General features: G+C 37.2%; 1 protein-coding gene across 1 annotated transcript; it reads right to left on the reverse strand.

The window, feature by feature from the left end:
- Nucleotides 1-34614: 34614 nt before the first annotated feature.
- On the reverse strand, nt 34615-164597 carry LOC131076513 (uncharacterized). The gene is made up of 7 exons (XM_058013744.2): nt 164150-164597; nt 163961-164055; nt 163741-163858; nt 116849-116967; nt 45652-45838; nt 35797-35943; nt 34615-35256 (listed from the first exon to the last, which is right to left on the reverse strand). The coding sequence occupies exons 1-7, from the start codon at nt 164384-164386 to the stop codon at nt 34975-34977; spliced, it is 1185 nt and encodes a 394-aa protein (XP_057869727.2). The 5' UTR covers nt 164387-164597; the 3' UTR covers nt 34615-34974.
- Nucleotides 164598-243763: the final 79166 nt, after the last annotated feature.

Raw genomic sequence — 243763 nt, forward strand, 5'->3', positions numbered from 1 at the left:
ATTTGATGTAATCCTCTTGTACACGTAGATTAGGAATATCTTGTGAGACTTGATGCATGGCTTTAGTTGAGACTTAGATTGTACACATTTGTGAATGGCTTCGTGAGACTTAGATTGTACCAGTATTTCTGCCATTTACAAGTATCCAAATGATGCTCAAAGCAGGTTGTCTCCATGCTTGATCTTCATTTTGTTGCAACGAGTGATTCATCGTCATCAACATTGGTACCTGGTTTTGTCACACTTTGACATTATTGGTGCACCATTGGCTCTCTTTCTTCCTTATGGGGAGGTATTTTGGTCAACATCATTGGACCATCCTTGCAGGAGATTCGACATTGAGGGGGGGCTTCATGGTCTCTTCTTCTCTCTTATGGGGGGGACTTTTTCCTCACATGAGGTTTTGTTCTTCTCATTCATCATTGAGAGCATTGTATGCTTTCATCATCTCTCTTTTGGGGGGGAGTTTTTTCCCATTGGGTTTTTCTCTCTTTCTTCGTTTATGGGAGATTGCATTTGCATTTGTACATGGGTACCTAACATGGCCTCGTAGTCAAGACCCATCTGGCATTGCTTAGTTGCATTGTAGACTTCCTGCATTCCCCTAAGTTGCACTTAAGGGGGGTGTTGGTGTAAATAATTATTCATCTTGGATATTATTACACCTTACTTAAGTTTACTTAGGTACATGCATTTTATAGTAGTTTGGGTATGAGACACTTGAGTATTTGTGCCACATTGGGATAGTGTGTGTAGGAGAATTTCCACCTTTTATGGTGTTGATCTTGTTACTACTTTATCATATCCACTTATTGTGGAGTGATAATTCCACCTTCGGTGAGTGATCCACCTCATGTGGAATATTTTATTGTTTCTCCTACCTACCACACCTATTTCCTACCTACCCTTGTTTCTTATTGAGCCACATGTCATGTTTGTGTGCTCACATATCCATATAGCCTTGTCTATATAAGCAGGCTCATCTACATTGTTTGTATGAGCATTCATTGAACATCTTGTAATGATCCAGTTGATCATATTTTGCATTTTGATAGAATACAATTTATTCCTATCAATATTTTGTTCTCTCTTATTTGTGCTTTCCATTGCCTCTAGATCTTGGCAAAATCTCACACTTATGTTATACTTGTTATATTTAAGACATTACGCTTATGAAAATGTTACATGTTTTCTAGATTGCTATTATCTTTTAGATAAAAAAAAACTATCTAGAATTCTCTTGGTTATAATGTCAGTTCAATGTTTCATTTTCTTATAAACATATAGTTGCTAGATGATGCATGTTACATTGAGAACCAAAACCTTTAATAGTTTTCAAGTTCTTTTTTGGTGTTGACTCTCCTATTATGAATCTTGATAAAAAAAGCCAACAATTTTGTGAAGCCTTCCATCCTCAAATAGCTCATTTAGATTACCCACCTTCAATTTTTTTTATATTGAATACAAATATCTTCATATGCAACACATTCCATGATAAAATACCATTCTATTTCAGCCACCACTCTATATACATGTTTTCTATAGTTGACAAAATGCCAAGAGTCCATTAAGCAAGAAGAGAAATCAGTTTGCACAAGGTGAAACATGCAAAATGTAGGAAGCAATTGTAACTTTTTTAATCTTAAAAAAAGACAAATGTATGTAGGATTTTGTAAAGTCTTTTACACACATGCAAACCATAAGCGCTAGTCCTTTGTTGTAGTTTCAATTTTTTCAGACAATTGTAGTGTACCAAAACACTCCAAAAAACAAGCCAAGAAAGCTTTCCAAAATAAATTGCAATTAAGTAGGATTGGATGAATGTAAGATAACTCTAATTGTTTGTGAAGAGCAATTGGCCAACTTTCGAAGAACTAAGCAACATAGTAGAGGCACTACATAACTACTTGAAAATTCCACTTTTTCACAAGGAATAAGTTTGTGAACTTTGAAAAAACTGAATAACATGGCAACAAAATCTATGACTACAAAAAAAGTCTGGAAGTTTACCTAAGGGAAATCTTGACTCTTGAAATAGATATTTTATTTATTTTCTTGAGAGCCAACCTACCCTAAGACCAAAATGGACACTTGAATTTAAAAAATTTGAAATAATTTATTGAAATCCAAAAACTAAAATAAAGACCAATACTTAACCGTGAAACCATTTACAACCAAGCCACAAAAATGAAAATAAATTTAAAACAAATAGGATTCCCAATTCCCTACGAATAGGACACGTGGAGACCACAACAAAGGCCAAACGGAAAAATAGGGTGTGAGGCCCTACCTCGACTCAGTCTAGCATTTCAGTGATTTTTATGTTGAGACTATTATGGATGCTTTATTTTTATGCATTATGGATTTAGAACTTATATGATTCCATGATTTGGATAACATTGCTATATGTTGATGCTTAATTTATATGCTTTATGATATAGAACTCTACATGATTCCATAATAGGATAAATTTGAGATGATATATGTTATTATTGAATTTGCAGGACTTTACTATGATGATAGAAATAGGATGCATGTTTTATGTGTGGATCAAAATTATGAGAATTATAATATTTGCTTATGTGGAGTTGTTTGGATGTAAGATGTATTGATTTGTTTAAATGTATATTGTATGCAGAGTGTTTGATGTGTATTCTTATTCATGTGTTTTATATTATATGAGGTTATTTGGAATTACTAATGTGTAATTGAGATGCGTAGGAAAATTATCCATGTGACCATAGAAATATTATGGAGAACCAAACCTAGACCTATGTATGTTCGTAAAACCAAGGTTTGTCTATTTGGAGAGACAACACCCCGTTTGTATAGTATTTTATATGTAAACGTGGATGTGGCATGTGTGTTAGATTGAATTTATTTATTTGTGTAAATCCAACAAGAGACAAGATTTCATGTATAATTTTGTAAAAGTATTTTTATTGTGTCACTTGACACATGTGTTGATTTATGTTTTTTTAATTTTAAATTGTCTCTTGGAGGGAGTTGTTTAACCATAGTTTTTTCAATTAATTTAATGTTAGTCCATAATTGCCTTCGGAAGAGAATCTTTGGGATGGTCAACTTAAGTTTGACCCGAAAATTAACTTCAGAGGGGTTTAAAAGGGGTTAATGGACACCTAGGGGTAGTTTAAGAGTGTTTCCTAAAGCCCATAAGGTATACCTAAGGGTTAGGAGTAATTTTAGGCATGTTTCAACTCCCATGTGACCATTTAGACACCCTAAAAAGTGGGTTTCCTAAGTTGAGCGAAAATTGAAAATTAGAAGGCATCACCTAAGTTGTTAACTTTCCTTTTTGATGAGAGATCCTTTTGGATCTTTTTTTGACTTTTCCTTTTTCAATTTTAGAAACCTGTGAGAACTCTCACTGAGGCCTTTTCAGGCAAGAATGAGAGGTTTTGCGGGTAATCACCCACTCTCCATTTTTGGAGACAAGAATTTTTGAAAGAAAAGATAGATTTGGTTTTAGGAAATTGGCTAAGGGTAGAGAAGGAAGGAATTTGTGGAATTGGGCTGCTCATCCTCAACTAATCTAGCATTCCTTTGGGCAGTTGAAGGTTGGTTAAATTTCTCTTGTATTGTTTTTATATTGCATGTTATGTTTGAAGGAATTGCTTGTATGGAAAAGGCTTGTTTCTTGTATTTTCCCCTATGAAAATTTATTTTGTGTTCTACATTTTACTCTTGTGTATTTTCTGTGTTTTGGGAGTAACCAAGACCTCCTACTCTTGGGAGAGAGGATGGTCTTGTGGGTGGTAGAAGTTTGATAGCCCTCGAGTGAGAGACTCTTGTTAAGAGAGTGATCTCAAGGAATTCCTAAGTAACCCTTGTTGCATGGCTTGTTTATGCGTTTGGGGGTCATAAGGAGGGAAATAAGACATGAATGTCTTGGGGGGCATAAGGTTGTGGGGTTGTTATACTTATGATGTATCATTGTTTGCCATGAGGTGGCCTTGAGTTTTACTATACTTGCAATCTCCTCAGGGTATTTGGTCCACTACCACCCGTGTAAAGACATCACAATGTGTGGTGCAGTGTAGCCTTGGTTGAGAATATGTTTGTGATTGTTTCCCCTTCATTGTTGTGTTGCATGTGTGTTACCTGTCTAGAGCTTGGTTCTCCAAGCTCGGGGGTGGCTACTAGTTAGCCTAGGCTGGGAGGTGAGCACCCCATGGTCATAGCTTTTGATTTATTGCAGGTTGTTGGAAGAAAAGAATAGGATATGTAGATGTGGCTGGAATTATTTGTTGCAGAAAAATATTTGTAAATGTAATTATTATTCTTTGAAAGTCCTCATTTATTTGAAATGAGAGACCTATTTGTAAAGTGACAATAAAGTCTTGGAAATATGTTTTAAAAATATGTAATATTTATTTATGCTATATTGCAGAAAATAATTGAGTAACTCTGGTTTTAGTTTTCTATATTTCTGAAAAATAACATTTGTTGTGTTTAGGATATTTTGAAAAGAAAGTAATTTATTTATTTCCTTTATGCATTTAAAACAAAATATTACTGTCGAGGAAGGTTAGCACAGTGGTCGGCGCGGCTGGAGGAGCCGCCACTGTGGGCGACCACAGTGGACGGCCGCCACTGTGGGCGGCCACAGTGGACGGTCGTCATTGTGGTTTCCTACAGTGAGCGACGCCCACTGCCCACCACCCGCCGCCATAACCAACACCTCCACCGCGCCCAACAAAAACGTTGCCACCTCCTCCATTGTATCCGTTCGGCCCCCTGCATAACACAAAAAACTAGAAAAAAATAAAACCCTAGCCCGTGTAGGGTTAGGGAACATAAAAGAAAAGAAGAGTCTTTTAAAAAAAATAGGGTATTTTTAAATCTATATATTCTTAATTAGGGTTTGCATGGGTATATTTTAAATATGAGAAAGTTATTATAATGTTTCAATATATAAAATATATATATATATATATATAGAGAGAGAGAGAGAGAGAGAGAGAGAGAGAGAGAGAGAGAGAGAGAGAGAGAGAAAACTTTAGATTAAACATTTATTTAAGTGTTTATAATTATATGTTTAAATAAACATATGACAGATATTCGGTTGATAAACATAAGGATATTTAAAAAATATATATGTTTAAATTTAAATTACTTCTGAAATCTAATCTTTTAGAAAACTTTATAATAAAGTGGGTAAGATTATTTTGGCTATGGGGAGATATTTAAACTTATAGGAAAATATTCATTTATGAAATTAATTGGCCCTTTAGTCGATTTAATTTAAGCACATTGTAATTATTGATTGGAATGAATTTTAGACATTATATACTTATTGGAGATTAATTTTATCTACGTCAATTAATTGATTAAATTAATTTATTGATTAAAATCAACAAGATGATAGATATATCGTTTAAGTGTTCCGCATTTGATCTAAATTAAATTCACTTACTTGAGTTAGTGATTTAAGTAAGTCAAACGTAGTTAAAACGAAAACTTACTAGAGCATTTCATATTTGCAAAATTTAAATGTTTTAAGTTGCGAATTTAAATAAAAAAAAATTATCCCGTTCTTGCCCTAAAGTTTGGGCATGACATTTTGGTATCAGAGCCAGGTTTCCAACACTAGGAACCTTTCTCCATTATGTTTCGCTTTAATTATTTAATTAATTTTATTATATTAATTTTCTAGGATATTTAAATTTAATTAATTAAATATTTTTCCGAAGAAGTAGACTATTTAATTTATTTTCTCATAAAGATGCATCCGACTACGTGACAAGCTCGCAAACGCGGAAGGGGTCCTAGGCGTGCACGCATGGCACACGAAGAGGTCAATAGGGAGGAATCGGTTCTGGAAGTGAACCCAGAGGCTCCTCCCGAACAACCAGTTGACCCAAACCAAAACATCTTAGAAGCACTCCAGAACCTGATTGGTATAGTCCAGGATAGGTTTCCAGTAGAGGATCATCATGTTGAAAATTAGAACTCAGGGAGTCATAGATCGACAGATAAGGAACAGAGCAGGAGTCCACCTCCTATTCCCGTAGAGAGTCAGGGTGGGAATGAGCTAGAGTCAGTGCACCTACCAGGACCACCTCCAGTGGCAGAGCCAGTGTATTATGAGAGAGCTCGTCGGGAGCCAGGGGATCTTATCAAGGAGGTTATGCGCCTCCAGCCACCATCTTTTGGGGAATCTACCGATGGGGTAGAAGCTGAGGCATGGATTTTGAGCCTTGAGAGGTGCTTTGCATTGCGCTCTTACGAGAGCAATCTAAAGGCACGTGTAGTAGTACACTTATTGAGAGGAACGACCTCCACATGGTGGAGACAGGAGGAATACAAGTGTGGTTTAGTTCCTGATACTCTTACATGGGAGATTTTTGCAAAGAGGTTCAAGGAGAGGTACTTGTCAGAGCATTACAGACAGCGTAGGATAGATGAGTTCCATGACCTCCAGCAGAAGGGTCTCTCAGTGATCCAGTACGAGAGCAAATTCTACGAGCTCTTGCCCTACGTGGACTACCTAAAGGATGAGAAACTTCTCGTCAACCGTTTCATCAGAGGGTTGAATGTCGACATAGCAGGACCAATGAGGATGTTCGCTCCAGGGAGCCTTCAGGTTACCGTGGAGAAGGTACTGATAGCAGAGGAGATTCAGGTCAGACCACAGGATACTAGGGATCGGTTCTAGAACCGAAACCCTACACCCCAGACATACGGATTTCAGAAACCTCATTGGAAGGGAAATAACAGAAACACACAAGGGTTCTCCAAACCCCCTCCTCCGCAACAGACACAACAGAACCAGAGGCAGAAGCCTCCACAATATCAGCAGGGCGCAAAGCCCAAGCAGTGGTAGTCTCAGGATCAGAGGCGAGATCAGAGAGCTTAGGTTCCTTACACACCTCCGGCGAGGACTCAACAGTCCTCCAGGGGTGGGTACAGTGGATCTAGCAGGACAGGAGGACAGGCTTTCTCTAGGCCTCAGGGTGCCTAGTTTCAGGCACGGGGTGCTTGCTTTACATGTGGAGCCATGGGGCATATGGCTAGAGATTATCCTCAGGGTCAGATGGCAGGAAATCAGAGGATGGCCACATCAGAGCCTACAATTGGAGATATGGGCAAGTCCCATAGATTCTTCGTAGCGGTTGACAACCGCCAGGCTGAGCACCAGGCCACGGTCATTGAGGCTGCAGGTATGATCAAAGATAACAATGTATCTATATTATTTGATTCAGGAGCTACTGACTCCTTTATATCTCCATTGGTTGTGGAGCGTTGCGGGCTAGTGGCAAATAGACAGGGTGTCAGTTGGGAAGTGGAGTTAGCTTCAGGGGCTAGAGTGTTAGTGGAATAAGAGGTTAGGGCATGTCAGCTACAGATTGGCAATACCACCACTTTAGTAGACCTCAGAGTTACACCACTTGGATCTTATGGTATCGTACTTGGCATGGATTGGCTTTATGTCCACAGAACCAAGATGGATTGCCGCTGGAAGGAAATTGAGTGTGAGGATGATCATGGTTCGTCCATAGTAATCACCGAGATTCAAAGACCTCTGTCTCTTCGTATGATCTCCACAATGCAGCTTAAGCGGAGCATGTGAAAGGGATGTTAGCTTTTTGCCATCACCATAAGTGATAGGGAGGAAGAGGATGAAAAGGAAACATCAATTGATGACCATCCTATCCTTAAGGGATATTCAGATGTGTTTCCCTCAGAGCTACCTGGAATGTCGCCCCGTAGAGAGATTAACTTTCATATAGACCTTGTACCAAGAGCTGAGCCAGTTTCTAGAGCACCTTATAGGATGACCACAAATGAGTTTAATGAGCTCAAGATGCAGCTTGAGGAACTACTAGAGAAGGATCACATTCATCCTAGCGTGTCCCCTTGGGGTGCACCAATCATCTTCATGAAGAAGAAGGACGGATCTCTCTGATTATGCATGGATTATCGTCAGTTAAACAAAGTAACCATCAAGAACTGATATCCTTTGCCCATAATTGATGATTTATTCGACCAACTTCAATGTGCCAAAATATTTTCTAAAATTGATCTGAAGTCAAGATACCATCAATTGAGGATAGTGGAAAGCGATATCCACAAGACCGCATTTCGCACTAGATATGGCCACTATGAGTTCACCGTGGTTCCATTTGGTCTTACGAATGCTCCAGCTATTTTCGTGAGCCTCATGAATGGGGTATTCCACACGTTTTTGGACCACTTTGTGATTGTGTTCCTTGATGATATATTGATATATTCTCGGAATGAGAAGGAGCATGAGGAGCACCTGAGACAGGTATTGTAGTGTTCACAGAACAATTAGTTGTTTGGTAGTTTGTCAAAGTGTGCTTTCTTTCGATTAGAGGTCAAGTACCTTGGGCACGTTATTTCCGGAGATGGGATCTCAGTAGACCTATCCAAGAATAGAGCTATTATGGATTGGCCAGCGCCAACCAGTGTGACAGAGGTCAGGAGCTTCATGGGCTTAGCAAGTTATTACCGATGCTTTGTAGAGGGATTCTCCAGAGTCGCACATCCTATCACTTCTCTTTAGCGTAAAGGGAAGATATTTGAGTGGACAGAGAAGTGCGAGAGGGCCTTTCAAGAACTCAAAAAGGCACTTACTAGCGCACCTATCCTTGTAGTACTAGATCCCTCAGCTGACTTCATGGTTTGCAGGGATGCTTCCCTAGAGGGTTTAGGAGCAGTCCTTATGTAGGATGGTAGGGCTATAGCTTTTGAGTCTATAAAAATTAAGACTCATGAGCTTAACTACCCTACTCATGACCTTGAGCTTGCAGCAGTAGTGCATGCACTTGTGAGGTGGAGACACTTCCTTTTGGGTCTTCATTTTGAGCTTCATTCAGACCATCAGGGTCTTCAGTACATATTCACTCAGTCGAATCTTAATGCACGACAGAGGAAATGGATGGAGTTCTTGTCCGAGTATGATTTTGACGTTCACTACATCAAAGGGAAAGAAAATGTAGTTGTTGATGCTTTGAGTAGGAGACATCACGAGGTATACACCATATCTATGGGCACGGATTTGAGAGACCGTATACTGCAACAGTTGCCAGAGGTGGATGGTATTCAGAGGTTTGTTAGGTGATACGATCTCAGGAAAGTTTAGAAGGAAAATATGTGGATTATTCCGTAGAGTCCGATGGACTATTACACCATAGAGGGCACATCTATGTACCTTCTTCTGGGGGATTTCGAGAGTTCATTGTCATGAAGGCTCATAGAGCTCCTTATGCAGCACATCCCGTAGTTAAGAAGATGAATGCTGACTTGAGAAAGTTATATCATTGGCTAGGAATGCGACAACTCATTGCTGAGTTAGTAGCCCGATGCCTCGAGTGTCAGATAGTCAAGGCGGAGCACCGCCATCCAGGTGGGTTGCTCCAGTCTCATGCTATACCAGAGTGGAAGTGGGATACTATATCCATGGATTTTAGCATTGGTCTTCCTATGTCATCTCGTCGCCATGATGCCATCTTGGTGACAGTTGACAAGTTGACCAAAGTGGCCCACTTTTCACCAATTCAGACTACCTTCACAGCACCAGCAGTGGCACAGGTGTTCTTACGAGACATTGCCAGACTTCATGGCATTCCACACAAGATTATTTCTGATAGGGATTCCCTCTTCACTTCTTCCTTTTGGAAGGCATTACAGGCAGCTTTGGGCACTAAGCTCAACTTCAGTACAACATATCATCCGGAAATGGATGGTCAGACAGAGAGGGTTAACCAGGTGTTAGAGGATATGCTTTGCATGTACGTCATGGATCATCATACCAGATGGGAAGAGTACCTTCCCTTAGTGGAGTTTGCCTATAATAATGGGCATCACACTTCGTTGGGGATGTCACCCTATCAGGCATTATACGGTAGGCCTTGCAGGACACCGTTGAGTTGGGATCGCATAGAGGACATAGTTGCTATTGGTCCTGAGATAGTTCGGGATATGGAACAACAGGTGGATTTGATTAGGCAGCGTCTTAGAGAGGCACAAGATAGACAAAAAAAAAATGTAGATGCGAAGAGGATAGATCATAGCTACTTGTTTGGAGACAGAGTTTTCTTGAGAGTGCGACTGCATAAGAGTCCAATCCGTTACGGAAAGGGTTCTAAGCTCGCACCTCGCTTTGTAAGACCATTTGAGATCCTTGAGAGGATAGGACTAATTGTCTACCGTTTAGCATTGCAACCTAGCCTGTCACGCATCCACGATGTGTTTCATGTATCAGTTTTGAGGAAGTATATCTATGATGACTCTCATATTTTAGATTGGGATGCCTTGAAGGTGGAGTTGGATGGGCAGCTAGCTTTGGAGCCCATTCGCATTTTGGCACACCAGACGCTGGCCCTTCGAGGTCGAGAGCTGGACCAGGTTAGGGTCCAGTCGGATTGCTATGATGAGGTTACGGCTTCATGGGAGGACGCAACACGTATGAGATCTGAGTACCCCCATCTTTTTGATGAACTCCAGGAGGAAGTTCATGCCTAGAGGGGGAGGGTGTGAGGCCCTACACTGACTCAGTCTAGCATTTCAGTGATTTTTATGTTGAGACAATTATGGATGCTTTATTTTTATGCATTATGGATTTAGAACTTATATGATTCCATGATTTGGATAACATTGCTATATGTTGATGCTTCATTTATATGCTTTATGATATAGAACTCTACATGATTCTAGAATAGGATAAATTTGAGGTGATATATGTCATTATTGGATTTGCAGGACTTTACTATGATGATAGAAATAGGATGCATGTTCTATGTGTGGATCAAAATTATGAGAATTATGATAATTGCTTATGTGGAGTTGTTTGGATGTAAGATGTATTGATTTGTTTAAATGTATATTGTATGCAGAGTGTTTGATGTGTATTTTTATTTATGTGTTTTATATTATATGAGGTTATTTGGAATTACTAATGTGTAATTGAGATGCGCAGGAAAATTATCCATGTCACCATGGAAATATTATGGAGAACCAAACCTAGACCTATGTACGTTCGTAAATCCAGGGTTTGTTTATTTGGAGAGACAACACCCCATTTGTATAGTATTTTATTTGTAAAAGTGGATGTGGCATGTGTGTTAGATTGAATTTATTTATTTGTGTAAATCCAACAAGAGACAAGATTTCATGTATAATTTTGTAAAAGTATTTTTATTGTGTCACTTGTCACATGTGTTGATTTATGTTTTTTTTTTTTTTTTAATTGTCTCTTGGAGGGAGTTGTTTAACCATAACTTTTTCAATTAATTTAATGTGAGTCCATAATTGCCTTGGGAAGAGAATCTTTGGGGTGGTCAACTTAAGTTTGACCCGAAAATTAACTTCAGAGGGGTTTAAAAGGGGTTAAATGGACACCTAGGGGTAGTTTAAGAGTGTTTCCTTAAGCCCATAAGGTATACCTAAGGGTTAGGAGTAATTTTAGGCATGTTTCAACTCCCATGTGGCCATTTAGACACCCGAAAAAGTGGGTTTCCTAAGTTGAGCAAAAATTAAAAATTAGAAGGCATCACCTAAGTTGTTAACTTTCTTTTTTGATGAGAGATCCTTTTGGATCTTTTTCTGACTTTTCATTTTTCAATTTTAGAAACCCGTGACAACTCTCACTGAGGCCTTTTTAGGCAAGAATGAGAGGTTTTGCGGGTAATCACCCACTCTCCATTTTTGGAGACAAGAATTTTTGAAAGAAAAGATAGATTTGGTTTTAGGAAATTGGCTAATGGTAGAGAAGGAAGGAATTTGTGGAATTGGGCTGCTCATCCTCAACTAATCTAGCATTCCTTTGGGCAGTTGAAGGTTGGTTAAATTTCTCTTGTATTGTTTTTATATTGCATGTGATGTCATGGAAATGGGGACAAGGCAACAACAGAGTTCAATGTTAATAAGTTAGTTTCAACCATAAAAACAAAACAAAGAACTAAAAACCATTCCAAACATATCAAAAGAGATTTCAAAAAGCATGAAAGAAGTTTAACAAAATAAACGAAAGGAGAAGAGCCTCCCTAAGATGCTTCCATGATGCCTTTCGATGCTTCTCCCTTGTTTCTCCCCTCTCCAAGTCCCAAATGAGTGTAGCTCTCAGCTTTTAACATTATCCATGGATGCCATATGGAGATTCAAGATGGTTGAATATGATAAACAAATGCTATGCAAGTGTAGATAGTGATGTTATGAAAAAGCTCTATGCTAATGCCAGTATAACAACAATACTCTAATGCTTTCTTTTTTTGCTTGAGGAGAAGGGTTCTATTTATAGAAGAAATGGGGAAATGAAGGGTTAAAATTGAACAATCTTAGCAAGGGTTAGGATTGAAAGATATTCAATCCATGTGAGACTTTCAACCCAATCCCATGTTGACAAATGTCACCATGAGGAGGCTTGAGAGGAGAGATAAGGAGCATTAAATGCTTGAGGGGACATGATGGTTACCCTAGTCAAAGAAATAAATGCTTTGAAGAGACACATGGGTTACATGAGGGTTAAGTTAGGGGTCAAAGTTCTTAACCATGGGTGCAAGTGGAATTAACCATTAATGGTCATGTAAGAGCCATAAGTGGTTTGGAAGACTTTAGAGGTTAATTTGTTGAACACACAAAGCATTAATTGCTTTTCAAAGACTTTGGAGTCTTTGAGAAGTGACTCCAATTTGCTTAGGAATGTGACAATATTTAGGGGATGGATTAGGTTAATTAGGAAAGGTTTAGAAGAATCTAGAAGGGGTTTAGGCATGCAAGTGGATTTTGTAGGAAAATGCAAGAGGGAGGAATTTTGGTATTTTCAATTAAAATAAAATCATTTATTTCAATTAAATGGTGTAATTTGCATTTGGATAAATATTCAAATAAATATTAATTTATTTAAATGAGAAAAAGGAAGATAAAGCATTAAAATGCTTGAAGACTTTGAGGGAAACCATTAAAGGTTTGAAGACTTTAAGGGAAGCAATTAAAGTCTTAAGAAGACTTTAAGGGAAGCCATTAAGTTTGAAGACTTTAAGAGAAACCATTAAAGGCTTAAGAAGACTATAGAAGGAAGCCATCAAGTTTGAAGACTTTAAGGGAAGCCATTAAAGGTTTCAAGTGGGTGAGGATAAATAGGATTTTAAATAAATAATTTATTTAAAATAGTTGTGCAACTTGCATTTGTAGGAAAATGCAAGTGGGTGGAGGATAAAGGTGATTTAAATAAATGATTTATTTAAAATAGTTGTGCAACTTGCATTTGTAGGAAAATACAAGTGGGTAGAGGATAAAGGTGATTTAAATAAATGTTAATTTATTTAAATGTGAGAGGTGGGATTTTGGGGGAATTTAAATAAATATTAATTTATTTAAATGTGAGAGAAAATTTAATTAAATAAATACGATTTATTTATTTAATTAATGGTCTGAATTTTGTTAAGTGAATTAAATCAAATAAATTGAATAATTTATTTAATTAATAGGAGAAGAGGGTTAAGATGAATTAATTAAATACATTAATTTAATTAATTATTGATTGATGGTTAAATAATCAAATAAATACTAAATATTCATTTAATTAAGTGGACAGATTTATGTGACTACATTTGCCCCTCTTTGAGATGGTGCAGTTTATCGCGTCGTTTCAAAGAAAGAAAAATAGGTGTGAAGAAATGCCTCATAAAATGTAAATTTAATGGGTGGTATGCCCCCTCGAGAGATGGACCGAATTTTTTTGAAAAATCGGGCAATCTCTCGAAAAATAATGAAAAGTGGAGGGGAGGTAGAATAGAAGAAATTAGAACTAATGATGAAAGAATGGGAGAAAATGGAGTGAATATGAAGAAACAACAAGCCAACGAGTACCCTGAGGTCATGCAAGAGATAGATAGCAGATGTAGTGTGGGGTTTGGATTGATGCTATACAATTGATCAAAATTGGTTGGACAATCTGGTGCAATTGGTTTAATTGCTCCGGTCAAGTCAAAGCGTGACAGTTGATGTCAGTTGTTTGCTTGGACATGACAAAGTCTGAGTAAGTGAATCAAAGTGACCTGTTGGTGACTTAGACAATTGATGTAATTGCCCGATGAAGTCAAGGTATCTGAAGCAAAATACTCGTTGAGACTTAGACAATTGATGTAATTGTCCATTGGATTGTGTTTGATTGGTTGATCAATTGATAGTGTGTGCGTGGGATGGATGATTGTGGTGAGTCATAGCAACCCTGTTGGGATTAGGTCATTATGATAAATGCCTGTTATAGTCTAGGTTTGCCATAATCGATTACCTGTTGAGACCCGAAGATACTTGATCAAAGTATCTGTTGATAGTCTAGGTGTGCGTGAGTTGATGTACCTATGCAGATAGAGTAACTTTCTTGACTTATTGGATGACTTGGGATAGGAAACACAATCCATCCTATTTAGAGATGGATGGTGATGAACATGGCTTGATTAGGTTGATTGGGACACGATGTAGGGTATGTGATGGTGATTATCGAGATGGGGAGGGTGGGGTGGGAAGGGGGGGGGTTCAATGTTAGATAGAAGAAATGGAGGACCTATTACATTCCTATGGAAGAAGAGGAAAATAGAGTATCCATTGTCATTACTATGTATGAATGATATGCAGCTATTTATGAATGTATGGATGGATGGAATGCAATAGAATGCAATATATACAAATGAGATGGAATGATGATCCATGGTGCTTTATTTTTCATCATTGAGCTTTAAAATGTTGTAAGAAAATACAAGCAACTTGACATAAAGATTCAAGATGACCAGAGTATTTCTTACATGGATTTTGATATAGCAAGTTAATACAAGCAACTTGATATAATGGATCAAGTTGACCTAAGTATTGCTTGTAGAACAGGCAAGGATTATCTCCTTTCATGCATGACTTGGATCATCCTCCTTGATCTTAGGCTGATCATATCTTGAGACAAGTGCATACCGTAATAAGAGATAAAACCTTTATCCAGTTTGGAGGAGGTAGGAGGAACCAAATAAAAAGCATTGTACCTGCAAACAAACTGGATATATACATAAAGAATAAAGAATATAGATCCCTGGTAATGGTTCATGCTCATATGGTCGAGGTATACATTGTAGTCAGCAAGCTGTAGTGATCTATGACTGTATTTTGCATATGATCACGTAACTTAGTGAACTTCCCACGTAGACACCATTAGTACATGCCCCAGAACTTCATCGGAAATAAGTCGCAGAGGATACAAACTATTGTGGCAAGAACCTAAAATAAATAACCCATAAATCAATCAAGTATATGATAGCTTAAATAGAATTTTCTTGTCAAAGAAAATGTCATCTTGTCTTTGTTTTGGTAAGGAAGGATGCATCCTTGTTGAAGACAGTTTGTTGTGTAGATTGTTGATGTTGTTTGGTTTGATTGATAAATGGTCATTTTGTTAAGTATGTTGCAATGTTTGTTTGGGATCTGCTCAGATGGGTATGTACAATGTATTGCCATGTTTTTTTTTGTTTGATTTTTTTTATGTGTTCTGATGTTTTTGGATTTTGAATTGTTTTGAATGTTTTTGGATTTTGTGAGTCATTTTTGAATGTTTTTTGGATTTTGTGAAATAGTTTTGAATGTTTTTGGATTTTGTGAAACAGTTTTGAATGTTTTACCCAATGAATCACCAGTAATGTAGAATTCACTTCCACCAACTAGATTTAAGAGCATTGCCCCCAAGTGTAGACATGACTATGACAAAGCGGGATGCAAGACGCATGAGGTACTTTCTTTGATTACAGATCAAATAACAAGCCATGGTTTAGATGGATGGAGTGTGGATGCATGAATGTGATTGCAACGAATATTAAAGATACTGGAGCCATTGTCTTTACAAGTGGTGCTTGTTTGCCAGGTTTTCACCATCGCACTTACCTAAGGTGCCACCGGAGTGGTTGATCACCGTTTGGATGCATGATTTTTCTTTACTTTTTTGAATGTTTTTGTATTTCTTCAGGATATTTTTCTGAATGTTTTTGGTATTTTCTGGTATGCAGGGGAGCCTGATGCTCTGTATAGCTTAGGTATAAAACCGTTTTAGGTGCATTCTGTTGATTGGATCTGCGAGTGGTTCTCCTTCTGATGTAGCCAACTGATATGCCCCGGACCTGAACACAGCAGTGACAATATATGGGCCCAGCCAGTTTGATTCAAACTTGCCCTGATGTTCTTTGTTTGGTTGGTTGCGAGGATTCTCTCGTAGAACAAGATCACCTACCTCAAATGTACGAGATCTAACTCGGTGATTATAGCTTCTGCTCATGCGCTACTGATAGGCTTTGAGGTGATTGTATGCAGCTTGTCGCTTCTCATCGAGTAACTCTAAGTCCTGAAGATGGGATACTCTATATGATTCATCATCGATGAGATTGTGCAAGGAAACCCATAATGATCGTATCTCGACCTTAATAGGCAAGACAACTTCTACACCATAGACCAACGAATAAGGAGTTGCACCTGTAGGGGTTCGAATGCTAGTTCGATATGCCCATAGTGCTGGATTTAGTTGAACATGTCAATCACAGCCGGCATCATTGACTGTCTTCTTGAGGATTCTTAATATGTTTTTATTTGATGCTTCGGCCTGACCATTGCCTTGTGGGTAATAGGGGGTGGAAAAACGATGTTGGATGTGAAATTTCTCACAAAGTTCACGGACATCCTGATTTTTGAAAGGAAGACCGTTATCTGTGATGATGGACATGGGCACACCAACCGGCAGATGATGTAGTTGAGGATGAATGAGGCGATCTGCTTGCTGGTGACTTGGGTAAGTGGAACAGCGTCAATCCACTTTGTGAAATATTCGGTGGCGGTAATAATGAATTTATGGCCATTAGATGAAGATGGATGAATCTTACCCACAAGGTCAAGGCCCCATTGACAAAAAGGCCATGGTGTTGTGATTGGTTGCAATTCCTGTGCTGGTGCATGTATCAAGTCGCCATGAATTTGGCATTTCTTGCACTTCCTGACAAAGTAGTAGGAGTCTTTTTCCATAGATGGCCAATAGTATCCATTGCGCAGGAGTTTCTTGGCTAGTGATGGACCACTTGCATAGGTTCCACAAATTCCTTCATGTACCTCTTCCAAGGCCTTTGTTATCTCACGTTGTTCCAGACATCGAAGGAGAGTACCATCAAGACCGCGTCGGTATAGGGTTTCGGCAATAATGGTATATCGAGCAGTTTGGCGAATGAAGGTTTTACGTTGGTTATTTGATTGGTTGGGAGGAAGGGTGTGATCGTGGAGATAGGTGTAGAACTCACCGTACCATGGGGATTTAGAACCGACAAAGTGACATATCATTTCGGATTCGGGGATATCATAAGCAGGAATCCAAAGCTGTTCTACCAAGAACTCGTAGAGTGTTGAATTTTGTGGAAGATCTAGGAGAGATGCGATGGTAGCCATAGCGTCAACAGCTCAATTCTGATCTCTCGGTATTTGCTCAAAAGTGATAGTAGTAAATGATGTCTTTAGATTGTCCACCATTTGCTTATATGGCATGAGTTTATCATCCTTTGTCTGATATTCATCTGTTGCTTGTCGAATGACCAGTTGGGAGTCGCCATATACTTGTAATTCTTGTAATTTCCATTGTACGGCTAGCCTAAGTCCTGTGATCAAGGCCTCATACTCTGCAATGTTGTTGGTGCATGGAAATGTGAGCCTGTAAGACTTCGGGATGCTGTCACCTTGAGGTGTGATAAACAGAATGCCTGCCCCTGAGCCATGCCTAGTGTACGAACCATCAAAGTATAGTTTCCATGGTTGTGTTGTTGTAATCATGAATATCTCTTCATCTGGAAAATTGGAAATGAGAGGATGATTGCCTATGAGGGGTGCATCGGCCAACTGATCTGCAATAACTTGACCTTTGATAGCTTTACGATCTATGTACTCGATGTCAAATTCACTTAGAATCATCACCCATCTGGCCAAGCGACCTGTCAATGCTGCTTTGCTGAGTAAATACTTGAGTGGATCAATCTTTGTAATGAGTTGTACCTTGTGTGTTAACAGATAGTGCCTCAATTTAGTGGCTGCTAAGATTATTGCTAGGCAAGCTCGCTCAATAGGCGTGTAATTGAGTTCATAGCCCACCAGTGTATGAGAGATGTAGTAAATAGCACACTCTTTTCCTTCTGTATTATGTTGTGCCAGTAGTACACCCAATGCTGTACTTGTTGCTGAGATATAGAGTAACAACGGTCTACTTGGATCTGGTGGGATCAGCAATGGTGGTTTCATGAGATAGTCTTTAAGCGTCTGAAATGCTTGTTGGCATCGGGCATCCCACTGAAAGCAGATGTTCTTGTGTAGCAGGTGTGTGAATGGGTGACACTTATCAGCCAGTTGTGCGATGAATCTGCGGATAGATTGGAGCCATCCTTGTAGTGTCCTTAGCTGACTGATATTCTTTGGAGGTGGCATGTCCATGATTGCCTTAACCTTTGCTGGATCGACCTCAATGCCTTTGCTTGAGACAATGTATCCTAGAAGTTTCCCGGAGGTTACTCCAAAGACACATTTCTTTGGGTTGAGTCGAACATGGTATTGTTCCAGTCTATCAAAGATTTTATCTAAGATGTGGAGATGCCCTTCTCTGGTGAGTGATTTTGCTAGTAAGTCATCCACATAATCTTCCATCATAGTATGCATCATGTCATGGAAGATGGTGGTCATTTCTCTTTGATAGGTTGCACCTGCGTTCTTGAGACCGAAAGGCATCACATTCCAGCAATATGTGCCCCATGGACAGGTGAAGGCTATCTTATGTTGATCTTCTGGTGCGATCTTTATCTGATTGTATCCTGAAAAGCCATCCATGAGTGAAAGCATGGCATGTCCAGCTGTCAGATCCACTATGATGTCGATATTTGGTAGGGGGAAGTCATCCTTAGGACAGGCCTTATTCAGATCTCTGAAGTTAGTACAAATGCGGATGCCCCCTTTTGGTTTGCCGACAGGCACAATATTGGAGATCCATTCTGCATAATCAATTGGTCTAATGAACCAACATCTAGGAGTTTCTTGAGTTCTGTTTTGACTAGTACTGCAATTTGAGGATGCATCTTACGAAGCTTCTGCTTGACAGGTTTGGCTCCTTCTGCGACGGTGAGGTGATGCATGACTAAATCAGGATCAAGCCCAGGCATGTCTGCATATGACCATGCAAAGTTGATCTGACGCTTCTGGAAGAACTCTATAAACTTAGGTTGTTCCTCTGGAGTGAGAAGAGATGCTAGATGTATGAGATGAGGATTTTTAGGAGTCCCCACATTGTATTCTTTGGTTTCCTCGATGAGAATCGTTGATCGTTCCTGTTGTGCATTAGTAGGGAGAATGTCAAACCCTTCATCCTCAGGTGCCTCAGAGAGGTTTTCACCATTGGATATGCTCTTTCTTTTTACTTTTGTTGGATCAAACAGTGCCATAGTGTGGTTTTCACTGGAAGATCCATGTTTTATTGTTATATTTTTGTAGCTGAAAGGTTTGGCATCCGCCCCGAAGTATGCTGCGCTATTAAGTTCGATGGCGAATCCAACTTTGTGATCCCCACTTGGTAGGTTATCCCTTAATTCCAAAAGTCAATGATGGCCTCATCGTTTTGGAAGAAGTCAAGGCATGGGGAATTTGGTTGGTTCCATTCGATGAGTTCAAGGTGGATAATGGGCATTACTTCATCGATTAGGTTAAGTGCGTTAGATGTATCAGTGAGGGTTAAGACGTTATGGTGAAGGTCGTTAATGGTACTCTCCCTGTCAGAATCAGGCGTAGGATGAGACGTAGGGTCTATGGAAGATGTTTCCAGTTCAGGAACCCAAGTGGTCTTTATCTGTGCTTCTCCGTAAATAGGGATGTCTTTGCGTGGTGGAGGTGGTGATGTGTCTTCCTCATCTGAAGTGTTAAGCTGTACAGAATCAAATTCCCACTCATGTGAGTCGGTCTCTGAGTCACTTTCCAGTATCCGATTACTATACCATACTGGAATGTCTTTTGAGTTAAATACTGCATGTGTGATTGGTTGATGTACCTTTGTAGTGATTGGTGCTGCAGGAAGGTTGATGGGGATCAAGGAATTTGGTACAGGGAGTATCGGTAATATTGACTCAGTGGCTTTTGCTGGAACTGCTGGTGCCATAGATGCTGCTGCGGGTTCTGATACAGTTGCTGCTGCTAATGGTGCTGCTGATGGGATTACTGGTTCGATTGGTGGGATGATTGGCATTGGTGATAGTTGTGTTGGGGTTTTGAGCCTCGATGGGGTAGTTGGGATGGTGCTTGAGGCTGCTTTGATAATGAAAGGTGTCCTTTTTGTAGTAGGCTGACATAATGGTTTGTTGGGTTTTCCTTTGAATTTGAGCTTAGGAAATATCTCCTTTTCAAAGCCTAGGCCTGTATTATCTTTGGGCTTTAATTCTGGCAGCAGAGGTTCATGTCGTCCTTGTTTGCAATATCCTAAAGCACTCTAACCATCATACCCCATTCTTTGCATAATGAGGAGGCCTTTGCCATACTGCTCTGTAGGAAGTTTAACTTTTGGTATATCAGTGGTGATGGGATCTTTATAGATCCATTCTACTAAGTCCTCATCTTGGGTTTCTTCTTCTTGACTCTTTCCAGGGATGAAAGGTGTCAAAGCACATGCTGGCATGATCAATGGTTGTTGGAGTAACTGCTGTGGTTTACCGTGTGTTCTAGGAGAAGTGGGCATTTGTCCCACACAAAAGAGTTGACTCAAGTTGTATTCCCCAGGACCTTCCTCTGCTATCTTCATCTTAAGCTTTTCTTGCTTGGGTATAGTGGTGTTTGAACTGGCAAGAGAGGTGGGACTTATATATGATGTGGAGGAAATGGCTTCTCTATTATTAGGAACAGTAATCTCTGGTTGATGGCTGATATTATGACAGTACGCAAAGGGATTTGCATCGCCCGAGATTGTGATCTCTACACCGTTATGTGGGAACTTGATATATTGATGGTAGGTAGATGGAACGGCTTGCATGGCATGTATCCAAGGTCTTCCTAACAATAGATTATATGGCAGAGGAAGGTCCAGAACCTGACAGATGATGTGCTTTACCACGGGGTCCACTCGGATTGGTAGTACCACAGCTCCTTTGGATGAACGCTCTACATCATCATAGGCTTTGATTGTGATCTTCTTACGAGGATCCACTGATTCTACTACATATCCCAATGCTGTGACCAACTGTAGTGTACAAATATTCAGGCCTGCTCCATTATCGATCAAGACTCACTTGATCCTATGCTAGTTAATAAAGCCTTCAATGTGTAGCGAAGCGTTATGAGGTTGTTGGAAGGAAGAGTTGTCACTTTCGGAAAAAGTGAGACAAGGTGATGACTTGAGACTTCCAACCATGGCTTGAAATTGGTCTGTATTCAGATTTGCAGGGACTGACGCCTCTTGGAGTGCTTGATCCAAGATAGTTTTATGGGATGGCGATAGGCGCAATAGTTCTAAAATGGATATAAGTGCAGGGGTTTTGTCTAATTGTTCCACAAGATTGTACTGCTTTGGGATGGAGGTGGTGCCTTGTGGAGCTGCCTTTATGGTGACCTTGCGACAACGTGTAACAACATTGCAATTTGAGTTGGAATTTTTGAAGGTTATAGTTGCAACTTGTTCACTAACATCATACAAGTGATTTACAGTATAATTATACGCAGCTTGTGTATAATCAGTGGTATCAGTGCCTCTCCTAGAAGTGGAAGGACCCCTTTGATCTTGTGATGGAAGTGGATTTTTGAACATCAGATGATCATTATTTGTTGTTTTTGGGTCATGTCCTTCTATTTCAATTTCTCCTCAGTCAATAAGGTCTTGAATAAGATCTTTCAATTGATGACAATTACTTGTCTTGTGTCCTCTCCCTTGGTGGAAATCGCAGTGTTCAGTATCTCGCCACCATGCGGATTTGACCTGAGGTTCATAGTTTGATGTTTTAGGGAGAGTGACCAAATTTTGAGAAATGAGTTGTCGCAATACTGTTTCAATGGGTTCCCCTAAGGGAGTGTATGTGCATTTCTGTTTTTGCTGACAAGGTCTTGGTTCATCGTGAGATGTGATGCGACTTTGATTTGAAGGAACATTTGTGTTATTTTGAGGTGGAGGATTCTGTCCTGCAAATCGAACCACAGGTTGTGCATTTTGGATAGTCCGGGCATCCACAACCCCATCATTGACGATATTCTTGTTTTTGTTCCAGAAGCTTGGTTTATCACTATTGAAGCGTGGGCGAAGACCATCCTTTGGTTCATTATAGATTTTGATAAGTCCTTTCTTGATGAGTGCCCGTTCACACTTCAAACCCTTGGTGATCATATCATTAAAAGAGTCTGTGTCTTTGACATCCAGGTGAAATTCCATTTCTTCGTTTAAGTTGGAAATGAATATTTCCACTAGTTCTCGTTCAGGTAACTGAAGAGAACGTCTGCTAGACAATTGGTGCCATCGTTGCAGGAATACTGAGAATAGTTCACCTGGTTTTTGTTTGGTGTTGCACAGATCGACCATGGTGATATCGCGTTCAATGTTATGAGTAATGAGCTAGGAACTTCTGGATCAGTTCCTCAAATGTTCTAATGCCACCTAATAGTCGGGAAAACCATGATGTGGTTGTTCCTCCCAAGCTTTGGGGAAAAAGACGCATTAGGTATGTGTCTTCATATGCCACTTCGAGACAAGCGGAATGAAATTCTCTGACATGATCGCGGGGATCCCCCTTTCCTCTATATTTTTCAAATTTGGGTGTTTTGAATCCTCGTGGAAAGGGTGGCATATAAAGATTCCGATCAAAAGGATAAGGATAGATGTCATTGAGTGAGAATTGGTTGGCCTTGACACCACTATGAAGTTGTTGGGCGAGATTCTCAACTTGTTGCCGCAACATCTCCATTTCAGTTGGAGGAGGAGGTGGTGGGTTACCTCAAGGAATGTTATATCTGATGGGATCTCTACCTTGTTCCTCCTCATGGCGACTTTGTCTTTCTGATGCTTGTCTTAATTGGGCAAGATCAAAGTCAGAGGGGAGTTTGGCTCCTTCTTGAGCGAGTTTTAAGAAGTGAGCATCCACATTGCTCCTAAGTATTTCATCAAACAGTCTGTTAAAGAGAGGGTTATGCTGAGCCCTTTCTATTGTTGCAGGAGTAGGAGTACTTGGGTTTTCGTCATTTGCATTTCCTCCAAGTGCTTCTTGAAATTCATTGAGATTGTCCTCTTCTTCTTCTTCCATTTCTATTTCTCGTTGCCTTGACCGTGATCGGGTTTGAGCCATTTTGCTTACAAGCTTTTTGTTGAAGGTGAGTGAAGATGATGATGAGTTTTTGATGAAATGAGAGATTGATGGTTGGTGAATTGTGTTGCATGTAGATCTCTAGCACTTTTTAAGGTAGATGTAACCAAAATTCCTTCTTTGAATTGCTTGTTTGTTTTGATAAGGTTGGATGTGATAAGGTGTAGATAAATCTGAGATGTGTTACAGATTTAACTTACCTAGTAATGAGAGGATTCACTCATGAACTAGTTTTAACCTGCGTAGATGTGTCTCTTAGGATGAGCTTATCCTAGATGTAGAAACAATCTAAAAAGTGATGTGATGCGTTTGATTCAAGTAATATCTAAAAAGAGAACTTGGAGCAAGAACCTCTTAATGTTTTGAGAGTTGGAACGGATTGATGATGAAGTGATGATGTATGAAAAAGATGATGGATGAAAATGTTTTTAACTTCAATAAAAGTTGTGTCACAAATGGAACAAACTCTACCTCTTCCCTTTCGGGTGTTGGTGGTATTTCTCGAGCTACGTTGTATGTGATACAGACGTTTGGGAAAAAGTTGGGATTAATCTTACCTCCTTGGTTTTTGTGATAACTCAGAGCTCTATATTGCATAAAAGCTCCGCGGTTCAATGTCTTTGAATCAAATTCGTTTGTTTTGCCTTGAAGGTAGAGACGCATGTGACGCAAAAAAAACTCTATGTGAGACAAAGATTTGTCTATTTATATAGAAGAATTTCCTCCTTTTGATCAAAGCCTTTGAGCTCAATGGTCTTCTTTTCAAGCTGATATTCTGATGATGCTTCTTCTTTCGCAAGATGTGCAGAATGGTCATAAAGTTTGATACTTTTCTCTTTGTTTTTGATTTTTTGGTTGTTTTTGAAAGATGTTTGGTTGGATGAATACTTTTTTTTTGGAAGTGATTTTCTTTTGATGTTTCTTTGACAAAAAAACAAAGCAAGCACACAAACACAAGAATGTTGCCTAAAAAAGGCACAAATGAGTATGGGTCTAGATCAACCCAATCCTTGGACTTGTATATGACCCTTCCTTTAGATGTATTTTAAGGTGTATTTCCAAATCCTGAAGTCGGCTTAATTTGCACTTGGTCTTGACTAAAACAAACACACTTCAAACACTTTTTATCCCTAAGGTCAAATGGCCAGTTGTGATAAATTTAGCCCACATCTTGATATTTCTTCGACTTTGGTACTACATACCTTATGAATCTCGCCTTGGCAGGTAAGGATGTGATATACTAAGTCTTGCACGAGCATAACAAATAGATGATCCCTATGATGGGGGAGTCACCACTTTTATCAAGCCACAAGTGACTTTTCAAAAAGCTATGTTTCTACTCAAGGAAATATGAATGGTGAGTATCTTGGGAGCAAAACCATCTATGTTCTTGCACTAAATTATATCGCAAATATCCTCAATCAATAAAACGGGTGGGCTACTACTTAAAGGTGTTTAGTCATGTTCGATGTTTTTGGACATAAGTTCATTTTGCAGTGACTCACTTAAGAGCCTTGTAACTAGTGGTGGGGCCCATTTGTCCTTTCGGCCAGTTACACTGTAGGAACAACTATACCCAAAGCTACAGCTTTCGCTCACACTTGATTTCTATAGCAGCTCGAAGGATTTACCGCTCGAGGTCGTTCCCAAGAGTATCGATCCCTTGGCAGGCCTCTCTTAAAAAGATAAAATTTGAGTGTTACTAACACTTTTCTCTTGCACCTAGGACCACGAGAGCCAAGGGAGAGGATAGTGTGTGTTAGAAGTAGGACCACTCGACCAACTCTTTTGCACAAGTGTGCCAAACACAAAATTCACTTGTTCCTTTTAACTTGTCATTGCAATGATTTTCTATCTATTTTGAGATGTTGCTCCAACAATCATGGTGTTCTTTTTAATTTTCAAAGGCAATTGTTTGAGTAAACTAGAATTTGAAAATCCTGGTCAACTTAATGAAAAATACGTTTGCATAAAGTAAAATTGCTTTAAAAATGAGACAAGTTGATTGTGAATTTTATTTGCACCAAAAATGGAAGTGTGGATTGTGAGTTTTATCTTGATGCAAGAAATAAAATTTGCCTTGTTGATTTTAAGCACCCAAAAGAATTTGTTCCTAACTTTGCAAAAAAATAAATTTGCGTGTTTGTTTTTGTGATTCTTTTTAACTTTGAACAAATGTGATTCTTTTTAGAGCTCTAAGTGAAAGATGTGGTTCTTTTTAAAACTCCAAATGAATGTGTAGTTGATTTTAACCCAAAAGGAAAATGAATTTATTTTATCCTAACTTGAAAGACGAAGTTAGAAATATGAACAAATTTATTTCCTGAGCTAAAATTGCTAAAACATCCTATTATAGAGGTTAGTTAAAACCTGCACAAAAGATAATTAGTTAGAAAAATCCGCATGTTTTGGTGGGCTTCTACAAGCCTAAAATTTTTGGTTTTCGGTTACAAGGAATTTTCTTACAACTCTCTGTTACAATAGCTCTACTCTGTGTGAAAACAGAAGTGCTATTTAACACGAAAGAGCAACAATATAAACAATAGCGCTAAATTATCAATTTGCGAAGGTGCTAAATTGAGAACAAAAACGCAAGAGAATGACCTGTGTGTCAATTAAAACATTCAAAAGTTAGTAGTCTTCAAAAAGGTTGCATGTTCGATTCATGTCAGGTTCACCAAATGATGTCATGGAAATGGGGACAAGGCAACAACAAAGTTCAATGTTAATAAGTTAGTTTCAACCATAAAAACAAAACAAAGAACTAAAAACCATTCCAAACATATCAAAAGAGATTTCAAAAAGCATGAAAGAAGTTTAACAAAATAAACGAAAGGAGAAGAGCCTCCCTAAGATGCTTCCATGATGCCTTTCGATGCTTCTCCCTTGTTTCTCCCCTCTCCAAGTCCCAAATGAGTGTAGCTCTCAGCTTTTAGCATTATCCATGGATGCCATATGGAGATTCAAGATGGTTGAATATGATAAACAAATGCTATGCAAGTGTAGATAGTGATGTTATGAAAAAACTCTATGCTAATGCCAGTATAACAACAATACTCTAATGCTTTCTTTTTTTGCTTGAGGAGAAGGGTTCTATTTATAGAAGAAATGGGGAAATGAAGGGTTAAGATTGAGCAATCTTAACAATTGTTAGGATTGAAAGATATTCAATCCATGTGAGACTTTCAACCCAATCCCATGTTGACAAGTGTCACCATGAGGAGGCTTGAGAGGAGAGATAAGGAGCATTAAATGCTTGAGGGGACATGATGGTTACCCTAGTCAAAGAACTAAATGCTTTGAAGAGACACATGGGTTACATGAGGGTTAAGTTAGGGGTCAAAGTCTTTAACCATGGGTGCAAGTAGAATTAACCATTAATGGTCATGCAAGAGCCATAAGTGGTTTGGAAGACTTTAGAGGTTAATTTGTTGAACACACAAAGCATTAATTGCTTTTCAAAGACTTTGGAGTCTTTGAGAAGTGACTTCAATTTTCTTAGGAATGTGACAATATTTAAGGGATGGATTAGGTTAATTAGGAAAGGTTTAAAAGAATCTAGAAGGGGTTTAGGCATGCAAGTGGATTTTGTAGGAAAATGCAAGTGGAAGGAATTTTGGTATTTTCAATTAAAATAAAATCATTTATTTCAATTAAATGGTGTAATTTGCATTTGGATAAATATTCAAATAAATATTAATTTATTTAAATGAGAAAAAGGAAGATAAAGCATTAAAATGCTTGAAGACTTTGAGGGAAACCATTAAAGGCTTGGAGACTTTAAGGGAAGCAATTAAAGTCTTAGACTTTAAGGGAAGCCATTAAGTTTGAAGACTTTAAGGGAAACCATTAAAGGCTTAAGAAGACTATAGAAGGAAGCCATCAAGTTTGAAGACTTTAAGGGAAGCCATTAAAGGTTTCAAGTGGGTGAGGATAAATAGGATTTTAAATAAATAATTTATTTAAAATAGTTGTGCAACTTGCATTTGTAGGAAAATGCAAGTGGGTGGAGGATAAAGGTGATTTAAATAAATGATTTATTTAAAATAGTTGTGCAACTTGCATTTGTAGGAAAATGCAAGTGGGTAGAGGATAAAGGTGATTTAAATAAATGTTAATTTATTTAAATGTGAGAGGTGGGATTTTGGGGGAATTTAAATAAATATTAATTTATTTAAATGTGAGAGAAAATTTAATTAAATAAATATGATTTATTTATTTAATTAATGGTCTGAATTTTGTTAAGTGAATTAAATCAAATAAATTGAATAATTTATTTAATTAATAGGAGAAGAGGGTTAAGATGAATTAATTAAATATATTAATTTAATTAATTATTGATTGATGGTTAAATAATCAAATAAATACTAAATATTCATTTAATTAAGTGGACAGATTTATGTGACTACAACATGTTATGTTGAAAGGAATTGCTTGTATGGAAAATGCTTGTTTCTTGTATTTTACCCTATGAAAATTTATTTTGTGTTCTACATTTTACTCTTGTGTATTCTCTGTGTTTTGGGAGTAACCAAGACCTCCTACTCTTGGGAGAGAGGATGGTCTTGTGGGTGGTAGAAGTTTGACAGCCCTCGAGTGAGAGGCTCTCGTTAAGAGAGTGATCTCAAGGGATTCCTAAGTAACCCTTGCTGCATGGCTTGTTTATGCATTTGGGGGTCATAAGGAGGGAAATAAGGCATGAATGCCTTGGGGGGCATAAGGTTGTGGGGTTGTTATACTTATGATGTATCATTGTTTGCCATGAGGTGGCCTTGAGTTTTACTATACTTGCAGTCTCCTCAAAGTATTTGGTTGACTACCACCCGTGTAAAGACATCACAATGTGTGGTGTAGTGTAGCCTTGGTTGGGAATATGTTTGTGATTGTTTCCCCTTCATTGTTGTGTTGCATGTGTGTTACCTGTCTAGGGCTTGGTTCTCCAAGCTCGGGGATGGCTACTAGTTAGCCTAGAATGGGAGGTGAGCACTCCATGGTCATAGCTTTTGATTTATTGCAGGTTGTTGGAAGAAAAGAATAGGATATGTAGATGTGGCTGGAGTTATTTGTTGCAGAAAAATATTTGTAAATGTAATTATTATTCTTTGAAAGTCCTCATTTATTTGAAATGAGAGACCTATTTGTAAAGTGACAATAAAGTCTTGGAAATATGTTTTAAAGATATGTAAAATTTATTTATGCTATACTGCAGAAAAGAATTGAGTAACTCTGGTTTTAGTTTCTATATTTCTGAAAAATAACATTTGGTGTGTTTAGGATATTTTGAAAAGAAAGTAATTTATTTATTTCCTTTATGCATTTAAAACAAAATATTAGAAAAGAAATGAATTAGATTTGCATGCATGCAGTAGGCTGGAAATAAAACATTTAGATCTATACATGGTAGTGCAAAAGTTAGTTATTTCAATCTGTCTTTCTATTTATTTGCAGAAAATAAAAATCTAAAAGTTATTATAGCCATCTCTAAAGTTTTATTTTAATAATTTTCTAGATCTAAATAGTTGCGTTTTAAATTTATATACTTCTGTCAATTTTAATTCACTTGCAGAAAATAAATCTGAGGAATAAATAAACTATCTGATTTAAATTGTAGCTGCATGGCATTTAAATTAAAAAGAAGTATATACATTGATTTATTTTAATACTGCTGACCTTAACTTATCTGTTAAAATGGTTTTCAAATACACAAAATATCAACATAGATATTCAAAACAAAAAAATTCCCTACAATATATATATATATATATATATATATATATATATATATATATATATATATATCTGTGTGTGTACATAAATAAATTTATATAAAATTATTTATGTCTGAATGAAATCATTTCCTTTCCTTTCAACATAAAAGCATATATATATATATATATATCTTAGCATTTAAAAAAAATAGAGGAAAACATTTTAAAAAAAAAAACCATCGAGGAAGGTTCGGGCCGAACCACTGTGCTTAGCACAGTGGTCAGCGTGGCTGGAGGAGCCGCCACTGTGGTTTCCCACAGTGAGTGGCGCCCACTGCCCATCGCCCGCCGCCGTAACCAACACCTCCACCGTGCCCAACAAAAACGTCGTCGCCTCCTCCATTGTATCCGTTCGGCCCCCTGCATAACACAAGAAACTAGAAAAGAATAAAACCCTAGCTCAGGTAGGGTTAGGGAACATAAAAGAAAAGAAGAGTCTTTTAAAAAAAAATAGGGTATTTTTAAATCTATATATTCTTAATTAGGGTTTGCATGGGTATATTTTAAATATGAGAAAGTTATTATAATATTTCAATATATAGAATATATATAGAGAGATTGAAAATATGAGTAGATAGTGAAAACTTTAGATTAAACATTTATTTAAGTGTTTATAATTATATATGTTTAAATAAACATATGACGAATATTCGGTTGATAAACATAAGGATATTTTTAAAAAATATATGTTTAAATTTAAAGTACTTTTGAAATCTAATCTTTTAGAAAACTTTATAATAAATTGGGCAAGATTATTTTGGCTATGGGGAGATATTTAAACTTATAGGAAAATATTCATTTATGAAATTAATTGGCCCTTTAGTCGATTTAATTTAAGCACATTGTAATTATTGATTGGAATGAATTTTAGACATTATATACTTATTGGAGATTAATTTTATCTACGTCAATTTATTGACTAAATTAATTTATTGATTAAAATCAACGAGATGATAAATATATCGTTTAAGTGTTCCGCATTTGATCTAAATTAAATTCACTTACTTGAGTCAGTGATTTAAGTAACTCAAACGTAGTTAAGACGAAAACTTACTAGAGCGTTTCATATTTGCAAAATTTAAATGTTTTAAGTTGCGAATTTAAAAAAAAAAAATTATCCCGTTCTTGCCCTAAAGTTTGGGCATGACATAGGGCCCAAGGGAAAAGTTAAAAAGAACCACTAAATGAAAAAGCAATTTATAAGGCACGAAGATTTCATGGTACGATAAGAGTCACTTCTAACTGAGATAAAAAAATGCAAGAGTGATATAGGAAGTTTTCAGACCCCAACAAAAATTAATGAACTTTCCATTTAAAAAATGATTCTTCAATTTCTTTTCTATTTTTTTAAAAAATAATTATTCTTGCTTTCCATCACATTTATTTATTTCATTTTTTTTATGATTTACAAAAAATAAAAGTGCTATCGCATGTTTTAGGAAGCAAAAATTTGCCAAAACAAACTAAAACTTATATTTTATTTATAATTTTTTGGACAAAAGAAGTGCCTTTATGAATTCCTAATCTCAAGATTTCACAAGAAAAAATGTGAAATGAGGGTGAAATGGCTTAGTTTGGATCAAAATATTTTAAGTTCAAAGGGAGTTGGCACGATATAGCATGGTGAAAATTATATAAAATATTTGAGATTGGCTACATAGACAAATCCTAACTAGGGGAGAGGATCCAATAGTTGTGCACCCTAACTTTGCGCTTCTCAAAATCCTACGTGGAAATTTCAAATCACTTCCAATTTTTTTACGACAGCTTACTTGGCAAGTCCCTTGCTTATAACTAAGGTTTCAGGGCAACATCATCAAATATGATGCCACATTAGCATGTTTTTTTGCCAAGTTGTCCAAAACAACCCCAAAAAAAGGGTGAGACCAATAGGCGTGCAAAAGGTGCCCCAATACTTGTGCAACTGATGTGGCATCACATGATTGGTTGCTTTTTACAACAAATGGTATATTTCATTCAATTATTGGTATTTGTCATAGCAATAACAACTGTAAAGTCACAACTATTGGTGCAATGTTGTACAAAATTTGGACATTAAATCACCAAGTATGGGGATATTAAATCAACAACTTCTATCACAAAAATTGGAACACGCTCAACTACTGGGTCCTTTCCCCTAATCAACCAATCCTAGTTTAATCCTACAAAAGTAGATGAGATTTTTAATTCCAACATCACTTAAAGTTCTTATAAATCAACTAAAACATAAAAATATCTCAGATTTGTTTACTTAATTAATCCAAATTTGACTTAATTAAACACATCTACACACTCCTTCCGAACCCCCAAAGCCTCCAGAAACACTGGTCAATCTATCATAAGCCCCTAACTATTTGTAACATATAAACTGGACCCTCTTTAAAAAAGTGGGAACTGTGTATTGCAGTCAAGTACTTAATAGATACCATAAAGAAGTAGGTCAATGTGATGTCCCTACTTTGAAATATAATTTAATAATAATAAAATTAAAATATAAAATAATATAATTAAATTTAATTAAGTTAATGAATGTTCAAAAGAAGTCCCTCAACAATGAGATATAAAAGGGAGAAGAGAACCTCATTTGAGAGGAGAACAATTTGAAAATCAGAAGTGCAGATCTGATTATGAAAGGTTGTGTACCTTTCAAAAGGCATAAATAATTAAGAGTTGCACTCTTTCAAAGGGTGCTAATGGTGAAAGGGTGTGTCTCTTGCCAAAGGGCATACATGATGACGAGGTGTGACCTCTCCCTCACATTGAGAGATGTAAAGGAAAGGATTCAAAAGGATCCAGTAGATCACCATCGATTAGATCAAATCAAATCAGTTCAGAACTGTTATTAAGTTACAGGTAGTAACATCCTTGCTCTTGGTGGTATACATGAGGATGTGCTTAATATGTATGCTTAATATATGATGCTTGATAATGTTCTTATGCAGAATTAAATGGTAATACTAATATAGACTACAATATGTATGACAATCATACTTAATTTCATATATATTTATTATACATGAGAAGTTACTATACTTATAGTTTCATTCATGTTATTATTGTCAGTATTTAAGAAGATGGGGATGAGATGTTCCAAAAAGGGGCAGTCTACATCCAAGCAATAGGTTAGGCCCCAAGATAGGGTGGGGATCAGCGACCCATAAGCCTTGAGGATATAGACCCAAGACAGGTAAGGGTTTGGATCTGTAAACTTTGAGAGAACCTATTGTATTTGGTCTCTAAGTGCTTTGGTAACATACAAAGACCTTTCTCCCTTAAAACTGAAGTAGTAGGAAGCTCTGATATCTATATTAAGAACTATGAATAATGAAATCAATAATTTAATTAGGAAAATAAATAAGAACTTGTTAATAACTAATTGAAGAATATCAATCAATTTTAGTATATTGAAATAGATTAGGTAGGGGACATTACAAATGGTATCAGAGCTATGACCCTACCATCTTGTAGGGTAAAGATGAATCAATTAATCATTCAATCAATAAGAAGAAATCTAACAATACGTGTATTCATGTGTATGCTTCGTGTTTGTAAATATCCATGTGTATGCTTCGTGTTTTTCATTTGTATGCTCCGTGGTTTTTATTAATATTGGTAGATGACTTAGTTTGAGAAAATTAAAATCATTGCTTGAGGACAAGCAAATTTGGGAGGGGTGGACAGTAATATCCCTACTTTTTCTTAACTTCCTCCATGCCTAATTTTCATGTCCGATCTTCTCTACTTCATACCTTTATGTTCCTTTGAGGAGAGAAAATACTTTAGATGTGGTTGTCCCTTCAAAGGGGGTCACACCCTTTCACCGCAATTGTAATGTTTCTTTCTAACTCAAACTAATCATTGTTTAAGTGCCTTTCCATAATGATTCAATTTTTTGTTGGAAGGATGCCCTTTCATCATAAACCGACGCCCTTGTATTCTAATAGGGGAAGAGCATCAGTAGTCGTCATAGCTAACTTTGCACACCCACATATCCTAAACGGTACATCGGATTTTGATTTATTTTTTTAGTTGCCTTCGTATGCATCTTAACTGCTTATAGCTATTGATTTGGCTTCTGGGTAGTAACGATGCACGTTGTGGAATCAATTATGTGCACAAAGGTCAAAAAGTACACATTTCAAAGTGTCGCCTGATACCTAACTAAAAATGTTCCAGTAATTGTCAACTCAAAATCGCTAGTACTTGTTGACAAATGTCCCAATAGTGGTGCACAAATGGACCAATTATGAACAAAAAATTACAAAAAATGATTGGCTATTGGTACAAAACAAATTTATTAATGGTGTTTTCACTATGACGGCTATCAGGGGATCAACATGACAATAGGGTGATGGTTATTGGAACTATGTTATCCTTTGGTGCTCTTCCCCTATTAATGTTTAGTTATTTAATTTTGACCAAGTGATTCATATTTTCTACGGTAATGACTAATTATATGATGGGCACATATCTAATACAATTTAACATTAATATACAAATATTATTAATTCGAATAAAATTTAACATTAATATAAGAATATTATTAATTCGAATAAGTATTTATGTAGGGGTATTACATCAGACAAACAAGTTTGTGTCAGATATTGTGAGAAGTTGTCCCCTCTCTCCCTTTTAGAGGTGTACGGCTGGCAATATAAAATACCACTCATTCATTTGATCATTTGCATTAATAGTTAAACTGCAGCGATGTCTTAGGATTTAATGTTCTCAAATAAATCAGTAGAAGTTCTAATGGAATATTCATGGGATATAATATTATATCTGCAGAAGCGACTCCATACAGCAACCCTGATAAATCTGAATATGTCAAATTCAGATATCTCTATTTCATAGCCTTTTGACCATTTCTATTATTATTATTATTATTAAAAAAAAAGTCTTTTGGTAATTAGATATATAGTTAGATCCAATTTCACTAAGGATTATTAGTAACACGGGAGTTGTTCACAATTTTTTTTTTGCATCAATCCATTCTAGTTAATTACCGTCGTGCCTCATGGCAGGGGCGTTTAATCCGCAAACCATCTTCAAATTACAGCTGCCAGAGACTTTAGTTGGGTTTGAATAGAAAATTGCTTGAGCCTTTCTTGAATTTCAATAATTTATTAATTTGCTGGCTGTCTTTCCGTATATCAAGATTTATTAAATATTGGTCTTAACTTAATATTCAAAGGTTTCAACTCAAGTAGCTTCTTCTCTCGCACAAGGTAGACTCCCACAAGTCCTTCACATTTAATTTACGTAACCCACATTCTAGTTCGAGTTTAAAGATTTATCCTGGCAATATCAGTGAGTTAAAAGTCCTTCGAGAATGCAATCCTGGCCCGCTTTTCTCAACCTACATATTTAAAAATTCCGAATCTGCTTCCTTAAAGTTGTGCTCTCTCTATAAAGATCAAAAGTCATGCCGCAGGAAAAAGAATAAAAGGCAAATACAAACGTTCAGAAAAGATATTTACTCGTATCAATTGCCAATTTCAGATGACTTCAAAAATTTGATAAACTTCTCCAGGAATAATAATACATGAGAAGGATACACTTCCTTTCTTGCACCAATCCTTACTGGAAGAATCAAGACTTCACGTGAGATATTTCTACACAGAACCCAGTAATTTAACTCTTCATTTTCTATAACTTCCTGTTTTTGAAGGGCTTCATTTTCTATAACTTGCAGCTAGAATGTGCAACTTCTTGCAAAGGCTAATACAATTATGCAGCACTGACATTTACACGTGCAATACTTCTTTCCATTTTTTACACAATCGCCTCCCATACATTTAAAAGTACAACGATAGTTAAATAAGCGTCAAAATCTAGAAATGTGAATATTAAACTTTAACTTCATTAATGTAAGTAGTGGAAACAACCAATCCTTGAGCATCATAAGTCCGCAATAGCCTGCGTCGCTTGCCAGGAAATTCCATCCATGAGAATTCTAAATGAAATGACTGAGATTCTGCAACGCTTTTTGCTACATTTTGTGGAAACGCTAAATACATGTCTCCTGGCAATAACGTCATTTGAAAACCTCCATCAAAGGTCACACAACCACCTTCCACATTTCCAGTCCAGTGAACATTTGAACCCCCTCCAGAAATTGTGTTTATATCCTGAAAAAAGAACAGATTCAGGAATTGGCAGCCCTTAAGATTGAGAGATAAACAAAATGTTGTTATAAATAATAGGAAAACTGATTCAGAAGGAGACTCAAGTTTGACTCACAATAAGATAGTTCACCTGGATGCTTTATAGGGATATTAAAGCCAGTACTCAGTTGAAAGGTACACTCAAAAGGTAACTTACCAAGCTTACTTCTTAGGCTTCAACAATATTTACAGACACCCAGAGAAATTCTAGAGAAAATAAAATAGGTTTTACATTCCTAATTCATGGATCAGGAAAATAAAACATGTTTGTTATTAACCAAACAAAGAACTGCAAAGCAGCTTTGAGGTATATACACTAAAACACTAAGACCCATAGAAGCATGTATCCAAACCATTAACATGGTAATAAAGATCAAGGATTAATGTTTAGCATTCATTATCCATGGATATTTCTAGTATGCCTGTATGTTCATCTCCATGTGTGTGAGAAAGACTTGTGTATGACAATAACTACTATCCATACAAGTTTATGGGAAGTGATACCTGAATTAATCTCCCATTATCATCCATTTGAAGCTTTAGATCAATATCAGCTTCAGCTATTGTTGATCCATAAAATCCACTTCGTTTTGTTACAGAATGTCCCAACCATCTACCTAACAATGCATTTATTCTATCTTCATTTTTCTTCTGCAAAAGGCCACATACCCATCAGTGGATATATAAAAATAATGATAACAATCCTATCAAGTACACCAACACCAGCAATAAATGACAAACACAAGCTGCTGATAGTCAAGAAAAGCTGTCATTCAAAAAGCTACATGTTACTTCTACCAAAGAGGAATGGATTAAAGCCAAGGCATTTTAAATATGTGAATTTCAGGACGAGTCTTTTCAAAAAATGATGTCCAATCCACATATAGATATAAAACGAAGCATAGGTCTTTACATGTTGAGAGATTCAGAAGGTGAATTATATGCAACTTAACATAAACAAAGATGAAATTGGGTATTCATTATGCGTGTAATTGATTTAGATACACAGATTCCAGGAAAACTGAAGCTGTAATAGAGTGGAAAATAGTTCTAAATGTTGATAAGTTTTAGAACTTGAATGCATATAATATGTGATTTGATTAGACTTCACAAGTTTCTTAAAATATCTAAAACGACCATACAGGAAATCAGAAACATAGATTTATCAAGCCTTGAACGGTTTAAAAGTAGAGACAAAGTATATCATAGCCCCTCTACTAACATAAATTTATCGAGTCTTGATATTATTATGGCAAGTCAAACTCAAGGTGTATTCTGAAATTGAAAAATCTCGTGATGTACGATGTGCTTATATTGCATTTCTCACCAACAAATATTATACTTGAAAGAAATTATACAATTGATTAGAAGCTAATGCTCAACAAAATAGGCTAATTACAATGAAAAAAAATGCAAGAAAAATCTTCCCATTCAAGAATGTTTAGCTCTGAGATACAGCAGCTCTGTGCCAATGCATGCAAAATGAGGAGGATGCATCAATATGTGGTCCAGTGGTACAGTTTGGCTTCCTGCTAAAGAAAATGGACTACTGAATGACTATCATCATGCTCATTAGCCTATATTCTGCAGATTGCTTGGATTTTTTATTGGTTTATCTGTAGTTGATTACAAAGATGGTAGACTAACTTTCATTTGTTCATGGCCAACTGACAAAGTATTTGTGTGGAATATGTACATTATGGTGGTACATAATAACATGCAGCATAATTGTAATCTCAACATATCAAGGTTATCTAAATCAATGGCTTCATCTTTTATAAGTGTAATGTCCCCATTTTTAGTTCTTTGGCAATGCAGTAGTCGCTGAATTTCTGGATTGTGTCAGCATGTTCAAAGGGGTAATTTGATGTTACTAGTGAACTTAGATGGTTTACAGAAGACATATGGCTTTCAGATGTTATTTTCGGCTTTCAGTTTGGTCTCCAAGATTCTTGGAGTGAGTTTCTATTTTTTAGCGAGTCACCCAATCAGGTCCATTTATCATCTTTTATCATCAGGATCACTCCTACCCAATTAAATTTCATTTCTGATACTTTTCAGCAATTGTCACTAATTGGGTGCATTATCAAGCCATATTTAATTAATTTTTCTATAGTTGTCATTTTAATTATAATAATTTATTGGGCACCTTAGTATTATAGCTCATTGGAAAGAGAACGAAAAGATTTAAATGATGAGACTCTTAGAAGTGACTTTCAGTGCTGGAAATTAGTTAAAAGTAAAATAAATCACTTTTTGGAGTTAAAAAGATTAATATTAATAAAGTGATTCTAAAAGGATTTCTCTAAAGTCCCCTAAAAAGCTTATAAAAAAGGGAATTGTGAGCTCACTTGTGATGTTGAAGTTTATTGTTTCTCTGTCTAAAAAGGTTCCCGAGATAAGACTTGGTTCATCTCAGCCTTCTTGAGGACAAAACCCTCTTGGAGAAGATTGGTTTCAATGGTGAAAGATCTACCTTGGCTAATAGTTTGGCGGAGTCGCTCAATTTTCGCAATTTGATTCAATGAATAAGGTATTTGAAATTTCTGAAGAAATTTGCAGGCAAGGTATTTGGAACATCCATCTAAAGTTTGCAGCTTTGAATAATTTATTCATGCTAATCGATTTGGAGTTTGAAGTATTTATATTTTATTGTGGATTTTGGGCATGCAAGCTTGAGAATTATTAGCCGCCTCTTTGTGAGCCATTCTCTCTTTGGTGGCGTGAGGCTTCCTATCTTGGCATTTTCTCTTGGGTTGCTCTTAGGGCCTCTAGAGGAGGACGTTTGGTTGCAAAAAAAGATATGGTTAAGATTATCAGCTGGGCAGGGAAGCATAGTTACGTTGTCTCAATATTTTGTGTGGTCTTCTCCTTGAGTGAAGGGGATTTGAGCACTGTTGTCATTTTATGACACCTTTGGTCCATCAGTAAGAACCGATCAGAGATATGTTCCATGGACCAGTGCTGCCCCAGTTGATCAAGGATAAAAGCAGTAGAATAATGGTTTGAAGTGTTGATTTGTCGGAAGCTCCTAGGCCTTCTTTTTCTCTTCCCTCGGAACTCCCGAACCCCGAGGTTCCAAAGTTCTTCTCCCTTCCCCTTCCCTTCTTCGGAACTCCAGAACCCCGAGGTTCCGAAGTTCCCTTCCCTAGCTTAGCCCCTCATCTGAAACCCCGGAACCCCGAGGTTCCAAAGTTCCTTCTTTTCTTCTCCCCTTTCCCAGAACTCCGAAACCCTGAGGTTCTCAAGTTCCTTTGTGCAATTTCTCGAAACTCAAGAACCCCGAGGTTCCAAAGTTCCCTTCCCTTGCCTTCCCCGAATCCCCGAGGTTCCGAAGTCCTCTTCCTTGCTTCCCCTTCTCTCCGGAACTCCGGAACCCCGAGGTTCCGAAGTTCCTTCCCCTTTTGCCTTCTCTCTCTAGTTCCTCTAGAACCCCAAGGTTCTGAAGTTCCTTTTCTTCTCTTCCTCTCTCTATCCTGGAACTCCGAAACCTCGAGGTTCCGAAGTTCTTTCCTTAGCCTTTCGAAGTTCTCCGGAACTCCGGAACCGGGTTCTCGAGGTCCTTGCTCCTTCCCTTGTCTTCTTCACTTCGGGAGTCCGAGCTTTCGAAGTCTCCGGACTTCCTTCCGACTGGCGACACTTCCGGATGGCGTGATCGACACTCAAGGCTTTTAATGCTTCGACAGTTTTGGTGACTTGTGCACTTTCTTTTGTAGAGCCACAAGGGTGCATTAAATGTTTTTGGCAGGATTTCCAACAAGGAGGTATGAGGCCATGTTTGGTGACTTATGTCATGTCTGACTTTGGAAGGTTAGTCAATCCACCTTCTCAGGATTGCCCTTTGTGGGTATGGCTAGGTTGGTTGCATGTACAAGTCAAGTGCATGCACTTCCCTGCACTTCCAGACTGACATGCAGGGGTCATGATCACCCTTGTAACCATTTTTTTATATAAGGCTGTTAAGCCTCATTGTAAAGGGTTCTCTCCCTACTGGCTTGAGCTACCCCATGCTCTCCCACTTCTCTTGTATTTATCTTGCATTTATGCAACTGTAAGTTTGGCCATTGGCCTTATAATTAATTGAAAATCACCATTCTTGCCTTCTTTCAACCTATGTATGCTGTGTATGTTTTCTTACCTTCATCATAGGTGTATGTCTTGTGGCTTTTCTCTCCTTATATGCTGTGGTAACATTTTTTTTTTAGTGTGACTTGTGGGAATCCTCCTCCCCTCTTGACACTTAGCGAATTCTAACCTCCATACATGCATTGGAGTCACTCATGCAACTGAAGTTTGTGCATCTCCTGGGTGTTTCAATTAATTCCTTGTGTCATCTCGGTGGGGAGAGGAACAATCTCTTCTTGGTGCATCACCTCCTTTTATTTCAAGCATTCTCTCTTCCCTTTACCACTACAATTTGTTAGGATAGGCTTAGGAGTTAGTTTTGAAGTGTTGAGTTGGTTCAACACCTGCACCTGGATTGAGAAGGAAGCCGGCATTCTCCGGAGATTCAACCCCCTTACGCAAGGTCCCACACTTCGGGGTTGTTTCCATGTTTCACAAGGTTGTTGAGTTGATAGCTCAGCAAGGGTGCGAGCTTTTGTGATAACAAGCACCATACTGCAGTTCTTATCATGATGTATATTGATGTGCGTCCAAGGGCAGTTCAAGTTGATTAAGACATTGCTGGGCAAACATCATTCCTTCCTGAAGCTGTTGATCAGAATTTTTTGTTATTTTGAGTTTTCTACATTTCTGGAACTGATTTTAAGGTGAGAGATTACGTTTCTGCTCATTTGTACCCTGTTGTTGCTTATTGCAGATTTTTGAAGTTTTCAGTTTGTAATGAATTTATATTTATAAACAACAGCCAATATATGTATTATGAATATTTGCTTTGAATGAATGAAACTATTTGAGGGTTTACATCACAGTAGCATTATAAATCAGATTTATGTATTTATCATTTGTACATGTATTGTAAGCATTTGTCATAACGTTCTTGGAAACAAGAAAAAAAAAATTGGGCAAGATTTCATTGGGATCTTGCAGTGGTATCAGAGAACAGTTTTTCCTGCCAGTCTGTCAGGTGGCTTTGAGATTTGATTTTCAGATTGAAGAATGGCAACGAAAGACAGAAAATGGTTGGCAAGATCAGTCTATGAAACAGGTAGCAAGCTCAGTAATCAGTTTCAAACATGGTATGATGCTTTGAACACAATTAAAAAGGTGGAAGAATGTTTGATCCTTGTTGAGCAGCTAGTCACCATCTGAATTGATGCAGTTAGCTCTAACTCTAACTGTGACTTCCTTGAGCCAACACAAATGGTTGAGAAATTTGGATGATGAGACAAAACTTATGCTTACTTCTTGATTAAGCGAAATCATGAGGATTGTAACTCCTCTAGTCCCTTATGATGATAATACAATGAAAGAGGTAATGCAACTCATTGTCGATAGCTTTCGGGACCTTCGTGATATTAAAAACCCCATTTTCCTAAAAGGGTTGCCATACTTAAAACATGTGCATGAATTGGTTGAGTAACCCCATGCTAGATTTGGGATTGCATGATTTATTACATAGCATGTTTCACCATTTCCTTGCTTCAATCAGAGAAGATCATGATAATGATGTTATTGCAGCCATACAAACAATTATGGTTTTGTCCATTAATGAGAGTTATGATATGTCACGGTCTCTGTTTTCTATCCTATCGACTAACAAGAAGAAGGGGATTCTTGGTGTCCTATTATTTAAAGGGGGATTAGTTAGAAGGGTGATATTTCGTTGTGAAAGTAAGTTGAAACCTTTCTTGGATAATGAGGAACAGGTGGTTGAAAAGAAGTCTATAGCAGAAAAATCTGATGTAGTGACTACTATGAAACATAACAAATGTGAAACAGGGCCACAGGATGTCTCTTTGGTCAAGCATGCAGCTACTATGGATGAGATGAAGCATGAAGGAAAGGACATAACAACAGCATTGGAACCAATTTCAGATTTATCAGGTGATGTTACTAAGAGTCTAAGACTATGGACTTCCACGATGTTTCTCATGATGAGTTTACTAATATTCTTTCAGATGAAAGGCTTGGTGACTTCAAATCAGTTATTGGTGATGGATTCCTTGATGATTTGGATCCATAGTTTACTGCTGAAAATGATAATGGAGATGCACAAGTGTTTTGGGACAGCCTTGGAGTAATTGATGACAGGTATGAAAGTTCTGATTTTAGTTTCATCATAGCAGCAGTCATTTTCTTTGTATGAACAAGATTGGAAGAATCAATTTGTGGTGTCCATTGATAACCCATTGTTTAAGATGGGTGTTGAGATGACATATGACAATCCACTTTTTGAGTTGGATGATTGAACAACTGAGAACTCCTGGTTGTAGTGTCACACTTGGTGAAAATAGTAAGGTATGAGATCTAAGAGATGATTTAAGACTTGAGTTAGAGTGTGGTTTCCAACTTGATTTTGATTTAAGTTCACTTTATGAGGTGGCTGGTTACCCTCCTGGGAGACCACCAGATATAAAATGTGCAAATGAGGAGACGGATGAAGATTGCATTAGGAGTAAGATGACACTAGGAGGCATCATAATTCCTGAATCCTCACTACATGAGGAATTGGAAGGTAACTTGGGTATGCAGATTAAGGATTTCAGTTGAGAGTTATTTCCTTGTTGGTATTTGCTTTGAGTTGCAATATTCTTGCATGAAGTTTGTTCTTGAGTTTGCAGTTGGCCAACAAGTGGGACATTTTTCAAATTATTTGAGTTCATGAGTCGTAATGCATGTCCCCCAATTGTAGTTGGTGATGTATCTTCTTCATGGGATGAACTGATTCGTGGAGAGTTCTGCATTTTAGATTTTGAAAGGTTTCCAAACATTGTTCTAGAGCTTTCTAGAAATTTCAGAACAGTAGCAAGGAAAGGAGAATTCAAGCTTGTTACTTACAAAGCTTTGGACAAAGAAGGCCCTAAACATGACATCTACATATTTGACAATCCATCCCTTGGATTGAATGATGTTTTATCTTATACCAATCTTTCTTTGGGATTGGTTTTGAAGATAACGATTGCTCCTTGAACCCCAGATATTGAAGCTTTCATGGATGGGTTACATGAGATTACCAGAAAGGTCAAGAACTTCCATATTGAGCATGATGTTTTGGATGGCACTTGGAGTTGTGATGTGTACCTTTCTAGTTATGTTGGAGATCATTCTTGGTTGGGTATCCATGCTTGGGATCTTCAACAAGAATTGATGGAGTTTCTTGGGGATGGTAGGAGTGATCTTTGGAGGGATAAGGATCAAAATTTCAGAATTAGTAGTGCTGCTCTTTTTCTTACTAGCAATTTAGTGATTCCATTGGCTCATCATCAAATGGATTGGAATGAGATTTTAAGTAGGGATTGGCACAATGAACAAATGGACATTCTTGGGTGTGTTCCATGGTAAAGAATGGATCAGACTTTCAGTTCCGAGCTCGTCACATTTAGGTTTTCTCTCATTCAAGGGAGTTGGCATAGTTTTCCTTGTCAAGGAAGTAAAGGTTTTCAATTGGAGATTGCTTGGAAGTGTTTCCTAGCCACTTCTGAGTTGTTTTGGTACAACGCAATGCTCATCTTACATGCTTATACCTGGACATTCCATTGGTACTGTTGTTATATCTTGTGTAGAGCACTAAAATTAGATTGTACTTCACTAATTTCAGTTTTGAACAGCAGTGATTATAGTTTACTTCAGACCTTCCAAACTCAAAGAGTTCATCTTATAAAGGTTTGTGATGTAAACTTTGGTAGTTTATTCTCAGTGTTGATCAGGACAGCGAACTTCCACCTGCTTGGGCTCATCATTCAGAGACCCTTGGAGTTGGAATAATAAGTGTTTTGGCAAATCTTCATCGTTGTATTAGATTAACATGGAGGAGGCATGTTAGTTACCTGTGGTGTTATGTTGGTTAGTTAGTTGAACTCTTGCAAAGGATTGCTTTCCTTTAAGAAAAAGGATTAGAGGAGTTCGCATTTGCAGTTGTGACTCTACATGATATCATGAGGAGTTCTGCTAAGGATTATAGGCCGGGGTTGAGCAGACTTTCCTTCCTATTGTCCAGGATCGTGTTAGGCAAATCTTCATCGCTGTATTAGATTAACATGGAGGAGGCATGTTAGTTACCTGTGGTGTTATGTTGGTTAGTTAGTTGAACTCTTGCAAAGGATTGCTTTCCTTTAAGAAAAAGGATTAGAGGAGTTCGCATTTGCAGTTGTGACTCTACATGATATCATGAGGAGTTCTGCTAAGGATTATAGGTCGGGGTTGAGCAGACTTTCCTTCCTATTGCCCAGGATCGTGTTAGGTACATGGATTACAGTCATAAACCTTACTAGGTTGCTTCAGCAGGGGATGTTTCTTGGTTTAGATTTCAGCCCTTACAGGTGTTTCACTTTCAACTTAGTTTTTTATAATGATTACTTTTTGGGGTTCTAGGAGAGGAGAATGCAATTTGGGCATGATGGGTTGTCAACTATGATCAAAGTGGCACAACATCAACATGGTGGATCTTTTTTGAGACTGACTTGGAACCCTGGGATCACATTGGTTTACAATCTAACAACTATTGTGGATGTGAGAGCCAATGTTGACTTTCTGGAGTTTACTCCTATAGTTCATCGGTGGTTATCAAGAGATTTCTTGTGCTGGTACCCTGTAGGATAGTGCTTTGAGAGTTTGGTGCTATAGATCTCCTAGGTTGACTTGAGACCCTAGGATTGTTCTTGGTTTTAGTTTGGATAAGTCTGATGATTGTGGGGTTGTATTTACATTGCTTGAGGACAAGCAAATCTTTGGGGGGGATGAATTATAATGTCCCCATTTTTAGGTTTTCTATGTAGAACATTGAAGTACTACTGAGAGGAGAGGGGGGGGAATCAGTAGTACACAAGCACTAAACCCTTTTCTTTTCATGAGTTCCTCCAAGTATATCTAGGTCAAGTTCACAAACTTGGCCTCAACTCGAACTGGATAGAACAAAAGGTTTTGAGTCAGCAAAACTCAACAACTTTTAAAAATACTTAATTTTTTAAAACAGACATAAGTTTTGTGAAAAATATACCTACAATTTACAAATATGTTACAAATGAGTTTGGTGAGGGTTTCGAGGCAATGCCCCAATGAGGTTGAGGGTCAGTGCCCCTCATAGCCATTTAGGGGCAGTGCACCTGCTGCTTTCCTTGTCGCAAAACAAGGCAAGGTCAAGGGATGGAGCAAAAGCCACCAAGCCCATATAAAGCCTTCAAAAGTACATAGACCTTCATGGCATGGAATTTTCATAATTTAAAAAACAGAAAAAAATAGTGTAATTTCACTCCAATTTGCACAAGAATACTCAAATGCTAGAAAACTATATTTTTTCAATGTTTATGCTGCATTTTTGCTGCGTAGGGTTACCTATTTCGTATATAGTGAGTTTTCTGCATGAATTCACTGTGTTTTAGTGAGTACTTACCAAGTGTGGAGACCGTGACTTGCTGAAAACTCAGCCGCCAGGGACCACAAGTTTTCTTGGGAGTACTCAGCCAACAAGAAAACTTGCAAGTAATCAACGAGTTTGTATACAGTGATCTAGATGATTGGACCATCTATAGGATTTTGAAGGACCAAGTCTAAAATCTAAGTATGATGTTCGGACATAGTTGCCAACAAGAAGTATCATTGAATCTAAAGAAGTGTGTCTTCACTACATCTTTTGAGACTATTCTCCATGAGAAGACGTGGTAATGAGGGACAACCATTGCCTATTAAGAACCATCTACTTAATGAAAAGTTAAAAAACTTTTATTCTATGAGCATTCTTCTCAACATATGACTTATTTAGTTATCTTTGACTATTTACTCTTTTGTTCATGACTATGCAAGAATCATATTTGTTGACTAATGTTTTGATGAAGCTTTGACATGAACCTAATAATCTGTATACATGGAAGACCTACATACCAATACTCTTAAGGCCTTTAAATTTAGCATATATTTCATAGGGTTATCATATCTTTTTGCTAACAATATGATTTTTATCTTAATAGAAGCATGAGAAAATAAGAAGTATAGATGAATGCGAAAAAAATGGCCTGACTTAATGATTTCAAATCCCCAAAATCACCCAAAGAGCACCTTTGAACTCTTTTTTCCACTATTATCTCTTCTTAATATGATAAGACTTATGGCTACCTCTTGCAAGGTGGGAATAGCATCTATCTAAATTGGATTAGTAGTTACAATGTTTTGAGTGAATAAGTGAATCGATTAAAATGTATTCATTCCCAATAATAGCTTTGTATGTAGAGTTCAGCTAACCTCATAATAGTCAAATGTGTTTGCAGAAGTAATCTCTCTTTCCTTATTCTCCTGAAACACACCAATCATATCAACAATACCATGTTGATTCAGGATGTGAAATGCTCTCATTCGTCTGTTTTTGTCCATGGAATAAAGACAGCTTTCAGAAACAACAGAAGGGCGTCGTGGGGGCACCTTTAAGTTCCTGCAATGAGCTTAGAATGAAGACAGATACTGATCAAATAAGGATGCAGAAAATACTTTGCTTGGAAAGATAAGGATAGAAAGGGGCGTCAAAAGAGAAAACGGACAACAGCATTAAACATGTAGTAAACTTCAATATTCACTAATACTGTCTTGATATCAGGATACACCTTACATGTTAGAATACATCCTTTACACTGGAAAAAAGCAGAAAATCAAACTTTAAAAATATTCTTAAAATAATAAGGAATATACCTTTTTCTTTAGAAGGAAGTCACTAAACAAATTAATGGGATGCAAAATAAGTTATAACTAAATTAAATCAGACCCATAACAAGAAGAAAGGACTAAACCATGATACAAGCTAGTAAGGAAGAACCAAAACAATAACTAAGTCAAACTTATTAAATATATAATGTGTAATTTTTGTTTTGTTGGCATTTTTTTAGGGGTCTTTACAACTCATAAACATAATATTTTAATTAAAGTTGTAAGCCGTAAATCAATTTTGTTAATTATTAAAATTGACTTAGAATTAAGTAGGCATTGAATGTCTTAACAAAAAAATTTGAAAAAAAATTCATATATATGCAATAAAGTTATTCACCATTTAATGATTAAAGCATATACATATTCTTTGTCCTATATTTCTCCCTACATGGCTAAATCAGCATGTAAATGAAAATCCTCACCAACCCCTAAAACAACCCTCTCCATGAGTTAGCTTTTAATGGAATTTCCAGTGCCACAAAGTGGTTTTAACCTTTTCCTCACCAAGAACTACGTTGACTAAGAAACAATGACCCCTAGCAACTAATTATAGAGTATCTACAAGTTGACAAGCTACATGAGAGAAGTGGTCATCGTGATTAATGAGTACCTGTAGACCATCTCATGCACGTGGTTAATTCAAGCAAATTCTACATCCTTCAACCTCTCCTACCCAATGTAAAAGATATCAACCAATACTCAACCTCCACATTTGCATAAAACAATGCAAACAAAAGTAAGACCTATTGAATGTTATTGGTGCATTTATAGTTTATTACTATATTGTATTTAATGCATCTAGTTAGGATAAGCTCACTAAGGTAGTTGTGTCCTCAATCAATGCCCATATCTTATGCACTTGATTGACATTTATCTAGTCTTAGTTGAGTAACATTCCTTCTATCATGCTAGTTCATCTATTTATCTCCACCTATCATGCATGTCTAACTTTAGTTACTTTCCACCACTTATGCAATGCCTTGCTCTATATAAGCATAGGCTTCTTTGTATTTTGTAATCAATCTCTTTTGCATATTGCATCCTCGAATAGAATAGCATTATTCTATTATATCGATCTTCTACTATTTTGTGCTAGCTTTTAGCTTTTTTGATCTTTGGTGGCTATCTCCATAGTCAAATCTATCATGGTATTTAGAGTGAAAAAGTACCTAGGACTAATCTTCAAAAAATATAATATTAGAAATTATACTTGCTCTTGAAAAGTTGAGTATGTTCTTCTCTTGAACCAAATGATGGCCTAGAGAATAAAAAAAAGTTGATAGAAATACCAAATCTTTGAGAAGGTTTATTTGTGGCTTTTGTTGTAGTTGTTTTGAGTGATTCTTGGAGCAAATTTAAGCTCACCATTGAGTTCACAACATGCAATAAAGTTAGTTTTCCCTTTTAATTGGTTCATTTTGGACATTGGAAGCCAAATCTGCAAGGTTTTGAAGTTGGGAGGTGTGTGCTAGATCTAGGGGTACATGTTGTGACCTTTTCGCACATCACCCCATTGCAAATGGAGACCCCCCACTTTTTTTTTTTTTTGCCTTCTAGGTTAGTTTTAGTGTGTTTAGCTATTAACCTTTCACTTGTAGGAGGTACAAAGCCTCAGGTTGACAAGAGGTGATCGGGTCATTTCTCTCCCTTTGGGTGGAATCGAGTTAGTATGGCTTTTCAAGGTTTAAAAAATGAACGATTTCATGATGATCATTCCATTTGATCATCATCATTGGCTTGCAAAATCAGAAATAACGTACTGAAATTTTGTTAACGTAAATTGTTTAAAAGAGAGTGAATGCTTGGAAGGAGGATGGGCTAAGGTCTAAAAAATCATGAAGTGGCTTTGGGAAAGGTGACTAAGTAAGCAAAATTGAACATCTTAAGGTCATTTCCTTTGAACCCCCAAAGCTGCGATCTAGCTTGGATGCATCAGTTCCTTTTCTCTCCTCAAGCCGCGACCTGCCTTGGATGCATTTCCTTTAGGGTCCCAAAGGTGTGAACTTCCTTTGATGCTCTACAGGCACGATCCTTCACTTAGCATTTCCTTCACCTCCCTCAAAGCGCGATCTATCACCATGCCACTCCAATGCCCATGTAAAAACTGTGACCTCCCTTCAAGCTTCTTCTTTGCCCTCCTAAATCTCCGACCTGCCTCACCCTATTGACAATGCTCCCTCAAAACCCCTTCTACCACGGTATCCCTCACATCCATACGCTTTGCACCCCCCTTTGCCATGCCATCCCTCACTTCCTATGCCTCCTAAAAATGGAAAACTTTTCTTTGCATTGTCAGCTCTACCCCAAAGTCGCAAACTTTCACTTCCTTTGCCCCCCAAAATGTGCGAACTTCCTTTGACCAACTAAAGTCGCGATTTTTCACCTTTCACTTCCTTTGCCTATGGTCCTTTGCCTATGGAAAAGCACGAACTTCTTGTGCTAGCCGAATTCCACGATGGAGAAGCATGTGATGCGTTGGCATTAATGAGGATAAAACAAAGCTGACTCTTATGAGAGGCATTTCAATTAAAATATGAGCGATAGGATACACATAAACAAAATAAACCATTGCAATAATAAGTTGGCCCCCTCCCTCTTTGCATTGAAAATTGAAATAAATAAATCATTAAATGAAAACTTAAGGTGAAGTCCGCTATAATGCTAAATCAAGTGGTGCGATTCAAATAAAGGCAAGGAAAAAACATTTTTCTTTGGACAAAGTTGGCTTTGTCAAGGATATGAAAAGGTACGACTATTGTGATATAAAGCATATATATGAAGACAGAGAAGCATTTCAATGAGATTAATTTAAATTTAATTACAATCTACTCTCCCAAAGTCGTGTTAAGAGAAAGAAAAGCTCTTGCAAAATCGCTTCAAGGAAAATTTGTTTTACAAAGAGAGGAATCGAGTGGGCTGATCACCGATCAAAGCCCAGATCGTTTTTCATAAAGGAAGAGTAGATAGATTCTGAGACAGCACCCAGTAACCAAATAGAAAGCCAAATTTTCTTTTATAGTTTGTGAGAATTGTCATTTGCAAGATCATGACCTGTCCCTAGGATTGCTGTTTCAATGCTTCTTCTGATTTCTAAAGACTAAATTCAAAATTTATGAATAAAATCAGAGCTTAAGTACATTCTGGAACAAATAATTTGAAGTATTTCCTTGAGCATTATGTATTCCCAAATCAGCATTTTAACTTCTAGCTTCATAGAGGAACATGTCAGGGATGTTAGCATGAAAAGCATCAACATGAGAGATGGAAGAGAAGGAAGATGGAAGCTCGAGGGCAAAGGTGATCAAAACAGGAGATAGTTTCAAAAGAGTTAATCAAAATTAGAAGATAATGCAATTTGAGAATATCTCCTACCTTCGTCTCATTCACTATTGAGCTTGGAAATGTTGAGTATCAAGAGATATGCCTCAATAACCTTCAATTTGTGATGAGTTACAAGAAGCAACTAGCTGAGGTGGTGCCCTAGTCATCACTTAGCCAATCACATCATTCCAAGTCGACATGTCCAGATTCAATGTACCTAACTCATCCATCAAAGAGGATAACTACACATGGGCACAAAGTTTGATGCACCTATCATCACCATCTATTGGTCGAATATTCAATGGAGGACATGTGTCCATTTTAATGTAATTTTATCATTGGTCAAGCATTAAATGCTTTGTAATGGGTGTAGAAAACCTTAATTAGGGTTTCTATCTTTCAATCTTGGCCATTGATGAGGATTGGATCCTAGCCCTTCATTGTAATGAGAGCGCTATATAAGGCTCACCTCTTTCATTAGTGAAGGTTAATAGTGAATAGTTCAAGAACAGTCAATAGCAGGTAGCTAGCAAGCAAATAGTTAGAGTCGGAAGATAAGGCAAAGATTGTTGTCAAGACTTTGATGTAAGCAACATATCAATTTCATTGAAAAATAGGTGAACTTTATGTGTTGATTCAGCAATTTGCATGGTCTCTACTTCTCATTTAATTTTCGTGTTGTTTAGATGAATGGAAGAACTTTGTGCATGATCAATGGTGAAATTCGTACATACATATTTCTAACACCTTGCTGATTGTAAAGTGTCTTGTGTAGTCAACTAGATCCATCTTAGCCAGGCTTAACTTCAATTATCACTCCTTCATTGATATGCTTCACCTTGAGGGTGTCTATGCTTGTAGTGGTGATTTGAAAATCATTAGCTATCCCTAGAAGATCGCACTAGTGTTGTGGAGATGTTCATTGCATGTCAAAGCAAAACTTTGTTGAGTTTCACCAAAGATTGGCCATCACTCTTACATTCCTAGGATTAGAGTAGCTTCCTAAACCCTGTCCTTTTTCCTTTTTTCAATCAAGTCAGTTTTCCACATTCCATCAACATTCAAGCATTCAAGATTCAATGTAAGTACCCTTGCGATTCCAGCAAAATCACATCATACACACTGAGTCTATCCAAGAGCACGTCAAGACCTGACATTCAAAACCTTGGAGTCACCTCCCATGATCACGAAATTTAGCATAAGAGGTGATTTTGTTCAAGAGAGGATAGAATACTTAGTATTTTATTCTGTGTTGCATTGTGCATGAAAAACACATCAATAGAATTAGCACTAGAAGGAGGGCATGATCATCGTGAATGCCTAAATAGCTGAACTCTAGATCTTATCAATTCATATTTGTAGAAGTTATCTCAAGCCTTTACTTTCTCCGCGCTTAATAGAATTGGCAAATAGCGAATATACGAATACAACTCTTGAACAGGTGAATCCAATGGGAGATCAATGGAGAGTCATCCTCAACACTTGACAAAGTTATCACAAGAGGAAGGAAAGAACGTTGGGTCATCACTTGGACTTGCTAAAGAAACAAAAGAGTTCACGCAGCTGGAACCAATTGAGCTTTCAAGCTAAATTTGAGATATGCAAGATCTCTTTTATTCCGAAAAATCCAAAAAAAAGTAGAAAAGTAGAAAATCCAAAAAAAGTGAAAAAACCAGAAAATCCAAAAAAAAATCAAAAATCAGAAAATTCAAAAAGAAAGGATTTCTCAATGGGGCAGGAGCATCACCAAGATGAGTAGGAAGTTGATGTTCTTTAACTTTGGTGGAGATTGAATGCACAACTTCATCCACACCGTTTGTTTGAGTTTGCATCACCAAGGCAATGTAGAATCCACAAGACGAATGAACACGATGAAATGCATTGCTTGACATTCTTGTCAAGGATGGAATTGGCAGTACAAGGAAAGATCTTCTTTTGGGATGTCCCCAAGCCAGAGTCGGAATTAGACAATTTCAGCGTTCCAGTGAGCAGTGATTCTCTTTCACAATTCATAGGGATAATCAAAAATCAAATTGCTCTAAAAGGTAAATTGTGCTTAGAAAAAATATTGCTACCATCATGGTGTAGGATTCACAATGCACTCCACTCCAAATTCACTTGCTCATGGTGCCAAGAAATTATCAATCAAGCCAAATGCCAATTTGGATTGCCGATCCTATCCTAGGACGAGTATATCATGGATAGATCTTAAAGTGCTTACCTTGTAGCTGACAAGTATAGAAGAGTACAAGAACAAGGCATTGCTATATCATCCGACAGTGAAGGAACCCAGTTGCAAGTCAATGACACAAGTTCACCTATGATCAATGTATTGCAATAGATAGCTCTCCGCACCTTGCACCTAAAGAAGAGTATGTTGGAATAGAACTTGAGGAGACAATTGAGAATGATCAAGCTGGTGAAGTAGTGACAAGTGATGATCAGGATGTCAGTCTTGCAGTCAAGGAAGACAATGATTCACATCCATTACAAGAGGAGTTCCTTGAAGAGTTTTCGTTCATGCTACAAAAGGAGACCCTTGAGAATGAATCACAATAAATTTCAAGTAGCAGCCTTGAAGGAAAAGACAATCATATGGAGATGTTGAATGAAGAATTACAAATTATCACAAGTGAGCCCAAGTATGAAGAATAGTTTGAGGGGGTGCTCAAGGACATCATCACCATCATGCTTTTCGAAGGGGCTCTGAAAGGTCTCATAGAAGAAGTACAAGAAGAGTCATTGCCGACATTATTCCAAGACAGGCGAGTTGCTGCAAGAGGCATGATTCATCATCAACTTCGACCTCCTAAAGCATTATTGGAAGAGTGGCTAGCAGATAGTATGATTCAATATGTTGGTCAATGTGTTACAGTGAGTGATAGCTTTGCATACCTTGTATCAAAGGTTGTGGAAGAGGCAATGTTGAAATATAGCTAGGTCGTATCCCTTGATTGGGCCGACCTAGCTTGGTAAATGTTTGATGGGCCTTCTTATGTGATTATATTATGTATCTTGTGAATGTTAAAGGGCAGGCCCTATTTGGGCGCTCAACTTGTGTAACTTGTAATTGGGTTTGGCCCTAAATGGGCATTGTAACTTGTGATTCATGTTGGGCCCTAAATGGGTGCTACAATGTAACTTGTTGATGTGATAGGGCTGACCCTATAATATGTAACTTGTAATTATTATGGGTCAGACCCTATTTTGGGCGCCAACTTTAATACATTTGATTTATGCTAGTCGACTTGAAGAATTAAAGGTCAAGTCGCCTATAAGTACAGAGTACTTATCATTGTTCATATCATCTTCGGTGAGCTATCTTTGTAATACAACAGCGGACATCTATAGATGCACAACAAACACCATTGGAAGCATAGCGAACACCCCTTGAAGGTCAACAAACTGTCATTGAAGGCTGTGGACATCATCAATTTCCTTCATTGCTCAGCATCCGTGATCAGCAAATCTGGAGCTGCACTTTAGGGCAGTGAATGCTTTGTCTACTAGGTTGGGCGAAGATCTTTTGGGCTGCCGAATTTGCCTTAGGTCTGTTGGAGTGTGTCAAGGCTGTCTAAGTTTGACAGTGATCTGCACATCTCCCTGACTTCCAGATTAAGATAAGTTTTGCTATAGTTGATTTATGCCCTAGAAGGGTAAACTTGTAATCTACTTAATCAAATCAGATCTGAGATTATAGTTGCTGGGTTTTTCCTCCAAGAGGGAGGTTTTCCCAGTGTATCACTGTGTTATGTGTGCATTTGTGTTTTCTTGTTCTTTTCTATCAATCTGATTGCTATGTTTAACATAAAACTAACAGGCAGTGGAAGATGTTTAGGCCAATAAGATGCTAGCAGGTGAAGATCAATGCTTGGAGACATCAAGGCATGAAATTATACAAACCATCGACATTTGTGAAGATCATCAAGAAATCGAGAGGAAATACGTATCAGAAGGCATAAGTAGCTTGAAGGATCATCATGATGCTTCACCATTTCAAGAACAAGGAAATGAGCATTTACCACCTATACAAGAGGAAGACATCTTCGATAGGCATCCATCTTTACTACAAGAGGAAGAGTCAAATGAGGAGCTTCAAGTCATTTTAGAAAAGAACTTTCAAGCATCCTAGAAGATGAACAAATATAGCTAGAGAGTGAAGGACACTTTGAGGTGATGCTACCATCAATGTCAACGTTTGAGCAACCATTAAAGGAAATCTTTGAAGATCAGCTTATCAAGGAGACTCTAATTTTTGAAGATATGTTTATGGAAAGTCACAAGGATGCATTGTTTATGCAGGATATTGAATCTGTTGTCACCATGGAAGTGAAGAATAAAGAGCAATTTGAGAATGAGCTACGTCCATTCCTAAGGATTCAAAAGGAACCAGCAAGTGAGAATTTGCATATCAAACCATCAACAATGGCGACAACCTGGAGTAGCTGACGGTCTCTCTTCCTGTGATGCATTAGTGAATGGTGAGCAAGCACTTCCATTTGAGCAAGAGTTTCCATTCGAGCATGAACTGTGTTAGGTTGTCTCTTTCCTAATCCTAGTTTCGAAAGTTGCTATGAATTTGATTATGGGGGTTATGGGAAAGCAGCTTGCATTTGGATAGATCACGATCTTGATGAGCTGCCACAACTACTTATCTTGTGTGAGGAATTGAGTAAATATGAGAGTTGCCTTGTAAGAGCCTACGTTTCCATGTTTAAAGATGAGTTTGCTCAACTTTGAACCGTCATCATTGCCATGCTCCTGCTGCATATCTAGAGAAATCATGCAAAGTCATGTACATATTTCGCCTCCTTGAGTCATTACCTCTCTAAGAGTCTTGCATATAGCTTAGTGTAGGTCTTCTTTCCACATGTTTTAGTTTAGTTGTTTTGGTTGAGCCAAGTTGTTAATTTGCCCTGAGTCATTTGACTCAAGATTCTTCAGCGGGTCAAGTAGTTTAGTTGTTTGCTTGTTTTAGCTTAGTTTGCTTTAGTTTTGGTTTGCTTTGGTCTGTCGTTGCTTAGTTTAGGTGTCTTAAGTGGGAGCCTTCACTTGTGAGGCGAGCGTTTGTGTTGTTTTCTCACGCTGACAAGATTTTGGATCTTACGTTCGGTCCATTTCCTAGATATTTATTTATGAAGTGCTTTTGAATCCAATTTGTTCCTCTTCAGCTTTATCATTTGGCTAGGACTTGTACTTGACTTGGAAGAAAATCGCTTATTGTGCCTTGATACCAACATCTTTCGATTACTATATTTTTACACACTTAAACTATTGCTCAAAGTCATTGTGATTTCTTAGGTGAAGTAGTGGCTAGTGAAAAATCTAAAATCCTGCTTCAGCGCCACTGTAATTCTCAAACCCAAGTGAGCTTCATTGCTTACGAGTCAAATTGTAGTCAAATTGTAAAGCATGGAAAATATGTGAAAAAGAAAGCAATATCATGAGAAAGAAGAAAACGAAAAAGAAAAGAGAAAATCAAAAGAGAAAAGAAATGAAAATGAAATATCAAAGTATTTGGCTTTGGGAACATGTGAATAACTCCATCAGGGCTATAGACGCTCGGCTGGCAATGGAGCAATATTCGTGAGATTACAGCGACAACCTCGTCAGGGCTATAGACGCTCGCTAGCAGCAATGCTCTATCAAAGATGATTTTGAAGTGTGGAAAAACTACATAGCTATTCACGACGAATCCTAGTAGTCACATTGTTCATATGGGCTAGAATCGATACATTTGCACACACATGGGTAATCAAAGACTAAGTGCCTTGATTCGGTTTGAGATTCTTCTTCCACCTTGTATATATTTCCTAGTCTCTTGATAGGTTGGGTTGAATTCTCCAGAGATTCTAAGTGTGGATTGGGTCTTTATCTTTGAAATATTCAGGAATAGTTATTTGAGGTGGCACTAGATGTTGTGACCTTTTCGCACATCGCCCCATTGAAAATGGGGACCCCCCACTTTTTTTTGCTTTTTTTTTGCTTTCTAGGTTAGTTGTACTATCTTTAGCTATTAACCTTTCACTTCTAGGAGGTGCAATGCCTCAGGTTGACAAGAGGTGATCAAGTCAATTCTCTCCCTTTGGGTGGAATCGAGTCAGTATGGCTTTTCAAAGTTTACGAAATGAACGATTTCATGATGATCATTCCATTTGATCATCATCATTGGCTTCTCAAATCAAAAATAAAGTGCTGAAATTCGGTTAAGGCAAATTGTTTGAAAGAGAGTGAATGCTCGGAAGGAGGATGGGCTAAGGTCTAAAAAATCATGAAGTGACTTTTGGAAAAGTGATTAAGTAAAGCAAAATTGAACGTCTTAAGGTCATTTCCTTTGAACCCCCAAAGCTACAATCTAGCTTGGATGCATCACTTCCTTTGCTCCACTCAAGCCGCGACCAACCTTGGATGCGTTTCCTATAGGGTCCCAAAGGCGCGAACTTCCTTTGCTGCTCTACAAAAACGACCATCCACTTAGCATTTCCTTCGCCTCCCTCAAAGAACGATCTTTCACCATGCCACTTCCAATGCCCATGTCAAAACGGCGACCTACCCTCAAGCTTCTCCTTTGCCCTTCTAAATCTCCAACCTGCCTCACCCTATTGACAATGCTCCCTCAAAGCCCCTTCTAGCACGGTATCCCTCACATCCATATCCTTTGCCACGCCATCCCTCACTTCCTATGCCTCCTAAAAACCGCAAACTTTTCTTTGCATTGTCAGTGCTACCCCAAAGTCGCAAACTTTCACTTTATTTACCCCCCAAAACGTGTGAACTTCCTTTGATCAACTAAAGTCGTGACTTTCCACCTTTCACTTCCTTTACCTATGGAAAAGCACGAACTTCTTGTGCTGGCCGAATTCCATGATGAGAAGCATGTGATGAGTTGGTGCTAATGAGGATAAAACAAAGCCGACTCTTATGAGAGGCATTTCAATTAAAATATGACCGATGGGATACAAATAAACAGAATAAAGCATTGCAATAACAAGTCAGCCCCCTCCATCTTTGCATTGAAAATTGAAATAAATAAATCATTAAATGAAAATGGAAGGTGAAGTCGGCTATAATGCTAAATCAAGTGGTGCGACTCAAAATAAAGGAAAGAAAACACATTTTTCTTTGGACAAAGTCAGCTTTGTCAAGCATATGAAGAGGTACGAATATTGTGATATAAAGCATATATATGAAGAGAGAAGCGTTTCAATGAGATCAATTTAAATTTAATTACAGTCTGCTCTACCAAAGTTGTGTTAAGAGGAAGGAAGGCTCTTGCAAAATTGCTTCAAGGAAAATTTGTTTTACAAAGAGAGGAATTGAGTGGGCTGATCACAGATCAAAGCCCAGATCATTTTTCATCAAGGAAGAAGAGGAAGATTCTGAGACAGCACCTAGTAAGCAAACAGAAAGCCAAATTTTCTTTTATAGTTTCTGAGAATTGTCATTTGCAAGATCATGACCTGTCCCTAGGATTGTTGATTGAATGCTTCTTCTGATTCTAAAAACTAAATTCAAAATTTATGAATAAAATCAGAACTCAAGTAAATTCTGGAACAAATAATTTGATGTATTTCCTTGAGCATTATCTATTCTCAAATCAATATTTTAACTTCTAGTTTCGTACAGGAACATGTCAAGGAAGTTAGCATGAAAAGCATCAGCATGAGAGATGGAGGAGAATTAAGCATGACAGAGTCTACATCAAAATCGTGATGGAAGACTCCACAATGGGAGAAATCAAGCCAAACAAGGTGGTAGATTGCCCAAGCCATCAAAGCAAAGGAACTTAAGGACATCGCACCATGAGAAGAACAATGAACATGAAGAAAACATTGTACAAGGAAGATCAAGCACTCAAGGAAGAAATTTTGCACAATCTTGAATTTCCTCTAGAAATCCAAGAATCATTGCCAGTGTAGCAAGATGGAATCTCCAAGGCAAAGGTGATCAAGACAGGAGATAGTTTCTGAAGAGTTAATCAAAGTTAGAAGATAATGCAATCTAAGAATATCTCCTACCTCCGTCTCATTCATGATTGAGCTTGGAAATGTTGAGTATGAAGTGATATGCCTCAATCACCTTCAATTTCTTATGAGTTACAAGAAGCAACTACCTGAGGTGGTGCCCCAATCATCGCTTAGCCAATCACATCATTCCAAGTCGACATGTCCAAATTCAATGTAGCTAACTCATCCATCAAAGAGGATAACTACCACATCGGCACAAAGTTCGATGCACCTACCCTCACCATCTATTGGTTGAATATTCAATGGAGGACATGTGTCCATTTTAATGTAATTTTACCATCGGTCAAGCATTAAATGCTTTGTAATGGGTGTAGAAAACCCTAATTAGGGTTTCTATATTTCAATCTTGGTCATTGATGAGGATTGGGTCCAAGCCCTTCATTGTAATGAGAGCACTATATAAGGCTCCACTCTTTCATTAGTGAAGGTTAATAGTGAATAGTTCCAGAATAGTCAATAGCAGGTAGCTAGCAAGCAAATAGTTAGAGTGGAGTAGGAAGAGAAGGCAACGATTGTTGTCAAGACTTTGTTGTAAGCAACATATCAATTTCATTGAAGATATGGTGAACTTTATGTGTTGATTCGACAATTTGCATGGTCTCTACTCATTTAATTTTCAAGTTGTTTAGATGAATGGAAGAACATTGTACATGATCAATGGTGAAATTCGTACATCCATACTACTAACACCTTGCTGTTTGTAAAGTGTTACGTAGTCAACTAGATCTATCTTAGCCAAGCTTAACTTCAATTATCACTCCTTCATTGATATGCTTCACCTTGAGTGTGTCTATGCTTGTAGTGGTGATTTGAAAGTCATTAGCTATCCCTAAAAGATCGCACTAGCATTGTGGAGATGTTCGCTGCATGTCAAAGCAAAGCTTAGTTGAGTTCCACCAAAGATTGTTCATCGCTCTTACATTCCTAGGATTAGAGTAGCCTCCTAAACCCTATCATCTTTCCTTTTTGTTGGTTGAAAATTTTGTACACTTGGGAAAATATACAAAATTGCGGTTTCAACCACAATGTGTGAGTAAAACTCTCCTAATTAAGGGAAGGCTCCCCCTATCTAACTGTTAATGCATTAGTAGCTTCTACAAGATAAGACTTTCCTAACCCGTTAATCTCCTCTATTCTATTTTGGTTTACTCATCTATGCTATCAGATTATCTAATTTATGCTTTCCGAACTGAATATGTTTATCAGACTGTAACATTGATCATGATTATGATATTGACATTGGATAAAGATGGATTAGATCGACCACTTGCTTAACATAGTTAAGCGTCGATCTAAATGCTATCAGGCTAGTAACCCGATAGCATATTAATGTCGATTCATTTATGAATCGGCATTAATATACTATCGGGGTATTAACCCGATAGCATATGTAATGCTATTAGTTATCGGGCTTGTTTGCTTTGATACCGATTCATTATCGGGTGTGTCTATATCGATCTGTTATCATTTACAGTGGCACTGATTAGTTATCATAGAACCGAGTGGATCGGTTGACATTTGTAAGAGTCACGACCAAGTGACATCTTGGTCGGACATGTCCGATCAAGGTGCCAATTGATTGTGACTACCTTACTATATATGCATCATCCAAAAGAAACGGGATGACATTGAAATCGATACATGTTCATCCTCCATACCTGCAGCAAAAGAAAGACAACAATATCATTGTCATAGTCATAATACCAAAATCTTAAATACACCATCTTGCATATAACTTGTTCATTAAATTGGAAATTGCAATAACATTCACCTGGTATCAGAGCCACGTTAATCGAACTTGAGGCTATTCAATTTTGTGAATAATTTAAGAACAAGGTTATATACTACATCACATTTCTCCAATGGCCAGCGCTATCAGATTTGAAGACAGACTCGGAGGTGGTGATGATTTTTCAGCTTGGAAGTTCAAAATCCAAATGATCTTAAAGGAGAACAAAGTGGATTCATTTGTTCAAACTAAAAATGACCAACCTGAAAATGAACCTGACAAAACAACATGGATTGAGGGAAATGAAAAGGCCATAAAAATAATAGTTGATGGGGTGAGAAACAACATAATGCCCATCATAAGAAAACATCAGACAGCCTATAAAATGTTCAAAGCATTTGAAAGCACATTTGAGATATCAAATGCAAGTCGAACTCTGGCATTAAAACGAGAAATAAATCATATCACCATGAACAAGGGGGAGACAATCAACGCCTACTTTATGCGGATATCAATTCTAAGAGATGAACTAGCAACTCTGGATTACGAGATCCAAAGCAAAGAGTTAACACTCATTGCTCTAGATTAAGGGACGATTGTCTCCAAGAAGAATCAAGATTGAACAAGATGGGAATAAAACAAAAGAACATAGACGAAGACCTTCAAGTTCTAAATACTAACACAAATAAGACAACCAAGAAGAAGCTATTTAGGAAGACGAAGGGTCATCAAGCCAAGAGCACTTCAAAGAGAGACCTATCACATATTCAATGCTATAGGTGCTATAAGTTCGGGCACTTTGTTGCAAAATGTCTAGAGAGAGCCAAACAAGCCACATTTGCTAGAGCAGGAAAATCTAAAAGAGAAGAAACCCAAAACTATGTCCTCTACTCAGCACTTACAAGCCATGCATCAAATAAGTCTAACTCCTGGGTGATCGACAGTGGCTTATCTGGACAAATTACAGGGTTTAGAGAAGTGCTAGACTCCATGACAGAGGATAATGATGAGGAAGTAACCATCGGAGATGATTCCTCACATCCAGTTAGAGGAATTGGTTCCTACACCATCAACCTGAAGACAGGAATATCACTGCAACTCGAAGGAGTACTATATGTCCCGGACATCAAGAGAAATCTAGTCTCCAATCAGCCCTAGAAGATAACAGATACAGAGTAACCTTCATGGAGAACAAGGTGTTGGCTTGGCCAAGAAATTCTTCCATCAAGAAAGCTAAAGTCATTGGTCAAAGACAAGGCTATTTGTATGAGCTGTGCACAGAGCCCAACCTAGCCCTAACTCATGAAGCAACAAATGCAAATGAGGTCTGGCAGAGAAAACTAGGCCACCTGAATTATAGAGTTTTATCATCTATGGGAAACCTTGTCACAGGTTTACCTAAGTTGCAGCAATATCATTCAGAGGCATGCAAGGGATGTGCCCTAGGTAAAAATATCAAGGGTGCCTTCCATAATAGTACTAGGAAGACAAGCAAAGTTTTAGAGTTAGTTCATTCTGATGTATGTGGACCAATGTTCGTTCCCTCTCTAGGAGGATGTTTGTATTATGTAATATTTGTTGATGACTACTCTAGGAAATCTTGGATCTACTTTCTGAAGTGTAAAAAATCAGAAAAGATCCTTAGTAGGTTTAAAGAGTTTAAATCACTGACGGAGAACTACTCAGGAAATAAAATTAAAATCCTAAGGACTAATAATGTAGGGGAATACACATCAGAATTATTTATAGATTTTTGTAAAAACTGAGGGATTAAGAGGGAGCTAACAATACCTTATAATCCTCAACAAAATGGGGTAGCTGAGAGGAAAAATAGGACAATTGTAGAAGCTGCCAAAGCCATGATTCTTGATCAGGATCTAAATATGAATCTATGGGCAGAAGCAACCAACACTGTTGTGTATATACAAAATAGATGTCCTCACTCACATCTTGAAGATAAAACTCCTGAAGAAGTATTTACCAAACTAAAGCCAGATATCAGCCACCTTAGGATATTTAGGTGTCCTGTCTATATACATGTACCTAAAGAGAAAAGACTAAAACTAGAACCTTCTGGAAAAAGGGGAATACTTGTAAGATATAGTGAAACATCCAAGGCCTATAGAATATATATACATGGTCAGAGAAATATTGAACTTAGTAGGGATGCAATCTTTGAAGAAGATTTAGCCTTCAAAAGAGCCCTAAGTACAATAGAGCCTAAAATCTATATCCCCACTCCTAACATAGAAGAAGATCCTACTTCTGAGCTTCAAAGGGAGAATCTTGAGGAAACTATAGGTGAAACTCCAATACTACCTAGAGAAAACCTCAAGAAAAGACCTCTATTTGCCAATAAGACTGTAGCAGAAGCTCAGAAGTTTGCTGCTCCTTCAGGAACCTTCAGGGAAAACAAAAGACCTAATAAATTCACTAGCTATGTTGCTCTTATGAATGATCCCTCTAAAGCTGAACCAAACAATGTATCAGATGCACTTAAACATCAAGTATGGAAGGATGCCGTGTCTGAAGAGTATCAGTCCATTATGAAGAATGATGTTTGGGAGATCGTTCCTAGGCCTACTAAGAAATCTGTTGTTTCATCTAAATAGCTTTTTAAAATCAAACATGTTGCAGATGGCAGTATTGAAAAGCACAAGGCCAGATTTGTAGCTAGAGGGTTCTCTCAAAGGGAAGGAATAGATTATGAAAAAACCTTTGCACCTGTAGCCAGATATACCTCAGTAAGAACAGTACTAGCCATTGCAGCAGCAAAAGGGTGGAAGGTGCACCAGATGGATGTTAAGACAACATTTCTTAATGGTGAGATCTCAGAAGAAGTCTACCTAGAGCAACCTGAAGGATTTGAAATTCAGGGTGCTAAGTCTCATGTGTGCAGACTCAAGAAAGCTCTTTATGGGCTTAAACAGGCCCCCAAGGCCTGGTATGAAAGAATTGACACCTATCTCTCTAAACTAGGCTTCTCTAAAAATGATGCAGATCCAAATCTCTACTACAAACAAAATAAAAGGTGATATGTTAATATTGATTCTATATGTTGATGACTTACTAATCACAAGAGAAAATCACCTCATAGATCAATGTAAAAAAGATTTATCTAAAGAATTTGATATGAAGGACTTGGGACTCCTTCACTACTTCCTAGGTTTGGAAATATGGCAAAATTCTGAAAATATTATACTAAACCAAGGAAAGTATACATTGGACATTTTGAAGAGATTCGAAATGCATAACTGCAGACCTATGACCTCTCCCATGAAAACAAATTTACATAAACTTAAGGAAGCATCAGCAGAGTCACAATCCACTGACCCTACTCTCTACAAACAGATGATTGGGTACCTGATGTATCTGGTGAATACAAGGCCAGATATCTGTTATGTGGTCAATGCCTTAAGTCAGTTTATGTGTGAGCCTAAGGAAATCCACTTGATTGCAGTGAAACACATTATGAGATACTTACAAGGTACTCTAAACCTTGGTCTCAAATATGAGAAAGTCGATCTAGACCTACACGGATTTACAGACTCAGATTGGGCTAGGAGTGTGACTGACAGGAAAAACACTTCAGGGTGTTGCTTCAGTTTAGGATCAGCCATGATTTCTTGGATCAGCAGAAAACGGTCTTTTGTAGCACAGAGTTCCACCGAGGCCGAGTACATTGCAGCTTCCATGGCTGCTCGAGAGGCAGTATGGCTTAGGAAGTTGCTTGTGGGACTATTTGATGAACCCATGAAACCCACTGTCATCCACTGTGACAACCAGAGCTGCATAAAGCTTTCTATAAATCCAGTATTTCATGACAGATCTAAGCATATTGAGATTCCATACCATTATGTACGAGACATGGTAGACAAAAATGTGATCAAATTGGAATATGTTAGTACAAGAGATCAAACTGCAGATATTCTGACCAAACCACTTTCTAGAGTGAAGGTTGATCACTTCAAAAAAGGTTTAGGTATGATAGAAAGGTAATCTGCTTTGTAAATAAGATGTTTAATGTGTAAACATCTTTTGTCATGTTGAGACATTCTGGGTTTCACCCCCTGTGTTCATATCTAAGAGGTGACGATCTCTCAGATTATGAACACTTGTATGCAGACATCATAAGGTGACCATCTTATGATTCTCTAAACCAGTTATCATGTTGGATCTCTAGTATGTCATGGATGTGCCATGATGGTGTTGTGATAAAACATTTGTATAAAATGTTTGTGCACATATCACAACCTGGATAAGATGAGAATCTAACCATCCTCGTATGTTTATCCTTAGTATTGTGTGTTTAGGCAATATTGATATCACGTGTTCAGGTGATATCTTATCATAATGAAATGATGAATCTTTTATATCACATGGTTAGGTGATACTCTATGTCACATACTTAGAGTGATGTTTTATATTTGTATCTTATGTCCTGATGGTACTTCATATCATATGTATAGATGATATATATTCTTGGAGACTGACATTATGGAAAAGAAATGCGATGCAGGTTACTTTATCTATCTTCCAAAGCTAAGAGAGAGTGTTAATGCATTAGTAGCTTCTGCAAGATAAGACTTTCCTAACCCGTTAATCTCCTCTATTCTGTTTTGGTTTACTCATCTATGCTATTAGATTATCTGATTTATGTTTTCCAAACTGAATATGTTTATCAAACTGTAACATTGATCATGATTATGATATTTACATTGGATAAAGATGGATTAGATCGACGACTTGCTTAACATAGTTAAGCGTCGATCTAAATGCTATCGGGCTAGTAACCCAATAGCATATTAATGTCGATTCATTTATGAATCGGCATTAATATACTATCGGGGTATTAACCCGATAGCATATGTAATGCTATTAGTTATCGGGCTTGTTTGCTTTGATACCGATTCATTATCGGGTGTGTCTATATCGATCTGTTATCATTTACAATGGCACCAATTAGTTATCATAGAACCGAGTGGATCGGTTGACATTTGTAAGAGTCACGACCAAGTGACATCTTGGTCGGACATGTCCGATCAAGGTGCCACTTAATTGTGACTACCTTACTATATATGCATCATTCAAAAGAAAGGGGATGACATTGAAATCGATACATGTTCATCCTCCATACCTGCAGCAAAAGAAAGACAACAATATTATTGTCATAGTCATAATACCAAAATCTTAAATACACCATCTTGCATATAACTTGTTCATTAAATTGGAAATTGCAATAACATTTACACTAACTACAACTTTAAAAATAAAATAGGACGGGACAGCAGTCTTTCTTCTTCTTTCAAGAAAGGCAATATCCTTTTCTCTTCACAGAAAAGTGATAGCGATTTGATATAAAAAAGCAGTAACAACTTTCGAAATGAAAGAGAGCAAGGAAATGAAGTTTCCTGAAAGCTCAAATACTTCCGTCACTTCCTTCGGGACGGGACAGCAATATCAAGCTCGAAGTATTGATTATGTGAAGTCCTATCTACCCTTTTCTATACTAATGTTATTAAGAACAAATTATAACAACACAAAGACTGAAATATCTTATTCTTTCTACGCAAGACAGAAAGAACAAGTGTGAGCTCAAAGACTCACAACGATTTCTCATAAAATCTACTTACTTCTAAACTCTGATAAGAACAAGTGTAAGCACAAAGTCTTACAGCTTTTTCCCAATAGAACTTCTACTTTAACTAAATCAATCTCCAATACTCCTAGCTCAAAGACTGCAAATTAGATTCGATTAAGTTCTCAAAGAAACACTTGCAAGAAAGGTAATATGGAACACAAACCTAAGAATGTAGCACAAAGACTCGAAGCTTGAGCAATTTTCTTTTATTCCTTTCAATTCTTCAATTTACACATAAAAACTCAAAGACTTCTTTGCTGCAAATTTGGTAGAGTTTTTGTTTGCTTTCCAAAAGATAAGGATTACAATAGACTCCTCAAGTATTTATAGAAAAGGAGCCTTGAGAAAAAAGTGGGAGGATAACTAACTAAGACTTATTCAATAACTAACTAAGACTTATTCCAACTATAGTCATAACTGAACTCAAACTATAGTTGCCTTACATGTAATTACAAAAGTGCAAGTGATGACTTATCTTGCAATTTACAAAAAGGCTTTTACATGTAACTTGTCAAAAGAAAAACTACAACTAAAAGATTACAAATCTGGAAAAATACAACTAAGTGTTGAAAAACACTTAAGCTGCAGTATGTGAAGACATGAATCCTTCGAACTTCTGGATGATCATTCGTAGCTCATCAGGATCCGGTTCATGGGTGTTCTTGGCCACGATCATGATTTTCACGATAACATCGCTGCAACGAAGGATTGTGGCATTATTTTTCTCAAAGGAAGACTGCATTTCCCGCAAATAACCTTGAAAAGTCACTAAGGCTTGAATGGATGCTACTGAAAATGGTTCTCTTTTCCACTCTTGATGGATCTTCAACTGTAGATCAGAAAGAACCTTTTCTTCTATCAACAGTTCTCCATCATGACCCATGATGGAGCAAGAAGCTTTCTGACAATGAGAGACCATATCCTAAAAAACTTCCATTCGCAGCCTCATAGCATCATCAATGTCTTCAATAAGTGACTTAAGAACAAGGGCTTTGTTCTCCAAGAGCTCCTCATATTCCAAGTACACAACTCTTGAAGGAATTACATGACGTTCTAAAAGAACGCTTAACTTTTGCTAAGGAATTTTAAGCCAAATAGTCAAGTTGTCTTCTACCTTTTCCAAGTTCCATTTGAAAGTATCGGAAACTTGGTTCAATTGTTCTTCGATGGTTTTCAACTTGCCCATCATTTGGAAAACCTCCTTCAAAGCTTGTGCACATAGATTATGAAGCTGATCAACCCAAGATTCCAGTGCTTGTACCTTTTGAGCAGCTCTCTCAACTCCCTGGATTGATTCTCGTGCCTCAGAAGAACTTGTAGGATTACTCACTTCACCAGTCAGTTTTGTGATTTTACGAGCAACTGCAACAAGTTGTCGGTTGTCCTCTTCTAGCTTATCTTTCTTAGCTAGAGATTCATCATATCGTTTCACTAGTGAGGCTACAGAATATTGGGCATCATGTTTAACCACTCCATGTGTTTGCTTGCCCAATTCTACCCTTGTGACTTTGTAATCAGCAGCTGACATCTCTTCAAGTGGCTTATTTGCTAGAGGTTCAACAATTTCAGCCACCTCCATCTTGTTGCTATCAACAGTTACTCTTGAGATAGTCTTGGCCTTTTTAGCAACCTTGAGTCTAGACTGTTTAAGTTGTTGATAATGAAAGGCATCAGGTGAGATTTCTTGCTTCTTCCTCTTTGGGGTAAAAGAATTAAGCCATGGAGGTAAAGCCATCAACTCTCCTTCAGTAGTAGTTGTGAGCAAAGGAGAAGCAGTTTCTGTTTGAACAGTCGTGGTCACCATGGGAGGAGTATCTGTTTGGATGGTGACCATGGTTTGCTCAGTAACCAATGGGCATGAAGATTGCCTCATAAATTCTTCAAAGCCAGAAGTGGAGGTATCAATCTCTGACAACTAGATACATACAGGGGTATCCTCAGGAATTTCCAGCACACCCTCTTGTTGATGATCAGGAGGTGGCTCAAATGCTGAAATAGGAACGACATTCTGCGGAGACTCTTCCACTATTATGTCAGGAAGAGAAAGAGGCGTCTCAATGGAAACTGAGGAAGGAAAGTCATGAGGTGAGTCCGAAGCTAGAGACTTAGGAGCATCATCAGATTGTTGTCCTTCTTCTGGATTATCAGGATCGATCACTTGAACATGAAACCGTGACTTTTCCTTTCCACGAACTGTCGCCTCCTCAGGTCCTCAGGAGGAAACACTACTGCCCGACTAACTCGCAATTTGATCCTAGTGCTAGAAGATGATGCACCTTCCTTATTGTCAATCTGAATCTCAGACCTACGTCCAAGAAGCCCCGTAGAGTCATCTTCTTTCCCAACCTTGATCTTGATGAGTCTAACACCATTACCTTTGAGCCAAGTGTTGGTGTTAGCCAAGATAGGTTGAAATCTTTCAAGAATGGACGTGCATTCTTTATGCGACCATTGGATTAAAGGAAGTGGAGCTTCCTCAACCCTTCGTGAAATATATTCAAGATCAAGTACATACCCATCATCAATCATCCCTTGTGGAATATCCACCAAGTTCAAATCAATAACCTACTCAACAGTAAGCCTGCAGTAATCCATCTTGAGAACCTCCACATACGATGCACGTGCACGAAGGACTTTTTGATCTTTTCCTTCATACCCCGGTAATCAAAATCAGCTCTGGAAGTGACAAGAGAATAGCGGCCAATTTTCAATGGGTTTGTTGTAGAAATCCCCATTCCAACCTTATGTCTGACAGACTGATGAGCGTGCACAGCCATGACCTGTCTTCCCAACTCCATAAGTATGATCTTATCAGTCGGGTATCTAGGGAGCATATATGGCTGCCCACTATAGCATCCAGCTCTTTCCCATGCCTCATCTGACACCCTTATGTTCTTTAGAGTTCTATCAAACTGGCACATGAAGTAACCGAAGAATGCATCTTGAACTCTTCTGAAATACAATCTGTTGGGTCTCAAAGGCAGCTGATCATAATATTCCCATACAGGTATAAGCAAGTGGTCACCCTTGGTAGAAAGACCAGGGAAATGTCTGAGTGACATTGCCAAATACACTAAGTATGAATTCATGTAGAAAGTCATGGTGGAAGGGACCGCTGCAAGTTGCTCGCACAAAGCATCACTGATAATCTCTCCCCATGATATATGATGGGATTGCCTTATGAACATGGTAAACTGATACATCCAAGGTTCAAAAACATTGGAGTGTTCAAGACCCATCATCCTGCTGAGGAGAGTTATGATGTCTCCAATTTCCCACTTAAAGTCACAGCGGTACAACTTAGCCCACCTTGAAAAGGCAGCTCGTGGCTTATGAATCCATCTGTTAATATGACATTTGCAGTCCTTTTCCCTCTTGACATAGTACTCGGTTGCACTATCTTTTGAAATTTCCATATAAACAGGTGTTGGTGGTATTCTGAAGACTTTCTCAATCGTATCTGCGTCGAGGCGGATTATTGCTTCACCATCATCATTTTTAATGGTTCTTGTCTCCTTGTCAAAGCGATGGGCGCAAGCGAAAACAAATTCAGGTTCTAGGGCAAACACTGGGAAAGAAGATGTGTGATGGATATGGTTGTCCAACAGCCGCTGCATATTGCTATCCTGCGGATCCTCCATCCTCTTGACAAATTCTAACATGTCCACATGCCCTATCTCTGTATCTTTTATGCAATCCAAAGGAGAGGAAACTTGAGAAGGTGAAACTTCATTTTGGTACTTGTCATATTTATACTTCATCTTCTTTGGAATTGGAGATGACAACAAATCAGAAATTGAAGGACAACCTGGTATACTGCGATGAAGACTTAAAAGTGTTAAAGCAACGTCATAATCAGCTACAACTAACATTTTTCCTTCTTCAAATGGGAAGAAATCCAACCCTTGCACTTCATGTTTTTGTGAGAGAAAGATGGGAAATAAATGGGAAATGCTAGGAATCTTGACTTTGACCAATTTCGGATCTTGGGGAAAATTTTACAAGAAAACAAGTTGGGAAAAATGCACATGCAATCAGATTTTTAAAACCCGAATGCAAGTATACTTGTAAAACGGAAAATGGAGAAATGAGTAAAAAAGGAGAATTAGACTTGCGGGAAATGACGTGAACGTAAAGTACGGATATAGGCGATATGGATGGATAAAAATGGAAAGATATTGGGAATGACATTTTCATGAAAATGGGAAGAACTTTGAACATGCAATCCGATTCTAAAAACCCGATTTTGGAAGGATGGGTGTTTTTTATCTTTGCAACTTGGAATTTCAACAAAAGATGGTTTAAAAAAAATTTAACCATAAGCAAAGAACAATGATTTTCATCCAACTTGTAATCGAGATTTAAAATCCCGAATACAAGTAAAGAGGGAAAATGGAGAAGAACAATGCAATTCGAAAATTGCTTTTCAAAGGGGAAATCTCTCTCACAAAACCGATTTTTGGGGCAAAATAAATATATGCACAAATTTACAACTAGAAAGGAAAAACAAGAAAACAAGAAAACAAGAGAATGAAACAAAGAAAGGAAAGAAATCATACCTTGCTTCAAACTGAAAATGCCTCTTCAAAAAGATGATTAGTCTTTGAAAGAAGAAAGGATAGCTCTTAAATAGAGATTAAACCGCATTCAAAAACCCTTGCCACGTTTTACAAAAATGCCTAGATCAGAAAAACGTGGCATCAAATGCAAATCCAATGGCACAAGAAGTGGCCAAATCTCCCTCCAACTTCAACGCCTAAGTGAAGGAAGGCAAAACGACCTAGGAGATTGTTGTTAATGCACGGTAGCTTCGGTAAGATAAATGATTGAATGAGAGATAAATGAAGTCTCTCATTCAATCATTTATCCTATCGATAAACTATCAGGAAAACTTCAATCTATTTCATTTGATGATCATTCCTCATTTGTATATATCCAATCTACATTATCGATAATCATATCATAGCATGGTATATCGGTTTGCATTATAACTGTGATCACCAATGATTATCGGGTTAACCATTTATCCCGATTTATATTGGATATCTTCTCAGCAGCAAACAAATAATGATTATCAAATTGTTATCAGGTGGCAAAGTATGCACAGCTTAATATATAACTATTAGTTAGTGATTGGTGTCAGTTAACTTAGACACCGATTGACATCGGTTAATATGCCACGCAAAAAACGATTGACATTGGTTAAACATACCACGTGAATACCGGTTGGCATGGAATGCTAAGTTACGTAGACCTCGATTAGTATCGGGCTGGTGATTAATATAAACACCGATTGATAGTTATATATCAAAGGGTGCGATCAAGTAGTGTCTTGATCAGTCATGTCCATAAGACATGACCGGTCAAGGCATTGCTTGATCCTCCCCTCTTGCATATATATATATAAATCGATATTTGTGAAGAGGATATTGAAATCGATAAATACTCCTCTCACTTGCCATACAAAAGAAGATAGTCAGAGTTATAATATAAATAGATAATACATAGATAGAGAGAATACAAATTAGAATACATCTTGCATATTGAATTGAAAATTGAACATCATTTACAATTGCAATTTCGTGGAGTTTAGATCCCCCAAAATGCGGATTTAGGAATCACGTGGTAAACCGTTTGGCAGAAAATAAGGGTTGAATCATTCACCAAAACAGCAGCAAGGTGTCCCATAGCTCACACAAATCGACTTGCAACAAAAACGCCTCCTTGCTCCATGAATTTCTCCACAAAAAATTGGGAAGAATTTGTGGCAAAATTGGCTTAGGAGAGTGTTGATGTGTATTTTGTACACGACCAAACACAGAATAAAATACCCAAAGGTATCTTATCCTCTCTTGAGTAAAGTCTCCAAATGCTGAAGATATTGCAAAAAAGGATCAATCGGAAGGACTTCAAGATTCTGCTTTGTAGGATCTCTAATCGCGTATAAGCACCAATGGTTGTTGTGTTTGTTGTTTCTTCAAGGGGCCTTACGTACTTTCAAAGAAAGTTTGTCCGTGCTACTATCTTTCCAAATGAGGAAACAGGATTTTCCTAATACTAACAGATTTCCAAAAAAAAAAATCAAAAGATAAGGGTTTCGAGGAAGAGATACTTAAACTAATCCTAAGAATGACTTAATGAAGACTGGTCTTGATAAGATTCTACCAATTTCATTATCGCCAAAGGATTACAACTCCATTGGAATCGGTGCGATCTTCTAAGGGTATTCAACGATTTTCAAATCACCAAGGAGGTAGATACTATCAGAGAGATACATATCAATACTTCTAATGATGATTGAACTCTTAACCAATCTTAATGTTTCCAGTTGACCACACAAGGCGTTCTTACAATCAATAAGAAGCTAGTGGTTTGGAATGTGAGTCTTATCGAAGATCAGGCACAACATTCGTCCTTCAAACTTAAAATTTAAATGCTATCTCTATTAAGAGTGATTCAAGAAGATAAACAACCATGAAAGTAGCCACAAGGATTGCAACAAAACACCATAACTTCAATATTTCATTGATCTCATCGCCAAATAAACAACAATTGTTCAACTTTCTCTCTTCACTACTCAAATTTGCTACTAACAAAATTAAACTTATTTCTCTCCAACTTTCTAACTTTTCTAACCCCTTCCCCAAAATGAAATGAGTGAGGGCTTATATAGCATCCTCAAATACAATGAACGGCCCGGATCAAAAGAAGATCGATGGCTAAGATTTTGACACCTAAACCCTAATTAGAGTTTGTTACAAAAAAGTCCCCATTTAGATAAACATTATTAATCCATAGCCAATAAAAATTGGCACAAATAACAAGGAGACATAGACCAATAGGAATTAAGCTGCCACATCATCTTATAACAACTTTTCATCTAGAACTTTGTTCCCTTTCCTATGCTCTTTTCTAGCATATTCAATGAATCTGGACACAATTCCCTCAATCTCAGCAATGGGAATCTCAGGAAGATTCTTCATTCGTTCTTCCAAGTGAAGGACTTGATCAAAAGCAGTGAGAAGAGTCGTCTCCCACCTAGGCTCAAGTTCTTTGGTCTTCTCAATCAGGAACATAGTAGCATACATTTGATCTCGCTACCTTTCTGTAACGATGTTCTCTTCCTTGCAAAAGATGACCTTGATTCTGTCTTTCAACTCCTGGATGTCCACATCTGTCTCGATCTCAATCCGTCTGTCAAGGATGGTACACAACACCTCAAACACCTTGTCTTGAACTGGATGGATGGTGCCTTCAACTCGGCTGCATCTGGTGTTGACGTCCTCAAAAAGAACTTCCTTCATCTGGAGCAGAGCTGACCACTGCAGGAGGCTATGGGTTCCTCCATCCATTATATTTTCTTGTGCTAGAATCCGTCTTGGTTTTTCTCTTATCACTTGTAAGACTGGGATGATAACATATCTAGTGTGAGTGAATGCAGCTACAATTATCATTAGATTATGGATAATCTCAAGGACCTGGATAGCTCGATGAATTGTCTTCATCATTCTTGTTGTAAATTCAATAGCTACCTTGTAAGATTCATCAATCCAAGAACTCATGAGTTGAACTAGGCTCTTCACCCTCTCTACCTCACTTATTGATTCAAGAGGAAGTGCATGTAAAGGAGATATTGCTGGATCCTGTCATCTCAAAGGTTGGTTAAGATGGCTAAAATAATTCCTCCAAGCACTGACCTCTCTTTCGAGCTTCTTATTCCTTTCCACTTCTTCTTTGAGTTTGTCTTTGAGTGCTTTCAGTGAATCAGTTGCTTCTTCCATAGCCCGCTCGGAGGTAAGTGGACCAAGATCAAATGTTTCTAGATCATATTCTTCTGCTAGAATCTCATCCTCATATTTGTCCACCACTGGTGTAGCTATCTGCACTTTTCTGGATCCTGTCTCATCTCTAATTACCTTTGACATCTTTGTGGCCTTTTTCTTCTCTATCACTTCATGAGAATTTCCTATAAGGCTTTCCAAGTCAAATACATGTTCTTCCTCTTCAACCACAACTACCCTTGTCAGCCTCTCTTTCAGCCAATCCGGACTGGCAGATCTCGTTTCCCTCACTTGTATTTCTTTAGGTAGAGGTCTATCTTCCCGGAAAGGAGATGTTGCTTCATCATCATTCTTTTCTTCTTGTTGCTCATTAGCACCAACTTGGGGAGATTGACTTGATGAATGTTGAGGCATCTGTCCTCTTCCTTGTTTATCATTTTGTACCATGGATTCCATAGACTCATCAATTTCATACACTATTTGCCTCTGATCTTCTCCTTGACTTGCTTCCTTTTCATGCCTAGAAGATGTGCTTGGTGGGCGATCAGGATTTATTTTCTGCTTCTTCTTGGAAGGTTCTCTCTTCTCAGGTCCTTCTTTCCTCTTTGAGCCTTTGGAATGAGAAGTATACTCACTCACACTTGCCTCTCCTTCTTCTGGTCTTGCTTCCAAGGTGAATGTCATAGATACATTCTGCTCCTTCAACTTTTGATGTTGTATGTCCACCCATCTGTGAGTGCAAGATAAAACAGGAGCCATCAAAGCTCTTAGGTCTAAAACCTTGGGCTCATTCCAATCTACCTTCACCTCTTTATCTTCCTTCTCATAGGATGATTGGAGGTATCTACCACTGTCCTGGGCTTGATCGGCTACTCTATAAATTTTGCATTTCCTGATGAGATCCAAGGGTAATCTGGAATGCATCTTTCTTTTGACCTCTACATCATCCTGGACATTCATCCAAAAGTCTTGCACTTGAAACTCATGTTTGTACTTCTTCCCGACTGTCTCTTCTATATAACCATGACGATCAAAATTCTCCCTTGAGGCAAAGGATGTGAATGAATATAGAGATAATTCTTTCTCTGCATCTTCCGCGGCTTGAGTATTAGGACACACTTCAACTGAGTTCCCTAGTATGATGCGTACGGGAATCCCATTTCCATGCTTGTGTCTTGATGCCTTCGCATAAGCTGCCAACTGCCTAGTCACCTCAAGTAGTATTATCCTGTCTGTAGGATATCTCGGCAACATGTAGGGAGGTGAAGGACATCCGTGAAGTCTGATGTATGTGAATTTTGGAAACTGAATGAACCATGCACCATGCTTCTTCACGAGCTCCTGTGCGTCCAAAGACAATCGATTGTGAATCCCTCCTTGCAATGTCCTGGTGATATACATCGTGAAGGTGTCATTGACTAGCTTGTAGTCACTTCCTGGCGGATGATGCAGTTGAACATAAGAATCACAAACTCTTATTTCTCCAGGTCCTCTTCCAACAACTCCTCTGTAAGGTAGTCCTGCATAGTCAAAACCTCTGATCAAGGCATATATAACATATGAACTCATGTGAAATGACTTGGTAGGCCTTAGTCTTCTCAACTGCACGTCCAGGTTGTTGCTAATGATTCTAGCCCAATTGAGCATTCCCTTTCCTTGGACAATCAATTGTATGAAGAAGAACATCCATTTGTCGAAGAAGAAAGCTTGAGAGGCACCTGTGACCCGATTGAGCATGGTTATCAAGTCCTTGAATTCTTCTTGGAAGTCAATTCTATGTGGTGTATTGGGAATCTTGTTCAAGCGAGGTCTGCTCTTGAGTAGCCGATTCTTGTTAATGAAGTTCAAGCAGGAGTCGGGATCATCCTCATAGATAGACCTAGCTGCTTCTAGACTTTTGTAGATCATATCTCTATGTTCCGGGAGATGAATAGCTTCACTGATAGCTTCCTCTGAAAGGTAGGCTAAGATAGTTCCATCCTCGGCTACGATCGTCCGTGAATGTGAATCATAATGCCGAGCACACTCGATCATCAACTCATGGCACTTGACTGCGGGAGGGAAACCTGCAGCCTTGATGATGCCACTCTCAATTATCTTCTTTGCAACAGGTGACAGCTTGCCGATGTAGGGCGCTTCTCGAAACTTCTTCACATTGAAGTTTCCTAGATTGGTGTCTCCGATATTGCTCCACTTGGACACTATCCTGGTCTCCAATTCGTCATTCCTCTGATCCTCCTTGATGAGAGACTGTCGAGTAGTGGATCCTCCGGCCTTGGGGGTCGTCATTTGATATCTACACAAAAGCTTAAAGTTAGGGTTTGAGCATAATATCTTCATTATAGGAGATTTGAGACCTTTCAAGGAGATAACTAAATATTAATTTGAAAATAATGATAAATCTAAGAATTATGAATTTTCAAATTAAATTAGAATCAGATTGTAAAAGACTTAGATTTTTCAAAGGATTACTATGGAAAATCAAACTAAATCTTGAATAAAAATTTCAAAAATCTGATTCTTCATATCTCTTCCTTTAATTTTTAGCTATCAACCTTTGAAAAATGAATGAAAGAAGATGAGGATTTGCTGGACAAGGATGTTTAATCTGAATTTCTGGTCCTCTCTTTGAAACAATTATCCTTAATCAGCCTTCAATCTGAAATTATCCTCCAATCAGCTTCTCAATCAGAAATTCGCCTTCAACTAGTCTTCAAATATCTTCCAAAATCTGGAAATTATCCTCCAACCTGCTCAATTTCGCACCTCCAAATCTGCTCTTCAATTTCGCACAAGGGAAAATAAATGAATGATTTAAAATTGTCAAAACACACCTCCCTTATATAGGGCGCTCACCTTGATTTCCCTTAAGGCCGACTTGGCAAATAGGAAACAAAATAAAATAAAACTCCTCTTAAAGGATGGCCGACTTGCTTGTAAAGGCACAATAATGATTTTTGAGCGCTCAAGCATAATTTTTTACTTTTTAATTTAATTCCAAAGCTTAAAGGTGGATTTTTCATGTATTTCAAGGCTTAGAAATTAATTAATTAAATTATAAACGCCCTTAATTTATGTGAACTTGTTTTAGTCTTCCAAATGTCTTGTAATAGGCAATTTTAGTGAAAGGCTATAGGCTAGCTTAGGAAATGTTAAGGCTTGATTAAAGCTTGATGAATCTTCATTCCTTAGGCATTAAAATATTCAAAGTGATGAAGGCTTAAATTATTTCAAGGCTTATTTGAACCTCTCATCTAGGCTTGTTTGCTTCATGAATCAAAATCTTCACAACCTAGGTTTGCCATCACAATTTTGCAACTTGCCTTCAACTTAGCCTAAACAAGGTGAATAATAGGTGTTTTCAAGAATTTCACCCTGGACCCTTTGGAAGGGTCAGGAGCGATTTTCTCTTTTTAGGTCAAAATTCACCTTTGCTTGATCATTGACCTTCTCCAAGGCAATCTCCAGGGTCTATTCATCGCAACCACTGAGTTGGCTCAACAATATTTTGAAGGAAACACTGCATTTTGGGAATTTCGCTCTAGACCCTTTGGAAGGGTCAGAAGCGAAATTCACTCTTCAGGCCAATTTTCCAATCTCTTTCACTTCAATTCATCAAAATTCCTTCAGTTTGAATCCACTTCTCAACTTGCTAGCATTGGTTTGATCCTCACAAGGCGAAAAAGGTCAATTTTGCTCAACAACCTAGCCACGGACAGGACCTATCCAGAATTTCGCTCTGGACCCTTTGGAAGGGTCAGGAGCGAAATTCTCACTTGAGCTCAAAATTCACATTTTTTGAAGGTCATAATTTCTTCAAGGCATTCTAAATAGTCTCTTTCACCTTTGTTTAGGCCTGGTTTAACTCAAATCTTGAAGGAAAAGGTGACTTTAGGGTTTTTCGCCCTGGACCCTTTGGAAGGGTCGGGAGCGATTTTCCTCCTCTGGCCTAGAATCATCACTTTTGGAGACAAACATCAACTCAAAGGCAATCTCAAGGGCATCTTTTACCTTGGTCTAGGCATAGCTTAGCATAAATTTGAAAGGAATAAGTAGATTTGAGGATTTTCGCTCTGGACCCTTTGGAAGGGTCAGGAGCGAAAATCTTGTTTTAGGGCTATTTTGCCATCCTTTCAACTTCAAATCTCCTCCAAGGCATAGAACATCTTGTCTCACTCCTCTCGAGGGTATAAAAACCAAAATCTTGTCTTGATTTGCAAGGAAAAAGGGGAATCTTAGAAATTTCTCTCTGGACCCTTTGGAAGGGTCAAGAGCGAAATTTTCATTAGGCTTCAAAATTTGCATTCTTGGCAACCAAAATCCACTCTAAGGCAATCCAAATCCCTTCTCACACCCTTGTCCAAGCTTGGCTTTGCTCAAAAATTGGAAAAAAAAATGATTTTAAGGATTTTCGCTCTGGACCCTTTGGAAGGGTCAGGAGCGAAAATCACTTTTAGGCTCAATTCCTTCATCTTTCATGGTTTATAGCAATTCAAAGTCAGCCTTAGGGGCAACTTCATCTTGATTTTACCTTATCCCACACTTGATCTAGCAAAAACTTGATAGCAAAAAGAGGTTTTGAGAAAATTTGCTCTGGACCCTTTGGAAGGGTCAGGAGCGAAATTCTCATTCTTGACCAAAAAATCATCATTTTTTCAACTTGAAACTTCTTTGCAAGGTAGGATTTCATCTTTCATTGCCCTAGAAACAAGGTTTCATGTCCAAGAAAGGACAAAAAGTAGATTTATAAGGAATTTCGCTCTGGACCCTTTGGAAGGGTCAAGAGCGAAATTTCTTTTCCTGGCTAGAATCCTTCATTTTCATAACTTCCAAACATCCCCCAGGATTCCAACATGTCAATTCTCTCCTTCAACATGCCTTGGTCATCAAGATTTGGCCAAACAAGGAAAGAAATGCCTCTTAGAGAGATTTTCGCTCTGGACCCTTTGGAAGGGTTAGGAGCGAAAATCTTGACTTGGGCTAGATTCTTCATTTTTTCAATTCAAAACATCTTCAAGAGGCAAAGACAAGCTATCTCCCTTCCATTCAATTCATAAGAGACCAAGAACTTGACCTTCTTCAATGCAAAAATAAGAGTTTTTTGGAATTTCGCTATGGACCCTTTGGAAGGGTCAGGAGCGAAATTTCCTTTATGGTCAAAAATCCTTCATTTTCAATGCTTTCAAACCTTTCAAAGGCAACAAGAATGTCCCACCTTCCTTCCAAGATACCCAAATCAAAATTTAGTCAAACAAGGAAAGAAATGAGCTTCAAGAAGATTTTCGCTCTGGACCCTTTGGAAGGGTCAGGAGCGAAAACCTCATTCTAGGCTAGATTGCTCATTTTTCAAGCTTCAAACCACCTCACAAGGCAAAATTAGATCATTCTCCACATTAGGAACAAGGTTTCTAACCCATTCAAGGCAACAAACAAGGTTTATGATGAATTTCGCTCTGGACCCTTTGGAAGGGTCAGGAGCGAAATTCTCCTTTAGGCCTAAAATCTTGTTCTTCAAAATCAATCAACTCCATCTCCAGGCAAAAACATATCAATTCATCCTCAAACATGCCTTAGAAAACAAAAGTTAGCCAAAACTGAGAAGAAAATGAAAGCAACAAGGATTTTCGCTCTGGACCCTTTGGAAGGGTCAGGAGCGAAAATCAAGATTTGAGCTTGATTCTTGACCTTTTGAACTCCAATTTTCTTCAAGAGGCAAACATAGATCCTTCCTCATGCATCTCCACCTAAATCCTGACTTTCGCCAAGGAAAAATAAGAGCTTTCAAGAATTTCGCTCTGGACCCTTTGGAAGGTTCAGGAACGAAAATCATATTCCTGGCTAGTTTCTTCCCTTGGTTCACTTCATTCTCCATCAAACTTGATCAAATCAACTCCCTTGCTTCACAATCAAGACAAATCTCCATCCAATTTGGTCTAGGTAAGGTCGAACTGGGTTTTCAGGGCCAAAGGAAGGCAGGAAAGGGAGATTTCGCTCTGGACCCTTTGGAAGGGTCAGGAGCGAAAATCTCCTCCTAGACTGGCTTTCATCATTTCAAAGCCTAAAAACTCTCCTTCAAGGCAAAAATGTATCAACTTTCTCAATTATGCCTCAAAAGTCAACAATCTTGGTCATATTCTTCCAAAACTCCTTCAATCATCATCAGGTGCATTTGCTCATCAATTTCTGAAATCACCACTTCGATCTCCTTCTGATCACTGACTCTGCTCAATCAACTCAAACCTGGAAGCAAACAGGACTCTAACAAGAAAACCATCAAACTAGACCTACCCTGACCTTAGACCTATTCACCCTCTTCTTCAATCTCACCATCCTGATTCTCCTAAAAGGAAATACTTCATTAAGGCAAACTTAAGGTTCCAGGCAGACAACTAATGACCTCCCAAAACTAGGCTAGACTCAGATTGAAGGAAACCCTAAAACGAGCTTTCAGAGAGTAGCCCTAATCTAGCCAGCTCAGGCAACCACTCACTCACTCAAAACCAAGCAAGCAGAGAAAAAAACTAAGGGAAAGCAAAACCCTAAGAAAAAGAGGGGGTCCCCATTCTGATGGGGCAATGTGTGAAATGGTCACAACAGAGAGGAAAATCGGGTTTTTGGAAGATAAATACAAGTTTCAAATTACATGCAATAGAGAAAATCGGGTTTTATTTCCCATATAACAAGTTTAAAATGTCACTTTTTCTTCAACAAGACAAAATCGGGTTTTGAAAATGCAATTACAAGTTTAAAATTCCCCAATTTGCACTTTATGGAGAAAATCGGGTTTTTGGGCAAAATAGCAAGTTTAAAATGTCACCTTATTTCATTCCTAGGCAAAATCGGGTTTTGGAGAGAGATGTGCAAGTTACAAATTACTTGTAAAGGGAAAATAAAAACCCTACAACACGTTTTAATAACTAACACATGTAATAGGGGTTTAAAATCCCTATTACAAGCAAAAGACATTAAAATAGGGGTTTTAGAAAAGAATTACAAGTTATTTATAAATATGCAATTTAAAATTAACTTGTAACTTATCCAAAAAATCCCTATCATAACTTAAAAAGCCAAAAGGCATCAAGGGGGAAATAAAAGGTAAGTTACAAGTTCTTTTTTCAATAAAGTGCACTTGTAATTAGCCAAAAATTTCCCTACAAAGACCAAAAAACTTGCAATTCAAGGAAAATTTATCACCTGTAGTCAGGGAGAAAAAACCCGAAATTGAAGGAAAGACATAGCAAACAAACCTAGAATGCGATGAAATTCGAAACGTGGTTCGAGGATGGATTGAGGATTAAGCCAGTCCAAGGATTAGGCGAAATTTTGCCTCGAGAAGCGTGCCATAGAGTAAAATTTTCATTTTTTTCACAAAAATTTTGTGTAATGGTCCTTCATTTTTTAAAACAAAAATGAGGACAACACTTTTTTCAATCAAGTCAGTTTTCCACATTCCATCAACATTCAAGCATTCAATATTTAACGTAAGTCCCCTTGTGATTCCAACAAAATCACATCATTCACACTGAGTCTATCCAAGAGCACGTCAAGACTTGACATTCAAAACCTTGGAGTCACATCCTATGATCACGAAGTTTAGCATAAGACGAGATTTTGTTCAAGAAAGGATAGAATATTTAGTATTTTATTTTGTGTTGCATTGTGCATGAAAAACACATCAACCGTACCTAATCCTTCAAAGAATTTTGGCCCAAGAACCCATACACTGACCATTAAATTGTAAAAATTGGAGATTTTATTTACACCCATAAAAAAAAACTTTCAATCATGTGGATCATATTGTCAAAAAAAAAAAAAAAAATTATATTGTACAAGTTGATGCCTACATAATACCTACAAGGTGTCAATTGGATGGCAACATAAAATCTCTACCACCACTAGCAACCCACAATACCTTCAACAACAATGCACATACCAGTGAGATTTAAACCCTTAATGATGGCGCTTAGTCCTTGCCACCAACGACAACACCTCAATCTACCACTAGCAATCCGGATACCCCCAACGGAACAACCACCAATCCATGGCTAGCCACAAGCAATGACTCCACCACCACCCGCAAGATATTTAGGGAATATTCCCCCAAAACAAAAAATTTCACTCATTTGATTTCCCACACAACTAAGACAATTTTGAATTTGAATTTGATGATTTTATGGCACTAAAGGTAGCTTCACCCAAGGGACAATGATTTCGAGCTTAGAGGGCAAATTTTACTCAAAAAAGCATATTTCAATGGTTTGACACTGGATGATGTCATACTAATGTCAACACCCTTCAGCCAAATTTGCTGCTCCTGTTCAATTGAGTTTTGGTTTTGGCAGCTAATTTTAGATGCTTTATTCTAGGTCGTCTCAACTCCTTTAATTGAGCAATTTTTTGATATGAGATAATTCTCAAAGACCTTTGCAATGGTGTAGACAGTTTTTTATTTTGGTGTCTAAATTTTCTAGATGTCGAGATTCTTGCAAGGGATGCTAACTAGTCCTCATTTTGAGAATTTTCGAGGCTATATTCAGGCTCTTATGCAATAACATTTTTGGGTGTAATTTTTTTGAAAGTGCATAACTTTTTTGTGTGCTTCTTATTGGTGTGGTTTGATCTATCTCATTTTGTATAAAAAATGTACTTTCATCCTTGTGATCTAATTTGGCATTTGTAATACACTGAAATAAAGACCACTTTGTTGATTTGGCAAGTGGAAATTGTAATCACATCAAGAATAAAATGTTGTCATCAAAATTTGTTTAAGGGTCTCGTGATTGTGTAATTTTGGGCAGGTTATCTTGTGATTCTGCATTTGTTTTGTCAATTTCATGATAAGATATTCTTGGGGGAGTTGATCATGTCACTCACTCTCTCTCCTTTCCATTTGAGTATTCTACGTTATCCTTCCAAATCATGTAAGGTCAAAATTTGGGTACTATGGGAAAAAATCATAATGAAGATGGTTGTTTTTTAAAGAAAATTGATGAACTAGAGCAACTTCTTCAAGAAATAATCACATTTATTTGCTAGAATCTTCTACACCATCAGTAGATTCATCAAGTGTTCAACTCAAACATCTTGTATGGACACACCATCCAAGGATGACCAGTGCAGTCAAATGACATGCATTGAGATCTCATCCTCGTCATCTTCTAATTCTTCATGGTTCAGTGTTGCCTAAGATGGGGCTTCTAGTGATTCAGTACAACAAGATCACATGTATCATCTTCCAAAGACAATTCCTTGGGGTGAATATTTGACATATTTGTAGCTTTGTTAAGTGTGTCCCTTCTTGCAAATTTGGACAACATTGACGACATCCATATCCTCTTTGATGGCGGTTCTAGCATAGTTGTTGTCTTCATTTTTGTTTTTGGGACTTGTTCTACATCTGTTTGCATTAGATTCTAGATTGTCACATTCTTCAATTAGGCCTAGGACTCCTGATTTAATTGCAGCACCTCTTCAACACCTAAGCAACTTCCAAAGACGTCACATATTCTAAGTTTTCTTCCCTCATTTTTCCTTCAATAATGGGAAGATATATTGCATACAACTTTGGTTTTGGTTCTTCCCAAGGGAAAAATGTTGTTTAGTGATCATGGACCATATTCAACCTTCAATGTTGAGCATCTACCATCGACATATGAACCTTCATCTTGAGGGGGGGTTGCATGGTCTCTCTTCTTATCTCTATCCTTTTAGGGAGCTTTCCTTGCACGGGGTTATCTTTCTCGGTTATTTTGGTGGGGAGGGGAGTCACATAGCCCTTACCACATCTTGTATAGAAGTACCTTACATATATTTTGTAGGGACCCCTCTATCCATTACACCCTAAGTTTTTCTTATAGAGGTGTGTTGGTGCATTTTTATTTTATTCCATTTAGTTTATTACTATTTTGCATTATATGCACTAGTTAGGTAGTTTTGTTAATCAATCATGTGCCCATATCTTATGCACTTGATTGATGCTTACCTAGTCTAATTTGAGTTGCATTCCTTCTATCATACTATTGTTGAAGATTAGTAGCTTCAAGAGAGATTTTGGCTTCAACTTTATTTGTTATGCTTGTCCGCTGTCACTCTTCGTGCTTCAGCTATCTTCGCATTTCATATTTGAAAGATTTGACCAACGGTAGTTTGTCGGTGCCATCTCTTCTCTTCGTTGCCGTTGTTTTGTCTTCTGTCGGGTTCTGTCGGTGGCAAAGGTCGAGACTTTATCGTGTGTAACTGATGATGAGCTGTAGCGTTTTCTTGTCTTTCGTATTTCTCTTCGTGAGATTTGCTCATGAGTTGATAAATTATTTAGTGTGATTCGTTGTTCTTCACTCTCTTCTTCGAACTTCCGCCGGAAGTCATTTTGATATCTACGTTCTCCGTCCTTTGTTCGATCAATGATATTTGCAGAGTTTGCATGAGTTTCTCCTCCTTCAGTGTCGTCATTGTGATGTTGTCTCAGAGAATGAAAGTCTATTGTGTGCAGATTGAAATCAGTGATTAGTTATTTGACCTATCTGAATATTCTATATTATTTGATAGTTCTGAGCAGAGATATAATCTTCAGCTGTGTATGTATTCGAGAAGAGATCTATATATATATATATATATTGTAGTCAAATGTGCTTATTTTTGTGGTATGCTCTGTGAGAGCTAAAGTGTATATTTTAAGAGGAGATTTATGATTGATGTAAATCTTCAGACCGAAGTGTTGTATCTGATTGGTCGAAGTTAATAAAATCTTCATTTTTGTGGGCTAGGCTTTTCACCCTCAGGTGGAGGGTTTTCCCAGGATAAAGTCTTGCTTTTAGTGTTCTTGTTTTGAGTTTCAGTTCTCTGTTTATTTCTCTTATTCTGATTCAAATTTTACATGGTATCAAAGCGGGTCTAAGATATTGATCCAGAACCAAAATATTTAAAATAAAAAAATTCTTTACTACTTTCAGTTGTTTGCCTAAGCTATTCACAATGCTAAACGGGTTGAAAGTAGAAGATAGACTTGATGGTTCGTCAAATTTCTCTTCTTGGAAATTTAGAATTCTGATTACTCTAGAAGAGAATGATCTCCTTGTCTTTGTCTCGAAAGATGTAGCAGAACCTTCTGTTGATGCAGAGAAAGTTCAATGGAGAAAGAATAGGACCATGGCTAAGAAAATTCTGATTGATTCTGTTAAGGATCATCTGGTTCGTATCATCTCTAAGTTGGATTCAGCTAAGGAAATGTTTCAGACCCTAAAGGATCTTTATGAATTCAACAACACCAGCAGAGCTCTAGCCCTAAGACGTCAACTACTGCATGTGAAAATGGCTAGAGGAGAATCAGTTGCTTCTTATTTCATGAGAATTTCAGAGTTGAAAGATCAGCTTAGTGCAATTGGAGATACTTTTGCTGATAAAGACTTGGTGATATTAGCCATGAATGGACTTCCCAACTCTTGGGAATCCTTCATTCAAGGAATCAATGGGAGAGATGAACTTCCTAAGTTTGATAGATTGAGAGCTGATTGCATCCAAGAAGAATGCAGACTAGAAGCTAGAGGCAATGGTCGCAAATCTAATCATGAAGATGACCATGTACTTGCTGCCCAAAAATCTAAGGGGAAAGGAAAGAAAGGTAACTTCAAAAGATTTAGAGATAAGAATTTTGAGACAGCCCTTGAGGACAAGAAAAAGAGGAAGGACCTTTCTAGAATTCAGTGTTTCAGATGTGATAAATTTGGTCACTTTGCCAAAGATTGTGTCTCAAGGTCAAAGCCTCAAGCAGCTGCTACAAGTGTTGAGAATCCTTCTCCTCAAAGAGAGTCAAGTGAAAATTTTGAAGGATTCTTATTTGTTTCTGCATTCTCTAGCAATGTTCCTACCAACAGTGATACTTGGCTAATTGATGGTGGAGCATCTCGTCATATCACTAGTTATCATGAGCACCTCTCAAACTTCAAAGAAAAAGACTCTCATCTTCAAGTTATTATTGGTGATGATGCATGTTATTCTATGAAGGGTGTTGGTTCTACTTATTTTCAGTTGGTCTCTGGTATTCCTCTTCATTTAAGTGATGTCCTCTTCGTTCCTGGCATTAAGAGGAATCTGATTTCTATTTCTGCATTAGAAGACAAAGGTTATCATGTTGCCTTTGCTGATGGGAAAGATCTTGCATGGAAGAAGAACTCTAGTTTTCATTCAGCTCGTGTTATTGGTGTTTGTCATGACAGTCTTTACAAGCTTTCAGCTCATCCTATTCAGGTTTTAGCTCATGATTCTTCAAGTTCAAGTGAGTTGTGGCATAAAAGAGGTCATTTAAATTTCAAAACTTTGTCTTCAATGGAGAAGGTTGTCATTGGTCTTCCAAAGCTGAACCAAAATCATGAAGGTGTCTGCAAAGGGTGTGCTCTAGGTGAGAACATTAAGAGTACCTTTCATGGTAGTGAAAATAGAGCAAAGGATATTCTAGAATTAATTCATTTTGATTTATGTGGGCCTATGTCAGTTGCTTCCCTTAGCGGTTTTTGGTATTATGTCACCTTCATTGATGATTTTTCTCGTAAGTGTTGAATTTATTTTCTCAAGTCCAAAGAGTCTGATGAAGTGTTGTCTAGATTTAAAGAATTCAAAGCTCTTGTTGAAAATTTATCTAGCAAGAAGATTAAGATTCTAAGGTCTGGCAATGGAGGAGAATATGTTTCTGGTATTTTTCATAACTTTTGTGTTGAAGCTGGGATTAAGAGGGAGTTATGTGTCCCTTATAATCCTCAACAAAACGGTGTAGCTGAAAGAAAGAAAGAACAGGACATTTGTTGAGGTAGCGAAGGCTATGATTCATGATCAAAGCCTTCTAACATCCCTATGGGCTGAGGCTTGCAGGATATCAGTTCACATTCAAAATCGTAGTCCTCATCAGATCCTAGACAACTTGACTCCAGAAGAAGCTTTTACAGGTGTCAAACCAGATGTTAGTTATTTCAGAATCTTTGGATGCCCTATTTATATTCATGTTCCAAAAGATAAAAGAACTAAATTAGAACCTTCAGGCAAGAAAGGCATCTTTGTTGGTTACAGTGAATCTTCAAAAGCATTTAGAATCTACATTCCAGGCCCAAAACAGATTGAAATCAACAAGGATGTTTCTTTTGATGAAGATGTAGCTTGCAAGAAATCCAAAGAGTCTAACATGGAATCTGATAAAGAAGATTTTGAGCATCCTCAAGATATAGATTTGGCTGATCCGAATCCACCTTCAGAGATTCAGAGGGAGAATATAGATTTAGGAGATCCTGTTGATCCAGTTGATCAAGTTGACTCTATAGTTTCATCAGCAGGTCCCAGTATTAGTTCAGCTAATAAGAAAAGACCTTTGTGGGCCAAGCACACAATGGAAGAGGCTGAAAAATATGCAGCCCCTCGTGGTACTTTCAGAGAAAGTAAAAGGCCTCATAAGTTTGCTGGTTATGTATCTTTGATAAGTCACATTATAGCATCTGAGCCTTCCAGTGTTGAAGAGGCTTTAAATCAGCAAGTGTGGAAGGATGCCATGACAGAGGAGTATCAATTCATTATAAAAAATGATGTATGGGACATTGTTCCAAGGCCTAAAAATAAATCTGTGGTTTCTTCCAAGTGGCTGTTCAAAATCAAACACGCAACTGATGGGAGTATAGAAAAGTTCAAGGCCAGATTTGTAGCCAAAGGTTTTTCACAAAAGGAAGGCATAGATTACGAAGAAACCTTTGCACCTGTAGCACGTTACACTTCTATCAGGGTCATCATAGCTGTTGCAGTTGTTAAGGGTTGGAAGCTTCATCAAATGGATGTGAAAACAGCCTTCTTGAATGGTATAATTGAAGAGGAGGTTTACATTGAGCAGCCAAAGGGCTTTGTTATTCATGATAGAAACTCACATGTATACAGGCTGAAAAAGGCCTTATATGGCCTTAAACAAGCCCCTCGAGCTTGGTATGAGAGGATAGATCACTATCTTTTGAGCTTGGGCTTCCTAAAGAATGATGCTGATCCAAATTTATACTTCAAGGTATGTGATGACAAAGTGCTGATTTTAGTGCTATATGTTGATGATTTATTTCTCACTGGTAATGATGATCTCATTGTCAAATGCAAGAAGGAGCTAGCTTCAGAATTTGAAATGAAAGATCTTGCTTTGTTACATTATTTTCTTGGACTTGAGGTATGGCAAAGATCAAATGAAATCATATTGAGTCAATGAAAATATGCAATTGATATTTTGAAGAGATCTGACATGTTAGAGTGTAAGTCTATGGTGACTCTGTTAACGTGTCTGAAATCGCATTGCTGCAAACTCCATACGGCCAACACAGAATAGAATAACCAGCTGAGTATCCTATCCTCTCTTGAGATAAGTCCCTAATGCTATTTTTTATATTTGATCAAAGAGGACAACCTCAAGGTTTCTTTTGTCAGGTCTTGACTGCGAGATCTCTCAGTGGCTTGATGTGTTTTTGCTGGAAACATAAGGGGACTTACGATTTGCAACAAGCTAGTCCGATGTGATTCTCGAATTATGAAATAAAATCAAAAGGGAAGGGTTTAGGAATCCTAAGGACAAGGATGATAACAGCTGATGCAGTGGGTAGACAGATTTCGATAAACCAGTTCTTGTTTCGCCAGAGATACCCTCACAACTAGACAAAAATGGTGCAAGCTCCAAGGGATGAAGGATTTTCAAACCGGAGACACCTGTTTTAGGCACCCAATTCTGGCGTAGCCTAAGACGAACACCCGCAGTTGAACTAAGCACAGTTTGGGTTCAGACTAACCATGCACGGTGACCTACAATCAGCAGACCCCCAATGGTATGAACCAGAAATGCATCAAATACCCCTCCACACTTCACCATTAAAATCCCTGCACTCTAAAATTAACCAGCTGAAAGAAACCATGCAAACAAACCAAAACAAAGACAACAAACACCATATTTCAATGTTCATAGATTTGCTTCAGCTGCCATTACAACAATTTCTGCAGCATCTCTATGCTATGCCTAAAATCTAACCTATTCTAACTCTAAAATCTAACTATCTAACTGAAATCTCTAACCCTCTAACAATCTCCAATTATCTAACCCTTTACAAAAGAAAGGCCTCTGCCTTTTATAGATATTACAATTTTGAATCGAAGGCTAGGATGGACTGCATCCAAGGGTCCTGATCTGCCTTCCAGAAGCTAGCAGCCTTAACCCATGCCGAATTAATTCTCAATTATCCAACCAGCAACTATCTCAACTACCTGCCACTATTTGGCTTTAATTCAGGTCTATCCAATCTTCTTGGTGGTTGGGAATAGTTATCCACAAAAATATCTTGTGCGGGACCCATAGGCAGTTTACAATAAAGCAGTTTCAGTTTTAAAACTGAATTTCTGGACTTAAATCCAGCTGTGTCCTTTTTCTCGGGAAGGCATAAACTTTGCAGCATTGAGAGTGTTCTTTGGTCTTTGGTCCCGGTGGTGGACTTTATCTTTGTTCAGCAGCACGATTCCCAATGTTTGGTTGCTCTCGCGCTCCTGCAGCACATTCCCACATCTTTTTCTTTTTCAATCTTCAACGCCTGGCCTTGATTGCGATCCTTCTTCGATTTGCGTTTCAGGTCTTTCTCCTGGTTCTCCAATGACGTCCTGCGATCAATCAACCAATTTCATTTCATTAAATCAATTTGAAAAATTAAATAGTTTAATTTAACAAACATTAAATTTAATTACGACGTTTGGATTGAGAAGCTCTTTGTGAGATGTATCTTGAAAATGCTTCTCCTTTCTCTTCGAATGTGAAATCTGATCCTTGGGCGATTTACTTCTGCGTGATTTTACCTTTGGAGTCTTGGGCGTTTTGAATGGGTTTACGACGTGATTCTGGAGGTTTGAAGAGTTCCTGCAAATTTTAAAATCCTAACACTCATGCCTTTCTGGTGAATTTCGGAGAATGGGAGGGGTTTTGCAGACTTTAAACTTCACATCTCCATTTTCTAAATTATGAACTCTGCGTTTTCGCGTTTTGTCTAATAAACTTTATGTGCTGCGTTCTTCGGATGAATGGGGATCTATCAATTTCGCATTCCTTATATTTGGGCCTATGCGTTGCGATTCTGGGCACTATGGCAAATTTCGGACCTTGGAGGGGTTTTGGCGATTTTGCAAATTTTTAAACTCTTTAACTTAACTCTCCCACAATGCTCCCTTTTTTAGCGATTTTCGGCACTCACAAGGAAATTGCGAACTTCGGATGTTTCCTGTTTTTTGCCAATTTCAACAAGTTTTTATTTTGCCCTTAGGGTCCGAAATTTGGCCCTCTGGGCAATTTCGCGATTTTAAAGATAAATTCGGACCTTTCCACGCTTTTGGTAAATCAAGGCATTTTCGGACTTTTCAACGTTTTGTGAACTTAAAGTGTTTTCGGAGTTTTAAACACCTTTGGATTTTCGGAGCTTTCCACGTTTTTGGTGAACTCTATCATTTTCGGAGCTAAACCACCTTTTTGCAAATTTCGGAGTGTTTGAATGAATTTTAACGCTTTTTATGATTTCGGCTCTAGGGTCCGAAATTGAGGTTTTAAGCGAATTGCGAACTTTAAAACTTCGGACCTAAAGCCACTCCTTGCAAGTTTTTAAAAAAACTTCGGACCTCTTAACACCCTTTGCAAATTTGTCATATCTTGAAATTTTGGAGCTAGGGTCCGAAAGTGGGGACTTAAGTGAATTTCGGACCTAAAGGCAGTTTTTGCAACATTTTAAACTTTTCAACTTTTTGCCCCAGGGTCCGAAATTGGGGGTTTTAAGTGAAATTCAGACCTAAAGGCACTTTTTGCAACATAAGTGATTTTCGGACCTTTTGCCAGTTTTTCCAATTTTTTCACTTTTTCACATTTTAGCCCCAGGGTCCGAAATTGGAGGACTTAAGTGATTTTCGAACCTCTGGGGGCTTTTTGCAACTTTTTCACTTTTTCACATTTTAGCCCCAAGGTCCGAATTTGGGCATTTTAGCGATTTTAAACGTTTTCCTCACAAAGTGCGAGCTTGGGAACTTGGGCGAGTTTGTCAAGATCTCGTCGAAGGATCATTTTATGGAATATAACATTTAAGTCCTTTCTTATACTTTAAGTTATATTCCATATATACTTTCAGGATGTTTGAGAGTGGTTTCGGACCTCCAGGAGTTATATTGCAAATTCTAGTTTTTGGAGGATTCCTCAGTTTTTCAGAGTTAGTCAAATTTCAGGATCAGGACATTCCAGACTTGGCCAAATTTCAGGGTCAGGAAATTCCAGACTTAGCCAAATTTCAGGGCATTTGAAGATCAAGATGACATTCCAGACTCCATCACTCACCAACTTGACCCTTCATATCCCCTTCCTCTTCCGCAACGACAGAAAGGCACAAATCGGGGGGTCCCTGTCCAAGACGAGGATGGGTGTGCGATTTGCACACTAGACTCCTATGGAAGTAAATCTGGAAAAATTACATGATGATGCAACTACTTCAGATTTAGTTGAGCCTACTATGTACAGACAATTAATTGGTTCTTTAATGTACTTGGTTAACACAAGACCTGATATATGCTATGCAGTTAATACCTTGAGTCAGTTCATGTGTGAACCAAGGCATATTCACCTTGTGGCAGCCAAACACATATTGAGATATGTGCGTGGTACAATAGGATATGGCTTAAAATATTCTTCATGTGTAGAGCTGAACTTGCAGGAGTTTTCTGATTCAGATTGGGCAGGTCATGTGCCTGACAGAAATAGAAAAAGCACTTCAGGATGTTGTTTTAGCCTAGGTTCAGCTATGATTTCCTGGTGCAGCAGGAAACAATCTTACGTTGCACAAAGTATAGCTGAAGCAGAATATGTTGCAGCTTGTGTGGCTGCAAGAGAAGCTATGTCGCTTCTAAAATTACTTGCAGGCTTGTTTGGGCAGCCTTTGAAACCTACTGTGATTATGTGTGATAATCAAAGTTGTGTGAAACTTTTAATTAATCCAGTATTTCATGATAGAACCAAGCATGTGGAAATTAAATATCATTATTTGAGAGACATGGTTCAACGAAAAGCAGTTGAACTCAAGTACATTTCTATAGAGGACTAGACTGCGGACATTCTCACCAAGCCACTTCCGAGAGTGAGGTTCTGTTACTTCCAGGAAAAACTTGGTATTGTGGAGAATGATGCTCTTGCTGAGAGAGAGTCTTAGCTTCAATGATTCATTTCATTTGGTTAATGAGTTCTTCTCTGCAAGAGAAGTTTGAGGTGAAATTCCTTGTTAATGAGTTCTTCTCTACGAGAGAAGTTTGAGGTGAAATCCCTTGTTCCACCCTCTAGGAGTAGCTATGGTGGATCCACCCTCTGGGAGTAGCCATGGTGGAAGTCATGTGTGTGACTCCATGACTTATTTTACTATTTTCCTTATTTCACCCTCTAGGAGTAGCTATGGTGAATATTGTTATACTGAGATAACAATTTTTATTTGAGAAAATCTGTGATGAGATTTTGTTGACATTCTCTTTGGTTGCAGTTTTGTATACTTGTCATGTGAAAGAGAGATTTTGGCTTCAACTTTATTTGTTATTCTTGTCCGCTGTCACTCGTCATGCTTCAGCTATCTTCGCATTTCATATTTGAAAGCTTTGATTAACGGTAGTTTGTCAATGCCATCTCTTCTCTTCATCGTCGTTGTTTTGTCTTCCATCAGGTTCTGTCGGTGGCGGAGGTGGAGACTTTATCGTGTGTAACTGATGATGAGCTGTGGCATTCTCTTGTCTTCCATATTTCTCTTCGTGAGATTTGCTCATGAGTTGATATATTATTTAGTGTGATTCGCTGTTCTTCCCTCTCTTCTTCGAACTTCTGTCGGAAGTCATTTTGATATCTACGTTCTCAGTCCTTTGTTCGATCAATGATATTTGCAGAGTTTGCATGAGTTTCTCCTCCTTCAGTGTCGTCATTGTGATGTTGTCTCAGAGAATGAAAGTCTTTTGTGTGCAGATTGAAATCAGTGATTAGTTATTTGACCTATCTGAATATTCTATATTATTTGATAGTTCTGAGCAGAGATATTCTCTTCAGCTGTGTATGTATTCGAGAAGAGATCTATATATATATTGTATTCAAATCTGCTTATTTTTGTGGTATGCTCTGTGAGAGATTAAGTGTATATTTTAAGAGGAGATTTATGATTGATGTAAATCTTCAGACTGAAGTGTTGTATCTGATTGGTCGAAGTTAATAAAATCTTCATTTTTGTGGGCTGGGTTTTTCACCCTCAGGTGGAGGGTTTTCCCAGGATAAAGTCTTGTTTTTAGTGTTCTTGTTTTGAGTTTCAGTTCTCTGTTTATTTCTCTTATTTTGGTTCAAATTTAACAGCTATGACATCTATTTATCTCCAACAAGCATGCATGTCTAGCTTTAGTTAGATCAATGTCTATCTTGAGTTAGTTTCCACCATTGACATGTTGCCTTGCTGTATATAAGTATAGGCTTCTTTGTATTTTGTATCAACCTCTTCTACATATTGCATCCTTGAATTGAATAGCATTATTCTATCATATTAGTCCTCTAATATTTTGTGTTTGCATTTAGCTCTCTTGATCTTTGATGATAGCCAAATCTAACAATTGTCTATTGACTAGATGGACTGAATTTTTTTGCCACCTCTAATTCCAATGCCCATTTGCACATTATCGTTCATCCATGTGCACAAATATTCTAAGATGGCACAATCAGTTTATTTACCTTTGGATGAGAGACTTTTCACATATGCCCCATCTATGCAAGACTCCAATTGAAGTCATATATTCCACAGTACCATGTTTTATTATTTGGAGTCTAAGGAGTGAACAAAAAAGGAATATTTGGGGAACTTCTAGCTCCCCACACAGAACCTTGGCCACTTTCTATCCAAACTTAAATAAACAAGTCACATTCTCTCTGCTATGTCCCCCGAATCAGTGTCCTCAATTTATGGCACAACTTCCTCCACTTCAAAATACAACCGAACTCAACCAATAGCCTCCATCCAAGATGTTCCTAGAATTCAACTTTGATGGCTTCAGAATTTACAATTCCAGAAGGTCAAATTGTGGCACTAGCCTTTCAAGACTCAGCTGGTCAAAAGGTAATTTCCTATCGTGATGTTACACCCCTACGAAACACATACACTTTTATGAGTTTTCCTTCCAAAATTTTCCATATTTGTTTTCATGTGATATCTGTTGCAAAGTTTGAAGTCAAGTCAAAAAATTTAATAATTAAATGAGAAATTTTAAGTGTTAATTTGCAAAATTTTCCAAATCATGTAATTGGATTATCCTTCTACTATTAGTTGCTATTGTTTTCGAAGAAATGGGCATATTCTAAGAAGTCTATTTTAAGCGGTGTTGACGTGTATTTTGTACACGATCATACACAGAATAAAATACCATTAGGCATCTTATCCTCTCTTGAGAAAATAGTCTCTAACTGCTGAAGATCTGCAAAAAGGATCAGTTAGGTGGACTCCAAGGTTCTTTTAGTGGGGTCTCCACGTGTGGACAAGCTTTTTTAGTGGTATGATGTGATTTGCTGTTTCCTTCAAGGCGTCTTACGGATTCAATAGCTCGAAGATTTCACTAATCTAAAAAGAACTTTCAAAAAAAATGGAAAAGATAGGGCTTAAGAGGTCTAATCTAGCCTAACCCTATGAACGACTTAGCATGAATGAGATTTGGCAAGACTCAACCAATTTCAATTTTGCCATGAGACAACAACTCAACTGAAATTAGTGCGATCTTCTAAGGTAATAATGATGTTCAATGCATCAAAGATCAAGGACACTACTACGAAGGTACATATCCTAGATACGAAAATGCTTGAAGGTTAAGGACTCAAGGTGTTTTCCAGTCGACCACACAAGGCGTTCTTACAATCAGCAAGAAGCTAGTGGTTTGGATTGCGAATCCTACCAAATATCAAATCTCACACTTAGTCTTTCTAATTAACAAACTACTTTGATTGAGCGTGATTCAAGTACATCCAACAACCATGAAGATAACTCAAGGAACTTGCAACAAAACACCATAACTTCAATATTTTATTGATTTCCAAGTCATCATATACAACAATTGTTTGAACTTCTCTCTTCAAGACTCAATCTTGCTACAAAATAAAAATTGCTTACAATTCTAATCTCTCTATTTCGCTCTTAACTCTATTCTCTATTAACTGACTATTACAAATGAAATGAAAATGGGGGTATAAATAGCATCCCCAATTACAATGAAAGGTCCAGATCGAAAGCAAATCAACGGACAAGATCATGACACCTAAACCCTAATTAGGGTTTATTACAAATGACCTCCTTTTTACTGAACAATATTAAATACATAGCCAAATATTAAATTTGGCACGAAAATCTAGGAGGTATCAACCAATGAGAAATAAGATGTCATGTCATCTGTAACAACCTTTCATCTAGAATCTTATTCCCTTTCCAATTTTCCTTCTTAGCATATGCAATGAATTTTGTCACAATTCCTTCGATTTCTGTGATTGGAATCTCGGGAAGATTCTTGATACTCTCTTCTAAGTGGATAACTTGATCAAATGCATCTAGAAGAGCTGTGTCCCAAGTAGGTTCAAGTTCCTTTGTTCTATCAATCAGGAGCATGGTGGCATACATCTGATCATACTGCTCATCTGTAACATCTGCGTCCTTGCGAAAGATGATAGTGATTCTATCCTCAAACTCTTGTAAATCCACATCTGTCTCGACCTCGATCCTCCTGCCAAGAATGGTACGAAGTACCTCAAATACTCTGTCCTGGATCGGATTGATCACCTCCTCAACTTGACCACATCTAACGCTGATGTCCTCAAAGAGAACACTCTTTATATGGAGTAAGGTTGACCACTGAAACAAACTGTGAGAATCACCTTCTAAGATCCTCTCTTGTGCTAAAATTTTTCTAGATGTATGTCTTATAACTCTCAAGACAGGGATGACAACGTCCTTGGTATGGGCAAATGCAGCTACTGTTGCCATCAATCTGTGGATTATCTCAAGAACTTGGATAGCCTGATGGGTGATCTTCGACATCCTTGTAATAAACTCAATGGCCACCGTGTGAGATCTATCCATCCAATTACATGTACGCTGAACCATATTCCTGAATCTTTCTGCTTCATTGATTGATTGAAGGGGCAATGCCTGCAATGGTGATCTAACTGGATCCTGACGTCCCAAAGGTTCATTGATGTGACTGAAATATGTTCTCCATGCACCGACCTCTCTCTCAAGCTTTCTATTCTTTTCTACTTCTTCTCTAAACTTATCCTTCAATGCCTCAAATGTGTCGGTGGCATCATCTAAAGTCTGCTCTGCTGTGGATGGTCCTAACTCAATAGTCTGTATATGATAGTCCTCTGCTAGGATCTCACCCTCATATTTGTCTGCTGCCGGTGTAGCTATCTGCAGTTTTCTAAATCCAGTCTCATCTCGAATCATCTTGGACATCTTTGTAGCCTTCTTCCTCTCTGTTGTCATATGTGAGCGTCCAACAAGGCTCTCTAGATCGATTGCACTGTCCTCGTCCTCAATTACGATCACCTTAGTCAATCTCTCCTTCAACCAGTCTGGGATATTTGATCTTGTCTCTTGAACTTGAATTTCTTTGTGTACTACTTCTTCTTGTCTGGGAGGAGATGTTACTTCATTATCATTATCTAAATCATAGTCTTGGAGAGATCCATCGGATGAAACATGCTGTGCCTGTTCTTCCTCCTGTCTATCATTCTGTACCATCGATTCCATGGATTCTTCCACTCGAACTGTTCTATCTTCTGGCCTGGAAGAAGTACCTGGTGTTTGATCTTTGTTAGCACCTTGCTTTTTCTTGGAAGGCTCTTTCTTTTCTGATCTTTCCTTTCTCTTTGAACCTCTCGGATGGAGATTGCCCTCACTGGCACATCGAAGGTTACCTTCACCTGAATTCCTAGGATTAGGATTGCCTTCACTAACACTGGCTCCACCTTCGGCTGGCTTTTCTTCCAAAGTAAAAGACATGGCTATGCCTTGTTCTCTCAACTTCTGATGTTGAATGTCTACCCATCTGCGAGTACAAGACAAGACTGGTGCCATCAAATCATCTAAATCCACGGCCTCGGGCTCATTCCAATTCAAACTAATTGTTTTACTTTCTCTATCATATGAAGATTGGATGTGCCTGCCGTTGTCCTGAGCTTGGTCGGCTACTCTGTAAATCTTACATTTCCTGATGAAATCCAAAGGCAATCTAGAATGTATCTTGCGTTTCACTTCAAGATCATCTAGGAGATTCATCATAAAATCTTCAATTTGGTATTCATGTCTAAATCTTCTACCGACTGTCTCTTCTAAATGTCCATGAGGATCAAAACTATTCCTCCAAGCAAAAGATGAAAAAGGATACAAGGCTAACTCCCTCTCTGCGTCATCCATGGCTGAGACATTGGGACATACCTCAACTGAGTTACCCAAAATAATAGGTACCTGAACTCCATTCTGATGTCTGTGTCTGAATGCCTTCACATATGCTGCCAACTGCCTTGTTACTTCAAGTAACACAATTCTATCTGTCGGGTACCTCGGCAACATATATGGAGGTAAAGGACATCCATACACTCTAATGTAAGTGAACTTGGGAAACTGAATGAACCAAGCACCGTACCTCTTGATTAACTCCTGGGCATCCTGAGATAATCTGTTGTGAATCCCTCCTTGCAACGTCCTGGTGATGTTCATCGTGAAAGTATCATTGATTAACTTGTAGTTCTTCCCTGGTGGATGATGCAAGTAGGTATAGGATTCACAAACTCTGACCTCGCCGGGTCCTCTTCCAATCACTCCTCTGTGAGGTAGTCCCGCGTACTCAACGCTCCTGATTAAGGCATAAATGACGTATGAACTCATGTGGAAGGACTTAGTAGCCCTGAGTCTTCTCAACTGTACGTCTAAGCAATGGCTAATTATCCTAGCCCAATGTATTGTACCCTTCCCTTGAACAATCACCTGGATGAAATAAAACATCCATTTCTCAAAATAGAAGGCATGAGGTGCTCCTGTAACTCTGTTGAGCATGGTGATCAAATCTCTGTACTCCTCTTGGAAATCGATCCGGTGTGGTGTGTTCGGTACTTTGCTCAGACGGGGACGACTCTTGAGTAGCCAGTTCTTGTTGATGATGCTTAGACAAGCATCTGGATCGTCATCGTACACTGATCTAGCTCCTTCAATGCTCTTGTATATCATGTCCCTGTGCTCTGGAAGATGGAAGGCTTCACTTATGGCCTCCTCTGAAAGGTACGCCAAAGTGTTTCCCTCATTGGACACAATTGTCCTGGACTGTGGATTGTAATGACGGGCACACTCGATCATCAACTCGTGGCACTGAATAGCTGGAGGAAAACCGGCCGCCTTGATAATGCCACTCTCTATTATTCTCCGGGCGACAGGTGATGGCTTGCCGATGTAAGGGACCTCTCGGAACTTCTTCGTGCTAAAGTTCCCCAAGTTTGTATCTCCAATGTTGCTCCACTTGGACACGATCTTGGTCTCCACCTCTTCAGTCTTCTGATCTTCTTTCATGAGAGCCGAGCGACTGGTGGATGCTCCCGCCTTTGGGGTCGCCATACCTACACAACATTTCATTATAAGAAATAGATTTTGCAATAAATAACGTAGATAAGAGAGATAGATTTTAGGAAACCTCATGATAAGTCCCTAGAGTTATCATTTCCTAAAATACAACGATTGAGCTAAGAGATTTTCAAGGATCAAAATTTGAAATATGACGATGAATGAATAAAACAATAACAATAAAATCGCCATACCTCGATAGAGAGAGCTAACTCTAGAATGCAAAAACAAAATTTGCCTAGGCAAAATTGAGGTATTAAATAATCTTCAATATGATCCCCTCAAGATTGACTTCGCCACCTCTGGATAGAATGTGATCTTCACTTATCGCCTTGGACGTGGTCTCAAATGAATCTTCAAATTCGCACAAATAAATCTCCAAGTCTTTAACAAATTCGCCTTAGGCGTGATCTTCAAATTCGCACCACCTTTGGTTTGGAATCGCACCACCTTTGATAGCTAAGCGCGCCACCCTTGGATGAATGAAACTCGCACCACCTTCGCACTATCCTTAAACACACTTAACACTTTCCTTTGTCTTCCTTGATTCGCATGTAGAGAGGTAAAAATGATTATGTGAAAACGAACATTTCACTCCCCTTATAAATAGCGCTCATACCCTTTCACCCCTTAGGCCGACTTGACAAATAAAACCATTTTTTAAATGATTTGCAATAAAATAACAAGGCCGACTTGCCTAATTGGGCGCTTCAAATCGATTTTTATATTAATTAAATAATTAATTATTAATGCCTTGCGCTTATTTAAATGAGAATTTCGATTTTTAATAAAGGCAAAAAATAATTAATAAAAGATAACGCCATATTAAATGCTAAATAAAAATGGATTTTCAATTTTTTAATCGATTTAGCATTTAAGGAAATTTAAATTTGTTTGTTTGGCGCCAAAATTGGAAAACAAAGGGACGTACCTCATCGCTCTGGTCCCTTGGAGGGGGACAGGAGCGATTCACCATTTTGTCTTGACTTTTGCATTTCTTACGTCCAACTCCTTCATCTCCACGTTAAAAATCGATCACCTTGATGGTCCTTCGAATTTGATCGCCTTGTGTGCGCATATGGGTGTCTTTTAAGTGCACATCGCCCTGGTCCTTGTCCAAAGGACAGGAGCGATCCTCTTGTTTTCATGTCTATCTTGCATCTTTTAACTTCGATTTTTTATTGTGGGCGAATAGCATCCTTTGTTCGTGTCTTTTGTGCTTATTCCATTTGCTCGCATGAAGTTTTGAGTGTATTAAAGGGATCATCGCCCTTGTCCCTTGGAGAGGGACAGGAGCGATCCATGTCCTTTCCTTGACCTTGTCAACTTTGCACTTCGATCTTCATTGTAATGCCCTTCAAACGTCGTCCTTCACCTTACCTAACCTTGCTTCGCTTTGATCTTTGAAGGAACGTGCGTGCTTTTGATGATATCGCCCTGGTCCTTGTCCAAAGGACAGGAGCGATGTGAGGCTTTTACATTATTTGGCAATGTTTGGACGTTCAACACTTTTGCAAATTATCTTCAAACGATGCCTTGGACCATATGCTATCTTTAAGACGTCTTGACTTAGCTTGATCTTGAAGCAAAACAAGGAATCCAAAGCAAATCGCCCTGGTCCCTTGGAGAGGGACAGGAGCGATATAGTCTCCATGCTCAAAATAATGATCATTTCACGTTCAAAACTCTCGTTTATCATCCTTTTACCATACCATGGACCCTCTAAAACATTGCAATGTCTTGTCCTTACGTAAATTTTGCATGAAATGGCCAATGCATCTAACATCGCCTTGGTCCCTTCCTAAGGGACAGGAGCGATCTATGTTATAGGGTGTCAATTTCTTCATTTTAACGTCCTTTGAGTGTTTGCGCATGATGAAGACGCCTTGAAATGTCCCTCGCCACCTTGTCTTGACTTGTGTCGACCTTGAACTTCGGAGGAACGACCTTGAACTTGAGAGGGACGTATCTTCACCATTGTATCGCCCTGGTCCCTTGGAGAGGGACAGGAGCGATCCTTCCTTTGTGGCCTTCATCTTACTTTGCCAGGTTCCAAGTTTATATTCAACGGATTCGTCCCTCTTCACCCCATTCGTCCATGCCTTGACATTGTTTGGAATTTTGCAAAAAGAGGTAATTATATCAAAATCGCTCTGGTCCCTTCCTGAGGGACAGGAGCGAACTAGGCATTTAGCACTGTTATGGGCGTCCCAAAAATCTTCAATTTATATTCAATGCGTTCATCTCATGTTCTCCTTCGTTTTTGAACGTAAACTTGCCTTGACCCTTGTCTGGATTTTGCAAAATGGAGGAAATCGCTCTGGTCCCTGGGAGAGGGACGAGAGCTACAAGGTACCTCGCCCTGGTCCCTTGGAGAGGGACAGGAGCGATTTAGTCAATATAGGTCATTTTCCTTCATTTTTTGCATCTCAAATTATATTCATTTGGCAAAGTATCTTCCTTCGGACGTCCTCCAATTGCTGAGTCATCAAAATCTTGCATGGACATGGCGAAATTTGAATTGTAGCTCCGGTCCTTCACTGAGGAACAGGAGCGATTTTCTTCCTGGAGGCCTTTCTGTGCTCATGAAAATCTTCAATTTATATTCAATGGAAAGACCTTGTCGTTCTCCATCACTTCAAACGTAAACTTCGTCTGGACTCTGCAAGGACAATGAGATATTTGAAATTGAGCTCCCGTCCTTCACTGAGGGACAGGAGCGATTTTGCTCCTACAGGCCAAAATAACAAGATTTTTCACATTTTAACACTTCACGAGGCGAAAACAAATCAATTCCAATGCCCAGGATCAAACTTCAAAAAAGTCAAAATTTGGTCAAAATATTCAATCAGACAAAAATTCACATTGACGGTCATCATTTAAACAAGTTTAAGTTCTGCATGAACATTCCAATTGAAAATTAGACCATTTTGGCGAAATCATTGCATTCAAAATTTGCATTCTAGAAAAGAAAGCTCAAAAGTTCTCAAAAATGACTGGATTTTGGCTTGAAAAGGCAAGATTTAAAACCCTAAGGCTTAGCCCTAAATCCAGACAACTAACGGACTAACAAAACCCTAAAAACGAAAGCGAACACGAACAAAAAAAACAAGCAAAAAGAGGGGGTCCCCATTTGCGATGGGGCGATGTGTGAAATGGTCACAACATCTGGCGACACCACTGAGAAATGTTGCAAAACATTTGGGAATCAATCTTTCTAAAGGAAAACTCAGAAAACCTCCCTCAACAAATCCAGGAGTTAAGAAACACTTACAAGAAGAGACCATCATATTGAGACAAAGTATTAAGTCCACAGTTACCCATGTGTGTGCAAATGCGTTAATTCCCCTCAACAAGACAATCATGATCTCCAGGTTCCCCTGTGATAAGCTACGTAGTTCGTCTAAACTCCAAAAGCATCCTGGATAGAGCCTCGCTGCCAGTCAGACGTCCATAGTCCCGACGAGGTTATCGCCGCAAGCTCACGAACATTGCTCCATTGCCAGTCAGGCGTCTATAGCCCCGATGGAGTTACTCGCATATTCCCTTTAGCCAATTTGATATTTCCTTTTAGCTCATTTCTTTTCTTTTGATTTTTCTCATTTTTTCAACTTTTCTTTTGATATTGCTTTTCAGTTCTGTCAATTCTTTGGCTTGTGAGTAACGAAACTCACTAGGGTTGGAGGATTGCGGTGGCGCTGAAGCTAGACTTTAGATTTTTCACTGATCACAGCTTCGCCTGTAAACCATAATGACTCGGAGATTATAAGTGTGTGAAATATAATAACTGGAGGACAAAAATACGTGAGTTCAATAAGCTAATCTACTTCAATGCAAATATGTCCTGACTCAAAGCTTCATTAAAAGAAACTCCCTCAGTAATTCCAAAAGACCTCATGATTTCCCAAATGCATCCAACAATCCAGCAGGAAGTCAGAGCGTTATATAACAAAATCACCCAATGTCAAATGGATACCCCTCAGGACAAAAACAACTAACCTAAAAAAAAAAAAAAAAAGCACCTAAACTAAGAAAAACAAAAGGCAAACCAACGCGAGAAAAACAAACAAACGGAAAACGACGAAAGCAAACTAAACTAGCTATGTACAAGGGAAGGCCTTGGCATTTTAGGATTGGAAATAGTGTTTGAGATATCTCCCATTGACAGGCAACGGAATGTCCTCTCCAGTTAAAGTCTGCAACCTAAATGCATTTTCTCCCAATATCTCTGAAATTTGATAAGGACCTTTCCAAAGCTTATCAAACTTATCATGTTCTCCTCTTTTCTCATGCGCTTTGTCCCAATACAGGACGAGATCCGAAATTCGGAACGCCTTGACTCTTGCTTGTCGATCAAACCATCTCTTCACCACTCCTTGATGTTTAGCGAAGTTATCTAGCGCTTGATCTCTTTTCTCTTCTAGGTTCATCAACTGTGTCAATCTGGCCTGCACTGCATTAGTGTCTTCCATGTACTCCTGAATAAATCTCAAGGTTGGAATCCTGAGTTGCATAGGGAAGACTGGGTCTTGGCCATAGACTAGGAAATAAGGCGAAATGCCTAATGCGTTCTTTGTTCTGATTCTGTCTGCCCATAAAGCAAATCTCAGCTGGGTGTGCCATTCTCTGGGGCTTCTCTCTAATAATTTCTTGATAACACTGAGCAAATTTTTGTTTGTGGATTCTGCTAATCCATTACCCTGAGGATAATAATTTGATGAAAACTTGAGGGTTATCCCGTACTCAAAAGCCCAATTTGAGAATCTCAATGATGTGAATGCCGATCCATTGTCGCAAACCAACGCATAGGGACATCCAAACCTCGTGATTATGTTCTCCTCTAGAAACTTGATTACAACTTCAGTAGAACAAACCTTAAGTGCCTGTGCCTCTGACCATCTGGTACAATAATCTGTAGCTGTAATGATGTACTTGTGTTGTGCTGAGGATGCGGGGTTGATAACACCAATAAAGTCCATTCCCCATTTCGCAAATGGTCTGGCTTCAATCACGGGATTCAGTGGCATGGCAGGATTTCTCTCTCTTATAGCTGCGACTTGACATGTGTGGCAAGTCTTAATGTGATTGAACGTATCTTTAAAAAGCGTAGGCCAGTAATATCCTGCTCTTAGGATCTGGTGAGCTGTGGCGAGGTTGGCTCCATGTCCGGTTCCAAACTTGGAATGGAAATGTTCAATTATCTGCTTTGCTTCGTCTTTGCCAACACACCTCAGGTATACTCCTTCATAATTTTTCCGGTATAGAACAGATCCTTGAAGCACGTAATGTTGACACTTTAACCTTAATGCTCTCTTTTGTGTAGGTGTCATCTGAGCAGGACATCTGTGATTAAGCAAATATGTCACAATGTCTTTGTACCATTCATCAGGTGTGACATCTTCTAATTCATAAATTTGTTGGACTAATCCTGGCCCATCTATCGCTAATGTCTGTGCCAAAGCTTGTCCTCGGACAAGTTTCATGGGTTGTATCTCAATATCAAATTCTTGGATGATGGCGACCCACTTTCCTCTTCTCTCTCCTAATTCATTTTGCATGAGAAGAGTCTTGACTGCCGCATCAGGTACTATTGCATAAATCTTGGCTCTCAGGAGGTAATGTCTGAACTTCTTTACTGCCTTTACTAATGCGTATGCTTGCTTTTCAATGTTTGGATATCTCAATTCTGCATCTTTCAACGGGGTGCTCATGAAAGCAATGGGATTTTCATCCCTCTCTTCACTTCTTTGGGTGAGAATGGCGGCACAAGTGTATTCGGAAGCGAAGGAATATAAATAAAATGGTTTGAGATAATCAGGACTAATCAAGACTGGCGCCTCCATGATGGCGGTCTTTATTTCTTCAAATGCCCTTCTGGCTTGTGGAGTCCACTCAACCTTTGCATCTTTCTTTAACATTTCATTCAATGGTCTGACAATCTCGGCAAATCCGGTAATGAATTTTCGGACGAAGTTGATTTTGCCGAAAAATGATTTGAGCTCTTTCTTGCTTGCTGGCAAATTGATAGTAGATATGGCCCTCACCCTTTCAGGATCAATAGATATTCCTTTCTCTGAGATGACATGTCCTAAAAGCTTTCCTTCTGTGACTCCAAATATGCATTTCTTCGGATTAAGGGAGACACCGTATCTTCTACATCTTTGGAAGACTCTTCTCAAATCGTCCACATGATCTTCTCTCTGCCTAGAGAAAACTGTGATATCATCCATATATATAATAATGCTTTTACCAATTAAATCTCTGAAAGCGATATCCATAGCTCTCTGGAATGTGGCCCCGGCGTTTATGAGTCCAAAAGGCATTCTCTTATAGGCAAATGTTCCCCATTTGGTGGTGAAAGCAGTCTTTATTCGATCTTCAGGTTCGACTAGGACTTGATTGTATCCTGAATATCCGTCTAGGAAGGACATCATCTGCGATCCATTGACGATCTGCAGTACTTCATCTAATGATGGGAGCGGATAGTTATCTTTCTCTGACGCTCTATTAAGATTTCTGAAATCCACACACAATCTGATCTCTCCATTTTTCTTTCTAACAGGTACCAGGTTGGCGACCCACGTCGAGTGTCTTACTGGGAAGATGATTTTAGCTGTGAGTAACTTCTTCACTTCTTGGTATATCAGCGGTTCTAACAAAGGATTGACGGGTCTTTGTCTTTGCCTGAATGGCTTGCTTCCTGGCTTCAACGGGATTGTGTGAGTGATAATCGCAGTGTCGTAGGTCTTGAGATCTTCATAGCTCCATGCAATGACATCTGGGAAGTCCCTCATGTTTTTTAGGATTCCATCTTTTTCAGTCGTTGTGCAGGACTTTCCAATGAAAACATTCTTAACTTGTGTCTCGTCACCTAGATTGATCGCGTCGCACATATTGCCTTCTATACTGTGATTCTTCTTTTCTTTCAACTTGTCAGGATCGAAAATCCTTTCTAATTCAACCATTCCTTTCGGAATAGTGTTTGTCTTTAAGTTCAGGACTCCTTCGGCATCGAACTCAGCTTCACCCACTTCATCTTCATCTATGATCTGTGTTAAGAAAACGTCTGTGCTGGTTAGGAAGTCTAGAATGTGCTTGTCGTCTTCGAAAACTTGGAAATTGGTAATGTTATCTGGGACTGAAGGGACTGATATTAACTCGATGGTAAACTTCTTTAACCCTTCCATCGCTAATGGAATCAATGAGCTCGCAACCTGTGCAAGTGAATTGGCCACTTGATTTTGATGTCTATAAATTGAATTGATATTGAAAGCTTCAAAACTTTCAATCAGATCCCAGACTCGATTTCTATACTTAGTTAGCCTTTTGTCACGGCAGACATATTGCTTCCTGATTTGTCTTATTGCGATTTCTGAGTCTCCGTATACTTGCAGTATCTTTGCCCCCTTTTGGATGGCTAAAAGTAATCCATGGACCAAAGATTCATACTCTGCTACGTTGTTGGTGCAAGGGAACTGCAATCTGTGAGCGGCAAGGTATGTTTCTCCTTTTGGACTAATTAATTCATATCCAGCTCCGGATCCTTGTTTGGACTTAGATCCGTCGAACCTTAGTGTCCATATCTGATTTTCTTGATTGTCTGTTTCTGGACTTTCATGACTTTCATCTGTTGTATCGGACGAAACTTCATCTTCTACAGAACTTTCGGTGTCTGTAGAGCTTTCATTCTCTGAATCTTGAGCTTCCTCTACAATTAGTGTCTGCGGGATTCTTTTGTTCACTTGCTCCAATGCGGTCTGGCATAAAGCACAAGATAATTCTGAGTGGACGGCATTGTGAATTCTACACCAATTCGGAAGGAGCAAATCTCGAACAGATGCTATATTACCAAGTTGCACACTTTGCTGGATGTTTCTTTGTACAAACCTTCTGAAGTTTTCAAACATCCCTTCGTCCTCTTGGTCGGATCCTTGATCGCTTTCAATGACGATCTCAGTTGACTCCATGACCTCTTGTTGGGTATCTTCATCTTGTATGTCTTGTATCATTAAGATCTCTTCTACTTTTGGTTTATATGTCCCTAGGTCGGATTCTAAAAATAGAACTTCGTTGTCTTCTCCATATTCAGTTATCATCAATCTCAACCTTGGGGTGCTATCAATCTTAATCTGGTTCGGGACTCCTCTCCATGGTAGCCACATGTGTGCGAAATCGGTCGATACATATCCATTCAACTTTCGGGACCAATCTCGACTCAGGAGCATTCCATATGAATCTGGAATATCCACTACTGATATATCTATAAAATTCTGGATCCTTGGATCTGCGGCCAATTGCATGTGAATGTTGTTCAATTCTCCCATGACTGGAACTTCTGTCTTGTCAAGCTGAGTGACTTTTCTCTTGGTAGGTGCGGGAGTTATTCCTAGTCTTTGACAAACGGCTAAAGGCATGACATTGCTTGAGGCTCCGGAATCATAAAGGCAATTGTGTAATAGCTTTCCAAATATTCTGACTGATAACAGGAACGGGGCTGGTTCGTCCTTTCCTTGAGAAGGCACTGAATTTCCTTCACTTGATTCTTGATGTTTAACTTGATTAATCTTCGAGTAATCTTCCTTCGCTAGGCTCTCCTCTTTCGAGTGACTGGCTTGGTTTGCAGATTTTCCTTTTTTAACCACATCTTTCTTGATTGCAACCTCCTTTTCGGGAAGAACCAAGTTAGTAGTGAGGTTCTCTTTGACTGTAGGCTGAGCTTTCTTTGCTTCGCCTCTTTTGAGTAATACTTTTCCTTCCAACATATCTTCCTTTTTAGCTGGGAAGGTTATAGTTTGAACCATGCATTCGTTTTGCTCGGGTTGTTCTTGAGAATCGGCTTCCTCTTGAGTCACATTGATAGTGGCTTGAACATTTGACCTTGTTGTACTAGGTTCACTCAAACTATTGATCACTGCCTCTTTAATTTCAGACACTTTGAGCAACTCGTAGAGTGGTAAACTTACTTTGACTTTCTTGAGTTCATCTAACACCAAGGCGGCCAATCTTTTCATTTCATTTCCCGCAGGAGGTGAAATATTTCTTCTTTGTCTGTATTCTTGAGTGTTTTGTGGATATTCAGGGACGTTGCTAGCTTGGGGATCCGGTGGAGTTGAAAAATTGTTTGGAGGAATCGATGTTGTCAATGGTTCGGGATTTCTCTGATTCCTGTGATAAACTCTTTGGTTTGCACCTCCTGACGATTGGTGGAATACTTCCTTGATTCCTTCTACTAAAACACTGTCGTTCAATGGTGGGAAATAGTATTCTGAATCCTCTACAGGTCCATTTGCAGATGCTGGCGGAAACTGAGATCCTGGTGGTAACATCGGTCCATTGGCCGATTCTGGAGGAAATCTCCCATTTTGTTCTTGACTAATTTCTTCTTGTGAATATCTGCAGGTTTCAACGATCATGGCTTGACCATACTGCGTGGTTGGAACAATTTCGTACCCTGTGGTGGGAGGATTTTCAGGTGGATTGGTGGTACGCATCTCTTGTTGGAAAATATCGGCCGCGATTTTAAACTCAGGACATTGCAACTCGGAATGTTGGTTCGTGTTGTGGAGTCTACACCAACTAGACAAGGCTGCTTCGGCTAAAAACACTTTGCTCGAAGAGGGGTTCTCTTGACTTTGCGCATTTGGTGGATTGTCCAAGGGCGTCACCACATTTCCATTGTTGGGAGCTGTATTCCATGGTCTTCTTTGGAAACCTTGATTGTTATTTCCTTGATAATTGTTTCTGAATCCTGGATTATTATTCCCTTGGAAATTCTGATTGTTCGCGTGTTGGCCATGGTTGGCCCTCTGCATGCTCTGGAGTTGATTATTCTGGTTCCTCAAATGGGTGACCTCAGTTGATAACTTCTTGACTTGCTCAATCAGCTCTTTCATTTCATCTTTCTCTTCTTGTGTCCTTGACGAATTTGTAGCATTTTGCAGGTACACAGGTTGAGCGGGTAGGGCTTGAGAAATTGGAGCTCCTGGGTGAAGGACCAACTGATTCGCCGGCTGTACGTTGGGATATGTCGCTTGCGGAATTGGATTCATGACTGGAGTTTGGTTGGCCAAAGCCGTGCCAACTGCTTGCATCTGGTTAGGTGCTGCGACGGACCCCATGTGTAGTAGTGGTCCAGTGATGTTTTGTCCCATGTGCTTACTCACTTCAATGGCTCTTGTGTATGCCGCATTTAGATCATTCGGAGCTGGATGTGTCCTTACGAACATAGCTGTGAGATGATCTAAGGCTCCATAGTAAATTTCCCTTGGATCTGCAATAAGATAAGGAGGACGTAGCATTGTGTAGGCTCGGTGAAATCTGTCATTGAAGGAGGTAATAGGTTCATGTTCTCTCCTTCGAACCTCAACAAACTGTCTATATAACTCCGCTGGTGTAGTTGGGATGCCAAATTTAGCAATGAATGCATCTTTCATCGCGTCCCAAGTCCTGATGGACCCTGTAGGCAAATGAATAAACCAAAAGTATGCCTCTTCTCCCAATGAGTAGGGAAAAAGCCTACATGCCACATCTCCATATTCAATTTGTCTGTTTCGAAGAAGGTCCTCGAACATCTTGATGTGATCTTCTGCCGTGCGATGGAAATCACTAACATTAAACTTGGAACAAAAGTGTTCTGGATTCTTCGGCATATCATGATAAACTGCAAATTCCAACGGTGATGGATTGTTGACTAGCCACGTCGCACCATTAAGTACATGAGGAGGAGGAGGTGGAGGTGGAGCACGATGAGCCATTGTATTCCTTGAAACTGAACTTGATGAACTAGCTTGGCTTTTTGTTTGTGAAATTACTTGGATACTAGATTGGATCGCCGCTTGGACTTGTTCTTGGAGAACTTGTGATGACTCAGGAGATCCTTCCAATCTTAGTTCGAACTCTTTGGGAGTGTCCTCTCTTTTAACTCGCTTTGCTTTGGAAGTAAACTGAAGTTCACTTAGATCCTTGATGCCTGGTGTGGACCTCAACAATCTTTGATGTTTCTCGGGCGAGAAAGAACCAATGCGATCCAGCGTGAAGTCTTGCAAGGATTATTGTGGATTCCTCTGATTGCGAAGATTCCTAGCTATGACCCTTTGATGTTCTTCGGCTATATCTTCCTCTTGCTCTAAGATGATTCTAACTCTGTTATATTCGACTTGGCTCCTCCTTGCGTTCCAAGCTACTTGATTCAATTGGGAAATGATGTCTTCCTGGGTATTGCCTATTTGCAAATTGGGTTGCACCACCTGATTCAGTCCTTCATCTGGCAACACCATCGTACTTCATGATCATGTTCGCAAAATCTTCGGACTTCGAACTTTGAAACTAAAGAAGCCCTCCTTCTAGCGCCAATTCTGTTGACGTGTATTTTGTACACGATCATACACAGAATAAAATACCATTAGGCATCTTATCCTCTCTTGAGAAAATAGTCTCTAACTGCTGAAGATCTGCAAAAAGGATCAGTTAGGTGGACTCCAAGGTTCTTTTAGTGGGGTCTCCACGTGTGGACAAGCTTTTTTAGTGGTATGATGTGATTTGCTGTTTCCTTCAAGGCGTCTTACGGATTCAATAGCTCGAAGATTTCACTAATCTAAAAAGAACTTTCAAAAAAAATGGAAAAGATAGGGCTTAAGAGGTCTAATCTAGCCTAACCCTATGAACGACTTAGCATGAATGAGATTTGGCAAGACTCAACCAATTTCAATTTTGCCATGAGACAACAACTCAACTGAAATTAGTGCGATCTTCTAAGGTAATAATGATGTTCAATGCATCAAAGATCAAGGACACTACTACGAAGGTACATATCCTAGATACGAAAATGCTTGAAGGTTAAGGACTCAAGGTGTTTTCCAGTCGACCACACAAGGCGTTCTTACAATCAGCAAGAAGCTAGTGGTTTGGATTGCGAATCCTACCAAATATCAAATCTCACACTTAGTCTTTCTAATTAACAAACTACTTTGATTGAGCGTGATTCAAGTACATCCAACAACCATGAAGATAACTCAAGGAACTTGCAACAAAACACCATAACTTCAATATTTTATTGATTTCCAAGTCATCATATACAACAATTGTTTGAACTTCTCTCTTCAAGACTCAATCTTGCTACAAAATAAAAATTGCTTACAATTCTAATCTCTCTATTTCGCTCTTAACTCTATTCTCTATTAACTGACTATTACAAATGAAATGAAAATGGGGGTATAAATAGCATCCCCAATTACAATGAAAGGTCCAGATCGAAAGCAAATCAACGGACAAGATCATGACACCTAAACCCTAATTAGGGTTTATTACAAATGACCTCCTTTTTACTGAACAATATTAAATACATAGCCAAATATTAAATTTGGCACGAAAATCTAGGAGGTATCAACCAATGAGAAATAAGATGTCATGTCATCTGTAACAACCTTTCATCTAGAATCTTATTCCCTTTCCAATTTTCCTTCTTAGCATATGCAATGAATTTTGTCACAATTCCTTCGATTTCTGTGATTGGAATCTCGGGAAGATTCTTGATACTCTCTTCTAAGTGGATAACTTGATCAAATGCATCTAGAAGAGCTGTGTCCCAAGTAGGTTCAAGTTCCTTTGTTCTATCAATCAGGAGCATGGTGGCATACATCTGATCATACTGCTCATCTGTAACATCTGCGTCCTTGCGAAAGATGATAGTGATTCTATCCTCAAACTCTTGTAAATCCACATCTGTCTCGACCTCGATCCTCCTGCCAAGAATGGTACGAAGTACCTCAAATACTCTGTCCTGGATCGGATTGATCACCTCCTCAACTTGACCACATCTAACGCTGATGTCCTCAAAGAGAACACTCTTTATATGGAGTAAGGTTGACCACTGAAACAAACTGTGAGAATCACCTTCTAAGATCCTCTCTTGTGCTAAAATTTTTCTAGATGTATGTCTTATAACTCTCAAGACAGGGATGACAACGTCCTTGGTATGGGCAAATGCAGCTACTGTTGCCATCAATCTGTGGATTATCTCAAGAACTTGGATAGCCTGATGGGTGATCTTCGACATCCTTGTAATAAACTCAATGGCCACCGTGTGAGATCTATCCATCCAATTACATGTACGCTGAACCATATTCCTGAATCTTTCTGCTTCATTGATTGATTGAAGGGGCAATGCCTGCAATGGTGATCTAACTGGATCCTGACGTCCCAAAGGTTCATTGATGTGACTGAAATATGTTCTCCATGCACCGACCTCTCTCTCAAGCTTTCTATTCTTTTCTACTTCTTCTCTAAACTTATCCTTCAATGCCTCAAATGTGTCGGTGGCATCATCTAAAGTCTGCTCTGCTGTGGATGGTCCTAACTCAATAGTCTGTATATGATAGTCCTCTGCTAGGATCTCACCCTCATATTTGTCTGCTGCCGGTGTAGCTATCTGCAGTTTTCTAAATCCAGTCTCATCTCGAATCATCTTGGACATCTTTGTAGCCTTCTTCCTCTCTGTTGTCATATGTGAGCGTCCAACAAGGCTCTCTAGATCGATTGCACTGTCCTCGTCCTCAATTACGATCACCTTAGTCAATCTCTCCTTCAACCAGTCTGGGATATTTGATCTTGTCTCTTGAACTTGAATTTCTTTGTGTACTACTTCTTCTTGTCTGGGAGGAGATGTTACTTCATTATCATTATCTAAATCATAGTCTTGGAGAGATCCATCGGATGAAACATGCTGTGCCTGTTCTTCCTCCTGTCTATCATTCTGTACCATCGATTCCATGGATTCTTCCACTCGAACTGTTCTATCTTCTGGCCTGGAAGAAGTACCTGGTGTTTGATCTTTGTTAGCACCTTGCTTTTTCTTGGAAGGCTCTTTCTTTTCTGATCTTTCCTTTCTCTTTGAACCTCTCGGATGGAGATTGCCCTCACTGGCACATCGAAGGTTACCTTCACCTGAATTCCTAGGATTAGGATTGCCTTCACTAACACTGGCTCCACCTTCGGCTGGCTTTTCTTCCAAAGTAAAAGACATGGCTATGCCTTGTTCTCTCAACTTCTGATGTTGAATGTCTACCCATCTGCGAGTACAAGACAAGACTGGTGCCATCAAATCATCTAAATCCACGGCCTCGGGCTCATTCCAATTCAAACTAATTGTTTTACTTTCTCTATCATATGAAGATTGGATGTGCCTGCCGTTGTCCTGAGCTTGGTCGGCTACTCTGTAAATCTTACATTTCCTGATGAAATCCAAAGGCAATCTAGAATGTATCTTGCGTTTCACTTCAAGATCATCTAGGAGATTCATCATAAAATCTTCAATTTGGTATTCATGTCTAAATCTTCTACCGACTGTCTCTTCTAAATGTCCATGAGGATCAAAACTATTCCTCCAAGCAAAAGATGAAAAAGGATACAAGGCTAACTCCCTCTCTGCGTCATCCATGGCTGAGACATTGGGACATACCTCAACTGAGTTACCCAAAATAATAGGTACCTGAACTCCATTCTGATGTCTGTGTCTGAATGCCTTCACATATGCTGCCAACTGCCTTGTTACTTCAAGTAACACAATTCTATCTGTCGGGTACCTCGGCAACATATATGGAGGTAAAGGACATCCATACACTCTAATGTAAGTGAACTTGGGAAACTGAATGAACCAAGCACCGTACCTCTTGATTAACTCCTGGGCATCCTGAGATAATCTGTTGTGAATCCCTCCTTGCAACGTCCTGGTGATGTTCATCGTGAAAGTATCATTGATTAACTTGTAGTTCTTCCCTGGTGGATGATGCAAGTAGGTATAGGATTCACAAACTCTGACCTCGCCGGGTCCTCTTCCAATCACTCCTCTGTGAGGTAGTCCCGCGTACTCAACGCTCCTGATTAAGGCATAAATGACGTATGAACTCATGTGGAAGGACTTAGTAGCCCTGAGTCTTCTCAACTGTACGTCTAAGCAATGGCTAATTATCCTAGCCCAATGTATTGTACCCTTCCCTTGAACAATCACCTGGATGAAATAAAACATCCATTTCTCAAAATAGAAGGCATGAGGTGCTCCTGTAACTCTGTTGAGCATGGTGATCAAATCTCTGTACTCCTCTTGGAAATCGATCCGGTGTGGTGTGTTCGGTACTTTGCTCAGACGGGGACGACTCTTGAGTAGCCAGTTCTTGTTGATGATGCTTAGACAAGCATCTGGATCGTCATCGTACACTGATCTAGCTCCTTCAATGCTCTTGTATATCATGTCCCTGTGCTCTGGAAGATGGAAGGCTTCACTTATGGCCTCCTCTGAAAGGTACGCCAAAGTGTTTCCCTCATTGGACACAATTGTCCTGGACTGTGGATTGTAATGACGGGCACACTCGATCATCAACTCGTGGCACTGAATAGCTGGAGGAAAACCGGCCGCCTTGATAATGCCACTCTCTATTATTCTCCGGGCGACAGGTGATGGCTTGCCGATGTAAGGGACCTCTCGGAACTTCTTCGTGCTAAAGTTCCCCAAGTTTGTATCTCCAATGTTGCTCCACTTGGACACGATCTTGGTCTCCACCTCTTCAGTCTTCTGATCTTCTTTCATGAGAGCCGAGCGACTGGTGGATGCTCCCGCCTTTGGGGTCGCCATACCTACACAACATTTCATTATAAGAAATAGATTTTGCAATAAATAACGTAGATAAGAGAGATAGATTTTAGGAAACCTCATGATAAGTCCCTAGAGTTATCATTTCCTAAAATACAACGATTGAGCTAAGAGATTTTCAAGGATCAAAATTTGAAATATGACGATGAATGAATAAAACAATAACAATAAAATCGCCATACCTCGATAGAGAGAGCTAACTCTAGAATGCAAAAACAAAATTTGCCTAGGCAAAATTGAGGTATTAAATAATCTTCAATATGATCCCCTCAAGATTGACTTCGCCACCTCTGGATAGAATGTGATCTTCACTTATCGCCTTGGACGTGGTCTCAAATGAATCTTCAAATTCGCACAAATAAATCTCCAAGTCTTTAACAAATTCGCCTTAGGCGTGATCTTCAAATTCGCACCACCTTTGGTTTGGAATCGCACCACCTTTGATAGCTAAGCGCGCCACCCTTGGATGAATGAAACTCGCACCACCTTCGCACTATCCTTAAACACACTTAACACTTTCCTTTGTCTTCCTTGATTCGCATGTAGAGAGGTAAAAATGATTATGTGAAAACGAACATTTCACTCCCCTTATAAATAGCGCTCATACCCTTTCACCCCTTAGGCCGACTTGACAAATAAAACCATTTTTTAAATGATTTGCAATAAAATAACAAGGCCGACTTGCCTAATTGGGCGCTTCAAATCGATTTTTATATTAATTAAATAATTAATTATTAATGCCTTGCGCTTATTTAAATGAGAATTTCGATTTTTAATAAAGGCAAAAAATAATTAATAAAAGATAACGCCATATTAAATGCTAAATAAAAATGGATTTTCAATTTTTTAATCGATTTAGCATTTAAGGAAATTTAAATTTGTTTGTTTGGCGCCAAAATTGGAAAACAAAGGGACGTACCTCATCGCTCTGGTCCCTTGGAGGGGGACAGGAGCGATTCACCATTTTGTCTTGACTTTTGCATTTCTTACGTCCAACTCCTTCATCTCCACGTTAAAAATCGATCACCTTGATGGTCCTTCGAATTTGATCGCCTTGTGTGCGCATATGGGTGTCTTTTAAGTGCACATCGCCCTGGTCCTTGTCCAAAGGACAGGAGCGATCCTCTTGTTTTCATGTCTATCTTGCATCTTTTAACTTCGATTTTTTATTGTGGGCGAATAGCATCCTTTGTTCGTGTCTTTTGTGCTTATTCCATTTGCTCGCATGAAGTTTTGAGTGTATTAAAGGGATCATCGCCCTTGTCCCTTGGAGAGGGACAGGAGCGATCCATGTCCTTTCCTTGACCTTGTCAACTTTGCACTTCGATCTTCATTGTAATGCCCTTCAAACGTCGTCCTTCACCTTACCTAACCTTGCTTCGCTTTGATCTTTGAAGGAACGTGCGTGCTTTTGATGATATCGCCCTGGTCCTTGTCCAAAGGACAGGAGCGATGTGAGGCTTTTACATTATTTGGCAATGTTTGGACGTTCAACACTTTTGCAAATTATCTTCAAACGATGCCTTGGACCATATGCTATCTTTAAGACGTCTTGACTTAGCTTGATCTTGAAGCAAAACAAGGAATCCAAAGCAAATCGCCCTGGTCCCTTGGAGAGGGACAGGAGCGATATAGTCTCCATGCTCAAAATAATGATCATTTCACGTTCAAAACTCTCGTTTATCATCCTTTTACCATACCATGGACCCTCTAAAACATTGCAATGTCTTGTCCTTACGTAAATTTTGCATGAAATGGCCAATGCATCTAACATCGCCTTGGTCCCTTCCTAAGGGACAGGAGCGATCTATGTTATAGGGTGTCAATTTCTTCATTTTAACGTCCTTTGAGTGTTTGCGCATGATGAAGACGCCTTGAAATGTCCCTCGCCACCTTGTCTTGACTTGTGTCGACCTTGAACTTCGGAGGAACGACCTTGAACTTGAGAGGGACGTATCTTCACCATTGTATCGCCCTGGTCCCTTGGAGAGGGACAGGAGCGATCCTTCCTTTGTGGCCTTCATCTTACTTTGCCAGGTTCCAAGTTTATATTCAACGGATTCGTCCCTCTTCACCCCATTCGTCCATGCCTTGACATTGTTTGGAATTTTGCAAAAAGAGGTAATTATATCAAAATCGCTCTGGTCCCTTCCTGAGGGACAGGAGCGAACTAGGCATTTAGCACTGTTATGGGCGTCCCAAAAATCTTCAATTTATATTCAATGCGTTCATCTCATGTTCTCCTTCGTTTTTGAACGTAAACTTGCCTTGACCCTTGTCTGGATTTTGCAAAATGGAGGAAATCGCTCTGGTCCCTGGGAGAGGGACGAGAGCTACAAGGTACCTCGCCCTGGTCCCTTGGAGAGGGACAGGAGCGATTTAGTCAATATAGGTCATTTTCCTTCATTTTTTGCATCTCAAATTATATTCATTTGGCAAAGTATCTTCCTTCGGACGTCCTCCAATTGCTGAGTCATCAAAATCTTGCATGGACATGGCGAAATTTGAATTGTAGCTCCGGTCCTTCACTGAGGAACAGGAGCGATTTTCTTCCTGGAGGCCTTTCTGTGCTCATGAAAATCTTCAATTTATATTCAATGGAAAGACCTTGTCGTTCTCCATCACTTCAAACGTAAACTTCGTCTGGACTCTGCAAGGACAATGAGATATTTGAAATTGAGCTCCCGTCCTTCACTGAGGGACAGGAGCGATTTTGCTCCTACAGGCCAAAATAACAAGATTTTTCACATTTTAACACTTCACGAGGCGAAAACAAATCAATTCCAATGCCCAGGATCAAACTTCAAAAAAGTCAAAATTTGGTCAAAATATTCAATCAGACAAAAATTCACATTGACGGTCATCATTTAAACAAGTTTAAGTTCTGCATGAACATTCCAATTGAAAATTAGACCATTTTGGCGAAATCATTGCATTCAAAATTTGCATTCTAGAAAAGAAAGCTCAAAAGTTCTCAAAAATGACTGGATTTTGGCTTGAAAAGGCAAGATTTAAAACCCTAAGGCTTAGCCCTAAATCCAGACAACTAACGGACTAACAAAACCCTAAAAACGAAAGCGAACACGAACAAAAAAAACAAGCAAAAAGAGGGGGTCCCCATTTGCGATGGGGCGATGTGTGAAATGGTCACAACAAGCGGCTAGTTAATAATGGTTATTTTTAGATGACCTTCCAAAAGGTCTACTCATAGTTTGTAGTAATCTTTACTACGAGTCTAAATGAAGATTACATGAGTTCAGATTTAGTGATAATGGATTAAATTTTCTAATATAACTTCAATTTATTTAGTCACCCTTTTCTGAGCTAGAATTTAAATTATCTGAACGTGAGAAAAAAAAATTCAACCTAGTTAAATCAAACACAACAAACAGAAGTCCAAATTTATGAATGACTTCATATTGTTTAATATATTTGTGATTTCTTAATCGTAGCCATAAGGATCATTCCAAATTAAATGATCATACAACTATTGTAGGTATAGTACGCTTGAGATGGGTGATTCAGTTTATGAGTAGATTGATGGGAAGATATGGATTTGTTTAATAATCCTTTGAGCAAGGATAAATGATATAAGAACTTTCAGTCACAATCCTTATGTGGTTCTTATGTGTATTTCCTTTCATATTTTATAAAAATGTTTTAGCATGTCATGTTTCCTAAATTTATGAAATTAATTATGATTTTGTGTTTTACAAATTTCGCATGCCTTGTAATTTACTGTATCTTGATGTCATAAAGTGTCTGTTTTTACTGTGTATTTTGCTTAGCATGCATGCTGTAGAAACTTCTGATGATGTGAATCTATATAACTACGTTCCACAATTTTAATTCCAATAATCAAAAGAATTTAAGAAACAAGATTATTGATAACATCTCACAATGCGCATGATCGGTAATCAATGCTTACTTTGGAAATTCTTCATCAACATCATCTTCACCAAGAACTCCCACACGCAAAACTTTGTCCACCACATCTGCAGATTGGTGTCTAAGAGAAAATGCCTTTCCTTCTGGGAAGAATCCTATCTGCATGTGACATATTATTATCAAGTTATAAACAAACAAAAAAATATTTTCTTAGCAAATATCATAAATTTACAAATTCAATAATTACTCAAAGTAGCTTAATTCCTTGAAGACACATATACATACACAGACAGAGAGTAATATTACCAAAAGCTTCAAGAATTGTAATTACATGATATACGGATCTCAGTCACCATTATAGAGAAAAGGGCATCCTATCTTGGAGCACTGTATTATGTTAGTTTTCATGATCAGATTAACCACAATAAACAGAAAACTAAAGTTGCACAGTAAAGTATACAAATAGAGGATCACACAACACAAAAGCTACCCTGGGAAAACCTCCCTCTTGGAGGAAAAACCCAGCAACAACAGATCCTTAGATCTAATTATTATTCTGAAAATGTAGATTCACTTACCCAGCTAGGGCACAATACAACCGCAGGAGATAATAGATAAGATCAGACTTATCTCAGTCCTTAGAATGCATGAAATCACAGTGCTGATTTCCAAGCCTTTACACAGAAGTCCGTTGTCCTTTGATTGTGCTTCACTGCCCTTCAATGGTGGTTTGTTGTCCTCTAATTGTCTTCGCAGTCATCTTCTTGTCTTTGCTGTCATGGAGAACAAGTTCGCTATCCTCAAGGTGTATTCATACTAGCACAGCAGATGATGTCCTCCTTCAGTTAGATTTCGCATATGGAGGAGCAGAGATAGTTCGCTGATTGTGTGTGTTGTATATTTCGAATGATACTTCATTTGCTTGCATTTATATATGATTAAACTCCCTTAATCACCCTCCAAGTCGGCTAGAAGGTTTTGGCGCCAAGGTTTATTTGAACCACATTTATTGCCACCCAACTTGGGGCCTATATCCTTCACACGCTACAAAGTAACGGTTATAGGGTCGGCCCTATAATGAGGTTTGCACGTTACATATTGGTGAAGCCCTATCCTTGGGCGCTGAGCTGGAGTATTACGCATTTGGCAAAGATTAGAGGACCCAGCCCTATTTAAGTTTCCACGCCACCTAAATGAATAGGTGCGATTTACAAAGAAAAGGGCCCAGTCCTTTTGGATGGGTTCTAATTGCCGCAACAGCCCTATTTAAGTTTCCACGCCACCTAAATGAATAGGTGCGATTTACAAAGAAAAGGGCCCAGTCCTTTTGGATGGGTTCTAATGTTGCCTTGCGGCAATTAGAACCCATCTCCTATTTATTTTCACCCTAGTTAAAAAACAACGTATTAAATATTTTCCTAGTAGCTTGTTTGCAAGTTAATGGTCAGATTTTACGAAAGACAATATAATTCCATAGCAAAGATTATGACCAGCTTTCATGAAAAAGCACATAATTCTATGGAATTGATTGGTTAAATGCAGTGCTGCCACGGTGACTGTGGGCATAGAAATAGCTACCTCTGTTTTTAAAGAAGCATTAAAATATGGGTGTAAATTATTTTATAAAAATAATATGCAAGCATATAAACTTATGTGTGCAAGAGAGTATGTATGTATCTGTTGTATTCAAATTTAATAATAAATATGAAATTTTAATTTGCAGTGTGATTATTTACTATTTAGTCAAATAAAAAAATGAAAAATCATTTATGACAGAGCTCTAAATTCAAGAAATATGTAATGCAATGATAAATATGGAAAGAAATGTAATATCCCCTTCTCGCACAAGGGAAAGATAAATTAAGTTAAGATGTTAAAAGTAATATTTCAAATATTTTTAAATTGACAACTTAATCATATCAAGTTTCCACAATCCACATTTCTATTAAATTATTTCTGGATTTGATTGTATTAGAGTTTTTACATCAAAAACTCTAATGCAATCAAATCAAGAAATAATTTAACTTCTTTAATTATTTAAAAAGTGAAAAGTGACTTTAGGTTGTGCAAAAAGGAGGTGTTTCGCTCAACGGGGAAAGGTGGTCATTTTGCAAACTTAAAAATGATTTTTAAATATTAAAGTGAATATGGAGCCAAATAGGAAAATTAATATTTTATTCACGAGGAAAACATATAAAAGAAGTTATGAAAAGAAAAGGGTTACCATTTTTTCATATCTACTTTTGGCTTTGAGTTGATTTGAGAGTTTCTTGACGTGAAAAACAATCTAGAAATACCATTTTTGGGACAAAAACCCTCTTAGCTGGATTTGATGATTTCATCCCGAAGTCGTAGTTGTGCCTACAAGTTAAGTTTTTCCATATTATTGCTTCAGATGGATGTCTGATGTTTTTGACATGTTAACATATTTTGGTGTTCTTTGCATTTTTAGTAGGGGTTTGGAAGTGTTTTTATGAGTTTTTAGAGTGTTGTATAGGTCGTAACATTTCCTGAATGTAGGTTGTACCATAGAAGCAATAATCTGGAGAAAAAAAATAAAAAATTGCGATTATACATGATTAATCACGAATCATGGAGCCAACCAATTTTTACGCCGAAAAAATTGTTAAACCCAATTTTCCACAGTTTTTTGAATTTAAATTACATTAAAATCCCAAAAAAATAAAAATAAAAATTGAAAAAATGGCTAGAAAAAACCTGCAAACTGAAGTAAAAAAAATCTATAAAAACCGTAGAAGTTCACCCTATAAATTCATCCAAGAACATAGTAACAGGTCGTAGTCGAGGGCTACCACTAGGCATCTGCAAAGTTACACGACATCAATAGTGACTTCTAGGGTTTTTAATTTATGCCAACAAACTTTCAAGACATCAATAGCAGCTTCTAGGGTTTTTTTGTTTACAAGCATGATCCGGAACAAAGGATAAATGGCTCATTCCCCATCTCTTTGCTCTTTGACCTCCCACTTCATTCGACAAATCACAATGATCTAAACCCATGATTCATGAGCCCATCCGACGCTTTATTCTCATTATTCCAAGCCTAATCCGCATTTTTGTAATTTAGATTTTTTTTTGTCTTTAATATAAATTTATATAGGCATTCTAATTTTTAGTAATAGTCTTTATAGATATTGTTTTAAATTTATTTACATTATTTTTTCATAAAAAAATTTCACCTTCAATATATTTAAATTTCAAACTTTTTTTTTTTTTTTTGAGAAAAGTAAATTTCAAATATTATTTTATTTTATTGTTTTATTTATTTATAATTTATATCTTGTAATATTAACATTTAATAAATTAAAATTCAATATTTCAAGAATAATTAAATTTAAATCATTAATATATAAAATTTAACAAATTCAAATATTTAAATTAAATTTAACAAAATATAATATTGTTTTATTTTAAAATTAACTTAATATATTTATTAATATTTTAAATTAATTATAGTTTATTTATATTTATTATAATTTATTTAAATTTAATATAATATTATTTAATCTTTAATAACTTTAATTTATTATTATATATAAAAATTAACGAAATATTTAATTTAAATTTTGTGAATATAAAGTAGCATCATCAACCAATGAACCAAACACAACCTTTAAGTTTCTCTAAAAAACTAATCTCATCCCACTATTGTGGTAGCTTAGGAATAGAAAATGAAAAAGACCTTGCATTGGTTATGTTTAATTTTTTGAAATTTTGTATTTAGTTTATAAGTTGACTTTGTATAAATTATGGTGTAATTGACATTTTGTCAGCTGTCATCATCTAGTTATGCTATGGAAATGCCCTTAATTAAAAAAGATTTTAAAAAAAAGTAATTTATATTTTTTTTACATTTTTTTTCAATCTATTTTTTTTCCTGATTTTTTCAAAAAAATCTTACACTTTGGTTTGCTGAGTTATTTCCCCAAATGGTTTTCACCACTATGGGTCGTACCCTTCTCTTTCCTAGCAAGACATTGATTGTAGATCTTGAGGGAGGTTTGCACTTGATTTGTAGCATTGCTAGAGGCCGTAGTGTTGTTCCCACGCTAGCCATATAGATTTGGAATGCATTAAAAACATTTTTTAGAAAGGTTATACCATGTGCAGGTCATACCATTCTTGGAGGGGCATGTAAATGTGGGAGGTGAAACGCTCAATTTCTAGAGCTCAAATCACCATGTTTGGAGGCTCCATAGGGTTGATTGATGATTCCAAGTCTTTTTTATGATCTTGCTAATTACTGGTCTAACCATACAGCAGTAAAAGACTGTGTTTCAGAATTTTTAATGACTGATTTATATTATCAGTTCGATAAATTAACCTTTCTAGAGCGTTTAGGTGTGTGTAGAGAAATTTTGGAATGTGTTTTCAGTTGTTTGACAGTTTGGTGGAATTGGTGTGCTCTTGGGCAATGTTTTCTGCATGTTAACAATGTGTTTCTGACCTGTTTGAGCAGTGTTATCAGCAAAACGGAGCGATATCGGACCTGCCATCAGCTTCTTGCATCATAAATTTGAGGTATACTTCAATTGGATTAATGAATTAATATTGTGGAAATGATATTATAAGTTCTATGGGCCATTTCATGTATATGCGGCAATATTATAAGTCTAATCAGAACAATAAATTAATTGTTGCAGCAGTTTAATGTTATTTTGTAAAGCATTTTATATATATCTTGTAAACCTTAGATGGTAGTACTGATGAAATGTTTCATTTGAATGCATTTTCATTTTGTAAATTGGATGGTTTATCGCCTATAAATGTTATTGCAATTTCCAATTTAATGAACAAGTTATATGCAAGATGGTGTATTTAAGATTTTGGTATTATGACTATGACAATAATATTGTTGTCTTTCTTTTGCTGCAGGTATGGAGGATGAACATGTATCGATTTCAATGTCATCCCCTTTCTTTTGAATGCTGCATATATAGTAAGGTAGTCACAATCAAGTGGAACCTTGATCGGACATGTCTTTTAGACATGTCCGACCAAGATGTCACTTGGTCGTGACTCTTACAAATGTCAACCGATCCACTCGGTGTCTATGATAACTAATCGGTGCCATTGTAAATGGTAACAGATCAATATAAACACACCCGATAATGAATCAGTATCAAAGCAAACAAGCCCGATAACTAATAGCATTACATATGCTATCGGGTTAATACCCCGATAGTATATTAATGCCGATTCATAAATAAATCAACATTAATATGCTATCGGGTTACTAGCCCGATAGCATTTAGATCGACGCTTAACTATGTTAAGCAAGTCGTCGATCTAATCCATCTTTATCCAATGTAAATATCATAATCATGATCAATGTTACAATTTGATAAACATATTCAGTTCGGAAAGCATAAATCAGATAATCTAATAGCATAAATGAGTAAACCAAAACAGAATTCAGAAGATTAACGGGTTAAGAAAGTCTTATCTTCCAGAGCTACTAATGCATTAACACTCCCTCTTAGCTTTGGAAGATAGATAAAGTAACCTGCATCACATTTCTTTTCCATAATGTCAGTCTCCAAGAATATATATCATCTATACATATGATATGAAGTACCATCAGAACATAAGATACAAATATAAAACATCACTCTAAGTATGTGACATAGAGTATCACCTAACCATGTGACATAAAAGATTCATCATTTCATTATGACAAGATATCCCCTGAACACGTGATATCAGTATTGCCTAAACACGCAATACTAAGGATAAACATATGAGGATGGTTAGATTCTCATCTTATCCAGGTTGTGATATGTGCACAAACATTTTATACAAATGTTTTATCACAACACCATCATGGCACATCCATGACATACCAGAGATCCAACATGATAACTGGTCTAGAGAATCATAAGATCGTCACCTTATGATGTCTGCATACAAGTGTTCATAATCTGAGAGATCGTCAGCTCTTAGATATGAACATAGGGGGTGAAACCCAGAATGTCTCAACATGACAAAAGAAGTTTACACATTAAACATCTTATTTACAAAGCAGATTACCTTTCTATCATAACTAAACCTTTTTTGAAATGATCAACCTTCACTCTGGAAAGTGATTTGGTCAGAATATCTGCAGTCTGATCTCCTGTACTAACATATTCCAATTTGATCACATTTTTGTCTACCATAATGGTAAGGAATCTCAATATGCTTAGATCTGTCATGAAATACTGGATTTATAGAAAGCTTTATGCAGCTCTGGTTGTCACAATCGATGACAGTGGGTTTCATGGGTTCACCAAATAGTCCCACAAGCAACTTCCTAAGCCATACTGCCTCTCGAGCAGCCATGGAAGCTGCAGTGTACTCGGCCTCGGTGGAACTCTGTGCTACAGAAGACTGTTTTCTGCTGATCCAAGAAATCATGGCTGATCCTAAACTGAAGCAACACCCTGAAGTGCTTTTCCTGTCAGTCACACTCCCAGCCCAATCTGAGTCTGTAAATCCGTGTAGGTCTAGATCGACTTTCTCATATTTGAGACCAAGGTTTAGAGTACCTTGTAAGTATCTCATAATGTGTTTCACTGCAATCAAGTGGATTTCCTTAGGCTCACACATAAACTGACTTAAGGCATTGACAGCATAACAGATATCTGGCCTTGTATTCACCAGATACATCAGGGACCCAATCATCTGTTTGTAGAGAGTAGGGTCAGTGGATTGTGACTCTGTTGATGCTTCCTTAAGTTTATGTAAATTTGTTTCCATGGGAGAGGTCATAGGTCTACAGTTATGCATTCCGAATCTCTTTAAAATGTCCAAGGTATACTTTCCTTAGTTTAGTATAATATTTTCAGAATTTTGCCATATTTCCAAACCTAGGAAGTAATGAAGGAGTCCCAAGTCCTTCATATCAAATTCTTTAGATAAATCTTTCTTACATTGATCTATGAGGTGATCTTCTCCTGTGATTAGTAAGTCATCAACATATAGAATCAATATTAACATATCACCTTTATTTTGTTTGTAGTAGAGATTTGGATCTGCATCATTTTTAGAGAAGCCTAGTTTAGAGAGATAGGTGTCAATTATTTCATACCAGGCCCTGGGGGCCTGTTTAAGCCCTTAGAGAGCTTTCTTGAGTCTGCACACATGAGACTCTGCACCCTGAATTTCAAATCCTTCAGGTTGCTCTAGGTAGACTTCTTCTGAGATCTCACCATTAAGAAATGTTGTCTTAACATCCATCTAGTGCACCTTCCACCCTTTTGCTACTGCAATGGCTAGTACTGTTCTTACTGAGGTATATCTGGCTACAGGTGCAAAAGTTTCTTCATAATCTATTCCTTCCCTTTGAGAGAACCCTCTAGCTACAAATTTGGCCTTGTGCTTTTCAATACTGTCATCTGTAACATGTTTGATTTTAAAAAGCCATTTAGATGAAACAACAGATTTCTTAGTAGGCCTAGGAACGATCTCCCAAACATCATTCTTCATAATGGACTGATACTCTTCAGACATGGCATCCTTCCATACTTGATGTTTAAGTGCATCTGATACATTGTTTGGTTCAGCTTTAGAGAGATCATTCATAAAAGCAACATAGCTAGTGAATTTATTAGGTCTTTTGTTTTCCCTGAAGGTTCCTGAAGGAGCAGCAAATTTCTGAGCTTCTGCTACAGTCTTGGTGGCCCATAGAGGTCTTTTCTTGAGGTTTTCTCTAGGTAAGATTGGAGTTTCACCTATAGTTTCCTCAAGATTCTCCCTCTGAAGCTCAAAAGTAGGATCTTCTTCTATGTTAGGAGTGGGGATATAGATTTCAGGCTCTATCGTACTTAGGGCTCTTTTGAAGGCTAAATCTTCTTCAAAGATTACGTCCCTACTAAGTTCAATATTTCTCTGACCATGTATATATATTTTATAGGCATTGGATGTTTCACTATATCCTACAAGTATTCCCCTTTTTCCAGAAGGTTCTAGTTTTAGTCTTTTCTCTTTAAGTACATGTATATAGACAAGACACCCAAATATCCTAAGGTGGTTGATATCTGGTTTTAGTTTGGTAAATACTTCTTCAGGAGTTTTATCTTCAAGATGTGAGTGAGGACATCTGTTTTGTATATACACAGCAGTGTTAGTTGCTTTGCCCAAAGATTGATATTCAGATTCTGATCAAGAATCATGGCTTTGGCAACTTCTACAATTGTCCTATTTTTCCTCTCAGCTACCCCATTTTGTTGAGGATTATAAGGTATTGTTAGCTCCCTCTTAATCCCTGAGTTTTTACAAAAATCTTTAAATAATTCTGGTGTGTATTCCCTCGCATTATCAGTCCTTAGGATTTTAATTTTATTTCCTGAGTAGTTCTCCGTCAGTGATTTAAACTCTTTAAACCTACTAAGGATCTCTTCTGATTCTTTACAGTTTAGAAAGTAGATCCAAGTTTTCCTAGAGTAGTCATCAACAAATATTACATAATACAAACATCCTCCTAGAGAGGGAATGGTCATTGGTTCACATACATCAGAATGAACTAACTCTAAAACTTTGCTTGTCTTCTTAGTACTATTATGGAAGGCACCCTTGATATTTTTACCTAGGGCACATCCCTTGCATGCCTCTGAATGATATTGCTGCAACTTAGGTAAGCCTGTGACAAGGTTTCTCATAGATGATAAAGCTCTATAATTCAGGTGGCCTAGTCTTCTATGCTAGACCTCATTTGCATTTGTTGCTTCATATTTTAGGGCTAGGTTGGGCTCTGTGCACAACTCATACAAATAGCCTTGTCTTTGACCAATGACTTTAGCTTTCTTGATGGAAGAATTTCTTGGCCAAGCCAACACCTTGTTCTCCATGAAGGTTACTCTGTATCCATTATCTTCTAGGGCTGATATGGAGACTAGATTTCTCTTGATGCCAGGGACATATAGTACTCCTTCGAGTTGCAATGATATGCTTGTCTTCAGTTTGATGGTGCAGGAACCAATTCCTCTAACTGGATGTGAGGAATCATCTCCGATGGTTACTTCCTCATCATTATCCTCTGTCATGGAGTCTAGCACTTCTCTAAACCCTGTAATGTGTCTGGATGAGCCACTATCGATCACCCAGGAGTTAGACTTATTTGATGCATGGCTTGTAAGTGCTGAGTAGAGGACATAGTTCTGGGATTCTTCTCTTTTAGATTTTCCTGCTCTGGCAAATGTGGCTTTTTTGGCTCTCTCTGGACATTTTGCAACAAAGTGCCCGAACTTATCGCACCTATAGCATTGAATATGTGATAGGTCTCTCTTTGAAGTGTTCTTGCCTTGATGACCCTTCCTCTTCCTAAATTGCTTCTTCTTGGTTGTCTTATTTGTGTTAGTATTTAGAACTTGAAGGTGTTCGTCTATGTTCTTTTGTTTTATTCCCATCTTGTTCAATCTTGATTCTTCTTGGAGACAATCGTCCCTTAATCTTTTACACTTAGGATACTTGGACCTTGCACTGATGCCTTGGACGAATGTACTCCATCCACTAGGCAACCCATCTAAAGCAATGAGTGTTAACTCTTTGCTTTGGATCTCGTAATCCAGAGTTGCTAGTTCATCTCTTAGAATTGATATCCGCATAAAGTAGGCGTTGATTGTCTCCCCCTTGTTCATGGTGATATGATTTATTTCTCGTTTTAATGCCAGAGTTTGACTTGCATTTGATATCTCAAATGTGCTTTCAAGTGCTTTGAACATTTTATAGGTTGTTTGATGTTTTCTTATGATGGGCATTATATTGTTTCTCACCCCATCAACTATTACTTTTATAGCCTTTTCATTTCCCTCAATCCATGTTGTTTTGTCAGGTTCATTTTAAGGTTGGTCATTTTTAGTTTGAACAAATGAATCCACTTTGTTCTCCTTTAAGATCATCTGGATTTTGAACTTCCAGGCTAAAAAATCATCACCACCTCCGAGTCTGTCTTCGAATCTGATAGCGCTGGCCATTGGAGAAATGTGATGTAGTACATAACCTTGTTCTTAAATTATTCACAAAATTGAATAGCCTCAAGTTTGATCAACGTGGCCCTGATACCATGTAAATGTTATTGCAATTTACAATTTAATGAACAAGTTATATGCAAGATGGTGTATTTAAGATTTTGGTATTATGACTATGACAATAATATTGTTGTCTTTCTTTTGCTGCAGGTATGGAGGACGAACATGTATCGATTTCAATGTCATCCCCTTTCTTTTGAATGATGCATATATAGTAAGGTAGTCACAATCAAGTGGCACCTTGATTGGACATGTCTTTTAGACATGTCCGACCAAGATGTCACTTGGTCGTGACTCTTACAAATGTCAACCGATCCACTCAATGTCTATGATAACTAATCGGTGCCATTGTAAATGGTAACAGATCGAAATAAACACACCCGATAATGAATCGGTATCAAAGCAAACAAGCTCGATAACTAATAGCATTACATATGCTATCGGGTTAATACCCCGATAGTATATTAATGCACATTCATAAATGAATCGACATTAATATGCTATCGGGTTGCCCGATAGCATCTAGATCGACGCTTAACTATGTTAAGCAAGTCGTCGATCTAATCCATCTTTATCTAATGTCAATATCATAATCATGATCAATGTTACAGTCTGATAAACATATTCAGTTCGGAAAGTATAAATCAGATAATCTAATAGCATAGATGAGTAAACCAAAACAGAATAGAGGAGATTAATAGGTTAGGAAAGTCTTATCTTGCAGAAGCTACTAATGCATTAACATCGCCAGCATTTACATTTAACGCATTTGGCATGAACAAGCTAGCATTATCAACCATTTTGGGTTGAGTAAAGATTACAAAGTTTGTCAGTGGCTTTGCATTGCATATATGCAGTCCCCTCAAGAGTTGTTGACAAGCTGGCTTTGCTGCTTGAGTGTCATATTATGCAATCTGCCAAAGAGGTGTCAATTAGGTTGACTTTGTCGCTTGTGTATTCTGGTTGGCTTGTCGTCATTTCATATGTAATTGCATTCATCTAGATTACTTGTGTGGTTGGAGGCATTGTATGCTCTCATCTTGCACACTTTGCGATTCAAGTGATCAAAAAGTGTTGAAGACATTGGATTGTATCTTTAGATTGCAAAAATAAATAAAAAAGTAGGGTGGGTTGTTACAGTGGTATCAAAGCTAATTTTTGAGCTAATCTTGTCATGCAATAGTTGTTATCTCATGCATTCAAGTTACAAAGAAAACATATACTACTGGAGATAGTGCAGTTTCCTCATAATTCAGTTCAGCAGTTAGTTCCTGAAATCATTATTGAAAATCAAACCTTAGAAGGTGACCCAACAATGGCAGTAAGGTAAAGAGATTAAAATGGGGAAACTCCAAATCAAAAAGCATAAAGGAAGCTTGATGTGATGATGGATATGAAAGCCCAACTCATTACAATAATGGACCAGCCTATGAACATACCCCCGCCAACAGAATGGTGATGAAAATACGTCCAAAAACACAAATCAACACACAAACCATGCAAATCAGCCCACCAAAACCACTATGAATTCCACAGTTAGGCCATTGCATCCAAAATTTATTAGAAAAGAAGAAATCCATAGACTAGAAGCTAAGGTACCCATAGTTGATGAAATTATTGCACATTATGTTGAGTTAATACTAGTAGATTTCCACAATCTATGAGATTGTAATGTGCTGCTTTATTAGAATAATATCTTTATTCAGTTAATTTAATGGACAATTTTATAATATATTGTAAATATTAGGAGTTTCTATTTTTGTGTCTGTTATCAATTGTTTCTTATTAGAAGCATTGATCTCTTTGTAATCTATTTAATGATCGTTTGATCATTGATTAGTTCAATTCAGTTTTTACCAATTACCTCTTGTAATATGGTATCAGAGCTTTAGGATAATTTTTTCGAAAAAAAATTAATCTTAATTCCCTATTAGTAAAAATTTTCGAAAATTCTTCCAATTTATCTTTTTTTTCTTCCCGACTCCTATGTCTGTTCTAGTGGGTTTTAACATGATTCTTTTTCACGTTTTCTATTTTTAACCCATCCGTTCATGTCGTCGCGATTTTTTGCGATCTATGGTTGTTTCGCCCGGATTTTTTATTCTCGCTATGCGATTCTATGTTTCTCAGCGATTCTAGCCCGCGGGAACCATTCTTTTGTGACGTGATTTAGTCTGCACGTGATTTCTTTTTTCGCATTCGTATTTTTGCTCGTGTGACAAAAATTTTTGAAATCGTGCCCTTCCTCTCATTTTGTTTCTGGCGCGATTTTGTTTCGGCTCTGCATCGCCCGTGGTTGATTTTCGGCCGGTTTCTGATATTTTTGGTGACAATTTTTGAGATATCTCGTGCGATTTTTCGGTGGCGAGTCTGTGTTTTTTCCGGCGCCATTTTCGTCACATGTTTTCCTTTCTCTAGGGCCATGGTTTTTAGTTTTTTGTGGCAACCTGTGTTTTTCTATTAGGCGCACGACTTCCTGCTTCCACACCCTAGGGTTTTCAAAAACCCTCTGTCTGTTTTCGACGCCAAGTAATTTTTTTTCAAGTTTGCAGATTTCTATGGTTAGGGTTTTTTACAAACCCTAAGTCTTTTTTGCTGCTAGGGTTTCTCAAAAAACTATCATCTAGGTTTTTCTGGGTTTTTAACAAACTCATCTAGATCTCTATCAGAATTTTCTGGGTCCTCAAAAATTTGTACATTGGGATCCATGCCAGAAAAAAAATTTCTTTAGCCTCGAAATCTGTGTTAATTTTATGCCTTAGTTTTATCCATGCGTTGACATTCTCCTACTACGATATTCGTGCCATTATTTGGTCAACCAACTTTGACCTCGATTTTCAGTGATGGCATCTCTGACGAATATTCTGCTCAAGGGGAGTCAAAAATTTAACGACAAAAAGTAAAATACCTGAAAGCAACAGATGCTCACAATATTTGAGTATTGTGTCATCGATCAGTTGGTCCTTGGAAAGACCCAACATCCTTCTACAGCTGGTCCTAATCAGACAAATTTTGATGAACAAAATCGTGAAGCTATCATGCTCATCAAGCTCTCATTGACAGATGATCAGCTTCTTCAGATACCTTCCGTCAAAACAGCTGTCGAGATATGGGAGCATCTCAAGACATTGCATGAGACGTTTGATAAGAGCAGAACCTTTTTCCTAAAAAATATGTTCTTCTCTATTGCCATGGATGAGCGCAAATCCCTTCAGGATCAATCGAATCAAGGACATCCATGACCAGTTAGAAGCCATTGGGTGGAAAATGGAGAGGACATGATCGTGATCACTTTGAAGAGCTTACCAAAGTCCTACGAGCATTTTGTCAAAACCCTCAACATCACCTCAATCAGTGTTGATTTGAAGTTCATTGATCTTTGCACTAAACTTCTACAACAGGATCGGTGGAAGCAACAGTTCGGCAACAGAACTAGCTCATCCTCTACAGAACAAGCATTTGTAGCCAAATCGTTTCAAAAGGATAAACGCAAATCTTGGTCTTCTCAGTCTTCTCAGCCGAAACCCTCTGCTCCGTCATCAGAAGGCTCGAAGAAGAAAAATGTTCAGTGCAATTACTGCCATAAATTTGGTCACACAAAGCTTGAGTGTCGTACACGCTTGACTGCACAGGCTAAGCAAAGTGGTTTGTAGCCGAAAGCAAATGTAGCAAAGCACACAGAGCAGAGCAAGTTTGTATTTTACGCCTTCATGGCTAAAAGACCTGCAAACCATGTCAAATCTTTTGCCCGGTATATCGATCCAGGTGCCTCACACCACTTCACTCATTGTCGAGATTGGTTCACTGATTTTCAGCCTTACTCAAATTCAGTTTCAGTCTGGTGGGAGGAAATTGATTTTCCTCAACGTGTACTATGTTCTAGGAATAGAACTCAACCTTCTCTCAGTCAATCAAATTTTGAGACATGTTCACATCAATGCAGTATCATTGATCGGGAAACTCAATCTATTGTTGTCGTGGGTCTTGATGATCATGGTCTTTTCAAACTAGTTGATTCTGGTGATTCTCGGGAGCTTGCCATGGCAACCAAACGCTCCTCTGTTAGTACACTCTGGCATCAGCGTTATGGACACTTAAATGTGCACTATCTTTCTCAGCTTGTTCAAGAAGATCTTGTCATTGGATTGCCAGAAATTCAGACCCAAAACTTTGGAGTTTGTGAAGCATGTTAGGCTGGCAAGCAACATCGGACTCCGTTTTTGGATGGCGACTCCTGGAGAGCTTCTAAGGTACTACAAGTGGTGCATGTTGATATCTGTGGACCTATGGCTACTCTTGTTACTGGGTCTAGGTATTTTCTACTTTTTGTTGATGATTATGTTGGCAACAATGGAGGAAAACAAAGAAGCGGGGCTGAATCAGTTTTCACCGATTAAACAAATTAAGCACAATCTCAAATTAGATTTGCTGCAACAAGAACCAAAGATAAACACAATAACAACACACATAACACCAAGATTTTGACGTGGAAAACCCAATAAAAGGAAAAACCACGATAAGAACCTACCCACAATAAGATGATACTCTGCAATAGTATATGTAAATATTACAATGGGGAATGCACATGCATTCAAGCACACTGCCTAGAGTTCACTGCTCAAAATATGATAACTCGGAAGGCTACAACCCTCAGGGAAGGTTCACTACCTTACAATAACATTCGGATAACAATCCGGTTTACATGAACTGAAAGAATAGCATCTCCAAATACCTGATGACAGTTCTCGTTAAGCACATTTGTCTACTCTACAACACTCTTTCCTCGACACTTCACACCGAAAGATGAATTCGCTTATTCGCACATCCATCACTCTCTAATAATGCAGACACAACCTCTACCAACTACCGATCTCTAAATTACATGAATATGACACCCATTTATACAAATCATCGACTTTGACTACAAGGTCGTCTCAACCCTTAAGACCGAAGTACAAAATTACATCACACGATGCATAAATCAACCACCGGACCAATACAAATGCCAAAATGACATAGCATGGACCCAAATCAAATCCTCAAACACGCAACGCCACCAGAAATCTCGCCAAGATCAACTGCAACACGCTACACCACTGAAAATGTTGCATAACACAAAGAACATCACCGGACCCATAAGATCCTCAATTACTCGCACAATGATCAATGCGGACCAACAAAACAAATAGGACACAAATAGGAAACACCAACAAGAACGTTAGAACCATCCGCAATAGCTGCACCAACACCACTTAAACAAATCTTCATTGATCAACATGTTGATACTCAAGAACACTCAAATAGCAGCAACTGGGACTAGAAAGATAACTTGCGAAGCACCAAATCACGAACCATTTGAATCGTAGATACACATATAACATCCCAAACACTCTCCCGAAACCGCAACTCAAGATATAATCATTCTGGAGCACAACGGATCAAATACCAAAACACTGCAACACTAAACACTGAAAAACCAATCCTCATACCGGAATCCATAACTTGATCAAATCACCTTATAGCATCATGAAACTAATACATACTTGATTCAGTGTATCAAACAGATAAGCCAACCAGATCAATTCTCTACAATCACCGAAATACCAAGACATAGGAATATGTTGACATCAATGACAACAACATATCCTAGCAACAGCAATATCCAACAATCTCCCCCTTTGGCCTTGATGGCAACATATGAATGTGAAAAACAATCAATGCAAAGAAAAAAATGAACACCGACAATCACAACAATCTCCCCCTAAGATCATGCACACAAAGCTTCCAATGATAAGGTTGTTTTTCACATGCTTCTCTCCCCCTTTGACAACAATGCCAAAGACACGGATCATTATTCTCTCCCCCTTTACCAGATAATCTCTCCAATCTGAACATCACACACTGACTACTCCAGCTAAGTAGCAACACCTACTCATCAATCCGAATTAAGAAGATAAGACTATGAAGTCCACCGGATTGATGCATCTAAATGCATCTAGTTCTCATCAGGAGGGGTAGAAACCCCTAACTTATCTCTCAGATATACAAATGTATCTACAGGCAAAGGCCTAGTAAAGATATCTGCAATTTGATCCTTTGTAGATACATACTCTAATTTAACTTCATCACTAACTTTCTCCCTCAAGAAGTGATACTTAATTGATATATGCTTTGTCTTAGAATGCAGTACCGGATTCTTGGAAATATTAATAGCACTTGAATTATCACAGTATATAACAGTAGGCTCATCATAAATAACTCTAATGTCCTTCAACATCCGCTTCATCCAAACTACCTGAGTACAGTAGCTAGCAGCAGCAATGTATTCAGCTTCTGCAGTAGATAGAGAAATAGCATCTTGCTTCTTACTTGCCCATGAAACTAACTTCTTCCCCAAAAAGAATGCTCCACTGGTAGTGCTCTTCCGGTCATCAACATCATCTGCCCAATCAGCATCAGTATAAGCACATAAAATGAAATCATCATTCTTCGGATACCACAAACCATAGTCAACTGTCCCCTTCCAAGTATCTGAAAAATCCTCTTCACAGCAGTAACATGACTTTCTTTAGGATCAGCCTGAAATCTTGCACAAAGACAAACAGCATGCATAATATCTAGTCTAGTCTAAGTTAGGTATAGCAGTCCACCAACCATAGATCTATACAAGGTCTGATTAACTTTCTAAGATTCATCATGCTTAGACAACTTGCACCCAGTCACCATAGGAGTTGAAACAGGTTTGGAATCAGCTAACCCAAACTTCTTCAACAATTCCTTCACATACATAGATTGAGAAATGAAAATGCCTTTATCAGTCGGTGTAATCTGCAATCCTAAGAAGAATTTCATCTCACCTATCATAGACATCTCAAACTCTTTTTGCATATCATCAGCAAATTTTTACTCAAATCATCATCTCCTCCAAAAATAATGTCATCAACAAAAACTTCAACAATCAAAATGTTATCATTATCAACCTTAAAGTATAAATTACTATCAGCAATACCTTTACAGAATCCCAACTTCATCAAATACATGTCCAATCTAGCATACCAAGCTCTAGGGGCTTGTTTAAGTCCATGTAGTGCCTTCTTCAATTTGCATACCATGTCTCTTTCATCTGATAATGAAATCCATTTGGTTGCTCAATATAGACTTCCTCTTCCAAATCACCATTCAAAAAAGTTGACTTCACATCCATCTGATATACCTTGAAGTTCTTATAAGCAGCATATGCAAGAAGTAATCTAACAGCTTCAATTCTAGCTACCGAAGCAAAAGTCTCCTCATAATCAATTCCTTCCATCTATGAATATCCCTTACACACCAATCTTGCTTTGTTTCTAACCACTTCACCGGCTTCATTCAATTTATTCCAGAACAACCATTAGTGCCAATCACATTCTTGTCCTTAGGTCTCGGAACAAGTTCCCATGTATTGTTCTTCTCAATCTGATTCAACTCTTCTTCCATGGCTTTAATCCAATTCTCATCTTTACAAGCTTCAGCAACATCTTTAGGCTCAATCTTGGAAATCAAACATATCTCTTCAACAGTAATCATTCTCCTAGTCATCACACCTTTATTTTTGTCACCAAAAATCTGATTTTCTAAGTGATTTAATCTTACATACCTCGAAGTCTTCTGATTATTCTGATTCTCAAGTTCTTGAACTTCTTCACCGGCATCAGCAATATTTGGATTAACTGTCTCTACCGGATCATTCTGTTTTAGGCTCTTAGTAGGTACTTGCTTTGAAATAACATCCTGATCATCAAACTCATATGCTCTAATCTGTTGTCCATGGCATTCATCTACCTTCACATTGGCACTTTCCACTATCTTTCTCAACCTCTTATTGTAACACTGGTAGGCCTTGCTCTTAGTAGAATATCCCAAGAAGATTCCTTCATCACATCTTGCATCAAACTTTCCTATATCCTCATCTCTTTTGATATAACATTTGCTTCCAAAAATTCTGAAATATCTAACTGTAGGAACATGACCAAACCATAGCTCATAAGGAGTCTTATCAGAATCACCTTTTATATGCACCTGGTTGAATGTGTATACAGTAGTACTAACAGCTTATCTCCAAAAGGTCTACGGAACATTTCCTTCAATCAACATAATCCTAGCAGCATCCAAAATAGTTATGTTCTTTCTTTCAACAACTCCATTCTACTAAGGGGTTCTAGGAGCAGATAACTGTCTTCTAATTCCATGCTTGTCACAAAATGAATCAAACTCATTAAATGTGAATTCTCCTCCTCTGTCTGATCTCAGACATTTCAGCTTCAATCATGTCTCAGTCTTCACCTTAGCTTTGAATATCTTGAATTTCTCTAGTGCTTTTGATTTCTCCCTTAGAAAGGTAACCCACATCATTCTAGAATAATCATCAATTAGCAACATGAAATACATGTCACCCTGCATGCTTCTCACTCTTGTAGGACCACACAAATCAGTATGCACAAGATCTAAGAATCCATTAGATGTATACAGCTTACTTTTAAATGAAATTCTTGTTTGCTTTCCCAAATAACATTCTTTACATACCGGATTTAGAAGGCTTCACAATTTTAGGCAAATCTCTAATAGCTTGAGTAGAACTTATTTTTATCATGCAGTCAAAATTAGCATGATTCATTCTTCTATGCCATAACCAGCTTTCATCTATCTGAGCAATCAAACAACTTTTCTCACCAACATTCAAATGAAATATATTACCTTTAGTCTTAGTTCCTGATGCAATCTCTATATCGGAGGCATTCAAAATTTTGCATTTACCATTCTTGAATTGCAAATCATATCCCTTATCAACAATCTGTCCAACACTTAAAAGATTATGCTTCAAACCTTCAACACAAGACATCATCAGTATTATGCTTACCATCAAGAAAAATAACATCTCTACCACGAATTACACAAGCGTTATCATCTCCAAATCTTACTATACCACCATCATACTTCTCCATATTCACAAATTTACTTTTATCACCTGTCATATGATGTGAACAACCGCTATCAATTACCCATTCATCTTTTTCTTCAATCTTAACAGCCAAAGCTCTTTCCTTAACAATGCAGCTTGTAGAATTCACTGATACCGGATTATCTTCCTTGATAGCAATGAATACAAATTCATCTTCAGAATTCCCATTTTCAGATTCTTCATCTGTCACCCTTCATCAACAACATAATAACATTTCTTCTGATATCTATACTTACGGTTAGGTTTATAGGGCTTATCATATCTATCATGTTTCTCATATCTATCATGCTTATCATGCTTATCAAATTTATCATGCCTATCATACTTTGACATCCTTTCAGGACACCTAGAAGCAAAATGTCCTATCTTATTACAAGAGAAACATTTCAAAGGCAACTTTCCATCATACTTACCGGCTCCCTTAGGCAATCTCCGAGCAATAAGTGCTTCGAGCTCACCCAACTCTCTTTCCTGTTCTTCCATCTCTCTCATTTCTCTTTCATATCTGGAAACCCTAGATGAACTTTCTCCTGGATCATACTTCTGCTTCCCGGATATAGAGGCCTTAAATGCAGTCTCAGATTTACCATGTGATTCTCCAAATTCACTCAACTCAAATGCAGCAAGCTTACCAACCAGCATGTCTCTTGTCACTATGGTCATAGTCTGGATCTCATCAATAGCAGCAACTTTAGATTTGTAAGCAGGAGCAAAGATCTCAGCACTTTAGCCACAATTTCATCTTCTTCAAGAATTCCACCGGCACATCTGATGTTCATGACAAGTTCATTCACTTCAGCCATAAAGGATGATATGTTCTCATCTTCTCCCATCTTCAACATCTCATACTTTCCTTTCAAACTCTGCAATTTAGCAACTTTGACATGTTTATCTCCTTCATACAAGATCTCCAACTTTTCCCAGATCTCATGTGCAGTCTGCAATCCCATCACATTAGTCATCTCTGAATTGGTGAAGGCACTCAGCAATGCTTCTTTAGCTCTTATGTTATGTTCAGCATCCTTGATCTCACTTGCAGTAACTGATCCATTCTAAGGAACATTGTAGGTATTCTTTGTAATCTTCCAATAATCATCACCAAAACACTTCAAATGACACTCCATCCGGTCCTTCATTACAGTGTAATTGCTTCCATCAAATCTCAGACTCTCCTTTTTGAAAACATAGGTTGTCATCCTAGATCTCCTCAAGTGGTCAAGCTTCTTCCGGAGGATCTAGCTCTGATACCAATTGTTGGCAACAACAATGGAGGAAAACTGAAAGGGGGAGGTGAATCAGTTTTCACCGGATTAAACAAATTAAGCACAATCTCATATCAGATCTATTGCAACAAGAACCAAAAATAAACACAATAACAACAACACACATAAAACCAAGATTTTGACATGGAAAACACGATTAAGGAAAAAACCACGATGGGAACCTACCCCCAATAAGATGATACTCTGCAGTAGTATGTGTAAATATTACAATGGGAAATGCACATGCATTCAGGCACACTGCCTAGAGTTCACTGCTCAAAATATGATAACCCGGAAGGCTACAACCCTCAGGGAAGGTTCACTACCTTACACATGCAGACAACAATCTGGTTTACATGAACTGAAAGAATAGCATCTCCAAATGCCTGATGACAGTTTCGGTTAAGCACATTTGTCTGCTATACAACACTCTCTACTCAACACTTCACACCAAAAGATGAATTCGCTTATTAGCACATACATCAATCTCTGATAATGCAGACACAACCTCTACCAACCACCAACCTCTAAATTACATGAATATGACACCCAATTATACAAATCATCAACTTTTGACTACAAGGTCGGCTCAACCCTTAAGACCTAATTACAAAATTACATCACATGATACATAAATCAACCACCTGACCAATACAAATGCCAAGATGACATAGCATGGACCCAAATCAAATCCTCGAACACGCAACGCCACCAAAAATCTCGCCAAGATCAACTGCAACATGCTACACCACCGAAAATGTCGCATAACATGAAGAACATCACCGGACCCATAAGATCCTCAATTATTCGCACAATGATCAATGCGGACCAGCAAAACAATAGGACACAATTAGGAAACACCAACAAGAACGTTAGAACCATCCGCAATAGCTGCACCAACACCACTTAATCAAATCTGCATCGATCAACACGTTGATACTCAAGAACACTCAAACAACAGCAACTGGGACTAGAAAGATAACTTGTGGAGCACCAAATCACGAACCATCTGAATTGTAGATACACATGAACATCCCAAACACTCTCCCAAAACCGCGACTCAAGATATAATCATTCTAGAGCACAATGGATCAAATACCAGAACACTGAACATTGAAAAACCAATCCTCATATTGGAATCCATAACTTGATCAAATCACCTTATAGCATCATGAAACCAATACATACTTGATTCAACATACTTGATTTAGTGTATCAAATAGATAAGCCAATCAAATCAATTCTCTGCAATCACCGGAATACCAAGACACAGGAATATGTTGACATCAATGACAACAACATATCCTAACAGCAGCAATATCCATCAGATTATAGTCGATAAATGTGGGCTTATTTTCTTCATCAGAAATCAAAGGTATTTGCTATGTTTCAAAAGTTCAAAGCATTAGTAGAAAAAGAGTCTAGTTAACCTATTGTTACTCTTCGGTTTGATAATGGGGGAGAATTTTGTTCTTTTGCCTTCTCCCATTACTGTGAACATGGATGGCATCAAGCACCAACTCACTACACCTTACACCCCTCAACAAAATGGTGTCGTTGAGCAGAGAAACTGCATGATTATCGAAATGGCCTGGTTTATGCTTGAACACGAGTGTTCCGAAGAAATTTTGGGCTGAAGCAGTTAACACTGCAGTCTATCTTTTGAATCGGTCTCCTACTATGGCTGTGAAGAAGAAGACTTCGAAAGAGACCTGGTCAGGTTGCAGGCCCAGAATTAGTCGTCTGAAGGTTTTTGGCTCCACTGCCTTTGTTTGGATCCCTGATGCTAAGCACACCAAGTTGGATGCCAAGAACCAGAAACTCATGCTCACCGACTACAATGATACTCACAAAGCCTACCAACTGGTTGACATTGAGACAAATCGTTTCATCTTCAGTCATGATGTGGTTTTTTATGAGGAACAAGGGCCATTTCAGCTCTCTCCTCCAGTTGTGGATTCAGAGGATCAACATTTCAAGGCTTCAGACTTAAGTGTTCATCTTCCATTAGATCCACCTGATGGGAGGGCTCCAACTGTTCCAGTTCCTACACCTACACCAATTCCTTCTCCTGCAGGATCACCTAGACAGGCAGCTGCTCCACCTAACTTTCCTCAAGATTCCTCCGATCTTCTGTTTGATGAACCTAATCCTGTTGCACCTCCTACATATAATGTTGGAACTTCTACTCTCCGACCTAAATGGTGGGCTAAGACAATTGTTGATCTTCATGATGATGAGCTCATCGAGGGTAGAACTACTCGAAAGAAAAGTAAACATCTTGACCATGTCGATTTTGCTCTCATGGCCAACATTCACAGTGTATGAACCTCAAACATACACAAAGGCGAAAGGGATACCTGAGTGGAAACAAACTATGGCAATTGAGCACCAGAGCTTGCTGAAAAATAACACTTTGGTTCTGTCAAATCTTACTCCAGGGAAGAAACCCATTGGATGCAAATGGGTCTATAAGGTCAAATACAAGGCTAATGGTACTTTGAATAAGTACAAGGCTCATCTCGTTGCCAAGGGCTTCTCTTAGCATGAAGGAATTGATTACGAGGAGACCTTAGCTCCGACAACAAAGATGAGCACCTTAGATTAGTCCTAGCCAGGGCAGCTCAGTGTGGCTAGAAGGTCCATCAGATGGACATCAAGAGTGCCTTCCTGAATGGTGAGTTACAGGAAAAGGTCTAAATGACGCAACAACCTGGATTCAAGGTTGCCAGAAAAGAACACCAAGTGCTCAAACTAGTGAAAGCACTCTATGGGCCTCAAACAGACTCCTTGGGCATGGTACATGAAAATTGATAAGTACCACACAGATCAGGGTTTCCAGAAGAGTCCTTCTGACTCAAATCTGTATGTCAAGACTACTGGCAGTGATATCATCATTTTGGTTATTTATGTTGATGATTTGATCATCACTGGCAGTTCGGCATCTTTGATTCAAGGAATCAAGCAAAACTTATGCCAGTCTTTTGACATGACCAACCTTGGGCTTCTGCACTACTGCCTAGGTGTTGAGGTTTGGTAGCAATCTCATGGCATCTTCATTTCTCAATCCAAATATGTCAGGGCTATGTTAGACAAGTTCCGAATGCAAGAGTGCAAACCTGCATCTACACCTATGGAGAAAGGCCTGAAGTTGTCAGCTAAATCTGGTTCTCCAATCGAGAATGAATCCGATTTCAGGCAACTAGTGGGCAGTTTAATATATCTCACCTCCACTAGACCTGATATGAGCTATGCAGTGAGTTACATATCCCGCTTCATGACAGCTCCTACATCAACACATTGGGTTGCAACGAGGCGGATCCTGCCCTATGTCAAGGGCACTTCAGACTTTGGTATCCTGGACAGACCAAAGATCCTAGACTCATCAGTTTCACAAATTCGGATTGGGCAGGCTTTGTTGATGATAGAAAGTCCACATCCAAGTATGTCTTCAAGTTGGGCACAGGTGCTATCACTTGGACCAGTAAGAAGCAGCAGGTCATAGCTCTTTCCTCGATCGAAGCTGAATATCGAGGAACAATCAAAGCAGTTTGGCTTCGAAGGATGCTTTTAGACATCCAACTGTCTCAAGCAGGTCCTACACCCCTCTTCTATGACAATCAAGGGGTGGTGAAACTTGCCAAAATTCCAATCTTCCATGAGCGGACCAAGCATGTTGAGCTTCATTGTCACTTCATCCACAAGCTGGTTGAAGATGGATCCGTGGATTTGCAGTATGTTCCTACTGAGGACCAAACTGCAAATATTTTCACCAACTCCCTACATCTAGATGAGTTTGTTAAGTTCAAGGGGCAACTTGGTGTAGTAGACAAATTGACCATTAAGGGAGGGTATTAGAATAATATCTTTATTCAGTTAATTTAATGGTCAATTTTGTAATATATTGTAAATATAAGGAGTTTCTATTTTTGTGTTTGTTATCAATTGTTTCTTATTAGAAACATTGATCTCTTTGTAATCTATTTAAAGATCGTTTGATCAATTCATTAATTCAATTCAGTTTTTACCAATTACCTCTAGTAATATGCTTTTGGATTTGATTGTGTGAGTGTTGATGCACAAACACTCACACAATCAAATCCAAAAGCAGCACATTATGTTGAGTATCGAGCTTTTCCTCAAGAGATTGGAATGAGTTATCACACAACCGGTTTATGAATCAAAAGAGATCAAGAGGTGGAACTAGACAAAAACAAAGGCCTCAAACCCAACAAAGGACTACCAAAATGCTTTGGGAAAGTTAACACTTTCACCTTTTAATGGAAGTGGAAAGAGCACAGCTCATGCATAGATTTAGAAGTTGGATACATACTTGCCTCTAACGCCTATGGTAGAAGATCAAGTCATAAAATTTGCAACTCTTCATCTTGTAGGAGTTGCCCATGAGTGGTAGTACCATGGGATAGTTCCTCAAGGCCATGCTCTCATAAACTCATATGATGAGTTTTGCAAGAGGTTGATGGAGAGATTTGACAGAAAGGATATTGAAGTACATTTCATGAGTTATCCCAACTAAGGCAATATGGCATTGTTCAGAGTTATATAGCTTATTTCAAAATGCTTGTTGTAATGGTTCTTGATGTGAAAAAGATCAAGTATGTTGTTAATAGAAGGATCGATAGAGAATTTGAAGGGCTTAGTCAAAGCCTTTGAGCCTTCATCTATAAGGGGACAATTAAGAGATCTTTAGCTCTTGAATCCACTCTTCACAAGAACAAGTTTTACAAGAAGAGTTTTCCATCCTGTTGTCACCGATTTCAACTAGCCTGAATCGTGGGACAACCCTTACAAAATTTGTCCATTTAGTAGCCCACGTCCTCCAAGGTCGATTGACTTATCTCGTAAGTCGTGTCAATTTGCATCTTCGTTTTTGTTGTTTTTTGTTTTCATGTTTTTTTTCCTTAATCTTTTATTCCATCTTTTGACTAAACTTCAGGTTTTAAAACCCAAAATGCAATGTTTCTTGTGTTTTCCTGTATGTCGGGTTTTAAAACCCGAAGTGCAGTTTTGGTCTGCAAAGTAATGCAGGTCGGGAAATTTTTGCTAGTCTGCCTATGTGTCGGTCGGGAAATTTTTCCCGATCTGCAAGTCTACCCATATACAAGTCGGGAAATTTTTCCCGACCTGCAGGTCTGCCTATGTGCAGGTCAGGAAAAATTTTCCGACCTGCAGGTTTGCCTAAGTGCAGGTCGGGAAATTTTTTCCGACCTGCAAGTCTGCCTTGGTGCAAGTCGGGAAATTTTTCCCGACCTACAGGTCTCTCTATTGGCAGACCTACAGGTTATTTTTTGCACATGTGCAGGTCAGGTTTTAAAACCCAACATGCAACCTAGGTTTTGCCCAACTGCAGATCTGCAGCCTTGACCTACCCAAGTGCAGATCGGGTTTTAAAACCCGATCTGCTGATTTTTCTATCTTTTTGTCTAAGGGTAATTTTGATCTTTCAGGCATCATTCCGGGTCTTTGAAGCCGACAATCTGATGGTGAATATTGAGTTACATGATGAAAATGTTGCAGATACTAGCGGATGACTAATCTTTCTCCAAGTAAATCCAGAGGAAAGAAAATAAAGAATAAAGTGTCATGACACTATCTTTTCATGTAGTTGCATTCTTAGTTACTGCACATTTTCTTGTAGTTGCATTTTTATTTTATGCAGTAGTTGTATTCAAGTGGGACTGTGCAATTGAATTAGTCAACTGTGCCCACCTTTTCCTCAACTTCTTTTCCTATATAAAGAGGATCTCATTTGTAAATATTTATCTTTTATTATGCTAAGCAAGACACTACCGAATTTTTGCCTCAACAAAGACTTTGAGCTTTTTAATGTAAAGATTGATTCAAGGAAATAAAGATAGCAATCCGCTAGTTTCCAAACTTTGTGTTGGGCCGAAGATTGTGTTTATGATTGAATTGTTCTTATGTCCAGTTCTCATAATCATTTCCTAAATACTTGAATCTTATTGGTGATATTGTGTGTGTTAGTAAGAGAGCTTTCTAATTGTGACAAGTAGACTTTGTGCTATTTGCATATTTGGGAAACCTTCTGATAGTAAAGTGATTACATAGTAAGCTTTGTATTGCTATTAGTTGCTCTTAGTTTTTTAGAAAAATTAATCACATCTTGGAGACTTTGAGCTAAAAGTTGTGATTATAGTTGTAAGTGTGGTGATTATAGTAAGTTGCACTCACCTAAGACTTTGAGCTTACATGATTGTTAAAATTTTTAAAAATCATTGTAAAGAAGTTCTATTAGTTGTTAGTTTTGTTAGTTGTAAGAAATATCATCAAGTGAAGGGAGATACATTAATTCTGAAAAAAAAAGAATTACATACCCTAAGCTTACCCCCGAATTTAATTTCAAAGTTGTTGAAATACCCAAATTCTACCAAGGAACCTCCCCTTGATGAGAGGAGAGACTTTGTCTCAGCATAGTTGTGTGTGAAATACATATTTTGTCATTGGTACGCTGGTGACAAAATATTCACCCCACACATCCAAAGAGCCATTTCAAAAAAATTACCATCAACCAAAAAATTCACCACAAAAGTTGGATTAAAAAGCCAAAAATGAACTGAGGAAGAAACTATTTTTCACATGCAAGGAGCCTTGGGTTCCTAGTCAAAGATGCCTTGAAAAAAGCCAAGTCCACTACATAGAGGTGCTTTCCAATGATGAATCAGAATCGAAAAATTTAGAACAGCAAGTTGATCATAAGGAGAATGATGAAGAGAATAACTGGAACAGCCCAATGAAACTATTGAGGGAACCTTTGTCTAACTTTCAAAGTTTCGAGTACACAAAAATGTGATCCTTTTAGGATCCATGGAGTTCTATGTGGCCAAAAAATCACTATGCTAATTGATTTTGGACCCAGTTATAATTTCATTGATGGAGTTGTTGCTAGGAGAGGTCTCAAAACATAGGAGTTTGAAGGATATGATGTCAAGGTTGCTGATGGCTTCACTCTCCAGTGTACCAAAAGGATTCCTAAGTTAAGTCTCTTACTTGAGTATTATGAAGTGAAGATTGATTTCTATGTGGTGAGCATAGGAGACAATGATGTGTTGGGTGTCCAATGGCTTCATTCTTTGAAATAGATCACTCAAAATTTTCTGACCATGGAGCTTAAATTACATGCTGATGGTAAGAAAGTAGTGTTGAGGGGTATGTCCAATGGATCTCCTCTTCTTGTTTCAGCCAAAAGGATGGAGAGTTTATTCCATCCTGACCAAGTAGAATAGGCAGTCCAATGCTTGATCATTTCTAGACATTCATCAAAAATAAGAGAGAATATCATGTCAATGTTCAAGCTTTGTTGGACAAGCACAACAAAGTTTTCAATGAAATACCTCCAAGAAGACCACCAGATAGGGGAATAACGCATGTAATTGAGATGGAAGAAAGAGCAAAGCATGTCATTACCATTCCTTATCACCACCCTAAAGGCATAAAGAAGAGATAGAAAAATCTATTAAAGAGCTTCTTTGGATGGGACACATTCATCCTAGCAAAAGTCCCTGTGCATCTTCAGTGATCTTGGTGAAGAAGAAAGATGGAACTACACACAAGAAGACCATCAAAAATCATATCCAATATTAAGGATTGATGAACTTATTGATGAATTAAATGGTGCAATCTATTTCTCCAAAATAGACTTTAAGTTCTAGATAGAGAAGAATTCAATTAGAAAACTGCATTTTGATGTCATTTTGGGCACTATGAGTTCTTAGTCATGCCTTTCAACTTAACCAATGCACCTGCAACTTTCCAATCTTGTATAAACTAAGTCTTCAATATGCAACATAGGAAATTTGTCTTGGTCTTCTTTGATGACATTTTAATCTATGGTAAGACTTGGGAAGAGCACTTGAGGCGCCTAGATGAGGTATTGGGAATTCTAGAGGCTCAATCTTTGTTTGCTAAAGAATCTAAGTGTGAGTTTACTATGAAAGGAATTTTGTATTTGGGGCATGTGATCAGCTCCATGGATGTGAATGTTGATCAAGAAAAGATTAAAGTCATCTTGGATTGGCCACCACCAAAGACTCACTCATTTCAGAGGTTTGTTTGATTTATGCAATTTTTACAAAAGGTTTGTTAAGGGTTTTCAAAGTTGGCTGCTCCTCTTACTGATTTGACAAAAAAGGGGGCATTTTCATGGTCTAGCACAACAAACTTTTGATCTGCTCATGAAAGTGACGAGTTCTTGTCCTATTTTGGCCATACCAGACTTCACAAAACCTTTTGAGCTGGAATGTGATGCTTCAAGAGAAGGTATTGGTGTTGTGTTGATGCAAAATAAGCACCCAATTGTCTTTGAAAGTAAGAAGTTGAAATAATTAGAGAGAAGTTACTCCATCTATGATAAATAAATGCTAGCCATTATGTATGCTTTGGCTAAGTTTAGACAATACTTGGTTGGAGGTAAGTTTGTTGTCAAAATTGATCATAACAATTTGAAATACCCTCTAAATCAAAAGGATCTTAATGAGAGGTAGCAAAAGTGGGTAAACTGCAAGCTTGTGATTTTAACATTGAATATGTCAAAGGGAAGAAGAATGTTGTGGCTGATGTATTGTCAAGAAAGCCACATTTGAGTTCTGTGATGGAGATAATTGTTGATTGGAAGGATCAAATTATTGTTGAATGTACAAAAAATTCCTTTGCCACTAATATTTTGGATGGTACCTTACAAGATGATAAGTATGAAGTAGTGAGTAAGTTGATTCTATATAAAGGGAGAATCTTTTTGGGAGAATCTTTTTGGTACCTAAATCTAAGTTGAAAGAGAAGGTTTTGAGGACTTTTCATGATGCTCTTTTGGCTGGTCACCAAGGATATTTCAAGACATATAGGAAAATTTGAGAGAGGTTCTCATGGAAAGGGCTTAAGGAAGATTTCCTTAAAGATATTAGAGAATGTGAAGCATATTGACAAAACAAGAATGAGCACACTTTTTCTACTGGTCTTCTGCAACCTCTACCTACTTCCACTCAAAAATGGGAAAGCATCTCTATGGACTTCATTACCAGGCTGCCTAAGGTCCAAGATAAAGATTAAATTTATGTTGTTGTTGGCAAAATAACTAAGTTTGCACACTTCTTTGCTATTTCTTCAAATTTTAGAGCTTCATAGGTTGTTGAATTATTCTTCATAGAAGAGTTCAAATTGCACATGCTGCCAAGGAACATTGTAAGTGATAGGGACAACAAGTTTCTAAGTTTGTTTTGGCAAGAGTTGTTCAAACTGGCTAGGACAGAACTCACTCTCAATACTAGTTATTACCCATGATTAGATGGGCAAACTGAAATTGTCAATAAATGAGCAGAAGGGTATCTAAGTAATTATGTTTCAAGGCAGCAAAAGGCTTGGATAAAATGGCTTCATATTGGAGAATATTTTTACAATACATCTTATCATATGTCTATTAAAATGTCACCATTTATGGCATTCTATGGACATGAAACTCCTAGATTTACTGATCTCTTGTTTTGTGACAGCAAAGTTCTAGAGGCCAAAGATTTATTCTAAGATGTCTTGAAATCACTAAAAGACAACCTCCAGCATGCTCAAAATTAATAGAAGTTGTATGCTAATCAATATAGAGTTGGGCACTCATTTGAGGTAAATGATATCGTGTATTTAAGGTTGCAGCCCTACAAACAGTCTACTCTTAAAAAGAGTGGTGCTAAGAAGCTTAAGCCATGATTCTATGGTCCATTCAAAGTCATACAGAGAGTTGGAGAAGTGGCTTACACATTGGAGCTACTAGATCAAGTAACGTGCATAATGTGTTTCATGTTTCACGCCGTAAGGCATTGGGTCACAATGTAGTTGCGTATCTTAAGTTGCCTCCCTTGGAGAAAAAGGGGAAACTTATTTTGATTGCTGGGGCAGTGATTAATTTCAGAGCGCAAGTTGAGAAACAAGAGCATAAAGGAATATCTAGTGAAATGGGGGAATCTTCCAGTTGAGGATGCTACATTGGAAGGGGAGTAAATTCTGAATCATCCTGATTTGTGATTGCTTGGGGACAAGCAATTTTGGGGAGAGAGGACTGCAATGTCTCCTACTCGCACATAAGAAAACATTGTGGCCATTAGCTTATTTCCCATATTTTCTCATAAGCTAATTGGCATCAAAAAAGGGAAAAATAAATTAAATAATTAAGTTGTCAAAAGTAATATTTCTTATATTTTTAAATTGACAACTTATTTAATTATCTAAAAAGTGAAATATGACTTTAAATTGTGCAAAAAGGTGTTAGGCTCAAGGGAGTTTCGAAAGGTGGTCATTTTGCCAAAAAAGAAAATCAATATTTTATTCACCAGGAAAACTTATAAAAGGAGCTACGAAGAGAAAAGGGTTACCATTTTTTCATATCTGCTTTTGGCTCTGAGAAGATTTGAGAGTTTCTTATTTCCTGAGGATGAAAACCCTCTAGAAATACCAGTATCAAGGATAAATATCCTCCTAGCTGGATTTGGTGGTTTCATCTTGAAGTCACAGTTGTGCCTGCAAGTGAAGTTTTTTTAGATTGTTGCTTAAGATGGATGTCTTTGATGTAGTTTGACATGTTAAAATATTTTGGCGTTGTTGTTTGCATTTTCAATAGTGTTTGGGAGTGTTTTTTATCAGCATTTGGAGTGCTGTACAGGCCGTACCATTTCTTGAATGCAGGTTGTACCCGTCTCTTTCCTGGCAAGGAATTGACTACAAATCTTGAGGGAGGTTTGCATTTAATTTGTAACATTGCTATAAACTGTACTATTGTTCCCAGGCTGGCCATACATATTTGGAATGCATTGAAGACATTTTCTAGGGAGGCCAAAATGTGGAGGTTGTACAATGTGCAGGCCGTACCATTCCTAGAGGGGCATGTGAGTGTGGGAGGTGAAGCGCCCATTTCTCGAGCTCAAATCACCATGTTTGGAGCCCCCGTAGGGTTGATTGATGATTCCAAGTCTTTTCAAAATAGACAACTGAAGGCTTGATGGGTTTTTATGATCTTGGTTCTTGCTGATCTAATTATACAGCAGCAAAAGATTGTTTTTCAGACTTGTTAATGACTAATATATATTATTAGTTTGATAAATTAACCTTTCATATGTGTTTGGGTGTGTGTAGATGAGTTTTGAATTATGTTTTTAGTTGTTTGACAGTTTGGTAGTAATGGTGAGCTTCTAGGCAGTGGTTTATGTGTGTTGATAATGTGTTTCAGACCTGTTTGAGTAGTGTCATCAGTAGACCTGCAATTAGCTTCTTGCATCATCCATTTGAGGTATACTTCAATTAGATTATTGAATTGATGTTGTGGGAATGGTATTTTAAGTGCTTTGTCATTTCATGTATTTGCAGTAGTATTATAAGTTTGATCGAAACAATAAATTAATTGTTGCAGCAGCTTAATGTTATTATGTAATGCATTTTATATATATCTTGTAAACCTCGGATGGTAGTATGTCCAAGCCTTTCATTTGAATGCATTTTCATTTAGTAAGTTGGACGGTTTCCCACCAACAGTTATTACCAGTTTACATTCAGCCTGTTTGGCATGAACAAGCTGGCATTGTTGACCATTTTGGTGTGAATTGAGCTTAGAAATTCTACCAGTGGTTTTGCATTGCATACATGCAGCCCACCAAAGCGGTGTTGATAGGCTAGCTTTGCAACCTACATTCCATATTACACGTGTCAATTAGGCTGGTTTTGCCACCTGCGTATTCTGGTCGGCTTGACACCATTTCATTTGTAATTGCATTCATCTAGATTAGTTGTGTGGTTGGAGACACCATATGCTCCCACCTTGCCCACTCCAGGATCTAGCTGATCAAAAAGTGTTGAAGACCCTGCATTGCATCTTTATATTGCAATAATAAATAAATAAATACAGTGATTTGTTACAAGAAATGAATTATTGTAATGTCCCCACTTTGAAATATAATTTAATAATAAATAATAATTAGATTAAAATAATAAAATATAATTAAAATTTGATTAAAGTAAATGAATGGTCAAAAGGCATGAAATGATAAGTTGTGACTCTCCCAAATATGAGGTATAAAAGGGAGAAGAGAACTCATTTGAAGGGGGGATAATCTTGGGAATCATAAGTGCAGGTCTGATTTGTACAAGAAGTGCAGATCTGATTGTGAAAGGTTGTGTCCCTTTCAAAGGGCAGAAATAATGAAGAGTTGCACTCTTTCAAAGGGTGCTAATGGTGAAAGGGTGTGTCTCTTGCCAAAGGGCATAAATGATGAAGAGGTGTGACCTCTCCCTCACATTGAGAGATATAAAGGAAAGGAATCGAAAGCCTCCAGTGATGTGACCATCGATCGGATCAGATCAAAACTGTCATTAAGTTACAGGCAGTAAGATCCTTGTTCTCGGTGGTAAGCATGGGAATGTGCTTAATAGATGAAGCCTGATAATGTTCTTATGCAGAATTTAATAGTAATATTAATATAGACTGCAATATGTATGACAGTCATACTCAATTTCATATACATTCATAATACATTAGAAGTTAGCATATTCATAGCCCAAATACTTAATCATTTCTATTGCCCCCTCCCATAAGGAGAGGCGTGGTGTTGTTAGGGAGAGGCGGAGTAAATCATCCCAAATTAGGTGAGCCCCAAGCGTGGGCTGGATGGATGTTCCTGAAACCTGGGCCCAATTATGGAGGTGGTGTCATCACGCCCTACACAAGTAAATCCCTGTCCAGGGTTGAGGATTAGAAAGGAAGTAAGAATTGGGGCTTGAATATAGCCACTATCAATTGTACTATGAATAAATATGGTTATCTAGTTTAATAAATTAATTTAAGGCATGATAATATTAAGTAATGGGTGTTGATTATTGGGGAATTGACAGCCTCCTAGTAGAGAACATTACAATTATAGTCAAATGAGGATATGATTTGAGATATGGATATGCACAAAATCGGCATTGAAAGAGCATGTGAGCACCATCAAAGCTGAAAAGTCAAGGTAGATTTCAAGATTATCATCCTCATCGATTGAATTTTCCACATCCTTTGTGCAATGTCCCAAATTAAAATTTTCTTGAATTTTTCAATTTCACAATGGACAATGCATGAACCTTGATACCTTTGAATCTTTGATCCCCAAGATCCTGATGTGAATAAGATAAGAGCATACGATGAAAGGGGTTAGAATGATTATTACAAAAAGATGCTCGTTGGTGGCAAGCCACGCAACTCAATATAGCAACGGATACAAAAAATTTAAAGTTAATACTTTTTGGAAGCAACCCTTCTAGATTGATTATTGTTAAAAATATAAATATTGGAAATGAAGTGATTTTTAATTGCTGTGGCAGCATAGTCATCTAGACTTACAATATTTAAATCCACTTCTAAACTTATAATATTTCTAGCGGAAAACTAAAAAAAAGTTTACAATGTAAAATATTATTTTTTGATTTGAGATACTGATGATGAGTAGCAAAAAGGTTAAACAACAGCAAATACAACTACCAAATAAAAAATTAAAATATCAAAAAATTGTTTCCATACAAGCCTTCCAGATTAAACACAAATACTGAATTTGACAGAGAACTACACAGATTATCATTAGAAAGTGAATTTTTAATGTCGTGGTGACATAGCTATCTAGACATACAATATTTAAATCAACTTCTAAACATGAAATATTTCTAGTGGTAAATTGCACAAAAAATTACAATCTAAAATATTTTTATAATCTGAAATATTGATGATGATCAACAATAATGTTAAACAAGAAGTACTAACAAATAAAAAATTAGAATATTAGAAAATAATTACAAATTACCTCAATGCTGATTGTCGGGAAAACATATTTTAAAATGAAAACTTGTATAACTGCAATTCCTTTTGGCATGGTAAGGCTTTAATAATTTTCATATAATTAAAGTGTTACCTCCCATTGAATTGCACCAATATTAAATTGGTACAGCTGCCCTTTAACTCCATTTAAGTGTGGCCAGGTAAAGAAAGTGCGGCGGCTCTTTTTTAAAGAGTATAGAGGTTGCAATTAGGCATAAATTGGTATGTAGTACCTCTAATTTTTTTTTAAATGCTTTAAATAATTAAAATCAGCCCTAAATGATAATGGACATCAATAAGAAGTTTGACCAGCCAAGGAAATGGCCCAATACAATATAAAAATATTTTAACATTTCACACAATACTATCATCAATATAAATAATCTGAAATCACCTTATTTAGGTACTAGAAGCAACGCACGCACACAAAGAATCAAACTAAAATGTATTCTGAAAATATCACACAGCCAAAATAACTATATCTAGAAAACTTCCTACAATTGCTCAACTCAACGATAATCTTGAATTGAATTATTCAAATGAATTGGAGGGTTTCGTCCTCAAATCCGCTCTTTGCCAAAGGGTTTATCTCTTAGGGAAAAAAAGAAGAACAATGTTCAATCTTCAAAGAAAATGAATTTGATAATATGAAATGGTAACCCTCTCCTCAACTACTCCTTATATAGGCTTTCGAGGATTTTTTTTTCTCTTTTTAGAACCCATTCCTAACATCACTTTTGGTCCCCCTTTTAAAACAGCATTTTTTAATAATAAAACAAATTATCATTTTGACCGTAACTTAAAATTACTTTTTTGATAACTAAAGTTAAATTATTAAAATATTTCTCTTGCACCACCCCATTAACCTATGGGAAGTAAAATAATAGCTTAAGGGTCTTCATTGGACTTATGATTGAGAAGGGTACATGACAGTCCTTCCTTCCCAAACCTGTTTGCCCTCAAACAATTGCAAATTTGGATTCTCTAAAATTTTGTCTCCATTCCAAGTGGCATCCTCTACTAGAATATCCTTTCAACAAATCGAATATTTTGATATGCTCCTATTTTAAAATTTTCTTTGTTGCACATCCATGATAGCTTTGGGTACCAAAAATAAACTTGCCCTCTTCATCAAGTGAAACCAGCTCTACTAAAGATGTGATATGCCAATCAAGTGCCTTTTTGAGGTTAAAAAAGCATTAAACACATTATAAATTTCGAGCCTATAGAAGATTTTCCTTACGTACTTTCAAAAAAAGTTGACTTTGATGAGCCAAGTCTTTTGCTCTTGGGACTCTATTGTCAATGAAAATCAAATCCATAAAAGATAATGCATCATATCCATATAAAGATTTGAAAGAGTCATACCAATGGACATGTGATGGGTGGTATTATAGCAGTGCTCTCCAAGATAGAGCCGTTTGATCCATGCCTTTTGTTGTCCAACTGCATTGTGTTTCAAGTAACCCTCAATCCATTTGTTTATAATATTAGTATACCCATCAATGTAAAGGTGATAATTGGTACTAGGAGTATGCTCAATTCCTATCAATTTGACAAGCTCTTGACATTAAAATCTAAGGAACTTGCTATCTCTATCACTTACTATTGTTTGAGGCAAACCATGGAGTCTGAAACTTCTTTGAAGAACAAATCAGGTACCTGAGGTGCCTTATATTTAGAAGAGATAGCAAAAAAATGTGCATGATTGATAAGTCTATCAACCACAAACAATCCTTACCAAACACCTTTGGGAATCGTGTGATGAAATCCATTGAGATACTCTACCTTTTATGATATGAAATAGGTAGAGGCTGCAACAGACTTGTTGACAAACCATGCATTCTCTAATGTGCTTAAGGACATCACCTTTGGGCTTTGATTCCTTTCCAAGTGAACATTTCTCTAATCTATTTATATGTCTTGAAATACACTGGGTGTCTTACCAAGGGGTATCATGGACTACCCTTAAAATTTTATCCTTCATTTTGTGGTATACACCCCTAAACAGCTTCCTTTCCACTTTCTAATCACCAAGATCCTGGAAGCGCAAGGTAAGAGCATGTAGTATTCAGGTGACAAATAAATTGAAATACATCAATTGAAAGGAAAGCACTAGGTGGCAATCCAACCAATACCACTTATTCGATGGAGAGCATAAGTAGTACTGAAAGAGATAAACGTCCACTCATTTAGTGGGAATTACAAGGGAACTTCCACTTATTCAGTGGTAAAGCTTAATTCCAAACAATAACAACTCTTCCACTTATCTAGAGGTGAGTGATTACAACTTTACCACTTATTCAGTGGGATAAGTATCAACATTAAACCAAATCAACTCACTGGCAGTACTACCATCTAGTGTAACAATTTTGAATTCATAGAGATGATTGCTTTGGTTGTACGACAATCTGAAGCTTTACAATGTTAGCACACATGGCATTGTAATATCAAAATAAGAGAATTAACTGCTGATAACAAGTGCCGATGTAAATAACAACTGTTGTAACACTCCATAATAGAACCCAAATCATGAACAAACCCTCCCAGCTTAAAACAACAACAATCTACCTTGAAGATTGGTGAAATATAATCTGGTACAGGTCTGAAATGTACTGGAAAAACACTGCTACAGGTGTGGAACAGAAAAAGAATCACCCAGTAGCTTCACCAACACACTTCAAACAGTAACTTCCATTGAAACACTACCAAAATCACTACAAATCATGCCCCAACATGAATAAAGAAAAGTTATATGATTCTGATATAAAAATCAGACATACACAAGTATGAAACAAGGAGTTCTTACTACTAGTACAGCAAGTACAGCAGTCATAAAATGCAACCAACTCTTCAATATAACCCTTTGCACCAAAATTGAATAAAGAATAACAACTAGGCCTAGGCGACCCCACATTAAATGTTAAATCTCACAAAGACCAAGCACTACACAATTTCATTCCCACATCCTCCCAACTTGGTACAGCCCAGCAAGTACTATATGGTACGCCCAACCTTTGATTTCTCCCACCCTCCTCAAGTATAACCTACAATGATGATTAAAGGGTGTTAAATAAAACAACAAAAATAATACTTATCAAAACCCTTATACCCGCCAATAGATTTGTATGACCAGGTCTGAATGGTATGGCCAGCCAAACTCCTCTTCAAGTCGCCTCAAACATACATAGGATAAAACTTTGAAGCTGAAAGCATTTACACCATATATCTATAATTAAAAAACACTGCAAAAAATCTTCATCTCAGCAACCAAAAATCTGAAACTTCGAATTGAAGCACAACTGTAATCCTTGGACGAAATTACCAAGACTAGCTAGGGGGATTTTTGTCCCTGAAACCAATTATTCGAAGAGGGTTTTCATCCTCAAGAAGCTTTGGAAGAACTCAAGCTCATTTAGCAGCATAATAATTTTATATTCACGTCTTCCTCTCAAATGAGCCCAACACCTCCTTATAGATTTTTAGAGGAAATTGACAATTTAAAAATATACTAATTCTTTTTTTCTCTCATAAAGACCTTTTAGGAAAAACAATATTACTTTTAATAAGAAAAGACCCCAAGTCTAGGCATCCAACTTGAAATAAAACACCTTTCCAACAAGCTATTACACTAAGTTGTCCTTTTAATATTTCCTAGAGGTAGACAACTTAAGTGAATTAATTAAATAATAACTCAATAGCTTACCCAATTGCGGAAAGCATCGAAACTGCATTGGAATCAAACTCTAATCGCACCAACATGACACTGGAAATTTAGGATGATGATCAAAGCCAACTAAGTGACTTACTAAAAATAAACTGTTTCTCCAAGAAGTTTGGAATTTGGAGAAGCCACTCAATAGCTTACGCAGTTGCAAAAAGCACTGACACTGCATCAAAATCAAACTCTGATCACACCAACATGACAATGGAGATTTAGGATGATGATCAAAGCCAACTAGGTAACTTACTAAAAATAGACTGCTTCTCCAAACTTCACTGGAAATTTAGGATGATGATCAAAGCCAACTAAGTGACTTACTAAAAATAAACTGTTTCTCCAAGAAGTTTGGAATTTGGAGAAGCCACTCAATAGCTTACGCAGTTGCAAAAAGCATTGACACTGCATCAAAATCAAACTCTGATCACACCAACATGACAATGGAGATTTAGGATGATGATCAAAGCCAACTAGGTAACTTACTAAAAATAGACTGCTTCTCCAAGAAGTTTGGAGAAGCCACCAAAAGTTGAAAATCACTTCTAAAAGTCACATAGTGATCCGCATTGCCTACTAAGCGCATTTCCAAGAACCAAAGTCACTGCAAACCAAGCCAAATCACTCCAAGAAGTTTGGAGTTCTTCCCAACTCACCGAGAAGCTTATGAGAAAACTCGTTTAATGAGTTGAACGCTCGCAAAACTATTCTGCTTGAAATGGGGGCATTACCTATTACAAGTCGACTACCTTTTGTTTGCCACATACGGGTAAACGATTAAATGCAGAAAGTAAATGCACAGAACATAATGGAAATATATTAAATAACCAGTCTCTGTATTAATTCAACAGTCCATGTACATCAAGTGCTTATAACATTACATCTGATACAACTATCATGATTCACTTCGAAGGAAAGGTACGCAATATATAATACCCGAAGGGATGCGACCAACCGTCGCGTCCAATTGCCCTTTGGGACGACTAACTAACTGACCGCCATAACTCATTATTACTGACGGCAGCATAAACATAATATGACAACATAACATAATGATTATTCCCAGCAACATCATCCCCCCCAAGAAAAGAAGTCGACTTCGGACGACTTAATACAAAATAGAGATGAACGGCAGGAACTGCTGACGCCAGTCGAGCCCGGAACTTATACACTTGCTGCGTCCTCGCCTGAAAACCTTTTTCTGCTACCATCTGATGCTCAAGTGCGGATTTCACCATTAGTGCTTCCTTTGACATCACAGCCCTCCTGTGCCTAAACCAAACTTGTCTGCAAAACACGCTTTTCAGTCTTAGCCTCCACCAACTGCTACTCAAATGATGTTGTCTCCCTAGCCAATTTGTCCTCGATAGCCACCCGCACTGCCCTCTCGGCATCCAACTCCTGGGTATGCTGAGCTACGTCTCACGCTAGTACTGCCTCCAACCTGGTGGTCAGCTCCTCCCGAGCCCTCTCTACATCCACAAAGGCAACCTCTCGTCCAGCCGAGACATACTCCGAGTTCCTCAAAGCGTACCATTCATGCCTGGAGGTGGCCACAACCCGCTGGCACAAAGGCTAGGAGACACCACAAATCCTCCATCACACTCCCCAAAGGCTAAAAATTGAACTGAATAACTCCCTGGTGTCATACAACTGCGCAGACCTGCAATGCCTTCCCTCCCCAATGCTTAGCTTTAGGCTTCCTTCTCACAGTACAGACAACCACAACACTTACCGTGACATCTCTAATGCCCTTCGCCCAACTCCAACAAGTATACTGTAGCTCAAAAATAAATTGGGGGTCTAGGGGAAGTGCCCCCAGCGGGGTCTGGGGCAGCGCCCCCACAGGGTCGAGGGGCAGCGTCCCAGCAAGATTGAGGGGCAGCGCCCCTCTCGGGGTCCGGGGGCAGCGCCCCTGCCGCCAACACCAATTTACAACCCTCAGAACCATACAAAAGTCCATGGCGCACATCATTTTCTGTGATATTTTAAGATGCAAAAACCCTTCTTCTCCACTCTAAATTTCCAGTGTCCTGGCTCCAGACTCCATCGAATGATTTTAAATCTGGTCATCGTTTTTTTGTTTTTTTTTCCACTGTAATGTCCCTGATGGCACCCCGGCCATACAACCTCCCCATACGGTCAACAACAACACTGACACCTCCAATCGTACGGCCACCTTCCCATGTGGTCAACACCCCTCCACCATACGGCTATGTGTTTGTTTGTGCGAGGGCTGCGTGTTTGTTTGCGTTTTTCTCTGCGCCTTTATTCCTTGCGCCAGCGGTGGTTTCCACCACACGGTGGTCCACCGTCGGTGTTGCCACTGCACGGTGGTTCCACTGCACGGTGTTGCCACCGGACGGTGGCTCCACCGTGGCTGTCTTCTTTTTTCTTTTTTTTTCCCAGTCATACGGTCAACTGTCGTACAGACCCGTACGATCGTACGTTTTTTTTTTTATAGTTGTCTAGAGAGTCTTCGGCTCGGGTCCCCTGTCTCTGGGATCGCCCTTCATCCTTCTTGGTTTTCCTCGCCCAAGAGTCTCCCGCGTTGGTCCCATGCCTCTCAAGTCACCTGCCCGGCCTCTCGAGTCCCCTTCCATCCTCTCAGGTCCCCCTCCGGCCTCTCGGGTGTCCTTCCAGCCTCTCGGGTCCCCTGCGCGCTTCGCGTGGTAGGGTTTCAATTTGGACCCGTTGGTGGCAAGTCTATTTTCAATGGCCATCCAAAGACCTGGAACCACAAATTCTACAGGGACCACGGTCTCCTTCCCGTACATAAGAAGAAGAAGAAGAATAAAGATTTTGAAGGCTGCGGCCTTCCACACAGGGTTCCAATCGTTGCCGACACAATTGATCTTGGGATTATCTACGTCACCGAGGTTTGGGGCATCTCCCTTCCAATATTCTCTGTATTCTAGCAGGTACACCTCCTCTGTTACTTGCGCTAGTTCCTCTACTTCGAGCCTGTAGCTTTGGAACATTTCGTAATCCTCCATCTGCCAATGGAAGAGCCCATTCAATGATCTCGTCTCATCCTCGAAGCACTCTCCTAGTTTGAGAATCCCTTCGTCGTTGGGCTCCCTGCAGCCCCGTCCTTCATCCCTCAGATCGCCTTTTCCTTCACCCTCCGATTCCGAAGATGATGCCAGTTCCTCGCCGACAACCTGGGTCCTCAGATCAATGGTGTACTTCCGCCCCCCTTTCTCCATAGAAAGGGTGTTCTTTTTCTAGTCGTGGTTCACCTTTGCTGTAACCAGCCACCCTCTGCCTAAGATGGCGTCGTACCCCTTCTTCTTGAGTGCGATTACCACAAAATCTAGTATGAAGGGTTGTGTGCCAATGGTGACCGGCTGGGCCATCAGGGTGCCGAGTGGCTTGATGTCGTGCTGGTCTGCACCTACCAAGTTGAACGTGGGTGGCCATAGTGTTGGCTTCCCCAGCTTCTTCCACGTATCCTCTGGAAGTACATTCACCCCCGAACCTCCGTCCACAATGGTGTCCTTGAGGATAGCCCCGAGAATTCCCATCTCTACTACAGCAGGATGTTGACCACTATTTAAGGCCAACAACATTGGGTCAACCGAGGGGCTGACCGGAACTTCTGCCCATGTGGCACGCAAAGGTGCTTGCGCAGTGGTTTGTATGGAACTAAAAATGGCGGTTCTTACTTGTGGCATTGTTTCTAGAAGGTCCTTTACCCTTATAGGTACTTCCATCTGCAGTACTTGCCCAATGATGTTATTTTCAGCTTCCGTACGGGATGATGTACTCGCCACCTCGTTGTCCTGTCGTTCGGCCGTCATCTCACGTTCAATATTGGCCTTCGCCTCCCGCAGTCTCTCCTTCTTTGTGTGGGGGTCGGGATAGGTTGCCTTCTTCGCCTACGCGCGAGTGATTGCCAGCACTTCTTTGTCTTCGCCCTTCTTTTCAATATTGAGCAGATTCACCCCCTGCTTAGGGCAGTGTGTGTCATCGTGATCACCAGGGCCACACCATCTACACAGGCTCTGAGGGGTTTTAGTATTCTGGCACTCTTGAGCGAAGTGCCCCCATTGGTTGTAGGCCCGACATTGAATTATTGGCCAGCCCTGGGCGTCATACTGGATATGGCTTCCGTTATTGTTATTGTTGCTATTCCTTCCGCCACCGCATCTATTGTCTCGGTAACCTCCAGACGATGCCATTGTGTTGGTTTGTTGGGCCATACCCGCTAGTGCGGATGTTGTGGCCTGCTCCGTGAACAACACTTGGCTCATTTGCGTACTTCGGGTTTTCATGTTGTATGGGCATTCCTTGATGGAGTGTCCCATCACTTGGCAAATCTCACAAAAGGCCTTCTTCGGGCAGGTGCCTTTTGTGTGGCCTTCTTCCTTACAATCAGTGCACCACACGTCTTCGTTTTTGCTCGTGCTTCCTTTCATGTTCTTAAATTCCTTCAACATACGGTGCATATCCTTTTGAAGAGCTTGCACCTTCTTTCTTGATGATTCGTCACTACTGCTTTCTCCCGAGGACTCCTCTTCTCCAGAGGACTTGTCCTTTTTCTTCCGCGATGTTTTGCCTTCGCTTTCCAAATCCATCGCACAATTGTATGCGTCACCGTATGAAATGGGCGGTACAATTTTCATCTTCCTTCGCAGGGATGACTGCAACCCTTCCACGAACCATCTCTTCTTTAGTCCGTCAGCTGGCTGGTTCTCCATCTTCCCCAATAACTCCTTTAACCGTCGGCTGTATGTTCGCACTGTTTCGTGCTTTCCCTACTTTGTGCTTAATATCTCCGCCACAATCTCATTATCATCTCGAAGGAGTCGAAACTCCTTCTCAAAAGCTTTATGTAGGTCGTCCCATGTTCCCACCTTTGTTTTATCCACATGAGAGTACCAATCAATGGCTACTCCTCTCAAGGTGGCAAGGAACTGCACCACCCAATCTGCTTTGTAAACTACCCCATTGGCTGACCATATTGTCTCACATGTACGACAGTGTCGTACGGGGTCATCGTTGCCATCTCCATTGAATTTAGGCAACTTTTGTTTGCCCGCCATCGAGGGGGGTCGTCTTCCTGGAGGTGGCTGTGGCTGCGTCTGTGCGTCGCTCCCTCCGGCGCCGATGATGTGTCCTGCGTGGGTGCCTGAGGTACGGTGCTTTGCTTGCTGCGTGTGGCACCTGCAACCGTACGGTTGTCCTCCCCTCCATTGTCGCCCGCACCCACTCCTGGCTCCCTCTCGTGATCCGCACTTCATGGCATAAGGGATAAGTTTCTAAACTGATCCCAAGTCTCTTCGACTAGATTCCGCCGTAACCTTGTTTCCTCCAGAAACTCTTCGTGGCTCCGCACCCTACGGTGTTCTGGCGACACAGAGAAATTTCCCTCGGCTTCTGCACCCTCCGTGACACCTCCTTGGTTCCCTTCGGGCCACCCTTCGGCAGGTCATCCTTCGGCAAGTTGCCTCAGCCTCCGTCTACGTTCTACTTGCTGTTCCAGAATCAAGGCACTCTGCGCGGCCTCCCACTCGTCCGTTTCTGCTTTTTTATTTCTGTCTTGATTTAATATATTTGGCATAAATCACTTCCGTACATAGCAAGCACACACCATGTACACAATTCTTTTATTTTTTATTTTTTATTTTTCCCTTTCGGCCACAATTTATATCAACATTGTGCCGGGATTATTACAAGGTTCAATTTCCCCTTCGCCTCTTGCCATCACGCTCTGCGTCCCACGACGATTGTTCCGTTTGCGCGTCGTTGGCCTCTGGGTTAATCTCACCGACAGGTAGGCCCATCGTGTTCGTACGCCATCCGTTCCTTCCTTTCTCGAGTATGTCCCCGGCAACGGCGCCAAATGTTTGCCACATACGAGTAAACGGTTAAATGCAGAAAGTAAATGCACAGAACATAATGGAAATATATTAAATAACCAGTCTCTGTATTAATTCAACAGTCCATGTACATCAAGTGCTTATAACATTACATCTGATACGACTATCATGATTCACTTCAAAGGAAAGGTACGCAATATATAATACCCGAAGGGGTGCGACCAACCGTCGCGTCCAAGTGCCCTTCAGGACGACTAACTAACTGACCGCCGTAACTCATTATTACCGATGACAGCATAAACATAATATGACAACATAACATAATGATTATTCCCGGCAACACCTTCTTGAGGCTTTCATGGACTTTCTTTACATAAACATGTAGCACCCATACAAGTTCTGCAGCTTAGAAAGAAAAACCAATACGTGTCTTTAGATTCATATTAGCAAACGCCTTTTAGCAAAAGGAATAACATAGCTTAAAACAAAACTGATAGAACACAAGCAATAGAGAACAAAATAGCGTTTGACTTTAAGTAACATTAAAAAGGGAGGAACTTCGGAAGAGTGAGTGAGGGAATTCCTCATCATGCCATTATTTCCTTGAACTATTACAAGTCTACCACCTTCCTGAGGCCTTCATGGACTTTCTTTATATAAACACATGACCAAGCACCTATATAAACCCTGCAGCTTACTTCTCAATTATACTTCAACTCTCTACAACAAACTAGAATGCAGCAACAGAACTCTTATTCAACCAAATAAAACCTTCTAGAACATTTTGACAAAGACTCTATTTCTCAAAATAGTGAGGCTTTTAATAAAATGATCGGTATCCTAATTCTATTAGCTAAAGCTTATCTATTCTTATTTATTTCTATCACAAGAAGGTGGACCTTGCCTAGGATATAATGGACCAGTTATTGGATCTTGGGTGGAAATTGATTGGACATCTCTCACAGCTTAGGAAGTTAGATAGAGTCAAAGAGAAGAAACACTGCCTGCAGCAGTTACTATAACCATTTTTTATCACATGACAAAACTGCCACAGTACACAGTTGACAGAAGCAAAACTACTGGATTAAGCAATTGGCATAAATGAAATTACCTCAAGTGTCAAAAACCATCCCTTAAGATACACCCACCGCCTGCACAAAATGGCAGTTACATAACCATCCACAGAATTCCACGCTGTCAAGAATCTGCAGAACTCATTTTCACATCTAAGGTCACCAGACCACCCTAGACATGCTTTTCTCCTTGCACACCAACCACAACATTGGCCCTCCTCTACTTTTAGATGAAAATCAATGGAAAATTATCACTGATATGTATCTTCCAAGTTACCTTTAAGCCTTCATGAAAATGGTGACTTAGTTAGCATCTTTTACTAACACTTCAATATCAAATTGTGATCAATTTAATAACTAGTCAGAGTAACAAAGGTAGACTTGTAAAACTAAAGACATACATAAGTACCTTGGAAAGTGATATTATGCATAAGTGGTTCTGCAAGTTACATGAGGCATGCTATGACTCTTGTACCATTGATGACTATAAGATGGTGCCCATTTGTAGATAGGCATGATGGAAAATGTTTATTTACCATGCAGTTTTGCAAACCTTTCCAGTAAATTGAGAAATGCTTTTAGACTAGGTTTGGCAGAACCTGAGGTTAGAATATTTGAGTATTGGCACTAGGGTGATGAATCCACAAGCATCCTTGCTAAACATAAAGAATTGTAGAATTTTATAGACATCTCCCCTTTAAGTAAACATATCGAAATGTCCAGTAGGTGCAACCTCTTCCAGGCATAACTCAATGCTTCAAGCAATCTACTTTTTCCAAATAATCAAAAGATCTAGGACTATGGGATATGGCCTTGGATTTCTTCCCCAATAATACTTTCACAGCCTCCATGTTAGGAGTATTAGGAGTATTGGGCAGCGGCAACATCGCAACTCAAGATGAATTTGTCTTGGGGAAAGAGGAATGTATCCTTAACACTTTTTCAGTAGCAGAATCAGAATGCTCAAAAATCTGATCATTTAGATCAAGTGCTTCCATTCTAAAAACTTCACTCTGGACCACCATACACCTTTGCCAATGCACTCAGCATCATCAGGTATGAGCTGAAATTTGAACCTACAATAAATCTAAATTATTTAAAATTCATAGATAAGGTTTATCAATGGCATAGGCCACTTAAATCAACAATTAGGAGAAATTGCGGATCGAAACTACATCTGAAAAATCTTAATCTTCAAAAAGTAGCATTTAGTTCTAAAAACAGGTAGCCATTTTCATCTCTAGACACCCAAAATTCAACACTATGATTTGAACGTCTTAAGAGAGTTCTGCAAAATTTTCAATTTTGCAAAGAAGCTTTTGCCTTGTCCTATCCAAAAAAAATTAAACTAGATTCCCTCCTTCAGCTCGCTTTTTGTTGGAAAGGGAGAAAAATTGCAAATAGTAGCACATGCATACTTTTCACTCATTTTTCAGTTAACTTTTAGGGTTGGTTAATTTTTCTTCATTTTGTGCCACCTTCCTCGCTCTTGCCTTTCATTTGCTTATAATTTTAGAGGGAATACGATTGTGCAAACATTTGAAGACCGCTTGAGTAAACATACCAAGGAGTCGTCTTGGTGTCCATTCACATGAAAGAATAAGCATCTAGTCAATGAAATGCCTCCAAATATCCACATACACAGATACAGCCAACCCTATGAAATATGCTGAGTATCAGACATATTTTAGACCTAAAAATACTAGCTATTTTCTCTAGCCAGTGGCTAATCTCCACATAAAATGGCACAGTAAAAAAACTCTCACATCTGCCAATGATTTTTTTTTGTGGTTTTACAGCAAAGGGATGCAGATCATGAAGATTTAGCTACCGAAAATTTTGCAGAAATCTATTGTGTTTTGCAGATTTTAGAAACTATACAGAATACTATTTTGTGTGGAGATTAGCCAGATCCATTCCCTGTAGACTTCTTGAGTCAAAAATATTATTAAAAACTGTTGGAGGATGATTTAATCAGAATATTTCGACACGGTGAGAAATTAATCCCCAAATTAGACTTGTCTGCCAATGGTGATGAGATATATTAAATGCCAAATATTAAAGTACTATAATTGCAAAGAACATCAACTATTGATCGTTTAATCAATAAATTTATTAATAAAACACTTGATGATAGAGAGCACAATAACAGAACGCGGAGGCTGGAGATCACCTGCTCATGGTTGTCAATTGTGAACAAATTAGTTTCCCTGAGCTTGTATTCTTCCCATTCCGGTTCTGTGTGACCTCCCAATATTGATGTCTTCGGTGGGGCTTGCTTTATCTTCAACCTATAACACAACGCAGCACATATGCACAGGGTACATTGGTTTCCAACACACGGATTGTGTAGGAACAATGTAGAATTAAGTAAGTTGGGCAGCAATTCTTACGTTTGCATGAGACTGACAAGTTCATCTTCCCCATAGGAGGTAACAGCTAAGTTGGTATTAACACGTTGCATTGCATTCCCCATGATGTCGTATTGCTGCCACTCGTGCATTTCAACCACGAACAAAATAAGCGACATCACAAATGCAGACAATTGAAAGAATGAAAGAGTAAGTTGAGATTATGATTACACAGAAGGAGCCATTCCATGAGCCCTGGCTTAAACTAATGAACTGATGAAAGGCCTCTGTACTCATTGTTCGATCTTCTTTTTCAATACAGCTTTGGGGATCAACAGTTGCCTTCAATGAATGCGTTCGCCTTCTCCCTGTTCCATGTAAACAAGCCCTGTTTGACCTTGGCCAATGCAGGTTCACCTTGAGCCCAGGCAGGCCAACCAATTCCGCTGTCACACACAATGCCGCCATGGAAACAAGTTTCAAACTCACCTGTGCTTTGCTAATTATCAAAATCCTCGTCCATTCATTTTCATTCTCATTCTCAGTTCAATTCAGATAGAACTGAAAATGTTTTTCATTCTGCCGCCTCCGATATGAGGATATTTTGTACAATTTCGGAAGGTAAAAGTTGTTTGTTTGTTATATTCAAATAGGCCTAAATCATTTAAAATGATTTCTGCTCATATCAATCAGTGATAAATAGGTTGGAAGGGAATTGCACATAAATAATGGATAACAACAAATAGTAGATAATACCATTGTTTGTCTTTTTAATCCTTTTTTATTTTTAATAATGTTATTTTATTTTTTAATTGTATTTTATCTTTTTATTTGAAGTGTGGATGTTATAAATGCATAGTTTTAATATTTAGCTATCTTTTTTATGTATTAGTTAATTTCTATCATTGTATAATAATATTAGTCCTTTTTTTAGGTTATTTGTCTTTTTATATGCAATCTATTTTTCTAATTTTAAAATTCAAAGCTCTTACTTTTCTAGATCAATATTCAAAGAATATGACTATTACCCATCAAATTGTGCACAAAAGCTCTCAATTTGTGTGATCATTATGTATATTGTTTTTGCTCGGTGTGATCATTATGTATATTAAGAACATTATCCTAAATTATTTTAACCACTAAATATTAGGAGATCAATTCATATCAAAAAGCAACCAAATTTAAAACATAGTCAAAGCTCAATCTCATATTAGTCTTAGCTTACCGATTCCCAATTGCATCAACATGTTGCATTCTTTTGTTTGGCATGTTTTTCATCTTTTTCTCATCTCTCATATGCTCTATTTGTGATCCCTAGATCCCTAGAAGATTTTTTAATACTGCTAATTCTCGAATGCAAATACGAACATAGGTGAACATATTTTGGAGATCTCAAAAGCAAAACTCTAAAGAGGACAAAATCATATGGGAGCAAAGTGTTCAATAACATAATCATGGGCACAATGTTTTTCCAAGGCTCAAAATCTCAAATTCAATTTGTCACAAGAACCTAATCACTAATCCAATTCCAATTTACAGTTCTTGACTATTTATTATGGTATTTCAAGCAGACAAAGTAGTCAAATTTGACATCATACAACAATCCAAGTAATCTCTCTTGTCATCTCAACTTTCAAAAGCGCTTTGATACATTTTACATTAATCAAACTTGACTCTTTTAATTGAATACATAGTTTAATCCAATTAAAGTTTTATATTTAGGCACCTTAATGTATGTTTACTTTATTTTCCTACATTTTAATGAATTGGTAAGTTTCGCGTCTATACAATTTATGGTAGAATTTTCTAACATTTTTTTATATGTTTTTCATGGAGTGTTGTTACTACTTTGAATTTAGTAGTTTAACTATGCATGCATAAGAAGATTGAAAGACATAGGCTACCTTTGTTGAAGTTTTAGCTTAAACCCTAATATTGTCACCATGATCACTTCTATTGATTTTACTTCCTATTATAATCACTTGTTGGATTCCTATGAAGAGGAAATTTATTATGATCATGATGCATATATTGAAAGTATTAAAAATCAAAAGAAACAAAAGATGGTCGATATGTCAAAATCCTTGTAAAATCAATTAGTTGTACCATAAATAATGATACGCACAATTCATTCATCATTAATGCTCTTAACAAAATGCTTCTTATTAAACAACATGGCATGGACACAACCAAGGATATAGAGGGAAAGTTGTTAACAATATAGAGGCTCCTCATATAGTGGCACATATATTCCCAAACCCTATGTTATATCCTTCCAATTTATTAAATCCCTATCATTTCCCCAAGCCTTTGTTAACCCTTAATTTTTTTGAATCATTCATCCTCCCATAGTTTCCCTTCATATCCTAGTCATCCTTCATGTTTATTGGTATCCCTACCATTCATGTTTATTCATCTCCCAACCATCATGCTATCCAACTATTAATTACTACATCCATATCCAACCCTTCTATTCTTAAATCTACTTCTCACCATATCAATCTTATGTATCAACCTATGCATGTGCAATCCCCCTTTGACTACACATATCCCATTTGTCTCTACCACTCCTCTCATATTCCTACTCAAATTACTTCTAGACTACACAACTTTTAGCCATCATTGTAAGGGAGTTGAAAAAGATAGATGCATGTTTTGATGATTTGTAAAAGTCTCCTAAAAAGGATCTAACGAGTGAGTTACCACATAATACATTCGCACATGACATATTAGTTTTGCCTTGACAAGCTAAATTCGTGGCATTTGTCTTTATTGTGTTTGATTATAAACTCAATTATTTGGTTCACATATGTTCTTATATGATGAGTGCTTGTTTGCTAGATTGTTTCCATGTAGCTTGAAATATTATGCACTTCCTTGGTTTTTTGGTTTAATTCATGTTTTAATTCAATATTTTAGATATTTAGTAAGTGCATTTGGTGATCATTTCTAACATAATATAGGATTTAATGTGACATTTATGTGTATTTAGTATTTAATGCAAACAAGAACCCAATAAGACAATCACTTATTATGTGATTAGATTCTAACTATGTTAGCTTGTATGATTTATCAATCACCAAACATCAAGATTCAAAATTTATTTATCTATATTCTCTTACCTATCACCATTAGAGAAAAAGTGATGTTCAATACTTATAATTTAATTCCTAAACTTTGTTAGTGTTTTGATTTATCTTTTATAAGACAACATAAAACAAAATTGTTTGTGAGGTAAAACATTGAGCTTCAAGCTCAAAGGGGAAGCTCACTAAGATCTAAATTAAACTTAAAAGTAAGCTAAACTAGCTCTGGACTAAAAATTATAACTAAGATATAGAAATATGCACAATATATAAGACTCACTAAGGGGTTTACATAAATGAAAATGATTAAGTACCTATGTTTTTGCCTAAGATACATACATCAAATTACTAAAAAATGTAAGAGACACAATATCACCATAATTCATGATCATAATTGATAGGGTTGATGGATTCAAATAAGTAGATTTTTAATCGTGACATTCTAAATCACACTCCATAATCCATCATTAGGATAAACAAAAAAAATTGATGGCTATTAACAATGATAGCTTGTAAATTCGATATAATTATATGTTGAAGGATGAAATATCTAATCTAAACTTATTTCATCTAAACACACACAAATGACACTTTTTGGCTTGCTAAAATAGAGACCAACTATTTAACACAAACATCATTCAAAGGAATAATAACACAAAGGTGACGCGTGATTCCATGAATTAAATAGTTAGGTCATATATAGAACCACAACCTAAGTAGATGGATTACCTCAATTCAAATCTTGATGATAAAATTTACTTGAATTTTAATCAATAAAATTACAAACACACATTCAACTATAATGTTAACTTGAATAATAGTTATTATAACATAGTCATGTAATACATTATCATTTGCTCATGTTTATGTGCTCAAAGCACTTACATATATGTTAAAAATGCCTAATCCTTAGTGTTGTGAAAACAAAGTTGCCCCCCTCCAATTCAATTAAAAACCTGAATGGAGGGCTAAATGGAGATCAATGGTAAAAATTTGCAAGGCCACCACAGGTTGGCAACAAGAGAACACGCTCATATGCAAGATAATGATAGATGGAGTGATTACAAATTAAGAAAATAGTAGTGTGACACTTTAAAATAAATTATAACACCACTAGAGGGACACCATGAAGGAACATGCAGAGGAACATGTCCCTATATGTATTCATGAAAATTTTGTACCACATGTAGGCTACAAGATTGGATATAAGGGAATGATAAGAATGCGTGAAAAATAGAAAAAAATATGTATATAGAGGATATTGAGATATTTTAACACATGTATGATAGATATAATGAGATCCTTCTATGAGAGACAAAATATGTAATTAGATGTTTTTGAGGAATGTATGATTATATATTGCATTGTGATATAACTGATATATCATACGATACCAATGATAGATGAAGTGATCACAAGTTAAGAAAATAGTCATGTCACCCATACAAATATATTACAATAGCATGAGAGGGACACTAGAATTAAGGAATGTGAAGAGGAACAAATGCTTATATGTATTCATGAATTTCGTATATCACACATGAGATAGAAGATAGGATGTAGGAGAATGATAAGAAGCATGTGTGTGGAAAGTAGAGAAGTGTGTGTGTATATATATATATATATATATATTGAGAGATTGTAACAAATATATGAAGGATGTATAGAGATCATTGTATGAGAGACAAAGCACATTATGAGACATTGTTGATGAATGTATTACTATCTACCACATTGTTATTGGTTTTCAAAGATACACATAAATAATCATATTACTTGAATATTCATTGTTTCAAATCATAGACAATACATTTGCATAAGGAATCTTCTTGATATTTTTGTAGTATAGTTCTACCTTATTCTAGAATTAGCAAGTTGTTAAAACAACTTGCAACAAATAACAAATAAGTACTAATGAATTTCCCACCATTCCCCCCCTTAATGTAAACATGGTAAAAACTTAGAATTTTTCAATTGTAGTAAGCACAACTCTTATGGCTCATGATCTTGATTCAAATGAAAAGCACATTTCATCAAACTTCCACGGTTTTCACAAAGGTTTACCACAAACTAGGACATGAATAGGAACACACTCATCTATTCACCTCCTATAGTTTTCTAGATTAACATTAACCACTTCAAGATTCATGAATTACATTAAACTACTGATTTTGTTGACTATGATATTTTACACTAGGAGGTTACATGAGAAAATAACACGTGCACATAGGAATGGGAATAGAAATAGCCATCGTTGTTGATCATTACCACTCAATCTATAATGACATAGGAAATTGTCATAGCCACTGGGAATATAATTCTAGTGTTATATCGACTAACCCCCCATGATGTAAATTTTTTAGTTATTACAAACATAGAAAATAGAAGCAAATACCACAAAATAAAACACCACCAAAGCTAATAAGTGGTCCCACCGTTGGTGATTAACAAGGGGACAATAAGTGTCCTCCTTCCTCCATTACCTCTTGCCCCCAAACTAAAATTTATTTACAACACATACCCTTCGTATGTTGGTGTGTATAAGATCTTGTAACAAGCTAGTTCCTAATAGGGACTTATTCACATTTTAAGTTTACTTAGGTCCTAGGTGTCCTTCTCGAAGTCTTAGTTGTCTAGATAACATTTTATCATATCTTAGCTTTTGACATTTACTTTTAGTTACCTAGAGGTCATTTAATATTTGATCGAGGTATTTTTCTCATTCTATTGGATTAAAACACATGTCAACATCATGTTTAATCCTATGTCTCAACCTTGTTTTTGGAAGAAAGACATCCCATTGAATATTTTATATTCAAGCAATCAATCTTACATTGTTGAAGCAAGTTATTCTTGCCATTTTCTTTCATGTGGGAAATGTTTTGGTCTAGCAGTTGATCCTAGAGTGTTAGGAGTTCACCATTAAATCCATCATCATCACTAGAACAAGATACCTCTTCATCATTGGTATAATCTTTCTATTTTGTTTCTTCATCTAAGGAAGCATGTTGATCTAGTTTATCATCTAGTAGATCTTGTTCTCTCTTCTTACAATTCAAAATTGCATGTCCTATTACATTACAATGGAAGAATTTATTTTTCCTTTGGAAATAATATTTTTGGATTTGTACTTGCCCTTTCTTGAAAGTGAACTTGCTTTGTTATGTATATATAAGACTTCTTTGGATTCTAAGACTTCACTTTGGTCTAAGTAGAGTATAAATTACTCCTTTAAGAATAATTTTTACTTTTCTTAATGTAAACACCATCCATACATAATCTTAGCAAAACTATTCAAAAGTATTATTATGGCATCATCATCCTTTACTTTCTCATTAATGCTAGCTAACTAATTTAGTAGGGAGTAAAACTTGCTTATATGATCTACCAATTTTATACCTTTTTCATATTCAATCCATACAATCTCTTCTTCAATGTTGTCTTGGCAGTTTCTACTTTAGATCCAAAAAGCTTGTTTAATGACTCTGAAATCTTTTTTGCAAACTTCATGAGATCCACATGGTGTAAGTATGTTTTTGACAAGCCAAGGCCAAAAATCCACTACACTTCTTGATTTTTGTTATTCCACTTGGCAAGTTCATTTGTATTAGTATATTTGAACTAGGTTTGACAACATCCTAAAAATCTTTTTCGAATAGGTGTAATTGCACCTATATTTGTCATGTATAGGAGCGTCGATCTTCAAAATTTCTCAATAAGATTTAAATTATTTATGACTAACCCTTTAATCAAGAAAAAATTAGAAGTGTTGGACTCCACCAATAATACACCTTGATTACAACACTTTTAAAATATTGAAATTATTCAGATACCATTATGTGGACATAAACCAATGAATAATACTACCTTTCTTCCTCTAGCAGGAATTGTTACACATATAGTTAAGTTCTATGAACTAGCTGAAAGAAAGGTTATGTAATTTTCTAAGCAAATTACATATTATTGGGGATCTATGCCAACAATAGAAAGAAAAGTCTACAAACAATGTGCCTTATGTTTGGTTTAAGAAGTAATCCTGAAATGTCTCAATCAATCATACAAAATTTATGAATAATATAAGTGTAGATTTAATGGTGGTTCAACTATTTTCTAGTGGCTCTATTATAGATGAGTGTAGTGTCCTAAATTGTGCCTAGTGCATTTATGACACTTATGCATAACGCCTAGTGCATTAATGATAAATCCATGATCAAAATCCCATCATTTTGACATCATGGGCCTCAAAGATAAAGTGCCCTTGTTTACCCTGAAACCCCATTTGGGCCTATCTTTGAGAAGATGATAACGCGTTGCACAGACATCTACACGTCATGCTAATGTCTCGATGAATCTATGAAATCTCATGTCCTACAGTTAATCAGACGCCTTCTGATGCATGTCCCTTAGCTCACTTTAGACCGTAATGACTCTTTGTGCCCCTTTCCATCCTTAAAAGCTCTTCTTTGCACATTTTGAAAGGGTTAGACTCTTGAGAACTTCTTTTTGGCTCTCTTATCTCTCTCTTGATTCTCTCTTGAATACTCTACAAGCATTATCAAAGCTATCTATATCTACAACACTCTTGCAACCATCTTGTAACAACAAGCACGTATCTTGAGCTTCATCACACTCGTATCTCGAAAAAGGGAGTTTGGCTACACGCCTTGTCTTCTCTTTATCATTTATCTATATTTAATCATTACATGCAATTTATCTATCTTATCTCTAAGTGTATCTATCATCTACGTGCATTTAGCTCATCAATACATATCATTTTTATCTATTTGAAATAGGGGTTTGCTTCCATTAAGTGGAGTATTGTTTCTATTTGCATTTTATCATTTTATCTTTTATCCAATCTATCTATTTAGTTGCCCGTGGAGGTGGAAACACCAAAACGGGGGGCTGACTAAGGCAAGCCCCTATATAGCCCCAACATTTTCCCTCGTCTCTGTGTGGGTAGGTGACAAACAAATTTTATGCAATCAGGAAGAGTTGTTATTAAATTTCTATAGATATTTTGTGTTCTCTGGTAGTACAAACGATAACGTACCGCACTAGAGTATGAGACCCGAGACCTCCTCATTTCTCTGGTATAATCTACTCTTAATTTTGTGTTGTGTTGTTAGTTTAGATTCTCGTATTTCATCATTTTTGTGCTTTAATTGTTTAATTATTTCTTTATTAGTATAGTTTTACTTTGTTATCCCCTGGCTCACCCTTAGCACCAACATAAGTGAAGTAGTGACAGATTGATTTATTCTCTAGGATTTATCATCTTAGAGGTAACAAATCCCCTCCTCTATATTACGGTGAACATGAAGTGAACGCCTACTGTTAGATCTCTTCCTCTTGGAGTTTGATGCTTTTGATAAGGCATTCTCTAAGGATGACTTCGATATATTAGATGAAGTTTTAGATGACTTCTTGGAAACACCTCTATCCAAAAGAGATGTAACAAAAGTATCATCTTCCACAACATCCTCATTCGAAAATAAAAAGCATGTGAATGTTATTGTTGTTTCCACAACTCCTCAAATGCCCAAGAGACCTTATATTCATGTGACTGTAGCAAGTCCTTGTCCAAAGAAAGTCAAAACCATTAATGGAAAACCGTTCAAAGGAAAAACTTATTATTTATATACTAAGTTTATGCAATCTAAATAGTTATCTTACAATACCATTGCTCAAACGTATAATACTCAGAGGAATAAGCAGACTCTCAATCAACCACAAATTTCTTTACCACCCTCTGAGCTTAGTAAAGCTGAAGCACCTTTATCGGCAGATAAATGAACTAGTGATTATGAACTTATCGAGCAACTTAAAGTCACTCCAGCTAACATCTCACTATGTTATTTTCTTCAAACTGCTCTGGTGTATCAAGGTATGCTACAAGAATCTTTGCAAAAGATCTTACTGCCTTCTTCTGTGAGACCAACGGATGTGAATGCGTTGATGGATCATATACGTGTGGATTCATTGAATATTACTTTCTATCCCCATGAACTCCTGCCTCCAAAAGTGAGAAATTTGGTAGATCCTCTAATGATAATTGTTCATGCTAATGGCATGGGTATTAGGTGAACATTTGTTGATATGTAGGCTCTGTATTTAATGTTTGTAGCCTAGACCTGTTACCAAAAATCAAGGTAGATCCAAACACCTTGGCAACTTCTTCCTTGTTTATCTGAGGATTTGACAACAATGGTAAAATTGTTGCAAGGATGGTCATACTGTCCTTGAAGGTTGGACCTATTACTATTCCAACCCTTGTACGTGTGATGCCAGGTCCTTTGTCTTATAATCTCTTTTTGGGTAAACCATGGCTTCACACTTTGGGGGTTGTATCTTCTACACTTCATTGTAGCTAATAACAAAGTTGTCACAATCAAGGCTGACCCTGAAGGTATGCACCTTTGTCAAATAGCAGCAATTGGTCAAGCCTCGGTTACGGCTTCTTTTCAAGATTATGTACCTACCTTATCCTCCTCAGTGACGACTTCTACTTCTATCCTGTCCCCTAATTAGGAAGAGTAGAAGAGGGAGGAAGTTCCAAAGGAGGAAGTCCCTAAAAAGCAAGATCTTGTTAAGAAGGAACTACCCAGGGAGCAGGATTCTCTAAAAGAAGACTCCCCGAAAGTGAATCTCCCCGAAGTACAAGCCTTGGAGTCGACTCCCACCAAACTATCTTCAACTAAATCATCTTCTCCATCCAAAATAAATGCATGCTTGGGGTTCCTTAGATTTCACTGACTCTCATGTTGGTTAATATAAGGTGGATCTCGTTCACCTGAAGTTTCTTAAGATTTCATTCAATTTGGCTACAAAAGACAACTATGCGTCTATAAAGTTGGGTGATGCTTACCATGTTGATCATCTTTTCTATACAAAACCTCCTTCCTTTAAAGAATTGCATGATATTTATGGTCTTGGATATAAGCTTGTATCACAACTTGGTTATGATGGAAAAGGTTGTGGACCTAATGAACAGGGTATTTGAATTCCTTTGGAAGCTGGACCTTGTCACCATAATACTAGACTAGGATATCACAATACAGGTTGAAGGATGAAACCATGGTTAGTTGTTAACATGATTTTTGTCGACCCTCTTCCCCTTAAGCTTATTCATCCAGAACTTATTGATAACACAACGTCGCCTAATTAAGTTCCCTTAGACCTTTTTTCCTTTGAAAGAATCCTTAAAGGAATTTCTAGGTGTGTTTGATGAATTGCCATATTATCATCATAAATGTCGATTCCCTTATTGTTTAAATACCCAAGTGTATTTGGGGGAATCCGCTGAATAGAGGGCACCCTTATCTTATAACGAGGAGCAAATACCCATGTCTCACCCAGAAGGTCATAGTGCACTCCTTGCCAGAGAGAAATTGGACGCAATTTTGAGTGTCAAAGTTTCTAATAAGGTCATCAAGGTCGGGAAGTGTTTGTCCTCCAAAGAATTCAAAGAGAATTTTGATCTTTTGCATCAGTTCCCTGACATCTTTGTTTGGTCTTATGAAGAAATACTAGGCATTGATGAGTCGATTGTGGTACATAACATTAAACTAAGCCCTAATGCTAAACCTGTGAAACAGAAGATTCAAAAGATGAATCCTAAGGTGGCTTTATTAGTCAAGACATAGATAGAAAAGCTCTTAAATGCTGGTTTTATCCGTCCTATTAATAATATTCACCTTGTATCTCGAACATTGTTCCAATTAGCAAACCAAATGGTCAAATCCGTATTTGCATTGATTTTTGGGATGTGAATCAAGCTTCTCTCGGAGATGATTTTCCACTCTCGAACATTGATATGATCGTAGATTCAACCGCAAGTTAGGCTTTGCTCTCTTTTATGGACAATTTTTCGAGGTACAATCAGATTCATATTAATCCAAAAGACCAATATAAAAATGCCTTCACAACACCTTGGGGAACCTTTTGTGATGTTGTCACATTGTTTGGGTTGAAGAATGCATGAGCAACCTATCAACTAGCTATGACCTTGATATTCCATGATTCCATCCATAAAATCTTAGAAGATTATGTTCATGATATCTTAGTGAAATTTGTTGCTCATAAAGCACATATTGAGAATCTTTGATTAGTCTTTGAAAGGCTTCAATTATACAAGATGAGACTGAATCCCCTTAAATGTGTTTTTGGTGTAGATGTTGGGAAACTTTTGGGATTCATTGTCTCCTATTGAGGAATTGAAATAGATACCAATAAGATCGATGCAATTGTAAACACGCCTCCACTTAAAAACATCTCTCAACTTCGTAGTTTGTAAGGGAAGATTCAGGCCATTAGCAGGTTTGTAGCGCAATTGGTCGATCGTATCCTTCCTTTTGTGCGGTTGTTAAAGAAGGATGTTCGTTTTAAATGGAACCAGGAATGTTAGAAAGCTTTCAATTCTATCAAGAATTACTTGGCTAATCCTCCTATCCTAATGATGGCTATGTTTGATAGACCTTTCTTTTTATAGATATCCGCCTCATCTCATGCTCTAGCAGCTTTGCTAGCTTAGTGTGATGACGAAGGCCAAGAAAGAGAAGTTTATTACATTAGCCGCACCTTGATAGAATATGAAACTCGATATTCTATTGTGGAAAATCAATGTCTAGCTCTTGTCTTCACGACACAAAATCTAGGCATTACATCCTTCATGTAGAAACACGGGTCATCGCTAAGAATGACATCCTTAAGCATCTTTTTTCAAAATTCGATCTTCTGGGTAGTCTTCCGGGTAGATTGACTAAATGGGTGATGTTTCTCTCTATGTTTGACCCGAGGTTCATAACTTAGAAGTCGATCAAGGGGTAGGTCATCGTTGATCATTTGGCCGATGCCCCATCTGAAAAATCTTTTCCTAATCTAGATCTCTTCGCTAATGAATATGTGTTAACCACAGGTCAAGAGCCTGCATGGGATATGTATTTTGATGGATCGAGATGTCATAATGGTTCAGAAGCAGGTGTGATCTTGGTGTCTCCTAAAGGAAAACCAATCCCTCTCTCATTCCATTTGGAATTTCATTGTAGTAACAATATTGTTGAGTACAAAGCCCTAACTGTTAGGTTACATGCCACGATTGTCGTGGATGTAAAACACATCCGCATCCATGGGGACTCTGAGCTTATTGTAAATTGGGTTACAAACATGTATCATGTTAAGTAGCTAAAGTTATTTCAGTATAAGGATTTAGTCACAACCATACTAAAATATTTCACTACTTATACGATCAAAAGTATTTCACGGAGAGAAAATTGTCATGCGGATGCAATGGCAAGTGTCGCTGCCCTTGTAGGCCCGAACTTTGGTCAAGATGAATATTATTTCATGGTACAAGTCCTCTGCTCTTAGGTGGTAACAAATCAAATCCAATTTGATAGTTTTGTGTGTTCTCAAATCAATTTAGGAGAATGGTTTGAACACATTTATAATTATCTCAAAACCCGAAGTTTTCTTGATGATGCTAGCAAGAGTTCATGTGTGAAAATTCAAAAACTTGTCGCTTGTTATATCCTCTTGTCCAATGTCCTTTATCAAAGATCATATAATGGCCTTCTTCTACATTGTTTGACAAAAGATGAGATACCCCTTGCCCTCCAAGAAACCCATTCAGGCTCTAGAGGTGGGCATTTTGGGGGCAAATCTTTGATCCACAAGCTATTCACATGGGGTATTATTGGCAAACAACGGAACAAGATTCCTTCACCTTTGTCAATAAATGCCCCCAATGTCAACAACGCAGTAACTTGATTTGATCTCTTGCACAAGAGCTCCGGACTCAAGTTTCTCCATGGCCTTTTCAGACATGAGGGTTGGATATCATTAACAAGATATCTCCCCTTTCCTCTAAGGGTCATACCTTTACCATCACCACTACAAAGTATTTCAAAAAGTGGGTCGAAGCTATACCATTGAGATCCACCATTGCTGACATGGTTTGTGGATTTATTATGGATCACAAAATTTCTCGTTTCGGTTTACTTTCCACCCTTGTTTCTGCTAATGGTACACCATTCAATAACAAGGAGGTGAAGCAGTTTCCTGAGAAGTTTCACATTCAACATCGCTTTTCTACACCTTATTATCGTCAATCTAACGATCAAGCGGAAGAATCCAACAAGACTATTGAATAGATTCTATGTAAGACCATTACTAAACATGGTAAAGTTGCCATACTCGGCTGGTATATGCACTATGGGCCTATCGCGCGAGTGTACAAACAGAAATGGGGACAATGCCCTACAACCTCATGTATGTTGTCAATGCTATCATGCCCCTTGAGTTGGAAATTCCATCATTGTGCATCTCCCTAAAAAGGGCTTATTGATGATGATTCTTATTGTTCTCTTCGTCTAAATCAGCTTGAGTTGTTAGATGAGCACCGTTTGAAGGCCCTTCAACATCTTCAAGATTATCAAAAGTCTTTATCTAAATAGTATAACCAGAGTGTGCTACCCCGAGCATTTAAGATAGGTGACCCGGTTCTTTGTGAGAACTAGAGAAATGTCAATGCACCACCCAATCAAAGAGGGAAGTTTAGCCCAAATTGTTTGGGTCCATATATCACCACTTTTGTCTATGGTTTGGGTGCCTATGGTTTATCTCATATGATTGGTACACCTCTCAAGGAACCTATCAACGCTTTGCACTTGCATAGATATTATGCATAGAAGGAAATTTATGTGCATCATGCGTGTGACACTTAAGATCCCTACAATGATCATGTTATGATATATCTTCATCAACATGACATCTAACCATTTGTGTTATGAAGTGACTATGCATATACATGTTTGCTTGTGCGTGCATGCATGTGTGTACGTGTTCTATCTATCTCTCAAAAACATCTGTATGATGATCATCATGGAATTTAGTCTTGCATATGTACAACAATATGTAAATTAAATCATGATGTACATCTAATCTAAACCATCCATCGCATGAGCATATAAAACTAAAGATACATCCATTCATAGTGACACAAGATAAGATTGAAACGATGATTCTCATATTCACATGTGTGTGTGTGCGCGCGCGCAATGTCAATATAAAGTATCAATGTACATGTATTGCATCACTACAAAAACATGTGATGTTGGCGTATGTGTCGCTGAACTACATCAGTACATTCATGTATAAATCAAAAGAATGTTTATATCTAATGAATAAAAAATGGATCAATCTGTACAACTCAAAATGTATCATGACTCCTAAGGAGGATGGGTCCCCGAAGTCACAAGCGTCGAAGGATCCTAATCTCGGTGTAATGGTTGTCTCACTGAGGTAGACTGTGATCTTGTAGTTGTAATTCTTTGTGACTGCAAGCCCCTTAGCTCTCCTCACAACTCCACCACGGTCTCCCACTACGTCATGAGCTCCTCCCGTAACATAGCCTCTCTCTGGCGACCCGCCTCCAAGTCTGTTAGCAGCTAGTGCACTCGAGGGTGGTCAAGGTGACTAGCTGCGCTCTGTTGTGCAGCATCCACCTGGCATTGGAGGTCATCTACCTAGCTCTATAGAGTGTCACGTGCCCTTTCGACATTCTTAGCTCGTGTCACTACCTGATCTCTCTCTCCGAGGACAGAACAAACCTCCAACAAAGATTGATCCCTCTGCCCCGTCATGGTGGCCAGTTGTATTGCTCCATGCACCAGCTCCACCTGGACCTCCTTATATACCATCCAAATTTGTGCTACTAGCTCGAACAAGTGGGTGACTTTCCTTGTTGTTTGTAGGGGTTGGTAGGTGTCCAGTACAGGGCCCCGAATCTGCATATCAAGGACTGATCTCTGCAAGTGCCTTATGAATGAAGCTCATCCACTCAACAACGCCCTCTACTAACACAAAAATCATATATATGTATCCATAACATCAAAATCTCTGCATGTGTATATATCAAAGCATGTATGAAAAAGGCTAAAATGTACAAACTGAAATCACAATGCATACTAGGATCGCCCCTCTTCCAGTTTGGATCCCGCAGAGGTGCCCTACTAGCAGATGCCCTCGCGGCTGTTGTTGGTGTTGGTGTCGGTGCTCGTGCTAGTGGTGGTACTAGTGCAACAGGTGATGGTGAGAGCGCTCTAGCTGCTAGGGCTAGTCTCTCTAGGCTCAGGCTCCCCACCCGTTGTCTCCGTGTTGGGCTCTTGCCCTCATCTCCCAAGGAGGACTGGTCATCGTTGTCTCCCCCAAAAGCTCTGACGTCTCCTCCTGTTGTGTTTGATGGAAATATTAGGGAAGGCCCTACTATGCCCCAATAGTCCGAGAAGTCTTGGGTGAATCTGACGTCATCAATATCTAGTTGTGGTGTGATGTTGTCATCATCACTACCCTCAAAGTTGTCATGGACATCTCCAAGGGTGGGGTGGGACAAGTCCTGTGATCAAATCGTGCTCCTGGTCGAACGAACATATGTGGGGGCCATGAGTGGGATGATCTGCACCTGCCTGAACTATCGCATACACCATTGCTAGTAGCTGGGCATTACGATGTGATCTTGGCAATCGAGCAGGAACCGTTTGTGTTGCATCCATTGAAGCTAGTTGCATTTTGTAGTCCAGACCCCCATGCCTCGGTATGGCTACCAAACAACATTGCCAATCCTGAGATGGTCAATATGTGAGGTCTCTAGTTTGCCACTCGTCGCAATGCAATGGGTAACCATGTTCCCTCAACATGTCTAGGGGCATCGGAATGAGAAATCCAACTAGGCGCATGCACGTGATATGCTCAAAGATTCAAACCTATAGCAAGGTGCACGTTGCCAGGCTCTGATACTCATGGTGAACTTAGCAGGAGATCTCGTAGTAAAGTTGTGCAAGAATGCTCCACCCCCACACGTATACGATCTCGCGCTCCTCCATCTCCCAAATCAGTGGTATGAATCCGACTGTTAGCTCCATCCCATGACCATCAGTCAACACTCAAAATGCCACAGTCGCTATCATGATGCATCGAACCAGGAGAATCAAAACTCAGCCTAAGCCCAACGCTCACAAGTAGATATGCCCGGTCACGTCAACCCTCTGACTAAGAGCCCACTCCTACTATCTCCCTAGCTCTGCTCCTAACAGGATGGCAGGGGATACTCTCTACCCCTGGATAGGTAGCCGAAGAATGTGATAAATGCCAATCAATGTAACAATAATCTCCCATGTGGGAAGATGGAAGGACATGGTATTTGTGTCCCATCTCTCCATCAAGGCTCGCAACATCGGTGCATGGAACTAGAACTCTGGTAGACGAAAGGTCCACCATAGTTCCACACTCTTGAGCAGTCGTCTGTCCGCAGCTAACAACTCCTTGGCCCGTTCCCACAATGTCTATAACAACTGCCCAGATGTGTGCTCCTGCATCTCGAGCAAAATTTTCATGAAAATAAAAACTTCTCATTAGTCTCTATCAACCCTTTGATCTGGACGACTGTGCATCCTTGAGACGCCAATGCATCTCATGGACACCAGTGTCCCAAAGGGACTACTGTGCAGTCACTAGATGACAGTGTGTGCCCTAGACGAACACGTGACGTCAGGACCAAGACGCATCCCCTGGACGCCTTTGCAGCACCAAAACTAAAAATGCTAAAAATATGCATAAAATTAAGCATACGAGTGTGATTCAAGGTGTACCTTCTCATTCTCATCGTCATACTCCACCGCGGTCCGAAGCTCCTCGATCCTTCTTGCCCTATGCTCCCATCTACATGTTATTTGTGCTCAGACTCTATACAAATCTCAGCACAAATGCCCACATTGAATAGTGAAAATGACCCTTCCTGGGGCCCACTTTCGAGTATATAGCCTACTTTTCATCCAAAAAAATTTCTCAATCATCTTGGGACACCCTTGGCTCGTTTTCCTTCTTGTTTTCCCCAACCTTGCTAGGGGCAAAACACGAGGGGGCATATAAAAATGTGCATAAAATTAAGCATATGAGTGTGATTCGAGGTGTACCTTCTCGGGCTCATCACCCTACTCCATCGCGGTTCGAAGCTCCTCGATCCTACTTGCCCTATGCTCCCATCTGCATGTTATTTTTTCTCAAACTCTATACAAATCTCAATGCAAATGCCCACATTGAATAGTGAAAATGACCCTTCCTAGGGCTCGCTTTTGAGTATATAGCCTACTTTTCACCCAAATTTGTTTCTCGATCATCTTGGGACACCCTTGGCTCGTTCTCCTTCCCGTTTTCCCCAACCTTGCTAGGGGTAAAAAATGAGGGGGCATATACTCGCCTTTATCATATTTTTCTCTTCTATTTGTACTAACGCTTCTTAAGAATTCTTCTCGCCGAAGTAGGTTCCTCCATTTTTTGTGCTAACAAATTTTTTAATTTTGCAGTATGAAATTCATCACACTGAATACTATGGTTTCTTGTGGAGACTTGGGGGCATCATCTGTGATCGCCGACTTGACTTATGTGGCTTTTATAGTATCCTTTTTGGTCTAATTATTCATTGCATTCATTGCACTACATGGGCTTAATGAATTGATCTCTCTAAAGCTACTTTAGTGCGCCTAATCTCTTGAGTCAATTAGTCCACTAAAGTGGGGGCAAAATGTAGTGTCCTAAATTGCACCTAGTGCATTTATGAAACTTATGCATGGCACCTGATGCATTAATGACAAATCCATGATCAAAATCCCATCATTTGACATCATGGGCCTCAAAGACAAAGTGCCCCCATTTTCCTTGAAAGCCCATTTGGGCCTATCTTTAAGAAGATGATAGTGCGCCATGCAGACATCTGCATGTCGTACTAACATCTCGATGAATCCATAGAATCTTGCATCTTGCAGTTAATAAGACACCTTCTAATGCGCATCCCTTGGCTCTCTTTGGCCGTAATGGCTCTCTACACCCCTTTCTAGCCTTAAAATCTCTTCTTTGTTCATTTTGAAAGGGTTCAACTCTTGAGAACTTCTTCTTTTTGGTTCTCTTATCTCACTCTTGATGCTCTCTTGAATACTCTTCAAGCATTATCAAGCTATCTTTATCTACAACACTCTTGCAACCATCTTGCAACAACAAGCGCGTATCTTGAACTTCATTACACTCATATCTTGAAAGGGGGGGTTTGGCTTCTCTTTGTGTTCTCTTTATCATTTATCTATCTTTTATCATTGCATGCAATTTATCTATCTTATCTTTAAGAGTATCTATCATCTAGGTGCATTTAGCTTATCAATACATAGCATTTTTATCTATTTGTAATAGGGGTTTGCTTCCATTAAGATGAGTATAGTTTCTATTTGCATTTTATCATTTTATCTTTTATTCAATTTATCTATCTAGTTATCCGTGGAGGTGGAAACACTAAAAAATGGGTTTGACTAAGGCAGGCCCCTATACAACCCCAACATCTTCCCTTGTCTCTGTGTGTGCAGGTGACGAACAAGTTTTGTGAAATCAGGAAGAGTCATTGTTAAATTTTTGTAGATATTTTGTTTTTTGGTCATGCAGACGACAATGCGCTGCGCTGAAGTCTACGCATTGTGCTGGCGTCCGAGACCCGAGACCTCCTTATTTCTCTTGTATAATCTGCTCTTAATTTCATGTTGTGTTGCTAGTTTAGATTCTCACATTTCATCTTTTTTGTGCTTTAATCATTTAATTATTTCTCTATTAGTATAGTTTTATTTTGTTATCCCCTGACTCACCCTTAGCGCTAGTATAAGTGAGATAGCGACAGATTGATATGTTCTCTAAGATTTATCATCTTAGAGGTAACAAATCCCCTCTTTTTCAATGAGAAGATTATATCCATCCATGGAGACCTTTGAACAAATATAATCAACTTTGGATCAAATAAGAGACATACCTTGTACTTCTAAGCATTTTTATCCCTTCCAAATAATATAGCAGACAAAGCTCTATAATGATCCTTACACAGAAGATAGAGAATTTTTTATGTTATCGCTTCTTTAGCAGGTGAAAGCATCTGGTTCGAAGTGCTTGGCCTGCCATGCTCTGCATGCACTCACTTTTTCTATTTTTTTCTTTGATCTTTTCTTTTAATTAGATGAAATTAGACACAGAAGGACAAGCAAATATTAATTACTAAATCTGCTCTTGACAATGTTTTCTTCAAGTTTTGCAACCTTTGTGGAAACAGTCGTGTCTTAATAGCTACGAGTTTTTCTTTCATGCGATAGTAATGTTACCTCAGAAGAATTTGCTTTGATTTCATTTTACAATTATTCCTTCCATGATCTTCTTCTGTATTTGGCAATGGATGTTAGGTGTGTTGACTTAGACTAAGAGTGATTTACTGTAACTCCTTTCTCTCTGCAATATCTTAGCAAAGATCAATGTAAAGATTCCTTAGTTTAGAAGAGCGTTAAGTGTTTCCCCATGGGACTTTATGCCATGGTAGTGGATAATCTAACCATGTGGTATGTAGAGATTGTAACAAATATATGAGGGATACCATGAGATCATTATATGATACATAGTATGTAATGAGATTGACAAGGAATATATGACTATATATTGTATTATGATATAATACATATATGATGTTTGTTGGGATCTTAAATGTGGATAAATAGTGTATGCATAAATGTTTATTTTATTTGTATTATTTGCATTCCACCACACTAACATCTATAATCCATTACATATGTTAAATCCTCTTTTTTTATCTATTACACTAGGGAAAAAATATTATATATAGAAATAGGTGAAATAACTTTTCAATATTAAAAGGATGATAGTAAAATAAAGGATATTAAAAGGCTATAGGTGAAAGAGGGCAAAAAGAAAAATAAAAACCGACTAAACCATTTGAGTTCCAAAGTAAAAATCAAGTTAACAATAATTGAACAAGATGCCAGTAGAAGGGATCATCAAACTAGTACAGGATGCAAACTAGACCGACCTAATCGCGATGCAACATTCAAAAGTGGTAGAAATAAGAATTTGCATAGACTTATAGGAGCTCAACAAAGTAAGTGCGCATGAACCATTTCCTACCCAAATCGTGGAGGAAGTGTTCTATCAGTAGTAGGTATAGAGTTGTATTCAACTAATGCATTCTATAGTTGCCACCAATTCGAAACTTAAGAGGAGGATCATAGATTGAAGGTAAATATATTTCAATACCTTTTAGGCTAAATAATTCTCTAAGAATTTTTAGTAGGATTATCGTGAATGAATTGAAAGAATACTTGCATAACCCTATAGCTATGTTTATATGATTAGATTGTATATGGATTGATGAAATACCACATGACCAAGTATTGAGATTAACGTTGGAAATATGTATGTGTCTCCAAAAAAAAATTAATTTAAATAAATCTGCATTTCTAGTACCTTTTGGTACCTTACACAAGGAGGGGATGATGGTTGACCCTCTAAAGGTTGTAATAATGTAGTCTTAAAAATTTCACACAGTTGTAATTTCACACTCATGTGCATTACACCCGTTTCAATTTTTATATTTTTGATAAACATTATATCTTGATTTTAAATATTTTGATTCTACGACCAATAAGCATGAAGTTTGAAAATAAACAAAATTCTCTTGGACTATAGTGCTACATGCAAACATTGGTGTGACATGCTAGTGTTTTAAGAATTTTTGAGATTCAAAAATACATATTCTATATGGCTTGTTTACAAAGCATTTTGTAATACCTGAAAGGGAAAATAATGTCTCTTCATGTCTTCTTGGCCAAGAAAAACTCCTCTCTTTCCTATGTCATACAGCAAATTTGTATTCTCTCAAGCAAGAAAACTTTGGTTATCTGGATAAGGAAACTTTGTCAAAATAAGATCAATTATACTAAGCTTTCTTGCTACATTCTTTTAAGATCTTACAATCTACTGATGTTGGCAACAATCTAGGCTTTCTTGGCCAGCTCTTATTATAGAATTCATTGTGCATCTCAAGAGAGGAAGGCCAAGGCTATTGGTAACACTTTCTTTTATCAGTTTATAATTCTCCAAGAGTAGAATAGTAATCATGAAATTTGGTTATATCTTTTATCATTTATCAAAATTTATTAAATCTAATGGTGGCTTTCCCTATAGATTAAGGTTGGTACCATGTCTTTGTTTAATCTTGTATCTTTATTTTGAGTTCGTAATATTGCTAGGACTTAAAAGCAATCATTTATCTTTTATATTTTTATCTAATCCAATATGGTTGTATGTGGAGGTTGGAAGAACAAAACAAGGTTTGATAGGGGCAAGATATTAAATAGCCCCCAACATTTTTCCTATCTTTCTTTATGTGCAAGTTAAGACATCTTAGAGACTAGAAGCAAATATTCTAGGAGGTTTATGGTTGACTGTGTTAGGACAAAAGTGCATTTATGCATTGTAGTTTTTGTTGCATGTGGGCGTCCAAGCCCAAGAGCCTCCTCTCCCAGTGATAGGTCCTCCTTTGTTTGTGCTATCTTTTTGCAGCCTTCAAATTCTCATTTATTCATAATCCGACATAATTCAATACTTTTTGTTCCTTGTTATTATAATTTAGTTACATAGTTGCCTCTTTAACATCAATAAACCTTCTATTACACTTTTCAATTACTTCATATTAATAACAATAATTAAATTTGTATAATTTGGCGTAATTGAGGGTTTTTCCATTTAATTTTTTTTTTTTTAGTGTTAAAACTCATCTTACATTGTGGTGACCCTGACACTTTATAATACCTCTTAGTTGTTGTGGTTCATTTAAACTTAAGTGATTCACATATTTTTAATTTTATTTGGCAAATGTTTGTTATTCGACAATGTCAGATTTCTTTCTCCAATTTTTTAATACTTTTGATAATATATTCTCTAAGAAATCTTTTAATATGTTAAACAATGTTCATGATGATTTCTTACAATTATCTTTTTTTATTAAAAAATCTAGTACTAAAAATTCTTCTTCTTATATATCTTTTGCAAAGGATATAGAATCTATTAATCTAATTGTTGTCTTTGGTGTCTTTGATAGACCTAAGAGACCAATAATCTATGTTTGGAGAAAATTCACGACCAAAGAAAGTGATAACTATTTATGGTGACCCTTCTATGACTCATGCTCTAATTATTATTTGAAACTTTCTCAATTTATAACTTCTAAGGTGGCTACGGTTACTAATTATAAAGTATAGTTCACACATAATAATCGAAGAAATAAACAAAACATTGATATTCCAACTTCTCAGACTATGCTTCCTCAGCACCTAAAATAACTTCAAAGCACTCACGTGAGTATGACCTTATTGAGAAAATTTGTGTTACTCCTGCGAATATCTCTCTTCGAGATTCTCTTCAAACTTCTTTGGTTTATCATGGTATGCTTCAAGAAGCTTTAAAATAATTATTCTTCTTTCTACTATTAGATTGAAGGATGTAAATACATTAATAGAACATATTCATTCTGATACATCAACTATTACATTGTATCATGTCTCAAGAAGTGCAACATCAAGTTGATTTGTTAAAGATAGTAGTCTTCGTAAAGAATATTGTCATTGATAGCAATTCAATACTCAACATTCACAGTGTTATTATTCTATCTAAATTTTATATAGGTAATAATTATCGTCATTACATCTTTTTATATTTGTGAGTTTGATAACATTGGCCAACAAGCTCTAGGTACAATGATACTACCTTTGCAACTAGGACCCATTACCGTACCTAACTTGGTATCATATAATACTAAGTATTTTACCATACAACCTTCTTCTAGGAAGACTATGGATTCACATTAGGGGTGCAGTCCCATCTACCTTGCATCAATCTATTAAATTTGTTAGTGATAATAAAGTAATTACAATCAAGGTTGACTCTGATGTTATTCACTATTGGATGAAGTAGGTAGATCTTCATTCCTCCTACCTTTAAAAATGTAATTCCTTCATTGTCTTTCAATAATCTAACACCATCCTCTAATTCTCTTTAGGGGATGACTTTTCTAGTCTTGTCCTCCTAGGAATAATGATCATCATTCTAGGAAGGATTATTTGAATCCTTCTTCTTCTCAAGTAAAAGCATGTCTTAGTGATGACTAGGGTTCTTTAGAGTTTACAAAATCCTTCATTGTGAGTATAAAGTCAACCTCGCTCACGTTGACATCACAAAATCACATAGCTGCTATTGAAGATGATTACTCTTCTATCTCATGGGATGATATCAACAATAACTGGAATATTAATTATGTCATTAACATTGATCCTTTCTCTTTTTAGAAGTTACAATCACATTATGGTTTAGGATTTAACATGCTTTCCAAAAATGGTTACAAGGGAAAAGGTTGTAGATGTAATGAACAAGGTGTTAATTTTTGTTAGAGACTAATCCAGATGGCTCTACTTTGAGAATTGAATATCATCCTTCAACCTCTAATGAAAGATCATGGCTAAATGTTTATATGATTTATTCCATTCTTCCTCACTTAATCTTATTCATCCAAAGCTCATTGCTAATAAACTAGACCCTAATGCAATCCCTCTACATGCTTTCTCCTCCAAGAAAGATTTGGAGGATTTCTTAGGTTCTCACTCTACTTTACCTTCCTATCATCATAATAATTGATTTCCATATTTCTTGAATGTTAAAACATGTTAGCTAGAGTTATTCTTTTCTAGCTTATGTTCATTTAGTGATACTTTAGTTTAGCTTTAGTTGAGCTTTATTTAGCACCTTGATGCTTTTCTTTAATTCTCCTAATTTTAGGATCAAGGCATCTCTTTCTTTCTATAAGTCAAGCCTTTATGCATTGTATCATTCATTTTGCAATATTTTCTTTTGAGGAATATAGCATATCGTTTTTGCTACTCTCATTTGTGGAAGGTATTTTTATTTTGTTCGGTTTTGTAGGCTTGTGTTGCGAAATTCAACATGGTATCAGAGCATGGATTTAGCAAACCCCTTCTCAAACTTTGAAAGTTTGTTTTCTCAGTTCAATGTTGTAGGATCACCAAGTCTGCCTTCTTGTGTGTATTTGGAAGTGGGAAATTTTTATCAACTTTTGGAGCAAAACAAGTGGTATTCGCACCTGCATCAAAAAATTTAGAAATTTTCTATTTTCAATTTTTTTTCCATTTCTGTAAATCCATTTCCATAAATTTTCCATTTTCAAATTTTTTTCATTTCTGGAAACCCTTCAAGCCTTCCAAGCCCTTTTTGCCATAACTTGGTCATATGGAATTAAAATCATACAAGCAAAATATCATTGAAAAGCTAGTTTCGATGCTAATCTAGTGGTACTAGTTACTTTTCCAGATTATGCTCCAATTTTTTGTATCAGGTCTACAAAGTTAGAAGTTTAGTTTCACACTCTCAGGGCCATAACCTAGTCAAATAAACTCATTCTTTTGCAAATGAGTAAGCATTGAAAATATGGTTCAGTGCTTTATCCAAATTTGCTGCTATTTTTTTCTTCATTTTGTCCCAATTATTTTTTATTTGGTCTTATTTATTTTTACTTTATGGTCGATTACTTGGTCATTTTGGTTCCTGGAAACTTTTTATTTATATTGGATGACTTCCCTCGGGATGTCTTACATGTATTTCCAACAAGTTTTCCTCATCGGGAATTTCGAGCATCTTTTTATGCACTTAGATAAAGTGGCACTCTTGTGTATGGTTTATAGGGATTTTTCACATCTTCTCGTGCCTTAATTTTTACATACATTGTATTATAAAGTGTCGTGTGGGGTCGTCTAGTGCATTTTGTTTTTCGATCACACCTTTGTTTGGTTAGTGTACCTCCACAATGACATTGAATCTTAGATATTCTTATCGCAAACATGTGTGCATTGGTTGCATACCCTTTTTCAATTGCATGTACACTCAATTTCTCCTTCATGCACTACTTGGTGACACTTAGTTTCAGTGGACCTATCATCTCTCTCCATTGTCAACATTATGGGGGGTTTCTATTGTTGGTGCCAATGCTTCCTTGGTTTCACTTTGGAATAAGATACCTATACAATATTTGTTCCTATGTACTAGTTGGATGCAATGGTTGTATTTTGTTGACATGGATATTTACCACATAGACACTCTTGCATTCTAGTTTTGTGCAGACAACTTATCCTCAATTGATCGGTATTATTCAAACTATTGGCACTTGTATTTTTAACTAGTAGTTTACTCTTCCATGGTTGAGTAATGGCGTTAGGGTCACTAATACAAATTCATGTGTCATATATATATCTTTGATTGCCATATATTTTGCCTTTGTTTGCCATCTGATTGTTTGTTTAGTGTCATTGGGGGCACTCATTCAGATTCTTATTTTTCGTGATCTTGATCATTATCTTGGTTCTAGAGGAGATTCTGCATTCAACACTATAGTAGTTATCATTTTACAGTTTTCTATATCTTCTTCATGCTTTAGAGGATGTTCTTCATGTTCCTATACTTTTGAGACATTTTCTTGGAGGCTTCTAAGTCCTTTATTCTCTTTTTCTCTCTTTTGGAGAGGAGTTTTCTCCCACTAGGTTTTCCTCCTTTTTTCTGATTGTGAGAGATCCTTTTTTGTAGATGGGTACGTCATCAGGCCTTTTATTGTTGGGACCCATTCTTGCATTTCACTCATTTAGAGGTTTTTACTTCTCCCTAAGTTTCACTTAAGGGGGGCGTTGGAGTATTTTAGCTAGAGTTATGCCTTTCTAGCTTAAGTTCACTTAGTGATACTTTAGCTTAGTTTTAGTTGAGCTTTATTTAGCTTCTTCATGCTTTCCTTTATTCTCATAATTTTAAGATTAGTTAATCTCTTGCTTTCTATAAAGCAATCATTTATGCATTGTATCTTTCATTCTATAATCTTTTATTTTTAGGAATATAGCATATCTTTCCCGCTAATCTCATTTGTGGAAGGTGTTCTTGTTTGTTGTTTGATCATGCAGCCTTGTGTTGCAAAATTCAACATTGAATACTCAAGATTATTTTGGTGAATTTGTTATGACTATAAATGACGAAACTTCAATTTCTAGTAATCATAAAAAAAATCCCATTCCTAATCTTGCAGACCATAGTACACTCTTGGTGGGAGATACCATTGATTTATCTATGGATTTTAACTTTAGAAAAAAAAGTTAATCAATAGTAGCATATATCTTTCTTTAGAAGAATCTAAATCACATTATGATCTTTTACATTGTTATTCTGATTTTTTCGTTTGTTCATATGAGGATATGCTTGGTATTGACCCTTCCATTATGGTTCACAATATTGTTCTATATCTCGATGCCAAGCCTATTAGGTAAAAGACTATAAAAATGAATCCCAAAGTTGCATTAATGATTAAGACTAGGATACAAAAGCTTTTAGATGTTGGTTTTATCCATCTTATCAACTTTTCCCCCATGAATATTGAATATTGTAGCTATCATTAAACGTGATGGCCATATTCAAGTGTGCATTGATTTTTGTGACTTAAATAAAGCCTCTCTTAAGGATGACTTTCCACTTCCTAACATAGATATGATTGTGGACTCAACAGAAGGCCATGCCTTGTTATCCTTTGAGGATGACTTCTAAGAATGCAATCATATCCTTATTAATCAGAAAGATCAATAGAAGATGATTTTCATTACCCCTTTAAGTACTTTCTATTATGTATTCATGCCATTCGGTTTAAAAATTGTTGGTGCAACTTACCAATGTGCAATTACTATAATTTTTCATGACTTTATTCATAAAATTCTAGAAGATTATGTTGATGATATCTTGGCCAAGTCCTTAACTTGTGAAGATCAAATTGATAATTTATGTCTTATTTTTTAATGGCTTCGGATTTGCAAGATGAGGCTAAATCCTCTTAAGTGTGTCTTTGGCATTGATGCTAGAATTTTTTTGGGATTTATTATACACATAATGGAATTGAAGTTGACACTAATAAAATTGATTCAATTGTTAACATGCTTCCTACAAAAAATGTTTCTTAAATTCATAGTCTCTATGGGAAAATTTAGGCAGTTTGAAGATTTATTTGTCAATTTGTTGATCATACCCTTCCTTTCACACATTTTCTAAAGAAAAATGTACGCTTTCAATGGGATGAAAAATGTCAAATAACTTTTGACTCTATCAAAAGTTATTTTTAGGAAAATGTTGTCTCAACCTTGCATATGCATAATGTTACTATTTTTAGTAAGTTTTTATTTGAGCACAGATTGGTTTGAAATTATCCCCAAACTTTCAAAGTGGCTAAATAAGAATGTCAGTAAGTTTTCATAGCAAGATCATGTTTGGATTTAAACATATTAATGTATCTATTTTTGACAATGTTGAATGAAAGCTTCAAAGTTAATTTTGAAGGCCTTAGAGTCTTTGGATGAACCCAAAAGCAATACTAAGTAATGCAGTACATTACAACTTGATAGATCGCTTCACAATATTTCCAACGGTTCATCAATCAGACACTTGATTCCTATGTCATGGCCTCCATAAGTTGGGTCTCCTTAAATAGAAAATATAAAAATGTGTTGGACACATAAATGAGCTATAAAGGGAGTTACACATGTTGGTGTGTATATTGACACATCATTGATCATATTATATTGGAGATAAGATTGGTGCCAATCTTGGGTGCTTTTAGCCCATGGTTTTATTAATAGTGTTTGACAATTTTATGTATTGCATCTCCTATATATTAGGTGCATGAGATGCAAATTGTGTGTGAGAGTCTGATGGCTGTTGAGTTGCCTTTGGATCACCATTGGTGATACTCCTATAAGAAGCTTTCTTTGCAAGTATATTGTAATATGTTGTTGATTTTTGAATAATATATTGGATGGCTTTTGGATTGTGGGTTTTTTCCCCCGAAAGGGTTTCTCCCACGTAAATTATTGTGTTCTAGTATGCATACTATTTATACTTATTTCTATTAATTTTTTGTAACTATTATAATGATTTGTAAATTTTTTGTATTACCCTCATCTGAAGATTATTATAGGAAGTTGTTCCATGACATAACTTCCTTACAAGTGGTATCAGAGCTTGATCTTCTTTGGTTTCAACTATGGGTTGTTGCATTTTTTGAATTAATTCATATTTGAGTGAGAGCTTGTGTAGAAGATACTTTGTGATCTTATTAGAGGAATTTTCAGATGGCAAGTTCATCAGGAAGAATAGAGGTGGAGAAATTTTGTGGAAGTAATTTTGAGATGAGGATCTACTAATAGATCAAGATCTATGAGATGTTATTAATGAGGAATCCAAACCTAAATATCCTATATCAAGGTTCCTTAGTACGATATTATGGATGGTAAAGACAAGGGTCTAATCAAATTGTGCTTGACAGACTCTATTCTAATCAACATCCATGAAGATACCTATACAAAGAAGCCATGGAAGAAACTTGGTGAGATGTATCAAGCCAAATCTTTATCAAATCAGATTTTCTTGAAGAAGAAATTGTATTCCTTTGGAATGGAAGAGGGTGGACGAATTACATGCCACCTAAAAGAATTCAATATGGTGGTGGCTCAATTATTATTTGTTGGCATCAAGATGGGAGAGGAGGAGAAATGTTAGATATTGCTTTGTTCTTTGCTAGATTTGTAGGATTCTCTTGTTATGGCTATTGACAATACTTCTATTATTTTGAAGTCTAAAGATATTGTGGGTGCCTTGCTTGGTGAAAAGATGTAGAAAAAGGTATTCATCAGTTTGAAGGGAGACCTGAATCTTTGTGGAAGAGGTAAGGAAAAATTAAAGAAGAATGGGAAGTATGATAAATCCAAGTCCAAGGGGAGATCCAAATCTCATAAAGTCAAAAGTAATTTGTTGGAATTGTAGTAAATATGGACACTTCTATCAGGATCGTAAAGAAGAAAAAGAAGAGGTTTGAATTTTATTATGAGTCCAAGAAGGAAAATGGTGACACATTCATTACAAATTTGGCTACTCATGTAGGTAATGATGTGTTGGTTGAAAATTTTGTACACCTGGGAAGATGTGCAAAATTGTGGTTTCAAACACAACATGTGAGTAAAAAACTCTCTTAATTTAAGGGAAGGCTAACCCTTTTCTACTATTACTAACTAAACACTAATCTAACTTGGGTGGGACAACATCCTTTTCTGTTTTTTCAGAAAACATGATATCCTTTTCTCTTTTTTTAGAAAATATGATATCCTTTTCTCTTCCTAGAAAAGAAATAGCAGTTAAGAAAACAAATACAACAACTTAAGGAACTTTAACAACAACAAGAATACTTCTACAAAAAGGAAGCGAAGTTTACGTGAAATCTCAAAGTCTTCCGTCACTTCCTCGGAATGACAAAATAGAAACAAAGCTCAAAGTCTTTACTTTCCAATATCATATCTATAGTCACATAAATTTGTCCACTTAATTAAATGAATATTTAGTATTTATTTGATTATTTAATCATCAATCAATAATTAATTAAATTAATATTTAATTAATTCATCTTAACCCTCTTCTCCTATTAATTAAATAAATCATTCGATTTATTTGATTTAATTCACTTAACCAAATTCAGACCATTAATTAAATAAATAAATCATATTTGTTTAATTAAATCTTCTCTTACATTTAAATAAATTAATATTTATTTAAATCCCCCAAAATCCCATCTCTCACATTTAAATAAATTAACATTTATTTAAATCACCTTTATCCTCCACCCACTTGCAAGTTGCAAAACTAATTTAAATAAATAAATTATTTATTTAAAATCCTATTTATCCTCACCCACTTGAAACCTTTAATGGTTTCCCTTAAAGTCTTCAAACTTAATGGCTTCCTTCTAGAGTCTTCTCAAACCTTTAATGGTTTCCCTTAAAGTCTTCAAACTTAATGGCTTCCTTCTAGAGTCTTCTCAAACCTTTAATGGTTTCCCTTAAAGTCTTCAAACTTAATGGCTTCCTTCTAAAGTCTTCTCAAACCTTTAATGGTTTCCCTTAAAGTCTTCAAACTTAATGGCTTCCTCCTAGAGTCTTCTTAAGCCTTTAAAGGTTTCCCTTAAAGTCTTCAAGCATTTAATGCTTTATCTTCCTTTTTCTCATGTAAATAAATTAAGATTTATTTAAATCCAAAATTCACATTCACATTTAAATAAATAAATATTTATTTAAATATCTATCCAAATACAAATTACACCATTTAATTGAAATAAATAATTTTATTTCAATTGAAAATCCCAAAATTTCTCCCACTTGCATTCTCCTACAAAACCCACTTGCAATCCTAACCCCCTTCTAGATTCTTCTAACCCCTTCCTAATTAGCCTAATCCATCCCCTAAATATTGTCACATTCATAAGCAACTCGGAGTCACTTCTCAAAGCCCTCAAAGTCTTTGAAAGGAATTTAAGGCTTTAAGTCTTCAAATGGTTAACCTCTAAAGTCTTCCAAACCATTAAAGGCTCTTGCATAACCATTTATGGTTAACTCACTTTTTACCTTTGGTTAGAGACTTTCCTCTAACTTAACCATCCTTTTGACTCATGGGTCTCTTCAAAGCATTTATTTCTTTGACTAAGGTAATCATTTAACCCTTGCACATTAATTTATCCCTTGGATAAAAGGAATATCCATTAACCTAACCCTAACCCAACCCCCCAGGGTAACCATCATGTCCCCTCAAGCATTTAATGTTCCTTATCTCTCCTCTCAAGCCTCCTCATGGTGACACTTGTCAACATGGGATTGGGTTGAAAGTCTCACATAGATTGAATATCTTCAATCCTAACCCTTGTTAAGATTGCTCAATCTTAAGCCTTCATTTCCCTAATTCTTCTATAAATAGAACCCTTCTCCTCAAGCAAAAAAGGAAGCATCAAAGTATTATTGTTATATTGGTATTAGCATAGAGATTTTTCATAGCATCACTATCTACACTTGCATAGCATTTGTTTATCATTTTCAACCATCTTGAATCTCCATATGGCATCCATGGCTAGTGCTAAAAGCTGAGAGCTACACTCACATGGAACTTGGAGAGGAGAGGAACAAGGGAGGAGCAACTATGAGCATCTTGATTAGCATTTGGAGGAGTATAGTTTATCTATTCTATATTTGTATGCTTTCTATTTCATGCTTAATATCTCTCTTGATATGCCTGTTTAGGATAATCTTTTGTTTCTAACACTAAAGTTTGTTTCTTGTGCTCTTGTGTGTGTTGCCATCAAACAGATTTCTAATCCTTTTTGCAAAGCATCAATATCTACATTTCCAAAATAATTAAAACAAGAACAATACACAACATATAACAACACAAAGTCTACAAATATGGTGCACTTTTGAACTACTTCAAACAAGAACAATTACAAGCACAAAGTCTTGCAACTCTTCTCAATTTTGAACACTTAACTACACTAATTTAACCCTCACTATTTGTAGCACAAAGTCTGCAAGAAATTAGGTTAAAGCTCCTTTCAACAATCTCATTATAATCTCAAGGAAATGCATAAAAATATACCACTATGACACAAGAACATAATGTATATAAGGATATGACTGTAAATTTTTGCAAAGTTTTGTTGCTTGCTGAAAAAGATTAAAAAAAATACAAAGAGCACTCTCCTTTATATATAGGAGAGGGGTTGAGAGAAAAAAGTGGGAGAAGTCTAACTAACTGAGACTTTTTCCACAACTAACTATAACTAACTATGACTTATTCAAATTATAGTCCTATTGCTATTCAACTTGTAATTTGTTTACTTGCAATTACAAGTTACAAGAATGCAAGTAAGGTAACTACTTGCAATTACAACTTTTGACATTACATGTAATTTTTCAAAAGGAAAATACATAAACAAAAAAAAAAATCATGTGTCATGAGACAGTTCTTATTCTTCTCTATCCCTAGCCATGAAAGACTAAACTTTGTCAATTGATTTTGCAACTCATCAAGATTTGGATCTATTTTATTTCTTACAACAATAATAGTCTTGATGGTAACATCGAAATACCTCACTGTTGTTGATCTATGTTCCTCAAGAACAGTTTACATCTTATCAAGAAAAACTTGGCAATTCACAAACCGATGAATTGAAGCCACCTTAAACTGTTCTGACTCCAATTCCTGACGAAGCCTTGACACCAACTTAGAAAGTATCCGATCTTTAGAGAGGAATTCTCCATCCTGACATAGAATCTTACAAGACATTTTCTTAAAATCAGAGATGAGATCTTGCTCCACCTCAGAACTCATTTCAAGAGTAACCTATACATCTTTAATAAGGTCTTTAATAACCAATAATTTTTTGACCATAAGATCCTCAAATTAGATGTATGTCTCCCCATTTGATATCACCATATTGTTGCACAGGGTTTCTAACTTGACCTGATCCATCTCATACCAGATTTTCAAATCCTTCTCTATGGTTTCCAAACTTTGGTTAAAAGTGTCTAAAGTCTGATTCATATTTATTTTTGTTGCTCTCACATTTCTCAACACATGCAATGCTTTTTTCACCCCTTGAGCAATTTGATCAACTAATTGATCTATCCCAAAATCAATCGCCTTGGCCTTTCGAGCAACTTTTTCCAATTGTTTGATGGACTCTTCAGAAGTGGAGGAAGTTAAGGGATCAACCTTTTCTAAAGAATTAGTGATATTTTGAATCATTGAGATAAGCTATGTGTTCTCCTCCTTGAGCTTATCTTTCTTTGCCAGAAGCTCATCATAATCCTGAACCAGTGAAGCCACCAAGTCTTGAGCATCATGCATCATTCCAACAGGTGTTTGTCTTCCTAGCTCCACCCTAGTGAATATGTAATCAGATAACTGCATTTCTTCTGGCGACTTCTCAACTAGAGGCTCTACCACTTCTGCATACTTCATCTTATTGTTGTCCATAACTACACGCAAGACTATCTTTTCCTTCTTAGCAACTCTTGGCTTAGGCTTCCTAAGCTGCTGAAAATCAAATATATCAGGAGAAATATGTTGCTTCTTCCTCTTAGGAGTGATTGAACTTAACCAAGGGGGTTGATCTAGTGAGCTCGCATTTGTGACAAGAATTATGATTTGTGTAGAAATATGCTCTTCTTGTACCACAATTGTCATTCTAGGTGAAGCCTTGGTATATAGCGACAAGTGATTGGTTAGATGACAAATCATGGCAAGCTTCAAACATTAACTTATCAAATCTCATAACAAAAGTATCAATTTTTGAAATTGATATGCTGGATAGAATGGCATATGAAGGATTTACATCAAAGACACTCTCTGAGTTACCATGAGAAGTATCTATAATTGATGATGATACATTTGTGCAGACAAATGCACTCAGCATAACAGGATCCACATCGACGGTAGAGAAGGAATCCACATCTGTGTCAATTGGAGACATAGGTACATCTAAAGACAATCGGGGAATGATCGTGTGAGGAGAATTTGAGTCCATAGTAGGAAGAGATCCTACTGTATTCTCTTCATGTGTTTTATCCTTAGGATCAATGACATAAATCTACACTTGAGGTTTCTCTTTTCCCTTCAATGACACTTCTCATGGAGGGATGACCAAAGCCCTACTCACTCTTAGCTTGATCCTAGTGCTTGAGGAAGAAGCACCTTCTTTGGATTTAACTTTGACTTCAGACTTATGCCCAACTAGTCCTATTGAATCGCTTTTTGCCCTAACCTTGATCTTAATGGTTTTAACATTATTGTTTTTCAGTCAAGCATTGGTACATTGGCAAGGATGGGCTAAAATCTATCAAAGATTGAGATACACTCCTTATGTGACCATTGGAGAAACATAAGAGGGGCCTCAGCAACCCTTTTTTTCTGTATACTCTGGGTCAAGAGTTTTCTCATCATCTATCATTCCTTTCAAAATCTTGGTTAGATCCAAATCCATAATTTACTCTAAGGTGAGCTTGTTGTAGTCCATTTTACTGACATCTTCTTTTGTGAAAAGATCAACCCATATATCCTCAACACGATGAAAATGAGTGAAGGATCTCCTGATTTTGTCCTTCTTTCCTCAATAACCAAAATCCTTCCTCACCTTTAACTTCTTCAATTTGATTTCTTGAAGTTTTGTTACCATTGCCTTGGCTCTTGTCGAGGTTGTCAAAGGATAATGATCAATCTGCAATGGATTGTGTGAGGATATATTGATTTCTAACTTATGATTGGCTAACTGGACTACATGAACCATCATCAATTGCCTATCCAACGCCATCAAGATGATTTTGTCAGTAGGATATTTGGGTAGCATGTATGTCTGATCTTCAAAATATCCAACCATCATGTAAGTGAAAGTTGGGAATTGAAGGAACAAGAATCCATACTCATTCCCCTTCTTCCAGGACGCCTCAGACACTCTCTTGTTCTTGAGTGTTTTATCAAATAAACACATGAAATGGCCAAAGAAGGCATCTTGCACCCTTCTATAATGAATCCTACTGGGTCTCAAAGTAAGTTGCTTGTCATATTTCCATATTGGTACCAATGATCTGTCGCCTTTAGTAGAAAGACCAGGAAATTGTCTAAGTGACATTGCTATGTACACTAAGTAGGAATTCATGTGGAAGGTGAGGGTGGTTGAAACTTGCGACAATTGTTTGTACATGTTATCACTGATAACTTCACCCTAGAAGATATGAGACAGGCCTTTTCTCATGACTACAATGTACTTGTGCATCCATATCTCAAACACATTAGACTACTTCAATCCCATTATTCTACTGAGAAGTGTGATCATATCATTGACTTCCTCAATGAGGTCAGGCCTAAATTAATTTGGGTCATCTTGAGAAACAAGTCTTGGGAGTCTTAAGCCATTTGGAATTGATATGTCTTATGCAATCTGACCTCTTTTGGTTGTAATGATCGAGAGAACTCTTCATAGACATACTTGCATATACCGGGACAAAAGGAACCTTGAATATCTTATCAATAGTCTCTGCATCCAACCTGATAATGATATTTCCATCATCATCCTTGATCATTCTGGATCCTCAGTCAAAATGAGCAGCACAAGCAAGAATAAATTTTGGGTCCAAGGCAGCCACTAGGAAAGTGGAAACCAAATGGATGTGACTATTTAGGAGCAATTGCATGTCATGGCTTGGCAAATCCTCTGCTCTTTCAAGAAACTCAGACATATCAACATGTTTGATCTCTGTGTCCTTGATCTCATCCACATGAGAGCTAACTTGGGAAGGAGCAATCTCAATTTGATATTTATCATACTTATATTTTCATCTTCTTGTTGGAAGGGGATGTCAACTCTTCTGTCATTAAACAAGAATCTACAACACTACGATGGAAACTCCAAAGGGCCAGGACATCTTCACAGACTATTGGAGAAGCCATGATACCAAAGCTTTGAAAATAAACCTAAGACCTATCATGATATTTATCATGAAGAAAGGGGGAATGAATGAAAAAGCTTGGATAACGCATAATGAATAAGACTTTGATAATGTCAAGGTGATAATTTCGGATCTTGAGGGGTGGACTGCAAGTGAACGAAAACAAGCTTAGAATGCGTGACTTGGCAGCAATAGTGGAACTCTCACTTGCAATCAAAAGCACATAATTGAATCTCAAGGGGCCAATTGCAAATGAATAGTTGCATATATGTTTTGTGCCAAAATGAAAAGATATCGAATCTTTCACTTACAATCAGGTCTCGGTGACTCGATTGCACGTGTGCAAACTTATTGCAAATAGTATAAGCTTGCAATTGAATCATCAAGACCCGATCGCGTATGTGTTTAATTATTGCAAAGGGTAATATGAACTTTCCATCACGCTCTAGGAAATCGATCTATGCTTTTGAATGATAAGCATGAGTTTGCATTAGAGTCTCTAAGACCCGATTGCTAGTCATCATGTTTACAAAAATAGAGACCAACTTGGAGTAAGGTCTTAGAGAACCGAATGCAAGTATACATGCTTGCATCGGTGAAAAGGGATAAAAGCTTACAAGTGGGAGGAACACTTGCAATCGGGTTCTAAACCTCCAATTGCACAAAAAGGAAGCCAAGACACTCGCAATAAGGCCTGAATACAAGCAATCACATCATGCACAAGAAAGATGATACCAAACATTAAACGAACATTGGTGTTGTACATCAAATTCAAAGAGAATGAAAAACACAAATCAAGGAGAGAGAACATGAAAGAGTACTCCCAATAAACATGAAAGAGAAAGAAAAATTAAAGAAGGGCCAAAACAAAATACTTACCTTAGAAGAGAAATCCATGAAGATGAAAAGAAACGCTCACACCTTAAACACAACCTCCCACAAAGCAAAATGGAAACAAAACCCCTCTTCAAGACTCATATAGAGAACCAAAGAAAAAGACACCTACTAAAACTGAAACACATCATAGAATGAATCCCTCCTTCCTCACGAGATAATAATGACACAAAGGAGAAGAGTCAGGTCTTAAGATACCCGATGCTAGTGCATAAACCATTCACTTGCGATTTACAAGAAAGACTTGAAATCGAGGCCTAAACACCTAAATACAAGCTAATATAACCACTTATGAACTTGAAAAGGAAAACAAAAACCAACTTGTAATTAGGTCCTAAAGGCTCGATTACAAGTTAAGTGAATTAAGTTGCAAAAATAAAAAGTCCCCTTTACTTGCAATTGTCAATCTAAAACCCAAAATTGCACAAAAAAGACAACTAAAAACAACCAAATCTTAGACAAAGATGGCAAAAAATTACACGCATGACCAAACGCTAACCAATACGAGTTTTCACCTCGTAAAACATGCCTTAGAGGAATAAAAATATGAATTTTAAGGGAAAATTCATAGGGGTTGCCTCATTTCAAAAATGAGGACAACATGATGCATGGTTAAATGACGTAGGCACATCTTTTCATATGACTTCCAATAGAGATTGGTTTTTTTAATATGTAGAATTTAATGGAGGTAAGGTGTACTTGGGTGATGATTCTCATTTAGATATTGTTGGTCATGGTAAAGTTAGAATTAGGTTTCCTAATGGTAAAGTAAAAAGGATTAATGGTTTGTTGCATAGCACTAGACTAGTACAACATTTTATTTGTGAGAAAATTGATAGATGCGGGTGTGTAGGTAGTCTTTTCTAATGCAAGATGTAAAATGGTTAGAGGTGTTATGGCAATTCATATATGTGTTAGATTTGGTATATTTTATAAGCTAGAAACATACACTTTTGAGTGTAAAAGAACTTATGTGAAAAGAAAATATATGGACACATTGTTGGAATATGTGAGAGTTTCACCTTCAATAGATAGATAAGATATGGCTTTTGGGTACTGAAGGGTGCCTTTTTGTTTTGAATCAAAGTTACCTGTAGATAAGGGTATGTTATGGCACCAAATACTTGAGCACATTGGAGAAAAAAATATATGGATGTTGAAAAATAAAAACCTTGTTGAAGGTTTGAATGAGTGTAATCTTGATTTTGATTTATGTGAGCATTGTATTTATGAAAAACAAAATGATGGTTAGTTTTAGTCAAGTTATCATAAATCTCGTGGTGTGTTGGATCTTATTCATTCTAATGTGTTTGGTCCTATAATGATTTTATTCAATTGCAAATCCACATATTATGTTTCATATATTGATGATAACAGTAGAAGGACATGGGCATATTTTCTAAAGAGTAAATGTAAAGTTTTCTATCGATTTAAAGAATCTAAAGTAGTGGTTGAGTTTCAAGGTAGAAAGCAAATAAAATGTTTGAGTATTGATAATGGCAGTGAATTTTTCTCTAATGATATTGATAGATTCTGTAAAGATTGTGGCATTCATAGATATAAGACAAATCCATATTCTCCACGACAGAGTTGCAAAAAGAATGAATAGGACACAAATGGACAAGGCTAGAAGTATGCTAAGTGGTGTTGGTCTAGAACAAAAAATTTGGGTTGAAGCTATACTACCTAGTCAACGGGTATCCTACACCAGCTCTTGTTGATATAATGCCTACGGAGGCATGATTAGTTCATAACCCTTTATTGACAAATCTTAGAGTTTCTGGTTGTGAGGCATATGCACATGTGCCTAAGGAGAAGTGAACAAAGTTGGAGAACAAGGCTATGAAATATATCTTCATCGGATACAACTATGGGGTGAAAGTATACAACCTTGGGACCCTATTGCATGAAAAGTGATACATAGTAGAAGCGTTATTATTATAGAAACTAATGATCCTTCTATTATATTGCAGCTGGAACAAACTAAATAGGAAGATGTGATTTAACTTCCTTGTACACTTGAGCAATATGAATCGAGACCCCTAGAGAGATAAGAAGTTGAGGAGAACTCATCTAGCTTTGAATCATTAGAAGTGGAGGAAGAACCTCCAACTCAACTTGTTTGAAGATCTGCAAGACATAGACAACCTCCTAAAAGGTATTCACCTGAAATTGCAATTTCGTACTTATGCATCGTGTTAGCTTCAATTTTGACATTTATGATAAATCTTTGCATCTTGATTTTGAAGATTTTGTTTTTACAATTGATAAAGTTGAAGCATTATCAATATATGATTTTAAAATCAACAAAATTCTCCTAGATTACATCACTTTGTGCAAACATCTATGAGAAATGTTAGTGTTGTTGACAATTTTCAAGATACAAAAATGCATATTCCACATGGCTTGATTATGACATGTGTCATAACATTTTATGACCAAGAGAAACTCTTCTCTTTCTCATTCCATGCAATAAATTTGCATTCTCTCAAGTGAGAAAACTTTGATTCTTTGGCAAAGGAAACTACGTCAAAATAAATGCAATTACACTAAACTTTCTCACTACACACATATAAGCTCTTGCAATCTAGTCTAGTGTTGGCAATAGTCCAAGATTTCTTACCTAGCGCTTATTGCAAAATCTATTGTGCATCTTAAGAGAGGAAGACCAACGTTGCTGATAATGCTCTCTTTTATTAGTTTATTATTCTACACTAGTAGAACAATAATCTTAAAATTTTGCTATATCTTCCATTATTTATTAAACTAAATTGAATCTAATGGTGGATTTCCCTATAGACCAAGGTTGGTACCATATCTTTATTTAATCTCTTATCTTTATTTTAATTTCCTAATATAACTAGGAATTAAAAGCTATCATGTATATTTTATCTTTTTAGCCAATCCAATTTGGTTGTCCATGAAGGTTGAAAGACGAAAACAAGAGTTTGGTTGAAGTAATCCTCTAAACCACCCCCAACATTTCCTATCTTTCATTGTTTTTAGGTTAAGCTATCTTATAAATTGGAAGCAAACAATCTAGGAAGTTTTAGGTTGACCGTGTCAAGATGATATTGTGGGAACAATGTAGTCCATATTACACATTGGCATTTGAGGCTGAGAGCGTTCTCATCTATTGATAGGTTCTCCTTTATTCATACTTTCACCTTTTTTATCCTTTACATTCTCATTTATTCATAATCTAACATAAATATAAATATTTTTTGTTCCATGTTCTTAGCATTTAGTTTCAAAGTTGTCTCTTTAGCATAAATAAAGCTTTTTTTATACTTTGTATTAAGAATAATAATTAAATTTGTATCATTTGAAGTAACTATGGGATTTTCCATTGAAAGTTAATTTTTTTTTAAGTGTTGAAATCCCTCTCTTACAAATAATGTTGACCCTTTCACTTACAAAACCTATATTTAAAATAAAATTATTTTTAGAAAATATAGTATGCCACCACAAGCTTATAAGAGGCTGTATGGAAAATGCATGCTCTATTAAGGAGATGCAAATAATAATAGTGATTTTGAGTAGATGAACAAGTGTCAAGAGGTCTTTGATACTTTGACAAAAAATATCATGGAGGCACTAATATTGATATTCTCTAACTACATTCTTGAATTACATGTTCATGTGGATGCATCATGCACCATACTAGGAGTAGTAATAGCACAACGAAGAGGAGATAAGGGTCAATCTAATTGCATTTACAAGTAGAAAATTAGTTTGAGAAAAGAAAAATCATACTATAAAAAGAGAATCACTTACAATGTTGTATGACTGCATAAATTCTTATAATATCTCTTGTCCACTCCTTTTACTTTCTCTACAAATCATGAACCACTCAAAAACTTAATAAACATGCTAGTATTTTAAGGGAAAATATGTATTTGGTTGAACTTATTTTAAGAATTTGAATTTAAATTTTGGTGAACTCAAAAAGGATAACCAAGGACCTAACTACTTATCAAGAATTAACATGTTAGCTTCTCTTATTGCACTATCTTTGTAGAAACAAATTAAAACATGTAGCAAATAACACCCTTTGTATTATTAAAGAAAAAAAATCTTTTGAATATGGCTATTTATCTTGTTCGGAGAGATAATTTATTAAAGATTCATTAATATTATCCAAAATTATTCAAATTTATTTTGAATCACATAAGTGATATGAAATATATGGGTCCAAATCTAAAGAGAGGATCAAGGACCTACATACAATGAATTACTAGGTACACATATATGTAGAGTAAATTTCTTGGCTATAGAGTTGAAAGAAGTTGTGGAGATATTGTCAGTATGGGAATTCCTAGGGGGAAGCACAAATGAAGAGAGAAATAGAATAATCCAATGATATTTTTTCATACACTTTGATTGAAGGGAAGCTTCAAATTATAGGAAAAGGTGGAATAATAAGGAGAGTAGTATTGGGAAACGATAGGGTATAACATGAAAGAATATCGGAAGGAATAATTTAGGAGATGAAATTATTAATTTTTTTTTCTAGTTAGCTTATGGTGGCCAACTCTTTTTAATATTTCAACAAAAAATGTGAAAAAGTGTAAAAGTTTTTAAAGGATGGGAGGATTACCATAAGAGGTGAAATGCCCTTGTGACCAATCTTGGTTGAAGCCCATTTTGAGAAATGAGGGTAGGCTTCATTATATCAATAAAATCCCCTTTATGTAAGTCACATGCCCACTTTATAATATTGAAATTGAATACTTGATCATGTGGGATGAGGTAATGGAAACTAAGGATTGCACAACTAAATCTATCATAAAATTCATTTATGAAAATACGATAATGCAATGTGGTTTTTATTGAACATTATTAGTGATTAAGGCAAATAATTCGCCAAAAGATCAATTGTAGAAAGGCAATTTTATGATAGAAATTAATAGAAGCGAGTCATATTATCCTAAGGAAAATGACAACAATGATCATTTTACTAAAATATTGGGTACAATATTGACCATTTAAATGCGCTATGAAAATATAATAGACTAGGATGTAAAAATAATAGCTATTTTGTAGGCTTACAAGACTAACTATGAAAAATTGACAAGATTTTGCCCTTTTCAACTAGTATATGAACTTAAAGCCACCATATAAACAAAATATATGATACCAAACTTAATATTGATAAATAAATTGATTTAGGAGAGATTAGTTGAGATAGAGAAACTTGATGAGAAGATCTCAATGACTACATATAATCAGATTTAGTAAATAAGACACCATAAGATCTAGCATGATAGAAACATCATACACAAAACCTTACAAATTCGTTGTACAATCTTATTGTATGATATTCAATTCAATAAACTTGAAAATTTAACATGTGGTGGTTAGGCCTTATAAAATTGAAGGTATAGCACCATCAAAACTACCAAATTGAAAACCTGACAAAATTACTCATTAGATGGATATGTAAATGAAGTCAGGTTCAAGAATTAATATATGAGATATTTAGAGGTGGATTCAATATCAATCAAGTTTTTAACAAGGAAAAGTAAATAAGAACATGTACATTTTATCATATACTAATGTATATTGCCTAAAAGTTCATTTTTCTAAACATGACAATTACCCACTTGTTAAATCAAGAACAAGGTTATTGATAAAATTGGAGGGAAAAGTAGTTGGGAGTATTAAAATAAAAAATCTATTGAATTCCCATACAAAGACACATAAAAACATAGAAAACTACCAAAATCGTTTTGTTAAGATAAGCTAAAGCAAGTTTGTAAAATAGAGTGTGGAGCTAAAGTACAAATTAGAGTGGGATTGAGAAGTGTCTAAGAGTCAAAGTGTTTATGGAAATAAATTAGAAGTAAAAAACATCATCTTTAAAAAATATTTTGCCAATAATAAGGAAAACCATGTAAAGTTGGAGTTCAGGTTTCACAAGAAAGGGTTGAGATATAAGAGAAGTGTTGAGTTGAAAAGTAAAGTCTTGAGTTAAATTAGAAATTAGAACTCCAACACTCATTAAAGAAAAGGATATTTTGTACCCTAAATAAAAAATATTGGGTCTCAAAATTGTTGTTCACACTTCTAGAGAGATCAATCCTCTTCAAGGCTAGAGATATGTTGTTCCTAAAGGTAGATAAATTAACTCATCAAAAAATTGTAAGTGATGGTATGCCAATTGTTGGGAATAAATAATCTCTCCTTCATTTTAGACCTAGATAGAACACAAAGGGTGGTCTTAGTGGTACTATTTAACAATATTTAGTTATATAAATTGAGACACCTATACTAGCATCTAGTGTATTCCTAGTGCTAAAGTTATCACTAGATCAAGAACTAACCAAATGCACATATAACCTCTTTTTGAATGATTAACATATGTAGGACATGATTCTCTAAGATAAAAAAATGATTATGACCTCACTTCAAATGTTCTCATTGGAAATAATATTGTATCCTAAAGTGCATATAAACTAACAAGTCCTACTCATAACTATTAGTTAATAATATTATTTATTTTAATGGTGCATGGAAGGTCAAATACTTCCAAGACTAGTGCCTTATTTACTGTGTTACAAAACCATTGTTACCAAAAGACACAACACATAGAAGTGTCAACAAGAGAATATTCAACAACTAAACATGCTTGAGAACACCTCTCCAAAATTTTAGACATTCATATGTAATATTAGAAAGTTCATTACAAATAACATTTGCAATTCATTAAAGTGTTGTAATGCTCCACCAAGGAACCCCCAAGGATAAGAGAAAAATAGACATAAGAAAGCCTAGATTTTTTTGAAGAAATAATTGTATCACATGCATCATACAAGTTTCAAGGCTCAAATCTCAAGATTAGGTCAACAAGTGGACATACAATATTGCACAAGTGGAAGACATAACATAAGAATCATTGATCAAGCATAGGGTAATGCCTCCAAACACATAAGGCAAGATCATCGAGGTGATTGGACATACATACAAGACCCTCCCTAAAGTTACAAGACTTTATTCGACAAAAGGACCTAATATTGGGTCCTAGGTGTCATCAACAGGATTTGGAAAGCATTGAATCACACCCAAACACCACCACCACTCAAATATACACTAAGAATCATCAAGACACCTCAAATATTCCCCTGGCACTATGAATCATGAAATAAACCTTTAAATTGGTCAAAATGACCCTCCTAACATGTGGAAACATTGTTGAGAAAGATTGCTAAATATGGGTGCCAACAAAAATTCAAAAATTATTGTTAGGACACTAATGCATTTGGAGGACACTAGCATGGTTCTCCCTAGTCCTACACTCATGCAAGTATCCTCAACTTGTGCATTTGTCTACTTTTTGTGATGTACTCCTCCAAGAATGGTGACCTGCATTGTTTTCCTTTAAGACACACATTTGTTTAGGGCAATGAGCATCCTAGTTGGATAGTTTGGTACCCCAAATACCTTGGACACATTTGTGAAGATAAAATACCTTTATGACATTCAAAAAAAGAGAAAACAACAAGAAGGTTGGAGACAAAGTGTGCAAAAGCGTCTCTCAGTCACTAGGTGACACTTCCAAGCTTAGGAGGGAATTGAGTGAACCCTAAGCATATTTATTCCACCCTAAAATTACCTAATTGACTTCCAACACTCTTAGATGAGTCCCAATCACCTAAAACCCACATTGGAAAACTTTACAAGATCTTCTAAATTATCCAAAATAGACTCGAAATGACATCAATACTCTTGAATCCTACCAGGATTCACTCCAATTCAATAAAAATCACAAGGAAACAATGTAATGGGAATGAGACACCATCAAAACACCAAATGACATTAATTAGGTTCATTTTAATCACCAAAATAAAGTGTTCCTAAACATAATGCCAATATGCAACATTGAGCATAAAAAGGGTGACATAGCAACCATCCCTGATACCAACACCAATACATATAATCAATTACAACAACATTCAATTACATCAATATCCATAAGAGGTGTCCAATATACACATGATCCATATAAAAATGCTTTGGTTTTAAAATACATAGTTTGCAATTACAATAATGAAGAGCAAGAAGGGGAAATCCTGAAGCCAATCCTCAAAGCCAAGTCCTTTAGTCCCCAATGGTGGTTTGCAATACCACCTGACCATGTTGAACACTTAGGTCCACCCCCTATGGTCATGGAGATAGTCACAGACCCAAACATTCAAGCAATGAAAGTGTTAAAAGTGTTGAACAACTAGAATACTGAGAGGGTAGGTGAATCAGTATTCCCTAAATCTTAAAACAATCTTATTATTACTTTGAAGAATCGCATCAATTAGCATGAAACAAAAATAAATGATCGATCAAATGAACAACAAAAGTAGAGATACTATCCACAACAACATACACAAGAGAACACCAGATTTTTGCGTGGAAACTTGTTAGGAAAAAACCACGAAGAGGATTAACTCTCAATATAATATAACTAGTTAGAGAATATTGCAAATTCTCACTACCCGAGGCTCACTGCCAAAGGGCTTATTGCCCAAAGGAGAACAAATAAACAAAATTAAAATTGCTATAGTTGCATCTCACATATGCATGGAATACAATTACAATTAAGTTCAATAGATGAAATTCACACACTTCATTCACTCTTCAGTTATCTTATTTAATCACATATCACATCTGATCACTATGTCACACTTCTATCTTTGTATCTCTCTATATTTCTCGATCTTTCTATATCTCTCATCAAAGGAATACATCATATATATACCGGTCTATATCTCAAGTCGACCATACATGCCTTACAAATAAAATACCTTACACGCTATCACAATATACTTTATACATTTCATTTACATAGGTCAGGCAAAGATATAACAAAATTAATGCCAATGGGAATACACATGTTATCCATAATGATTAATCATGTCCCAAAATCTCAAGGTGATCACAAGATAAAAACCAATCAACTGATGAAATGTGGATGTCTAAACAAACTGTTTTATTTTGAAGAAACAGAGCAACTGCCAAACCAAACTACAGAACCATGTAACTCACCTTCCGAAGATTCATAACACGTACAAACTGGAATATAGATATATAAGATATTAACGAGTATACTACCCAAACCACAAACTCATATCTGCAACTGCGGTTTAAAACATGATGAGAAAAGTCATTGGAATATCATAGAAATAACAATACAACTCAACAAAAGTATGTTGACATCAATGACAATCGGTAGCCTACACAACATTCCCCTTCATCAATGATAAAACTCCAACAGAAAGAACATGGGAATAAGGCTTACATGAATGCAAAACATGATGCACACACTCAAACATGGATGAAAGTGCAACATCAAGTAAAAGAGATGCCAACAAAAATATATATCAACATCATCATAGAGAAAAATCAAATACAAAAGGTTCCAAATCAATAAGAAGCCAATATAAAATAATGGAGGAAGCATCCTCAACTAGCAACACTAAAAGTCAAGGAGGCACCATCAAGGAGCAACACAAAAATCGCCACAAGGCACAATATCATAACACAACCAAAATGAACATGCAACAATAAATCTCTTAGGTATTAGTCAACTACCAGAACTTAGATAATAGAGTGCTAAGTATAGGGAGTGTCATCGTGTTTGCTCATGGGGATGCACTAGATGAAACCAAGAGTTCTCTCCTATAGACGAGAATAAAAATCATACAAGTATTAGTGCTACATGAATGAGCATGTCTCTCTAGACAAGTGCCTACGCTCCATGTGTGGGCATGCCTTCCAAATTCATCCTTAGCCTTGTACTAGCACTCAACAAATGCTTGGGGCACCAATTATCTTAATTAATGTTTTGTCCCACCCAAGTTTTTATTCATTTTTCACTTGATTAAGAGACTCCTCAACGAGATTGCTTGTGTGCCACTTACAGGTTGGGTATGCGTTAGGAGTCATTACTTAGAGCCACTATAATACCTAACTCTAAGGCTCATTCCATTTATAATGAATGAGGAGCAAATTAAATCACAACCAATTAATATCACATAGTTTTCTAATGCCAAAGCCAAGGCACAAAATACCATTATATCATCATTTCCACATATACTCACAATTGCCCAATTGGCCATAGACACATGAGGAGGGATCCAATTTGATGCACAAATGTAATTTCATATATATAATCCACTATTTCACATCATAATATCATATAACAACCATCAAATTACTCATTTATTTGATATCTCAAAATTGACCCATAACCAAGCCCATGACCTTTCCACCATTAAAGGACCTTCAAAAAGAATAAAAAATCAAAGTGCAAAAATACAAAATGTAACAATACCCTTTTGGTTTTAATATGAACAACATCATATTCCAACAATAAAATCCAAAATTTATTCATCCTATCTTAAATTTATAACATACCCCTACCTAGGGCACATTTTAAAAATTCTACTCATTACAATTAATTCAATGCACAATACTATTTGGTTCAAACTAGGAGTTTGTTCTAAATTATACTGTTAAAACAAAGAAACATATTTGACTAAAAAAGAATGAGCAAATAGGGGGAAATAATTTTTTTTCCTACCCCAACTTGAAGAAAGTGGTAAACTCACAATGGATGATCGATTTCTTTGGACAACAAGAAGGTCTCCTCAAGAGAAATCCAATAAGGTATTCACCCACAAAATTATTCTAATACAGTCTCTCCCAACAAGTAATTTAGATTTCCAATGTAGGGGGTTTTTATGGAAAGCAAAATGCAATAAAATTTGCTAAATATGAAATTGGTTATAATTCTCCATCATAAACTCACTTTGAAAAGGAAAAAAATAAAAATAAATTAAACCATAACTTAAATCAATATTTAAATCTCCAAATAGCCCCAATAACTCAAATTAGGCAATTGCTTTCATTCTAAATACAAATAAATCACACTAAAAAAAATGATTATTAAATTGCCACAAATATCATTAAAACATATTAAAATATCACAATTCAACAATAAATTGCAAATAAGCCAAAACGAACAAACAATCTTTGCAAGTTAACTACGCATGTTGACTAAGTCTTCCAAACACTATTGTAGTAGTCGGGGCTCAAATATCAAAATACAAGGAACTTGTCCTTACTAAGGTATGACAGGTTTTGGTTCAAGGATATTTTGAACAATTTGCTATCTCAAGTTAACCACCGTTGGGGAAATGGGCATTGCTTAGCCCTGTGAAGCCAAGCGGAGTCAATGCCATGTACCTTCATCACTCAGTAAATATTATAGGTACCTGCGCATGTTTATCATAGATGAAGCACATATGTATTGTAGACACCTAAAATTGTCCTAGCTTAATTAAATACATATTTTATTTATTTAATTATTTTATCCTAAGTCTTCTATTAATTAAATAAATTTTTATTTATTTAATTAATTCATTAAACCTCTTCTAGCCTTTCCTTATTTAAATAAATATTTTTATTTATTTAAATTAGGTTTTTCTTAAATTAAATAAATATTTTATTTATTTAATTGGTCCCACTTCCTCTATTAATTAAATAAATCTTTATTTACTTAATTAATTCATTAGCTTTTTCTCTTCATGACACATGTCATTTATCTTTTAATTTTCCTCTACCTACCCCCTTCATTATTTTATTATTTCTTATACCCACCCTTTAATTCTAGCCGACCATTTATTTCTTTCACCTCTTAATCGTATCCCTCCATTTTCTAAAGTGTCTTCTATATAAGAGGATACTCTCATTCTTTCATAATCCTAACTGATGTGTCTTATCAATCATCTACCTAATGCGACTATCAAGCCTTCTTGCGATCAAGCGACTTCACAACCACAATCAGTTCTTTGTTGAGCTCTTGTGCACAATACAAAATCTGAGAGCAAATATATCAAGCAAGATCAATGGAGATAGGAGACAATGGAGATCAAACCCTACTTGACATATGAATGGTATTATTGTTCAATTTGTTAATTTGCATGTTTTTAGGTATCTTCATTGGTGTATGGTGAATCTTTTACTATAGAACTAGGGTTTGTTGTGGTTGGATCTTTATGGTTTTGCAATAGTTTTTCATCATCATTTTTCACTGTAACACATGTATAAACATTATCCAATCAGGGTTAATATCGTATGAAATGTTAGTGCAACATAAATAATCATATCATTTGAATATAATAAATCACTAAATGTAACATGTGTCATTAAATACATCGATAAGATTTTCATTTATTTAAACAAAAAAAAAACATAAAATATCACTTGCTACATTTCGAGAATTATTTCAATTAACATTACAATTTAACACTAGAATCAATATCTTAAAACATGGTATTTTCGATCATAATCATTAATCTACCTGAATATGTATTTCAATGTCGACATCACAATTAATCCACATTTAATTGAAGTAACATCAATAGATCCAATATCCAAATTAGGTGAAATGTCACATCATATCATCCTTAGGAATACAATCAATAGCAACACATAGGTCCTAATAACCAGGCATAAGAAGGAACACACACATCTCAATGCAACTATACAAAAGTGATCACCATGAAACTAACCAAACACATCACATGACCAAAATGAGCACACATCACATTAAAGAGAATAACATAGAATAAGAACCCAAAAACAAAATGCAACAATGAAGCATCCAAAAACATGGTCACAACCTTACAAATTATCCACATCACCAAAATGCAAATGGTAAAACCATAGGGACAAAGCCAAATCCACATCACAAAATGTGAAACACAAAGGAGCAGACAAGATCAAGAGTCAAGGATACTTAACAACTCATACTAGAAGTACCATGTTAGAGGTATTCCTTCAACTTTGATTTCAAAAAATATATAAAAGAAATTATCAAGAGTTAGGAATTGAGAATACCAATGAAGCAATATTATAAGGTATATAGATAAAGAGAAGAGAAAAATCATAACTCCAAAAAATAGCACAATGAAAAGGATAAAGAATTGAGGATCACTCATGCCATAGGGGATGCAGATAAGAAAATGACTGACACTAAGACTAAAAGGTGATTTAGTGTAAATTGTTAGAGCACAAGGTTCCAATGGAAATCATGTCAGTAATAGAAAGTTTGAAACTTTGGCATCTAGCATAGTCCCTAGACTTTGAACAAAAAACATCAATACTTGGAATTTTTGCGAACCCTAGCAACTTTAAACACATTATAGGTAAATAGGGGATGGGGGAGAACAAATCCTAGGAATATTTTTCCTAGGGAGACCTTTCAGGAATCATGTTAGATCAATTATAAATGATGAGTAAAATGAGGCCTAAATACATTAAGGAATTAGGACTTAAGAAAAAAATTGTAATATCAAATTGAGTCCCAACATTTGCTCTAGTTGGGAACGTCTCTCTTGTAGCCACAATAAAAAATTAGATCTCTAGGACACGAAAGGGAACACAAAGAGAGGATAAAAACAAAAATGCTTCATTATGACAAACAAAAGTCATGATTGCACGAAGACATAAATATATAACACAAAAGATAATATATGTACAAGGTAGAACCAATACTTAAAAAATACCTACTAGTTCATAGTGTCATGAACCAATAGTCACAATATTTTTGGCCATGCTCTTGAGGTAGTAGGAACCACATGAACATACCCTTTGGAAAATTTACATGGTCATTCCCAAAGCCATATTCTTTCCCATTCCAAACATTTGAGTAGTAACAAATTCTAATCTTTCCATACCAATACACACCTCTAGAATTATAACTCAAATGTTCTTTGTTGAAAATGATTTTGTCTATGACGATAAATCATATTATTTAGATTAAATTTTGTTTATCATTATACCCTAGAACATTCTAGAGGTGACACAAGGTGGATGCACACTTGAAACTTATCTCATTAATTTTCACTATGTCTAGACCCACATCTTACCCATTAAGAGCTTGAACTTCATTCAACAATAAATACACTAGAGGCACTCAATTGATTAAAATGTCAAATTCTTATTGAAATAATATCAACGAGATCATACCAATAGCTTCTCTAGATGTTATCTTATAATTCCATGGTACATGCCTCCATTTTTCATCATGTAATAACTTGTTAATAAGTGTAATAGGCTTCTTGACCCATATTCATTCATTTCAACCACAACAAGAAAATAATAAAGAAGAAACAATAGAAAGTGATGTGTAGCAATATGCTTTAATTATTTATTTAAAAGTATTACCGATTCTTGGGTGTTAAGACTCAAGGGATTCATTCCATGCCACATCCCATAGGAAATATTTTATAGACTATGTTCAAGGTGATTTTGGACAAGTTTATTTGGGTGATGATGAACCATGCAAAATTGTTTGAAAAAGTAAGATATAGATGAAATTACCAAATAAAAAATAATGGTTTCTAAAAGAGGTGAGACACATTCTCAATTTGAGAAGTAATTTAATTTTGGTAGGAAAATTGGGAAGTGAAGGTTACATAGTTACATTTATAGACAATTTGTTGAAGGTCATTAAAGGCTCATTGATAATAGAAAAAGAAGAAAAGGTAAGTACAATGCATTTATGTACTAGTAATTTTAATTGTTTTCATGTCCTTAGCTTCCACAGGAATTGATACAATATTATGGCAGGATATGATGTAGAGTGGGCAACTAGAAGGTTAGAAGACCCAAAATCACCCCTCTATGCCTAATCCAAGGCCTAATACAACCCCACAACTAGGGTTCTACACACACTAATGACAACCAGTCACCAATTACACTTCCTAGGAAGGGTTTGGAGTGTTTCACACCTAGGAAAACTCACCCTAACCTTCCAATCAAGTTTGGAACTCTCCTTTGTGCACCCGGGTCAAGAAACCTCTATTTAGGCCTAGTTTTTGTAGCCTTGCCAGACCGATATTTCTAACTTAATTCACAATTCTTTCAAAGAACCCTTGGAACAGTTTGCAGATTTGAGTACCCTTTTGGGACTTACACCCAACCGCAAGAGATTGAGGTTTGACTCTGCTCCAGCACCCCTAAGCACCTACTGTGGACACAGGCCTACTAGGCCTAATTAGGCTTGATTTCCAAAGCAACTACTTGAAGATGGGTTTGCAGAACTAGAATCAACACTTGGACCTATTCCCCTATCCTCTAATGGGATAAATCAACCATCAAACCAGTCTCCATATACACCCTTGGTGACTATTTTCTCTTTCCTCCTTGTAGTCTGGACTAAACACATTGTCTTGTTTAGCCTAGGGCTTGGTGGTGACCACACCAACAACCCTCACTCCCCGATTCCACCCTTTTGGAATCTCAATATACACTCCCCTAACTTGCATTTTCCAAAAGGCCATGGAATTACACCATGGAATTTGCAAGTTAGGGCCACATATTGAGTCAAACCCTATGAACCAGGGTTTGTATGACAGTTTTCAGTAAACTGACCACTACTCGCTCCAAACTATGCCAAATGGAGTCAAACCACTTGAATTAGAGCCTGGATTCACACCATAATGCAACCACTTCAAAGTTTCATTTAATCAAATCCTTTGTCATACCGTATTGTACAGAAAACAACGAGAATTGGGTAAAATCTAAGTTTTATTATTGTTCAATCCACCAAATCTTCACACACATCATCCAACATCAACATGGATGATCTCAGAGGCCTAAATAGGCCTTCCCCCAATGACTATAACTATTTTCAAATGGTTATGCTTGTTGGAACCTCTTTTCCACAACCGATGGAAATGTTGCTTAGCAACTTTTTACAACTTTGCATATTTGACACTTTTGATGTGCCAAAGCCCCCAATAGACTTTGTAGACCTATCCTAGGCCTAAAACTACTCAAATCAACCTATCAACATTCTTCCTACACTTCATGAACCCCATGGCCTAATTTGGTCTCTAGGTTTAAAAATGAACTTAGAGCCAATTAGCCTTACAAATGGGTTCCTTATTACATCAAGAGGATCCAAACTGATCCAACACACCAACCTAGGATCTAAGACCTATCTAGAACTCAAACAACAAATGGAACCAAGAGGTTGCCCTGCACCATGTTAGGATTTAACACATGAGTGAGAAGGGGGTGAGGATTTTCCATTCAACGAATTTATTGGTAGGTTTAAAGTACGTTGATTTGGATTTATATGAAAATTTTGTTTATGGAAAACCAAAGAGAGTCAAATTTCCTAGAGTTAGGAAAGAAAAGAAGAGTGAAAAGTTAGATCTTGTGCATTCAGATGTATGGGGACCGACTTAGGTATCATCTCTTGGTGGATCTTATTATTATGTTACTTTTATTGATGATGCAATTATAAAAAACTTGGATTTATTTCATTCCCATAAAATCTCATGTATTTGATACTTTTAAGAAAGGGAAAGCTTTCATTGAGATAAGTTGAAGTGTATAAGATCAGATAACGGAGTTGAATGTTGCAACAATGAGTTTGATAATTATTATTTATACCATGAAATTCATAGACAAAAGATGATTCCAAGAATACCACAAGAAAATGGTCTGTCTAAAAGGATGAATAGAATAATCATGGAGCATGTGAAGTGCATGGGATTGCATGCAGGATTGTCATTACAATTTTGGGCATATATTTTGGATATTGTTGTTTACTTAATAAATAGAGGGCCTTCAAGTTCCCTAGATGGTGGCATTACAAAGGAGGCATGGATAGGTAAAAAGATAAACTATTCATTTCTAATAACTTTGGGTTGTGAAGCATTTGTCCATATCAACATGAAAAATAAAACAATGCTTGAGGCAAAATTCAAGAACTATACTTTTTATTGGATATAAAGTTAATGATTTTGGTAATCACTCGGAGTAGAGATGTCATATTCAATGTGAAGGTCATGTGCAAATATCAATTGTAGGGAAAGATACAAGACAAGGAAAACACAAATGAAGGACACAAGTGAACACTGAGAGGGGGGGTGAATCGGTGTATTTTAAAAAAATTCTAGGTTAAGGTGCAACTATTAAGAATGCAATGCAAATGAGAAAACACACACACACAAGAATCAATCCACAACACAAGATTTATGAGGAAAACCCACAGTGGGAAAAACCTCCGTGAGAAATGTTGTTGGAGTCAATTGCTCCAATCCAACCTGACAATAAAAACACTGATTACAATATATTTAGGGCACCAAATCAAGGAGTACGAACCCCTAATGATTTTGAGCACCAATTCAAGGAGCACCAACCCCTGCTTTGAGCACCCACTTAGAGATTTACAAGAAATAAAGTTTTTCAAAATCAGTAATAGCCTTGTTACGAATTAGTTTTGTAACACTTACAAATTCTCACACCTTGAGAATGGATTTATGATGGTCTTCTTCTTTGTGCCTCTGCTTCACCTGGTTGAATGCTCTCCTTTCTCTGTTCACTATCATTTTACTACTATTACTTCCACCTCATACTCTTGGCAACAACTCACTCTACTTTTATATTCCACATAGTAGTCTTGTTGAGATTTTTTAATTTCCACCTCCATCTCTATCTCAACAACTACACCTACCAATAGTAAAATCATATCAAATCTGCTACATAATTCAATCGGCTCTGTACACCTAATATATTTACTCCAAAGCAAAAATCAAGTATTTTATCTAGTCCTGTTGTCTTGGAGATTTTTATTGCAGGAGATTTTATTCTCTGTCTTGAATACATTCCCATATTGGCCGCTTGTATTAAATACATCATTTTTGTCTTCAGATCATTCTCTGTACTTAGATTACTAAGTTTAGTAATCTTCCTCTACCCAAAGAGATCAAGTATTCTTCCTCGAGCCAAACAAACAACCTACAATGCAGTCGCCATTAATACATTCTCCATCTCCCTATTCTGATTGATTCGATCACAGCTACCTCCATTAATGAAATCTTCAGTTTGTAGTCGGCAACAAACTCTAGAAATAGATGAATTAGATTCTCATTCCCCTACATGCAATCAATGAGTACCACGTCATCAAAATGACGTTCAAATTAGTCGGTCAACCCTTGGTCAACTGCCACATTGATTGTCTTCTTTGTCGGTATGCAAATGTGGCATCACAATCTTCTCATTCGGTGTTTAAGTTGTTTGGTCAACAATGGTCAACTGCAGTCAACTTGCCACGTAGACTATCAAGCTGCACAAAACCATCGAACTCCATACTAGACTAACTTTTGTGTTATGCACATCACAAATATGTTTGTGGGATGGTGAGAGCCACTAACTTCTTTCCCTTTGTTAGCCCGCATCATCATTCTCAAACCCATTTTACCTGTGCAGGTTGGCGGGATGCACCATCTTTCTACCTTTTACTCACCTCACAAGATCCTCTTAACATCCTTTTGCATGTTGCGAGACAATGGGATGTGCATCATCTCCCATTTGTCTTTCCCCGCAAGGGTTCTATCCTTCGGTCTTTGGCATCGTAAGATAGCGGGGGAAATCTCTTCTTCACTTCGTGTTACCCCGCAAGGTCACCATACACTCGCTTTACATAGTGCGGGATAGTGGGGAGAACCCCATTCTTTGTAACCATGTTGCCCCACACGAACTTTCCCTAATGACTTTCTGTGGCGTGGGACAATGGGGAGACAAAATTTGCCATGTTTTTACTTTCCCCACGAGGTCTTGTTTCCTTTGTTCTTGTCGACGTGGGCTGCCAAGAGATGCCTTTCTGCTTGCTTTTTATTACCCCACAAGGTACTTTCTCTTCGGCTTTTTAAGATGCGGGATAGCGGGGATTGCTTCTATTCTTCAATATCCTTATCCCGCGTGGCCAATACTTCTTACGTTTCATTACCGCGGGATAGCAGAGTGCTCCGCTCTACATTCTACAGTGCGGGGTAGTGGGATACACTATACCTTGCTTTTCATGTTGCCCCACATGATCATCACTCTCCACTCAAGCACGCTGCATGATAACATGGGTCGTATTTGCCTTGCATTAAAGTTACCTCGTAGGGTTACATTTTTACTCATCCATCATGTCGCAGGACAATTGGGATGACATTTCGGTATAGCTTAAGGGTTCGCATAGCCCAATTGCGATTATAGAAATAGACAGAGCCACACCAAAAAACAAGGATCTCACTGAGACTGAAACATAGTCATGCAGACAAAATAGCAAACAATGGATTTTCACAATTTTTCAATTTGCAACTGAGATGTATTAGATGCGATGGATTAAGCACAATGAGAGATCATCACATAACTATGACACAACACCATTTTCACCCCTAGTACACATGGAACCACTTCTTTTGTGCAACATATCAATTCTTCTGCAACTTGTGTGTCGACGTGTTATGTATGACTGCATAACCTGCATGTTATGTGCTTCAATTGTCTGCAATTGTTCTCTTGTTGACATCAATGACAACCCAATGCCAACAATACCCCCCTTCAGCGTTGATGTCAACACACAAACCATTTCTTTCCCTTTGACAACAATGACAAAGGGCCCGACAGACATCACACTCAAACATATTCTTCTCCCCCTTTGAGAAACAAAAGGTTGATATCCTACTGGAACTGTGCAATCTCCCCTCGTGACCATCTATGTATGCATGAATTGGGATTGCACGTGACACTTGAAGGCTAGATGAACCATTATTACAATATAAAAAGCAGTGCCAATACTACTTACAAAAATTTCAGAACTCCCCTAGAGACAAGCATGAGGTTCAAGGATGAAGATGATGGAACAATAGGCTCCCCCTAAACCAATGACTCACATTAACTTCTTAAATTTTGCATGAAGGAGGAACAACCCCCAATTTCATCCTGAGATATTCATATGTATCCTTAGGTAGGGGCTTGGTGAAAATATATGTCACTTGTTCACATGTAGGAACATATTCCAACTTGACCTCCTTATCAACTACCTTCTTTCTTAGAAAATGATATTTGATTGTAATGTGCTTTGTCCTAGAATACATAATAGGGTTCTTTGATATATTTATAGCACTTGAATTATCACACATGATTGGAATGGGATTTGAAAATTGTACCTGAATATCTTTCAGTGTCTGCTTCATCCACATGACTTGAGAACAACATGTGGCAGCTGCAATATACTATGCTTCAACAGTTGATAATGAAATAGATTCCCGCTTCTTGCGGTGCCATGACACTAACTTATCTCCAAGGAAGAAAGCTCCACCATTGGTGCTCTTCCTATCATCTACACATCTTGCCCAATTTGCATCAATATATGTTTGCAAAATGAAATCTCCTTTCTTTGGGTACCATAAACCATAAGTAAGAGTCCCCTGTAGATACTTGAATATCCTCCTAATAACATTGATGTGTGATTGTTTAGGAGCTTCTTAAAATCTCACCACCATACACACAACTTGAACTACATCAGGCCTTGAGGCTGTGAGATACAATAGGCTTCCAATCATAGATCTATACAAGGTCTGATCTACACTAGGTGACTCATCATCCTTACTTAATTTGCAACTTGTCACCATGGGAGTACTAAGGGGTTTACTATCTTCCATTTGAAATTTCTTTAGCATGTCCTTAGCATACTTGGTTTGAGAGATGAATATGCCCTTATTCTGCTATGATATTTGCAAACCAAGAAAATATGATAACTATCCAAGCATGGACATCTCAAACTCAGACTGCATTTGATCAACAAATTCTCTGCATAAGGTATCCTTGTTGCCTCCAAATATGATGTCATCTACATACACCACTACTCTGAACATGTGTTGACCTTCTACCTTAATATATAAGTTGTTGTCAGCATTTCCCTTCCTGAAAGCTTGTTGATGGAGATTCTTATCCAATCTTGAATACCATGCTCTAGGAGTCTGTTTTAATCCATATAGTGCCTTCTTCAATTTTTAGACAAAATTCTCATCTTCATGAAGCCGAAAACCTTCAGGTTGCTCTATGTAGACCTCTTTTTCAAGATTGCCATTCAAGAATGCAAATTTGACATCTATTTGATAGAGTTTGTATCTCTTGTATGCTGAAAATGCCAAAAGTATTTTGATTGCTTCAAGTCTTGCAATTGGTGTAAATGTCTCCTCAAAGTCTATCCCCTCAACTTGAGCATATCCCTTGCACACAAGCCTTGCTTTGTTCCTTATCACTTTGTATTATTCATTCATCTTGTTCCTATAGACCCATTTAGTCCCAATGATATTCTTATCAGTAGGTCTAGGAACCAATTCCCATGTTTTGTTCTTCTTAATCTGTTGTAGCTCTTCTTCCATGGAAGTTATCCACTTTTCACTCTTGCTGGCCTCATCATATTTATTGGGTTCCATCTCAGTCACGAGGCAAAAATTTACTTATTTATTGTTCCTTGCATGTCTTATTCTAGTTTGCACACCTTCATTCTTGTTGCCAATTATTTGATCTTCAGGGTGGTTCTTTTGAATATATCTATTTGGAGCTTTTTTAGGAGCCTCTTCTTGTTCACTTTCAGATTGCTCTTTATCTTCAACATACGGTTCTTCAATCTGATTTACTATGGTTTGTTTACCTTTATGTATATCTTCATCAATTCTCATATGTACTCTTTCAACCACTTTCTTCAACCTTTTGTTAAAACACTTGTAGGCCTTGTTGTGAGTAGAGTATCCTAAGAAGATACCTTCATCACATCTTGATTCAAAGCTGCCTAATCCATCCTCATTTCTTTTGATGAAAGATTTGCTACCAAACACCTTGAAGTACTTGACTGATGGTTTCCTATCATACCATAACTCATAAGGCGTCATTCGGCTATTCACTCTTAGTTGTACTATGTTTAAGGTGTATACAATTGTGTGGACTGCCTATTTCCAATAAACATTAGGAAGGTTTGCTTCATTTAACATTGTTCTTTCCATTTCCTTGACTATTTTGTTTTCCCTTTCAACAACACCATTTTGTTGTGGTGTCCTAGGGTCTGAATAATGTCTTTTGATTCCATGTCTCTCACAGTAGTCTTCAAATTCATTTGATGTGAACTCACCTCCATGGTCTGATCTCAAACATTTTTGCTTACAACCACTTTCTTTTTCTACCATCTTTTTGAAGAAAGGTGACCCATGTCATCCTTGAAAATCATCTATAAGCAGCATAAACTATTTTTCTCTATTTAGTGCTCTTGTCCTAGTTGGCCCACATAAATCAGTATGCACAAGTTCTAGTGGCCTTGTAGTTGAGTATTCTTTAGTCTTGAAGCTCACTTTAGTTTGTTTTCCTCTTTGGCACTCATCACAAAAGGTGCTTATAGGTTTGATAATCTGAGGTATGTGCCTAACATACCCTCTCTTGCTTACCTTGACCAAATTTTCAAAATTAATGTATCCTAACCTTCTATGCCACAACCAGTTCTCATCAATTTTTCCCATCATGCACTGAGATTCAAACCATTCTTTCAGATTGTATACATTGCCATCTGTCCTCTTGCCTTCTACAACCAAGTTACCATTGCTCTCCTTTTTGATTCCACATCCTTTTGAGTCAAATGTAAACTTGTATCCTTTATCACACATTTGACTCATACTCAGTAGGTTATGTTTTAGACCTTCAACATAGTATACATCATGAGCTTTTAATTTTCCATCTATGTTGAGAGTACCATTGCCTTTTATTTTGATTGATGAGTTGTCTCCAAACCTCACAAAACCACCATTCCAATCTTCAAGTTTAATGAATTTCTTCTTATCTCTAGTCATGTGATTGGAGCAGCCACTGTATACTACCCATATGTTTTTCTTTTTTGCATGTAGGGCAGTTTGAACAATCAAACTTGACTCATTTTTGTCCTTTCCTTTTTCTATCCAAGCTTATTTTGTCTCTTCCTTCTTTTCTGCTATCTCATTCTGGTCTGATTTTGTTTTTTATTCCAAAGTTGACACTACCTTCTTTTGCTTAGTTGTCCTAAGCCTACAATGTTTTGTAATGTGGCCCATGTTTTGACAATGATAACATTTTACATTCACATTGAATGATGAATTTGAAAATATATTGTAGGACTGAGATACATTTCTCCTACATTCATGACTCCTGTGGCCATATCCATTATAGTGGTAACAAATGGCATTCACATCCCTAAGTGCAACAAATGAATTTCTACTTTCATATCTAGGAGGAGACCTACACATAAGTCTACATTCTGCAATTCTATGACTACAAGTATTACATTAATAATAGTAGCCATGGAACTGAGTTACATACCAATTGTTGTTGAATGTGTTTTTCATTGGTCTCCTTGAAGCAACATAACTTGGTCTTATTGAATTATTCCTTGTGTCCTTGATCTTTGTGAAGCCTCTATCATTAATCTTGACCTTCCCTTTAGTATCAACATGCTGGTTCTTTGACTGATTCCTTGCAATAGCTGCATATGTCTTCCTCTCAATGGGTTTGCTGACTGTAAAAGTTTCTTTCCATTTTCACTTGATGAGGTGAACTATATTTCTTTAATAGATAGTTCTTCACCATTACAGCATTGACCAACATCAAAACTAACTCCCTCTGTGTCTTTGGAATGCTTTTGTTTGCTCAACATTTTGTCTAGTGCAGGTTCTTTCTCTGTTTTATCTTCCTTCCCAGTCTGATGGTCTTCTTCTCTCTACCTTTGCTTCACCTTACTGAATGTTCTCCTTTTTTTGTTCACCAACCTTCTACTATTGTTGCTTCCACCTCATACTCTTGGCAACAACTCACTCTACTTCTATATTCCACACAGTAGTCTTTTTGATATTTCTTTATTTCCACTTCTATCTCTATCTCAACAACTACAAATACCAATAGTCAAATTACATCAAATCTTCTACATAATTCAATTGGCTCTGTACACCTAAGATATTTTAGTCCAAAGAAAAAATCAAATATTTTATTTAGTTCTATTGTCTTGGATATTTTTATTGCAGGAGATTTTATTCTCTGTCTTGAATATGTTCCCAGATTGGTCGTCTATATTAAATACATCCTTTCTGCCTTTAGATCATTCTTTGTACTTAGATTACTAAGTTTAGTAATCTTCCTCTACCTAAAGAGATCAGGTGTTCTTCATCGAGCCACACAAACAACTTGCAATGCAGTCGCCATTAATGCATTCTCCATCTCCCTGTTCTGATTGATTTGATCACAACTACCTCCATTAATGAAATCTTTAGTTTGTAGTCGACAACAAACTTTGGAAACTGATGAATTAGATTCTCATTCCCCTGCGTGCAATCAACGAGCACCACATCATCAAAATGATTGGATTGTTATTGATGTCAACAACAAATACATGATACATGATGAAATCTAAGAAAATTTAGTTCCAAAAGTGCCAGACCCCCCTAAATGATAATCCCCTTCATTGTATTATGTATTGTTGACTGAATTTGGTGAACCAAAAAGTAATGAAGAAGCAATGCAAGTAGAAACCAGATAGAAGTGGGAGCAAGACAAGAAAGAGGATATGGACTTTGGTACAAAATAAAACTTGGGAATTGGTTTAGTTGTCTGAAGGTAAAAAAGCATTGCAAAGCAAATGGGTTTATAGGATACAAGGGAAGATTTGTTTTAAAGGGTTTTGCACAAAAGGAAGGTATAGATTTTGATGAAATATTTTCTCTTATTAAAATGACTTCAACTAAAACTATTTTAAGCTTAGTGGCAATAGAAGATTTACATCTTGAACAATTACATATAAAGAAAAAGAAATTCACGGGGATTAGGAGGAAGAGATTTCTATGTAGCATCCACAAGGGTATGAGGTCAAAGGAAAGAAAAACTTAGTATGTAGGTTGAAGAAGAGTTTGTATGGTCTAAAACAAGCTCAAAGGTAGTGGTTTCTAAAATTTGACAAGTTTATGACAAAACAAGGTTATAGTAGATGTCATTATGACCATTGTGTTTATTTCAAAACATTGGCTAATGACATTTAAATTATCTTGTTATTGTATGTAGATGGTATGCTTGTTGCAAGGTCTAACATGCAAGATATAAATGTGCTAAAAAAATTAGCTTATTCATTTGTGATGAAGTATTTGGGTGTTGCAATTGAAATCCTTAGTATGAGAATAATAAGAGGCAAGAAAAATTGCATAGTAACATTGTCTCAAAGTGAGTACATTGAGAAGGTGTTAAAAAGATTTCAAATGCAAGATGCAAAACCAATTAGTACACCTTCGTCCAGTCATTTTACTAACAAGATGTGTCCCAAGAAGCAAGAGGAGATGTATTACATGTCCAAGGTTCCATTCTTTAGCAATTGAAAATTTAAAATATGACACGGTGTATACAAAACCATATATTGCACTTGCAATGAGAGTTGTGAGTGGGTATATAAATAATCTTGGAAAGGAGCATTGGAATGTAGTATAGTGTATTCTCAAGTATTTGAGAGATACTGCTACTTGGACGTTGTGTTTTGGAGGTTCCCATTCTACTTTACATGGATATGCTGATTTATATCTAGCAAGTGATATTGATAACACAAGGAGCACCATAGAGTATGTGTTTTTTGTGGGTGGAACAACATTTAGTTGGATTTCACAATTGCAAAATATTGTTGCACTTTAAACAACAAAACCAGAGTATGTTGGAGGCTATTAAAATAGTGTTTTGGTTATAAGTGTTTATGAAGGAATTGGAAAAACATTAGAAGAATAGTTGTACCATGATAGTCAGAGTTCCATTCATCTTGAAAATAACTCAACCCTTCATTCTAATACTAAACATATACAACTCAAGTACCAATTTATATAATCGGTTCTGGAAGATGGACACTTGAAGATGAAAAAGATACATGGTAACCAAAATCATGCATATATATTAACAAAGGTAGTAAGTTGGAAGAAAGGAAGTTCTTGTTCAAATTCTATTGGCCTTCAAGTATGATAATGGAAATGAGAAATAAGCCAAGTCTAGGTATATCAATCTAGTTGGAGCCATAGGAGCAATAATGTTACTATAGGATTAGTCTCCAAGTGGAAGATTGTTTGGTTTGAAGCATGATTAGTGCCTAAGTGGGAGATTGTTAGCATGCGGTGATTGATAATGCTATCAATCTTCAATTTTAATGACATTGACCATCGTGTCTCCCCCCCCCCAATGAATTAACAAGGGAGTGTAAAGGGGGCACATAATAAAGGAGTCAATTGCTATTTTGGTATGTAAATCAACCTCTGTTAACTAAAAAATGATTGATAAATAAATGGTTGTCAAATGTGAAGATCAATGAGATTGTAATTTGTTCTTCACTGGACAACAAAATAAAGTGGACAATTATTTCTTTGTGGATGTAGCTCACTTTGGGCGAACCATGTTGAATATGTGTGTTGTGAATTGTTATTTTGTCTTTTATTTTGCATTATAATTAATATTGTTTATTTCTTTGATATGCCTAAACCCTAACAACTTTTTCTAGCAAAGTGGCCCCCCCTAGAAATATGGCTTCTGATGGTAAGGCAACATCCATAGACAATGTTGTTAGAGTGGCAAAAGTTGTAGCATCACTAATAGGGATGACTTGTACTATATCAATATTTGGTGGCACCAAGGATTGAGCATCGATTGCCAAAGACATGCCATCTTCCAATGAATTGTCCCTAGGTATGGTTGTAGATGCGGATGAAGACAATTCAATAGGTTCATGATTATGTTCTATACTTTCTCCACCTTCTCTTGACATGTTTGTGTGCTTTCTTCTCTTCATTCTTGGCTGTACCTCATTCCTAATTGGTGCCTAGATGTCTAAGGTAGTCCAATGAAATGTAGTTGACCATGAAGGGTCATACTCAAATGATGGTTGGAACTTGGCCCATTTATTCACAAGGACTTGAGTTTAGAGGGAATCTAGGAATAAGATGATGGCATGCTGAGTTATATATAAGGCTTTGTGTTTTATGGATATAAATGACTTGATCTAGTCAGACAAAAGTCTCAACCAATTGTACACCTTGCTAATGCTAAGCCTGATCATGAAGTTGATCATCCATATAGCGAAATTAGATGCTTGGTTGTCAACTGTAAACTGAAATTTTACCAAGTCCATTATAAACTTCCATTTACCTTAAGCCAAGAAGTGCTCACACAATCCCTTATTCTGACACTCTATATGTTGTCCTTCTCATGTTGAGTTAAGTATTGGTGACACAGTCAAGGGAGGGAGGCCTCTTTGTTCTACGATATAATTTTCCGTGCTAGTTTGAACACCATGGCCCCATGTAGATAGGATGTCAAACACTCTGGTAAAGTCAACTAGCCAAGAAGGAAATACTTACCGGGCTACTCCTATCATTGCTTTGTGAGAATGCAAATTATAGTTTTCCACCATTTCTTTCAACTTTGGTTTGAACTCTTAAAAATTAAAGAACGATAGTTGTTTGGCTTTGTCTACCCTTGTCTGTTGAAGTGCCCCTTTAGCATATGATTTTCTAGATAATTCTAACACCATGTTCAAAATTCATTGCCAATGAGACTTTCCAAAGTCATGGAATTGACCGTCCTCCTCTTTTCTTTTCTTTTTTTTTTTTCTGTTGCAATTCTCAACTTGTAGCAATCGATCAATCATTTTTCCTTTCTACTGCAACTAGCCATATTTTAAAAATATATTCTTGAGACTACATGATTAAATTTAAATAAGTAATATATTTTGAAAGAATAGTTATGATAATTACCTAGAAATGTTAGAGATTGTGTAATGTGAGAATATTGTGCAATTGACTAATGTTGTTTGGCACACACAATGAAGGGTGATGGTGGTTGCACATTGGACAAGTCACATGATTGTCAGATGAAACTATAAAATTTTCTCAGAATCTACACAAGATGAATCTAGCTACAAAGGAAAGAAGAGAACTTACAGCTGCATAGAGGAAAACATTTCAGAGCATAAAAGATTAACTAATTTCTATTAATAAAATTGAATACAAATTGCAATACATAATGTCTGTTAAAACAAAACAGGAGAAAAAAGAAGGTTAGATTTAGAAAAATCGTAGATTAGGATCGAACCCTTCCTTTGTTTGGCTTACAAAACTAAGAAACAACAGGTTTAAATGAGTTAGTAGTGTTATCTAACTCATAGGAATAAAAAAATGAGATTATCATCCAACGAAAAAAAATCCCGTAAAAGATGGAGGAAAAGTTGGGAAACTGGTTATGTGCTAACACCCCCCTTAAGTGTAACAAAGGAGACTAAAACCTAAATAAGGAAAGAGGAAAGAGGGAAAACCCAGTGGGAACAATGCCCCCCCCCTCAAAATAGACACTAACAATGCATGACAATACTATGATGTAGTGTCCTTAACCCCAAGAAGATCTCACAAAATGTGAAACTTTTGCTCAGTGAGAGTCTTCGTGAAGATGTCAACAATTTGATTAGAGGTGGGACAATACTTCAAATCAATGACCCCATCATGGATCAATTCTTAGATGTAGTGCATGTGGATCTCAATTTGTTTGGTTTGCTATCGCTATACAAGATCTTTGCAAAACTTCAGTGTACTCTGATTGCCATACCAAATGACTGTTGGATGATGAACAAGAATACCGAGCTTAGTGAGAAAGTTCTGCAACCAAATGTTTTGAACTGTAAGATTGACGACACCTCTATATTTGGCTTCTGTAGATGATAAAGCAATGGTAGATTGCTTCTTGCTTGACCAACAAATGGGGTTGGATCCCAAACTAAGGACATATCCTGAAGTAGACTTGCAATCAATGCTATCACCAGCCCAATCAGAATCAGTGTAGCCAAGGAGATCCAAAGTACATCCTGCTGAATAATGAATCCCATAGCTAATGGTTCCTTGAATATAGTGAAGGATGCGATTGGCAACTTTCCAATGTTGCTCATGTGGCTCTTGCATGTATTTGGAAACAACCCCTACTGCATATGAGAGATCCAAACGAGAGTCAGTGAGATAAAGAAGACTCCCCACTAGTTGTTGGTATTGAGTTCAATCAACAAAGGGTGTATCTTTGCTATCTTCAAGCTTTACCCTAGAAAGAAAATGTGTGGCAGATGGCTTGCAGTCAGTCTATGAAACCAAACTAGGAGATCTATGGCATACTTGGATTGAGATATATTGATTCCTAATTCATTATGGCTGATTTCAAGTCCAAGGAAAAGTGTAGAAGACCAATGTCTGTCATGGAAAATATGTCATGCAAAGTAGTTTTAATTGTAGCAATGGTTGTAGCTGAACTGTTTGCTATGAGTAGATCATCTACATAAATCACTATGATCAACAAGAAGTCAGATGTTCTCATCATATAAACAGTTAGATCATATTTGCAACGTATGAAACTTTGAGACAAAAGATATGAATGCATTTTAGCATAGCATGCTCAAGGTGCCTGCTTGAGGCCATAGAGTGACTTTTTAAGTTTGCATACCAAAGATGAGTTTTGTACATACCCTTGTGGCTACTCCATATAGACATCATCTTCAAGATCACCATGAATAAAATAATTCTTCACATCCATGTGGTGAACCTCCCACCTTCATGCTGCTGCAATGGCAAGAGCCAACCAGATGGAGTCCATTTTTGCCACTGGTGCAAAAGTCTCATCATAGTCGATACCATGAACTTGTTGAAATCCTTTGGCTACCAACATTGCTTTGTATTTTCTCACACGTTCATCTGTTTCTTTTTTTTTTTTCCTATAGACCCACTTACATATGACAAGCTTGTGATTGGAAGGAAGAGGAGCTAAGTCCCAAGTTTGGTTTGCAATGAGGGGGTTGTACTCCTCGTCCATGGCTGCTTCCCAAAGAGGATTCCTTGTAGCTTCTACATAAGTTGGAGGGTTGGATCCTAGAACCACATACGCATGATAGGCTCTATGGCTGAGAGTGCATGAGGGGCTTCATCTATCTCAACTAAGCTCCTTGTTCTTTGATTTCTCTCAGAGGATATTGAATCATCATTGGAAGCCAAATTATGATTTGGATGTGGATCTTCATTGGCATGCTCATGTTCATCTGAATCTGATTTAGATATATCAGAAATAATATTAGAATGATTGCATGTATCATCTCTGAGATTTGTGTTAGGAGGTAGCTCAAAAGTGGTGGCAAGGTGTTCCTGAGATGCATGAGGGAGGCTTTCATCAAAGTAGACACTCCTCTTAATAAAGACTATTTCAATTGAAAGATATAACAGTCTATATCCCTTGACACTATATGGATAGCCAAAAATGATGTATTCTTTTCTTTGAGGCTCCAAAGCCTTCCTCTTTTCTATGGGAATGTGTGCCCTTGCACGTGATCCAAAGATGCGAAAATGGGTGACTTCAGGTTGCATGCCACTCCAAGCTTCAAAAGGTGTTTTTTCTTATAATAGATTTGTGAGGAGATCTATTTTATATGTATGAAACACAATTGATTGCTTCAGCCCACAATTTGGAAGGAAGAGATCTTACATTTGACATGCAACAAGCCATCTCTTTCAAAGATCAATTCTTCCTCTTAGCTACCCCGTTCTATTGTGGAGTGTAAGGAACCGTGTTCTGCAATTGTATTCCAGCTTCATCACAAAGATGTTGAGAATAATTTTGACATACTCCCCTTCATTATCTATGCAGAGGATTTTGATCATTTTCCCAGATTGCTTCTCTACATAGGCTTTGAAAATCTTGAGATTCTCAAAAACTTCAGACTTGAATTTGAGAAATACACCCATGTGTATCGTGTGCAATCGTCAATGAATGTAAGCACATATTTGGATTTTCTCATGGAAGGTTTTGGAAATGGAATCATAAGATCACTATGGACAAGCTCTAATGGAGAAGAAGATCTCCATGAATTCCCTTTTGGAAACATTTTTTGAGGATGCTTTCCAAGAGCAACACTTTCACAAACTCCATCAGAAAATTCTATGGCAGGCAAGCCTTTTAACATCCCCTGTTTGCTAAGTTGTTGCATGTATCTAAAATTTAAATGACCATACCGATCATGCCAAATTATACTTTCATCATTTGCATGTGCTAGAAGTAAAGCATAATCTAATTTTGCAACAAAGTTAGAAAAAGTATACAGGTGAGATTGATGATTTGCCTTACCAACAATAATTATGGAGTTGTCTTGCATGTCAAATATGCTCATTGAATCTGGGGTGAATTCAACTCTCCTTCTAGTGCTAGTATGTGTCATTTAGTAAACAAAGAGAAGATTGACATAAAGTTTTGGAATGTGAAGAACATTCTCAAAACTTCCAATACCAATCTCTACCCGTCCTTGTCCTATTGCCTCTACTGGAGAGTTATCTCCCATGAGAATAGGAGGACCTTCATATGATTTAAAAGATGAAAGAACATCTTTTGTGGTTTCCATGAGGTGTGAAGCTCCAGACTCTATGATCCATGCATGAGGAGAAGAATGAATTGCAATTAATGCATGTGCATTACCTCTTGTTTCTAGTGCTTTTTCTTCTTGCTTCTTCTTAGCACTTTCTAGAATAATGTTACCAAAATTATTTTTCTGAAGTGTTTGCACCATGAGATCAATGGTCTTCTTCATGCATGATGATTCTAGACGATAACCATGGTTGCAATAGTTGCACTTTGATTTGCCCTTTTTGTCCTTCTTTTCCTTTGAACTATTAGGTTCATCTGGAGGTTTGAAATTAGCTCCCTTTTTAGGATCAGGATCCTTCTTTCCTTTACCTTTGGATTTTTGATCGGATTTTGAATTGTTCTTCCCACTTGCATGCACAACAAGTGCATGAGCTTTGGAGTTTTTCAAGGTACCCATCTTTATGACCATATCCTGCTCATATATTAGAGACTCAATAAAGCATTGAGTTTGGGGATCTTCCAAGTTGCTCCAGTTGTAATCTTGATTGTGTGAAAAGCAGAGACAAAAACAACATATTCTGGACTCAATTTTGACAAAATTGCAAGAATTAACTTGTTTTCTTCTTTGGCTTTGTCAATTCCACAATCTTTCAGCTAGAGTAACAACACTTTGAACTTTGTGAAGAAGTCTTGAATATTCTCAAAATTTTTTGGATCTAATAAGTTGAGCTCATTCTCTAAAATATGACCTCACATCTCATCTTGCTTCCCAAAAAGAGTCTCCAACGTAGTCCAAACCATGTTTGGTGTTGTGCATGCTTCAACATAAAATAATAACTTTGGAGAAATGGATAAGCAAAGGAGACCATAAGCCTCGTCCATCCAGTTGAAATATTTGGATTTTTCAACTACAAAATTTGGTTCAACCTTTGTTGCCATTACTATTTGATACAAGCCTCTACTTCTAAGTTGAAGCAGAATTTTAGGCTTCCAATTGAAATAATTATAAGGCATGAGAATTGCAGAGGCTGAAAATTCCATTCTCCTTAATTGCTCTATTCTTTTCAATACCTACAAAAAATGTTATTCCTCCTTCTTCCTAGCTCCCAAAGCTCTGATACCATGCAAAATTTTCTCAGAACCCACACAAGATGAATCTAGCTACAAAAGAAAGAAGAGAACTAGCAGGTACACAGATTAAAAAAGTTTAGAGTAGAAAAGATTAATTGACTTCTATTAACAAAATTGAATGCAAACTGCAATACACAATGTCTTCGTTAAAACAAAATGGGAGAAAAAGAAGGACAAATTTAGAAAAATCATAGATTAGGATCGAACCCTTCCTTTGTTTGGCTTACAAACCTAAGCAACAACAATTTTAAATGAGTCAACAACGTTATTCGACTCATAGGAATTAAAAAAACAATTGAGATTATCATCCAACAAAAACAATCATGTAACAGATGGAGGAAAAGCTAGGAAAACTGGTTATGCGCTAACATAAACTCCCTATTGGAAATCCTCCTGCTTGCAAGTGAACCAATGCACAATGTCAAGGTAATAGGTTGTATGTAGTAGAATGGAAATGGTTCTCACTACCTTGCAGATTGAAAATCGATTGAGAAAGGAGGCCAGACAAATTACAAGATGAAAAAGAGAGGAGGTGATACATAATGGTTGAATTGGTGATATCGTTTCTAATGTAATTGTTGTAAATGTCATAGGAGGGAGTCTGTTGAGAATTGAATGCAGAGAGAAATCATGCCACTGATCGAATGGTGGACAAGCTAAGTAAATGCACTAGTCATATGGTGAGCGAAGGCTACTATAGGCCCACATAGGAGTCAATGTATGCTATGTTGTCGTATGACAAGAAGAGAAATGAAATCCATGGGATTTGTTGGCACCAAGAGAAGTGCCTTACAATGTGAAGATTTTTTGGTGGAATCCCTATCATCAAAACCCTGTGCTACCTTTCTATTTGTGGATATGTATGTCATACAGTTAGAATAGTTCACATTTATGGTCGTCTGGATGTAATTTGATGAGATTTTATTTCATACCACCTTTTAGCATAAAAATATAGAAATAATATATGGATCAAACTTTCTAAGTGACCTTTTTATAATTTCCTTGATGATTTTTCCTTTATAGTTCTCACTTTGTATTTTTCTTCAAAAATATGTGGCCATAACTTTATACTTTGCAAAAGTGAATATTTTAATATATTCTAATTTCAATATTTTAATGTTTTTTGACTTCACTGTTTTAGTAATTTTTTGCTTTTTCTTCTTATGTTCTTCCCCTTTTTCTAATTTCCTCTTCTATCCTTTCATATTTTTTTGCTTTAATTTCCTTATCATGTCTCAACATACATAATTCATATGGTCTCTTATGACACTCATTTTCACAACATGTAACAATGTACTCTAAGTAAAAAAAGTTATCGATGTTTAGAGGTCTTGTCATACTTTTTTTTTCAAATTTTGATGACCATAATCAAATCTCCCTCTATGTTGTTGGTAATAGTTAATGAGATTCTCCCCTTATATTATCAAGTTGCCTATTGGGTTGTGTACAATTTGCCAAAGATTATTTGTGTAAGGTAATGGAGGTGGTGGTATTTGGCGTTCCTTTGCATATTCAATCACGACCTTATTGTACCTTAACCTTTGTGCTACCATATAACATTCCACCATTAACATAGGTTGTATCTTCGGAGCTTCCCCATCTTCATCAATAAATTTGTGTCATTCTACCTATTGTTTACCATATCCTTCATCAGTTGTGTTTGTATCTAGTTCATTGCTTATGCAACTTATCCTTCCAAAATGAGGAACAAACATTATCCAACCACCCATGTAAAGTCTAAACTCTATAGCATGTGGGCCAAAAAAGTAGTCAAATATGGGCAAAAGGACAAACCTTTGTCGCACTTGGGGCTAGATGGGCGTAGTCTGACCAAACTTAGTTCAACCGAACTATTCCCTACAGCGTGGAACTCGGTGGCGTGGGCGTGGTGCCTAAATGGTGCCAAGAGTTCGGCTAGACTATCAGTTTTATAATTCAATTTTTTTGTGAGTGCTTGAACTCAAAATAGTTCAAAATAATTCAAAGTAGTTCGGCCGAACTCACCTATGTGGCAGGTGATGTTGCAGCCAAATCACCTATTTTGTCTGCATTTCTGAAACTTTTCACTTCTACTCAATTCTGTTTAGGAATAATATTTTTTTACAAAAATAAAAAAATATTCTTTTATAGAGCTTGAAGTTAGGAATCTAGACATTTTTTCTTTTAATATTTTGATTAATTTAATTTTTTAATTTTTTAAACATTGCAATTAGGTTTTTTTAATTAAAAAAGAAGTTGATTTTGAAATTTTTAAAAAAAATTAAATGATAGTTAAAAAATTTTAAAATTATTTTTCACTAGATGAGAGAATTTTCTCGAAAAGGGTATTTTTTTTTTTTTTGATAATGATAAATTTACTAGACAAAAGTTGATGTCAAATGAAAACTACCAAATTTGGCTATGTTGGACTTAAAAATATTATTACAAGAAAAATATACATCAAAATTTTAATTTTTTTTAGCACTACATACATGTCCTCTATTTGAAAAATTAAAATCAGAAAAAAATAAGTTCGTTTTCATTTATTTTGGTGATGCCGATTAGAACCCCTGTTTTTTTAGCATTTTTCAGCAATAAATTTTTTGTCTTTGAATATATAAAAAAAAAATCATTTTTTAAAAATTTATAAAATAATACATAAATTTCATTAATATTTCTACATTTGATCAATTTACATCATTTTGAAAGTCAATTTAGAAATGTCACTTTTATGCGGTCGAAGTTAAACAGTTTTAGTTGTGTTGACCTCTTCCTTTATAAAAGTGTGACACAACATTGTGCTTTTACCCATATGTATTTTTCCTTTCTATGGCAACTCATTTAGCCTCCATGACTATAGGCTTTTCTTCCAGTATTGCTCCAAGATCGTTAAGAGGTTCATCTTCATAGGTTGTCCTATCCACCATGTTGATTGAAATTGAAGTCTCTCTTCTCTCCTTGTATAGCTTTGAATTTGTGTCATTGCTACTACCTTTAATGGGGTGTCATCCAAATTTTGTAGCTTGATAGACCTTTGTTAGAGACTTCTCAAATTTTAAAGGGACCAAGCAACCTTACTTTTAAATTTTCTCTGTTATTTTTATTATGACCATTATATTTTAGAAATAACTATCCAAGCTGAAAATTCATTAATCGAAGATGCTTTTCATGTCTTCCTTCATTTATGCATTGCTTCAATTGCTAATTGGGAAAGTACCCTTTGTTTGTCAAGTTTGTTCAACTAGAAATAGTCATCACTTTAAACTTTCCATACTGCCTAGCCAACTCTCCATTACAATCCTTAAACTTGGTACAATATATTTGGCAAAGACCACCACATCCTGACCATGCATCAATTGGAATGGTGTGTGTCCAATATTTACCTTGTAAATTGTTTAGTATGCCCATAGTATGACTAATAACTTTTCTTCCAATCCACTTCTTCAATGATACAAGACTTGTGAATGATCAAAGATCAGAACTTTGTAGAATTTTCTTGTCCATTAGATCTCGACTAGTGCAAACTTGAGAGCTTATGAAGAATGTGGAACTTAGTCATTATCGACTGAATGACATGGTTCACAAAGTGTCCTCCCCAATCACTAGTAATTTATATAGGCATTTCATACTTAAGTAATAATTTTCTTGTAAATGAACTTCATTGTAAATTAAGTCCCCACCTCTCAAAGAGTTCCCGTGGCTGTAATGGGAACAATGGTATATAATATTTTTTCAATGGTTTGTAACCTCTTTGATAGGTGTTGCATCCCATCACCTAATCTCGAGCATCTATGTGCAATGTTGGCCACCATAGACCTACCAGAAGAATTTTTGGGTTGTGGCTTCTAGTCCCATATATCCTCTAACAAGCCCTTCATGTACTTCTTTAAGTACTCTTGATATTTCTTCCTACATGACACATCAATTCAATAAATGGTCATACCTTATTTTATACACTAACTTGTTAATGAGGTGGAACGTTTTACTCGTTAGGGATAAATTCCTTCTCTCTCTTGGTGGTATCTCCTTTGAAAAGGTGGAAGTGGACACATATTCTCTAATACTATAATATCAAGGAGGCGATGGTGCAATCTAGAATATATGAGCCTTTGGAAAATATTCATTCACGCCCTCGAGTGGTTCACCCAACTTAATACTTGATAGTTGGTTAGTTGTGACATGGATTTTCCTTGGATGAAGAATGATGGTAGATGTGAACTCTTGCAATAACAATAGCCACCTACTTACTTGACCTTAGATAATTGACTTGTTCACCAAGTACATGAAGGTTTGGTGATTGATATAGAAAGTAAAAGGTTTTACCAATAAGTATTGATTGAATTTCTACATAGAACAAACCATTTTTACTGCTTCCCTCTTTGTTGTGATATAGTTCTTCTCTGCCTCTGAGAATAATCGATCAGTGAATAATATTTGATGCTCTAACCCTTGGGGTCTCATTTGTGCGAATGTTTCTTTGATTGCATAATTGGATGCATTGACATGTACATGGAACTCCTTAGTCCAGTTCAAGTATGCAAGAACTGGAGAACCAAGTAATTGTACCTTCTGTTAATTTAAAGCCTTCTCCTGATCCTTAGTCCATGTGAATGGTTGCCCCTTCCTTTTGATTATGTCAAACATATAATATATTTGAGCAATTTTTTTGATGAATCTTTTGTAGTAGGTGATACGATCCAAGAATGATTTTTCTCTTGTGACATTTTGTGGTGCTTCTATTTGTATAATCACCCTTATCTTGTTTAGGTTGGTCTTCAGATTGGCTTTCCATGCTATGTGCCCCACCAATTTACCCTATGGTACCATGAATCAACACTTTTCGGGTTCAACATAATTTGTGTTTTTGTACAATGCTTCATGGACTCCTTGAGGGATTTCAAATGGGTGTCCTGATTATTGTAGTTTGACCAATCATTTAGGAAGGCTTTAAAATTTTCAACTAATATTTTATCAAAGATGTCAAGATAATTCTTTGAAAGGTTTCCAAAGCATTGCACAATCTAAATGCATTTGATTGTATGCATACACCCCCATCTTTGATCACAAAGGTAGTCATTAACATGTCCTCCTCCACTATGCTTATTTGATTGTACATAGAGAACCCGTCCATGAATGAGTAAATATTGTGACTTGTGACTTATTGAAATATCAAGTTAGTGAAGGGATTTGGAATGGGTCTCTAATAGTAACTACATTCAAACTTCTAAAGTCAACACGTATTCAAATTTTTTTAGATTCCTTATTCAAAGAGATAACTATTGGTGAAACTCAATAACTACTCTCCACCTCAAAAATTATGCTAACCTCCAACATCTTTTTTATCTCTTCATGGACTTTCAAAGAATAATTCTTTTTCATTTTGTATAGGTTGTGCTCCTAGCACCAAATAAATTCTATGTACAAAGTTTTAGAGATCCCTTTCAAGTCCTTGTACATCTAGGAAAAAGTGCCCAAGTTATATTTATTAAAGATGTTTAATGTTGTCGCCTTCAATATTAGGTCCCAATCGTCTCCAACAATGATTGTTTTTGGATTGCCTTCATCTCTCAGATTCACTTTATTCATTATTGAATCCTCGTAATTGGTTATTTTGTTATGCTTGGATTTATGAGCCTACATATCATCCAGTTTGGTTACTCCCTTCTTGTACTCTTCATACTTCAAAGGAAATGTTTGACTTGTTGTCACTTGATCATCTTCTCCTTATTCAATTTTCTCAATTTGCAACATGTTTGAATCAGTAGAACACTTCATAATCTTCCATTTTCTAGGGAAAAAGTCCATTAAAGGAGCTTGTTTCATCCCCAAAGAAATGCCAGAGGTCAAGAACATCTTCATTGTCCAATTCCATGAACCTTTGTCTTTTGCTCCTCATTCTCTTCCTTTTGAATCTAAATTAGAAGTAATCTCTTCACTCACTAGCTAGTTCCTCAATTTGATGACATACTTTCTCCCATTGTTTTCTTTGGAGAGGGTGTTTCATTTCCAATTGTGATCCACCTTAGCTATAATCATCCATCCTCTCTCAAGCAGTACATCGTATACTTTCTTGTGTAATGAGATGACCAAAAATTCAACAAGAACAATTGGGTCATGATTCTTAACTTCTATGCCATCAGCGTCCCCAATGGCTTGATTCCATGTTTATCATCATCCACTAATCAGAATGTTGGTGGCTAAAGGATTGGCTTCTCAAGGCATTTTCATGTATCCTTTGAAAGTACATTGAATCCTCATCCTCCATCAACTATAGTGTTTGCCAAATTCTTCCCATGATCTACATTTGTGTGACAACCAATTTCTTCCCTATGTTCACTATCAACAACTTCAGGTCGATGACTTGTTTTCCTTGGGGTGGAAATTCTATTATCATATCCCTACTTGTACCTTCTTGTTGCTGATTTTGATTGTCACCGACAGTGTTGGTGATTTCCACTTTCAATTGTATCATACTTTCAATAAGGATTGTCACCTTTATTGGTATTCTTGTCTATAGCACCTACCATACTATGTTCTTCTCTGACTCCGATCGCAAGGAGGTACTTGCAATTTCATCATAATTCCTTCATTCATTTACCATCACTTATTTTACTTCCAATTTGACTTCTTGAAGTTGTTCCTTCTCCATACAAGGGTTTGGGTATATGACCTTCTTTGTTTGTGCTCTAGTGATTTTCACGACTTCCTCGTCTTGTTACTCCACATCCAACATATTAATACACTTTTTATTTGGGTAGTCAATGTATTCATGGTCATCTGATCCACACCCTTTGCACAACATCACCACTTTATTTTATTTATTTATGAATTCCCTAACGAAGTGACCCCATTTGTTACATTTTCCTCGTCTATTATAGTATCCGCCAAGAGATGCATATGGTCAATGGGTTTGATTGTTTCCTTTGAGTGAAGAGAACTTGTGTGCTTCTTATCTTAAGGTTGTATTGGCATTCATTGATGGAATGTTTCGTCGCTTGGTAAATGTCATAGAAAAAATTTTATGGACAATTTACTTTAGTGTGCATTCAACATTACACTCGATACACCGCAATTATTTACTCTCCTTTGAATTTTCTTTCTTGGTTTTAAGATCCTTCATAATTCTCATTGTATCTTGTTGTAGGGCTTGAACTATCTTTGATTCTCCATCGTTGTTGTATTTTGTGCTCTTGTCATCATCTGTCTTTTGCTTCCCTTGAGAGGATGTCTTGTATTCACGCTCAATGTCCACCGCTTGATTGTAGGCATTGACATACAAGGATGGAGACACAACTTTAATTTTTCTTATGTAGCAAAGGGACCAATCCTTTAATGAACCATCTTTTATTTAATTTGTTGGTAGATTGGTTCTCTAATTTCATAAATAATTTTTTGAACCTACAATTATAATCTCGTATGTTCTCATGTTTTCCTTGCTTAGTGTTATAGATATCTACTGTAATCCTATTATCATCCCACAACAATTTGGATTCTGCCTCAAATACCTTGTTCAACACATTCCATGAAGTTGTGGACTGTTGATCAAATTCTGCAAATCATCCTTTGGCTATACCTTGAAGTGTTGCTAGCAAAACTCTTAGCTAATAATATTTTTCCTCTTAGATTCTTACTATCCATATTGTCTCACATGTTTTATAGTGTCAAACATGATCCTCAAACCCATTCCCCATAAAATTAGGGAGTTTCTATCTTTTAATGGTTTGACTTGTTGGGGGAGTCACCATTTTCCTTGGCTAATGTATTCCTTATGCCTTGGACCTGATTGGACTATTTTGACTCATATGTTTTGGTTCATGTCTTACACTCTCAGCCACATATGAGTCCTCTACATGTCCCCATTCAACATTCCTCACACTTTAGTTATCTTCAAAATCATTTCTATACTCCCTTCGTTCAAGGGTCTTCAACTCTATTCCTCCAATTCTTGATTCTTCCAAAATGAATATCTCTTTGGTATGAAATATGTTATTATCAATTTTTTTATTTTTAATTTTTTTTTGTAGTTTCCTTCTTCCTCTTCTATATGTGATGGATAGATTTATTTCTTGGTCAGTGAGGTTTTTGTATACTTCATAAGGGAGTAGTAGGTGTTTGGAAATATCCTCCCACTCACCCTTTGTGTGTTCATCAATGAAGGTTTTCCTTTCCTCCTGACTATGACTTTGGATTATGCTTTAGATTTTTTTCCTCAGCGGGATTGGAATTTCTATTAGGAATCCTTTTGTTTCTTTGATGATTCTCCTTTGTTGTTCTACTTTCTCTCTTAGAAAAATAGATCTTCTCACTAATCCTTATGTCACTTTGTGAATGCTTGGAATGCATTTCTTGTCTTTGTTAGGCTCACAAGTATTAATTCTCAAGGGTATGTCTCCTACTAGTGTCATATTCCTCTTCCTCCTGTCATTCGTCTCTTTGCACCGTTGCAATATTTATTGCCTTCATTGTTCCTAATCCCTATCAATCGAAAGGTCTTCCAAAATGATGAAATATTATGCAATGTGTCTTGGCAGTCTGTGTAGTAGATGATCAACTTCTTTGTTGATGGTTACCTATTATTCCAAATGGCAACCTAAGGGACCTCTCTTCTGAGAGCTTCCCTTTGAACGTGTTCCTTTAATGAGATGTCCCACACTTCACTTGGTCTTGTGTAAGTTGTTCTTCCCTTTCCTTGTTATCTTGTTCAAGTTTGTCTATAGGATGTCCCATTACATTGCGATGCTTTATGTTCATAAGGTATACTTTGCAAGGGTTTCAAGAGGCAGTAATGCTAAAATGCTTACTTGATAATTCTACTTGATGATTTATAGGGAGTGAACGAAGTAACAAAATAAGAAAATATAATAATCATTCACAACAATATTTCCAATAATATATGTTGTTTTATTCATTCATTCATAAAATATGAAATACATATAGGATTTCATACATGTGGTCCTTGACTGGTGTAGAATAGGAAATATATAGGATAGTCAAGACAATGGTTGAGAACACTAATCATCAGTAACTACCAACTAACAACAAATTGTCGAGAACTAACTTCTTAATTATAGAATAATTTATCTTATTTATTTACAAACTACACTGAGCTATATGAAGGTCTACAAAAAAATGAACATCCAAAGAGGTGACTTTGGCTATATTTGTAGTAAGGAACTGAGTTAGACAAGATGACCCAAATGGACTTTGAGGTAATTGACATAGAGAGTAAAAAGATTGAACAATAGGAACACCCTCAATCAATCACCATAAGAACATATGGACCCTCCTTGGAACTCTTTCCATGGTGAGACGAAGAGATACAATTCATTAGAAAAACATGATCAAGGGAGAAGGAAGAAATAAATTAGAAGATTGAAAAATAAATTCCAGAAAAAGACATGTAAATTGTTGGGTTAAAAAAGGAAATATAAAGCAGATGGTTGGGCTAACCATTGGCTAAGGTATATTCATTATTCCTCTATGAACAATTTTTTTAGCTTTCAACTTGTGTATGTTTTATTGTGAATTTTCCTATTCTTTAAACACACCTAGGTCATGCTTTTCAATTTATCAAGAATCCACCAATGAATTGTAAAGCTAGTTATATGAGTTATTATCTCCATTACATGATTGTACAATAAGACATAGAGTGGAATCCATTTCCCTGCTGGGAGTGTCCAACTAAAGGCTTTGGCATCCTTCATGTGGAATACAAGAAATAGGGGTAGACAAATTTAGCAATACATGAAAGGGAGAAGTTTATTCCCTTAAAGGTTAGAGATGAAGCAATAAATCCTCACCAATCAGTAGAGAACTACATTGAATTAATAGAGACGTGACAGAAAGAAAAAAACTTAGAAGACATGCCATGCCATGTTAAAAAACCTAGTTATGCAAATTGGAAGGGAAACACTTGAATTGACTACGAGCCTATGCAAGAAAGAGCACCACTCCATAACTATCTAGTACCAATAACCAGGGCACACCAATACATCAACATAGCCCACAAACATGGAGTACATTGGCTATGGCTTGTGTTCCAAACCCCTCTCCTTTGGTTCCCTATCCCAAATTGGTGGTAAAACAAAATCTTCATATCAAAGGATGAGGAAATTAAATGGGCACTCCTTGAAGCACAAAAAAGATTTTAATTAATGTAGGTTGAGGGGTTGAAAAACCCAACGGACTTTAGAGTTGTGGTGCCAATGTATATTGAAATAATTTGCTTGAGGGCAACCAAAATTCTAGGTTGGGGATGTGATGGGTTATATAATTATCCTTTTTTATTGTTCTAATCTTGATGTCATAGACATTTCCCAAAGACATTGCTGCTTATGATTGTATAAATATTTGAGTAAAAGCATCAAATTAAATGTATGGTGTTTTTATAGTTTTTTATGTGTTAAGTCAATATTTTCAAGATATGATAGTATGTAATGTTGTTTATAATGATCTTAGAGTATAAATATTTAAGGGAGCTAACTCTACATGCAATGAGACAACCCATAGTTGAAGTTGTAGCTTGCCTACAACCAAAGGAGTGAGTGCTTGTAGCCAAAGGAATGAATACCTACAACCAAATGAGTGATTACCTGTATCCAAGTCCACAAGTTTTTGCAACCACCGATATGTGGATCATTAGCATCAACTTCTTCTATGCAAGATAAGGTGGGACTCCAACAAGTAGAAATAATGACAAAAATGACAACAATCCTTTAACAAGAATCAAGTGAGGATCGAATGAATTACATCACTTGTTTTCTTGTTTAAACTAGTAGTAACTTCTTCTATGCAAGATAAGGTGGAACTCCAACAAGCAAAAATAGTGACAAACATGACAACAATTATTTAACAAGAATCAAGTGAGGATTGAATGAGTTACATCACTTGTTTTCATGCATTTAATAAACTTGTCCTTCCATGCAACAGTTGAAGAGTTGAAATAGGAGTGTTCTTCTTAAGTTTAATCATAGTTAGTCTTCTATTTGTATTAGCATTGCTAGAATAAGGAAGTCCTCTTGTTTCATAGGAAGTGAATTGACAAGTGTAGCATATGTTTCTAAGAGTCCTATAAGATTCAGGTAGCTAGAGTCAAATCTTTATATTCTGTAAATTTTGCATATCAAAGAGAGATTTCTAGCAAGTTGTATTATTTTTTTGAGCAATTAAATCTAGAAATTTTTTTCCTTATCAGTCTATGTTGTGTGGTAAAATATAGAAAG

The sequence above is a fragment of the Cryptomeria japonica genome, chromosome 3, assembly GCF_030272615.1.
Source record: "Cryptomeria japonica chromosome 3, Sugi_1.0, whole genome shotgun sequence".
NCBI lineage: Eukaryota > Viridiplantae > Streptophyta > Pinopsida > Cupressales > Cupressaceae > Cryptomeria > Cryptomeria japonica.

What these genes read in the sequence shown, in the direction of transcription:
- LOC131076513 (XM_058013744.2), bottom strand. Translation starts at nt 164,386, where the DNA reads ATGGCGGCATTGTGTGTGACAGCGGAATTGGTTGGCCTGCCTGGGCTC. An exon ending in GTTGATGAAGAATTTCCAAA is followed by an intron (nt 45,839 to 116,848) that starts GTAAGCATTGAT and finishes AGCTCATTGCAG; the next exon opens with GAACTTAAAGGTGCCCCCAC. An exon ending in ATAATGGGAGATTAATTCAG is followed by an intron (nt 35,257 to 35,796) that starts GTATCACTTCCC and finishes TTCTTTTTTCAG; the next exon opens with GATATAAACACAATTTCTGG.